The following is a 244,620-nucleotide window of genomic DNA, read 5'->3' on the forward strand; positions in this document are numbered from 1 at the left end:
CAAATTTTTTCAGTAGTCTGAAGTGGTAACTTCTGATTGTGCTCTGTCATACTGAGATCTGCACGAGTACGTTTGTGAATAGTTCCTAAACTGTAAAGTGTTTCCTTTGGGGAAATAAATTTTGTTTGTGTGCATTAAATTCATTACGAACCCATACGCACGAAACAATATCAATTACATTTTAAAAATAAATTTCTTCACTGATATTTATTAAAAGAAAAACATTTGATTGAGGATGTTTCTTGTAAACTAAATAGGTAAATGCTATTCAAGGTTTCTAAAATATCCTAAATATTTTATTTTTAAGTAAAAAGTATTTCGAATGTTATTAAACTGAGTCAGAAATAAATGTCAAACATTACATCTGTTGCAGTTGAAAATTCTGTATTTGTCACTATTATATATCCATTTTATTTATCAAGTAATAAGAAAATACTTTATTTCTCGCAAGATCAAAGCATCTAATAGTGATATTGTAGACGTACACATATAGTACTAAAATAAAATATTTTCATGTCTAATTGCTTCAAACTGCATTTTGCTTTTGATTGCAGAAAGGTCTTATAAAAATTATCAGGGCAAATATCATCGCGCATTTTCTTGCCAGTCAGCCCAGCTTTTGTAGATGGGCATTGACAAATATTTAATCTCAAAACTGAATATTTAATGATAACCGACTTATTTCCTTACTTATTATGCGTTATATTTTGAGTATATGATTCTAAATTTTGAAAATTTTATGTATAATAATGTATTTATAAATTAATAAAGAAACTTATTGCAGTTTATTTCGCGTGGATTTTTCAATTTATTTCATTTAAACAGAAAATAATGAGTTTTTAGAAATATTTACTTGTCTCGTTGTCATAATTTTGCCTTGTTACGCAGAATGACAGATTAATCCCTAGTATATATTGCTTTGTTATGAATCTTCAAACCAAAAGGTCGATCTCTTAGAAATAGCAGAGCTGTGCTAGAATGAAGAAAACAAACAAATTAGGTTCGAGTTGCTGTCTGTAGGCTGTTTGTTGATTCAGTCATTTAAAGTGAAGTGAAAGCAGAAAGTAGTAAATTCGCAGAACATAAGCAAAAGAAATTTGGGTTTAATGTTCACGATCGCATAATAAACGTTTGCATATCCTTTATTCTTAATTAAGTCTAACGTCTTTGTTCGCATTAGAATAGAATAGGAGGAATAATTAACAAGTAATATACTTAATTTTTACCTTTTTCTGTGTTATGTAGTATTTTAGGGGTGGCAATCAGTTAACCTCTTTAATTCTGTTTTTCATATGCATTTAATATGGTAAGCTTAAGCAATCTGAGAAATAGAGCAAAATTAAATTAAAGTTATTACATTTAAATTCAAGAAAGAATAAGTATTGTTTGGATGTTTAGGTGTTGATTGCTGAATTTGTAATGCACCGCCATGTCTGAATGACCTCGCAATGGAAGTATTAGGAATATCTGCGTAATCCTGATAATCAAACTTATGTTTATGAAATTTCACCTAAATTTATTTAAATGTTAAAATTTATTTAAATATAAATAAATGTTCATAGTTGTGAAACATTTGATGTACTTTCGAGAATATGCTATAAAGGTGGAGTTCATTAATGTCCAAGTTAAAAGGAAACTATCTTAATTAGGAGACAAAAGTGAGGTTTACCTTTTATGCTTGCTATTTTCTACATTGGTAATGCTTTTATGTTTGTTCATGTGTTTTCTATGTTATTTAATTTCTTTTGTTTAGGTCATCATTGCCTGTTAATTTGGGTACAAAAGTATTTCACTTTCCTTTGTTTTTACTGACTGCGTCTGTTTTTATAATTTTTTTATATTATACGTTAACTGTTTGAGTTTCTAATCCTATTGTAGTAAATGCATTTTATGTGTTAATGAAACATGAAAAGTTTTGAAATATATTTCTGTCAGTTGCTTTCCTTCATGCATTACTTATTACGTTTTTTAATTATTGAAACAAAAAGTGCCAACATAATGTGCGATGAAATTATATATTGTCTGGTTTTAGATCGATTCTTTTTTTAATACTGCATTACCTGAGAGTGTAATCAGGAGATGAAAGCAGAAAAAATACTTTAAAAAGCTTTATTTTGAAAGTTTTCTGTGGCTTTTATCAATAAAGAAGTTTTAATTTAGACACTTTCTTGTTTATTAATTTTAAATGCTGCAGTTCGCCATTGCTTTAAACATTAAATCGTAAGCTATTTAGGTTAAAAGTCTAACATATGTACTATATTAGAATAAAAGTGAGGCATATTTCTTTCACTGTGAGTTTCATTATATAAGTATGTTCAAAATGTGTACTTTTTTTTTTTTTTTTGATTTTATAGAAAGAAATTTTTCTGTATTTGTTAAGAAATAAATTAAAAGAAGGAAACTTTAAGAGATATAAGTTTAAAAATTAAAATTTGTGAAAACACTACCTGTAAATAAGCTGTATACACAGTTTTCATGTTTGTAAACTGTTCTGAGATTTTAATATGTTGTGTGTTATATGTGTGATGTGTATAAGCAGCAGCAGTAGTAGTTAATATATGTGATTAATTTTTATGTAAGCTTTTTTAGTTACTGATCAAAATAATTCACTTTGATATTTAAAAAAAATTCTCATTGCCTAGTCAGTTTTCTGTTAATGACATGTATTACTTTTAAGTTTGATATGTCAAAAAGTAACATTTCATTTACTAATCAAAATCTAATTTTGCTAATTTGAGACCAATCAGTAGCAAAAATTATTAAATGCAGATGTGAAAATGTTGGAGAATATATAACTTTTATGAAATTGATGGAAATACAATATATTCAATATCTTGTTCCTAGTTTCTTCAACTTAATATGCAGTTCATTCAGTTAAGTTAGATAATTATTATTCAATCATATTTTTATTTATAAAAAATATAGGCATTAATAAAAAAATGTTCAAATCTTATGAAAAATGGGCTAATCTTTGGAATATGGTAACAGGTAGTTTGGCGACATTTTGGTAAGGCGATAAAGGTTACTAGTTAGGACTTTAGCAGTGTACATGGATAAAGTCAAGAGTGTGCGAATGCCATTTTTGTGCAATTCTGGGATGTTTTTTTAAGTGAAAATAGGTCGACGTGTACGTGGATGATACAGTGTATGTGCAATTCTTAAAAACGCGGCAAGCTGTGGGCGATTCTCCCAATTTCGTACCTAATCTTCGTCATGATTAAGCACTTTTGTTCCATAAAAGTTCTAGTATAAGCGTAATTCGGCTAGCAGATTGTTGGAAAAAAATGTTGAGTAAAAAAAAAAAAAAAAAAAAAATTCTTTACTTCGTGAAAACAAAATGGCGCCCAAACAAAAACTAGCAGGTTGCTGTAGCAGGGTTGGTCGCCGAATTTTCGCCAAAAAATCGCCAAGTTACCATAATCCAAAGATTAACCAAAAAATGTTTGAGAAAATCATTCTGAATTTACATTCTTAATATTCTCTAGAGAAAATACCAGTGAAATCTCAACTGTTGGAGAGAAAATGCTGCCAACCTTACATAAAGAGGAAATATTATTAAACAAAAGAATATGTATAATTTTGTTTTGAGTGTACCAGAACCAGAATTTATTTTTCTTTAAAATGTATTAAATGCCATGGTGTAGAAAGGTAGTAAAAGTGGAGGAAATACTATATATATATATATTATGTATTTTCATTTTAAAATACTGTCAGATTTGTTTCCAGCTCATAATAATAGAAATAGAAATTTTTAAAAAACATTAGCTTAATACGTTTATAAATTATTTCCTATCATAACACAACAAAGAAGAATGTATATTTATCCGATTTCAAATCATACAAATAGTTTAGTTCTTTGTTGTTATTTGAACTTGAGATGGGATTAAATTTTGATAGTAAGGAAACCGTAAGAAGCTTGATCCCTCCTCTTCGTGTGAAAAGTATTCTACTCTAACTTCAAATTTATATATCATGGTAATGTATGTTTCTGAATATAAAGTAGAAGAAATAAGAATTATTCAATTTATGTAGTCATTTTAATTGCAAAATTCTCATTAATTGTTTTAGGACCTTTTTTTCTGTTCTTTCAGTTTTTTTTATTACTTTTAAAACAATGGAAATGAGTTTCAGCTTTTGAAAAATCTATTTTCATCTCTTTGCTAAATTCTAACATGTTGCTCCTATTGTCCTGAAATTTGGCTATCTTTGGCACATTCTCTTATTCTTTATTCATATTAATACATAGTAACTAGTAACATAAATACTTATACTGCTGTTCTATCAGGAGGTGGAAATTAATAGTGCTTATTTAATTGCAAATAATTATAAGGCAAGCAGATAAAACCATTATGAATGAGACGGGGGTAACTTAGATTTGATTAATGATGTATGTATATAGAGATCTTGAATTCTGAAGAATAGCTATTTGAAAGTTTTTACAAAGAAAATTGGAGTTTTCTGTATTCTTGACAGCTAAATAAAAGGTAAAACAATAAAAAGATCAATGCTTAGATTATTAAACAAATTAGAATTTGATTTGAATTATTTTTAACTAAATCTGAATAATTATTGCTATTTTAAAATTTATTTTGAAATTGGAAGATTTAAGGAAGTAATTTAATTTTTTTTTTTAATTAAGTCCAAAGATTCAGTTTAAATCATTATTTTTTTTAATGTACACGTATATCATTCTTATTCCAATTTTAATACAGCCTCTAAAACAAGTAGTTTTTCCTGATGATATTAACATAGTAATAAAGTTTTCAGAATGAGAATGCATTTTTTTTCCAGTATTTTCCAAGAATGGTAAGTTCATTGTCTTTTCACCCAAATCTTGAATATATAATTCTGATTCATACATTTTTATCTTACATATTTCCCCCTTCAAAAAGAAAAAGGCATAGCGACAGAGAAGCCTTCTTAAAGAGAAAGAGTTAAAGCACTAGCAAATAAAAAAGCAAAACATAAATCATAAAATTTTGATTCTATAAAAGTATAATTTATAAATATCAATTTTTTTAAAATAAATTTTTAATTTTTAGAGTCTTATTGAATTTTTCAGCTTTTCAGTCCAAAAGTCTTTTTGTTTGAGAGTTCACGTAATCATAATTCTTCAGGGAAAGTTCTTGTTATCGCAGAATATCACATATATATATATATATATATATATATATATATATATAAACCTGGAGGGGTGAAAAGAAAAGGAACAGTAGCCTGTAAATATGTTTATAATAAAACTAATTTAAAATATAAATTAAAATTCTGTTTATGTTTTATTTACAGATTAGGTAATAATTTAAAATGAATGTGAGAATTGGTATGTCATTTTGATGATAATTTTGTGAAGTATTTAGATGTTTGTTTAATTTATTTGACACTCATGATATAGTGGGGTGATTTAAGAGATGCTCATTAAGGATTCTTTTAATCAGATGCTTACAAATCCGTTTAAAATATGTTATACAGCTCCTCTGGCTGTGTATGTCCTAGAAAGAAGCATCAGTGTAATTTGTGGAATATTTCATCAATTACTTATAAACTAATCATCTAAATCTCATTAATTGCCGAATGAATAAATTTAATTCTGAAAGTTACAATTTATAATAATTAAAAAATTTGCTACAATGTGAAAAATATGAACCAAAAAATAATGTACATGTTAAGCAAATTAACTGGCAGCTAGAAAAATTCTGAATCAAATTTTGAGAATTTTTTAAACAAGGAAAAATATATAAATATATTCTTTCGTGTCTGCTTTAAAGTATCTTGACTTGTCTAATTTAATTTTAATTACATTTCTATTTACTTTTGTTATATTGTTTCCTTTTATCTTTTATTTTAGATACCCTAAAGAATATATCAAATTTAGACATAGAGTTTCATTGAAAATTATTTGATTGTTTCTATGCTTATTAAGAATATTAATATGTATTTTTAAACATGTAAAAATTATTTTGTGATATAAATTTTGGAGTTAGATATGTGTCATTTTTATGATTAATTAATTTTGGTTATTAATTTTTTGAAATGTTTTACATTTCAGTTTATAATGCAATGTCTTTTACATCTGAAAAATTATAGAAGATTATAGCTATTAAAAGACAGTGGAAAGGTAAAAAAAAACCCTCCTTTTGTTAAAATGCAAGCAGTTTTTATATTAGTTTTTTAATGAATTATTAGACTATAACGATTAAAATTGTTATATTTTTCATAGATAAACATTTAAAATTATGGCAGTTTTTGCTTTGTTGCATTTTCTTTATAGTTGATCTTAAAATTATATTTATCCTTACACTGCTTAATTTTATATTGATAATAAAATAAAATAAAAAGTGAGTTTTCAGATGAGTGAAACTAAAGCTTGTCTTTAATTTAATCATGGTGACATACAGATATGAGGAAAAATTAAAAGAAATATCTTGATTATTTTTTTAATATTGCAGCAAAGTTGACACTGATTGCATATACTGATGATTAAAGGAAAGAATATTCATAATTGAATATTTATATATGCTGATCCAAATCTTAAAGCAATATTTTTTAATCCTTTGTTCTTCTTTCTGTGTAAGTTACGAATCTGAACAAATGCCCTTTTTATTCTAAAATTACAACAGAATAAATTTTAATCCTTCGAGAGAATCAATAGTGTAAACTGTGTTCATACACATTTGAATTTGCTAATGTTTACAAATATTGCAATTGAATTTGGTTTTATCAAATTAATTCAAACCATGCAAAAATTAGTAGGGAAAGAAAAGTGTAAAAATATGTGTTGCATCATGTAGATAGTTTTCATTTTAATAAATTGCAACTTTCAGGATTAGATGTGAAAAATTTGGAATTATATGAAAAAGAAGCTACTAATTCATGCTGTGCAAGAATATATTAATAAATTATGGATATTGGTCCATAATTAATAGTGGATCCTTTATGGATATTAATTACGGTATCAATCTGTCAGTTACAGGCAAGTTAAAAAATTATCAGTTGTGTAATAAATAGTTGTTTTGCGATTTTTGTGTGGTATGATATTTCTCATCTGAAACTGGGAAAATGTAATTTATTTTTCATCTGAAACTGGGAAAAATGTACAATTACAGCATTTTTCATTTAAACAAAAATGGTAATTTATTGTCAAAATAAAATTCATTATGATTAGAAAGGAGTATTTATTTATTTGAAATCTTTAATTAAGTCTGTTTTCTCTTTCAAGTCTAACTATTTATCCTGGCAAACTAGTTGTTCAAACCATTGTAGTCACGCTGAGCTCACTTAAATGATGCTGCTTATTATATATAGACTAATTTTAGAATCCAGTTTTATCTAAGACATAAAAAAATATTTCATTTCCCAGTATAATTCCATATTAAAAATAAATTAAATAAGCAATTGTCTTAATCCTCACAAAGAAGACTGAAACAGCATGTTGTGAGAATGAAAATTTGATTTATCCACATATTTTATACTGATTCAAAATAGTTTTACTGTTATTTTGTTTAATGTTGTTGAACACAGAAAATGCCGTGGTTCGCAAAACAAATGTTTATTACAGAGATACACGCAGAGTTACATGCAGAGAAATACAAGCAAAGTTACATGCAGTTACAAGCAGAGATAAGCAGAGGTCATATATATATAACTTTACAACAGATCATGGTTTAACAAATCATAAACAAGACATAATAAAACAACCAATCAAAAATAACATAAAGAATGGGATGAAGTTTCAGAATAATTCGAACGTGACTGAAAGCTAATGCATCGGACATGACAGAAAGCTATACTTCTTTTAACCAGTAAGAATGCGATTACAAATACCTCAACAAATATAAAAATGTTACTCAACATGAATATTGAATATTACAGTATACATATATTTCAGTCATTTTTTGTTACAGTATTATAAACTTGTATTTCAAGTTTTCTTTAGTTATCAATATCAGTTGTTGTTTACTTATTTTATGCAATTACTTTTTATTCTTTTTATATGTGTGAAACCTTTTGCAGCATCACTTGAATGTACAGGTAGTATAACAACCAGTTTATCCAATATAATAATTTGTGTAATATATTTTGTAATTAGTTTTTATACTGTAGGAAGCACAGTTTGAAAAAGGATCTCTATTTAGGTCTTTACTAAAAATTGAAATTTATATCATAAATAGGAGGCATATTATTTTAATCCAGTGATAAAGACAATTATATGCCATTTGATAGTAGCTAAGAAGCAGAGTTGCTTTCTGCTGTGAATAATGATAGGCTATATTTAAAGAAATACGATCTGGCACATACTTAATAAAAGTATCGTCATTATGCCAAAAAAAGGGGGGGATAGTTGCCACATGGCAAAACAAGGTAACCAAAATAAAAAGTGTTCATTGCAGCTATTTTCAGCATTTGCAAAAAATATTCCATCTGCTTGAAATAAGAATGGATTTGATGTTGTCAGTGCAGATTGTGACTTCCTTAGACACTGACATATATTTGACATCTGTTACATATGCTCTCTACTCATCTTTAGGGGAGAGCTTAGGAGATTCTATTTCATTCATCTCTCATGGCTATTTTGAGTCCTATATGGTTCAAGAAGGTTCTGTCTTTTAGCAGTGTGTCTGCACATTGCATCCCAGGCATGCTGGATGGGATTTAGATGCAATGAGTATGCAGACTGTGTCATGCATTCAGTATCTTCCCCTGTTGTTGGACAGATCAGTTGTCCTTTGTGGACATTATCATCCATAAACAGAAAGTTTACATAACTGCACCACATACATGACCTAGGGAAATTTACAATACTGCTATATGTCACTGTACCTCCATCAATAATGCCAAGAGGAATTCTATTTTTGTTTATTATACCCGCCAAACTAATTACTCCTTGGTCGTAGTGATCCTAAACATTATGATGATGGTAATAAGTTTCCTTCTCTCATCACACTAATCCATAGTCACTTGCTGAAGCAGAATTCATCAGTGAGCATGACTGTGGATAATTTTAAGGGCCTTCAATAAATGTTCTCTTTATACCAATATCAGCTTTCTTGATGATGTGTTTATAGGTTAAGGTAGAAGTTAGGGGACAACAGTTATTTATCAATTGGTAAATCAGGTATTGGCCCCATATAACGTGCTCATAATGGAATGTATGCAAGCTAATGCCTAGAAATTGTACTTGCTGATATGTCAGTGCTTGTAGCATTGACAAAGTCTGCTACTATCTGGCTGAGAATAACATTTTTGTTACTTTTCGTCACTAAGGCAGTATACTTATACACTCTTGAGATGTATAGATCTTCCTACAGCCTCCAGCATGCTTTTGTGCAATACTTCTGCCTTCAGTATCCTTCTTCTTTTTTCCACAAAATAAAGCTTTTTGACATGCCTATTGTAGTGGCAACTTTAGTACACTTTGCCCTGCCTTAAGATGTGCTGCAGCTCAGCCATGCTCATATGTGTTCAAATGATGTCTGACAATCTTCAGTTAAACTCTAATCAAAAATTAAAATTTACAGTAATATTTTCAAAAATTGAATGTGGGGTTTTTCTCTCAGATGTTACTGCTTGCAGTTATAAATAAAGAAACAAGGCAAGTGCAGTACCTTTTATACAACTAAGAGGTTTCATTCTATGACACCCTCTACGTTTATTTTTCCTGGAGTTGTATGTCTGTCATGAATAAAAATCTGTATAAATGACTTGTTCCTGTGCAGTTGTCAAATAGTGCATTATTTTTAGTCCTTTTTCAGTAATATCACCCTCTTGGAAAAGTTTGTTGCAAACATTTAATATGTGTTCATTTGAAAGTCATTTGAAGGTGTTTCAATACTTTCAATGTAATGCGCAATTTTGCGGTTTCACATTTTGATGGGTAATATGGGCAGTTCTATCAACAATATAAGTACTTGAATATGGGTATTAACAGCTTCAAAGTATATGCTGGTCATCAAGGTTAAAGGATAATTACAGAAATAAAACATAACTGATACTTAATTGAAAGTTATGAATAGGAATTTGTACAAAAGCATTAGTTAACATAAATTACAATGTATGTCAGTTGATTATTTGCAAAATATTGAGATTAAAACCAAATTTATGCCTATTGGAAAATGATGGAACAATTAAGTCACATCTTGTGGAAATTTATTTTTTTCTTTAATACACTGTATGGTACTATCTGGCTGAGAATAACATTTTTGTTACTTTTCGTCACTAAGGCAGTATACTTATACACTCTTGAGATGTATAGATCTTCCTACAGCCTCCAGCATGCTTTTGTGCAATACTTCTGCCTTCAGTATCCTTCTTCTTTTTTCCACAAAATAAAGCTTTTTGACATGCCTATTGTAGTGGCAACTTTAGTACACTTTGCCCTGCCTTAAGATGTGCTGCAGTTCAGCCATGCTCATATGTGCTCATATCTCATTGCATCTAAATCCCATCCAGCATGCCTCGGATGCAATGTGCAGACACACTGCTAAAAGACAGAACCTTCTTGAACCATATAGGACTCAAAATAGCCATGAGAGATGAATGAAATAGAATCTCCTAAGCTCTCCCCTAGAGCCTTGTGCACCATACAAGTGAAAGTATGGCTTTGTTTAGTTCTGCCCCCAATTTTGATGAAGAGCACCTGGGGAAAAGATCCGAGGTCTCCTACTCTTCTTCCCCTACCATCAAGCTCTCAAGAGGACTTTTGTTTCACTGCATATTTAGAGTGCCCCCTTGCCGCACAGACACTGTAAATTTACAAACATCCATGACTTCTCCGTGATTAGAACCTGAACTCTTACTCTGCGTTGTTAACCACTATCCTGGTTGGGCGGCAGCAATAGTCATGTTGTTAGTAATCATATATTATTTCTGTAGTAAAAAACCATTTTTCTTTCTACCTATACAACAAAACCTGGTGAATCTCTCTCAGAGATCTATGAAAAATACCAAGAAAAGAGCTTAAAGTGATATTATCATAAGCTACAGAATACACTGTCCAGGCTAAATATAGCGAATACTCAAGAATTTCCATATGAATTATTAACGCAAGTCCAGCACAGCAAGAGAATTCCATATAGATTTAAATCGCTGTAAGAATAAGGGTTTGCCATTTAAAAAAAGATTTTGTATCAGTTTCATGACATAAGGCATTAATTATTTTTAATTAATTATTAAAAAAGTCCAAAAAATTTCTGAATTAAATGCATTTTTATCTGAATCAATCAGTTTAAAAAATGAAAGACTATTAAGAATTGCATTTATAGCTTTAAGTCGCTTATTTTTTAATCAGTAACAGAAAGATTAAATACGTTGCCGTCTGTCAAATGGCAACATGCTGCCACACTGGATGTAAAAGTATTTATGTACAGCAGTAGCAACACATTCCGTTTAAGTAGCCAAGTTTTGTTAATCTAGAATTCATTAAATTTGCACAAAATACACACACATATATTAAAAATAATAATAATAATAATAATAATAATAATAATAATCAAGTGGAGGAGTACTACAGCAAACTCTGGCTAAATGTGGTGGTTAGATCATTAGCACTTTGTATGTACAGCTAAAATTGCATTCCGAAGTTACACAACTCCTTAAACATTTCGGTAAGGAGTATAAAGTTTTTCAATGCCTGTCATAAAGTGTCCTTATCTTTCTTTCATTTGGATCAATCTCTATTTTAAAATCAAGATAGTGTCTCTATCATTTTTAATAATTTGTTTAAGTTCTTGTATGTTACAGGCTTCTTAACTAACACTGCTTTCAACATTTTATAGGATCATCCTGTTCATCATTATTTTCAATTAATTCTTTGGTTTCTTCTGCATCTAAAAATCCTTAACCACCTATTACATTTGAAATTTATAGGATTTTCTTGTCTTCATGTTCAGACGGTGGAAATACTTTAAAATTATTGACAACTTCTGGTCAGAACAGATGCCAACAAGCATTCACTGATGATGAATTTACTTGTTTCCATGAGAGTTTAATCATTTCTATGCATTATGTTGAATTACTTCTGTGAAATGCTTCTTGCAAGTCATGCTTTCCTTCATTTGCAGAGATGTAAACATGCTTGACATGATAGTCTTTTAATGCTTTTATGATTTCTTGATTCATTAGTTGGATTAAGGAAATGATGTTTAGTGGAAGGAGTGAAACCTCTACATTTGAGGCAATGTTTTGAGGGCTTCAGTAGTGTGTCCTGGAGCATTATTGACAATTAGGAGAACTTTAAAGCTCAAGTTTTTCTGTTCTAAGTAAAGTTTAACTTCTTTAATGAATGAATTTTCAAACTAGTCAATAAAGAGCGTTTTCGTTTTCCAGTTTTTTCTATTTCATTTCCACACTACTAGCAGTTGCTTATTATTATTTTTTTTTTTTTTGCAATGCACGAGATGTTTAAAATCGATAAATGAGCGATGGCTTGCATTTGAATGAGCAGTGGCCTGATGCATTTCTGCCAAAAGAAAAGCAAAATGAGTCTGCCCTTTAAAGTTTATAACCTGGGGCAATTTCTGTAGTTCCGTTCACTTAGAAAATAGGCTAGTCTCATCTGCATTGAAAACTTGTTGCAGAACATAACCCTTATTTTCAATTAATTAAAAAAATGAGGTTTTAATTTTTGTGCTACTGCTTTATCTGCAGAGACAGCTATTCCCTGATGTTTTGCATTATGCATATTAAAGCATTGCTTTAAGTTTTCAAGCTACTTGAAAGTCAGTTTTTCCTGAAGATCGGCCAATTTAAACAAAAGAAAACAAATCTAAAACCTTGTTCCGAATAGCAGCATCATCCACAACATCCTTTTTATTTATTTCATTCTCAGTCCAAGTTATTAACATGAACAAACTCACCTTTACTAATTGAGGAACTTGAGCAACGTTTGTCAAAGTATCACCTGAAGCTTTGAACCTTTTTTTCATTCTTCGGTATATTTTTTATGCTTTGTTTGTAGCTAGTTTCTTTGCAAACAATAAAACGTGCACCATTTTTCAATTTTCTGGGATATTGTCAAAACTTTGCATTTTTTTGTTGCTTTATTCTACTTTTTAGATGTCATATTAAATTTTTAAATTAAAAGACATACAAATGCAAAAGGAGAAGGGGATAAATTTTTATAAATATCTGATTACAGCTCTGATAACCTGGATCACTCAGCTAGCACTAAGCAGGATTGCCATACTTGCCCACATGGAGATTCTCTTGTAAAGAGCAATGTTAGAAGAAAAATAAGGTTATACTCTTTTCAACGATTGAATCCTTTGATGTCACTAATAGAAGTGGGTGAAATGAAGACACGAAAGGAAAAGTTGCTTTTGAGCAGACATATGAGTAGTGGTGCCACGTGCAGAAAGATTTCTCGGCAGGAGAATAAACCTTATTGTACATCTGAAGTTTGGTAAAGAGTTTGTTCCTATTGCAACATGGCCAATGCTTTGCAGTATACTGCTTGTAATTGAAGTTCTTGTGTTGGACAAATTAAATGGAAATAATCGATGTAATGCATATGCACAAAATTGCGTTAAGTTTATTCTTGTTAAGGTTTACTGTTACTCATATGTTCAATTTGTAGTAACTGTAGATGATGATCCTATTCTACAGTGAAGGAAAACGCATATATATTGCCCATAGTTCAATAATAGTGATGTTAAATGTATTCGGTATGGTCTATGGCCATAGTGGCGAACCTTTTTTTGGGGGGAGGGGATGGGGCCGTGTGCCTGAAGTGGAATTCTTGTGTACCATTCCTTTTAAGCTATTAAATTAGAATTATTTGTAAGTTACCTCAAAATGCTTAGATTTGGAAACTGGAATCTGCTTAACAATAAAAGTTTTAAAACTCATCGGCAATCTGTAATAAATTTGAATTTGTTTTAACAAACATTAGCTGCTTCAACTTTGGCATATTCTTTGCATGTAACAAGTAATATGATTGGCCCAAACAATTGAAACATCATAAATTAGGACAATAAATATGTATATCCATTTATATGGCGATATATGAAAATCTTTCTCTAGGCTTGGGCCCTATTCCAGTGGCATTACGGGTAAGTAAGTAAGTGAAACTTTTAAGAACAGACTAAAACACTTATGTAAATTACATAGTATCACTTTACTGTGATTGTTGATTAAGGAAATATTTTATTCGTGCGCCAGCTGATGAGACACTGTAGCCATAGGTTAGCCATCACTGGTCTGTGCACTTATAGATTTGTAATAGTTGATAATTTTAATACAGTCAAAAGTCGTTAATTCGGACACCAATAATCCGGACCTCAAAGCTACAAACTTTCTGCGCATGCAGCGCGTTGACGCATGCACGTAAGACTTTTACGGCTGCAAATATGTGCGTTTAATGTATAACGAGCGGTATAAGCTAAGCTAAAATTATCTAATTCAGTTAATGTTGCAGATTGCCTTGTTCCTGAATCTTCGAATTGGATCCGGCTTATTATTTTTTGCAGACTGTTAGAGCAATTTTATAAAAGTAAGCTTGAACTTTCGATTATGTCAAATAGAATTTCCGGTATGTATTTACTAATACGTAAAGGATGTACAAAACGAAAGTATGTTTAGAAGTCCATTAAACAAAAGTGGAATTGCCGCAAAAAATGGATATCCTTCGTTTCTCAAACCATTCCGAAATCTGTTTATCAATTTCACGCTGCTATGGCGGCCCGGGGGGGGGGGGTACGCCGTGGCGCGCAATGCATTGGAAGTTAATCTGTCAGCACTATCCTTATCTTCAGGGCAGATGTTTTTATTTTATTTTGCTTATAATTCCTTAATAAATGTAGTATTTCATCTATATGTACTCCGTCTTTGATATGAAGTCAAATTCCGATAAAGAAGAAAGTGATACAGAGGTTATTGAAAACGAAAAAATTTCGATTGACAAATTAGTTGGTATTCTCAACACAGCAATTATAGGACTTTAACAGCGGAACTTTGTAACTGAAAAAGAAATTATGTCTGTTTATAGAATTAAAGAGAAAGTGTTATCACATAAAACGAAGCAACTTACATTGAAAGAAATGTTTAATAAAGTAAACAAATAAATATTAAGCTTTTTTTTTTTTTTTTTTTTTGTAAATTCTGATACCCTTTAGATCATAATTGTTCTTTATTTCATAAATTACGGTTTCATATTTTTAATTTTATAATTTCTGCATGCCATCTTACCAGATTTAAACTGATGATCTATAATCCGGAAAAATCGATAATCCGGAATTGCCGAAGTCCCGACGAGTTCGGATTAATGACTTTTGACTGTACATGCAAAATGCACTGAAATGATTATTTTTGTTTTAAATGTGCGGAAAATAATAAAAAGTAAATATATGGTTTTATATACATGTAAACAGAAAGCCTTCTTGACATTATTTGGCCAGGAGGCTGATTAAATGCTTATACCATGCAAACCATTTGCAGAATAGTTTGGTGCTTTTCTGAAGGGTTGCAGCAAATGGAAAAGTACCCTGACAATTTTAATATCTTGCTCAGTTAACCTTGAAATGAAAAATATGTTTCCTAATCAAATGTGTGAATAAGTTTAACTAGATTATTGTTGTAGATACTTTATTGATTGCAGACAAAATGCTTATTTTCCATTTTATTGGAATAAGCTAATTATTCTGTGCTGTAGTTTAAAATAAACTTGAGGGGGGATATAGTAAATCTGAAAGGAATTCTAAAAAGATTCCACAAATCTTAGATGCATTTTTTAAAAAAATTATCAAGCATTTTAAATTATTAAATGCTGTTAAATGAGTACATTGGCATTTAAATTTGTCTGGGACTGTTAAGCTCTTTCACAAGTTTAATAATCCTTGAAATAATATAAAAAGTATAATTTTTAAATATTTGAAGACAATTGTATGATGCTATTTGCTCTTTCTTGAAGAAAGGTACAATTTAAAACTTTTGAAAACATAAATGTAGGCAATGCTTAATGTAATGTAAAGTTTTTCTTTTCAAACCAACTTTTTGAGAGAAGCCATAAAAATGTGTAAACTATAGTTTCTTTTAATGTATGTTATTTTTATTAACTATTAAAAAATTACTGCTATTCATACAAATGTCTTTTCAGACTGTTTAGTTAATATCTTCATCAGTTACTTGTAAAGAAGCATATAATGCAAATTTTAAACAATGGAAGCGAGAACCATGGGATAATACTTTGTGCCTTTTCTTGGAGGAAAGAAAATTTAAATTATGTAAAATCATATGTACACTGCTCAAAAAAAGGGAGGACAGTTCTGTATCTCCTGTTCTACTGGGCAAATTGACGAAATTCAAATTGCTTTTTTAATGTCTTGAAAGCGCAACTTAGAACATATATTAGATTTATACGTAGTATTAATATGACATAAGTATTTTGACACAAAATCGAACTTTTTCTGAAATGACACACTGATTTTTTTTCGAAATTTCCATTCTACAAATCATATTATGCATAGATATTAAATTTTGTGTGAAATTTATGGAGAAATTAAAAAATTTATCTTGCCGTATGTTTTTCAGTTTATGCCAAGAATAATTCACTTTGCGAAATTCTTAGTTTATAGCAACCTATTTTCCTTTCCTTTTTTTTTTCATCATACTAAAGTGGGAAAAAAAGTCATTATTCATACTTTCAAATAATTTTAACAAACTGCATACACCATATTTGGTGTTATCGCTTTTAACAAATATGCCAAATATTTCAAATTAATCAAAAAGTAAAATCAAAAAGTATGTAAATTCATGTATATGTTGGGAAATCTTGAATAAAAAAAACCCTAATTTTTTGCAGGTATGCTTAGAAATACATCTACTTTAAGATGATGGTAAAAATTTTATAGGTTATATTTTAAAATTTTTTTTGAAAAATTTATAAGTTATTTAAAAATACAAATTTTAAAAGTAAATCGTAAAAAAAGGGCAAATTTTATTTGGAATGACCCTAAATTGTGAAAGGTGAAAGTAAGAATCAAATAAGTTTAATAAAAAAGGAGATATTAATAAATATATATTAAATTCAATTGAGGAGCTAAAATTTTGAGAGCTAATTTTTTAAAAACTACTCTTGCGATTTTTGAAAAACTTGGCAGTTTGGCATAATTTGAGTTGTAGAGTCAAAATATGGAAAAAAAATTGGCATATCATTTCAGAAAAAGGTCTGATTTTGTGTCAAAATATCTGTATTAAAACAATGCTATATCTAATACATATCCTAAGTCATGCTTTCGAGACATGAAAACTTTTGAAACAAACATTTGAATTTCGTCGATTGGCCTAGTAGAACAAGAGATATAGAACTGACCCCCCTTTTTTTGCCGCAGTGTACATAGAATTGAAATTCAGTCTTTAAAATGTTGAATGCTGAAAAAATGTATGAAATTTTAATTCAAGTTCCAGTTTTGGCAAGAGAAAATTATTTGATTTTGAAGTCAGCTATAAGTGATAAATTTTTTATAATTTCTATTTTATTTATATATTACAAGCTTAACTGGCTCCGCTGCTATTTTGAAATTAAAGTTTTTGGTTTTGTAAAAATTACAAATTTTTAATTAAGAAACTCTACGTTTAAAAGCGAGCATTAGCAACACTTCTCAAAATAACGCATTTTTATCTCCAGCATGCAAGACTGTTGCTACTCGGGAAAATGAGTGCGAAAATTAATGTTTTCTCAGTTTTTAATCCTGACTGATTAAAGTCGTATGTGGTTGAAATGGCTTCTCACAAATTTCTTGAATCGAAAATAATGTATTTAATGTTTGGCAATGCTATTTTTATTTCACTTGATGAAAACAATTAGAAAATGTTTTGTTAACAAACTCTATGATTTGAAAGTGAGCAGTGGCAACAACTTTCAAAATAAAGCAGATTTTCATCTCTAGCTTGCGAGACTCGCCACTGAGAAAATTGAGAGCAAAAATTATCGTTTTTATTTGTTTTTAATTAATATCTCTGATTTTAGTTTTTTTTTTTTTTTTTTTTTTTTTTTTTTGAAAAAAGTGGACGTCTACCTTTTCCAGGACCCAGAAAAAAAAATCGTAGAAAGTTTGTCGATGAAAGCTATAGTAGTGACTGAGTTACTGGAGGACAAACACACAGACTTTCATCTTTAGATATTCTATATAGAATTCATTATGTAGAAAAATAGCAGTACTTTTTTACTATCCTCATTCTTCTTTCGAAAAGTTGGTGACTAATTTTTTGCTAGGCTAAAACATGAAAGGTGACACACTAAGAATGCTATAAAATAGTGATGAATTAACAAAATTTAAAGCACAAATAATATCTGTAATCAAACACTTGCCCTTTTTTGGCACTGTTCTTCCCGTGTGCATAATAATTTGTTTTAGCTTAAAAACAATATCTGAATTGCAGAAACTTGTTAATATTGTTCTTCCCATATGCCCATTAATTTGTTTTCGCTTCAGGAAAAAAAAAAAAAAAAAAAAAAAAAAAAAAAGAAGAATAAATTTGCATAATATACAGTTTCATGAAATGCAAATATTTGTGTTCAGCATTGTTTGGCAAATCAGCCAACCAACTCCATAGCATGTTGCCTTGTGAATAAATACTATTCAGGGGATGCAGATAATCTGAAAATACCGAAAAGTCTGTTAGTAGGTTAAAGAATTTTAAGTATGAAAAACTGATTTAAGAGGTGCACTGCATTAAATTTGTTAGTAAAAAAATTGCATTTTCAGATTTTTGTGCAAGACAAATTTTTATCATCATTTTGTGACCATGTGTCAAAAAGTGAAAAGTAAGATTCAATGAGTGGTAAGTGACTATGTGGTTAAAGTCACAAAATGCTAGTGATATGTATTTTATTCTGTTCTCTGTATATGAATAGTCTCAGTGCATTGAGTTTTCTTGGTTTTCCTAGCATGCAGCCCATGTCAGAGATGACAAGTTTCTTTCACAATGGGAAAAACAGTCAGGAGAAATAAAAATTAATTTTCTTACTTATTTGCATATCTGTATTTTGTTCATCTAAAATAATTTGTTAATTTAATATTTTCGTTTTCTGTGTAATTTAAAAAATATCATTTGTATGTTTGCAATAGCCTTTCCTTGGTAAGGTACAAAGTGCGCCCATAAAGTAATGGGACAAATTGAAAGACCAAATGATAAAATTAGAAAATGAAAAAATAAATATATGTTTAAAAAGGTGACATCGTAGTTTTTGTTAAAGCCAGTTTAAACTGGTTATTTTGTGATTTGCATATGAAAACACTGTAGTCATTTTCATTTATTGAGATGACATTGTACAAAAAATTTCATTCGAGATGGAACTATGTTATAAACATTAAATTTCATTACAAATCTTCTACCAAAATGTCAGAGATGATTTGAACTGTATATAGTGATGTATCGTTATCTAGAACATAAGTGTATGAGTGGTAGAACCACTTTAAGTGTAGGTGTGAAAGCATTGAAGACGAATCAACAATAAGGTCCCTGCAACTTTAAAGAATGAGAAACACGTGGAGGAAATTTGTTCTTTGCTAAAAGCTGATAGATGTGTTACAAATCAGCAACTTTTCAGACATACTTGGGATAAGCAAATAAAGCTGTAGGCTAACTTTAATTGAAAATCTGAAAATGAACGGTTATACTCGATTTGTACCTCACAGAAAAGCTTGGTGCAAAGATTTGCTGATTAGTATGAGACAGGACAACAATTTCTTAAATGTATCTTAGTGACAGATGAGACTTAGTGTCTACAATATGCCCCAGAAACAGAAAGACTAAGTGCACAATGAAAGAACGGTCTTCTCCCCTCCTTCCCCAAAAAGGCATGGATGTCGAAATCAAAGACTAAGGTGATACTGATCGCTTTTTTTGACTACAGAGACCTTATTCGCCATGAATTTGTCTCTGAAAATGAATCAATTAATTAAACAGAATTTTACGAAGAGGTGGTAAAGCCACCATGGTGCATAATTATTTTCTCCCCAGTTGCTTCCCTTACAATGCCATCCTCCTCTAACCTGACCCAAATACAAGATACAAATTCTGTTAAGAAAGTCTTTGATTCAGGCATCCTTAATTGTAGCAGATAGTCTTTGTTTGCTTTTTAATCAGAGAATGAGTGATTATTTGAATTATTGTGTAATTTTAACGATGAATTTTTTGCTATATCTGTAATGCATATTATTTTCATGTATTTAAATTTTAAAACTTATTTTCTTTTTTAGAAAAGGTCCTTTCAAAGACTGGAAGAAACTTCATAAAGGAGTGCTGTATTTCTCTACAAAGGTTTACACTACGCTAAAAGATTATAATTTCTTATTTTTTCGAAGTATGTATTAAGAATTAATCATCATGACTATTCTACCAAAGAAAAAAACTGCTCAGCAGAAACCTGAAACAGAAAATTCACCTGATCCTAACAATCATTCATATTCTGGTGACAACCACGGACATCAAACACATAATCAAGAAGGAAGGGAAAGATTTAATTTTGCAAGTCGTTCTTCTCCTCCTGCATGGCCCTTGCATACTTCCCGCGAAGAGAAGAGACCAGCACATTCCTCTAGTTCTGGATTTGATGAATATGTCAATAGTGATTCAGGGCCAAGCCATTCTAAGAGACGTCATCAAACTTCTCCTCATCGTAGTGTGCGTAAAGCTCGCACTCATTCAAATCATTCATTGAGAAGTGGAGGCCCGCCTATAACTTATCCCATACCAGGCCCTTCTCAAGTACAAGTAAACTTAAGCGCTGTTCAAGAAAGGCAGAATAGTAATGTTCAAGGCCAAGCTGCAACATGCCAAGAAGAAGATCCGTCTGGATACAACAGTGGTGATGAATATGATCGTTCATTGGATACCACAACTGATGAGGAACTGGCAGAAAAGGAGAGGCTTTTTGAAGAAAAATTGAGGAAAAAAGGTTATTCTATCAAAAAAATGGGTGAAGATGGGGCTTGTATGTTTAGAGCTGTAGCTGATCAAATTTATGGAGACCAGGAAATGCATACTGCTGTACGTAAACTCTGCATGGATTATATGGCAAAAAATTCTGATTATTATTCTCAGTATGTGACTGAAGATTTTGAAAAATATGTTCAGAGGAAACGTTCTGATCATATTCATGGTAATCATATTGAAATGCAAGCAATGTCAGAGATGTTCAACAGGCATATTGAAGTATATCATTATAGCTCAGAACCAATCAATATATTTCATGGTTCACAGAAAACAGATAATGAGCCTATAAGATTAAGCTATCATAGAAATGTTCATTATAATTCAATTGTTGACCCTTATAAAGCAACTATAGGTGTTGGTTTAGGTTTACCGTCTTTTAAACCCGATATAATGAATAAAGCTTTAGTCACAGATGCCATAAGAGCTTCTGAAAATTTACAACTGGAGCAAGCAATGCTTGAAGATAAATTAAGAGCTACTGATTGGGAAGCAACTAATGAAGCTATAGAAGAGCAGGTTGCTAGAGAATCATACCTAGAATGGTTGAGAGATAATGAAGTGAAATCACGATCTAAGCTTGGAAGAACTGCAACTGCAACCAGCAGTTCTAGTCTAATGGATAGTTTTTCAGGCAGCATGTCTCCACAAACTAATAGAGTATTATCAAGATCGAGATGCTCTAACTCAGCATCTTCAAGTCCCAAAGTCAATGATAATATTGCTAATGAGAAAGAATCAAAATCACCTGAAACTTCTTTAGCTGGAACTTCAGCTTACACAGAGGGAATGTATAACATGTTTGACGAAAACAAAGAGGATAGTGGTACAAACAGTGGTTGTTCATCATCATCATCAGGAAATAGCACTTTAAATGGTTTTGCATTAGATGAAACAGCTTCATTTTTAAACCAGCTCCCACCATCTGTATTTGGTTTAAGTGATTGGGAGGATTCTGGAATATTAGCGAAGGTTCTTGCTGAGTCTCAACAAGAATATATTGATTCCCTAAAACGTACCAATGCTAATTAATCCAAAATTTCCATCAATTAAGATCATTAGCTCTTGATAATGACTGTTACTAATTTGCTTTCATTGCTCACCCTAGTTCAGTGGAACAATTTGTAAATGACTATATACTTCTGTTAGTGTGATATCATCAAATATAAGATGGGATACATGCAGTTATATGTGTAAAGAAATATTTTCAAGTTGTGCTTCTGTTATTGATTGTAAAATTGCTTGTTTAAAAAAAACTTAAAAGGGATGAGCATTCTCAAATAGCTAGGGGAGGGAATAAAATGGTACTCTCTCTCCATTGTATTGTCTTTTCTGCTTTTGAAATGCAATTTCAAAATATTGTTAACAGTTTGTATTGGAGAAAAAATAAATTTAGATAAAATTAATTGTTATTTATTGAGAAAAATCTGATCTACATACTAGCAATTCTATTATATCTGTATTTTATTTTGTAAAAAGATATTGCATAGCTGCTACCTCTCCTGGTTTTTATTTTTAGCTTTTACTAAGGAAAATGCTTCTCAGCAATGAATGGAATTTATTGAATTAATGAAACTAAAATTAGGGAAATTTAATTCCCCCATCTATAATGATTTTCAGAATAAATTTTCTTATTAAATTTTATTTGATTTGAATTAAATTTTATTGATCTTTGTTTTATTAAATTTTATTTAATCTGAGTTCTCTTAATCTACTGTAGTTATTTAAAAATTTTTATGTAAAGATTCAAGAAATGTTTAATGTTTGTTCATCTCACTGTATGGTACATTACTCACCCAAATGCTATGTACATTAATTATTATGTTCATGATATTAAAAGCTACAATGAAAATAATATGAATGAAAGCTTTCCTTCATTACTCATTATTTTCTCAGTATAAAAGTGTAAGAAAAATTAAATTAGCTAAAGAACATAAAATTTAGTTTATCAAATTAAATGCTAATAAATTTTACATCAGAATTGAATTAAAAATAGTTCGGTAACCTGAACCATGCATTATAAAATAAATATCTCTGAAGTGATGTCGAATGTTTTTCTTTGAAATGATATCATTGTGTAGCGTGAAAAACCTCCCAGTTTTTGAAGATTTCAATGGTGGCAGATGAGGTAATTTTTAGACAAGTAATGTGAAACAGAATAAATACAATAGCTTATTTCCTTTGAAGGTGCATTATATATTTTCAAAAATTATTCAAATTTAAGTCATTCCAATTTATGGACTGGATAACAGGGAATTAATTTTAGGCATTTTACAGAATTCTTTGACTTTGATTCCTGCGTTATCTAAGAAGAGAACAATTAGAAATTGTGATTGTGCATAGTTTTAATTGAACTAAGCAGATATGATGTTGATAGAAATTTTACATGTGAAACATATCCATGTGCATGTTATTTTATGAATATATTGAAGAATGTTCAGTTTTTAAGAATTCACTGATTACCATATTTTGGATTAATGTTTGTAGGAAAAAAATGAACACTTTCATGTTAAAAGTTGACTAAGAATCAACTTCACATTGGCAAAAAGTAAAAAAAAAAAAAAAAAAAAAAAAAGCTCTAATATGAAAAGGTTTATTATTTTTATGTTAGATATTCTTAAGTATCTTGTCAGCATTCAATATTGTTATCAATCTAAATCTCATGTTACAATCTTTGTTCTAGTAATAATTGTCTTAAGAATATCAAATAATTAGATATATCAGTTCAGTGAAAAAGACTCATATTATGTATTTGCATAATTACAGCATATTAGTGCAAATAAAAAATTGCTTCATTTCTCAAATTGAAGTCTTAGAAGAAACATTTTAATGTTTTAAGAACATAATATGAATAAAGAAAAATACTGTAAACTTTTAAATTATCAAGTTTTTCGGTATCAAGTATTGTATATATTTAGAAATCAAAATAATATAAACAGAAGTATCACTTAATGCTAAGTCATGTCCAGAAGATTAAATGTAAGAAATTTCATGCACTCAATAAGATTAAATTCTATTCAGTATAGAGTGCTACATTATTGAGTACATTTTGTTTAAGTTTGCATTATGTTTACACACTGCTTTATATCAATCAAGTTCATAATACAGTCAAAAGTCTTTAATCCGGACTCATCAGGACTTCGGAGATTCTGGATTATTGGTTTTTCCGGATTATAAGATCATCAGTTTAAATCTGGTAAGATGGCATGCAGAAATTATAAAATTAAGAATATGAAACCGTAATTTATGAAAAAAAGAGCAATTATGATCTAAAGGGTATCAAAATTTACAAAAAAAGCTTAATATTTATTTGTTTACTTTATTAAACATTTTTTTCAACGTGCGCTTGCATAAAGCATACATTACGCATAGTCGAAATTAGAAAATTGCAACCAGAAAACTATTTGATGTGTATTTGTGATATTTATAATGACGAGGAATTTGGTTCAAATCATATCAAAGACGGAGTACATAGAGATGAAATACTACATTTAGTAAGGAATTGTAAGCCGAATAAAATAGAAACATCTGCCCTGGAGATAAGGATAGTGCTGACAGATCAACTTCCAGTTCATTGTGTGCCCCGGCATCCCCCCCCCTCCCGCAGAGCAGCGTGAAATTGATAAACAGATTTCGGAATGGTTAGAGAAACGAAGGATATGCCTTTATCCATTTTTTTAAGCTTTTCCACTTTTTTGTTTGATGGACATTGAAACATGCTTTCACTTTGTAAATCCTTTGGCAGCTCCAGAATCGGAAATTCTTTTTGACATAATCGAAAGTTCAAGCTTACTTTTAAAATTGCTCTAATAATCTGCAAAAAATAATAAGCTGGGTCCAATTAGAAGATTAAGGAACAACGCAATATGCAACATTAACTGAAATAGATAATTAGATAATTTTAGCCTAGCTTATACCGTCTGTTATACATTAAACTCGCATGCGTAAACGCATTATGCTTTTACGTATGCGCAGAAAGATTGTAGCTTTGAGGTCTGGATTATAGATCATTCCGGATTATGGACGTCCGGATTAAAGACTTTTGACTGTATTATTTTCATAAATCTGAAATTTTTCTAGAGCAAGGATCAGAAGCTTTCATGTGTAGAGAAGCACAAAATAATAAATAAAAATTGCATTAAAATTGATTTGGCAATCCTGCTTTTGATGGGAAAGAAAGATCTGCTCTATTGTCCCCAGAATTCTTCTATACATCTGACTTATGAAGCTTTAAAGAATAGAAATGAATTTTTAATTCCTGAAAATTGGCAGGCTATATCTCAGAGGTGCCTGTTTTATAGGTGTGTCAGTTATAACAATTATGATAGCAACCAACTACTACTGTGCATTGAAATTAAGTATAACCCTTTTTAACTCAAGATGATAGGATTTAAGTTTCAGCCATTGTAATAGCCACTTAAATATATGAAATTCATCATCCTTCATGAATTAATCTAAAATATTATTAATAGAAAACTGTTCTTATCTGAAAGTGTCTGTCCTTAATGAAAAATGGGAACAGGAGCATTTGGTTTTCACAGATTGTTCTTTTGAAATTGAGTGAATTATGCCATGAAAACATTTTTCATGTCATGGTTAAGTTACTGCTAGCTTGAAATGTTATTAGAAAATGGTCCAGGTAGCATGTTAGAAGGTAAAAGATTAAAAACAGCCGAAAATTGCATTCATTTCAGTTAAATCTTTTATTACTAAGGTATACAATTGGCATGCATTTGAGATCCCATAGACTTTTTTACATTTAAGAAAACCTTGATAATATGTAATATTTTTCAAACTGAAGATAATTCTGTTTGTATTACCCAATGTTATTAATATTAGAAGAGCTGTTATTGTATTCTGGGGCACTACAGTATTATATGAACTTTTAGTCTCTTCCACTGTTTCAAGTTCTAATTATAAACATGAAACATTCAATTGGAAATGAGTCAATATTGAGCCCTTTTAGATTTTTTTTTTTTTTTTTTTTTTTTTTAAATTTCCTGTTACATTATTAAATTATGCTGTTCTTGAGTGATTTATCAAGCTATTCCGTATACAGAAGCAATTTTATAGCTCATTAATTCTTGGAAGTAACGTTTTAATGTTTCTGTGATGAAGCTTTGTTCAATGGAAGATTTGGATGTCCAATAACTCTTTTTACTTTGTCAAAGTTTTCTTTGCTACAAAAATCAATACATGTATTTCTTACAACAAAAGGATTTACAGTTTATTCAAAACTTTCCCATTTACTGATTAAAAATATATATATATATAAAGGAAATTAGGTCACCTTAAAAATAAGTAAATTTTGAAACTCAATTTTTACTGCTCAATGACAAGAAGTTACTTATGATATTTGGACATTTTGCCCAGGGTTAAAGATTTCAAATTAAAAAAAGTCCATTTCTGAAATTTCCATGGGAAATACATTTATAACATTCATTAGACTCGGTGAATTCAATGTCTTTTTTTTTATCGTATTAGGTTATTTTATAGAAATCCATCTCTTGATGCCTTTTAATGCTGTAGAATTATGACCATGTGCCACATTATTTCATTTGTCAAACTATTTTAAACATGATCAGTGACACTACAGATATAGACTACATAAAATTTCTCAAAACCACAACTGTAAAACTAGCATTAATGACTGAATTTTTGCCCTCTACTGAAATGAAGAGAAGTTGAAATAAATGGTTTTGTTGCGTTAGTACTAAACTGTTTTAAGCAAAGTGAAGAAGGGCGTCTGTTGAAACGTGATAATGAGTTCTTGCGTCAAAGCTGTCTCTCTTGGCACAGAAAGTTAAAACGATTTTCAACCATGAACACTCGTGTAAAATACATGATTTTAACGTCAAAATGTAAGCAGTTACACGGGGTGGAATGATTTACAAGGTGAATGTCAAACTTAAGATAACAATTCGTTGGACTGTGGCAAGCGATGCTCAGGGTCAGTCAGTAAATTAATATTACATCGAATTAAGGAGTACTTCAAGAAATAATTGCTGAAAAGCAAAACTAAGATTGCGTCTTCAAGAACTTTTCCAGAGCTTGATCATCCCCTAGGCCCTTATAAGGCTCTGAGCGCCTAGCCACCAAAAATCATAACTCCTCGGATCATTTAAATGAATTTCCATGAGAAATTTCGTAAATAAAGGTCTTGAGGTATTGAATGAGCTTCTTTTGCCGGGCAGTATTTTGCAATTCGAAAGTATTGGCAAAGTTTCCTCAATGGCAGAAGAGTCATTATCTTGTTTCTAAATCGACAGCATAGGGAAAAAAAATTTGGTACACCTAATATTCTCCCCACCACATCATTTTGAATTCTGAATTTTAAGCACAAAAAGTCGCAGCTTTGTGGTACTTCCCATTTCATAGTAATCGCATAATTTTCTCTCAGAATGCATTAATAAATTAAATGACTTTTTTTACTTTTTAAAAATCTGTGAATATTATGGATCCAATCTGTTCATGTCAGAATTTCTGACACTACAAAATACTGCAACAAGATTTTCCGTAGCTTGATTCTGAGTGGTAAATTTATCAAGTTTTTAATCTTATACACAACTAGGAGTGTTTTAGTGTCATTGGCTGATTCAAATACAAGCAAAAAATAGTACTAATAGATGAAGAACTTCATTAGGAAAAATAACTGCCATCGGCATCATTACGCTGTGTCGAAAGTACTTTCAGCGCAAAAGTCATGTGCTGATCAATCATCAGAATGCTTTTTAATAGACTGTAAATTTAACCTTTCATGGGATTTGTGCATTCAATCTGTTACGCACCCGTACGCACGCAATGCTTTTTGGTGTAAGAAGTGGGATTGAATGCCAGTAACAAAAATGATGGAGAGCAGTTAAGACAGCTAGTGGCAGCCTTTCATGAATTTAAAGGAGAGATGAAAGCTGGCCAAGACTTCGTTAAAGAGAATATAGAAGCTATTAAAAAAGAAATGAAAGCCGGCCAAATAGGGTTGAATGCTGGCCAAGATTCCGTTAAGGAGAGTTGAAAGCTCGCCAAGAATCCATTAAAGTAGAGACGAAAGCTGGTCAGGAATCAGTTACAGAAGAGATGAAAGCTGTTCAAGTAAATATGGGAAAAGCCGTTAAAAGAGTGATGAAAGCTCTTCAAGGAAAGATTGCAGGTCAAGAGAAAATAAAAAGAAATTACCTGCATAATAGAAAACAAATTTGAGGCTATGAAAGCAGAATAGACGCTGTTGAAAATGAAGTTGGACGCATTGAAGAAAGAGCTTCTTCTGTGAAACAGCAACTAGAAGAGAGAGTGTGTGCTGTGGAACAACGAAGGAAGAGTTTCGGCTGTCCAACAACAAATTGAAGACAAAGTTTTTGCCTCCCAAGGGCATATTTCTGCTGTCGTTGCCAAAGAAGTTGGCACATTAAAGAAATGCAAAGTGACAGCAGGAAACAATTCAGATGACTTTAAAATTTTTGCCAATGCTTGCTCATTCCTCTTTGAGGTTATTCACATACGATGGGAAGACTTCTTGGCAAGTATATAAGACAAAATTTTCTATAGGGGTGGAAGCGAATGGATGGAATCCCCAAGCTAAGGTCCGTCATCTCGTCGCTTTTCTGACAGCAGACGCAGCGGATATCCTTCAAACTCTTCCCGAAAACAGAAGGCTAGATTTTGGAGCTTTGTCCGGTGCGTTGGAGTGCTGCGCTTCGGAGAGTGTTAGGCTACAGCAAGCTTCAATTAAAATCCCGTCAACAGAAGCCCACTGAAACACTCCAGGAACTTGTCACGTATGTTGAAAGACTGTCTCATCTCACCTTTTCGGAATGCCCGACAGAAGCGAGAAATCCTCTCCTTACAGTACTTCATCGACAACATCCGAGATCTAGAAATACAGAAAGCTCTACGAATGGCGGATATTAAGGACTTAAAAAGCACTCTGTTGTACGCCATCAAATTCAAGGCAGCTCAGCAAGCAAATCGTAGAAATCGCCACCCAATAGGAATTGCTCAAGTCCAAAAGCCAGAGGATCAAACAGTTGCTCATCTAGACGATTTAACCAGACAACTTAATGCCTTAAGATGGAACATTAGTGACAAGAAATCGACTCTAAACTGCTGAAATTGTAGTGTAAAAGGCCACATACGATGGGATTTCAGAACACCTCAAAGCATGGAAGTCAAGATCTGTCCCAGCAAAAAGCAGGGAAACTAATTAGTGACCATCTCGCTGGGCGGAGGTTGCCAGATGATGAAAAGCCTCATTTTAAAGCACTTCAGATTCCTGTAATGAGTGGTGGCAGTAATGGTGACTTCATCATGTGATATATCAATGGAGTTCCCTGCAATTTGACGATCGATACAGAAGCTAACGTTACCATCAACCGAAAAAAATTTGGCTCAACGACTAGAAAGCAAACCTATCTGAAAAAAAATTCCAGCGTTCTGTTATATTACTTTTGATAAGAATAAAATTTATTAACTTTTTATTGGACTTGTGCATTCAATCTATTGCGAACCCATACGCACGTAACATTATCAAACAATAACATAACAGATAAATTTATAATTATAATTGTGTTTAGCTAAAGAATAAGCTTTAATTTCTGTTTAAAAGCCATGTGTTTCTTTCATATTTTCATAGTTTTTAATGTGAACTGAGTCCACATACAATTCATTAAAATTAGTTTTAGTATCATATGTATCTTTTTTTTTTTTTAAATATCTGATAAGTATAATATGTTTTACGACACTGAAGTATATATAAAAAATACGCCATATATGCAATCTGTTGTAGTTGAATTTTCGATTTTAGGTCACCTTCTGAATCTGTCGCTCCTCATGCCTGACTAACTTAATGATTATTGTGTTCCTATAAATCGAATATTGAGTTAAAGAAATTTGTTTCACTTTTAATAAATCAACATTAAATGTAGTAAATTCTATGCATATTCAGTTTAACTTATCGAAAATCTGGAGCTCAAGTATTTGAAGTGGCACGTTCAATAATATCAGGCATAGGCACCTTTAGAGCCGGCAATGAGAAGAATGGTTTTAGAACGAATTATTGGGTTTCTATTCCAACAGCGTTTCGGCCTTGGGAAAAGAGCAACGCAGTTCAAACGGTGAGAGAATTTTTAGTGGATCCTGTTGAAAAATATAGAATGGAAGGATAGGCAGCAAAATCGACGCTAGGGTTTTCGGCCCTCAACCCGCAAATAAGGAAAAAAAAGGCTTCTTTCAATAAGAATATCTCAGATGAATAATTTTATTTGAATTCCTTTTGTATGCTAGGGAAATTCTAAAGGAAAAGAAAATATAAAAATAAAGTTTGAAACAATTTAAAAATTTTTTTAAAAAAATTTAGAATAACAGAAATACTTCTATTTTTTTAAAAAAAGTTGACCTATTTCATTCCCCTTTTTTTTTTGAGTAATAAGTAAGTTTTAATTAATTTCGGTTTCGAAAACAATCACTCACCGTTTCCAATATCAACAGGTAAAATGAATGATATTCATATTAAAATAGATAAGTAAGAAAACGATGCTAAATTATCAGACACTCTTAGCAAGAAAATAACGTAAAAATGTTGAAGTTTTTATTTATCCTTGTTGCAAAAATCTCTGTGCAAGCACATCCCTCATGCACACCAATCATACCTTTTTTGTTGCATATTTGAATAGGTTCCCAAATTATTTCCGTAGTGTGTCCATAAATAGAAGACTATGTGGAATCAGTAACAATAATATACGTAGTCATTTTTGTATTCATTATGTGCGTATTTTAAAGTAAAAGCATTTTCATTGATTTTCTGATAAGTTTCGGGCAGTAAGTTAAGTATAAGAAAAATCGATCTTAGATATGTTCCAGTTACGGTAGGGTACGAACTGCGCCAAATTTGATCGAAAATCCCCGTCCCCCTCTTTTTTTAATCCACGAACTGCGCGACATTTCCTGTCCCCCATTTCTTTCCAAGAAGATTGGGTGCTACAAAAAGTCGTTTATCGCCATTAATGGGACATTCTATTGAGACTGCAAGCCTTTATTTTTGTTTATCAATATTGTAAAAATTGTGCATGTAAAACAAATGTTAATTTAAAGTCTGGCGTGTGCTAAAAAATAAATTTCTTTTACACTCATTTTAAAGTGATGCTTAAAGGAATGATGAGCCAGATCTTTTTTATTCTCTGTAAGAATTAAAAACTTTCCAAATTGTAGATTTTAGTCGCTGATATATATATCAGTTTTGAATAGTAAAATTGATAGATTAATGACATACACAAAACTGATACATAATCAGCGTATCAAATATCGGATTTGTAGCTCACCTTAAATAAGTTTCTTGTCTAAATAAATATTAAGAAATCTTCTTAGATAGCAGAATGGTTTTAACTTTCAAATTTACCATTTTAGGTAAACAGTTCTAATTTAATTATAAAAATTATCTTTATTAAATCTAAAAATTGGACTTCTGAAGTCGTTCTAAATTCACACTAATATTATTGCAATATATTCCCGTATTAAGCTTTCCATTTTTAATCATTGAAGTTATTTTAAGGTTATTTAACTTTGTTACAAATTCCATATTTTAATACTAGAAACGTTTAAATATTTATTCTGTTTTCCACCTGATGTACTTTGGCATACATTTAATTTCTAATACACATTTAATTAATAAATTGATAATTATGAGCGTCATCAGAATTTTTATAATTAACAACAACAACAACAACAACAAAAAAAAAAAAAAAAAAAAAAAAAAAAAAATTCAAGCTCCCTTATATTTATATCCTGGGATTTTCAGTCTCCCTTTTAATCCATTCCTTTTTCACATATTGTTGCACTGCACTCAAGTTTTCATGTATGTAAAATTTATATAATTTGTATTGTATTTATGCCAATTTATATTTAAATGATAATTTTTACAAATTCTTGCTTCATAACTAGTTAATAGAAGACGTTTCTAACACCTTGGCAAAGCTTAATCTTCAGCATGTAGCTTATTTTCTAACCTAGTTTCAGGCTGAATTATTTGTAAAATTAGTTACTTGAAATTATTTGTTAACAAAGATGGTCGCTAAATCACGCTAATAATATTTCTAACTGTTGTAATTTATAATGCAACGAGTACATACGATTTATAATATAATTCATTTATAATTTTTTCAGCAGTATTGAAATTAATAGCAGATACTGATAATGTTATACATTTAGATTACAATGATTTAGATTGCCATTGCCTTCTTCACTCATGCTTTTATGCTACTTCCTAATATTTCATAATGGCATACAGGTAAGTTTAACTTATTCATTAAACATGTAAATCTCTAATTCAGCCCACTTTTGTTCTTACATGTGCTATATTGTTCAGCCTAATTTCAAAAGGTCTTATGATCAAGCGGAAAAGTCACTAAACATTGGTATTTCGGACCCGAGTTTCTAGTCCCAGTGATCCCCTAGCTCTTTCTTATTTACTGTGTAAAAATGTAAAATAAAAATTTCAGTTCATGAAGTAAAAATACTTTTAAAATTTATTCTTTAATAATATTGCAAAACTTTTCACCTTAGCGTATCTTTTTACAAATCCCTCTAATAAGAAAAAGTAAGGAAAGAAATTAACTTGGTTTCGGTGATTGATACCTCAGTGCAAATTATGCGTAACTTTTTCCAAAAGCATAGAGTTTATATGGATATCAATAAATTATGGATTATTTCTCATCTAATTTTTTTAACATTTTATTCCAGAATTTTCCTTTCACATTGTAGTGTTTAACTTTATGCGTTTTCTATAATAATTTACATTTGTTTATAATTTTACGCGAATGAAAGTGATTATTTAATTGTATAAGCTTTGCTGAAAGATAAACGAGAAAACAAAATTCTATCACTTGCGGTCAAGAGAGTGTTTGATGTAATAATTCTTATATATTTTCTTTAAAGTTTTTATTTAATTTCTTTCACTTATGCATTACTACATAGTTCTTTTCAGAAAATATTTTTCTGTGCCGCTATGTCCATATTTCAGTTTCAAGGAATGCGTGCTCCGTGTAGGATATATAATGTTTAATAAACTTATGATGTGAAAGAGATCTAAATTCTCTTCTCATTTCTACTGTATTTTTTAAATTTTAACCCCTAAGAAATTTACTTTAGAAATCGTTTTCATGATTTAATATTTTATACTTATTTATTTATTTTATTCATACTTTAGCATTTTCTTTAAGTTTATTCTTTATCATGCTAACCTGTTTTTAAATATTTTTCTCAATACTTTTGTAATTTAAAATTATTACATTTATTATGATATTTCACATTAATTTGTTTGAATACAACGGATTGTAATAATTAGCTTACAATTTTTGGGTAACATGAAATACGTCTTAGGAATTCTAATCGTGAAATCATTCCATACCTGCGCTTGTTAAGTAAATCCTCGATTCTTTCCTTCCTTGTTTGCGTAATTCCTGTTTGTTATTGTTTTATGCTGCTTCACACCATTTATTGCAGCGTATATATCTATCTGAATTTGACGAATTACATCTGTGAAGACAAATATATTAGGATGGGAATGATAAAAATTCGCTCTGAATTTTGACTGAAATGCTTCACATGCATTAGTTGTTCTTTCCGATGAAATATCAGCGCAAGCCCAAAGTATCGGGGGAAATTTTGCATCCTCATCTAGGTAGTTCTCGGTTATGGTGTGATGTTTGCGTCCCGTGGTTGCTCTGACATCAGATCTTCAACGAAGCTATCCGAAACTTCAGTAGCATCCAAAAAGGGTAATCCAAATACCAGTCGAAGCCATCTGCCAATTTCTGAATTACCATTCCTATATTGTTGCTGCAATCCGCACTGTTGAAGTTTTCGCCACCAAGCTTGAGTCAAGTGGAAGTTACATCCTGTAATAGAACATTCAGGCCCCATTTTCCTCACAGCTTCATGGATTGCATATTCAAAATCTGCCACCACAATTTCTGGCTGAAAATTCAAATGCAAGTTAGAACAGAGTTCTTTCAGTTTTTGAAACATAGCTTCGTATATTGCCGTAGACTTTCCTGGTAACAAAAAAAAAAAAAAAAAAAAAAAAAAAAAAAAAAAAAAATACAAGTGGGATATAATGCTCATTTTCCACTGTATGAAACGTAAACAGCTGAAAGAAAAATTTTGGGCAAAATGTGAGAGTGCCATCAACAAAAAACTTTTTTTTTGTCACATAAGATCCTTAAATTTGAAGCTGTTGAAAAACAAACTATATTATTTCTATCGCCATTAAACTGAAGAAGATTTTCGTGTCGATAAGATATCACTTGCATTACATTTAATGCAGAATGCACATCAGAAATACATTTTGGAAGTGGAGGTAGGACTTTCCACAGTGAACATCATGGCTGCTAACAATATCTGAATGATGAGCTGCAACACTAGTCAGTTCTTTCCTGATTAATTTCTGAGGTTTTTCAGATGTATTTTCCGCTGCTTTCTGTTTAACACCGTTTGAAACAACTTGTCTGGAAATAGTCTTGCAACGCTCATGATTGTGACACAGATAAGATTTTGATAATACGTTATTTGTCTTATCAAGATAAAGTGTTGCTTTGCATTTTTTACTTGTACAACGCCATTTTTGGTACTCTGCTTTTCCACAGTCCTTATAAAATTTATGTCCTGAAAAAAGAACGAGAATTTTTCCTCTCTGACTGCGAATAAACTCCATCATAGGTAAATATGCTTAAATAACGGCAGTAGTAACCGGAGGTAACCCGGCGGCGGAAGTGACGTCACAGAAAAGGGGCGTGGCCTCCGCCATTTTTAATTTCTCCGGAAGTGACGACACCAGCGCCATCTTGTATCACGTGATGGAATGACGTAATCATGTTGAGTTTCGTTTTGATTCTGTGGCAACGATCTTTTCAAAGTTTATTTTTTGTGGCAACGACACTATTTTTTATGTTTGTGGCAATGGTCGCTTAAACCACGTGACGTCAACTTTATTATTTTCCTTATTTACCAATTTTTTTCTTTATTATTTTAGTTATTTAATCTTTTTTATTCATTATTTTTTAATCATGTTTCATTATTTATTATGAATCATCCTTTTTAATTATTTAATCCGTCATTATTTTTAATTAGTTTTAATTGACTCCATAATATTTTCATCCATTTTTTAATGAATTTTAAAATAAACTCCACCGCCGGGATTCGAACTCGCTATCTCTGGGATGGGAGTCTAGCGCTTTACCGCTCGGCTACCCGGTCCTCTTATCGGACTTGTTATTTGAAACTCTATTTGGCCCTTTGACTTTTTGCACCATTGATGACATAAGGCTGAAAGTCGGCGCATGCGCTTTGACATGAAAACCTCGTCAGACATTTGTTTTTACACGACGGCTAGGATTTCTTTTGGCTTCTTAATCATTACTTTAATCATTGCTGTTTTAAATGTAAGATTTTCCCACAGTTAAATTTTTTTATTGTTAAGATATTTTTAATTGTTTTCATTTTTCATCTCATTCTTACTATTTTTTAGTTATTAGTTAATTTATTAATTTTTGATTTCATTTTTTTTCCCTTTCCCAAACATAAATTTTATTTTTAACTTTCGCAACTTGACGTTTACTACCACAAAAGTGAATTTAAATTTTCTTTTTACTTTTTATCTTGCAAAGTTTATTTTTCTATATTTAATTTTCTTTTTGGTTTTACAAAAGTAATATTTATTTTTACGAATTGAATTTTCCTTTTCACTTTTTTTATTTTGCAAAAGTTTTTTTTTTTTTTTTCCAAAATTTTTTTCCTTTTCGTATTTTTACTTTACTTTATTTAAATTTTTTGTTTAAATTTCTTTTTGGTTTTACAAAAGTAATATTTTTATTTACGAATTGAATTTTTCCTTTTCACTTTTTTATTTTGCAAAAGTTTTTCCAAAATTTATTCCTTTTCGTATTTTTACTTTACTTTATTTTAATTTTTTGTTTAAACTTTTTTTTTGGTTTCACAAAATTAATATTTATTTTTACAAATTTAATTTTCCTTTCCGCTTTTTATTTAAAAAAAAAGGTGTTACTACATTTTTAACTTAATTTTTTTACAAAAGTAATATTTAGTTTCATAATTTTAATTCTTTTGAGTTTTTTGTTTACACAAATGCAGTTTATTTTTCCCTTATGCATTTTACTTCCTAAAATAAATTTCATTTTTTTCCCCCTTTCCTTTAAAATTTTTTTTGTTACATTTTTATTTTACCCTTAACTTTTTTCCCTTGTTTTAAATACAATACGATGTTACATTTCCATTTCTCCAAAAGTAAACTTACCTACATTTCTCTGTCTTTGAAATTTTAAGCTGGAATTTACATGCATATAACTTCACTAGATAATATTTTCTGTAATATTAAGCCAATATACACAATGCTCTTTCTATATAGTTTAACTACGTTTTTACTACTAAGTTGGAGATACTCAGAACTTTTCCTTCTAATGCATTGTACTAACTATTAATGACTGTATTAACGTTTTGGCCAACTATACAAAACTTTGTTGATTCCCTTTTACACGTCTTACTTTTATTCAAAGGATTCACCAAACTATGTCTGACAAATGTAATTTTTACACTTTCCATTTACACATTTACCCTTATATTTAACTTATAAAACATATTCATGCTGTATTTCTGATTCCTTTTTCCCATAATAAATACAGACTTACACATGTTTCTTTATTGTAAGACCTACTGACTTTAAACAAATCTTATAAGGAGCAATAAATTTTCATGGTATGAAGCCCACTCAAACCAATGCATGGAGCATTTCTACCCAGTTAAGTTTAGATACGTACCAATAGTACTTCATTTCTTCTTATGTTACTCTACAGACATTTATACATATATATTCAGAACACTCCCTTTTATTCAGTAAAATTCATTGATACTACTAACACAAATTTTACTAACTCTTTGAAATATTTTACAAAAATATCTTGTATTTTCTTGCACACATCCTACTTAAATCACCAAACATACACTGAACCTTGATTTTTCCTTCATGTGAAAACGTCACTCGGATTCTTAATGATTCCACCATTTACCGCAGAAGTTTATAAACAGTACTCTATTCGAACTTATCACAGCCTAACTCTCTTAACAAGGTACAGAAGATTGAATTATATTTTAACTACAGAGAAGAATATCCACATTGTAACGTATTATTTTAAACTTGAATTATAGTCACATTTTGTGACGGAGAATTTAAAGTCTATAATACACATGGAATTAATATTCAGCCATGGAAATGAAACTTTATCGCCTTTCTCCCAATTTGGAATATAAAAATGTGTTAACTTGGAATGTTTCTAACGTATTCATTGTAACTTAACTGAAAAATACCCATATTTCACATTGCCAATAATTTATTTAGCACTGAACTCTTACAGCCTTTTGAGAACGAAATTTAATTTATCATACCTGATAAATGACTCCTACATAGTTATGATACATTACACGAAATATTGAGAAGAGTTCCAAATAAGGATCTAACATAGTAATTAACATAAAAGACCTAACACAAATAATTTTAAGATAGAAATTTCAAACTGACATTGCTTAATAATGAACTTTTACAGCTTTTTTGACATTTAACTTCTCATACATAATAAATAAAATTACACACAAATAATTATACAAAATAGGTAATAATGACAGAAAGTCCATATAATGATCTACTATAGTCACCAACTTTAAAAATTTTAACGCATTTTGAATATGTCATAAGAAAGACCACACTTATTTGAAAAGCATTAATTTAATTAAACATTGGAACCACGCAGTGCAGCGCACATGTATAACATTTCTTTTATCATGAGTATGACACATAATAAGTAAATAAAATTTTCACAAAGTACGAAACACATTTCGCTTTTAACTGAACTGTACTCTTAAGAAAAATGCAGTATGGAATGCTTAGAACACTCAGTGCCACAGTTCCTCATTTCCCTACGCATTGACCAGTACTTTAAAATCAGTTAAACAAATTCAAATGTTAGTATTCAAAGAGGAATACTTCACAAATTAGATAAAAGAGAGGTACACAATGAACTTGAGTGATAAATACAGAAAAGCATGTAAGGACCGAGAAAAAGATGTATTCGTGGAGAACTTTTTAAGATAAACTTGCTCTATTTTTGCACATGGGTTACATTTTGCATTACAGATTAAGGAAACATTCAAGATAATTCCTGTATAACTAGGGATTTTCACACGTTAGTAATGTAATTTATTAGAACAGTGACAGACATATAGGACAACTATGCCATTTCCACGGAAAACAATTTTCCCCCAAGGCAGACTTTAACAGTGAAATATAAAATGGAATAAGGAAATGCCCTATTTCCAACAAAATTAGTATCTGAGTATGCAAAAACATGAACAAGAAATGAATATTTTTCTGAAAATGTTCCGAATGGAATAAGTCGGGACTAGTTTCATGAACAGAGTATGAAAAATAATGATGAATTTTTAATTTATTTTGTCTGTAGTACATTTACTTATGCTAAAATCTTCCATTTGGTTGACTGTACTTTACATTTAGACGCAAGTTGATAAATCAGAGTGATTTTTGTGTTTTAAAGCTTCAGATTCAGAAATATTACAACTTCAGAAATAATAAAACTCAAAAGCAAAAAGATTAAAACGACAAGAGAATATACTGCAAGCAAGCGAACGTGATAAATGACTTTTTGGGCTGAATTTCATGAATTCATAGATGGGGTGCAAAATTTTAATGCATTGTATATGAACTATTTTTCAAATGTATTACGATCACCAACTTTACATAAACTTTAAGTAAACATTTCATGTTAATTTACCATTTTTCCTGAGATTTATCTACGTATTTACTAAATTTTTGCATTTTGTTTATAAATATAATACCAAAAGGACATAAGAGAACATTTGTTTCTTGAAAATGTCCATAATTTTACCCAACTGTTATTTCTTTCATAGCTTTGAAGTAACCTATTAAACATATAGTTATCTTGTATTGACCAGACAGCCGTTGGTCTTGCCAATGTCTGAGTTAAGTCACAAAGCTAGGGAATTTAAGGAATATTTTACCAGTACGGAGAACTTCTTACGGCGTTTTTGATGAAAATTGACCAAATTTAGTAGTTCATTTCTAACCTATGAGCCTTTAACTATTTTTTTTTATTCGAAAAAAACACACCAGAAATTATCCTCAAGATTTTCCATACAGATTTTCCATGTACTACTTTTCATGAAATTACATTTCCAATGAAATTTGATTCATTGTCCAGATAGTTAAATGTTTGTTATTTTTTCGCATACGAATGAATTTCGTGTCTCACATACGCTCATTACATATGATTTAACAAAATTACAAACGAGTTAGAAGTTAAGTGAATATTTCCTGAAATACTGTACATTTCGTTTCGGAAAGTTTACACGAGTATCTTCATTTTGAATCCTATAATGTTTCTTTTCCCCCATCCAAAGTAAATTTAGAGTAAAAAATTTTCAGTTTGGACGAAAGTTATTTACCGATGGTTGTGACGTGTTCGTGTTTTCATATATTGTTTTTTGTGAAGTACCTTATCGATAACCTTTTGAACACTTTGAATATTACGGCCACTGCAAATCATTGAATTTTAATAAATTTTCTTATTTATCTTTTACAAGTCCTTGTAAAGATTTGGGAACAAATTTATAGTTGTATTGTATGATATAATAACTTTTTACACGTTTGGAAGATTTAACTTCAACAACACTACCACACTGAATCAGAAATTAAGAAAAGAAATGGAATTTTTTTTATCTTAGTATACTACAGGAATAGATAATTTTTCTCTAATGTATTCGAATGTAGTAGATAATGGAGACTTTTAACACAGATCATACAGACTTTGAATATTTTCTCTAAGTCACCAAAAATTGCATTGTCATAGATTTTTCTCATAAAGTCTATTTCTTTCTTAAAAGAAGTTTATATACTAATTTCATTAGAAACATATCTAAGAAAATATCTGACATTCATAAGAAAATCAGCGCTTGTTTCTTTACTAAATTTGTACTTTCTGACTTCATTCTACTGAAACGAAAATATTCATAACTTATTGCGAAGAAAAATGTTATACTTTTTGATTAATTTTCATACCACAGTATTATCTTTGAATTTTTTTTTTTCTAGTCAACTGCTAATATATTGCTAATTTTCGTACGTGACAAAAAAACTCAGTTTAGAAACTTTTCTACTTAAAACCTTGTATTGCATTGCTGAACCGGGGCCATGCTTTCATTTTTATCACATATCATGCGAATATTTTAAAAAAAGCATATTTTTTCCTTCTGTTAGCACAATTTTTAACCAACATTTTACTATTACAGAGACTTCTTTAGTAAAATCTCAAGTGTTAAACTGAACGTTTCATTACTAATTTTGAAGATTTTGGATATATCCTACTTAAAAGTTTATAACCGATTAGCAAAATAATTTATATATGTACTTCGTTGTGCTCTTGGTAAATTTTTAAATCGTTGTTCAACTATAACACTTGATTTCTAGTGAAGTATCGAAATGATTATTTACTTTCTGCTTTTTCCAAAGAATTTCGTAGACACATATGTTCAGTACAGAAAATTTTCCTAACTTACCAGTATCATTACCAAAATAGAAAACATGCAAAATTTTCCTAAAAATTTATATATTTGTTTTTTTACAAACATTTACACGAATACCCACATTTAATTATTTAACGTGTATTTTCCTATATCAGAACTAAAATTTCGAACGAAAATTTTTAACTAATGTTATGTTCCGTAAAATTTTTGTATTTGTGATGTCATCTTTTTTTTGCAAAAGTTTTCAGAGTGTGCTCTCGGTAGTCTTTTAGACATTTTGAAACTGTTTTATCTTTGCTATTGGAAACTATTCTCTTTGCTATTGGAAACTATTTTATTTTCGCTGTTGGTATATGCCTATGAATTCTCGATACTTTCTTGGTTCATCTTCAACTTATGAAATATTTAAATACTTAAAAATATATTTGTAGATCGTCTATGTTGAAACTTGTGATAGATTTCCTGGATTAAATTTTTTTTGGAAAATGTATTTTATTTTCTTTACGTGAATGAAACTGATGTTTTCTTAAAATTTTATTATTCAGAGTATTAGTCAATTATGACAGAATGTCTGATTTGTCCTCTTTTTAGTCAACATTCATATGAACTTCAGTATTTCAAATCTCTCACGTAACTGTAATTTTTCCTATTGGTAGTAGAAAGACGAATGGAATACATGCAGTTTATGCAGACATAAGGGTAAAAATCTGGAAGTAGAGAAATTCTTCATATTTAGGCAATTCAGTAGAATGTGCAAATATTCATCCTATTCGAAGCTTATTTTTGGAATTACATAGCATATAAAGTGTAAATTTAATAAAAAGAGATATAATGAAAATCAAGTACTCTGCAAAATATGAACGATAATTATGCAAAACTAGTTATAAGGCAGTTTTTCATAAAAAGTTGTTTCAACGGAGGAAACACGCTAGCAGTCTTCTAAAACTTTAAGTGGGCCTTTGATCTTTGCTCTTACAAAAGTAAAGTAGAATTGTAAATTCTACGTAAGAGCGAAGATCAAACGCCGACTTAGAGTTTCAGGAGATTGCTAGCGTGTTTCCTCCGTTGAAACAACTTTTTATGAAAAACTGCCTTATAACTAGTTTTGCATAATTATCGTTCATATTTTGCAGAGTACTTGATTTTCATTATATCTCTTTTTATTAAATTTACACTTTATATGCTATGTAATTCCAAAAATAAGCTTCGAATAGGATGAATATTTGCACATTCTACTGAATTGCCTAAATATGAAGAATTTCTCTACTTCCAGATTTTTACCCTTATGTCTGCATAAACTGCATGTATTCCATTCGTCTTTCTACTACCAATAGGAAAAATTACAGTTACGTGAGAGATTTGAAATACTGAAGTTCATATGAATGTTGACTAAAAAGAGGACAAATCAGACATTCTGTCATAATTGACTAATACTCTGAATAATAAAATTTTAAGAAAACATCAGTTTCATTCACGTAAAGAAAATAAAATACATTTTCCAAAAAAAATTTAATCCAGGAAATCTATCACAAGTTTCAACATAGACGATCTACAAATATATTTTTAAGTATTTAAATATTTCATAAGTTGAAGATAAACCAAGAAAGTATCGAGAATTCATAGGCATATACCAACAGCAAAAATAAAATAGTTTCCAATAGCAAAGATAAAACAGTTTCAAAATGTCTAAAAGACTACCGAGAGCACACTCTGAAAACTTTTGTAAAAAAAAGATGACATCACAAATACAAAAATTTTACGGAACATAACATTAGTTAAAAATTTTCGTTCGAAATTTTAGTTCTGATATAGGAAAATACACGTTAAATAATTAAATGTGGGTATTCGTGTAAATGTTTGTAAAAAAACAAATATATAAATTTTTAGGAAAATTTTGCATGTTTTCTATGGAAAAAGCAGAAAGTAAATAATCATTTCGATACTTCACTAGAAATCAAGTGTTATAGTTGAACAACGATTTAAAAATTTACCAAGAGCACAACGAAGTACATATATAAATTATTTTGCTAATCGGTTATAAACTTTTAAGTAGGATATATCCAAAATCTTCAAAATTAGTAATGAAACGTTCAGTTTAACACTTGAGATTTTACTAAAGAAGTCTCTGTAATAGTAAAATGTTGGTTAAAAATTGTGCTAACAGAAGGAAAAAATATGCTTTTTTTAAAATATTCGCATGATATGTGATAAAAATGAAAGCATGGCCCCGGTTCAGCAATGCAATACAAGGTTTTAAGTAGAAAAGTTTCTAAACTGAGTTTTTTTGTCACGTACGAAAATTAGCAATATATTAGCAGTTGACTAGAAAAAAAAAATTCAAAGATAATACTGTGGTATGAAAATTAATCAAAAAGTATAACATTTTTCTTCGCAATAAGTTATGAATATTTTCGTTTCAGTAGAATGAAGTCAGAAAGTACAAATTTAGTAAAGAAACAAGCGCTGATTTTCTTATGAATGTCAGATATTTTCTTAGATATGTTTCTAATGAAATTAGTATATAAACTTCTTTTAAGAAAGAAATAGACTTTATGAGAAAAATCTATGACAATGCAATTTTTGGTGACTTAGAGAAAATATTCAAAGTCTGTATGATCTGTGTTAAAAGTCTCCATTATCTACTACATTCGAATACATTAGAGAAAAATTATCTATTCCTGTAGTATACTAAGATAAAAAAAATTCCATTTCTTTTCTTAATTTCTGATTCAGTGTGGTAGTGTTGTTGAAGTTAAATCTTCCAAACGTGTAAAAAGTTATTATATCATACAATACAACTATAAATTTGTTCCCAAATCTTTACAAGGACTTGTAAAAGATAAATAAGAAAATTTATTAAAATTCAATGATTTGCAGTGGCCGTAATATTCAAAGTGTTCAAAAGGTTATCGATAAGGTACTTCACAAAAAACAATATATGAAAACACGAACACGTCACAACCATCGGTAAATAACTTTCGTCCAAACTGAAAATTTTTTACTCTAAATTTACTTTGGATGGGGGAAAAGAAACATTATAGGATTCAAAATGAAGATACTCGTGTAAACTTTCCGAAACGAAATGTACAGTATTTCAGGAAATATTCACTTAACTTCTAACTCGTTTGTAATTTTGTTAAATCATATGTAATGAGCGTATGTGAGACACGAAATTCATTCGTATGCGAAAAAATAACAAACATTTAACTATCTGGACAATGAATCAAATTTCATTGGAAATGTAATTTCATGAAAAGTAGTACATGGAAAATCTGTATGGAAAATCTTGAGGATAATTTCTGGTGTGTTTTTTTCGAATAAAAAAAAATAGTTAAAGGCTCATAGGTTAGAAATGAACTACTAAATTTGGTCAATTTTCATCAAAAACGCCGTAAGAAGTTCTCCGTACTGGTAAAATATTCCTTAAATTCCCTAGCTTTGTGACTTAACTCAGACATTGGCAAGACCAACGGCTGTCTGGTCAATACAAGATAACTATATGTTTAATAGGTTACTTCAAAGCTATGAAAGAAATAACAGTTGGGTAAAATTATGGACATTTTCAAGAAACAAATGTTCTCTTATGTCCTTTTGGTATTATATTTATAAACAAAATGCAAAAATTTAGTAAATACGTAGATAAATCTCAGGAAAAATGGTAAATTAACATGAAATGTTTACTTAAAGTTTATGTAAAGTTGGTGATCGTAATACATTTGAAAAATAGTTCATATACAATGCATTAAAATTTTGCACCCCATCTATGAATTCATGAAATTCAGCCCAAAAAGTCATTTATCACGTTCGCTTGCTTGCAGTATATTCTCTTGTCGTTTTAATCTTTTTGCTTTTGAGTTTTATTATTTCTGAAGTTGTAATATTTCTGAATCTGAAGCTTTAAAACACAAAAATCACTCTGATTTATCAACTTGCGTCTAAATGTAAAGTACAGTCAACCAAATGGAAGATTTTAGCATAAGTAAATGTACTACAGACAAAATAAATTAAAAATTCATCATTATTTTTCATACTCTGTTCATGAAACTAGTCCCGACTTATTCCATTCGGAACATTTTCAGAAAAATATTCATTTCTTGTTCATGTTTTTGCATACTCAGATACTAATTTTGTTGGAAATAGGGCATTTCCTTATTCCATTTTATATTTCACTGTTAAAGTCTGCCTTGGGGGAAAATTGTTTTCCGTGGAAATGGCATAGTTGTCCTATATGTCTGTCACTGTTCTAATAAATTACATTACTAACGTGTGAAAATCCCTAGTTATACAGGAATTATCTTGAATGTTTCCTTAATCTGTAATGCAAAATGTAACCCATGTGCAAAAATAGAGCAAGTTTATCTTAAAAAGTTCTCCACGAATACATCTTTTTCTCGGTCCTTACATGCTTTTCTGTATTTATCACTCAAGTTCATTGTGTACCTCTCTTTTATCTAATTTGTGAAGTATTCCTCTTTGAATACTAACATTTGAATTTGTTTAACTGATTTTAAAGTACTGGTCAATGCGTAGGGAAATGAGGAACTGTGGCACTGAGTGTTCTAAGCATTCCATACTGCATTTTTCTTAAGAGTACAGTTCAGTTAAAAGCGAAATGTGTTTCGTACTTTGTGAAAATTTTATTTACTTATTATGTGTCATACTCATGATAAAAGAAATGTTATACATGTGCGCTGCACTGCGTGGTTCCAATGTTTAATTAAATTAATGCTTTTCAAATAAGTGTGGTCTTTCTTATGACATATTCAAAATGCGTTAAAATTTTTAAAGTTGGTGACTATAGTAGATCATTATATGGACTTTCTGTCATTATTACCTATTTTGTATAATTATTTGTGTGTAATTTTATTTATTATGTATGAGAAGTTAAATGTCAAAAAAGCTGTAAAAGTTCATTATTAAGCAATGTCAGTTTGAAATTTCTATCTTAAAATTATTTGTGTTTTGAAATTTCTATCTTAAAATTATTTGTTTTAGGTCTTTTATGTTAATTACTATGTTAGATCCTTATTTGGAACTCTTCTCAATATTTCGTGTAATGTATCATAACTATGTAGGAATCATTTATCAGGTATGATAAATTAAATTTCGTTCTCAAAAGGCTGTAAGAGTTCAGTGCTAAATAAATTATTGGCAATGTGAAATATGGGTATTTTTCAGTTAAGTTACAATGAATACGTTAGAAACATTCCAAGTTAACACATTTTTATATTCCAAATTGGGAGAAAGGCGATAAAGTTTCATTTCCATGGCTGAATATTAATTCCATGTGTATTATAGACTTTAAATTCTCCGTCACAAAATGTGACTATAATTCAAGTTTAAAATAATACGTTACAATGTGGATATTCTTCTCTGTAGTTAAAATATAATTCAATCTTCTGTACCTTGTTAAGAGAGTTAGGCTGTGATAAGTTCGAATAGAGTACTGTTTATAAAGTTCTGCGGTAAATGGTGGAATCATTAAGAATCCGAGTGACGTTTTCACATGAAGGAAAAATCAAGGTTCAGTGTATGTTTGGTGATTTAAGTAGGATGTGTGCAAGAAAATACAAGATATTTTTGTAAAATATTTCAAAGAGTTAGTAAAATTTGTGTTAGTAGTATCAATGAATTTTACTGAATAAAAGGGAGTGTTCTGAATATATATGTATAAATGTCTGTAGAGTAAAATAAGAAGAAATGAAGTACTATTCGTACGTATCTAAACTTAACTGGGTAGAAATGCTCCATGCATTGGTTTGAGTGGGCTTCATACCATGAAAATTTATTGCTCCTTATAAGATTTGTTTAAAGTCAGTAGGTCTTACAAAAAAGAAACATGTGTAAGTCTGTATTTATTATGGGAAAAAGGAATCAGAAATACAACATGAATATGTTTTATAAGTTAAATATAAGGGTAAATGTGTAAATGGAAAGTGTAAAAATTACATTTGTCAGACATAGTTTGGTGAATCCTTTGAATAAAAGTAAGACGTGTAAAAGGGAATCAACAAAGTTTTGTATAGTTGGCCAAAACGTTAATACAGTCATTAATAGTTAGTACAATGCATTAGAAGGAAAAGTTCTGAGTATCTCCAACTTAGTAGTAAAAACGTAGTTAAACTATATAGAAAGAGCATTGTGTATATTGGCTTAATATTACAGAAAATATTATCTAGTGAAGTTATATGCATGTAAATTCCAGCTTAAAATTTCAAAGACAGAGAAATGTAGGTAAGTTTACTTTTGGAGAAATGGAAATGTAACATCGTATTGTATTTAAAACAAGGGGAAAAATTTAAGGGTAAAATAAAAATGTAACAAAAAAAAAAAAAAAAAAAAAAAAAAAAAAAAAAAAAAAAAAAATTAAAGGAAAGGGGGAAAAAATGAAATTTATTTTAGGAAGTAAAATGCATAAGGGAAAAATAAACTGCATTTGTGTAAACAAAAAACTCAAAAGAATTAAAATTATGAAACTAAATATTACTTTTGTAAAAAAATTAAGTTAAAAATGTAGTAACACCTTTTTTTTTAAATAAAAAGCGGAAAGGAAAATTAAATTTGTAAAAATAAATATTAATTTTGTAAAACCAAAAAAAAAAAAATGTTTAAACAAAAAATTAAAATAAAGTAAAGTAAAAATACGAAAAGGAATAAATTTTGGAAAAACTTTTGCAAAATAAAAAAGTGAAAAGGAAAAATTCAATTCGTAAATAAAAATGTTACTTTTGTAAAACCAAAAAGAAATTTAAACAAAAATTTTAAATAAAGTAAAGTAAATGTGACGTCACTTCCGCCGCCCGGTTACTACTAACGCCAATTTTAATTCAAGGTTGAATTTATAACAGAAGCAAATATATTTTTCACCAAGATAGTCAAAGAATCGTTCGGAACTGATTGAAAATTTACCTATTTAAGGAATATACACTGACTTCCGGTTGTAGGGGTAAAAAAGGTCAGAGCCAATAGTTGTGCTCATGAAGAATGCCTTGTAGCCCCACATGTTGTTACAAAGATGAATTTATTGCCTGCAAGAGTATTACGAAACCTTCTGCAAGTCCTCTGAAAATTTCTTTTGTGTTAATCAATTAACAAAAGTAAATCTAAAGCGATGTATAAAAGAAATTAAACAAACAAAAAAGAAACGATTTTTCACAGACAATTCAGTGTTTCTCATCAATTAATTCAGTTCTTACTTCACGACAAGGCAAAAATACATAAAAACTCAAAATATCTGTATTAAAAATTACGAAGTAAACCTTAAACACTTATTTCCTGGAATAAATTCCAGAAAGGATTAAGCATGACTTAATTCGCAATAATAATAAAAGAAGGCGTTATATTTGTTGTTGCCGAAGCTTAGTTTCCCTAGATTGGCAACAAATCCACTATTCATTTATAAAAAATATATTTCTTTATTTTTATTTTCCTCTTGGCTACAGTTGGCTTGAAAAAAACGAAAAATAAAATTTTAACCCTGTAGGCAACAGGGGAAAGAGATTTTGATCGGCGCAGTTGGACTATAGCGGGACGAGGGGGGATTTTCTTCAGCGCAGTTGGAGTACACCCCAGTTACAATATTTCATAGATCATACATGTTCCAGCTCTATTCCTGAAGTAACTTATTTAGAGATTTATGGAATTAGTTCAGCATTGTTATGTGGAGAGTTTTGTAAATACAAATCTAAATTTGTGTGGTTTCCATAAACTAAAAATTTTAATTAGTTAAATGCTCTTGCCAGGCGCATAATATATGGCGTTAGGAGCATATTCTAATAATTACCCTCATATCACAGTACTAGCAAAAAATTAATTCATTAACTAAATTTTAAATTATATCATCTATGTATAATTTCGAAAAATAAAATTATGGTACAAATTATTAAGAAGCATGTTTATTGTTTTTAACTCTTTCAAAAATTAAACAAATGCATTTATACTCTAAGACAGTTTCTTAAACTGTGGATCGCGGCACCAGCATCAGGGGGTCGCCAAAAATTTTAGCAGTTTTGATATTTCTTTAACTTATTATATTATAATAGTTTTACAATTACCAAATATTTTTACATAGTATATCTGAAAATAGATAAAAATAATACAGACGAAGAAAAAACGAAAACGTTTCGACGCATCCTTTTTATAATATGAACATTTATTTTACTTCCTTTGCACGCGACGCTGTCGTTTCATCTGTTACTTATTTAAAATTTTCACATTGTTCTATGTCTTAAAATTAGAAATTAAAGTTAATGACCTAAAACTGCAATTTCACTTGTACTGCAATATATTAAAAAATTTATAATTTATAATGCGTGAATGAAATTATAAAGAATGATAATTTCATTCACGCATGTGTCGGATTTGCGCAATGCTTATGGGGTCAAACAAAATTTTCATAAATATTATGGAGTCTTGGGGTCGTGAAAAAAATCTCAGTGATAAAAAGGGCTCGCGACTGAAAAAAGTTTAAGAAACCCTGGTCTAAGAGATAAACTAAAGATAAAGGGCAGCATCGCCTAGAAACGGCAGTTTGCTTGTAAGGTATTTCTCCCACTTCCCTAGCGTGCCTTCGTGGTGTAGTGGTTCTGCACGCTGGGCCGGTATTCCAGAGGTCCGTGGTTCGATTCCCGGCGAAGGCGGTTGCTATTTTTCATCTTTCCTGCTTCCAAAAGTATACCTAACGTCTCTACATGCTAAGCCAGAGAAGTGGTAAAAAATGTCAGGCCTTGGTAGCAAACTGCTTCAACAAGTTGATAAAAAACAATAGACAGCAGCTCAGCGGAATTTGAATAGAAGACTGATCCTGACTTTAAAATTCTTTCTTTCCGAATTTTTTCGGAGACTACATTTAATCATTCACGTTCAGAAGAACTGACATTTTACGACGTTATATGCAAATATTTAAAACACGCGTTTGAGAAAGGCGCTTAATAAGTTATTACGAATTTTTATCGACTTCTGACAACAACTTGCATTACTTTTACCGTTTGAAAATAAATTCATTTTTAGCCCAAAAGACATTAGCCCAGAAGGGTTATTAATTTCGTTTCGCTGCGTTGGTTCACTATAAATGCCGATTCACTTTTCAAATTTTTGCCACCAAATATTAGAGCCCTGTGCTGTATTTAATGAAATTAAATAATAAAGAATCTGCATAAATGTATGTATGTTTCTCGCATTGTGATAAAACAACGGTACCTAGAGCCATCAAATTTTGAATAACGTAGACCCAAATATGGGCATCTGGAAGCCCAAATTTGGAATTTGGAATTTCTTTTATTATGTATTTCATATTTTGTAAAGTATTTATGAGGTTTTTATTAAGAAACTTAACGAGGCAACACCGTACGAAAAAAAAATCTCCAGCACGCGAGACTGTTTATCGAAAGATATACTCATTTTAAAATTATTTTGCGATATTGCTGTTGAATTGAATGCTATGGTTTAAGTGCGAAGAACATGATATTTAATAAATAAAGGTAACCGACAAAACGTTAAAAAAAAAAAAAAAAAAAAAAAAAAAAAACACTCTTTTGGGCATAATGTAAAATTTGAAAGCTTTCAGATTTTATTTTCCTTTTCGTTTTTAATGACAATTTATTTTTGCATCGGCGATTTTCCAAATGGAGAATGAAACTAAGCGAAGGAATTGAACTGAATTACATTTTCGCATTGGAATTTCTACTGCAAAACCGTTTCAAAATGTTGCAAAAAGTCTTTTAGAACAATATCAAAAGGAGGAAGAGCCTTTTGAGTAGTTATTGTTTTTGAATGTTTGTATTTGTCTATTTGTTTTTACAGACATCTACGCCGCATCGTTTCCAGTAATGCTGACGATTTCCTTCGATTGAAGTTGTACATCATAAATTTCTGATAATTAGCCAAAATGTTAACAAGGAACTATTTGTATGCTTGCACGAAGCAGTTTACAGAAAACAGCATGGATGTTGGGAAGATACTCTTGTTCACAACGCTCTTATTGTTCGGGAATTTAGGCTGGAAATTCAAAGAGATTTGGCCCCTCAAATTCTGTATTCACGTGATATGGCACTGTGCATCACTTCTTTCTTATTTTTACAGATAAAATTATCGTTTCGTGGTCAACCGTTTGAGTCTTTTGGTGAAATACAAGAAAATTTGCTTCTAGCCCTGGAAACGATTTTTATAGCATGTTTGGAGAATTAGAAAAGACACTAACATGAGTGCATTACAATCAGAAGAAATTCCGTTGATGGGAATGTAATAAATATTGACTAGACAGACAGACAGGGACAGGGAAAAGTGGACGGAGCACCAGAACTTCGTCAGTGACTTTTACAGGTGTTGCTCCGCCGCACTACTGTACCCCGCTGGGCTTTTAGTTGGCCCGCATCGGATGCTAGCCTACCAAGACATTTACATAGTAATTTTACATTAATATTAGACTTACGTATTGAATATACAATTACAAAGACATAGTATACAATTATTGCAAAGAAATTAACCTATCAACAAAAGTTGGATTATGGCAGATTGAAATAACATAATTACTTCGAACATACATACAAACTTTCATTGTACATTGTACTTCATACAAACAATATATTTACATTAGTATATCTAGTTACATCGAATTAAAATAAACATCGTTTTAAGGAGCTAATTGAAGATTTTTTTTTTTGTTTTTTTTTGTGCATTTTATCATACTTAGTTGAATTACTAAGGCGAATTCTCTTATTAATACATTTCCTTTCATTTTTTTAACTTGTTACACACAAATGCATCAGCACTGAAGTCTTACATTATTATTTTTGTAAATTAATGTATCATAAATACAGAAAATATACATTAGAAAATCACATAATACTTACATTTACACTAATATATCTAATAGAGTCGCATATTATTTACATTATTTTTTAATTAATGATTTAATTATTACACTAATACAGTCCAAATTCTTAATGTAACTATTTTATAAAAACTATTTATACCATATTTAGCCTGTTTCAGACACTTGTAATATTTCTGAAATCTTGCATTATTTTTGCAAGTTGTAGAATAAGAGGTATTTATACAGATGCGATAGCATCTTGACATATGTCTTCTCTTTTATATGCAAAAAGTTTCTTTATAATCAAGGAAACCTTTTGTTGTAAATGAGGTATCGTTAGCATGCATTTAATGTACTCAGGCGTAATTTGTGACCTTCCTTTGCAGTGTAGCTCTTTTGTGAGCTGGCACTTGAAAATATAGTGCTCTGGGTTTCCCTTTTCCCCACATACGCACTTGTCTGATTCGCTCAAATTTCGTGCAAAGTAGTACGTGGGGAAAGGACCATGTCCAGATAAGAATATGTTGATGAAGAAGTTATAAGAGATTGGATCATATGTGGGTTTCTTGTAGAAGTTGAAAAGCCTTCTACCTACTTCTGCATTTTCCCATTCAGTTTGCCATTTTTTTAATGTAATTTTTTTCAACATATGTTTCACATACGATTTAGGGAATGGGACATTGATTGGAGGTAGAGATGGGTCTTGAGCTGCATTTTTAGCAAGCGCATCTGCCCTTTCATTTTGGGCTTGTCCAGCATGCGCTTTTACCCACTTTATTTTTATAGATGTTCTCTTGCGCTGTGATAATAAATCGTAGATATCTTGCACTATTGATGATTTGTTTGTTGCATCATTGACAGCTTTAATTGCCGCTTGGCTATCACTGTAGATGGTAACATATGTTAGATGCTTTTGATGAGACCATAGAATAGCGTGTTTTATGGCTGAAAGCTCAGCTTGGAAAACGCTGTTGTTGTTCCTTAGGTGTCCTTTCCATTCTGTTGTTTCTTGTTCTGAGAGGAGTGCAAAGAACGCGCATCCTACTTCTTCGTTTAACTTTGACCCATCTGTGTACACGACTGGAAATGAAGGTACACTGAGGGTGTCTTCTTTTGTAGATATTCTGAGTTTTGCATGTACTGCAGGGTGTCTTAGGTAAGGATTTCGTGGCTGTTCAAAATCAAGGGGGCACAGGTTTTGATCTTCTACCTCTATGTTTTTCTTGAGGTGGAATAACGTGGCTAAGTCTGCATCTTCTTTTGCTTTCAGGTGGAGGGGTGGGATTCCTGTTAATACACAGAGAGCTGCCGTTGAGGTAGTTCTGTATGCTTTTGCTATTTGTAAGAGGAAGGGGCGTTGGATCGAAGCTAAGAGTCTTTTCTTTTTCACTGTCATAGGGTGAGTCCATGCTGATGCCCCGTAGAGGATTATTTTTTCGATCACGGTATTATAGAGAATGTTTTGCATCCTCGACTTGAGGCCCCACGTTGTGCCTTGCATCCTTGCGAGGGCTCTAGAAATAGTTTGGGTCTTCTTCCGAATTTCCATGAGGAGTGGGATCCAAGAAAACTTTTGGTCAATTTTCAATCCGAGGAATTTGATTTCTTTTGAGATCTTGATTCTTCTATTATTGATTTTAATGCAAGGTAGCCTTTGTAGCGATTTGCCCGGTTTTGGAAATAAAATAATATGTGATTTGGGCTCTGAAATTATTAGTTTTTGATTGACGCAGAGGGAATGGAATATGGAGAGAGTCTCGTTACTATTCTTTTCTAGTATGTCTCTTGAATGCCCATTTGTTACAAAGGCCACATCGTCGGCAAAGGCGATGAGCTTTGTATGGTCCGGCCACTTGTAGGAGGTGATATAATTGAAGGTGATGTTCCACAGGTCTGCACTTAGACAAGAGCCCTGTGGACAGCCCCTCGTTATTCTTCTTTCTACTATATAGTTGTTGCTGATGATTATCGTTGCTCTGTTTGTTAGGAAACTATTCATTAGCTTGAATATGTTAGACAGAAAGAAGTACAGGGGTCACCAAAACATCGCCATGGGCAAAACTGGTATCACCTCATTGCACTAACCATCTATGGAAGTGTACGGCGGGGCACGCTAGCGCCATGCTCGGGCATTTGTTTACATTGCAGCATTTATAATACACTTATATATTAATGGTGCATAATTTGCATTGCAGACAATATTGTCTAAGATATACTTTACATGAGTACTTTGCAGTTGGATGGATAAATACAATAATTATATTTACAGATGTTATTTACAGATGTATATACATATTTCTTTTGTGTTTCGGTTTGGAGCTTTGTTGGCGGGGGGGGGGGAGTGATCATGGTACATTGTTTGTTGTTTGTTTGGTTTTTTTGTTACACGGTTCACAGTTTATAAGTTCATTAATAGTACAGTTCATAGTTCAGCATACAGTTTATGAATTCATTTCATGGTACGTAGTGTTGAGTACGTGGTACTGGTGTATCTGTCACACATTGCACAGTATGAAGCAGTTCATAGTTCGTAGTTTAAGTAGTATAAGGCTGCTATCACACGTCGGTTTGTTTCGAAAGAACAACTGTTTGGAACAATTTTTCTGCTTTGTCACAACAGCCAATCACCACAGATCGCTTTGGGCTTAACACAGGGAAAACTGGTTCTCCAATTACAAACAAGCTAACAGCATTCGACACTGATAGCTGATTGGTTGAAAACGAACAACTTGCAACTTTTTACGAAAGGAAGGAAAAAGTCGCACGTCTTTCTTTCAATAGTAAACCAGGCAGAAAAATTGTCCGAAACAGTTGTTCGTGTGAAACAAACGCCGTGTGATACAGGCTTAAGACAAGTCATGGTTGTCTCAATAAATGGAGATATTTATGTCTGTTTTCTAAAGGCACTGCTGCATAGTATGAGGGTGAAAGTGGATATTCTTTTTGTTGCATTATCTGAACTTACAGGATTATTTTGGGTTGTAAGCTATGGATGACACAAAAGCAGTCCTTGGCTGTGCAGGAAATCAATAATATTTTTGATGTTTCGGAAAACTTTACGGTGCTTAATGATGAATCTTCTAAATTCTATTCCAGTATTAGTGGGATGGCGAATGTGGTGAGCTGACGTTAGCGGATACTGAAACACGTAATGTTCAGGGTCTCCGCTTTCCCCGCATATGCATCTATTCGACGTAGCCATATTACGACCATACATATACTTGGGGAAGGGACTGTGATCCGAGATGTACTGGGTGAGAAAGTAGGTATATATTGCAGTATTTTCATCAGCCTTGGGTAGCAGTTCGAATGTATAATGTATGTCGTCCTTGTGGTCCTTGTTTCCATTGACGTTGCCACTTTTCATTCGCCCTTTGTTTTAGTTTGTATTTTAGTGCTGATTTAGGCCATGGGATATGAATTTGAGATCCTGTTTGTTCTAGAGCTGCCTGTTTTGCTAGAAAATCGGCCCTTTCATTACATTCACAGGCATTGTGCCTTCGGGTCTATGGCAGGACAAATTTCTAATTACTTGTGCTTATTGATGTCTTGAATTAGCCGGGCTATTGCAGAATTTATGTGCTGTTGTTTGATGGCATGTACGGAAGACTGACTGTCGGCGATTACGTGGATGGTATCTGTTTTTAAGTCAATAAGTAGCATAATGCTGTTTAGTATGGCTATGAGCTCTGCTTGATATACGCTGTTTTGCGGCCGAAAGTAACCTTGCCATTCGGAGTGGAGGCCTGTTTTTGTTTTTATGGTGACGCCGCATCCTACCTTATTTTCGATTTTAGAGCCATTCGTATGTGCAGTAAAATCAGTTGATGGAGGTGGCTTGTCGAGGTTGCAAGGAGATTGTAAAGGCCCAGAGCGGGATGTCTGTTATATTTCGGTGCTAAAGTCTTGTGGATTGAAAATTACGCCGTTGTACTTGGAATTTTCTTGAGTTGTAGGATCATTGTGGACAGTACCTTGATTTCTGTTTGAATTGGTAGTGGGGTCACCCCGGCTATTGTTTGCAGTGCGTTGGTGGAGGTTGTTGAGAATGATCGGGTAATATTTCATTTTATTGGTCAATATTGATAAATTTTATGTTTTATGGCAGTTCTAATTGGCGGTCCGCGAGCAGCATGTCGTCTCTGAAGCAATTTTATGCGGCCCGTCAATACATTGCGGTTATGTATTTGTTTTAATACAGTGCTTATAGATTTGGACGTAGCATTAATTCATTGAGCAGGGGATTGCAACACAGCGTTTATTAAGAAAACAGAAAATCACTAGAGAATATTTCTGCTGTCATTACATTCCAACCGAGTTCGAAGCTAGCGCTAGCACACAACCCGATTGACCGATGAGCATTTACAGACCGGCATGAAAATAATTTCCAGTAATATTTCTTCAAGGCTGCAAATGTTATCAAACTTGAAACGTCCTCAAGTTCGAGCTGTAGTAAAAAATATAGAAATTTATAATTATTTACATGCAATTGTATGCATTTTTTCTGCGAGTCTCGATAAAAAATTAGTACTTAAAGGAAAGAGAAAAATTTGTCGGTATTTATTCTCAAGTTTTGTTCGAATGGGAAGATTTTCTGTGGAAATTTAGTAAGTTTTTCAAAATTTTTTTTTTATTTTAAGTTTATTTTAAAAGTAAGTTATTTAATAGTTAATTCAAAATATTAGAATTATTTAAAATTTATGTAAATCCAAAAATCTAATATTTAGTTGTTACTACATTTGAATTAGGAAATTTAACCAAAAGAAATTTGTGTTATAGATAGAAAAGAAGCACGATAAATTTGAATTTTTCTTTTGATTATTATTATTATTTGTTTATGTTATGTTTTTATAAATATTTAGTAAGTGAAATTTGAAATTAATTAAAAATTTAGTTAATTTTTGCAATTTTGTTAAAAAAGATGTACCCCCTCCAGGGTTACGGCCGAAAACATAGCGGCAAAAGCATCGTAGACGAAAACGTCGAGGAGAAAACAACACAAGGATAAAACTCTCAGAGAGAAAACATCGCAGTTCTAAAATATCATGGTACAAAATATCGTGGTCGAAAAAAAAGCGGTTCAAAAACTTCGCAGTTTAAAAACATCGACGTCGAAAATATCGTGGCAAGAAACAGAATACCTTCAAATACCGCATGATGATAACATCGCATACATGCGTTTTTCAATTTGTTTCACTTCAATTTCAATTTGTTTCAATTTGTTTTTCAAATTGTGGTTCACTTGCATAAAAGAACTGCCAGGGCCCTTTTATTTAGGGATCCGGCTAAAATTTTGATTTATCTCAAAAACTTAGAAGCACCGGAGCCAGGCTCCGGCACAATTTAAGCTCTGAATGGCTCGATTTCTGCCATTAAGCTCTGAATGGCTCGATTCTAAGATAAAGCAACACTGGGAAAAGGAAAAGAAAAAAAAAAAAAAAAAAAAAAAGGACACTTAACGATTCTTTATTCTGATAATGGATGTTATGATAACACAAAATAACAAAATAATCAAGTTTCAAAAATCATAATATTCTAAAGACTTTTTAGTTAAATTCTGAAAATGGTTAATGTAGTATGAATGATTAAAGTAGCAATTATTAATTTTACAGAAATAATGAAAAAAGAATAATCTCTGAAAACAGGGAAATTACCGTTTTCGAATTTCGTGCTAATTTACTTTTCATTTCATTAGTATTGAAATCGTTAACTATTACGAATCTTCTGTTTTCGTGGGATGTTGTCGTGAAACATTTAAGTTTTCCTGCCCATCGAGCAGACAAAAGCAGTCCTAAAAGATCTGCACTGTAAGTAGGCATCATCCAGAAAGAGTACATTTCGATAACTCAATGATAATAACCAATCATGTTACTCTACTTAGTACTGAACATCAATGGCGATTATTTATTGACTTTTTTGAAAAGCCATGCTACGTCGCATCGCTTCCTTCATCTTGAAATTGAGACTTAGGAGAATAACTTAAAAAAAGGAAACAAATGTGTGCCGATCTGTCTTGCAAATTTACGGGCTTATGCTACTGATAACATTTTTTATTCTATTAAGAATTTTACAACAAAAATTTATGACCACTGAATATTTTAAAAGTCATTTGCATTACTGTAATCAAACAGTATGGGAAATGATACCATAAAACAGTGGTCTTAAACTCAAGTTACATGCGGGCCGCATACACGATCTGAAAGCAGCTGGCTGGCCGCATGCATGACCTGAAAGTGACAGGGTGCGGTGTCCGCCGAAAACGTCGCGGCAAAAACGTGGACGGAAACGTTGCGGAGAAAGCAGAGCAAGGAGAAAACGTTGTGGTACAAAACACCGTGGGAGAAAATATCGCAGTTCTAAAACATCGTGGCAAAATATATCGTGTTGAAAATAAAGCGGTTCAAAAACTTCGCAGTTTAATACCATCGTCGTCAAAAATATCGTGGTGGAGAAAAAAAAAAAAAAAAAAAAGTACCTCCGAATCACCGCATGACGATAACATCGCACGCATGCTTTTTCAGGTTTTGAAAATTGTAAATGCGCTTTCGTATAAAAATGATAGAGAGCAAGAAGGAAAGAGGGATTCTTTTACTTCTGTATTTCATATATTTGAACGAACTAATAAATTTTTGCTGACAAAATAAGGAAGTTTAAGCATTTAAAAATTGAAAATGAATATAAAATTAATGCAACTTAAAAAATGTAATAGAATTTTAACTTTTTATAATTAATTTACAAAGGTCATTATTAAAATAACCTTTTTTATGAAGTTTGACTGATAATTTTGAATAAAAAATACAGTCTAAAAATGCTTAGGAAAAGCAAGATAAATAACTGCATGAAGTAACCTCTATAAAAATTGCTTAGTTAATGATCAAATTATTTTTTTGATACTTACGTATTAACGCCACCGCAGCTGCAGATTTGGCGGTTTTTAAGTGCCGCCATTCTACACCTAAAATTTTTGCCACAAATCATAAATTAAAACACTTTATTTAAAATCAAAGTAGTCAATCGGATTTCGGTAGAAAATGGGCCGATATAGAGTTTAACATAGATTCAAAAATCTCTATTTTCTTTGACCTGATGCTGTCGCCACGTGAACTCTGCTAAATAAGATTCTAAATGATGTCTCCCTATCCCCCTATGTCTCTTGTTCCTCTATTTAGCACTGCTTCACATTTTCTCATTTGTTTGTGTATGAACTCCTGTATAAGGATCAATAAAATTGTATTTATGATTAACTTTACCAATGCAGGAATTCTTCTTTTTCTATTATATTTATTTGGTAACCTTTCCAACTGTCAGAATAAATTGTGCTACCATCTGCAATGTTTTCAATAATTTTATTAAGAAGGGTAGAGCCACTTCCATTAGGAAAAGTGACAACAAACGAATCTTTTGTTTCTCTACATATACCACCAAACACCCACTATTCGGATAATACTCGAACACAATTATTTTTACGCTTAGTAAACAAACTTTCATCAATTTCCACAATGCAATCTGCTCCACCTACCTTCTTGATTGATTTATTCTCCATATCCAATACACATAATTCACGCATGTAATTGTTCCAATCTATAACAGTTTTATTCGATAAATCAAGTTACTTTCCACAAAATTTAATCGACGTCAACTCCTCGCACCAGCAGTATATGTATCTCAAAGCTGAACAAAATGGAATTCTGCTTCCTTCAAACCAGTTGTGTTTTCTAATTCTCACTTGCTCATCACATTGCCTTAAATTACATTTCCAAAACGTACGTTTACCAAAATAAAGTTTCATATCATTCGAATTGGTACATTTTCGTGTTTTTGGTTTTATTATTGGTACGTTATTTCGGTCCTGAAAAAATAAAATTGCATTTTCTTCTGTGTTTGGCAAATCCTAAAGACGCATTTTCATAACAGTAAAAAATGGCGTCAAAAATCAGGGAACAACAAAGCAAAAAGGAATCCAAAAGATAATTGCGTGAGAAGAACAGGATTGTTCTTTATTGGTGCATCAGCGCAACTTCTGCTGCGGTGGCGTTAATACGTAAGTACCATTTTCTTTCACATTTATTAATCTGAAAAGAAAAAGCCTCCATCCACATGCGAAAAGCTTATTCTCAGCAAGTGAAATGAATTTATCAGAGCGGGTCGATTTTTCGTTCGTGAAAATGCTAAAAGTAATCAATCACCTTGGTGGTGCATTTGCCACGCTAGTGACTTCCTGCTGCAAAACGTCTGCAGACCATTTGATGGATGTAATCAAACGCAGGGGACCACTAATGTCACTTGTATGGAGGAGTTTTATGTTTATTATCATGTTATTATCGGATAATATTCAATAAAAATTTCTGCTTGACGTCTAGAATTATATCGACTGCGCATCGTGATCAGGTCTTGGAATCTTTCCCCTTCGTCAGAGGCAGATTTAGACTTGATAAGGCCCTAAGCTATTTCAGATAAAAGTCTATTATAATATATTTTGATACTATTTATACTATATTTTAATTTTTCGGGGGGGGGCCCTAAGCTATAGCTTGTGTAGCTTATACGTAAACACGGCCCTGTCCTTCGTTTTCAAAGCTGCAGTTATGTGTTAAAATTTCCTTCCACATCCTGATACAGCTTAGAGAATTGTCACTATTCCCTTTTATGACGCTTTTATTGTTTTATCTTTTTTCACTGATAAAAGGGATGTGCTTTTCACTCATAAAAGGGATGTGCTGGGAAAAAAGTTTATTTTGTCTATCATCCATTGAAATACTACAGTCTATGTATATTATGCCTTAAATTCAGACGGAGATTGGCTGAGCTGGTTCTTTGCTTCTGAATGGAATTCCAGCCGGAGCCCCAAATAAGACGAGGTCCAATAATTTATTTTTTATTTACCTAGTTATAATTAATTTAATAATTTATTAAATTTCTGATTATCTCTTTATATTTCTTTTATTTTAATTTTATTATTTAATTATTTTAATTTGTAGTTATTATACTTACTTATTGTTTCCTTCCTTCCTGACAGTCTTCCATAGGGCTCCGGCACTTCTAATTTCGAAATTTAAACCATGGAACCATCCTACTTAGGAATCACTGTGTATTTTTTGCCTTATGAAAACTTCTCGAAATAAATGCCTTATGAAAACTTCTCGGTTTTAAAAATGATCTTATTTTGAAAGAGGAAGGAACAACAGAAAGCAAAAATAGGCTAAGCTTTACGAAATGCATTAACTTTATGCCAAACCTCTTTCTTTGTGCTGCCATCTATCAAATCAAAGGAGAAATAAAAATTAAATTGAATATTAAATTATTTAACTCCGGCTAATAACCTTTTGTCTTTGATTATTAGATTATGTAAAAAGCTTTGTTACATCTTTTATGTAACACAAATTATATATATTTACTTTTTGATAGCGCAGATATGTGTTTTACAGCAGATATATGTTTTATCACTTTTATAGGCTTACAGCACAGATATATGCTTAATTTAAATTCCTTTGAAAGGACTGAAATTTGTCTCATTATGCTTTTAAAAAACGTTTTGTTATATTAACTTTCTTACATCACTTTCTCAAGATATTTAATATTATCCTTTCAATATGAAGATGATCTCCTTTCCAAAGAGTAATAGACTAGTAAATAATTTCCCATCGAATTAAATGGCAAGGTCGAGCTCTCAAAAACGAAGGTACCTTAAAATACCTAATTTTCTAAGGCCCATATCACACATGCATTTGTTTCATACTAACAGCTGTTTCGGCCAATTTTTCTGCCTGGTTTTCTATTGCAAAAAAGACGCACGATTTTTTTCCTTCCTTTCGAAAAAAATTGCAAGTTCCAATCAGCCAATCAACTACCAGCGTGTTTGTAATGGAGAACCAGTTTCCTCTTTACATGTTAACCTCAAAGTGATCTGTGGTGATTGGCTGTTGTGACAAAGCAGAAATATTGTTCCAAACAACTGTTCTTTCGAAACAAACGGATGTGTGATAACAGCCTTATTCGACTTAAATTTTACTTGGGCGCCATACTTAACGATGATACGAGATAAAACATGCAGTCTTAATCAATAGCCTGAACCGCATGGATCAGTAACACATGGAATCTAAAAGAAGAGCTTCTGAAGGAACTCTATTTACGAGGCATCGAAAGGACGATCCTCTACGGTTTCCCCATTTGGATGACCGTTACAGTAAGGATTCATCCGAAACTCCACCAAATCCAGCGCACCACTCTTCAAAAAATTACTAAATCTTTCGCTACAATATCTACAGCAGCTCTCCAAATTCTTGCGGAAGTTCTCCCCTTGGATCTTAAAGTAGAACTCGAAAGCGGCATATACAGGCTGATTCACTATAACTACTCCTTCTATCTCGTTGACTCATCTTTTATAGACTGGCGCTCCATAAAATCACAAAGTTATTCCACTTCCGTCCACCTAGCCCTTACGAAGGATCTAAAATGGTCTGAACACTTACCGAAAGGACAGGCCCTAGAGATCTTTACTTATGGCTCCAAAGTTTCAGAGCAGGCAGGTGCAGCCTACGTCGCGTTTTATAACAGCGATGAAATTCACTTTCCATGATTTCGGTTCAGTGACCACGCCTCGGTGTTTCAAGCCGAGTCTTTTGCACTAAAAACGCAAATCTCTGGGCAGGCAGCACTATTTTCCCATCAATTTGCTTCTGCACGGACAGCATGAGCGTCCTACAAGCACGCAGCCCTTTCACATCTCCTCTCTAAAAGAAGTACTAATCACTCTTTCATCTTCCAGACAAGTGTCTTCTTTTAATGCAAAACGCAATAAGTGCAGACTAACATTTCAGGAATGGTTATTTTAGATGTTAACTAAGGGGGGGGGGAATGACCTATTTAATTAATGTGATGTAACATTTTTTGAATTTTGCAATTTAGTCACTCAAACAATGAAAAAAAATTCTTGTTATTAAACAAATATTATGCCTTTATTTAAAACTCTTAATAATGAATCAGGACGATAAGAACTTCCTTCTATCTCTCTGAGTTTAAAGCAATAATATCTTTAAAAACCTTGCTTTTGAAAAATTATGTCATTTTCATGCAAGCAAATTCCTAACCATAGAACTCGCTACAAAGAATTTTCCGTATATACATATAATGTAAAAATGAGCCGATTTCCGGCAAAGAAAATTCCTTGAAGACGACCCTCCTGCTAGGCTTACAGTTTTCGTGTGACCTGCAGTTAATCAAAACTCAGATCAATCAAAATTACGACAATTTAGTTAAAATTCAGTTTTGTATTAAATATTGAATCAGATTCGCATTCGTCTTTTCAGTTATTATCGAATTATTTCTTAATAATTAAAATAAAGTATGCAGAATATTTTTTTTTTTTTTCTGTTCAGGCTATGTTAAGTAAGATATAAAGCAAGGGTCGCCGAAACTTCGGTCGTGAGCTACCAATACCTCTTGGTAGTTCACGCTCTTGGTAGTTCACGTAAAAATGTTTTCTTTTTAGGCTAATATTAAAAACCAGTTTAATAAATACATGGTTATATAATAAATTCAATAATTCGAGAGACACGTGGTGAATAACGCTGTAACAATAACTTGCCATAAAATTGAAACTATTCCGTTGTATCGACAATAATACGGATTTTAATTGAAAAATGTTTCAGAGCAAATTCATCAGAAACACGAAGTTCAATCGCAGTAGAAGGTTCCATTTTCGATTTTCTAAGCATTCGTCATTATAATATAATGCAGAAATTTCTAATAAATGAGTCAAATAAACAACGTATAATCCTTCTTTATTTTATAAAGTCCGTAAAAATGTTTTATATGGGTACACCACATTATCAAATTATTTAAAATGTTAAAATATTGCGCATGCTTATACAGTCATAATCACATTAGTGCGTAATAATACGACATAAACTGCAGTCATTTCCGCTGTATATTATGTAGGATATATTTCGCGAAGTTGTAAGAAAACTAAGTAGATACGCTTGAATTCAAGAACTAGGGAGGAAGTGGGTACTATCGATGGGATATGCCCTACACTGGGACCATGGAGCTCCATGACTGGGATCTGGAGGTACTGGGAGGGGGGAGTTAGAAGTGATTTGGGCCAAGGAAGCTGGAGGCATAGAGAATCACGAGAAGGGGATTGATGGGCGATTCACAATGGCTTACTGGCGATGGGGGAAGGAATTTTGAGACGAAAAAGCATGGCGAAGGGAAATGCAAATGTGTAGGTGTAAAAACAAAGAAATAAAGGAGGCAATATTTTCTGAACAAGACCCCTGCATTTATAATTCTAGCTATCAAGCATAGTGTGACAGGCAGATTAGTGTTCTCAGATATGTCCTCCAAATTCCGAGTTGTAAACTGAGAACACAAGTAAGTTCTATGTAAATGAAACATGGGGGGGGGGGGCGTTTCTGTTTTCTCAACTTGACCATCAAAGGGCTTGTTCCCCAGAGAAAAACATACTATATTCAGTTAAAATCGGTTTCTAAGGTAGGTTTGCTATTAAAATAAAATTTTCCTGATCCAAAGTGTTTTTTGCTGAAATTATGCATGAGTTGCATAAATTAAGTGCCGGCGTTCAGTCTTTATTAAAAAAGCTGAGGAGCATTGGAGTCGGGCTTCGGCTCAATTTAAACTCTGGTTAGCTTCCGAAAGTCAAAAATAAACTACATTATTTTAATTTCGTAACTAATGGAAGCATGTTTAATGAAAAAAATTGATTGAAGTGTTAGAAATTAAATGCTTTCTTCATTGTCACTACTAATCAAGAGCCCCTTTTCCCAAATAACATCCTCTTTTTCTGAGATATCTTGAGCATTATCTTGACTTCTGTGCTCATACAGCACAAAAGTCAAGATAATGCTCAAGATATCTCAGAAAAAGAGGATGTTATTTGGGAAAAGTCATAAGTCAGTTATTTTATTGAGTTGGCTTTTAGTTGAGAGATTCCTATAAATTTCATTGTATGAAGCTAAGCGTTTAAGAAATTCCCTCTTAACTGTGTGTCATAAAGTTTCTATTAATTTCTTCCTTTCAGTGAAAAGATCTTATTTTAAATAATTCACCGCTCTACATTGAAATTATGATATTTTCATAATATGATAATTTCTGAGATTATTCAAGTTAAAGAAAAAGAAAATTAGAGGAGTTATACAATATGTGAGACCACGCAATCAAGTTTTCTTAAGTTTTAATTCCTTTTATTCCAATCAGAATTCAATGCTACAAAAACTTGACAGAATGTACTAATTATGTTTTGCTTATTTTTACGGTTTGATAGAGAAATATCTCGAGTTCGATGAAGTGTCAATTATTATATCCTGTCCCAAACGGAGAGGATAGAACCCCTGAATTCACAGATGTGTTAGCATTCAGGTAGGTCACGACACATTTATGCACAGCTATTAGCATTGTTCAAATTATCTTAGTGATAGTGAAAATAACAACGACTTTGGATGGCAGCCCAGACTTACCAGTGACAGGCTTTCTTTTACCCATCTAAATTATCCTGAAAGATTATCATGTGCATGACCAGGCAGCAAAGGAAAGCTAGAACAGAGGATTCTCCTCTTCAGCAATGAGTCCCGCTTCTGTTTTGAAAGCAGTGATGGTCGGAGATTGATTAAAAGATCACGTGGCTAGACAATACTAAACGTTATTTCGGTCTTGTTTCTCTAATAATAGGGTGGTATAGTCCATAGTGGGTGAACTTCTCTAAATCTTTGTTCTTCTAGTTCTCTAGTACACTGACAGCTCGGAATTATATTTAGTCGTACAGCCAGAGGAACGTTCTTACTACATAATGTCCCCGGAGCCATTTTTCAACAAGGCAGCACCAGATCATATGTTGCTCGTGCTATTGGGACTTGCGTGACCTTTGAAATTGACATGCTACAATGGCTTGCTACATCGTCGGAATTGTCTCTCATCGTATACGTCTGTGATATCATTGTTCGGATAATACAAAAGAAGTAAGCATAGCTAAATTTAATGCCTTATAAGCCCAAGTGTTTGCATTTTAGTAAAACATTCCTTCGCTAATCATTAATAACTTTATTGGAAGTATGACTGTAAGGTCGTATATTCCGTACCTGGAGATCACATTCTACGCTAAATAAACCTTGACGGTTTCAATATTTTGTATGCATTTTTGAAAATTTGCGTATGATTAACATATCTGTCAATTTCGTGAATTTTCAATTTCGACGACGTTTCCTTCTTAATGCTGCTATTTAAAAGTTGAAGCGTGTAAGCGTGAAATTTTATTGTAGGAATATTGCGCTAAAAGGAAATTTTCATCAGTTCTTGAACCATGCTGGATTGAAACTATGTTATAAGACTTCTGTATAAGCTACGGCTATCCGGGAGGCTAATCCTTCATTATTTAACTTGCACATAAAGAAATAAGTGTTTTTAGGGAACTCGTAAGCCACGTGAAGAGCACATGGCTTTTGAATCAGACAACTTAGAACACCTGGCAAGTCCATTTTTGTTATAAAGTCAGGTCCACTTATACGAAGCTCTGATACCGAAGTTTCAGAAACACTGAAGAGTTTTACTCTCTTGAACTTGGTAATATTTACTTATATTGATTTTATTGCTTATAACGAATGAAAAGTTTTTTTTCTCCAATAGCGGGCATTCGCCTATAACGGCATTGGCTACTACTAAGGTCAGAAGTGGTGGCCATTTTATTGTGGAGGCACCTAACAGGCGGCCACCGCTACCTCGTATGAAGGAGGTAGCGGTATGAAGGAGGTAGCGGAGGAAGGAGGTACCACCGCTACGTAGATACCTAACCACACAGCATCGTTACTGTACTCAATAGAAAGTACAAGTAGTAATACTTGCAGTATGTAATACCAACCTACTCAATTTTACCTTCAGCTTTTAAAGAAATCATTTCATAATTGTTTTCGCTTTTTGTCAATAAATGGCGTCAATGACTTTTCCCCCCTTCCTCACCTGAAACTTCCTCGAAAGTTTTGTGTACTATTATCGTTCGAGCACGTGCTTTATTTTTATTCCTACAGCTGAAATAGAACATTATTTTTAACCTTCGAAACTATAGTCCTGAATTTAGCATCTTTAGCCAGAGTCGTAATGATCTTCACAGAGTTATATATATGCATCTTCATCACAATAAAACATAAAAAAAGCTTCCCCCCCCAGCATAAGCGCTCATGATAAACATAGCCGCAAAAGCAGCATCAAAAAATGGTACTAATGTTCTTGTTGCTTCTCAGTTTTGGTGCTCTGCAAACGAATCTGACTTTGTCCATAGAAGTAATCTGTGGACGAATCTGAATTGTCCATAGAAGAATCTTTCTAATTTTTGATATTTTACATTACTTATTATGGTGCCTGGGCACTTATTATTTACACAACTTGGAAAGTTCTCAAAGTACTGTCAACTGACTTGGCGTATGATCCTTACTTTATGTTATTAAATTAAAATTATAATTTTAACTGTCTAACAGTCTGAACTATTCGAAAAAAAAAATAAACGCACCTCTCATAATTTATATCATTATTTTACTTTTTAATAATATATCTAAGTCGTAGGATTAATAATGCATTTTATTTATCAATTTATAATACTGTTAATTAACGTAATTTATTTCACTGATAGGTCTATCCTCTTTGATGCACCCGAGACAACATTCTAGGGGATGAGAAAACTAAATGATTAATGAGTTTGGACATTCCGATGAATGATTTCGAGCAAGTGCATTGCCACTGTGAGAGGGGGTTAATTTTAGTGACAGTTTTTTTGTAACATTTGCAAAATTATTTTAATTAATAAAAGATATTTTTAACGCTTTCCATTATGCATCTTGATGCAGAGTTATCCATTGGTTTTCTTTGTATCTTTATATCACTCCTGCACTGTTATTTTCAGTACAACAAGTATACCGTTTTAATTTTTGTAGCTGCTACTGCATTATGAAGAGTCAATGCAATAATTGAAAACAGTGTTCGTACATAATATATATAATTTAGGCAATATTGTATTTTAAGGTTTCAAATTCTCAGAATGTATTGTATATCTCAAGAAAATTGAAGTGAATCATAAATTCATTTTGTTCTCCAAGTCAGGAAGGCAGAGCGGCTTTCAACAGCGTGCGTTGTTTCATGTTTCGAAGTTTTCCGTTTTATTACGCGCCGCAAACATTCTATTTTGTGCAAATATTTCAGCGAAAAGAGAAGATGATCTTCGTGGGGGGTGTGTACGCCGCCACGTCGAATGAATGCCTGGGCACATGGCCAATTCTTCTGCTTGGCGCGGGGGGGGGGGTGAGTGGGGTTAAATTTGGCATCGGAAGCGAGCGGCACCTACTCACCTCGGCACCTAGAAGGTTTATCCAGCCGGTCGGTTCTTGCCAGTTACACCTGATGCATCCTCCGATGAGGTGAAAACAAACGTCGTTTCTTCGTAATGTTTCGATGCGGGGGATTTTATCCGTCTCTCATTTTTGGAGAGATGGAATTTTTTTCAAAAAGTAGATTTCTGTTTCTAGATAGTACCTTCACTTCTATGCACGTGCTAAGTTTATTTTCGGATACTCTAAACTAGGTACAGGTGAGCCTCAAACATTTTTTTAAAGTTTCAGTTAATTAAGTTTAAAGTTTATTTAACTCCCGAAGTTGTTCTGCTGCCGAAAAGTAATTAATTTGACTTTCATTTAGAATTTAGACATATTTTTAAGGAGGTAACGTTTTAGAGAAGCATATAAAATACATTTCGTGAGTTATTCAATTTTCGAGATTCAGAACTGTTGCAAAAATGGTTATTCAAATGCTATTTTTCATTTTTTTAAGTAGTAATTCATTTGCTTTACTTGAAATAAATTTGTATAGTTTGAAGTCATTTATTAAACTGTGTTATACAATAATAATATTCCTAAAAATAATGCATTAATTAATACAATAATTACATAATTCATGTATGTGCAATTAATTTGTCTAATTGAATTATTAAAATTTTTTAAGTCTTAAATTTTGCGTAATGTATAAGTTATGCATTAATTGAAATTATATGAGTTGTAAAACAATTCGTTTCAACGAAATGTAACATATTTACTATTTTTTTGTTAGGGAACTTTCTAAGGCAAGTTGATTTATTTTAAATTTCTTGGAATGGAAATCATAGAAATCAAAAAACTAATGGCAGAAAACTAAAATGGCAACGTATAGATTAGGCTTATACATATGGATTCCAAAAGGGTTTATTATTCAAGAATAGAATTTGAAAAATGCCAAAAAAAAACTGTATACAATTTTTCTGCTTAATAATAGTGGCATTTTCTCCTTTAACTAGTTGATAATAGAATAGACGAAAATTTTTTAAGTGTTCTAATTATAACTCAGATCAGAGAGGCTTAATTTAATTTTTAAATCATCTCGTTCAAAAATATTCAACCAGTTTCTTGTTTTCAGTTCTAGTTTTTAATTTGTGATTTTTTTATTGTGTTATTGTGCTTTGTTTTCTCACTGCATACATATTTTAAAAAATATTTTTGATTTTCAAAATAGATTATATAATTTTAGTACATTTTCTCCCTAATATTTTTGCTTTTGTTTTACATGATTTCTTTTCTTATATTTGATGCAACTTTATGCCATTAAGCAAATTAATTACCAGTTTTATTAAAAGATTTTATTTCTTAATTAATGGGATCATTATTATGCTGATCAATTGCCGGTTGTCGGCCCCTTGATCATCAGTGACCCCCCTTTAAATTTTCATCGATTCCCAGAAGGTCTACACGGACCCCGTTGGGAATTCCTGGTTTAGAATTAAGCCCATAATTTTCGCTTTTATTATTATCTTATGTCTAATTTGAAGAATATGAGACTTATGGAAGTTGAAATTTTTATAATGGTAATCAAAAATAAAAATTTGATTATCGGCCAACACTTTTATTTAAGAATTAGCAGACCAGAATTCAATAGTTTTAACTACTGGATAACCGTCAGTGTTTTAACTACTGGAGTCTGCTAATTCGTAAATATGATTATTAAGTACTTACAAATTCTTGGAAAAAAGATAATTCTCTTGGAAAAACGTATGCTTATATAAGTTGAAAATGTAAAAATTAATTTTTTTACATAATTATTTAAAAAATGATCTTGATTGACAATATTTTGTCAAAAAAGTTAACATCAACGGGAAAGTTAATTAAAGCTTAAAGTTAATTAACAAACTGCGCTTTGATTTATTCAAATTTTGCTTAAATCTACGAAGAACTGAAGTAAAAATTATTTTCGCCTTATTGATGTTTCTTATTAATTTCTATAAAAATTCTTATTAATTTCTTCGTCAATTTTTGCTCTGATAACAGCAGCAATAAGCCTGGGAAGAGACTAAATGAGATTTTGAAATCGAAATGATGGTATTATTGCTTAGTAATCCTAATGAATTACTAAGCAATAATACCATCAGAATGGCTAGAATGGCTAAATGTAAAAAGTTGTTGTTGATAAAGTTAACATCATCTTACACACATATGATGTTAATCACACTTACATATCAGACACAATTTAATCAGTTTATACAGAATTACGGCTCAAAACACTCTAATAAACTCAGAATGATTATTGTTCAGCATTTGAGTATAGAACAACATTTAACGCGGTTTTAAATAATCCAGGTTCTGAACATTCACGTTTCCAAAAGTATGAACTACTCTAATAAGCTTTTACTCTAGGCCTAATAATTGTGAAAGCGTTTTTACTGTAGTGAAATCCTTTTAAATATAATTATATTAATTCATCATATTGATACATATTGATAACTATATTTAGTTTGGGATTTACGTGACTTTCACGCAAAGGTTTAGTAAATCTGTATGTTGTACATTTTACACTTATTTGATGTGTATGTGGGTTATTTTCATTCAAGTTATTGCATTATAAATGTACAGACAACTTATCATAAAAGCATTTATTAGTGGTTGAAAAAAGTTGTATTGACTGAGAACTGTATCGAAATATCCGGAAATACGGAACAACGATTTATAGTTCTTGTAATTAGCATAATATTAATAAAATATTTATTATTGAATGTACCATCATATGCTTTGCTAGGCTAATCATGTTTGCTTCTATTATGATATGAAAAGCCCTTTTCTTAAAATTTCCTCCTAAGCAACAGGCTGTTGCTTTAATTTTATTTAGCAATTATATCGTATTTGATATTTTATAGCTACAATATCTGGGCATAAACTAAAACCCATTGGAGAAAGGAAAGAAATTTAATATGAAATGCATAAGACGATTTGCAACCTTGAACATATGCATATTTTAAATAATAGGAGTGTTTGAGACGCTATATATTTGACCGCATTTAAAATATCAAACTATCTCCTTTAAAAAAGCAAAACAATTTTTAGCCCAAAGGAGAGTTAGCCCTGAAGGGCTATTAGTCTCGAAATGGCATTTTGCTCTAAATCATTAAAAAGCGTTGAATCACTTTTCAAATTGTTGCCATAAAATATGATCGTCCTGTAATATATTTAAAGAAATTAAATAATGAAGAATCTGTGTGAATGTATGTATGTAAAATTTTGGCCGGCAGGCACGCGAATTACCAAGCTTGATGATATAACTATATCAGATCAGGGGATGGTCGTGGCAGAGTGGAAGACAGCAGAAATGATGACACAGAAGGATTTCACTTTTTAAGACTCTATATCTTTATTTCAATTGTCCCTGTAGACCATTTTTAATGAAATTCTCCAAATTACATATTCAACAGTGATTTAAACGAAGTACGATTAAATTTAGTCTTTCTGCGTCATAACTATTCTAACAAAGGAAAGATGGGTTAAGGAGCAGCGAAGTGTTGTAGCGCAAGAGGAGAGAAACAATCTGACATGGCGCGAATTTTTCATTTATAGGAGCGGTTACGTAACATGCTCGAATGTTCTCGAAAATACTGGTCTAGGGAGAAGATCCTGAAATTGCGGAAAGTTAATTAGAGGTTGCCTGTTCGTGTAGAGCAAAGCCATCGTATTTTTTATATTTTACATGTATATTTCTCGCATTGTGAAAAAACAACGCTACATAGAGCCATCAAATTACGAACAACGTAATCCTTCACCCGAATATGGGCATCTGCAAGCTCGAATTTTGAACTTGTTTTATTATTTATTTCACATTTTGTAAATCGTTAACGAATTTTTGATTAAGAAATTCAACGATTTCAAAGCGAGCAGAATCAACACACTGTACGAAATAAAATATTTTTATCTTCAGCGCGTGAGATTATTTATGGGAAATTCTAAAGATGTGTTGTTTTTAAATATTTTTAGCCCAAAGGGGCGTTAGCCCAAATGCTCTCGAAACGTGTATGTGTGCGTAAATGAAAAAACGCCCCCCCCTTAAGCGTAATATAATATCTGAAAGCTTTCAAATTTTTGGTTTCGTTTTACTTTTTTTATTTTATAGTGTATTCGTTTTTTCTGTGAGAACCAATTTTGAAAAAATCAGTTCTACTTTCACAGAAGCCTTCCAGAATTAGTTGGATATGCTGACAACTGCACTACATGAGAAAATCAGTTCTGCTTTCACAGAAGCGTTCCAGAATTAGTTGGATATGCTGACAATTGCACTACAAGGGTACCCGTAAGATATGTATGCCTTTAAATCCTAACAATCTTCCTTACTTAAAGGGCGGCTGTGGAAAGGAGGTGAGAGTCAGACTATCTATCTAAGGTTATGATAGTTTATCAGGACCTAATGTTCTGTGCATACTTTTGGCAAACATAATGGTGTTAGTATCAATGTCCTGACTCGAACAGTGAGCTGAATGCAGCTATGTTCTTAAGAGTTCTAGAAGAATTACAACGTAAGAAGGGTGTAAAAGACCCTTTTATTGAAATTACTATTTACAGCAACTCCCAACTCGGGAATGATAACAGAAGAAATAATAATCGCGCTTGGGTCTTGAACAATCAAGCAATTTTAAAAGTAAAACATCAGTAGACATTTAAATAGTTGGTGTCACAGAGCTTAAACGCGAGATTGGCATATTTATGGTGCGTAGCAAGCCTTTGCTAAGTACTAAGGCACTTAAATCACTTCCATCAGTATTTGAGGAATAGCACTAAGGCGTAAGAATTTAAATACTAAACTATTCTGGAGAACGTCTACCGAGCCGACGTGGTCTGAGACTAAAAGCTCTCTAACACTTGAGAAGTTTCTCTATAACCTTAAATACAAAACTTGGCTCCAACACAAAATTAGCATAAAGCTGAACCGTGCGCTTATTCTGAAGGGAAGTTGAAATAAGAGTTCACAGGAAAGGGTAACTTAAAATAAAAAGAAACTTGGTTAGTTTAACTTAAAACTTTACATACTTCCCCCCAGAATTGGCAAAAGGTGAACTACACTGGTCCAAATGGACCTGATTGAAACTTTGCAATTCTAAAAAAAAAAAAAAAACTAACTTAACTTCTCCTAACCTAGGCCAATCTATTATATAAAAATAGAATTTTCTACAATTTACAGACGAATGAAATTGACTTTACATACAACTTCATCTGTTTTTCGTTTATGTCTTTCTCACACTCCTTCCAGCAACATCTGGAAGGAAAATACTTTAGTAAAACATAATAACAATAAGAGCTACGTAACGAAGACTTGTTTTACTCCCGTGTAACCTCACACACATAATCACTCAAGCAAAAAAATTTAATTTTTTTTCAAAGTTCTTTTCTTAACATCGCATTCTACTAGGAGAATAGTCTAGACTAAGTTGTGGTTTACTTCTACAGACTTTTAATAAAAAAAAAATTTCAAGTCTTTCGACAAAGCATTATAAAAACATTTAGCTAACATATTCACAGCAATTCATTGCAAAACTAATATCTTCGCAATACTTCACAGTATATCTTAGAAATATTAAGTAATTTTAAATCAAATTAACTTTCAAGATAAGTAATCGTTTATCGCCCACTTGGCGTAAAAGCCAACCTCGCTTGAGGTAAAAAAAATTCTGAAACTTGCAGTAATATCTGGAAATTAATTAAACGTTAGAATGAGAAATGTTACTTTTCTGTTGTTGTAGTCATCCATTCGCTTCTTTACCCAGTTGTTGAAGGTTGCGAAGAGCTCCGTTTGATTTAACTTCCTTCTTGACCTGGGGCAGCCACCATTGGTCTCCATCGCACGCTTTCGTTTCAGACAGCTAGGCTCCAGTCTGGGACATTTACTCCCGCCTCTCGGCTGCTCTGCTGGGCGTTTAGTCGATGACCTCCCTGGGCCCCTCGGTGGATTTCTCCTTTGCTCCTGGAACCTTGTTCGTCGTTGCTCCAGCCTCCTGCTGTATTGAGGAACTGTATTATAAGGCTGCAACCGGGCTGCTTGGTTTTCAGGGTCCTTTCTGACTTTTCCGCTCCCCTCTTTACTGCCTTGGCTTGGCCTTTTCCATTCTTCTTTGGTCTTTTATTTTTTATCCAAGTTCTATTCCCTTCGTTCTTCCTCTTTCTTCCTTGGTCCACTTTCGTCCTCTTATCTCTTCTATTTTGTTGATAAGGGGCTTTTTGTTTCTGACCCTTCGTTGCAATTGTTGCCGGTTCTGGTTGTTGCCGCTGAGGTAAGTCCTCCGTGGAAGTCGGTCTCCTCGGCTCCTGCAAAAATTACTCAAAGATTTTCATTCTATTACGATTATAATATGGCTTCAGTTGGTCCACATTGGCAGTAATTTTCTCGCCGTTATTGGCTCTTAACCCTACCACTGCTTGGGTAATTTTCTCGATAATGAAAGGACCTTCAAAACGCCGAAAATATTTCCCCACTTTTTCCTCTGAGGTATTTGATAAGGGCATGTTTAATCTTCAAGACTTCATCTCCGACTTAATAATTCACCTCTCTTCTCTTTTGATCATAATAGTATTTCTGCTTTCTTTGGGCTATTTCAGAATTCCCTTTTGCTTCATTTATCAACTTTTGAATATCGGTCATTTTAAACTCTTGTGCCCTTTCCTGTACAAAGAAGAGTTTATCTAAGGGTGTCACAATCTTTCTTCCAAGAAATAGTTCAGAAGGTGTTTTCAACGTTGTATCGTGTTTAGCCGTTCTTATGGCATATGCAGACTCATTTATATGGTTATCCCAGGTAGCGTGATAATTTTTGATATAGCTTCGAATAATTTTAACTACGTTTCGGTTAACCCGTTCCGCTATGTTTGACTGCGGACGATACGGGACCATTTTTAAATGGCATATGCCCAGTTTTACACACATTTCCTCAAAAATATTACTAACAAATTGGGGACCATTATCGGAAATAACTTTTAGCGGCGCCCCGTACTTTAAAATAAACTTATTTAAAATTGAATCCACTACGATTTTAGCAGAGGCACGTTTTAACGGAATCAGTTCCAACCACTTGCTGAAATGGTCCACTATAACTAAAAGATATCGGTTTTTGTTAAATTTACTTGTGGGGTAAGGTCCAAGCAAAATCGATCCCTATTATTTCATTTGGGAATTCTGATTTAACACTATTCAGGAACCCGGCCGGGTTAAATTGGCATGTTGGGCAAGACTTGACATACGCCCTAGTAAAATTTTGCAATTTGGAAAAAAAAAAAAAAAAAAAAAAAAAAAAAACTGCCTTGCGAACTCTTTAGACAGGTGACAGGTGACAGCAGGGCCGGACACTCGGACGGTTTACAATGACTACTCGGGTGCTGTCTGGAACCTGCAACTATCTGTAGCTGAAACTTTAAATAGACATAAATATAGTAGTTTACAAATAGACCTGATCGTGTAATTGCACAATGCGTCAATGCACATAATGCAACACACTAAGATACTGTAAACTCAAAGATAGACACAATACACCAATACACATAATTGTGACACACTAATACGCTATACACCAGTATTCTATACACTAATATACTATACAATAATTCACTAATATACTATACACTAAAAGATAGACACAATACACCAGTGCGCATAAATGCGACACACTAGTATACATTGACACTAATACATAAGTACCATGTACACAAAAATACACATAGGTAAGATAATACAATTATTCTATTACACTACTGTAACATACACGTGGATACAATACACTGAGATAGGTAGAAACTTACGCTAAGTTACAATATATAAAAAAGTTAAGTATTGATACACATAGATACTGCGTAAATTCTATATATTTTAAAATACACTTTTGTGTAAATATTAATAATACACAGTACTACTACAGGTGTTACTCTGTATGTTCTTAGATCTTGAAACATGACAACATGATGCTAGAATATATTTATAGACACAATAAACCAATGACACGATGCGTCAATATACATAAATGTTTCACACTAATATACTATACACTAAAAGATAGATACAATACACCAATGCGCATAGATGCGACACACTAATATACTATACACGTATATACTAAACACTAATACACGATACACTAAAATATAGGCACAATACACCAATGCACATTAATGCGACACACTAATATACTTTACACTGATATACATTGACACTGATACGTAAGTACCATGTACACAAAAATACACGTGAATTAGATTATACAACTATTCAATTATACTACTGTAACATACACGTGGATACAATACACTGATAATACGTGAATAAAGTACACGTAAATAAGATTAAACAATTATACTATACTACTCTTACATACACGTGAATGCAATACACTGAAATATGCAGGCATATACGCATATGAGAACACTAAATATTACGTGGATTCGACATATTATGAAGTGCACATTAATGTGAATATTTAATACATGCCTACTACAGGGGCTGAGCCTCTTAAAAACTTGACAACATGATATTAGAAATTTACACTTTGGCTGGTAGAGATGTACATAAGAAACAGGCGGACATAAACTGTAAGAGAATTCTAGACTGCACTATACACTTGTCTATGCATTATTCTCTTGGTGCATGTACGATGGGTACAGTGCATGCTGAGGTACGTTGTTAATGCGTCTGTGGCACGCTGAGCATACATGCTAGCGAGGTACTCACTTTGCCACGTATGTTACAGAAACTGGCATGTGCGGCACCTATGCAGGGCTGCAGAGCTCCTGCCCCAGTACTTCTAAGTGATCCATGATCTTTTTGATCTTTTTGAACTCTTTGGACAGTCTTTCGCTGGCCCAAATGGCCGGAAATAGGTGAATCATGCAATTCTTCCAAGCTACTAAATCTTAGGCTTGCTGGAATAACCAGCCTAAACTCGTGATTCTCGTTAGTAGTTTTTGTATAGGAAAGAAGTACATCAATTATTTCATAATTTGCCGCCCTAATTTCTTATGGGCACAATATCTTGATGGCTGAAATTTTCAGGGTCAGCTAAATAATTATATATATTTTTGAACTCGGGATCTTTTCCCAGTTCGGCTATTACTGTTTCACGAGATTCTAAAACTTTTGATGTAAGCACGGCTATTCTGTCTCTCCGTTTTCATCCAAATTGATTCTACTTAAAGCATCTGCCACAACATTCTCCTTTCCCGGAGTGTGTTTAATTACTAGATTATACTCTTGTATCTTAAGTGCCCACCTTATTAATCTCGGCGATAAATTTTTTCCAGAATAGAGTCTGGTGACCGCAGCGTGGTCGGTATACACAGTTACTGGAGAACCTCCAAAGTAAACGCGGAATTTGTGCACCGCTAATAAAACTGCCAGAGTTTCTCTTTCCGTGGCCGAATAGTTTCTCTGGGTTTCATTTAAAGTTCGACTGAAAAACGCCACGGGCTGCCCATTTTGGGAAAGAACCGCACCAACCGCAAAATCTGAAGCGTCCGCTGAAATTTCTAGTCCTTTATCCCCTTCCGGGAATTTTAAAACGGGGGCTTGTGTTAGGGCGTCTTTTAATTTTTTAAATGCTGAGTTGGCTTCTGCTGACCACGAAAACCTAGCTTTCTTCCTCTTTAATTTAAGCAGTGGCTCAGCTATTTTAGCAAAATCTTTTATGGAGGATCTATAGTATGAACACATACCAAGAAACGATGATAACCTTTTAGCTGTGTTAGGAGTAGGATAATTTTGGATAGCTATAATCTCGGACTTATCGGTTTCAATGCCATCCTGAGAGATTTTAAATCCTAAGTAACGTAGTTCTTTTGCGGCAATTTTACATTTACATGCATTTACTTTTAAACCGGCTTCGTTTAGTAATAAAAATACTTGTTTTAAATCTTTTAGATGTTGTTCCAAACTATTACTTGTAATTATAATATCGTCCAAATAAATGAACGTACTCTTACCAAGGACCGGTCTTAAGACAATGTCCATACATCTCTGGAAGGTTGCCGGTGCGCCGGATAAACCGAAAGGCATCCTAAGAAATGCGTATGTACCAGACTTTGTTATGAAGGCGGTCTTGGGGACATCTTCAGGGTTTACCCCAATCTGAAAATACCCACTCGTAAGATCTAATGTGAACATGTACTTCGTGGAGGTAATATTGCGGATTACCTCTTCGATAATAGGTAAAGGATATACGGGATATTTTGTGACGGAATTTAACTTTCGATAGTCTACAGCGAAACGCCGCCGCTTCGGGTGCGTAATCGGGAACTCGTTGTTTTTCTTGCATAACACTACTGGGCTAGCATAACTGCTAGAAATAGGAGTAATGATTCTATTCTTCAACATGTCCTTAATATGAATCTCAATTATTTCTTCCTTAACCTTATCGTATCTATACGGCTTCTGCCTTACTGGTTGGGCATTCCCAGTCTGGATTTCATGACTAGTGACCTGTGTGAAACCAGGTACATCACTGAATAAATTTGAGAATTCACTTACCAAAGCCTGCAGTTTTTCTTTCTCTTCTGCCGGCAAATGCTGTAGATCAAGCTCCGGGGGCCCATCGTCCTTCTTGTTAACTGGTTGCATCGTGACTGTTAGCTTGGCTCCCTGAAAGTCGATTGCGGCTTCTGCCAATCTGAAAAAGTCCACACCAAGGATAACACATGTTTGAAGGTTTTTTTTACGATATAAAATAAAATTTTTACCTGCTCGTCGTTGATACGCACAAAAAGTGAGACTTTACCTAGACATTTACACTTTTCTCCTTGGGCCGCTGTAACATTAATGTCTTTTGCGCTAAAAATTCTAAAACGACGGAAGTGTTTCTTGAAAAAATTCTCAGAAATGCAGCTATTTTGCGCACCTGTATCCAAAAGGGCTGTCGTCGGTATATGATTTATTAAAACTTCAATCTTCAGTAAAGTTAAATTTTTAACTACTACAGTGTTTAAATTAATCGCGGAAGGATTTTTCAGGACTTCGGATTTTTCACCTTCCTTAAAGAAATCCCCCTTAGTTTAAATCATACTTAGCTGAATCTTTCTTGATTTGCCCAGTTTCGGAGTTTTTCCCTGCTTTACGATGAAAATTTCGCCGTTCGCCGGTCGTCTTGGGGGATCCATCTTTCTTTTGCCATTGCTTCGGCGTGTTCCCGTAGTTCTGTTGTTGATTCTGCCGAGGTCTTGGCGTATTCCACTCACTTCTTCGCTCAAATTGGCGACGCCTTTCGTTGTCTGCAGTTCTTCGACTTTCCAACTGCACGGCGAGTTCGAATAATTTATCCAAAGTCATTGGGTTCCTGATTTCGATGAAATCTTGAACTTGGGGCAATAGTCTAGGGATTATCACTTGAATGATTTCAGGATCCGGGCGACTTCCATACAAATGCTTAAAAACTTGAATCTTTCTTAAAATAAAATTTGACAAATCTTCGATTTTTTCTTGATATCTGCTAAAAAGTTCCGTCTCTAGTCTGGCTCTATCTCGTACGACCGGAAATGCTCTCACCAAAGAGCTTTTAAAATTTTCATACGTGTACGTGGGGCTTCCTGGTTCACCCAAAAGATTCTTTCCAATATATTCAAACCAATTTAGCGCTTGACCCTTCAAAGCGCTGGTAGCAAGCGTGACTTTCTGAAACTCGTGGACTGGATATAACATGAAATGTGCATCTAGGTTTTCCAGGAAATTACTTACGGTTGTCCTGCCGTAGAAAATTGCCGTTAGTTTCATGGATGCCCGCATAGTTTGCACAATGTAGCCAAAACCTTCTAGGGAAGAGGGTGGTAATTCCGAGTTCTGTACAGGTACTGCTGGTACCTCAGGTTCATCTTCTTGCCTTTCAGGCCATCCTCTTATTTTTCCTCGGGCGCCAGTATCAGGACTTAATGTTCTGTGCATACTTTTGGCAAACATAATGGTGTTAGTATCAATGTCCTGACTCGAACAGTGAGCTGAATGCAGCTATGTTCTTAAGAGTGCTAGAAGAATTACAACGTAAGAAGGGTGTAAAAGACCCTTTTATTGAAATCACTATTTACAGCAACTCCCAACTCGGGAGTGATAACAGAAGAAATAATAATCGCGCTTGGGTCGAACAATCAAGCAATTTTTAAAAGTAAAACTTCAGTAGACATTTAAATAGTTGGTGTCACAGAGCTTAAACGCGAGATTGGCCTATTTATGGTGCGTAGCAAGCCGTTGCTAAGTACTAACACACTTAAATCACTTCCATCAGTATTTGAGGAATAGCACTAAGGCGTAAGAATTTAAATACAAACTATTCTGGCGAACGTCCACCGAGCCGACGTGGTCTGAGACTGAAAGCTCTCTCACACTTGAGAACTTTGGAACTTTGCGGTTATACTGGCTTTCAGCAGGAAATTAAAGTCCTTTTCTTGCCAGTTCCTGATGTGATCCCATGTGGGGCCTGACAGAGTAGAAACCTGAAAGAAATTTTCTCTCGTGGAGGTAGAAGTGTGCTGGAGAGAGAAAAAGAGAAAAAGAAGCACTTTGCTCCTGTACTGCTACATCTTGGATGGAATCCGCCTAGCAGGGGCCGGAGAAAGAAACTTCGGATGACCTGTGTAAGATAGCCCGAATACTAACTGTTCATTCGTCGGAGCCAGTCACGTGGGAGGTCACCCTCCCAGAAACTGACCCCGATCGATGCTGCTTGAAAACCAGAAAACTGGAACTTAAAATTCTGAACTCAAGAGGTGGGCGGCAAATGGGCGGAGGTTTTTGTCTTCAGCCAGGATTTCGTAGATAAGAATGTCCGTGAAATTAGCGGGATTCACATTGATAATATTATTAAAAAAGTTGTTGTTTATTCTGCTGAGGTAGTCCTGAATAGTATCTATTTTCAAGTCGGAGTGGAGAGTCCTATTCCGAACATAGTAAGGAGCTTTTGTGATGATTCTTAGCACTTTATTTTGAAGCACTTGGAGTTTGCTAATTTCGTTTGCTTTGTAGTTTGCCCAGGCTGGGGAAGCATACGTGAGAATGGGTCGGATTACAGTTTCATAAATCCTCTTTTTCAGTCTGAGGGTGAGGTTTTCATTCTTTAGGAGAGGAAAAAGCCTGAAAATGATCCCGTGTGCTTTTCCGCTTACTCTAAGCATATGATCCTTCCAATTGTAGTTCTTGTTAAGGGTAACTCCCAGGTAATTAGCTTTATCAACTGTAGGGATGATTTTGCCAAAAAGTTTAACCTCAGTTCTGACCCTTTTCCTCTGTCTGCGATTTCGAATGAGTAGAATCTTGGACTTTTCTGGCTGAATGCACGTTTTCCAGCGACTGCACCACCCCTCAATAGCAGGGATTTTGGCCTGAATTCTTGACAAGGCATACTCTGGGTTTAGAGACTTGGTGGCTATCGCTGTATCATCAGCGTAGCTGGCTGCGAGAACATTTGTATCCTCGGAAAAGCAAGGGAAATCGTTGGTATAGATGATGTAAAAAAGCGGGCCTAAAATTGACCCTTGAGGAATACCTGCGTAAATATTTTTGACACATGAAGTTGCATTTCCAACTCCAACGGTGTAAGTTCTATTTTCAAGGAAAGACTTGATAGTGAGTGTCAGATTTCTGGGGAAACCGAGATGAATTAGCTTATAGATTAGCCCTGGATGCCAGACGCGGTCAAAAGCCTTTGCCACGTCTAGCATCAGGATAGAAACACTCATTCTGTTGTGCATAGCCGCGCCGATGAACTCCGTGAGCCTGACTAACTGCGTTGTGGTCGAAAGTCCTTTCCGGAAACCGTGCTGGTGATCAACGAGAAAGTCCAAGTTTCCTTGCATTCTGAGATAAATAATAGGTTCCAGGATCTTGCTTATGGAGGACAGCAGGCTGATGGGTCTAAAGTTTGCCGGGTAATCCTGTGTTTTCCCTGGCTTAGGAATCATTAGGATGCTTGCTTGCTTCCAGAAAAGTGGGAAATAATTTTGATACAAACATGCATTGAGAATGCCTGTTAATTTGCATACGGTCTTAGTTTGATAGAAGGTTCCGTAGAAGGGGAGTGCAGCCATTGATCGTTAAGGTAATGAACTTGAATGTCCGAACTATGATCTGAGGGGAAGGAATTTGGAATGAACTGTTTAGAAAGGTGTTCCGCAAAAAGTTCCGCTTTGTCTTGATCGGAGTAAGCAAATCCGTTATCGCATTTAAGCGGTTTTCTGGCAGAGCAGGGGCGTTTTAGTGTCCTTGTATGACGCCAGATGGCGCCAGGTTCGTCGTTGATCTTTTCCATCTTATCCTGCCATAAGCTAGAACGATGGTCCTGAATCTTTTGCTTGATCTTCCTATTAAGCCTGTTAATTTGAGTTTTGATAGCAGGATCCCAGGTGAGATTAAATTCCTTTCGGAGATGATTTCGAAAGCAGATTATTTCACGAATATTGGCAGGAAGCGTGTGCTCATGTCTGACACGGTCAACCTCAGTCGTAGCTAGGGACTTAGCAGAATGCAGGTACGAAGTAAAGTCTGTTATAGCACGTTCAATATCCGTAGTGCTTTGTAACGAGTCACAATTAAAATCAGTGGTCATCAAAGTATTATGATAAAGATTCCAATCAGTATGCTTAATTGGCGGTAGGTTCTTAGCATTTTCCACTCCAAGGTAAGCAAGTACAGGTACATGATCAGAAGACATGTCACATGTTACCGTAATAGCAATAGGAATATTGAACGTCGTAATAAAAATATCCAGAATGTCAGGCTGATGGTTGAGTATATTTGGCCTATAGGTAGGCTCATCCGGCACATGCAGAAAGACAGGGTAATTACACACAAAATCATGCACTATGTGTCCATTATAATTCGAGTTGCGGCATCCCCAGTCGAGATGCTTGGCGTTTAAATCGCCACCTAGAAAGGTGGGGAAGTCTGAGTTAATAAGTCTATCCAGAATTTCAGCACGGAGCTTGTTCCCAGGGCGGTTATACATCGCACAGAAAGTGACATCCCCAATGTTGGGTAGATTCACCATCACTTTAACACTTTCCATTCCATCACAATTTTCTGCACTTTTCAGATATGAATCAAATGTCCTTTTAACATAAATGAGCACTCCGCCACCACGGTGGTGGAGTCTGTCACTACGGTAGCTGAAATAATTGGCTATCCTTAAGGAGTGCGAAGGGTTAGCATGGGTTTCTGTAATTAAGCAGATGTCTACGTCATTTTGCTGGATAAATTCATGAAGTTCCGGTATCTTGGAGGTAACGTTCTGCGCGTTCCAGAGCAGGATCTTAACAGGAGAACTTTGCCGGGAGGTGGGATTATCCATGGTTGGGAGAAGCTGGCCTGACTGTGTCCTCTATCATAGAGGCGGTAGGAAGTGCCTTCGCTACATCAGCAAACATAGAGATGGCTGTTGTGAGCTTTTGAATTACCGCATTAGCTTCGTCGAGCTTTGCTTGAAGCTCACTGAGTTGTGGGAAGATTGCTTGTGGCGCCATCTGTGGGGGAGTAGCATTACTATTGTTGACTACTCTATCTGCATATGATATGCCTTTTTGCACAAAGGATGAGCGAGGCTTGGGGTAGAACGAACAACCTTTAAAACTGGCAGTATGAGGAAGTCCGCAATGACAGCACTTTGGTGGCACATCCTTGGGCTTGGTGCAGTCACGAGACTCATGCCCCTGACCACATTTGACACACCGTGGTGCGTGACGGCATTGACTTTGAGCGTGGTAAAAGTCTTGGCAACGGAAGCACTGCGTGATACCGCGTCTACCTCTGTATCTTTCAACTGTTATCTTTAGCCTCATAAGATACTTTAGATTGTTAAAAATGTCCTTGGTTTTCTCATTCCTTTCTAGCAAGATCAGAAATAGAGGCATGGGGGCAATTTCAGGACCTTTTCGGCGAGACATTTGTACAACCTTTTTTACAGCGTATCCTTCTGCAATGAGAGCATCTTGGATATCCGTAACTGGGGTGTCAATCGGAAGGCTACGAATGACGACTTTGATGTTTTTGTCTTCAGCAAGCTGATATGAATGAAATTTAATCTTTTTGTCGTCAAGGAGGTCCGTGATGTTACGATAAGTCTCACTGGAATTGACTTTGATTTCAAATTCATCTACGGCTTTCATCTTTGCATTAAATTCACTGTAGCCGGAGTTATCCAATAGATCAGTAATATCCTTCCATTTCCAGTTTGAATCCTTAATGACAATCGGCGGAAGCTTCGAACTTCTTTCCGGAAACTTAAATTCTTCAGATACATGAGCATCACTTGCCATGTATGTTTGCCCAGCCGGGCACGTGACCTCATCTGTATTTCCAATAGGCCGCAACATGCTTTCCGTCAGGGACGTACTTGCAGCCGGCTTCTCGGAGGATTCACTAGATGGCGCCACTTTAGCGTGGCTACTGGTCGCTACTTTAGATGGGTTTGTGGAGGAGATTTCATTTGGCTTTTTGGATGAATCATCAGCTTTTGCAGCCCTCGGTTTCATCCTGCGTTTTACTGCAACATCGCCTTGGGTAGTTGAGTGAGTACTCCGTTCAGTACCATGGGTATGAGCTTTTTCGGGAGGAAGCTGAGTTAGTACATGGTATTTGTTTTTCAAATCCAATTCGGCTGACTTTTCAGGGCTGAGCGGCCGTTTAACACTGTGACTGGGGGTAATCCATTCCATGCTTGAATCCACATCGTTAGAATGGTTAGACTCAGATTGAGAGGCCAAATCTCTTTCCGTGTTATTTATTATATCCATAAATCTGTTCAGGAATGCCAATCCAACTTGCTCATAGGGGGTCAGGCTATCATTGCTGGAAGTCAGTGCATGAAAGCGATCCACAATTTGCTGAATAATTGACATTTTCCAGATCAAGTCCAAGTCAAGAAAATTAGAGCTAGGCAAGAAATAGGGCACGCAAGGACCTTTTACAGTCCCCAGAACACAAGGTTCAACGGGAACAAACCTTCTGTATGTGCCAAAAAGTGCAGAAATATGCGAGTAGTTAGCAGAGTAACGGCAATCAAGAGCGAGGAAAAACGCCTCCACACCGAACCGGATCACCTGAAAGCTCTCTCACACTTGAGAAGTTTCTCACTAACTTTAAATACAAAACTTGGCTCCAACACAAAATTAGCATAAAGCTGAACCGTGCGCTTATTCTGAAGGGAAGTTGAAATAAGAATTCACAGGAAAGGGTAACTTAAAATAAAAAGAAACTTGGTTATTTTAACTTAAATCCTTACAAGTTATCGTCAGCAGTATTTTAATTCGGTCCCACTGTAAAATTATTAGGCAGATATACTGAAAAATTAACAGTTTTATTATTGTCAACTGAACCTGCTGCTGCTAGATGGCTATGTTGAACACTACACTACAAAATCACATGAGAAAATTTCCTTTATTTTCAGATAATTTTTATAAAATAAGTTTAGATTTACTTTAGATTAATAGAAATTTCATGTGGTTCTTCAAAAACTTTTACCCATGTAAAATTCATTTTGCTATGCATAGAAATTATATCCAATGGACATTATTTCTTCTCGGCAAATAGATAAATAGAAACCGGGTAATGCTCACAGAGAAAAACTTTTGATTAACGATTTGAGTGATTTATTTAAAAAAGATCCGTTTTATACTCTTTGATGAATTTGATTACGCTATAAATAAATTAAAATTTTGCGAATTTTTTAATTTTCAGAGGACATATTTGTTCCAGTTGAGAAGAGTAATAAATTCGAAGTGGGGTGTGTGTGTGTGTGTTGAGTTATGGCAAAGCACACTAGGGCTATCTGCCTAAGGGGAGAGATGCCTTCATGGAGGACTTTCTAAGGGAAACTGGCTCGTATACACGTTACACATGGGGAAAACCACCAAAACGCCCATGCAGCCAGCCCGTTCGCGGGATTCGAACCTCGGACCGAACTACCAGTGTTTAGCGACTTTACCGCTCGGCCACTGGTGGGCCGAAGTGGGGTGAAACTTCTGCAGCAGCCTTTAAACCACAGTATATTATCATTTTCATAACAGGATTTCTAAGATAAATCTGAATTCGAAAGGCACATCACATATCCTTACTACTAATCACGGCCGAATCAACTGTACTATAGTATGATTTCCCGTTTCCGAATACTGTTGACAACGTCATTCTCATGGTTGCCATTTTATTACCAGCAATCGCATTAGCACCCGTGGGGATTTGTTCCTTACGCCTTCCTTGCGTTTCTCCACTGGTAAACCATGTTATCATGTTTAAAAAATATCGATAGAATTTTTTGCATATCACGTTCATTAATATTGTCAAATATTGACTAATTATACAGAATGACAACGAATTATTGTACAAAAGCTTTCCTTCCCTCCTTTGGTTTGTTCTTCAAAAATTTTTATTTTAATATACATCTTTTAAATTTCTATAACAAGTTCATTACGAATTGTAATATTTGTGGCATAAAATTTTATATTATGCATGAAAAAAATAATCACTGCTCTATCTAATTCTTTTGGTATATAAGATCTGTTTTACTTTTCAATCGAGGCGAGAGCTAAGAACTAACAAATAGATCTACGAAGCGACGCTTAAATGAGTACAAAGATGCATTGGTGAGCAACCTTGATATTTTGAAATTCATGATATGTTCCTTTTTGCAGGAAGAAGAATGGAGGATGGAAGCTGGTCGGCGGGAAACCTCCGCTTGGTCCCGTACACTCGGGATTCTTTAGCCAGGCAAGAGAGTCGCTGCAGGTCTGCAGAAGCCCGACGAGAGGAGCATGGATTTAAGAGAGAACGAAATGCTAATTTACCTGAATGTGAGTGCGTCTGCATAGCCCCCGATCTGCTACCATCTAACATCTTTTATACACCTCTTGAAGATGTTGGGCAGTTTGGTCCAGATAAGGTGTGTAACACATTTCTAAGATTCTCTTTGCTATCTTATTTTATTTGCTTTCGAATTGCTTTAAATTTTATTTGCTTTCGAATTGCTTTCAATTTTATTTGCTTTCAATTTATAATATATTATATTATGGCCCCCTGTATTAATGTACCTTTATGAAAAGGTAAGACCGATATTGTGCTTTTCTTGGGAGCATCGTTATCACCCAAAACAATTCGGACACCATACCGTTGTCATTCTTTACAACCTCAATCAAACATTCATTATATATAATTAACACGTATAGACTCCCAAGAAGATAGACGAAGCAGAGTGTTTATAATTAAATCCTACTAGGTTCTACTGGATGTCTGTAATTTAATCGCTGGATAGCAAAATTAAATTGAATCGCAATTTTAGGAAGTAACAAGAAATACTTTATATCAATATAATCTTTAGCGCGAGAAATTTTATTTATTATAACTTTTGGGACTGGCAGCCGGAATCATGTTTGTTCTTTACAGACAAGATGCCATCCTGCATTGAAAAAACAATGTGCTTTTTCTGGTTATGGGAAATCAAATCTCCGAAAATAGTCTAGAGACGATTCCGACATGAATTTAATAAACCTCCACAACGGAACAATTAATTAAAGGATCGTTAAAACAGTTTCAAGAGACCGGACATGTTTTGCATAAAGGAAATGCATGAAGTCATGGCGTCAGTGATGAAAACGTTTTCGCCATATCAGATGTGTTTGTGTGGAGTCCCAGTAAACCCATTTACGGTATCATGGAAATCTACATCTGTGTGACATCAAGCTTGCAAACAACAGGAGAAAAAGCAAAGTGGGAGCTTCTTTGTTTAGATTTAAGATGTTTGTTGTTCACTATCCTTTTGAAAATAGACCAAGGCTGTGCCAGGTTCTGTTCCACATGAGCATGCATTGCAAGAGCAAGCAGACACTGTGCGAAATAGGACAGCTAAGGGTACACAGGAAGGCAAATAATAAACAACTTTACAATTTCATACCTTAGAAAAGTAACAAGAAGCCCCTTCCTCAATGAATAACAAAACTAATTGAATGCAACAGATCAGGAACTCATTTATACTCTAAGAACTCACATGATCTTAGATGAACAAACTGCTGTTGAGTTAGTACTTCAAGAGACATTGACATTCCTTAAGTATCTCAGTCCATTCAATCGAAAAATTGTAAGCTGGTGCTCATGTAACAGAGATTTCCGGATCATTTGAATAACCGAACTCAGGGCATATACATCTAAAAAAACTAGCTCCCTTTTAACTGGTTTGCATTGGTTAGGGACCAATGCAATCCCACGGAATGCAAATAATCCCACGGCAAGTGTAAAAATAAGCTATTAATTAAATGTTAACTTTTGGGCCCACTTAGCAAAAAGACACTGAAATTGATGCATCAGCTGATTTAATTCACTACTGTACTAAGAGTTTCAAATGTAAACATATGGCGGCGTCCTTAGGCCTAGCGCAACTTACTCTTTTAAATTGCTGATAATTCTACAATTATTGCATGCAAATTAACTGAAGGCATAAAAGTCGTCACCGGAATATAATTCAATCACTTTTGAAGCGAAAAATGCACAATTTACCAACATATACGAATAAAAAGGTGAGCTCACCGATCCAGGTAACAGAGCGAGAATATTCTCCAAGTACGGAATTACTAAATTGATTCTTTAATCTTGATGTAGATGTAGAATATTTCTCTTGATGTAACATATTTTTGTAATTAGTTTGTTTGGTCTTTTTTTTTAGCCTTTTAGGCCTTTTTGATTTTTGTCAAATTTTTTTTCTTTAAAATATTTTTATGTTTTTATTTTTATGCTTTTATTTTTAGGTTTTTAGCTTTTGTATATTATGCTTGATCTCATTTGGGTACGAATACATGTAGGGAAAAGATCTAAACATTTGAGAACTATTAAAATGTTTTAAAGTGAAAGTTTGATATAATAAGTCGTTTTGAGTCTCAAATGAGTCAGAGGAACGACACATATATTGGGAACTCATTAATCAACTTCGTTTAAATCTTCAAAACATTTTCCCCTTGACATGTTCTGTTTCAAGCGTTAAACACAGGAGATTAATAATTTTTTTGTTTTGTTTTGAATAATTTTCAGTTAACGTATTTCGAGATTTGTTAAATTTACATATACTCCCTTTGGTAATTCCTTACCTGGAGAAGAAACTGGTGAAACCTTCATAAAGGAGGAACGAAAAATTGTAAATTTTGTTTCGACATTTCCTTTTTGATTTTTATTATTTTCAATATAGCAGCACAGGCGCAGAATCGTCTCTTTGCTTATATATATATATATATAATTTTAAGTTATATAATAAGTTAACTAGTAATAACGAACGATAAAAGACCTATGTGGTCAAAAATTTTGCGCATTGTGCTGCAAAATTAAGGAAATTAGAAGATAAATTTTAGTACGCACGCTAAAATATTACCAAAAACTGTGGCTCCGTGAAAATTTCAACATAAGCATATTTAGTTGCTATGAAATGTGTGAAAAAGGAGAAATATACAACATATGAATATTTACAAGTAAAATTAATAAAAATAGTAAGCTATATGCTAAACGAATTAAGTAGATTTAAAACACAGTAAAAAGCTAATCAATTGATCGAGGTAAAAATAAAAATAGTACGCTATATGCTAAACGAATTAAGTAGATTAAAAACACAGTAAAATACTAATCAATTGATCGAGGTAAAAAATAAAAATTAAGAAGCGATAAATGGTTAATTAGCCCAATTCGAAGTTAATTTTGGCTCGTCAAAGGAAATATTTTAAAATGAATTTCGAACTCAGCTCACAGGTTTCACCGAAACAGACAATTGAAACTGTGCGCGACAATTTTTTCAATGAATAAAATAAACTATGTCAAAATCTTTAGTCTCAATTCTCTGTTCCAATTTCCCGACGCACCCGCTTATTTTGACACATTAAGGTGTAAAAAGATAAAAAATAAATAATGGAAAGCAATTCCGATGTACAGAAAAAATAAATAGCGATATGCTATTAGTCAAAATATACAAGATCTTATGGGTGGACCTGCGAGCTTAAAGAATTATACCGTAAATTATATTTAAAACAAAACGGAAAAGATAATATAAAAGACGAATTGAAGCATGGGTCTTGCCAAGACCTAGAAAAAATCTTAAAGAGAAAAAAAAATCATTAAGAACAGACCTGGAATAAAGCCGTCTTCTTTGGCAACGAGGAAACTCGAAAAGGGTGGGTAAACCCCCGAGCGTTTCCATTGCCCTCCAACTTGCCGGATGACGTAGAAAGGGGGGAAACAACGTCACTGGTTAATAGCCATTGTAAAATGACTGACCGTTGGCAGCAAACCTGACTCATTGCAAAGGGGGGTGAAACGTGTTATAAAATGCAGAAAAAGTTCAAAATGGCGTCTTGTCATAGTAGTTTGAAGAAAATTGGACTGGGTAAAAGAGAAAATGGCTAATTCAACAAAATATTACCTAAAATTGCCTCTAAAGTAAGTAGAAATAATGAAAAAATAGTAATTTGTTAATTAAAATCGTAATTCTTCAAGCTAGAGGGCGTTCAAGCTACCAGAAACGAAAATAGCCCATAAGTTAATAATAGAATAGAATTGGCCAGCAAAGGTTTTTAAAAACTATTTAAAAATAGTATTAAAAGTATTGTGCCAAATTTTAAGAGGAAAAATAGACGTTGTGACAGGAATTATTTGTACATTTATACATTAGATCTTCAGAATCAGCCATCCACTTTATACCGTCCCATAAGGCTTTAGGCATAAAATTTCATTATCTAACTCAAAAAATCTAAAAATTGGTAAGGTTAATGCCAGCTTTTTTAAAGGTATTTTTAATTATTTTTTGAGGAATAAGGTTATTTTTCAATATTGTGACAAATAATATTGAAAAATAACCTTATTCCTTATTCAAGAAGAAGTATAGTACTTCTTGAAGTTGTTTTGCTGTATTGCAGATTCTTTTGATTCTAAGCAGCTGTGAGTAAATTGTGTTGAGGATGACTCTTTTAGAAATATTGGAATTCCAGTCGGTTAATTTAAGTGTTGAAAAGTTGAATTCTCTTCGTTTGTCATAGATTTTCAAAAAATTGTAATCTATAATATGCAAATCAAGGTAGACTTTATCATGTTGCTCGGTATTTGTAGTATTAAGTTTTAGGCATGAAGGGTAGCTATTAGTATTTTCAATCTTGCTGAAGTTGTTGAAGGCTATTACATCATCAATATATCGAAAGATGTGTTGGTAAAATTTATGATCTTCCTTATTGAGTGAACGTATAAAAGTCAATTCTTTTGTAAAAAGGAATAATTCACAGACAGAAGTTGAAAAATTACCACCCATAGGAATTCCCTGTATTTGTTTAAAGATGTTGTTGAATTGAATAAAATTATTGAAATGTACGTATGAAAGAAAAAGTTGCCATTTTTTAGCATTTGTTATTGTAGAAATTTGGGGAAATGATTCAGAAAGAGCAAAACTTTTATAAATTTCTTCAAGTGGCAAAGTAGTATAGAGGTTTGCAAAGTCGTAGCATTGGATATGTTCTATTTTAAGTGTATTTAAGGTTATTAGAACATGTTCGTTACTTGAAATCATCCAGTTGCAATGTAGATCTTTAAAATCATAATTATTAATGATGTCACGTATTAGACGTAGTTTTTGTGCAAAGAGATAATCTATTTCCTTAAGATAACTTTTGGTACTATTGGCAAATATATTCAAATAAATGGTGCGGCCGATTGCGACGGGAAAGAGAGGTTCACAACTAGATATTATTGCAGCCCACGTACAAAATTTCAACTTTCTACCTCATTTTCGAATTATGCGAAACTGTACGTACAGACGAAAAAAATCTATTCTGAATCCATTTTACAATCCGCTATAGAAAAAAAGAGACCTTTATTCTGTCCAGAGTCGTAGCTAGGGTTTTCAGCGCCCAGGGACAACTGAAGATTTCGCGCCCGCTACTGCTTGCCAAGGATGGAAAATATTTAATTCTAAACTGTCGTAACATTAGTTTGGCACCCCTTTGATTCTGCACCCGGGGACAGATGCCCCCTCTTGCCCCCCTCTAGTTACGCCCCTGATTCTGTCCGTATATACAGATGTGACGCAAAAACATCGTTCAAATGAATTCGAGAGCATCCAAAATGGATATTTTCGCTGAAATATGATATCCCAAAATTTTAACAATTACAGTACTTCCTTTATTTAATACAAAAATGAAGAAATTTTAATTTTATTTTCTACATATACATTGCTTGGTTCCTACAGAAATCACCAGCATAGAAATATTTTTTAAGATGAAAGTAATAAAAGGACTGATTAAAAATACCGAAAGCGCTAATTAGAATAACCAATAAAGGTGTGGAGAGATAAGTAAATTTAACATCATATGGAATGTAAACTGTACAAAATGACTCTGCTTATACGGATTGATCTAATCGATGTTGCCACTCCAAAGTTTCGAATTCGATGACATTAAGATCAATCTGAATGACAAATGGGATAATGGGATGAAGCCTTTCGTCTTGGAGCTGCAGATCAATAATCGCGGGAAAAGTGAAGCGATGCCAAGTCTGGAATACTTAGATACCACTTCAATACACTAATAGCGATTTATTTACTATCTTGAAAACTGGCGATTTATTCCTAACGATAGATAGAGAGGAACTACTATCATTTTCTTACGAGTGACAACACAAAGTCCTTAAAGTTTTACCCATTTGTGAGATATTAAAAAAGTTTCCAAATGCTAAAATGTTGAATTTTGAGGGAATTTATGACGGTAATCGAGTAAGGGAATTTTAAAACGTAGAACGTAGTTTTTAACAAGAACAAGGGGAAAAAAAATCAAATCGTATCGATTCTTGCCATAATGAAGATTAGAACAGAAAGAGAAGTACAGAGTATATTGAATGAAAATGAATTCATGCAATCATTTATGATATTTACAAACAGCATTCATATTAATTAAGTCAAAAGAAAAGCACTTGAAATTGAGTAGAAATTATGTAATAGATTTCATTGGTTAAACTTATAAAATATAGCAGTACCTATTAAACTAGTTTCTGAAGGAGAAATACAAAATATAGCTCTTTTTCTATCGTTTTACTATTGATACTTCACGCATTACCTTTCTGTTAGTTACGAGACTTTCATGTTAGTCTTTGCTCAAGATACCCTCGCCCAAATTTGAGATAATGCCTTTAAATCAAGTGCTTTAAAGGCAGCTAATCCTAAAAAAGTGCTTTGCCTGGATTGAAAAAACAAAACCGATCTAGTTCACTACACTGGTTTTTATTTCAGCGAATCTGGTTTCATATACAGTCAACTTGCATTTAACCAAGGACTTATCTAAAAAAAAAAAAAAAAAAAAAAAAAAAAAAAAAAAAAAAAGAGTTATGTTTATTTATTGCGAAACGATGGAAAAACTACTATTGAGCTTGTCCTATCAAGACAACTCAAATTTTGCACAGGCAAATTTCTCGCTTGGAATGCATGAAAATTGTCCAAAGAACCGTACCTGTATGACTCATAGTTTTCAAGGGAAATGCGAAAGAAACATATGAGTTCATATTCGATACATCGCCTATGGTTCCGGTATGATGAAGCTCTGGCGCATTTCAGTGCTTTTGTACGTTACTGGCTAGATATGGAATACTCAGGCCCTGGACTGGAAATGAGGGTCAGATTTTATGTTCTCCATGATCGCCGGATCTGACACCTTTCGATTGCTTCCTATGGGATCATCTGAAAGAATTGGTCTATCAAGACCTAGTTACTATAGAAAGTGACTTTGTTGCTCGTCTTCATTATGCGTATACCTTGGTGCAACGTGTGCAGTCAGCCATTCCACGGCGCTCGCGTGCCTGATTCGATATGCGTAGTGGACATTTCGAAAATCTTGCTATGTGAACATACGCAAATACCAACGTTCTGCACCGCATATGATTTCATGCTTTTCATTCTGATTTATCTCGAAAACTTTAGTCTTTTAAGTACAGATCTTTGGACATTTTTTTATGTATCCCAAGCGAGGAATCTTACTGTGCAGAGTTTGGGCGGTCTTTATGGGACACCGTTTATAATCTGAAGTATATAACTGTGATTAAAACTTGCTACAGCCACAAATAAATTACGTGTAAATGTATTAGTCTTTTGTTTCTCCTTGACTCCAATCGAAATACAAGATTATATTTTAACAAAAAACATTCTTTTTGCTTAAGTGAGTTGTTCCTGTTTTGAATTCTGATTTAATTTATGTGACTGAGATTATTCTCCAAATAAAACGGCTTAAAATATAGGTAAATTATTAGCAGTGTTTTTCTAATAATTATAATATGAATTATTTCTTTCTTGCGTTTCTTTTAACTGTTGTCTGATTAATCGTAATCTGGAATTAGCCATGATCCGGCCAGTCGGATATTTATAGTAATTCAAATCTTTCTCATTATATGTAGGCACGCCGATATATTTCTTGTCATTGGAATATTAGTTTCTTTTTTTATTTGAAAGACTCTCATATTCATCCCCACTGGGAACCCAAGTATGTTTTCATTTAGGTATTAAGCTTCAGCGTGGATTCAGATTGCTAGTTATCTTATATTTTCATTTATTTGTTAGGTATGGCAGTCATGTTGATTACGAAGCAATTTGCGGTCGATTTTGGCCATACATATGTATTTTTTTAATAGGCGAATAAAATTTTCTTTTGTTCAATATATTTTTAGAGAAGTACATTATACACATTACTAATCCTTTAATTGTTCTTTTTTAATAACAATCATATCTACTTTAAAGTATTTATTCTTAAGCATATGTGTTGGATTTAATGCAGGGCTAATACAATTATAAGGAATTTCCCGCTTCCTCACTGCTTGCTTTCGTAGCGTAACAAGTATGTCTGGCTGGGAATTGGAAAGTCCCAAGTTCGAGTCCCGATGACGGCATAGTTCATTTAGCAAGTTTAACTCACGGAATAAAAGTTAATATCTCTATACATTGGGTTAAACGAGCTGCAGTTCTAAAACGACTGTAATTTTTAACGAATCTTTATTTTTCGGAATTAAATATCTTTTTATATACGTTTCGTGATCAACATGATTGTCATACAATTCATAAAAAAATGAATTTTATTATGCACGTATATTAGAATAGCATAAGTGTAATTTTATTATTTGTGCTATTTGATGCTATATTTACTTCATATACTGCAGTTGCTTAGAAGAGGTAATATTGCAAATTTGTAAATTTGATAAATAGCTCACGAATGAATTTTTATTCATCATAAAAAGTCTGTTCCAAATATTTTCCCCTAAGATGTACGGATGCTTGAATTAATTTTATACTTGACCTGAAGTGTTAGAAAATTTAATTGACGGCATTCATAACACTGTATTAAGTTATTGTCTACGTTACGTTGTAAGGATCTTAAGTTTTACTAACGTTTATTTTTATTTTAAATCTTTACTATCACTTCTTATTTTCTACTTCCGGCCAGAATTATAAGCGTTAACGTATTTATGCAAAGTTTGTCTGGCGAGCGCCAAATATTTAAGTTGTGGCTTTTTGCCAAGCGAGAGAGAGGAAGCAGTTAGTCGAAGCAGGCCGCTTACCTTAGAAGTTTTACTCAGCTGCTGGTTGCCTTCCAGGCCAGAGGTTTAATCCTCTTGATAACTTTAAACGTATTGTAGTGTTCACAGTCCTCTGTACTACATACGGCTTCCTGTTAATATAAGGCCAATCTTCCACGTTTATTACTTCAAAGTTAGAGTTTAGTTTTATTTTTATATTTTTACGTTTAGACCACAAGTAGTGGGTCTTTGTATTCCGAAGTACGGAAGTTATTGTAAATAGAGAAAAATAAAGGGTTTTGTATACCCTTCTTGTGTATCCTGTCTACTTCCCACAGTTATTGAACATAGCTTTAGTAAGCTCTCTGTTCCGAGTCAGGTCCTTGCATGTTCCCGAAGAAAGTAAGACGGAACATTGAACCTGATAGTGGCGCCCAACAAAGAAGAATAACCATGGCTGAGTTTCAAGAAGAACCTGTGCTGCCTGAAGAAGCGGCTCAGAATCCAGAAATGTCAGCTGCCGCCCTGGAAGGATTTGGTTACATCGTCCAGACCATGCGCGCTTCGATGAAACCAGAAGCAACATTTAATGGAAACTCACCGGTAACCAGTTTTTTGGAAAAATCGGATGACCACTTCATGCTCTACCCCGTGCACGAATTTCAAAAAGTTACCTTAGCTACCAGCGCTTTGAGGGGCCAAGCGCTTAACTGGTTCAAGTGTATAGGCAGAAGTCTCTTGGGTCAAGCAGGAAGTCCCACCTATACTTACGAGAATTTCAAGACTGCCCTAGTAAAAGCCTTCCCTGTTTTAAGGGATCGTGCGAAATTAGAAACGGAACTTTTCAGTATATATCAGCAAAGAATCGAAAACCTCTCAAGCTTTATTTTAAGAAAAATTCACGTCTTCAAACTCTTGTATGGAAACCGTCCGGATCCTGAGATAATTCAAGTGATTTTGCCGAGGTTACTGCCCCAAGTGCAAGACTTTATTGAATTAAGAAATCCGACTACACTGGAAAAGTTATTTGAGCTAGCAATCCAGTTTGAAAGTAGAAGAACGGCGGACATTGAAAGAAGACGCCAATATCAACAGCGAAACCAATTTGGTGCGCCAAGACTACACCAAACTCAAGCACACGGCTACGGAAGCAAAGCGAATCAGTGGGCAAGGAAACCCGAGCATTCAAAAACAGCCGGCGAACGTCGACAGTTCAATAGCAATCCAGGAAAAGTCTCAAGGCCAGTGGAAAAAGAAGGAAAGCACGGAAATGAAAAATAATTTAAACTAAAACGGATTTCTGCTGACGGGAGGGTGCGGAAATCCGAAGGCCAAGAAAACCCCTCTTCCTTCAAGTTAAATACAGTAATGGTGAAAAATTTGACTCTTCCGAAGATTGAAGTGTTGGTGAGTAACATCCCAGCCACCGCACTCCTGGATACAGGCGCGCAGTGTTCCTGTGTGGCAGAAGATTTTTTTAGGAAGTATTTTCGGAAATACCGCATATATAATTCGGATAATACGACAGTGTTAGCGGCGCAAGGAGAAAAATGTAAGTGTATAGGTAAATTACCGCTGTATGTCCGTATCAAGGACGAACAAGTAAAGGTTATGTTTTTTATAGTAAAGAATCTGCAAGCACATATAATCTTAGGAACAGATTTTCTTTCAGACGCACAAGCAACGCTGGATTTTAATGAAGCGTCCCTTAAGCTGACAATGAAACGAGTTCTTGGAGAAAAGGCTGAACCGCTGATGTTAAATCTTGACCACCTGCCTAATGAAGAACAGCGAAGAATCAGACAAGTGGTAAGTGAATTTGCTTCGTTATTTAGTGATATTCCAGGATTTACTCAGGTTACTAACCATAGTATTGACACCGGAGATTCAATGCCAGTTCGCCACAAAGCATACCGGTATGATAAGAATAAGGAAAAAATTATAGAATGGCATATCACCGATATGCTACGTAAAACATCATAACGCCCATCTCAAGTAGTTATGCTAGCCCGGTGGTTTTATGTAAGAAAAATAATGACTATCCTTTGACACATCCAAAAAGGTGGAGATTCGCAATTGACTACCGTAAATTAAACTCCATAACTAAATATCCGGTATATCCGTTACCTATTATTGAAGAAATTCTAAGGAACATAACATCCACCAAATATATGACGACTTTAGACTTAACGACTGGTTATTTTCAAATAGGGGTGAGGCCTGAGGACGTGCCTAAGACTGCTTTTATAACCAAGTCTGGCACTTATGCATTTTTGCGTATGCCATTTGGCCTTTCAGGGGCCCCGGCAACATTTCAGCGATGCATGGACATTGTGTTAACGCCTGTTCTTGGAAAGTCCACATTTATCTATTTAGACGATATCATTATTACTAGTGATAATCTCGACCAACATATACAAGATTTAAGACAGGTGTTTTCTTTATTAAATAAGGCCGGTCTAAAAGTTAATGTCGAAAAGTGCAAATTTGCAGCCCCTGAATTAAAATATTTAGGTTACAAGATATCTCAGAAAGGAATCGAGACAGACGAATCAAAAATAATCGCTGTACAAAAGTATCCGACTCCAAACACCGTGAAGAAGCTCTCTTCTTTTCTAGGACTTTGTTCATATTATAGGTCCTTTATAAAAGATTTTGCAACAATTGCTGAACCATTGTTAAAATTAAAAAGGAAAAAGGCAAGATTCTCGTGGACGGCCGAAGCTAATAATGCTTTCGAAAAATTAAAACAAGCATTAACGCAAGCCCCTGTGTTGAAATTTCCTGAAAAGGATGAGAATTTAGAAATTTCAGCGGATGCTTCGGATTATGCGGTAGGAGCGGTACTTTCGCAAAATCAACAGCCCGTGGCATTTTTTAGCCGAACTTTAAATCAAACACAAAGAAACTATTCCGCGACCGAAAGAGAGGCACTTGCAGTTCTGTTAGCAGTGCAAAAGTTCCGAGTCTGATTTGGAAAGGCAAAAGTTCCGAGTCTATTTTGGAAAGGCGCCAATAACAGTGTACTCTGATCATGCGGCGGTAACTAGATTGTACTCAGGGAATAACTTATCCCCAAGGTTAATAAGATGGGCACTCAAGCTACAAGAATATAATCTGGTAATCAAGCATACCCCCGGAAAGGAAAATATCGTAGCAGATGCCCTATCCAGAATTAAAATAGATGAAGAAGGTAATACCGTAAAGGTGGCAATGCTCACAGCATGTACAATAAATTCCCAAGAAACTGTAATAACCGAACTGGGTAAGGATCCTGAGTTTGGAAGCATTTATGAGTATTTAAAGGATCCTGAAAATTTTAGCCACCAAGATATTGTGGCGATAAGAAATAGGGCAGCCCATTACGAATTAATAGATGGTCTATTATTTTATACAAAAACTACGAATTCCAACAACGAATTTCGACCTGTTATCACAGCTAGTCTTAGATTGAATATCCTGCAGGAGCTCCATGACAGCCCTTTAGCTTCTCATGCTGGTATTCGAAAAACTATCCAACGCGTACGCGAGGCAGTCTATTTTCTGAACTGCAAAAGTTAACAAGGGCGTATGTCCAGTCCTGCCCAACATGTCAAGCAGTTAATTATATTAATTTATTAATTTCCGCTCGGCCGGGTTTCTAAATAGTATTAAATCCGAATTTCCAAATGAAATTGGGCCCTTTCCCAAAAAGTCAGTTAAATAAAAGTCGGTATCTCCTTGTTATGGTTGATCATTTTAGTAAGTGGACCGAAATTGTTCCCTTAAAACGAGCCTCCGCAAAATTAGTTACTGATTCTATTTTAAATAAATATATTTTAAAATACGACGCGCCCCTAAAAGTTATATCGGATAATGGTCCTCAATTTGTAAGTAATGTATTTAAAGACATGTGCCAAAAACTGGGCATACGTTATTTAAAAATGGTCCCGTATCGGCCGCAATCAAATATAGCGGAACGGGTCAATAGAAATATAGTGAAAATTATCCGTAGTTATGTTAAAAATTTTCATAAAAGCTGGGATAACTCTGTCAATGAATTTGCTTTCGCCCTTAGGACCGCAAAACATGATACAACGGGCAAAACTCCTGCTGAGTTATTTTTAGGCAGAAAGATTATAACGCCGTTAGATAAATTATTTTATGTGCAACAAAGAGCCCCAGAATTTAAAATGGGTGATATAGAAAAACTAATTAAAGAAGCAAAAAAGAATACGGAAGTAGCACAGAGAAAACAAAAGCTGTATTACGACATGAAACGACGGGGAGTAACTTATAAAGTAGGGGATGAAGTATTAAAAATTAAGCATTCACTTTCTTCAGCACCAGGAGATAAAACTGCCAAATTTTTTCCACGATTTGAAGGACCATATGTCATAGAAGAAATAACTCACGCTGTAGTAGTGTTAAAAGCCAGGAATGGGGAAACCTGCTCCGCAAACATTGATCAAATCAAACCCTACTATGATCGTAATAAAATGCAAATTTTCAAAGATCTTTTGCAGGATCCGGCACGGCAGACACCGCAGGCACAAGCTCCAGAGGTGGAACAACGACAAGTACAAGGGCAAGCCATTAAGAGGCAGGAGCAAGTGTAAAGAAAGTTTCCCCTCGGGAAAATTGAAGGTAGCAAGAAAAAGAAGCCGTTCCACCGTCCAGAAAAGAGAACTCACGAACACCCCCAGAGTGAAGAAGGGAGAAGGACGACGTATGCAAAGAGAGCCAGGAGAAATGACGGCAACTATAACCCGGCTCTAAAACGGAAAATCTACTCATCCGACAGGACTCTCCGCAGCAAATGTCGCCGAACTGCGGAAGGGCAACCAGCGGCGGAGGAAAAGTTACAAGGAAAATTTGAACGGCCAGCAACGAGGTCCAAGCAGGAACACGAAAGAAGTTTCCCGGTTCCGCCAAGACCAGCTGCCATCAAACGGCCAAGACCACAGGCAGAGGCGAAAAAGAAGGTATTCAAGGGTGACCGAACTGGAAAAAAAAGAAAGCTTCTAGAGGAAGGCACTGAAGGGCGAGCCCGCTCACGAAGGAGGATAAATCAAACATGAATCTACGCTACTTTCCAGGACTGGGCTCAGAAAAGAATGTCCGAATATCACAAAGATAAGTAAAATTTTATGTTACTTTGCAAACTTAAGTTAATCTTTCATTCTTACTGCAAGTGGCAGATTTCAAGAAGTTTTACCTCATGCGAGGTCTACCTTTATCGCCAAAAGGGCGAGAAATGAGTTGTTACCGATTTTGGTATTATGTTTTTCAATTACTCGCGTGTAAAACTAAAGTTGATGTATAATAGCGATGTGTAAAGACTTAAATATTGTACAAGTTATTGTATAAATTTTATTTAAAACTTTCTGGCAAGAAAGAAGTTTTAGTCTGAAAGACTTTTTGAAATGTAGTATTTCAATGTAGAAAGAATTGGCACTTGCTTTGAAAAGAGTAGAAGTTAACAATGTACTACTAATGTATGTTGTCAAATGCGTAAAATTAACGGCATGTTAATATGTTCTTATGTACAATGTGAACTGTTATTTTAAATGTTAAGAAATACCGTGATATGGTAAAAGTGAAAGTAATGTTAAATTTTTTTTTTTATTCGTGTGACTGTAAAAAGACTAAATCACGGTGAATATGTGTTAAAGGTTAAATGAATGTAGTTAGGCTCTCTGACGCTACACTTCAGAGTTAGCCACTTTCAGAATAGTACCTCAGGGTTTAGAGTTGAAGTTAGGGTGTGTTACGAGGTCTTGGTATGTTGAATTTTTAACACGTTAGTGCTTTGATTGTAGGCGGCAGTGTTGAACACGTATACATAAACACATTCGTGTTTGGTGTTTTCTTTTACAACACATGTCAGAGAGCACGGGGAGAGATAATTAAAATAAAGTCATGAATGAAATAAGAATGTTAAGAGAAATATAATTATACATGTTACTTGCCATTTCATTGTGTAACATTTCATTAAACTAGTTTTCCTTCCAGATCTCTGGAAGGAACCAGATTTGAATAAAAGCTCCTGTTTAGATGCAGTACAGACGAAAAAATTGCGTGTCCTGGGAGCTGCTATTGTAAAAACAAATTTCTTTCTTTTAAATTTCTAGTTTCTAGCGAAAAATGTTTGTAACAGATTGGCCTCGCGTTAGATTCTAGAGCTAAAAGTTTTTAACAAGGTCGTTTTAGACCTCAGTTTCAAACTAATTAACTCTGGCGGGAAGTATGCAAGGATCTTAAGTTTTACTAACGTTTATTTTTATTTTAAATCTTTACTATCACTTCTTATTTTCTACTTCCGGCCAGAATTATAAGCGTTAACGTATTTATGCAAAGTTTGTCTGGCGAGCGCCAAGTATTTAAGTTGTGGCTTTTTGCCAAGCGAGAGAGAGGAAGCAGTTAGTCGAAGCAGGCCGCTTACCTTAGAAGTTTTACTCAGCTGCTGGTTGCTTTCCAGGCCAGAGGTTTAATCCTCTTGATAACTTTAAACGTATTGTAGTGTTCACAGTCCTCTGTACTACATACGGCTTCCTGTTAATATAAGGCCAATCTTCCACGTTTATTACTTCAAAGTTAGAGTTTAGTTTTATTTTTATATTTTTACGTTTAGACCACAAGTAGTGGGTCTTTGTATTCCGAAGTACGGAAGTTATTGTAAATAGAGAAAAATAAAGGGTTTTGTATACCCTTCTTGTGTATCCTGTCTACTTCCCACAGTTATTGAACATAGCTTTAGTAAGCTCTCTGTTCCGAGTCAGGTCCTTGCATGTTCCCGAAGAAAGTAAGACGGAACATTGAACCTGATAACGTGACGATCTTGATAGCGATAAGAGTCTCTTTAGTCGAGATTCTTAGAGCGTTCTGAGTAGTTACTCTGTCTGGAATACTTTTCAGACTGAACTAGCTACGCCATTTTATATTTCGATTCTGTTTTTGGTCTTCTGATTCGTTACAGTTGAAAACGATATCAGGAGAACTACAAGTTTATTGGTTCCTCATTCCTTTGAAATCGAGAAGCTTTGATGTTTGACACATGCTGCAAATTCCTAAAATCTCTTGACATTAATCGTGAGGTTGTGATTCGTATAATGTCAAGTGGCAGCATTCCAGAACAATAATATTGCTCCTGAAATGTCAGAATATATCGTCTCACACCCCATAACAGCTCGAAGACTGCGAATTGTGAGAGGATCGCACACATGAATTTCTATCAATGTTCAGATATTCATATTATTAAACATTTGGAGAAAATTAGAGAATTATAATTTCTAACTGCATTTTGAAATTTTCTGTTTGAAAGTATAAATTCATATTTCTTGTAGTGTGAATATGTGATGCTTTCATGTTACAAATTGTGTTATGAATTATATAGCTTCGAAACTTTTGTGAATGTCTAAAACCTCACATGTGTAATGCGGTTCTGGAATGATGCACCAATCTCCGAATAAGAAAGAGTATTCATCACGTGTCCCAGTTTCAAAATATATTTTTAACAACCATGTATATTATAAATATTCTAATATAGTGTGATTCCCTTCCGTCCTCACTTAAGAGCTCTTTTGAAAACCATATCCGTCTTATACGCACAGCTTAAGGATTGAAAAAATATGCACTTCATTTATTAAATATTTCTTGAATTAGAAATCAAAGAAATTATTTAATTTAACAAAAAATAAAGAAATTAGATCGTTTAATTAGAAAACTTTTCAATACCCTTCAGTGTATAAGCTTACATAAGTGAGACCGTCTTGTTTATATATCTCCCTTTTCTTCCTTCCTGCTTTTAAAAAGCTTTAAAAGGTACAGTCATGTTATACGTAAAGCTTTTATTCTTGGCAATACAGAATTACATACTGTTTTTGAGTAGCTCACTTTATCAGACTGATAAGCATTAGACTACTTTTATAACTGGGATATTTATCATTAATAGATCCACCATCGTTACCCATTTCACCTTTGTAGAAAAGAATTTGTTTCTTAAAATTTAACCAATGAAATATTAATTATTAGAATAAATAAAATACAGATTATTGGAATGTCTTTTCTCTGTCGTAAAGCATGTATTTAATGTAACGTAAGTGAGGGATTCTCTTTTAGAGCATTTTACTTCAACATTGATTGTACAGTTACTAAAAATTAAGCAATATTAAATAAGTTAAAAATGCTACAATTTACGTTCAAGGAGAAAATAACTGAGCATTATTTTAAGTTACTCATAAGAATAATAGCATGATGGCTAAAAGCCTCATAAAAAGTTACTAGCTGAGATTTTTACTGCATATTATAAGCTGAAAATTCTTTGCAGGGATTCTTTAGGCAGGGAATTGACTTACCACGTTTGTCTGAGCTAATTTTAAAAGTAAAGAAGAAGAGAGTGTATGTTAGAGTTAAGAAATGATTCACTGTGTAAATAAAAAAAATATTCTATGAAGGCAGTGTGTTGCAAAAAACTATCTTTCTATTAAATTTTACAAGCTATGTTGTAGAGACATTAAGCTGCTCGAAGTCAGAAACGTGAAAATTCAGCTACGCCCTTACCGGGATTCGAAATACAGATCTTCCGTTTGCTGGCCGGAATTGGGCACGCACGGGGGAATGCGGTAATTCTTCATAGCGTATTTGCCAGAAACTGTAGAGTAATGTTATAAGCCAGTCTACATTTCGTGGAAGTTTATCTGACTCGTTTATGAGCTTCTTAAAATATATGCATTCTACTGTAATAACTTTCGCTGTTATTTAAATAAAAGGAATTATAAACACGTAAATAAATTTACTAGGTTTAGAAAGAACAAACGATTCAGGCAACTAGAGTTCTAGTAATCTGGAGTCCGGATAACTGGAGATCTATTGTGTTTAATAAAGTCCAAGGTTAAAAACTATTGGACCATAATTTAGTTTCCTAGGAGAAATAGGGTAATCAGAATACACTCATATGATATGCATTATAAGAATTCTTAAGGCGTATTCATTTTTTTGTTACTAAAGGGCACGAGGTAACCTCTAAATATATATGTACATAATTGATCCTTTCTTTCAAGTGCGACCCTGATTTCCAGATTGCACTTATGACCTTTACACGTCATCGAAAATAGACTGGTCGAAAGCTATACATCTTAGCTTCATTAACATAATGTAAGTCCTTCGCTATCTAGGCTCTCGCCATCGCATCGATCAATTGGTTTTTAAGAAACCCGAAAGGAAAACTAATTTTCATTCATGGGCAATTAAATGGAACCTGTCTGTCGAATAGCGTCAAGTGAGATATCGACCAAATATTCCTTCCATAGGTTTAGGCACAAAAAGAGGATTCTTCTGCTTTTGTTGCGTGTCATTCTTTTTTTTCTGGCTCAATGTAAGAAATATAAGCTTCGAGAGGTGTGGTTTTGTGTTGATACAAATTCTACAGACGTGATTTCAATACCTGATTTTTGGTTTTTAGTTTAGAGCCTTAAAATCGTCAAGACGACAATGATTTATATAGCCTTCGCATGGCGGAAGTTTGCTATTCTCTACGAAAATCTAGAAAAGCTAGAAAAGGCGAAGTGGAAAATAATTCGAAATTATCAACAAGATATTATTTCTGTTCAGCGAAAAAATACTTTTAGAATGTTTATTTGAGGGGGGGGGGCAAAATAAAAAAAATTCAATTTCGATGCATGCGCTGTATTTTGATTAGTTAAAAAACCACGTTAAAGGCGTCAATATTTGTAAGATAATTACTTTAAGAGACAAACTCTTCTTTCTTAATCTTAAACCTTTCCAAACATTTCACGCTTTAGCTATCTTTAAGGAATTGTAGATAACTTAAATAATTATACAAGAGTAAAGCATAGTTAAATTTATAAATAACGTCTCTTGGGCTCGCTCTCAAAATTACAAAATAAAATTGAAAAATGCTGAAGTTTGCAGCTTATTAAACGCACTAATTAATTTCGCTATTAATGTTTACCTAAATAGTGATATATAACGTTGCTATTATTTTGCATTTAACAGCTATTTATAACTTCAGTCTTTACCGTAATTTCTTCTCCTTTCCGTTTCCTTGCCGGAAATGCAAATGAGTTTAGAGAGTATTTAAGCAGAGGTTTTCGGATTGTAAGACTGCGCGTGTTTCTGCCTCTCGAGGCCACATGACTTCAGTTCTGCCATCTTGGTAAGTTCGTAATTATTCGGCTGTGTGTTATTTGCTGCCGACATTTAAAATGGTACGCTGTTTAAAGTTTTGAGCTAACCTTAATTTAAATTTAATTCTGTAGTCTTTAACTACCAATTTACATTTTAGTTTATGTGTATGTGTGTGTGTGTGTGTGTGTGTGTGTATTTAATTATGGCAAAGCACACGAGGGCTATCTGCCTAAAGGGAGGGATGCCTTTCGTGGAGGACTTTCTAAGGGAAACTGGCTCGTATACACGTTACACATGGGGAAAACCACGAAAACGCCCATGCAGCCAGCCCGTTCGCGGGATTCGAACCTCAGGCCGAACTACCAGTGTTCAGCGTCTTTACCGCTCGGTCGCTGGTAGGCCCCATTTTAGTTTAAATTTGACAGTTTTTTTAGTTACATCGCCACAAGTGGTGGTTGACCCTATTAACACAAGAAATGCATTTATGTTCAAAACTCATGTTTTAATAAAAATGTTATTTTCAAACCTTTCCAAGACTTAGTTGCCAATTTCAGGCATTGCGATAGTTCACTCCACATCTGTTGGGAGTTTAGATCTAGTTTATGCTACTAAATCGCGCCAAACTCTGTAAATAAATAAAACTATTCATATTTTTTCGAAGCCGGAAATGTTAGAATTTTGCTGTACCTTCACCGAGATTCGAACCACGGGTCTTCGATTGCTAGTTGGCCGTACTAACACCATTATAAGAGCACCTTCGGGGAAAGGCGATAATTCTGCATATTCTTCCCCACTTAAAAGGCATTAGAGAAAGAGAAATGAGAGTCAGTCGACCAAATTTAGGCAGTGATGAAACATCGAACACCTCATTTCTAATCGGGGGCTACTTTAGAAGTATTAGGCACATTTTAGAACAGAAAGTATGAAAAATAAGCTATATTTCCCCCAGGACTCGAGACACGGAACACCACGAGAGAGTGTAAAGGGAAAGGCAGGAATTCCTTGTATGTTTACTATAACAACCGTGAACTAAATAAAGATCTGGAGACCTTATATAACTGGCTGTTTATATCAATAAATAAAAGACAGTCGTTTGCATGTGTCCGTTGATGCTGTACCCAAGATTTATGGTAACTCGGTTTTAAAAAATAGGATGTAAAGTAGCAAAATGACCGCCAAGGGAGAGAGAGAGATGGGCAAAACCGCTCCTTTAAGGGATCAGTTTGGAACCGTTCACTCACTGAAGTGAATCAGTTCTTTTTAACGATTCACCGCTCACTAACAATGACCTTGATGATTGCGTTCGGAAAAGGCATGGATCAAGAGCGGTGTCCAAAGATGAGGGAAAAGTAGAAAGAATTGAAGAAGGAGTGGGATCTCTGGAATCAACTCAACGAAATCGCTTACTCCTAGACCGATTACTTTCAATTGTACTTCTGAGATTTCTTTAAAAACTTTCTACATAGAACAACAGTACAATTCTAGAATAAAAAATGCTAAAAGTTAAAAAAAAAGAAAAAAAAAAAAAAAAAAAAAAACTAAACTAATTTTTGTTAAACATTATATTATTTTTTTACTATAATTGATATTTTTTTGCTGCTATAAAGCACAGTGTAAAAATAAATTTTTAGACTGGAGGATGATCCCAAAGAAAAGAAAATTGTCTGCTAACAATACCGATATTTTCCTTTTTTTTTCAATCTAATTTGACAAAATGATACCAAATATCTATCGAGTTCTTCTATTCGGTAGGATCCATATTTTGTTCTGCAACCTTGAAAAAAAAAAACATTAGATGGAAAATTTTATGTTTATATATGTATACTATGCTAAAGGAGATTAAAGAAAAATTCACAGCTCTTGATTACAAGACGTTAGTAAAATAAGTAAATAAATAAAAATATAATTTATTATTTTACTTAAATATTAGAGTAATATTGTATAAAAAAGTAATGCCTAATATACATAGGTAACTATAACACAGTATTCAAAGAATTCAAAGAATGGAAATGAAGCCCAAAGGAGCAGCTCCGAGAAAGCGAAAAGAGCAAATTATGAAGACTCTCGCAGGAGCCAGATGGTCAGTCTTCTACCATACTGTAGTAACGTGTAGTGGTCAGAAGGTTCAATATCATTTATTGGATTTCATTACTTACACGACGAAATTACCCCTCGACAAATCAGCAATCCATGTCATATCTTAATGTACTAGTATGAATTCATTTTCTAAAGCAGGTTTTGGCTTTACAAATGAGTACCATAAATGCATATTTTACAGACAAAAAGCCACAAAATAAAACGCCCATACTAACATAACTGTACGCCATGCCACAAAGACTATTTTTGTATTGGGCATATGTATACGATGATCAAAGTATTCAGTCTTGAAAGTCATTTAATTCTAGGTTTTATTAAATAGAATAAATTTATTTTAAAAAATGTGACAATGAATAAATCTATTTCCTACGTCATTTCTTTTATATTTTCGAACTCTTCAATTAACGATGCACCATATTCCAAATGCAGAAAAATAAATACACTTTATAAATACAAATATAATTATTATTTATAAATTTATATGATAGAAAATGAATAAAAATCAAAGAAAGATTTAGTTAATCATATAAAGATTTTGATATGATTTGTTTGAAAACAACCTATTTGTGCTAAGTTTCAGATTTGGAAACATTTTTCAGTTTTTTTCCCCTACACAAGTGTAATTTTCTTAATTTGTCACATTTCGCACGGTATTTTTCGGAAGTCTATTTTCTGACTTCGAAATTATTTTGCGACCGGAGTTCGGTAAATTCCTCTTTCAGATGTTAAAACGGAACTAAAGGACGTGACTGCTCCTCCTATAGTATATAATCTTATTATTTTTAATTTACCTAATTTTATTGCGTTATTCTGAAAACGTTTCTAAATATTGTAATTTATCTTTCAGACATTCTGTGTAATTGCCAAGCGGTCTTCCAGTTACTTCCTGTACCGTTACTCAGCCGAGGATTCACTTTTCCTCTTTAGTCCGTGGTCTTGTGTGAGAAGATTTGCCATTCGAATTTCTTGTCACAGGTAACGCATGAGACTTTGTTTAATTAATAAAATGCGTTTATAAAGCATGAAGATTTAACCGTGGCCTTCGAGAAAGCGAAGTGTTTCTCGAAGGCACAATTTAGCTCGGATGATTCCTCGGCTGCTGCTTTCTTTTCAGTCTGTCAGCAGACATAATAACTAATAGCTCGGATTTTTGAAACAAAAGTTGCAGCCGTTGAAATACATCACAAAAGTTTATGATACACTGATATTAATTACTGCTCATCGTGCTGTATTATTAATGCAGGTACTTCGAGTTGTTCGTCATGACCACTATACTTATAAACTGTGTCTTCCTAGCCCTTTCTCAACCAATAGAAGAAACTGAGTAAGTTAACTTTTTATTGCATGCCATATTAACTCTAAGACCAATTTATTGCATGCAGTTGTAATGATGAAATGTGAAGTTTGAAATTTGAAGCTCAGTATCTAGAATTCTGAATACATAATCAAGTACGATTACGATTAGGAATGACCTTAAGAGACCAACGATGCTGCACAGAATGCATATTTCGTCTTTTGAGCTAAATAGAATACGCTTAATTCTTTTGAAATATTAAAAATATTTCTTTGAAATTTAAGGCTAGAGTATTAATTAAACAAAACCTCGTCCTGCGTACAGTATTTTTACTTCTCAGGGAATAGAGTTTCCTCGTATTCGTTTTCAAAATGCAGGGAATATTCTTATGAAATCGACATCATATTAAAATAATTTCTAGATGGGGCTTCGAAGTTATGTTATTTTTATTTTACACAATACGGTACTTCTAAAACATTCAATCACTGTAAATGTTTAAACTCAGTACTGCATTTATTCTGCATTATATGCCTTAATAATAATGTGACAGAATTTATATAAGTACACATTATTGGCCTACGGAAATACTGTATGTGTATATACAAATTAATAAAGTAATTATTTAGGATTTAATAATTATCTAACAGGCTATAGAAATCTCTTGAAATTAAATATTAAATACCACTTAAAATGTAAAGAAAGCAGAATTCTTTACTAAAGGACTATGTGACCTGCTTACGAGTATATCAAATAAAAACAATTTTAAAAACAAATATTTTTAATATCTAAAGTTAATCCTGCTTCTAAGTAATTCTGCGCTTTAGAGTTAGTCGGTTATTGTATCGTGAAACTTAGAAGGTGTATTGTGTCGCAGAAAAACATGTTTTACACTTGACACGAGTACTCTAATAATAAAAAGAGTAATTTCAAATAGTCAACATAAAAGAAATACTTAACATAGAGCTAAATTTTTCAAGTTGAATACTCAACCCGAAAAAATAAATTTCTTTTCATTACTCCTGTATCATTATCCTAGATTTTCACGCGATATATGTGCCACGATTATAAATTGGGCGACAAAGCATTTATTTCTTATTTCATTGTGATACTTGGAGAATAAGTCTTATTCTAAAGTAAAAATAATGAAATCTGAATAGAGAAATAGATTGGTACATCTTGATGATGCGATACTTGTTGTTCTAATAATAAAAAAATCTGCAGAACACTCTAACCATACATCCTGTGGAGCTCAAACGTCATATTAACATTTCAGCGTTGATAAAATATTTGAAATAATATTGATAGTTCAAAATCGCACTGTAGTAAGATTACGGATGTTCAGTTAATCACCGCCACTGTCAGAAAAAAATACTACCCAAAACTACTGTTGTACGCTGTTAAATCATCGTCTTTACAAAAATTAGATCAATATTTCTTTTAAAATGGAAAGTTTAATCAAATCATATTACTACATCCCAAACGTTCCGTATACAGGCATGAAAGGTTGGAAGAGTAATATAGAAATGGGAAAGGAAGTTCCTTTTATTGGTAATATATTTTTCTGTACATTTTGTCGTCTTCAAGTTTTATTTTACTGAGAAATCATGCATTTTATGACACAATGTATTTTTTGTAGCATAAAGGGATGCGTTTATACTGTGACTGATACAGCACATTCATAGATGCATTTTGTTTCCTCGAAGCTGAGAGTTTTTTCCTTCATAAAATATTTATTTTGAATACGGGAATTGCTTATGCGTTGAATATTTCTGTCGGAAGTTTTCTACGAACATTTGGAGCTACATTTGTTACAGTAAAGTATCAGAAGCCATGGAGATAATGCTTTATAATTTGAACATGAAGTAAATATCGTAGTATTTTAAACTGATTGCGGTAAGAAAAATTCTGTTAAAACTTCAAATTATTTTTTTCATGTTTGATTATTTAAGTTATGAAGTAAAGAGTATAAAGTTAAGGTATTAGAGAATGTTGCGCATGTTCCTGCTAACAAAAGGATATCACGTAAAAATTATTTATAAAATCTACTGTACGATTAATTGGTATTCAGATTGATTTTTGTCTCTGAAACAGTTTCATTACATTTTAAGCGATTACTTTAAACTTACTGTTCTTTCAAAATAACTATTAGACAAAGCCTGAATTCCTGCAAATGTAAAAATAATTTTTGCCTTTGGAAGTAAAAATATTTATGTAGCAAATCTGAAAAATGAGAGTAAGATTATTGCATTACGCAAGTAAAAATATCTTATCGTATTACATTGTTTATGTATATACAGGGTGATTCTAAATTGTTTTTGCGAATTAAGAGGGGTGATAGTACCCATCCAGACGAGCAATAATTACCATAGAACATAGGATCGCATTCTACTCTGAGAGGCGGAAATGAGAAAAGCAGAAACGCATCGAGGAAGAATAAGGAGACTATCTCCTAAAGGACTATCAAGAATTAACCGTATGCAAATTTATACTGTGAAGAAGCAGCATTTTGCTCTTAATTGGTACCAGAGAAAACCAATCAGAGCAAACGGTGTCCTTGAAAGCGGAACAGCCTCATCGCTTCAAGTATTATTTTAAAAACATCGTCCGAAACTTTTCGTGAATGCTATGGCGGAGTACATGTAACGAGGAATTGCCAGATATTCGCCACACATACGGTGAAGCAAAAGAGAATGGACGCGGAAGCATGAAGATTGTACTAACAGTTGTTTCCACTTGTCAGATTCCAAGTCATCCAACTTTTTCCAGTGTTCATCGGAGAATGCGAGGAACCAGTTCTTTTGCCATCTTAAAAAGCAATGCAGGACGTTCGCGAAAATGTACGAACGCCAGAATGGAAGAGCGAGTTGTCGGCATTTTGAGCACTTTCTGTGAGTTTTTCAACAATAAATTTGATTGCGTAACCTTTGGTATTGTTCATTCGCTTTCCCATCACTATTTAAGTTCAGGTCGGAATTCTAATATTCCTCTTTTCTGCCTCCCATAGTGGAATGCGACCCTATGTTGTATGGTAATTATGCTCGCCTGGATGGGTACTATCACCCCTCTTAATTTGCAAAAACAATTTAGAATCACCCTATACAATGATTTATTATATATATTTGTGTCATTCTTCCAAATTATTATGGGAGCCACGAATTGGGATGATTTATGTTGGTCTGCAACCAAACAAGAACATCCGGAGTTAAGACTTCAATTACTGCGATCATTACTTAAGATGAATTTTAATTCTTTTTATTATAAATGTGTTCTAACATGACCTGAGAAGAAAAAGCACAATGGAATCAGGTTTTAGTTTCGCGGATGCCGAGGATGTTTATTTTTGGACAAAGCGAATTTTTAATATATTTTGTATACTTGCTGAAAAGGGCGGGTGATCTCTATCTTATTGGAAGAGGATGCAGCCAGTTTCTTGTATGCCCTATAATTTGCGTGAAGTAAAATAATTTCAGCATATCCACATACATGCTGGCTTCTAAACTTCCATTCTTTTCACAAACTAATTTCTTCTTAACATCTTATTGTAAGTGGATAGAGTGTATTTCTGTGGGTCGATTATAGTTGTTGAACTTACTATCTATTCAAAATTAAGCAATATTATATGAAAATCAATCTAGTTTTATGGAACAACATTTAACAGTTGTAAGCTAAAACAAAAACTGCAATGTATCGTATTTCAAACTATTTTAACCTCCTGCATCTGCTGTGCAACGGATCTTTTCAAAAGTATAAGATCTTGGTAACGATTACAGCTGCAATAAAAAGTATTCGCTATCAGAATCGTTCGAGACTTACCTAATTTCGGATTAATAAGAGTTTAGATAACTGGGTAGCTAATGTATAACGCGTTCCAGTGTGGCACTGTGCAATTTCGAAACAATATACGCCATCTTTTACCACTTTTAAATTTACAGTATTTAAAGGCATCAGTATTTATTAGTTATATTTTTTACTTATCAATGAAAAATTTTAAAATAAGTTCTTACACTTTAAAAATATTTTCATTCTACGAGGACACACTTCGAATTCATTATTTGTTTAGAAGTAGAACTGACTCAGATAATTCTTGTCACGTAAACATTTCATAGGTGTTTCTAAAAATTTAGGTTTGAATGAAATGAGCCCGGTCTATTATTGTAATAGTCGTTTTTACTTTCCTCTATTTCCTGTTCTTAAAGAAACACGTGATTGTTCCCTCAACAGGACCATCAACAATGCATTAACATAACAACGCAATACTTACTTTTTTTTGCCTCGATTGATATTTTTACAATTACATAATTCCTTTTGTTTTATTTTTTAGTATTTACTGTCACATTGTTCACTTTTCTTATTAAAAAACATATTATAGTACTACTTTATAATAGAGTAATGTGTATACACCTGATTTCCTGTTTGATTTATAAAGTAGACCGTTCGAATAATTGCATTGTGCTGATAATAAATATTCTATAGTTTTTCTTAACAAGTCCTAGCTTCTAATTAGATAATTAAACATTTATCATTCGGAGTTTCCTTCATATTAAGCTAACCTCTGAAATTGACAGTCAAGGGAAAATACACTCAAGGAGGTGAGAATAGATGGAGTAAGGATGACGTCAGCAAAGTTGTAAAGATCTTAAGTTTTACTAACGTTTATTTTATTTCAAATCTTTACTATCACTTCTTATTTTCTACTTCCGGCCAGAATTAAAAGCGTTAACTTATTTATGCAAAATTTGTCTGGCGAACGCCAAGTACTTAAGTTGTGGCTTTTTGCCAAGCGAGAGAGAGGAAGGAGTTAGACGAAGCAGGCCGCTTGCCTTAGAAGTTTTACTCAGTTGCTGGTCGCCTTCCAGGCCAGAGGTTTAATCCTCTTGATAATTTTAAACGTATTGTAGTGTTAACAGTTCTCTGTACTACATACGGCTTGCTGTTAATATAAGGCCAATCTTCCACGTTTATTATTTCAAAGTCAAGTTAGAGTTTAGTTATATTTTTATATTCTTACGTTTAGACCACAAGTAGTGGGTCTTTGTATTCCGAAGTACGGAAATTATTGTAAATAGAGAAAAATAAAGGGTTTTGTATACCCTTCTTGTGTATCCTGTCTACTTCCCACAGTTATTGAACATAGCTTTAGTAAGCTCTCTGTTCCGAGTCAGGTCCTTGCATGTTCCCGAAGAAAGTAAGACGGAACATTGAACCTGATAGTGGCGCCCAACGAAGAAGAATAACCATGGCCGAGTTTCAAGAAGAACCTGTGCTGCCTGCAGAAGCGGCTCAGAATCCAGAAATGCCAGCTGCCGCCCTGGAAGGATTTGGTTACATCGTCCAGACCATGCGCGCTTCGATGAAACCAGAAGCAACATTTAATGGAAACTCACCGGTAACCAGTTTTTTGGAAAAATTGGATGACCACTTCATGCTCTACCCCGTGCACGAATTTCAAAAAGTTACCTTAGCTACCAGCGCTTTGAGGGGCCAAGCGCTTAATTGGTTCAAATGTATAGGCAGAAGTCTCTTGGGTCAAGCAGGAAGTCCCTCCTATACTTACGAAAATTTCAAGACTGCCCTACTAAAAGCCTTCCCTGTTGTAAGGGATCGTGCGAAATTAGAAACGGAACTTTTCAGTATATATCAGCAAAGAATCGAAAATCTCTCAAGCTTTATTTTAAGAAAAATTCACGTCTTCAAATTCTTGTATGGAAACCGTCCGGATCCTGAGATAATTCAAGTGATTTTGCCGAGGTTACTGCCTCAAGTGCAAGACTTTATTGAATTAAGAAATCCGACTACACTGGAAAAGTTATTTAAGCTAGCAATCCAGTTTGAAAGTAGAAGAACGGCAGACATTGAAAGAAGACGCCAATATCAACATCGAAACCAATTTGGTGCGCCAAGACTACAGCAAACTCAAGCACACGGCTACGGAAGCAAAGCGAATCAGTGGGCAAGGAAACCCGAGCGTTCAAAAACAGCCGGCGAACGTCGACAGTTCAATAGCAATCCAGGAAAAGTCTCAAGGCCAGTGGAAAAAGAAGGAAAGCACGGAAATGAAAAATAATTTAAACTAAAACGGATTTCTGCTGACGGGAGGGTGCGGAAATCCGAAGGCCACGAAAACCCCTCTTCCTTCAAGTTAAATACAGTATTCGTGAAAAATTTGACTCTTCCGAAGATTGAAGTGTTGGTGAATAATATCCCAGCCACCGCACTCCTGGATACAGGCGCGCAGTGTTCCTGTGTGGCAGAAGATTTTTTTAGGAAGTATTTTAGGAAATACCGCATATATAATTCGGATAATACGACAGTGTTAGCGGCGGAAGGAGAAAGATGTAAGTGTATAGGTAAATTACCGCTGTATGTCCGTATCAAGGACGAACAAGTAAAGGTTATTCAGAAGTCAAACAACAAAAATCAGCGTTATACCTACAAAAATTTTTCACAGGACTAGTTTCGATGGTTTTACCGAACCGTCATCTTCAGCTGCAAAACCGCAAATGAACAAGGTAGGAAATAATGACTAGATAAGAGAAGAAAGCCTGGACAAGAACAAGCAAGTGGCGCCATCTGTTGACGAAACCAGAACTAAAACATAATTTCTCTAAAAGCCGAAGGCAAATTGGATTGGAATTAGGATCGTTAACTAGAACAGAAAGATTTTTATGAATGTGAAATGCCTCTAGAAAATCCAGTTCTCCAATGGAAGATGTTTTTTGAATAATTTTGGCAGCAGAAAAATTGAAAGTGTGATTTTCGGACCAACAATGTTGAGCAATAGAAGACTTCTGTGTTTCCTTTTTTCTAACATATGCCTCATGTTCTTTGACGCGAAATTTTAAGGCTCTCTTAGTTTGGCGAATGTAAATTAAACCACACTGGCAAGGAATCCTATAAATACCCCAGGAATTCATATCCGGAATGGGGTCCCTGAGTATAGAAGTTGGAATTTTATTGATGGGAGAATAAACAACCCGAAAGTTAAATTTCTGCAAAATATGTGCAACTTTATAGCTAATTGATGGGAAGAAGGGAATGACAACAGAATTTTTATAATCTCCTAAAATAAGAGTGTGGCTTTTAGTGTGTTGAGATGAGAATTTTTTAACTGCTTGATTAATAATGTTGGGTGAAACGCCCCTGTCAATAGATATTGCTTTTAAATAATTTAGTTCTTCATCAAGGGCTAGTTTGGAGGAGCAAACTTGAAGAGCACGGAAAACATAGGAATAAAATGAAGCTAACTTTTGTTTAGTCGGATGACATGATTTAAAGTGTGGTGGAAGGCAAACCGATGAAGGTTTACGGTAAACTGTAGTACTGAAGTTGGATGTGTTACGTGTGACCAGAATGTCGAGAAACGGAAGAGAAATGCAAGTCCCAAGTTCAAAAGTGGACTGAATAGCAGGATCAACAGAATTCATTGTTGAAAGAACTTTATTTAAATCATCTTTATTACCTTCAAACAGGGTAAAAGTATCGTCTACGTAGCGGAACCATGCCGGGAAGTTTAAAGTTTCAAACAATTTTGATTCATAATAATGCATGTAGATATCAGCCAGGATGGGACTGAGGGGGCTTCCCATGGCTAATCCCTCAGTTTGCTTGTAATATTTATTTTGGAAAACAAAATGTGTTTGTTTCAAACAGAGTTGAGTGAGAGAAATTAGCTCATCAATTTCGATGCAAGAGAAATGAAATTCGCGAAGTCTGGTTTCTAGACATCTTAATGCACCCTCCACTGGGACATTGGTGAATAATGATTTTACATCAAAAGAAACCATGAGTAAATTACTAGGAGAAATGTTTTTAACCTTTTTTACAAACTCTATTGAATTTTTTATGGTGTAAATGTTATTGTCTAATAGAGTGGAAAATCTAGAAACTAAATATTTAGCTAAAGGATACGAGGCAGTACCTAAATTTGATACAATAGGGCGGAAAGGAATACCACTTTTATGAATTTTGGGAAGAGCATATAATCTGGCACAATTCGCAACAGATGGGATAAGCGAATGTTTTAAGTTGCTTGAAATGATTTGCGAAGATTTGATCGCAGTTTTTATTTTGGATAAGTCCGAAGGTGAAAGATCTTTAGGGATCGGATTATATGGTCCTTCGTTTAAGAGTTTAGTGACACCATCGATGTAAGTGTTCTTATCCATGACGACTATCTGGCCACCTTTGTCGGCCTTTGAAATGATAATATCCGGGTTAGAATGAATTTTGCGCATTGTAGCTCTTTCTCTCGCAGTTAGATTTGGTTTCAAAGGTTTATTATTGAATTTCACATTATGAGCGATAAGATGGCTAATCATTTCTTTCTGTGAATCTGAAACTTTACTGAACTTGAAAACTTTTTCGATAGGAGCCAAAATCTTTGGAATCGAAGGTTTACAGGTTTGTGAGAAGTTAAAATTATATTTTAGAATTTTCTCTTGTTCTTCTGAAAGACTAACATTAGAAATATTAACTATTGGCTTGATGTTTACAATGGGAAGATTGTTTGAACTACTTGAACTGGAAGACTGTAAAAGAAGTTTTTCGAATTTAACTGCAAGGGTGTTTTTATGACGGTTAACTGCATTCTCCGTTCTAGACCAAGACATTTGTTCAAGGGCAGTGAATTTTGGATATGATTTAGCGAGTTCCAGATGAAGCTTATAGAGTTCATGTTCAATTTTTGACAATTGTTGACGTGTATCCCTTATCACGGACCGAAGTAAGGCAAGCTTGCAATTTAACAGAATTCTTGAAACGCGACTCGAAGGTTTTTGATTAGATTTGATTTGAATAAAATTGGGGATCAATTTTTTACATTTACATTTAAGTAAAAAGTCAAGATGATTCAGGAATTTTTGCCGTTTCAGGCGTAATTTAGTGAAACAATTAACGGATGAAGGCATGATAAACAATGCAGAAAATCAAACTAAATTAACAAAGCAATAATAAAGTACACACAAAACAGCAGAAAAATCCCTCACTGAAATGAATAGAAAACAAAAAGTTTGTAAGCAAAATGCATGAAATCAGACAAGCAAAGCACAATATCCAAATGTACAAAACATAAACATAACTTGAAAATTGCAAAAATGTACTCACCGAAACTCCTACAATCACAAAATGGCGGCCACACCACGTGCAAAAAAGAAAGCAAAATGTAAGTCTGTTTGGGGCTTCTATAATTAGACACAATAACACGCCGAATAAATACTAATTCATAAGTCAAACAACAAAAATCAGCGTTATACCTACAAAAATTTTTCACAGGACTAGTTTCGATGGTTTTACCGAACCATCATCTTCAGCTGCAAAACCGCAAATGAACAAGATAGGAAATAATGACTAGATAAGACAAGAAAGCCTGGACAAGAACAAGCAAGTGGCGCCATCTTATGGCGAAACCAGAACTAAAACATAATTTCTCTAAAAGCCGAAGGCAAATTTGGATTGGAATTAGGATCGTTAACTAGAACAGAAAGATTTTTATGAATGTGAAATGCCTCTAGAAAATCCAGTTCTCCAATGGAAGATGTTTTTTGAATAATTTTGGCAGCAGAAAAATTGAAAGTGTCATTTTCGGACCAACAATGTTGAGCAATAGAAGACTTCTGTGTTTCCTTTTTTCTAACATATGCCTCATGTTCTTTGACGCGAAATTTTAAGGCTCTCTTAGTATGGCCAATGTAAATTAAACCACACTGGCAAGGAATCCTATAAATACCCCAGGAATTCATATCCGGAATGGGGTCCTTGAGTATAGAAGTTGGAATTTTATTGATGGGAGAATAAACAACACGAAAGTTAAATTTCTTCAAAATATGTGCAACTTTATAGCTAATTGATGGTAAGAAGGGAATGACAACAGAATTTTTATAATCTCCTAAAATAAGAGTGTGGCTTTTAGTGTGTTGAGATGAGACTTCGCGAATTTCATTTCTCTTGCATCGAAATTGATGAGCTAATTTCTCTCACTCAACTCTGTTTGAAACAAACACATTTTGTTTTCCAAAATAAATATTACAAGCAAACTGAGGGATTAGCCATGGGAAGCCCCCTCAGTCCCATCCTGGCTGATATCTACATGCATTATTATGAATCAAAATTGTTTGAAACTTTAAAATTCCCGGCATGGTTCCGCTACGTAGACGATACTTTTACCCTGTTTGAAGGTAATAAAGATGATTTAAATAAAGTTCTTTCAACAATGAATTCTATTGATCCTGCTATTCAGTCCACTTTTGAACTTGAGACTTGCATTTCTCTTCCGTTTCTCGACATTCTGGTCACACGTAACACATCCAACTTCAGTACTACAGTTTACCGTAAACCTTCATCGGTTTGCCTTCCACCACACTTTAAATCATGTCATCCGACTAAACAAAAGTTAGCTTCATTTTATTCCTATGTTTTCCGTGCTCTTCAAGTTTGCTCCTCCAAACTAGCCCTTGATGAAGAACTAAATTATTTAAAAGCAATAGCTATTGACAGGGGCTTTTCACCCAACATTATTAATCAAGCAGTTAAAAAATTATCATCTCAACACACTAAAAGCCACTCTTATTTTAGGAGATTATAAAAATTCTGTTGTCATTCCCTTCCTTCCATCAATTAGCTATAAAGTTGCACATATTTTGCAGAAATTTAACTTTCGGGTTGTTTATTCTCCCATCAATAAAATTCCAACTTCTATACTCAAGGACCCCATTCCGGATATGAATTCCTGGGGTATTTATAGGATTCCTTGCCAGTGTGGTTTAATTTACATTGGCCAAACTAAGAGAGCCTTAAAATTTCGCGTCAAAGAACATGAGGCATATGTTAGAAAAAAGGAAACACAGAAGTCTTCTATTGCTCAACATTGTTGGTCCGAAAATGACACTTTCAATTTTTCTGCTGCCAAAATTATTCAAAAAACATCTTCCATTGGAGAACTGGATTTTCTAGAGGCATTTCACATTCATAAAAATCTTTCTGTTCTAGTTAACGATCCTAATTCCAATCCAAATTTGCCTTCGGCTTTTAGAGAAATTATGTTTTAGTTCTGGTTTCGCCAACAGATGGCGCAACTTGCTTGTTCTTGTCCAGGCTTTCTTGTCTTATCTACTCATTATTTCCTATCTTGTTCATTTGCGGTTTTGCAGCTGAAGATGATGGTTCGGTAAAACCATCGAAACTAGTCCTGTGAAAAATTTTTGTAGGTATAACGCTGATTTTTGTTGTTTGACTTCTGAATTAGTATTTATTCGGCGTGTTATTGTGTCTAAGTAAAGGTTATGTTTTTTATAGTAAAGAATCTGCAAGCACATATTATTTTAGGAATAGATTTTCTTTTAGAGGCACAAGCAACGCTAGGTTTTAATGAAGCGTCCCTTAAGCTGACAATGAAACCAGTTCGTGAAGAAAAGGCTGAACCGCCGATGTTAAACCTTGACCACCTGCCTAATGAAGAGCAACGAGAATCCGACAAGTGGTAAGTGAATTTGCTTCGTTATTTAGTGATATTCCAGGATTTACTCAGGTTACTAACCATAGTATTGACACCGGAGATTCAATGCCAGTTCGCCACAAAGCATACCGGTATGATAAGAATAAGGAAAAAATTATAGAATGGCATATCACCGATATGCTACGTAAAAAGATCATAACGCCCATCTCAAGTAGTTATGCTAGCCCGGTGGTTTTATGTAAGAAAAATAATGACTATCCTTTGACACATCCAAAAAGGTGGAGATTCGCACTTGACTACCGTAAATTAAACTCCATAACTAAATATCCGGTATATCCGTTACCTATTATTGAAGAAATTCTAAGGAACATAACATCCACCAAATATATGACGACTTTAGACTTAACGACTGGTTATTTTCAAATAGGGGTTAGGCCGGAGGACGTGCCTAAGACTGCATTTTTGCGTATGCCGTTTGGCCTTTCAGGGGCTTCGGCGGCATTTCAGCGGTGTATGGACATTGTGTTAAGGCTTGTTCTTGGAAAGTCCACATGTATCTATTTAGACGATATCATTATTACTAGTGATAATCTCGACCAACATGTACAGGATTTAAGACAGGTCTTTTCTTTATTAAATGAGGCCGGTCTAAAAGTTAATGTCGAAAAGTGCAAATTTGTAGCCCCTGAATTAAAATATTTAGGTTACAAGATATCTCAGAAAGGAATCGAGACAGACGAATCAAAAATATTCGCTGTACAAAAGTATCCGACTCCAAACACGGCGAAGAAGCTCTCTTCTTTTCTAGGACTTTGTTCATATTATAGGTCCTTTATAAAAGATTTTGCAACAATTGCTGAACCATTGTTAAAATTAAAAAGGAAAAAGGCAAGATTCTCGTGGACGGCCGAAGCTAATAATGCTTTCGAAAAATTAAAACAAGCATTAACGCAAGCCCCTGTGTTGAAATTTCCTGAAAAGGATGAGAATTTAGAAATTTCAGCGGATGCTTCGGATTATGCGGTAGAAGCGGTACTTTCGCAAAATCAGCAGCCCGTGGCATTTTTTAGCCGAACTTTAAATCAAACACAAAGAAACTATTCCGCGACCGAGAGAGAGGCACTTGCAGTTCTGTTAGCAGTGCAAAAGTTGCGAGTCTATTTTGGGAAGGCGCCAATAACAGTGTACTCTGATCATGCGGCGGTAAGTAGATTGTACTCAGGGAAAAACTTATCCCCAAGGTTAATAAGATGGGCACTCAAGCTACAAGAATATAATCTGGTAATCAAGCATACCCCCGGAAAGGAAAATATCGTAGCAGATGCTCTATCCAGAATTAAAATAGATGAAGAAGGTAATACCGTAAAGGTGGCAATGCTCACAGCATGTACAATAAATTCCCGAGAAACTGTAATAACCGAACTGGGTAAGGATTCTGAGTTTGGAAGCATTTATGAGTATTTAAAGAATCCTGAAATTTTAGCCACCAAGATATAGTGGCGATAAGAAATAGGGCAGCCCATTACGAACTAATGGATGGTCTATTATTTTATACAAAAGCTACGAATTCCAACAACGAATTTCGACCTGTTATCACAGCTAGTCTTAGATTGAATATCCTGCAGGAGCTCCATGACAGCCCTTTAGCTTCTCATGCTGGTATTCGAAAAACTATCCAACGCGTACGCGAGGCAGTCTATTCTCTGAACTGCAAAAGTTAACAAGGGCGTATGTCCAGTCCTGCCCAACATGTCAAGCAGTTAATTATATTAATTTCCGCTCGGCCGGGTTTCTAAATAGTATTAAATCCGAATTTCCAAATGAAATTGGGCCCTTTCCCAAAAAGTCAGTTAAATAAAAGTCGGTATCTCCTTGTTATGGTTGATCATTTTAGTAAGTGGACCGAAATTGTTCCCTTAAAACGAGCCTCCGCAAAATTAGTTACTGATTCTATTTTAAATAAATATATTTTAAAATACGGGGCGCCCCTAAAAGTTATATCGTATAATGGTCCTCAATTTGTAAGTAATGTATTTGAAGACATGTGCCAAAAACTGGGCATACGTCATTTAAAAATGGTCCCGTATCGGCCGCAATCAAATATAGCGGAACTGGTCAATAGAAATATAGTGAAAATTATCCGTAGTTATGTTAAAAATTTTCATAAAAGCTGAGATAACTATGTCAATGAATTTGCTTTCGCCCTTAGGACCGCAAAACATGATACAACGGGCAAAACTCCTGCTGAGTTATTTTTAGGCAGAAAGATTATAACGCCGTTAGATAAATTATTTTATGTGCAACAAAGAGCCCCAGAATTTAAAATGGGTGATATAGAAAAACTAATTAAAGAAGCAAAAAAGAATACTTAAGTAGCACAGAGAAAACAAAAGCTGTATTATGACTTAAAACGACGGGGAGTAACTTATAAAGTAGGGGATGAAGTATTAAAAATTAAGCATTCACTTTCTTCAGCACCAGAAGATAAAACTGCCAAATTTTTTCCATGATTTGAAGGACCATATGTTATAGAAAAAATAACTCACGCTGTAGTAGTGTTAAAAGCCAAGAATGGTGAAACCTGCTCCGCAAACATTGATCAAATCAAACCCTACTATGATCGTAATAAAATGCAAATTTTCAGAGACCTTTTGCAGGATCCGGCACGGCAGACACTGCAGGCACAAGCTCCAGAGTTGGAACAACGACAAGTACAAGGGCAAGCCATTAAGAGGCAGGAGCAAGTGAAAAGAAAGTTTCCCCGCGGGAAAATTGAAGGTAACAAGAAAAAGAAGCCGTTCCACCGTCCAGAAAAGAGAGCTCACGAACATCCCCAGAATGAAGAAGGGAGACGGACGACGTATGCAAAGAGAGCCAGGAGAAATGACGGCAACTATAACCCGGCTCTAAAACGGAAGATCTACTCATCCGACAGGACTCTCCGCGGCAAATGTCGCCGAACTGCGGAAGGGCCACCAGCGGCGGAGGAAAAGTTACAAGGAAAATTTGAACGGCCAGCAACGAGGTCCAAGCAGGAACGAGAAAGAAGTCTCCCGGTTCCGCCAAGACCAGCTGCCATCAAACGGCCAAGACCACAGGCAGAGGCGAAAAAAAAGGTATTCAAGGGTGACCGAACTGGAAAAAAAAGAAAGCTTCTAGAGGAAGGCACTTAAGGGCGAGCCCGCACAAGAAGGAGGATAAATCAAACGAGAATCTGTGCTACCTTCCAGGACTGGGCTCAGAAAAGAATGTCCGAATATAACAAAGATAAGTAAAATTTTATGTTACTTTGCAAACTTAAGTTAATCTTTCATTCTTACTGCAAGTGGCAGATTTCAAGAAGTTTTACCTCATGCGAGGTCTACCTTTATCGCCAAAAGGGCGAGAAATGAGTTGTTACCGATTTTGGTATTATGTTTTTCAATTACTCGCGCGTAAAACTAATGTTGATGTATAATAGCGATGTGTAAAGACTTAAATATTGTACAAGTTATTGTATAAATTTTATTTAAAACTTTCTGGCAAGAAAGAAGTTTTAGTCTGAAAGACTTTTTGAAATGTAGTATTTCAATGTAGAAAGAATTGGCACTTGCTTTGAAAAGAATAGAAGTTAACAATGTAGTACTAATGTATGTTTTCAAATGCGTAAAATTAACGGCATGTTAATATGTTCTTATATACAATGTGAACTGTTATTTTAAATGTTAAGAAATACCGTGATATGGTAAAAGTGAAAGTAATGTTAAAAATTTTTTTCATTCGTGTGACTGTAAAAAGACGAAATCATGGTGAATATGTGTTAAAGGTTGAATGAATGTAGTTAGGCTCTCTGACGCTACACTTCAGAGTTAGCCACTTTCAGAATAGTACCTTTAGGGTTTAGAGTTGAAGTTAGGGTGTGTTACGAGGTCTTGGTATGTTGAATTTTAACACGTTAGTGTTTTGATTGTAGGAGGAAGTGTTGAACACGTATACATAAACACATTCGTGTTTGGTGTTCTTTTACAAGACACGTCAGAGAGCACGGGGAGAGATAATTAAAATAGTCATGAATGAAATAAGAATGTTAAGAGAAATATAAATATGCATGTTACTTGCCATTTCATTGTGTAACATTTCATTAAACTAGTTTTCCTTCCAGATTATTGGAAGGAACCAGATTTGAATAAAAAGCTCCTGTTTAGATGCAGTACAGATGAAAAAATTGCGTGTCCTGGGAGCTGCTATTGTAAAAACAAATTTCTTTTATTTAAATTTCTAGTTTCTAGTGAAAAATGTTTGTAAAAGATTGGCCTCGCGTTAGATTCTAGAGCTAAAATTTTCAACAAGGTCGTTTTAGACCTCAGTTTCAAATTAATTAACTCTGGCGGGAAGTATGTAAGGATCTTAAGTTTTACTAACGTTTATTTTATTTCAAATCTTTACTATCACTTCTTATTTTCTACTTCCGGCCAGAATTAAAAGCGTTAACTTATTTATGCAAAATTTGTCTGGCGAACGCCAAGTACTTAAGTTGTGGCTTTTTGCCAAGCGAGAGAGAGGAAGGAGTTAGACGAAGCAGGCCGCTTGCCTTAGAAGTTTTACTCAGTTGCTGGTTGCCTTCCAGGCCAGAGGTTTAATCCTCTTGATAATTTTAAACGTATTGTAGTGTTAACAGTTCTCTGTACTACATACGGCTTCCTGTTAATATAAGGCCAATCTTCCACGTTTATTATTTCAAAGTCAAGTTAGAGTTTAGTTATATTTTTATATTCTTACGTTTAGACCACAAGTAGTGGGTCTTTGTATTCCGAAGTACTGAAATTATTGTAAATAGAGAAAAATAAAGGGTTTTGTATACCCTTCTTGTGTATCCTGTCTACTTCCCACAGTTATTGAACATAGCTTTAGTAAGCTCTCTGTTCCGAGTCAGGTCCTTGCATGTTCCCGAAGAAAGTAAGACGGAACATTGAACCTGATAAAGTGACATCACGACTTATCATGGCCGCCATATAGCGCACGGATAAGACTATATGTTTTATAGTCTTATCCGTGCGCTATATGGCGGCCATGATAAGTCGTAATGTCACTTTATTGTTAAATAATAAATAATAATAATTAAATAATAAATAATAATAATTAAATAAATTGTTAAATAATGTTACACTGACTTTAAGAGAAATATTAACATTTGCAGACTCAGAAAAGTGTCTTTAGACATAATTTACATAAAATACCATTAAAACTTTCACTGGTCTTCTAGAATTTACCATATATACATTTGTATTATAATTACAATTTACACATTTTTATACGTTTAGATTTTATTAAATTTGAAAAGTTTATTTTCAATCCTTGTGATTTTACTATATACTAAGTTAAAAATCATTTATGTTAAGTATTAAAATTAGAATGATAGACTTATAAACGTTCAATAATGAATAGCTAACATGTACACAACACCGATTAGAATATAAATTAAATCAAGCAGAAGTCCGCCTATGGCAGCGGCCATGGCATGGAGGTAGGAAGTAAGATGGAGTCGCCCTAAACAAGTTTCTCCGTAGCCTGCTCTGAAGCACCGGCGATCCCTACGTGATGACCAAAACATTGGGTCATTTACCATTGAGTTCTATGGGATTTGACGCGTTCGGGTGTAAATATTTTGTAATTACGTCGCAAATATACATATAAATGTATATATTTTCTTTTTCTACAACACTTCAGAGTCCTAAGTATGTGAAAACAACATATTTTTAAACAACATTTCATTCTGAACGGAATTAAATGCTATACTTTTCACAGGACAGTTTTCTCAGAATGGTTTAATTTGAATGAAATATTTTCACAAGTTTTCGTTAATTACATTATAAAAAAATTAAGGTAATTCGATTTTATTCGGTTAAGGTACAAAAATTAAGATCAAAGTTTATTGTATTATTAATATTAAAATTATGCATTATTTCTTTTCTATTTATAGAGCTTCTTCCTAAAATACTTTCTTAAATATGACATGATTTTTTGGCTTCTGAGGCATCTTTTAAATCGAAAAATGTAAGTCAATTTATAATTAATGCTCTATTCGGTTCATTTTAAATTAGAGAATTATTAGGAATTAGCGAAATACTTTAAATAAGTATTTCGCTAATTCCTAATAATTAAATAGGTATTAAATATTATTTGACTTTCTCTGAACATTTCTGAAAGGGAATAAAATAAGTTTTTTTTTTAAGTATTATTTAAAACTTGTAACTGAGTTATCATAAAATGTAAAGGGAATAATTCTTTTAATTATACTTATCAGATTTTTTTTTACCCTTCATTTCAACAATACATATTCCAAAACTCTTTATTACGTTCTTAAGTGCGCAACTCATAGCATTTGCTTTACAATACCTTTTAACAGATTGCTTTCCAATACGAACAATTCTTGCTTAAATAGTTTTATAACGTATTTGTCAACAGGATTTCAATTTATGTTTACAATTCAATATTAAGGTTATTATATATTTAGATAACATTTATAATCATTATAAATTAGATACATTTAATCATTAGATTTCTTCACAGTACTTTCACAGTTGTTTATAAGTGAATAAATTCTTCATTTCAAATACATTTATAAATAATTTAATGAATATTTAAGTATTTTGTCAAAGGCAGATACATGCTTTTTGCAAGCACATGCATAAATACCCATACATATTTCCTATTTATCATTTCCGGCATGTGCAAATCTTTAATTTCTGTGCATTCACTATATTTTTCGTGTAAAGTAATTTACACTAATTTAGCATACACCCGAAAGTTTTACATAAAAAATATATATGAATATAATTTGAATGAAAATTATAAGTATTATTTTTAATACCCACTCAAAGGTCAGTTTTTCTTCAAAATTCCTCCACGATGGCATCTCTCTCTTTAGGCAGATAGCCCTTGCGTGCGTTACTCTATTTAATAAAAACTTAATCTGACCTATGTGCCTAATTACAAATATTTTAACATACATAATTTTATATTTACATTTAGCCATCAAGTTTCAAACTTTTCAAATCTTCTAGAAAATAAATTTTGGCAGATCTCTTTTAGCAATTTTCTTAAAATCTATATTTTTGTAGTGCAACAGCTTAGAATTTTATATAACAAATTCATAATCAAAATCGCTGTTGTTAGTTATCGAAAAATAACCAAGATGTGATTTTTGCGTAAATGTCAGTAAACTATACAAATTGCTATTATCCATTACACTATGAATGTTTCTTTCATGCGAGAGTGTCCCTTTTTCGATTTCTATGGAACTGTCGTGTGTCGAAATACTATCAGAATCTTGTCAAGCGAGCTTCTGAATATAAACAAAGAACACCCCGTCTGGTGACCCAAGCTTCAAAGCAGTGCTTCACTTCTAGCGCAGAATGGCCCCTCCTCCCTTTCCTACCTCCATGGGCCTTGGTAAATCATGACGTCATACCATAATGTTTCATGATTTCAATTTCTATGCGCGGGGCATACGGAGAGGCTTACTGCATTTATTCTAACATCCTTGGGGCACCTACCCTAATTGGATAAATAACAGTCAGCTGTTTTATATCAGCTATAATGAAGCTGTTCTTGTTCTTGTATGTCCAGCACTTCTACATTTCACTAATTAGTTTGCATTATCTTTCAGAAACAGTACACACAAGTCAAAGAATAGAATTAGAAAGAATTAGGAGGAACAGGACAAGTTTAATACAAAGTGGTTAACACCAATCCCCTGAACAGAACTCTTTTACTACTTGTTAGGATTCTGTATCTGATATTTTCAGGATTTCGCGCAGTCTTAAACTTTTACAAATTAAAATCATTTATATAGCATTTGTGAGCCTAATTACAATCTACAATATCATTTATTGTGTAGAATATTACTTTTAGGTCAAACTGCAAGTATGAACAGAAGAGTATTCGGGGTGTATAATTTATTCATTCTACAATCTTGCATCACTTAGTAATACAAATCATGCAAAATTTATGGTTTCTTAGAAAATTCTTGTAATTATCTAGCAAATTTACATGACATTAAAAATACCATTATTATCCAAATTATCAATAAATCTGTTGTGGAAGATAAAAATACATTTGGCTCTATTTCTATAATTATGAGTATTGTTTGCAGATATGTGTTCCTTATCATCTATACCATCGAAGTGATGATCAAGACCATCGCCAAAGGATTCATCGTAAACAAATATTCTTATCTTCGGAATCCCTGGAACTGGCTGGATTTCATCGTTGTTGTTGCTGGGTAAGTTCCATCATCTAAGGATTGATATGATGTAAGTCACGATATGATGTAACAGCTTTCCAATTTTCATAAACTATACAGTTTCTTAATATGACATGGTTTAATAAAAATATTTTTAATTTATTATATTAATGTTTTACGAGACATTTGTATACATGCATTTATTTTATCTTTAAACTCATATCAGGCACCTAACTGAAAATACTGAGAGTAGGGATGGTGTTCCTTTTCTTTTAGGAAGATTATATAAACCTTACAGAGACTTGCGCCCATTATTTCAGAATGTGAAATAATTTTACCATCTAATTGTGCGAATTCTAAGACAAATAAAAGTTTCTGAATCTATTTTTTTTTGCTTTTTGTTATGAAGTTTTTTAGATTTCCATCTAGAGACATTAGGATTTTTTATTTAAGCAACGCCTTCGGCGGGAATCGAACCACGGACGCCTGAAGTACCGGCTCAGTGTGTTGATCACTACACCAGGAAGGCACGCAAGGAAGGCGGGAGAAATACCTTATATCCAGAAGCTCTATTCTAGCATAAAAAGGTTCTGAATTGAATGTGCTAAAAATAAACATGGCAAATGAAGTTAATCCGAAAAAATGAAGGAAATTAACAGGGGGAATCTTCGAATTGCTGTAATATGAGCAAAAGATATGCTAGACTTCTTTTCCTGGATACTTGCTGGTTACTGAGCCACCTTTAGCTGGGTTGCTGTGACCAACAATAAGACTTTACAAATACAAGACTAAATCAGCCTAAAATATATTCAGTCAGAACTTCAGAAATATTATGCAAAAAATAAAGGCATGTTCCTGGTGACATTAACTGGTCTCTTATCTGTCTCTCAACAACACACAGAATGAAGTATGGAGGTTATGAAGAAAACCTGAAATAAATTTCATGAGCAATTATGCTATGACTGCCTTTGGAATTGGAAGAAAACGAAACATTTTGACGGAAAACTTAGAAATCGCGAATACATTTTCCTGAGCAGAATGTAACTGGTAGCTGCCCAGATGGGAAAGTGGTTAGTGACTCTCACTGCCGTACCAAAAGGCCCGGGATTGAATCCCGGAGAAAGGCATGGATATAAATTGTCTGTCCGTTCATAGGAGGCAACAGTGGCTCTTTTTTAGGGGCCTCCATAATAAAGTGAACACCGCTTCTGGCCTTAGTAGTGGCCAAGGTCTATAACGTCTAGTGCTCGCCATTGGGAAAAACAAAAACTAACTGCTATCTGAGGGTTATATCGGCGTAAAGGAAGGACTTCTTGTATTCTATAAAAACATAAGTACTTTAGTACAGTATATAATGAACTTCATGCATACAGTGGAGCGTTTTTGCATGTTTGCCCATGCTTGTAATTAAGATAATTCTATATGGACCCTGACTTTGTACAACCTCAGATGGATAGCAGAAGTGGGATCCTTACAAGAAGAAAAGAAAAAGAAGAAGAAAATTAATGAAAAGAAAAACCATAAACACTTTCGCCATGACTTATATGCTACAGAATATCAAGCCGAAAACAAGTTATAGTAGTTTGGTAGTTTGGATGCGAAAAACAGATTAGTTCAAGAGAATAAAGTCTGCCGCCCTAAGAAGATGGGATGCACATGATCTTAGGAAGATACCATCTCCAAAAGAGTAGCAAGTGTTGCACTTTAGAACCACTTTTTCTAACTTGGTTGCACGTAGTTTAAATTTACAAAACCTTTCGACCTGAGAAAGTATTTGTGCTATAAGTTCAAAAAATCATAATATGCAATTTGAAGCTTATCAGTTAGAAGAATGAAAAATATGTGTCAAAGGTTTTCCATAACCCACAATATTTTTTAACAGCTGCTAGTAAAAAATTACTGGTAGCTGGAGAAGATTATATGGTCACAAGTTTGCCATTTTACGTAATAGCAGTTTTTACTTACATTGCTCCGTTTCTGCTTGATAATTTTACCCCGCTTCGAACTAAATGCGAATGTTGTAATAAAAAGGTTCTTCCTTTTACGTTCAATGTATTAATCACTTAGAATCACAATAATTTTTTAAAGAACAATATACAAGGTCTTGTTTTTATTTCGCTCATTTAGTAAATTCTAAAGTTAGTTAATTTAGTTACATAAAGCAGTTTTATAAATTAGCTAACCACCTTGTTCTGTGAATTGGAGAACAGGCAAAAATAATTTATAATTAACTTATATTCAAACAAATATATAATTAAAAATTTAAACCCTTACGTATATAATCGAATAAAATTAATTAGAATGCTGCTGACTTGCAAAATAATACATGCACACATATTAATTCCTTATAACAAGTGGTTTTAAAATTCTAAACTATGAAAGAAAACGTTTTTCAAACGGTCCTAGTTTTGATTTTTAGCAAAGCAAATTTAAATTCCTTTTATTAGAAATGTAACACTTTTAATTTTATGAGGCGCAGTAATTAATCCAAAGTGGAACATAATAAATGGCGTAAAATTTAAAATGAACCATGAAATCCAGCACAGAAAAAGCAACTCAGCAGTAGCATATTCGCTTCTTCATCTCATCGCTTAAGCTGATGGTTTTGCATAATTCTAGAGTGACTATGCACGAAAATTTATCAAAAACTTCTAAAAGCCCAGACAGCTTTCTTGAAAAAGTATCCTAAAGTGGTAAAAGTATTGACTAAATTTTTATCCTTAAAGAAGTTTTTTATTAAAGAAATCGCCATCATAATAATAAGCACGAACGTTGAGATTGATAACACATGATTCCTCGATACATTTGATCCAGGAATATTATATATAAATATAATAAAGTATTGAAAGTAATTTATCAACTGCTATTAAGTATTTGTGTTGTTACGATACTTGCTTTCCGTGCGGCAAATTTGGAAAATACTTAACTAGACTAGCAAGTTCTAAATCATAGCTGGAAGATGCACAGATGTCAACATATCTGCATTTTATGACCAAAGGCTTTTAGCGTCATCTCCTATTTATTATTATCACCATAGCTACATTTATGATTACAGGATGGAATATATAACAGCAATTGGAATTTTTAGCACGCATTTCCCCTTCACTTTGTTTTTCTACTTTTAAATCTGAAAGTATTATTGTTAGTACATCACATGCACATTTGCCTTTCTATTATGGTACTTTTGATGTAATGACGATGTTTTTATGATTTCTTTAGTATGTTCATTCTTTACATTATGAATTTTATCCAATAGTGATCTAAGCCCTTCTAAACATTCAATTAACATTAAATATTATCAGTTAATATTAAATATTATTTAACAAAGATCTGAATTCAATAGCTCAAAATGAAAAATGTTCGTCTAAATCTATAATCTTTTCTGGCATACTAAGTTTATCTGGAGATTCAGTAATAATCATATTTTTTAATAGGAATAAAAAGTTTCACTTTTTTTCCGCAAAAAATGTAATGATGCTCCATTAGCGAAATTAATGTATAATTTAACACTCAAAAACAAATATCCTCCTTATTTAATACTCAAAAAATGTTAGCTAGGAAAATTCTCTCAGATTGAACTTTTGAAGTAAACATTTTCGTTGATTCTTCGTAATTAATAAATAGCGAATATTTTTATTTATTGAAACATGGTTATTTAAATGATGTCTTATTTCAATGACAAGATGTAAGAGGATATAAATGGTAAATATAATAGATTTTATTTAATTTCTCCTGAATTATTTTATATATTTAGTTACTTTTCAAAGTTATTATACTCGCTGCAAAAGCGCATTCTTTGTAGATTATTTTAATTTTTATTCCCTTTTCTGTTGAAGCGATGAGCATTTTTTTTTATTTTCTTGTACGAAGTAAAGGAAATATAGTAATCATGAAAAAAACCGGTTACCATATTTCAACAAAGGCATAGATACTCTTATAGATACTCTTACAATTCTAAGATTCTTTCTTCTATTCTAAGATAGTCTATGCTTTAACTTAATACATTAAAAAAAAAAACCTTATTGGTATATGCCCGATTTCGTTTTCCTAATTTTGGTGTACGGTGTAATTTAAATTGTATGTTCATTTTTCATAATTCAGTTAAATAAAATAATAATAAAACATTATTTAAAAATATTCAGGAAGGGCAAAATATAAGGTGCTCTCAGCTGGAATTTAAGTTTGCTTTTTTCGGCTTAGAAAATGTAAATTTTAACATAGTACGATGTGATTCGTTCTTTGAATACAGTGCAATTTATTCTTTTAATAAAACAAAAAGCAAGTAGTTAAATGTATTTTTAGATTAGGAAAGCCCACGTTGCTCTTGAATCCCGTTAGATAGAAAAGAATTAAGACAGGATTCGCTTTTTAATTAGGCGTTGGTTAAAGTGGCAGATAAGATTGAGCGCAGTAAAATTCCCATTTTGCCCATTTGATCTTAAAACGATGATTTCGTCAATATTTCTAGAAGGTTAGATTTAACTACATTACTTTTAACGCACAGGTTTTCAGTTATCTTCTATATATTCGATTAAAAAATAAAATATCGCCATAGATAAGTTGTTATGATCAAGCGTAACAACTTGTGTTAAAAAATAGTATATTTTGGTAAGCACAAATTGATTTCTTTTGCAGATATATCACTCTAAGTTTACAAGCTATTGGTGTAGCGATTGGAAATTTATCTGGACTTCGAACATTTCGAGTGTTAAGAGCATTGAAAACTGTTTCCATAACACCAGGTAAGATTCCCCCTCCCCTCCGTGCATTGAAAAACATTTGAAATTTTAAATTTAAAAAAATGATGTTCTTATTCGCTAATTGTTTAAAAATTCCGAATTAGGAATTTCAAAACTGTAGTAAACACAGCCATCTACCTTTTACTGTGAGTGTTGCGTTGCAAAATGAATTTGTGTAAAACGAACACATTATGTAATATAAACACTAAGATATATTCTACGCGTTAAAAATGAGCTACTTTAGTTAATTAAATCATATTAAAACAAGTTTTATGCCAATAGAACTAATATAAAAGTTTATTTTCATACTAAAATTGCTTAAAACAATAAATAATAAGTTAATTATTACTTATCGACATACCCAAAGCCAGAATGCAATTTATACTGTGCAGCTATAGAGATGCCGTTCCCCAACAATACTTTATTAACTATAATAGATTAACTTCGGCAGATGTTGGTAAATTATTACCTTAATAAACAGTGACATTGCTTTCTTATCCTTACGAATGCAAACGATTTTAGTGTTACAAAAATTAAACCGCCAAATTAAATCGAAAAATAGTTTGACTTAAAATTAATATAATAGCTTTTGAATTTAATTTGATTAAATTGCTTTATTCATTCTAATTCTAATTAAAGTCAAACTAACTAAAATGATTACGAAAAAAGACCCAGCAAAGCGGCCATGTTGGTAAGATAACTAGATGTTGGTTTAAGTCCAGGTCCCGTATGCTTCGTGACTACATGCCTTTCACCACATATAATGTGAAATACGGGCCTATTTTTCTTAGGAAGCAAATAGCCGTCATGCTCTTAACTATAATTTAATAAATCTAAATTGAAGAAAATATTAAGAGACAGGATCTTGAAAGACAGTTAAAAGAAATATACATGATAAGCAAATAAAAATGAAAATAAATAAATAATTAAAAAATCAAAGACAAATTAAAAATATAAAATAAATAAATGAGTTTACTAATAAAAATGTAATCGTTTATTTGTGTCTATCACTCGTGGAAGTTCTCTGATGATTTCTGAAGAACAGCAGCATTAGATATGAAAATAAAATCTGGAGTACCGTTTTTGAATATTTCTTTTTCAGGTTCTCAGATATTATTATAACTTAATAAAAGTCTAAGAATAATATATCTATTCTGGACACTTTATAAATAGTTCTTTTAATATAACTTTTTTAGAACTGTGATTAAAATGTTTTAATTGCAGCATAAAAATACTTGTAATAGAAAAACAGTTGTTTTCCTTAAGCTTCGAAGCGATAATGTATATTTTTTATTTAAATCAATTATTGAAAGCTACATTGTTTATAAAATTATGTTTTGTTTTACTTTAGGACTGAAAACCATTGTGAATGCCATGTTACACTCTCTTGGAATGCTCGCCGAAGTGATGACCCTTACAGTCTTTTGTTTGATGGTGTTTGCATTGTTGGCTTTACAGGTGATAATGTGATTCCAGTTCCTTTCATAGCTTCTGATGCTGTACTTTTTATCACATTTATAACTGAATTTTCATTCAGATTGGCTTTAAAGTGCAGTTGAGCAAATTGTTCCTAAACCCGAAATAATAATAAATCAGCTAGGAATTTTTAGACAGTATACAAGTACTTACATATATAATATTGTATGTATAAGCACAGAGATGCAACTGTTAGAGTAAATATTATCTATCAAAAGCAAAGCAATAGGAGTTTTAATCATTAATGAAGAAAAAGACATCGTGTATTATTGTTAACTTTATTTTCGACAAAATTATCTAACGAAATTTTAAGCTCGCGAATTGCATGATCTTGAAAGTCGGTATATATTACTACAAAATTTATAAGCTTTGCTTGTGGATGTTAATTCCAATACTGTTTGTTGAAAAATATTCAAAAGGACTTAGATTATAATTATTTTACTCCGTTAAAATTATTTGAGAGAATAAACAAAGCCCCTTTTTTCCCCTCGTACTCAATTAAAGGGAAAGGAAAATTGGTTACTATAAATTAGAAATTTCGACAAGTGAATTATGCTTGTCGCAAACTAAAAACGTGCCCCAAGATAGATTTTTAGATTTCTCGGTACTACATTTTTCAAAATATAAATACCTCTCTAATTCTATTTAAATTCTCACGAAATTTTAATATTAAACATATTTTGAGTGGTAGAATCGAAATGTGGAAAAAAACATCGGTATGTCATTTCAGGAATGTCCGATTTTGTGTCAAAATACATATGTTAGAACAATGCTATATATAAGTATTATATATATCCTAAGTCACGATTTCGAGACATGAAGAATGCAAATTAAATTTCGTCAGTCACCCTAGTAAAATAGTAGTTATAGAATTGCCCTTTTTAGCCCAAAGGAGCGTTATCGCAGAAGAGCTATTAGTCTAGAAACGGAATTTTGCTTTGAATAACTGTAAAAGTTTGAATCATATTTCAAATTGTTGCCACCAAATATTATTGCCCTATATCATTTTAAAAGAAATTAAATAAAGGAGAATGTGCATGAATGTAAGTATGGTTCTCGCGTTGTGAAAAAAGATCCATTAAATTTTGAATAACGTAATCCTACACAGGTACCTGAAAGCCCGAATTTTGAGTCTCGAATTTCTTTTATTATCTATTTCACATTTTGTAAAACTTTAACGAATTTTTGATTAACAAACTAAACGATTTTAAAGGGAGCAATCGCAAAACTGTACAGGAAAAGAACATTTTTATCTCCAGCGCGCGAAACTGTCTATCGGAAATTCTAATGATATACTGTTTTTAAATATTTAGTGATACTGCTGTTGAATTGAATTTTATGTGGTTTAAGTGGGAAGAACATGATGTTTAATAAATACAGGTTGCACACAAAACGTTAAAAAAACTTTTGGGAGTAATAAAAAATCTAAAAGCTTTCAGATTATTCTTTTTTTTTTTTTTTTCAGAAGTTACATCCATTATGAAACGTTTTTGTTGAAAATGTGCAAAAGTGGGTATAATTACAAAAGTATTATTCTCTATAACAGAGGACAGTTTATAGTCAGCGATTAGTCAATCCTGCGGGTCGGCTCATTGCGAATTCTAAAAGTTGCTGTCAATCTTGCGCTCGATCTTAAATACATTTTTCTAGTTATAATACTACATTATATAACAGAACAATAAAATGAAAAATGAGAAGTTTCGTACATCACAATTTTTTTTCGTTTTTGCTCTGTTTTTCAATTTCTGAGGCAATTTGACTCCAGTTTAATAACTGCCAAGAAATATCGATAAATTATTATTATATTATTCGTAAATCAAGGTTATCTCTTATTTTTATTTTAAACGTGATATATAGTAGAAAAGATAAAAGTTTTGTCTATCCTTTCAATTATTCTGATCTTTTGCATTTTAAATATCTACATTCAGCATAACTATAACTGAAAAATATATTAATGCAATATAGTTGAAAACCCATACTGGTAAATAATAGCGCTCGTTAAGACCAATAAAAGCGTTAAAACATTCTTGTTCACATCAGATATTAAATATCCTTTGTAGAGCCTCATTTGCGTTAGCTGACAGAACATAGTACATACTTGTATCAAGCCTGTAGAGTAAAATGTATTAGCTTCTCTCAATAGTTAACGTTCCTCAACAATTTAAGTTTATGATTCGCAGCTTTCATTTCTGTATTTGACTGATAATTTTTATAAACTTTTCACCTCCATTGAAATTAATAATGACGCATTTAACGTAATACAAGATAAGTCAGAAAATACGGCTACACGTTTGATCGCATGTGTGATGAGAGTATTATAGCTGGGAAAAATGAGGTAATACCTTCTGGATTTCTGAGTTGTTTTCTCTACCGTTGATAGTTGAAGGCATTAAAATCATGCACTTCCAGTCTTACTGCGTCACGGTTTTCTGGGCAATACTCGGTACGAATGATACATACACTAATGACGAAAAATGCTGGCTAAAATATTTGCAAAGAAGAGCATTATAAAAGACCAATGACAGCACAACCGAGAAGAGGCAAAAACATTTGACTGGAATTAGAAGTTTTCTACGAGCATACCTTCGCAGAAGATAACGCATTGCATCCATTTGACATTGTGTGTTTTTTCTTTTCGATGGTTTAGCGGATAAGCCGCTAGGGGCTCATATAACAGGGATGTTTTCTTATGACCACACTGGACATTCTCAGTCTTAATGACTGATATAAGCATGGATACGTGACTGTTAATTAAAATAAAAAAAAAGGAAGTTTTACATTTGATATATCAATTCCCATTTCTTTGTACAATGTATAGTAATGTAGTACATTTATTTTAAACATGTTGTCATATTTCCTACTCACCTTGTATATTACGTACAGAATAATTATTTGCTCCTGGTCCGAGAACGAATATTTTTTTATTGCATTTTAAAGTAATGGTAGTTGACATTCAAATCTTCGTTCATGTTTTAGTGTGTTACCGTTAGTATTAAATTTTCTTACCTTTTTCAATAAAATATTTTGTTACAAAAGAAAAAATTATTGCATCACAATTCTAAGCAAAAATAAACGAAATAATTTCAGTTTTCAGATTTGAAACATGTCGTGAAAACAGAGGACTTACTTTTTTATTTTTTTTTCTAAAAACTCTGAATAATGAACAGGGATAAAGTAAATTATTTATAACCATACCACGATTTCACTTTGTCTAGAGCTTAATTTGAAGTTCAAGGTAAAAAACTATCTAACCTAATTTCCTTTTCCATGACAGGCCATGGGTTTATGTCCAACCTTTTAAGGACACTTTTGAGACTTATCTATGACTCATTTGCATATTTATTTGCGGTAACTCATGACAGAAAAATGTTTCGTGCGGCTCTAAATGAATTCCTCCTACTGACGGCGATTAAAAAAGAGACGTACATAATTAATGTCATCCTCTCGACACACTTCGCAGTAATTTAGGCCTCGAAATGGCCAAGGTACTCATTAATCGAATTGGTAAAACAGTGACCTTCATTGTCCACCCTTTTTCTTTTGTACTCGTCGCTCCATTAGCTGAAGTACAGTGAAGCTTGCAACAGAAGGGTAATTTGCATTTGTAAACGAAATTTGATGTGGTTAAGCTATTACACAGCCGCAGATCGAGTTATTTCGGTTCTAGAGTCCTATAGTTATATAAAAAATATAAAAGTAATTTTTTATCAGACTGTTAACCAAATAACAAAAAATAATTATTTTTTGAATAACACAAAATGTGATCGCTAAAATAAATTTTAACTGTAAAGTAATTTAAATCCAAATTAAAGATTTTGATGTGTTTCAGTAAAGTAATTAAAACGTTATCTCAGTATTTCATTTATTACACCTAATATAGTTAGATTACAAGTTTTAATTGGACGAAGTATCCAATTCGAAACAGAAAAGAATCAATTTACTCAAGGAATTTTAAAGCTTTCACGCGGTAAAAAATTTAAAACATTTTTTATTGTTATACAAAGTTTAAAAAACATTTAACTTCAAATTGCTTAAATATAATTTATAAGAAAGTACATGTAATATTTTTCTTTAAGAAAAATTCAGAAAATGCGTGAATTAGTGATTAAATGGTACTCAGATGTTTATTCTGTAATCACCATACGTGATGTATGATGATCATACGTGATGTATGATGATAGAATAACTTTTAGTAATTATAATGATGGTATAAATATCATAAAAATTAACAGCTAGCTATTCCATAATTTAGATAAAATAATGAAAATAAACCGAGATGATTATTACAAAACATACGGGCTTAAATTTTTTTTATTTTATTTCAACATGATGCAAATGGTCATGCAGTTATCAATTGGCTACATTATAAACGATATCTAAATTCATTAAAAATTGCAGTTAGATATATTGCGTAAAAATAATATAAAGATCTATATTATTAAAAAGTAGGTTCAGAGCTATTAATTAATTTAACTACTCAGTTCGTTTAAAAATTGCATTTGTAATTTGGAAGATAAATTTTGATTTTGGCATTGTGAAAAATTGGCTATTTACAGAACAAACAGAAGCTAAATTAAATATTTCATATTTCGTTTAGAATGCAATACTTGCTGGGCCGTGAAAGCTGTTGCTTATGCTTTGGTGCATTGGGGAGATCCGCCTATTTTGCTGAGATAGGAGTTTCTACCCGAATTTAATTAATGACTCGAAAGCGCATTTTTAATTATTTAAAAGAATTAATTTTGCGCATTTTTATTTAATTGTAGATTTCTTCAATGAGGATGTCTGTCTCAAATGAGGTCAGCATTATATTTTTAATTATATCTTATAGGCGACATTTCAGTTACGTTTTTATTTCTTTTTATAGCTATACGTAGGTTTGTTACGGCAGAAATGTGTTTTGAATGTTCCTTCACAAAATATTTCTCACGAAAGTTACGCCATTTATGTCAACAACAGATCCATGTGGCTTTTGGATGGAGATGGTCAACCTGCTGTTTGTGGGAACAAAACAGGAGCAAGGTACGACAAATGCATTTAAGTTTTCAATGTTTATAAAAATCCCAAAGCAATGCTTTACTAGAGAGCTCTGAATTGATTGAAGATACAGCATTAAAAACCATCTGCACATTTAACGAAAAGTACATTGTAATTTTAGACTTTTGGAACAGCCTTTGAATTTAAAAAGATGACTAAAACTTTCCAGTGCCCGTGTCTTTTACGCGCAACATATGTTATTTCACTTCAGAATTCTAATTCCATAAATATTTCTCATTACTCCAAAACATACTATTAGGGGTAATTTCAACCATTGAATTGTAAAAGATTTGAATAATGTTATCCACTTTATATTTTCAATGATGTTTTGTCTTTCTACATTGGACTAACTCTTTGCACTATTTAGCTATATTATACTTTGCATTTTAATAGCCCTCAAAGCATTGATTTTTAATTATTTAAAAGAATTGTGGTTTTCAAAATATTTTAGTTATAAAACATAAATGCTCTGTATTTGTTTCCAGAAATAATTATGTATTTTAAAGATTTGAACGAAACATATCTATTTTGAAAACTGGGAGAGAGGTGACTCTCGGTGCATTTCTCATCAATCTGAGCTTTATATATTGGACAGTTGCAAAAAGTTTATCTTCATTAATAAATATAAATATAAATTATTGCGGGGAATGGCACTAGGGAAAAACACGTCAACTGTAAACAGAATCAGGGGTATATACAGTAGAAGTCCGATAATCCGGCACGTTCGGGACCGGCTCGGTGCCGGACTACCGAAAATTCCGGTCTATCGGGCGGTAATTATAAGAACAATTAGGTTAATAATTAAACTAAAAATACAGTATGCAAATACATACAACAAAGTTTATTTTACATTTCATATAATGTATGTACACGTACTGTAAAACATATTTCACTTAGATTTAAAAAAGTCACGAATGTCTTTTTGTTTTCTTGACTTTTGGCGTTTAGTATAAAATTTATTTCTAATGATATGGAAATCAATAATTTCTGAAGCACTGTAGCTAGTACTAGCCTCGGCAAAAGAGATAAACTTATTTAGTGATTCTGCAGCTTCTGCCCAGCTGATTTTTTCCTTTTCTTCCGTTTCGGCATCTGAGTCATTTTCTTCAAGATTTTGAGTAGGCTGAGGGTTTACTACAATGTTGATAATGTCCTCATTGGTTAGTTCTTGTTCAACAGGCTCATTCTCGTCGATTAAAAGCCACTCCTCTACCTCATCTTCAGGCAGGTTTTTCAAGGGATTGTTAGTACTTCTAACGACATCCAAAACTTTGGTCAGAGCGTCTTGATGGTTTTCTTCCTCATCAGTCTGTAGAGTTAGGTCAGATGCAGGGTTTGCAGCTGGCCAAAGTTTTCTCCAGCATTTTTGGAGTGTTGTATTTTTTACCTGGTTCCAAAACTGTGCAATAGCATAGACGGCATCTTTTACTGTAAACTTTTTTTGAAAATCAGTCACGTCACAGTCGGCATTTAACAGGCCTTAAATAAAAGACCTTCTATAAAAGCATTTAAAATTTTGAATAACCCCTTGGTCCATGGGTTGAATCAAAGATGTTACGTTAGGTGGGAGCAGAGTAGCAACAATATTTCCAGAAACTAACTCACCTACTGGCGGATAGGCTTTGCAATTGTCCAAAAGAAGGATGGCTTTAGTATCTTCTGGTAGACCAAGGCTTTTGAAGGATTCTTTGACCTCAGGCACAAAGTGGTGAAAACACGTCTTTAAAGAGGGCGGCAGTTATCCACGCATTTGATTGAGCATCGTATTGGACAGGCAAGTGTGTAACATTCTTAAAAGCCCTGGGTTTTGCAGATTTACCTATCACAAAAGGGGTCACTCGGTGGTTTCCAGACGCATTAGCACATAGCAAAACGGTTAATCTGTCTTTGTTTTTTTAAAACCCTTGGCTGCTTTTTCTCTTCCCCCAGCTAGTGTAGATGTTGGTAAACATCGCCACAATAGCCATGTTTCATCAGCATTGTAAATCTGTTCAGGTGTTAAATCATTATCAGCCACGATTTTCTCAAACTCGTCTTGTATTTTTCTGCAGAGTTTTGGTTTGCTGAAAGGGTTTCTCCAGTTACATCAAGTCTTCGAATTCCATGCCGAAACTTAAAGTTTCTGAGCCAACCATCAGAATAATTACATTCACTTTCAGCAACTCCTAAATCTTGGCCAAATTTCTTTGCCTTTTCAACAATCATTGGTCCTGTTACCGGCTTTCCTTCAGAACGTACTGCACTAAACCATTTGAACAATACACTATCTAGCTGTTCCGGTTTTGGTTTTTTTAATGTTTGTCTAGAAGCCAATTTTTCAGTTGTTACCGATTGAGAAGCAAACTTCATTAGTTCATCTTTTTGTTTTTTAATGTCATAAATAGTTGATGAGCCAATATTAAACTCATTCATTAAAACATTTCTATTTTCGCCTTTTTCTAGCCGTTTGATGATTTCTAGTTTCTGATTGAGAGTCAGTGTTACGTGTTTTCGTTCCTCTCCTTTTGAACTCGAAGGCTTAGGTTTTGAAAACATGGTCACTGTACAGTTAGAACGAAAATCACTTTTTTTATAAACAGTTTCAAAAGTTACGTTTACTGCGATGTGAAAGGACACAAAAGAACAACGCACAAAAAAATGGCGAAGACACTTCGTGATTGATTAACGGAGCTGCACTGCACCTGAATTTGTTGTGACAGCTGAGACTAGCCGGCCGCTAATTGTTTCCGAACAATACCGAGCGCTTCCGGATGATCTCGAACTACCCCGAAAACTTCCGAATTGCTCTCGAGCGGTTTTATTTGCTTTAAAGACACACCTTTGGAGAAAACCAAAATTTTTACAATTTTCCGGAGCGATGCCGGACTATCGGGCATTCCGGACTGTTGGATGCCGGACTAATGGACTTCTACTGTAGTAAGATCCTATTCGCTGGATATAAATGAACGGACAGGCATAAATTGCATCAGGCTGTTATAAAGCATGCATCGTTATGAAATTACAATCTATGATTGATTCGTAATTGATGAAATTCTTACTGAGAACCATTTTAACTCCAACTAAACCCACTACAGGAGGATAATATTTCAAATAATATAACAAATTATTTTTTGCTTTCATGGAGGAATTTTTAATTTATATGTTTTTTTTTTTTTTTTTTTTTTTTTTTTTTTTTTGCATCTGAACTAAAATCTTTTGTTTTTACTCAATTCGGTACTGTAATACAAATGTGAGAGTTAAAAACATTACTTATTGGTTCAAACTCTGAAGGGCATGTGGAAGTATCTATTAAATGGAAGATTCAAAAGATAAGCTGTTTGTTTCTGGCATGAATATTAATTTTATATTTATTTTTCTTGCATATAACATAAATATTCGTCAAAATATCAACTAGGTACAGAAGCACTCGTTGAACTGTTCCTGTGATACCATTTGGAGACACTTGACGACTTAATGCCAAAATTTTTATAGCAAAATTGGAATTCTATATAGACTTGATAAAAATGAGCATTGCAATTAATTTTCATAGTTACTTGAACCTAAAGAACAACAAATTCTAGAAAGAAGTCTATCTAACATTAAGGATACAAAACGTAACTTAAATTTTATTTTGTCTTTATTTCTATTTACTGCCCTTTTCTTAAATTTAAATTCTGAGCTGGTGAATGTTCGTGCATTCCATACTGATATAGGAACATCTTTTCTGTACGGAATTGTTGCTTTTCCTTTTTATGCAGTGTTGAGGTCTAGCGATTAGAACAATTCGCAACCAACTGAAAGGTCGGCGGTTCGATCACACTGACCACGTACTTGATTTTCACATTTACTGCTCCGAGAAGTCTTAGAGTCTCCACATCTTGTCTATTTAAAATGTCCTGCTGTTCTGTTATACCTAGTTCTTAACACTTTATGTATTTATGATTATTTGTATTCTCTTTATTCTTGTTAGAATATTCTTTTTATTTGCTTTTATGCTTTCAGGAAGTGTCCAGAGAATTATTCTTGTTTGCCTGGTATAGGAGAAAGCCCAAATTTTGGTTACACGAATTTTGATTCTTACGGATGGGCATTACTAACCACATTCCAGCTCATCACTCTAGATTACTGGGAAGATGTTTATAACAAGGTAATTATGAAAAGAAAAAAGGGTTTTCAAAGTATAATTATGTATATAAATATATACATATATAGGCTCCTTCTTAGAATTTTACACGAGTTTGACCGTTTGAAAATACGTTTTGCTAAATTAGTTTCATATTATCATAATTTATTAAATTTGCCAAATTTTATACCAGAAATTTACTTGAAAATTTCCTTTAAATCTCAGAAAAGGGAAATTTTAAGCGAATGGATTTATGCAGTCAAACAGAGAGAGAACCACGTAAAGATAAATAAATTTCATATGACTAATTCAAGACAATTATAGTTAATGAATATTGACAGAATACTAACATTGAAGATATGAGAATGATCTATTCCATTTACTTAAAAGCAGTCATCAAACAATTCTAAGACAGGGAAGATATTTCGACACCTACAATTCTTGGAATAAGAATTACAATTATTTGATTGTTAAATTAGTGAATGCATTTATTCGTGTAAGGAATTGTTTAATTATATTCATATATTTAATTTTCCAAATATAATGTAATCTTTAAAGCACTAACATAATAATAAAATGGCTTACTGCTGATGTATTTGTTAAGTTTATTTTTTCATAAGTAATAATATGATAACTATTTTTAATATATGTATATACCATCACGTAAATATAATAAATATAATTTTATTTCATATCAAACAAATTGCAATAATTGTTAAGTTATGTTTCTAATTTTACTTGATAGCATTAAACATTTAATGCCTTTAATTATAAGACTCAATTTTAAGCCAAGTGTCGTTGTATTTAATTTTTTGTTTCTTTTCTACGTGACAAGATATTTATTAAGTTATATATTTAACCTTTATTTGTGAATTTCTGCTTTGTTTTATTAATCGTCATTTCTCTCATACAGATATGTCACATCAGCTCAGTTTTCCTCTCAATTTTCTGGTCGATTTAACATATCAGTTATTTACCTAAATTAAAAATGCTCTGAATTGGCAAAATATTCTTTGACATACTTTTCAGCTGCAACAGATTGCAAAATTCACGAAATTATTAATGCTTTTAGTAAAGCAGCTTAAAATTATGCAGATAGAACTAACTAATGCAATACTGTATTTATTAAATTACTTTAATTATGTAACTGCGTTGCTTTAATTATGTAACTATTCTTAAAGTATGCCTTCCTGATAATACTGGTTGCAGAAGTAGTTCTTCAATGCCGGCGAATTTCGCCTTATAACACTCAACGTGCGCATAGTAGATATACACTCATGTTCATAATTTAAGGATAATTCGGAGTCACGCGGAAATCGAACTCTAAAATTAATATATCACCTGTAAAATCACTACACACATCTTCAAGAATCATATGGAAATTTCAGGAAGTAAGCAGATGACACCGATGGTACGTCACAATGACGAGAGTGTAAGAGAGTGATATGTAAGGAATACAGGCAAAGAAGTAAAATTGTTCGCAGGCGCTTTATAAGCATTTCAATGCAATAACCGAATAGTTATGACACAAAGGACGCATTTGGATGATTTTTTACGTGGTAGAATTATCGGCCGTCTGGAATGTGGGCGTACCCAACTGGAAGTATCAAACAAACTCGGAATTGCCCAGAGTGTCATCTCCAGGCTTTGGCAACGATTCCAAGATGATGGTAATGTGAGTAGACGTTACAGCACAGGTCGCCCCAGACTTACAACGCCGAATGAGGACCGTTATTTGGCAGTTACTGCCAAAAAGAACAGGAGGAGCACAGCCTCAGACCTGTCTCGTCAGCTCTCTTCAGCCACTGTTACGACAATTTCAAGGCAGACCGTGTACAGACGCTTAGGGCAGATTGGTCTATATGCTCGTAGAGCTGTCAGATGCGTTCCACTTATTGCAAGTCACTATCGCCTGCGGTTAGCCTGGAGTAGAGAGCATGCATTGTGGACACCGCAACAGTGGGCTTGTGTGATGTTTTCCGACGAGTCCAGGTTTAGCTTTCAGTCTGATTCTCGCCGGAATTTCATATTGAGAGTTCCAGGTACCCGTTACCACCAAGAAAACATCATTGAACGAAACCGTTACGGTGGTGCAGGAGTGCTCGTTTGGGGTGGAATTATTCTGGGTTCCAGAACTGACTTGCATGTTTAAATTGGAACCATGACAAGCCAAATCTATCGGGACGTCATTCTGGAACAACATGTACGTTTGTTTCGGGCCGCCATGGGCGCACAATTTGTGTTTATGAATGACAACGCCCGTCCTCACCTTGCAAACATCGTAAGCGAATGCCTTCAATCGGAGATATCACCCGTATGGACTGGCCAGCATTCTCACCGGACTTGAATCCAGTAGAGCACGTGTGGGACATGCTTTGCGGACGAGTTGCAGCCCGTCAACCTCCTCCTACATGTCTACCGGAACCTCGGAGAGCATTGCTCTTTGAGTTGTGTAATATGCCCCAAGATCAGATCGATAATTTGATACTCAGCATGCCTAGGCGTTGTACGGACTGTATTGCATCGTCTGGGAGACATACAATGTATTAACAATCATACCAACCATGTAATAATGGGTTTTTGTAAATAGTTTTTTTTTGTAATTTTCTCGAGGGAGAAAAAATCGCTAATTTTTTTAATAATATCAAACATATAGCATCTTTTTTTGCTCTTTACCTTTTGTTTAATAAATAAGCTTTACAAATAAGTCAAATTTGTTTTGCTTCTAACTCTTTCTTTGCCTGATTTTGCATTATCCTTAATTTATGGACATGAGTGTATTTAATATTCGATTAAACGTTATTTGTTTCCAGGGGCACTGATTTCTATACCTCCTTCACTACCGCGGAACCTTGAGATACGAATACCTTTATATACGAGATATTCAAGATACGAGGAAAGTATGAGCAAAAAACTCGTCTCTAAATACGAGCATTGACTCGAGTAACGAGCAATAAGCCAGGCTGTTGGTATGCGTGGCGCTATTTCTCAATCTGCCTTGACTCAAGGAATTCCCTAGTCAGATTATTCAGTGTTCTTTGATCTGCTTATATGTGCGCTTGTGAGTTAATTGTTTTTTACATTTAACTTGAAAATAATTCATTCACGATGCCTGCCATGAAGATTGTGGCCTCAAATAGTGATGCAAATAAAAAAAAGGAAGCTATGGCCATTGAAATTAAGAAAGAAATCATAGATAAACATAAACATGGTGTAAGAGAGACGGAATTAGCGAAGACTTTTGGCCGTTCGGACATCAACGATCTGCACTATTCTGAAGAATAAGGACGAAGTTAAGAAACTTGACGTGGTCAAAGGAGTTACCGTTACTTCCGAGCACCGTCCAAAACTCCTAGAAGATATTGAAAAGCTGTTGTTGGTGTGGATTAACGAGAAGCAGTTAAAAGGCGATTCGATATCGGAAGCTATCATAAAGGGAAACTACGGTTATATTATTTACCAGTGTTATGCATTAGACAAATTGATATTGTCGGGGGTGAGAAACGGATTAACTGGATTCCCATTATTTTCAATGGAGAAGTTTGTATCCAGATACGAGAAATTCGCTATACGAGCTCAATGCTGGAGCGACTTAAACTCGTAGCTGGAGGTCCTACTGTATTTTCCAGAGCCATTCAGTCGTATGTTTTGAAGGTTGCGCTTAGAAAGATCTCTTCAAGAGTCCAAAGCACAACAGGTCATAGCTGAAACGTCACTTCGTAGGAATGTGGTGAAAAGATCTATATGCAATACTGCACCAATCCTCATTTTTTCAAGGGTTGCAGTGATACTTTTCGAAGTACGACTTATTGCCTTGTCTTCATGAAGTTTCACTCCTTGAAAGTCATTGAGATAAAAAAAAAATTCGTATCTAAATATCAGACGTAAAACTTTCTCATGCCACGTTGAGTTGATTTAAACATTTTTCTCTCTACTGTTCTCATTTTAAATATCCCATTGTAAGATAATCCCGCGACAATCGTAAACGCCTTACGGAAATTTCCTTTGTATTGAGGCAACCAGGTTTGTACAATTGTTTCTTCATTTTGGATAATAAAAAGACCTTTTTTGGTTGCAGTCATTTAGGTAACTGCATTGTTCATCAAGGGTCAAATGTATTTCCATTTATTTTCTGCTGAATAGTTTTAATACAGGGTTCACCAAATTGTTCTGCGTTGAGCCACATGTCTGGGAAAAAGTGGTGAACATTATGGTTTTTAGCTTTTTAAAGTTGTAAATCTTGGTTTAGTATTTTATTTATTGTTACTATAGATGTATTGAAAGATCAGTTATATTATTTGCAATTGATTTCTGCATCGGCGTATTTTCTCTTGTTGCCATGATTTAACTGTAGAAACTTTAGAAACTGTGCATTTCACAACCTTTTTGAATTATGAAAAAGGAATATTTCTCTTCGGAAAGCTCAAAAATGTATCCATCAATCCAGTCCACAGCTTGTTTACATGCGACATTTTGAAAAAATAAATTTAAAGCTAGAATTTCTTATTTCAAATAATAAGCTGTTACCAGAGATTTTGTATTCCAAAACATTTGGTTTTTTTGTAATTCTTTATTGAAATCTTTCTAAAAATGTGTAAACTCCCTTTCGTTGTTATAATTGCCTTAGAAAAGGTAAGCAATATTAATATTAAACCTGAGATGAAATATTAAAAAAAATCAATTAATGCCTAAAAAGCTGACAATATCTTATTTTCTTTAGTTAAAACTGGGTTTTGTAGTTCGCAATTGAGAAGAAGTTGCATAAGTGCTTAAATTTCTTTTCTCTTTTTGTCTTATATTTACATTTATATCCTTAACTTTTTACTATTTTTGCTATATTAATCATACCAAATTTCTACATACACTTCTTGCTTGCTTTGATTGTTTTTTCACTCTACATTAAAGAATCTGTTAAGATTTTAGAAATTGTTCGTTGACAATCTGAAGTAATAAACTAACCTTTATTATGAGAACTTAGACATTTTAAAGGAAAGTTTGTATTTCTTAATGCATTAAGTTGATGTTCATATTTACCATAAATCTTTTAACTCAGTGTATGGTTATTTACATAACTGATAGCTTTTTCCTGAAGTTAGTTCAAAATTATAATTGCTTAAGAAAATGCTCAGCTGTTTTTTAGAAAATCTTAAACATATCACGCAGTCAACAATGACAGTTTGACGGATGAAGATTGCTTCTCACGTCCACAAAGCTGCTGTCACGAATGGAGAATGGAAGCAATGAAATTTATTATTTTTATGAATAAAAAACTAGTGAATGTCATTAGCATAAAATTTCGAATTCCCAAACTGAGTTTCATTATATTCATGCAAGTCATGGTATGTGCTTTTCAGATAAATGCCACAACAGGGCCAACCAGTGTCTTTTTCTTCATGCTCGTGGTGTTCTTTGGTTCCTTTTATCTTATCAACTTAACTTTAGCTGTTGTCGCTATCGCCTATGAAGAAGAAGCTGCCACTACTCTAAGGGTAAATGAAGACTATTTAATTATGAATGATTATATTTCTAGTAAGAGGTAATTTTAATTCGTTCTGAATTTCTTATTCTTTTCTACATTACCGTATAAATAAAATTATAATTTGAATAATTATGCTAATCATAGTAAATATCAAAATAAGCGAAAGCTAAAAGCAATGCATGGTTTGGGTTAATATAAAAGAACTAAATTAATCCAACTTAATTTATGGCAACGTAAAACTTCTAAATTTTAGATATACACTTCTGTGGCTTGTCATTTCTTTCAAAGTATACTAAAATACTCGCGTTTTAAAGTAGTATACTTACACTTTGATCATATGTAATATGCGGTTACTGAAGAAAACATTTTGATTCGAAGTTTGATCTTCAATTTCAGCGTATATAAAGCATTCTCATTGTAAGACTACATTCCTTTCGTTTTGAGCCTAAGCGGCTACATAATGCAATGTAATTGTTATCTTTCAATTAGTCTACACTAATTGCTAGAAAAGTGTTTTTTCTAGTATAACTACAAATTAAATAAGTTTTTTTTATTTCCACTAATTTATTGATCCATTCATATTTAATTTATACTTTATTATTATCAAGCTTTAGAGAACGTACAGTGAAGATAGTATTCGAAAATTTCTTTTACAAACACAAATGCAAAAAGTATCTAAATTTTCACCCATTAATTGATCTATTCATACTGCATTCGAGCTTTATTTTATTAAAACATTAGTGAAGGTATCTATTATAACCACTTTCTACTGCAAGTAACCATGTTAACATTTTCCAGTGGGCCTAAGAAATTAAGAATTTTTTTACCTATAAGGATGTCTTAGAGAAATATTCGGACAGTTGAATTTACCTCTTTCTTCCATGTTTTAGCAAATCCCCCCCCCCCAAATATAACCAGATACGACATGAATGCAGTTAAAATTGATGCAGGTCTGGCTATGTTCAAAGGAAAGTATGAATGTTAAACGTTATATGATTAGGCGCTAAATTTTAATAGGTAATGTGTAAAGTCTAACATATTTCTATGCAATTGAAATTTATGTTAAAATTCGTTACATGCAACTGAAATGATATTTCAGGTATACTTTCTCCACTGAAGTGTACTCTGACTGTAAGATACTGCAACATAAAATTGATTCTATGTTAGTAACTAGAAAGTTAAAGTCTCGAAAATTAAATTTTCTTACTCTAAATAATAGAGGGATTGCGATTTTCTAGGCGCATATAATTTAAATTATTTCTGACTCGAAAGCACTTAATATAATTAAGCATATTTTTAATTGATAATTTTATTTGCCTTTTTTTACTAAATATATAAATCGGGTATTTTATTTAATTGCGAAAATATTATTTTGCTGTAAGCTGAGCTGCAGGTTATCGAAAAGACTATTAAGAAGGTAAGAAAAGGGGATAAGCACCTGGAGGAAAACAAACGTTTCAGCTGAACAGTTGCACTTTTCGAGAGCTTGTTGCACTTGATCAATATCCAAATTAAAGTACTAATTTTTCTGATTAGTGAAAATACTGAACAAACTTCAACAATATCAACGTGTAACTTTAAGGCTAGTGCCTAAAGTTTCTCCATTAAATGTTGTACTCTGAAGGAGAGTCGATTGTTGAGCTGTGAAATGCAATGGTTTTAGAAACTTCGAAAGTGGATGCATCCACAGCATAAAAAATATATATCATCATCGAAAAATCTATGTAATAATAATGAACTGCCTTAATTAACTGTTAAAGGAGTCTGATGGATTCCCTAGGTTCGAAACACAAAGTTTTGCACTTAAAAGCCCATTGCAACAATTTTCCAGCATTTCAAATATGATCAAGTTAAAGACTTCCAGTTCAACGTATTACAGGTGATGGCTGGATGTGACGCAACGCTGGAAAATTTTGACATATCACAGTAACCTCTCGGCTCGTTATCTGAAATCATTAGGCAAGAGATAAATAGATCCCAATGAAGTAGGGCTGGAGATGCTGGTAAGCCTAGGCTTATTCCAGCTTCCCAGGAGTTTCTCGTTTAACAAGGGCTCTGCATAAAATGCTGGATTCAAAAATTGCTGCTGTCCATCTCCTTCGTTAATTTCCCATTCAGGAACAGCTAAACTGCCTGCACATTTGAATAAGATACATCAGTCTCAGATTAATTAAAATGCAAATCCAGAACAGGTGGTATGCATTCATGCTTGCTCACATCACCGCATTTCAAATATGAGAGTGGTCCATACTTACATAGTATCTTAATAGGCCGTGCTGCTACTGTAATTCAGTTTTTGTTTCGTTACCTTATAGTGTGAAAGTGTTGTAGAAGTAGTATATGAACCTACTTGGATACGCTTGTAGTTTTCATAAAGGGTCATAAACTAATCATATATCTTTCTTCCGAATATTTCATGGGAATAGAGCTCACTAGAAATCACTCCGTTAAATGTGTTCTTTAGATTTTTGTTATATAATTATACTGAAATCCATTACAACATTTATGCTCCACAGGAAAAAGACAAAATAAAAAGGTTCACAAGCAATCTTCCTAATCGGTTGTATTCTACACTTCTTGCTTTGAAAGCTCAAACAAGGATGTTCCGACCAACATTTCGAAGGCGCTCACGCCAGCCGCAACGTTGGTGCAGTCCAAGAAGAGGAGCAGGCATACCTTCTGCACTGAGAGCCGCACCAAGCAGGATATCTACACCCAGGAGTGAAATAGTCGGGACTACTAACAACACATTACGCAGCCCGGGTATGCTCAGTGCCGAGTCTTTTTTCAAAGTACTAATAATATACTAAAGAATATAATTAGTATTTTAGTAAACTGTTTTTCTATTTGTTTTATATATGCAGTACGCACCTTCGCGCCAGGTGAGACATTATACGAAGAAATTGAAGAAGAAGACGACCAGCGTGTTCATCTCTCCAAGCAACCCATGTGTCTGAGAGAAGCTCCTGATATTGTCATCAGCACTGGAGGCCAATTACCAGTCATCGGAAGGGTCATAAGAAGTCATCGATTTACTCGCAAAACCTCGGTAAATGTTTTTAACATAATGCGTGCTACTTTAAATTCAAAAATAAAAAATATATATATATATATTATTTGTGTATTCTTCGTGTAGAAAAATCATAATTTTTTATTTTGATGTTTTTTTTTTTTTTTTTTTTTTTTTTTTTTTTGTAGAAAGGCACAACAATAACAATGCAAAATTTTGGCAGAAATTGAAAATCTTACTAGTGGAACTCAGAGGATCATTTTATGCGTTTTATCATATGTTCATTCATGGCATGTTTTACATATATTATTATGAGAACGATATATTAAGAATGATCATACGAAGGAATGTAAATCTAATGAAATATATACAAAAAGAAACATAAGAATGGGTTAAAAATTAACGAAAAAAATTTTTAAACCCGTCTTCCCTTTCGCAGTTTTATTTTTCGAGTTTACTCTAACATGAATTCTTATTTTAATTTTCATTTGTTTAGATATTGTGTTAAACACCTTACACACGGTTACAGTTATTAATACTGTTAAGTAATTACCTTGCTTTGATTCCAATTTAAAATTTACTTTAGATACTTTAAGTTTATTTTAATGATATATATAATATATAATCTTTATAAAGTGGTGTTAAATCAATCAAATTAAATAACATCCGATAGCTATTTTTTTAAATTAAGCTCTTAAAGACCAGGAAGTCAAAAGGGAAACTGAGAAGCAATTATATACATTTAAAGAAGCTAATATAATGTCATGTGATGTGTTACAATGGTTCTTCATTCCATCCCTTTCTGTTTGCATAATGTGCTTGTAAAATGTCGAACTGAGCTCATGCCCTGCCAACCGTAATATAATGCCGTCTGAAGGCTAAATCGAATTTGAAATTTTTTGCAGAATTAGTAACATCTTGATAAAAACAGTACTGTGAACAAAACTGTGGATTATCAGAAGCTTATACAGACGTTCTGTTTCTCCCGGCTAGAGACATGAGAAATATCAGTTATTGCCTCTCTAGAATTCGAATCTAATTGATAGCGGAACGCGCTATCAATTGCACCAAGGAAACATGCACGGGAAAAAATTTGCGAAATGCGAAGCTGATTTCTCTAAATGTCTACCTGAATCTTTCTAATAATAAACACCTATCCGTTCTTTTTTGAAACTTGAGAAATATAACTGATCTTTTAATTTCATTGTCATTTTCATGTTAAAAGCCATAAAATAAGGTGTTTAGCATCAAGGGCGTATAATATACAAGTGTCCAAGTATGAAATGTAACTATAATAGAAATCCAGAAATTCGTTTACAAACCAGTCTTTTTTAACGACTTCGTGAATTTCCTAAACCATGATTCCACCTACTTCCTAACCATGAAAGTACGATTGATTGTTTATTGAATATATTTACGTTTTCGTAAAAACATCTTCAGGACCATATACAGTATCAATGATAAATAGATGTCCTCTACATTTACAAAATACTAGAATATTTATAGAATGTGGAATACTTTCCGGGACATACCCTCAAGCGAGATCCTGCACTGAGACGCAGATTTATCTCGCACAGTTCCGGACATCTGGTCTCCTTACTCATTTATACTCGTATAGTTCAGAAACAAAATGCTCCTATAATCTCCTATATAGTGTAATTACCCTAGGATTATTTTTCATAATTTAGACTTAGTTTATTCTGAGTTATTATTACAAATGTTTTATCATCTATTTTTTTGAAAATTAAGATGAACACCTTAGTAGAATAGGATTGTTAAACAGAAAAGAATTTAGTAAATCTCTTCCTATTAGTGAAAGAAAACGTTTTATACCGTAGATCAAATCTGTTGTTGTAACTAGTCATAAAATGTGTAAGGTTCGTATTTTAATCTAACCAGTTATTTTGATTATGATCTTTATTTTAACTTCTTACCGCATTCCTCATCAAAGCGCAAATTAGTTTGTAGTGTATTTTTAGGGTTTTGTTTATTTGTACTAATAATTATTTTAATTTGTGAGACTTTGTTTTCTTATTATGAATTTTACGCTGTCGCAGACGGGGACAAATGCTTGCTAACTTCACAACCAGCTGTATTAATGATATCCGTAAAATTAGCCTATAATTCGGATGTTAGAGTAAAATGTTCTCAAGTGTCCGATGCATGTAACACTTTCTGGCGAATGAGCAGAATAATACTGTACACCTCAATTTCTTCTGATGACATTTCTTGCATCTCAAATACGACTGATTTAACTGGATCACACACGACAACATTGTCACCTGCACTAACAAACTTCTCAAAACTGTTTACTATATCTGAATTAAGAATTATTCAGGATTTAACATTAATCGTGGTAACTATTAAAGAATATAAAAGCACATCTGAAGACAGAATTGTATTTGCTGATTGAAGCTCATTGCTGATACGATGTTCGCGATTGTTGAGCAGTGTTACTAGTGAGACTCGTTCGTGTCTGTGTTTTAAAGAATACAATGTATTCTGTGAATTTTTTTAATTAAACGCGATAGACGATTTCTGAAGGCAGTTTTAGCAGAGAAATAAAAGGGAAAAATATAAATAACTTCGAAAGTTCGTATTAAATGAAAAAAAATCTAATAACTCGCCAGACTAAAAAACAATTCATAATTCGTGATAACCGAAATTGGCATTAATCGATAAAAGTTCCTGATTTATAGGAACTTTGCTGTCGGTACTGAAATTTTGTTAATATTAAGGTAGAGTTCGCCTCGAGTGAGTTCATGTTCAGGGGGATTACTGTATGTCATACGAAATAACTGTAGCTGTGCCTACAGTTATTTTGTATGATATACAGATACAGTTATTTGTATGATACACAAATAACTACAGCTGTGCCTTGTCCAAATAATAGGCTCTGTGCATTGATCTAAAGTTTATGGTATTATTGAGAGGACTGGCTTAATCAAAGGGTTTGACAGGTATTATTATGCATGCAAGTAGAACAATCATTTACCTCAAAATCATCTAAAAACTAGGACTCATTAAACTGTTAAAATTATGAATAAATAGAAAGATACATTCGCTGAAAGGAAGAAAAATTTTGCAATAAAGGTGTCTCAAATATATACATAACCATAAATTAGAAATTTCTTTGAAATTGTATTTCTGAATAGCCCAAATAAGCAGACGAAACAACCTAAGATGAATTTTAAAACATAGAAATCTTTGTGGAAATATAAAATCTGAAAGGTAGGAGGATGTTATGAAGACAGCTTGTATTTCCAGTCGGATACGACAAAGGCTATCTCCTTAAGGGAAGTGATATTTTTATCAAGATATTTCTGAAGAAAACTGCCTCATATTCATGTTACAGGGGGAGCAGGGAACCCCGAAAGTACCCATAGAGCAAGATCGATGGAATTAAGCACAGAGAGCAATTTTACACCATTTATAGATCCATACTTAAGTACGACATAAATTAACATACTAAATAGAGCTAATTTCTCTCTTACAACTCAAATAAACAAAATAAATTTCTCTCTTTAAACACAAATAAACAAAATAAATTTATCTCTTTAAACACAAATAAAAATAAAGAAAAGCACTATTTTTCTTTACTTTTACTTCTGTTTTGAGTAATAAATTTTGGATTGTTTTAAATAAGTAATAAAACGTTTCATTAAATTACTTGTCATATATGATGGATGTTAGATTCTTACAGGACATCTCTTCAAAAGAAAATGCCATAGGAAAATAACAGTACCTGTTTTAATAATTCCATTTGCGCAAACTGCAGATATTTATGATCAGTAAAATTATTATATTTGAAATAAAGTTTTCTTTTTCCTGTCATTATCGGTCTGAATTTTTGTATGCTCAAGAATTAATAACTATTAGTGTTTTTTAAACTCATATTTTATCTTTGGATCCTTAAAAGTTGTGGATGATCATGATAATTAATGTCATAACTAGATTACATAGTGTGAAATCTGAGAAAAACAATAAAAAATTTGCAGAGTCTGGAAAACATTACAGTTCTAGTTAAAAAAGCAGAGATGTCTAACTAGAACCGTAAGTAATAAATAATAGTTTCCGGAAACATCGAATCATTGAATGTATTTGAAATATATTCACCTTCAAATCCAAAACGAAATCAGGACATCATTAATGAAGGTAAAAGGTCACTGTGGCAGCTGCAAAGCAACAAAGGAACTATTTCTAGCAGATGGTCGCCGCCAATCGTTACGAAAAACCGAAGTTGCGGAAAAAAAATAGTTCAGTAAAGAGCTATTGCGATTTCGCTTAGAATCGGGGGGAAAATGTCTGAGTTAAAATCTAGATCTGTCCTGTGTAATTGGTCTCTCGGGGTTATGGAAGGCTACCGAGTGTTATTATTTCTATCTGGCTGACGATTAGGCTAAATTGTAAAACTCTATAAATGGTGTTGATTGAGCAAGGACACTACAATTGAGTTGCTCTTCAGTAGGTGAATGAAATGTTATTATCAAATCAGAGAGGTTATGAAACAACTGAATTTTGCGCAGTGGTGTGAAATTTTAGAGAACAGAGGAATTCGTTCATGCGGGAAAACTGAAGTTGAGAATTTTTTTTTATTGCACCAAAATTTAAAAATCAAAAGGATCAAAGAGATTTTCATTTATTAGATATTTTATTACAAAGCGCAAAGTTCGTCTTTGTTCGTCTCAAACGCAACCTTGGATGGCATTCTGCCAAAACACATAAACTGGTCCAGAATGGGCGTTATTACTTGCTGCGACATGAAAGGTCACGTGAACACCTCCGGAAAGAAAGAATTTATGTGATCGAGGGAAAGAAAGTCCCCATCCTTCTATCTTATTTTGAGAATGTTGTTGTTACATAGTATGCCTTTATTGGAAAGATCAAAATCCAAACATATAACACAGCTCAAGTATCACACAAGAACGATGATATATAATAGAAAAGAACAAACATTTAAAGTAAGAATCAGAATAAATGAACTTGAGAGCAAAAGTTAAAAGTTAAAAATTTAAACAAAGAAAGGAACCCAAGAGATGTAGTAAGAAGTTCATGAGATCTCTGGCATTCCAGTACAGTTTCCTTATCTCACCACGTTTGAGACTCTTTATCTAGTTCTGGGCATTTAAGAACATGCTCTGCAATTATGATGCCCGAATTGCAAATTTGGCATATACTAGATGGAAGGATGCCAATTTTATTAAGATGATGTTCCATGCAATGGGAGGCAATGTTACTCGCGTCTGTGATATTCTTAATTCACTCGTGCTTCTTGGGTAGTGCTAAATGAGTAACAGCTATGGCTAAGGCGGCTCAGAGTAAAGCAATCATATTTTGAGAAAAACTCGGTCCGAATGGCGCATGTATGTTTGCGCTCATTGTCGCAAATGAGATGGTTGAGCTATAATGGCTTCCATCTATTTTTTAGCTATATATATTTATTGGCCTATATTTAAATTTAATGATTGTTAAGAATAAGGAATAAAATCGAAAGCTAATAATCCTCAGATTGAGAACTTCTAATAAAGTGTAAGAGCAAATTGATAAAAAGCATAGAAACTACGCATTTTGTGAGACTCTGATTCAGATACTTATTGATCTTGTTTTTCCTTAGAAACGTTTTTGGCTTAAAAGGATATTATTCCTCATTAAATTTAGGTATGGTACTGATTAGTGCTTAATCTTACAATCAGTTATCTGTCTTTATGAGCCTATGTTATTTTAAGAGAAACTTATTTTAAATGTTATTTTTTTAAGAAAATATACTTAAGACATATATATATTAATTTTTTTATTTTCTTTTTTTGTACCTGCTCTAACCATATACATCAATAAAGCTCCATAATAATTTTAGTTAAAGCCGTTGATTAAGGGCTTTTCATCTTTTCTTTCAATGTTCTGATTACGAAAATTGCAATTTCTTCAGTACTTTTCTATTTTAGTTTCCTATTGCTAAGCTGGAAGCAATATAAAATTTATGTGATGAACAAATTGGATTATTTCAAATGAGCATTAGCTTTCTCTTAAAATATTTGATGTGGTCTCGGCCGTGTTTTCATGTATTCAAGTTATATAGAATAACTGCTTTTCAATAACAATATCTCAACGTTTTGGAAGGTTCTTATTAGGATCTTGCTTTTGTAATTTATCTCATACTTCATTGAGATAAGTTCTTTCTTTAGAAAATGTACTATTAACTGATAAGTGATAATGTGATAATGTGAAAAACATGCAATATGCACTTGTAAATATCCGTTATATTTTACTCTCGTAAGATCACATTATGCATTTACGACGGTTGATCATTTCTAATGACGGAAACTGAATTCTGTATCTCAACTATTTGAAGAATTTTTAAATACTAAAAACATCTTTTTGGGTAATAATGTGTTAATTACCGCTTTCTCTAGCGTAGTGTAACAACTGTATTACAAACCATTGTGATTTATGTCATATATAATCAGTGACATTATTACATTGTGAATGATATGAAATATATAAGGCCCTCTAATTTGAATCCTGTACATGAAACTATAATCGAAGGCATTTAATATTTTAAGATTTTACATATAAAGAAATAGTAAGAAAGAATATCCTTTGTTTATATGCCAGAAAATGCCCTGGAAAAATCCAAAAGTTGCTAGCAATTAAAAATTTCCTTTGATGATTACATAAACCTGGATTTCCTTTAAAAGTATTTTAGACTTTTGTTGAATTTTAGAAAAGAACTTTAATTTTATTGTTAGTACCAAGTAATAGTCACAATAGAGAATATCTACAATAGGAAAAAAAGAATAGATCATTTGCTATTACAATTGTAATATCTACAGAAATTAATGTACCACTACATTGCAACGGAAAGCATACGCTGCCCTGATGAAAAAAAGCAACAATACTTATGAAGTAAAAATTGGTACATAAATATAGAAACCATTTCTAAATGAATAATTTTAATTTCAAGAATGTGATGATGTCCAGTGATCGAATATGCAGGGTGGTCTGTAAGAACTAGACTACTTAGTTCTTTAGGTGATACAAGCAACAACTCTTCGTCATGCAAATTCAGTCAGCGTCCTGAGTACGATGACCGTATTATTTCCAACACTGCCCGTAGTTCGTTCCAAAGCAATAAAACTGTGGTCACTTGCGTCCCATAGATGCCTGGAAACTGCGATGGGAAAGGAAGATCTGGATACCTTGCAAAAGGCTCGCATGTTGAGGTTTACTCTATTCGGCCAAGTATTATTTTGTTGAAAATCAATATTTTGCGGCTTTTAAAGAATACGGTTGTTCGAACAATTGGAACACCTCATCAACTTACTTGCCTGCCATCATTTCAGTTATGCGAAATAAAAATGACCAGCTGTTGATGCTAAATGATGTTATATCGACGAGCATTATGCGTAGTAATCGCAGCAGCATTCGATATATCTCCACGTCACCTTCAGACTCTCACTATCATAAATAACGAAGAAAAGAGATTTCATCAGTAAACGCTACTCTGTAATATTCATTACATGGAGAGACTTGGTCTCGATACCATTGTAATCTTTAACTATGAAGAATCAGTGTCTATTGTGAAAAATAAAGGATGGCTTGCTGCTAGCCATATTCCGCTAATTTTCGGAAAATTATTCTCGCTGAGTAGCCACATTCCTTGTTCATTCTGCAGCCAAATTCCTTGCAATCTCTGCAGAATATAGATAGTAGGTGGATTGTGAGACCACCATTGTATATGTCGGAGACGTTGATATAAGTGTTCTGAAGTTCGTCTAGTTGCATATGTACAACATGAACGATTCACTATCCTTCATGTTCAAATTCTGCGTGCAGTTGAGAAATATTGATGTGTTTCAGCTAAGATAGTATGTAATGGCTAAACAATAGTACATAAGCTTAAAAATGAAACCCCTTGTTAAATCGTTCATATTGCTGAAAATTTCTACAGCGGTGTTTCCCATGTATTTTTTCCGTTTAGAGTTTATTCTGAAAGGAAAAACTGTTCAAAAACAGATTTCCGTTGGGCAAATTTCTTGTGCTTTATCTCACTCATTAATAACGTGAAAAACTTTAAGTTTTCATCATTTGCACATACCATGGATGTGTTCTTTGCAGGTTTCATAATACAGATGCAAAGGTTTTGTATGATGTTGCATTTTTTTCTGTCAAATAGACTCTGGCAACGGAAATAAAATTCAAAATATATAAACCTTACCAAATCTCAATGGGCTCTCTCCTATCCGAAAGGAATAAAAAATATATCTATCATGTTTTTCACAGTGGCTGCACTTTCTTAAGCTCCCTGGTCTATCAGAATGGTGACTGTTGTAAGTGTTTTTTTTCCCGTATTATTGTAATGTATCCACTTTTAAAAGATTGTTTGTGCCTACCTCAGTGAAACGGCACCCAAATGTTAAAAGACTGTTTGTGCCTATCTCAGTGAAACGGCACCCAAAGGGGTGTTTGTACTGCCTTTATACTAAAATTAAATGGAACTGAAATAATGCGTTACGAGTTTCGGACTAGACACAACTGGATCGAGTGTAAGGTAACCTGGATGATTGGTAAGGCATTTTCCATTTTACGATGTGTGGATAATATGTTGATAGTTTGCAGAATCGGCGTATTTGTTTGCTGAAATTATGGAGACTACTTACATTAAGGGGTCAGCAAACATTTATTTTACTAGAACGGCATATTTCATAAATGTGGAAGCTTGGCGAGTACCGGGGCCAGGAAGGGAGGGGAGGGCACTGTGAGGAGGCTACAGTAATAATAAAAATAAATATATAATAATAACAAAAATTAAAATAAATATGTAATTATATCAAAATAGAGTTAATTTATGTGAATTGTAAATGTTATAGTGTTATAACGATTCGTTTTGTTACTGCAGAAACATTTATGATAAATTGTTACTGTAGTACGCCGTTCATAAATGTTGCTAGACAAGCAAAACAAACTACAAACTATTGTTGTTCAACCAAAATAAGTGGATGACACACAACAAGTAAATGAAATTTTATTCTTTAACTCTTAATTTGAAGAGAAGAATGCATACTCTGTTTCAAATCGAAATACAAATTCATAAAATGACGTGTTTATGTAAGAATAAAGGTTAAGGATATAAAATATAGTACGTCAACTTTGGAAAAAAAATGATCGAATATGCATTTTTTTTCCAAAGTTGGAAAGAATATACGATAATTATGATTATGTGTATTATTAATATACAATAAATATATCACTGTATGTCGAATCAAATGTTTATCGATTGAAAATTGACTTATCTACTCATGTAGTATTATCTAGATGTTGCTGATTCAGTTTTTATCAAAAGTTTAACTAGACATTTCATACAACTGTTAAAATGGCGAAACTAAAATTATTCGTTACAGTTACGAAGATTTGCTGTCCAGTTATCTAAAATTCAAAATTTAGATTTAACTGAAATACCTTAATTTAAAAGACTTAATTAGAAACTTTAAAATTGCTTAGCAGGGCCACGTTGCCGACTAAGTACTTAACATGTGGATTTTAATAACATGCTAAATAAACAATTTTTAATTTAGGCTTATGCATTTATTCTGTTAAAGTTCTGCATTTTCGTTTGTACGTAATTAAAACGTATCATTACACAAGTAAATACAGCAATACCTGTAAATTAATTTCCTGATTGCTCGACTGTAACCATGACTACAATGTTTCGCGTTTGCTAAAGTGCATGCTGGGACTATAATGCAGGAAGATAGTAAAACCCTAACCTTTCCTTGACAATAGGAGATGAAAATATGGATCTGAATACCAACGCAAATATTATGCTCTAAATTTCTTTTAGCCCAGTATTTTATGTTAGAATATAACAATCAGTGAGCCTAGAAAAGAGAAATAGAAATAGAAATATAGACAGATAAGATATATATTTTGATATTACTTTAAACCAGTTTACGTTGTATGTTTATATAAATATTAGGGAAATCGTTTAACGGACAATTCTTGAGATACCTATCGTACAGAGTACTATTCATGTTTGAAACGGAATGCTAATATTGACGATAGTAGTGAACAAAATGTTTAGAGTGCATTTTTAAAAGTAAAAATAATATTAATGTAAAAAAAAAAAAAAAAAATCTTTTTTTTTAACCGGTTCGAATTCGAAAGTCCCAACAGTGGCCGAATTGTTGAAGACCTCTGAATCCTAGCATTTAGGCTCAGGCTTGTTATTTTATCCATTAGTAACATAAATGTGAAACCGGTTTTCTCAGAATATCTTCCATAAAGGCATTACACTACTTAAGCAAATAACCCTACCACACTAGGGTAAAAAAATGAATCAGATGAAAAAAAAGGATAGCAAAATTTGAGTCTGCTTGTTTTTAACTGAGCATCATTTCTATTTTTTATTACCATTTTTAATCAAAATGCCATAATTAATGCATTGTTTTAAATAAATAAATAAATAAATAAATAAAAAAACAGCAACAACATATAACTTCTGTGATATGAAATACCTTGTGATTTTTAACACCTAACGGCTATGCCCAGAAGCTAATTAAACACTTGGTAAATTTTATCCTCGATTTTGTTTAATTATTAAAATAGCACACAATTTATACGTAAAATAGAGAACAATTTTATTAGCAGCTCCTGGAGGGGTTGTAAACGTTTTTCTTTAGTCCAAAGGGACAACTTGCCTAGAAGGACTATTAATTTAATTTTGGCATTTTTCGTTGATTCACTATAAATGGTAAATGGGGGTTCACTTTTCAAATTTTTGCCACCAAATAATAGAGCCATGTATTTAAAGAAATTAAATAATGAAAAATCTGCATAAATGTATGTATATTTCTCGCATTGTCATAAAACAACGGTACCCAGAGCCATCCAATCTTGGATAACGTACGTTTTCACCCGAATATGGGCATCTGGAAGCCCAAATTTGCAATCTGGAATTTGGTTTATTATCTATTTCATATTTAGTAAAACGTAAACGAATTTTTGATTAACATGTGATGTTGCGTAGCCCCAACTTGTCCGCAACAGTAGTAGTGACTGCTATGAACTGGAAGTTACACAAACTCGTAAGAAGGGTTTAATCCCTTTTTATTTCACTTTAGAAATTACAGTTGCGTTCACTTGACGCTCACAAACTACGCCGACCCGGCGGTGTAACAAAAATAGAAAAGTACAGCTAAAAATAAATAACAGGATGCATACCTAACGAAGTCACTATCTACGAGGCTCTATAATTATAACTATCTTAACCGCGTTCTAAGATACAGCTGTGATTCAGCAAACTTTCGAATTGAGAAGTTGAAAGATTCAACTAACTGCCGAAGTAGGCACACAGGCCGAAACGCGCGGTTCTTAAATTTCTACCAAGCAACCTTCACGCTCGTGAATCAAGAAGCACACTTACAAATCTCGTTTCCCTTCTATTTAACTCAAAATTACTTCTGCTAAAAATTTGAATACTCTGCGCGTTCTACTAAAATTTACATACTCTGGCATTGGCAATTCCAGGGGAAAGTAAAGGCTTGACAGGAAAGATAGTTTAAAATAAATGCTAAAGCTTAAAATAAAGGAAAGATAGCTTAAAATAAATGCTAAAGCTTAAAATAAAGGAAAGATAGCTTAAAATAAATATAAACCCTACAAACAAACCCAACGATTTCAAAGCGAGCAAAGGCCTCACTGTACGGAAAATATTTTTTATCTCTAGCGCGCGAGACTGTGTATCGGAAATTCTAAACATATGCTCATTTAAAAATTATCTTGCGACATTGCTTTTAAACTGAATTTTATGCTTTAGGTGCGAAGAACATGATATTTAATAGATAAAGGTAGCACTTAAAACGTTAAAAAAACGCCATTTTGGGCGTAATGTGAAATCTAAAAGATTTCAGATTTTATTAACCGATTGGTGGGCACTTACCCCCTTTTTTAGCATTGGTGATTCTTAAGGCCAGAAATGGTAGTCATTTTTATTGTTTAGGCATCTAACAGGCGGACACCGTTACCTCCTATGAGGGAACAAACAGGTCACATCCATGCCTTTTCCGGGATTCGAAGTCGGCACTTCGCTATCGCAGTCAGCTTCCCTTACCATTATACCGTTTAGGGGGCAGAGGTTGTAAACTCAAAATGATAATGTAATTAAATAAAATAAATTCTCTTAAGATAATAACTTATCACGCCAGTACCTCGGCAAGTATTACAAGAAAACTTACTCAGACAAAGTGGTAGCAACACGGTGCAGGTTCATTGTTGAGATTAGCGTTTTACCTTTAAAGTATATTGCTTGCGATTTAATTTGTATAATTTTTGTGGTCTGAAGAAGTTCTTGTAACAGAGACATGTATAATTTAATATTCCATACAAGGAAGTCATGTGTTGTACACATCAGATTTTTAAAAATTGTTTTAACTGTGTTTGGTGTTTTATTTTTTCCTATATTTTTCAATTTTTAATAAAGATATTTTATGTGCGTTTTTTGCCTTGCCGCCAAGTGAGAGCGGAATTAATTGAATGAGAGATATATCTCTAATCAATTTTTAGGAAATAAATGTGAATGAAATGCAGTAAAGAGTGCGTATATTACGTACAAGGAAGCCATGTATTGTCCGTATCAGGTACTTTTTTTCTGTGTCAAAAAATGTAAAATATGTTCCTTGCAAAAAAAGATAAATATGCTTCTGAACCCTTTTTAAACGCATATTTAATCGTATACTGTTGAAATGCCGGTATCCATATGAACTGTATAACTGACTGAAAGTGGCCCTTTTGAATGCAACCAGATTATGTTGTCTAATCAGATGTATCTATCAGTAGCTTTCTTTATTCTCTAATTTCTTTGCGCTCTGAATAATACTTATTTACCTGTAGATTCATCCTTTTGATACTCTTCAGAGACTACCCAGTGAACAAAGTCTTCGGGTCACGTGGTGCAGAATACATTTTGGTAAGTGGTAATCTTTCTGTTTTCGCTTTATCGATTTTTATTCTTAATTTTTCAAGCTGAACATTTACACTTACGAATTGTTTCCATTGTGTGCATCTTTAAGCATTGCTGCTAATAATCGTGATACTGTGATACTACATCATATTCAATGTGTTAAAATATTCTTCTGTTTAAGTATATGTTAAAGTATGCAGTTACCTTCGGAAGATTTTAACTAAGATGATGTTTGAAATCAAGCAAAGCTGTTTTTTCAGTAAATAATTAAGATAATTAGAATTAAAGGTGAAGCGTATAGTAATGGCTTTTCGACATTATAATGACGGAAATTTTATTATAATAAATTAATCTTATAATTAAGCAACCTGAGTTTTACAACTTATACTTTTTATTTCATATCTGTTCAAAAATCAGGATTTCCAAGTTTATATTTTTTAAATTTTTAATTTACTTATTTATTTATTTATCGTACGTATATCCATATGCTTTCTTTATAGGCTATTGCTATCGGCGAGGTGGACGAATGCTACAAGCTGCTCTGCGTTTTGTGTCAAGACTGAGAAGGTATCTAGCTGTCATTGTCAGTGATCCTCTATTCGATATGATGATCACTGTTTGCATTCTCCTCAACACGGCCTTCCTTTCTGTGGAACATTACGGAATGACTGCGAAAACTGAGAGAATACTCAGGTTTGGCAATCTGGTGAGTAAATAAAATATTTAGGTACTTAGAACTAATACATCGCTCGTATAAAAATAATTGTAGAAAGTTTTCTTTGAACAGACGTGCAATTTTTATAGTCAATCTACCTTTGTATCTACCTTAAACTTACGACAAAAATTGAACTAGGTTTAAATACATGCCATATGTTTAATCAAGCAAATAATTTTTTAAATTAAAGACAAAATACTTCTGTTGTTCGAAATACATATTTTAAAGTACATAAATCATTATGAGGTACCTTGCTTCAATTTACAGCTCACTGGGTACAGTATTCTCGGCAAAACTTTTAATAAAGTAGGGCGCGTACGTAAACAACAAAATGTGTTCTGAAAGAACGTGTTATTAATAGAGAATAAGAAGAAGAACGTCTAATAAGAACGTGTTATTAATAGAGAATTAATTAGTAAGTACTTATTAATTATTAACTAATAAATAATTGTAATAATAATAATAATAATTAATTGTAATAATAATTATTATAATTAATTAAAAAGACTTAACAAGAACTAATAATTATTTAAAAATTAAATAATTAATTATTATAATTAGAGGTCTGACATTCTAGTATATTTTCTTAATTCTGATATCTTTACCATTTGTTGCGCTTCCTTAATTATTTTGTATGTTTGTTCAAATGAAAAGGTGACAAAAAATAAGCCGTCCAGAAAAATCTAAACAAAAAACTGTCTAGAAAATGGAATAGGTAATAATTTTCAAATATGTCTATAACCGTATATTACGAGAGAGTCGGGACGTCTCACAGCGAAGAACGACCATGTACTGACCATGTTTGTAGCATTAGTTCGCTACATAGCAAATATGTTTGATGAATGGGTTACCTAAAAGTTGATTTTCAACTACAGAATTCTTCGATTAGTGAAAAACATACGGTCATGTGGTTTGCGATACCGAAACAACACGCTAATAGACATTTATGGCATAAATAAATAAGTCTCAAAGTATATGGAGAAAAGTATACTTACCGTATCTAGAAAAATCTATATTTTCCCTAAAATTATCTGTAAATGAAATGAACCTTTCTTTCAAGATTGTGAAGATGATGCAAAACTTTCCAGAGATATATTTAGTTCGACTAACAGTTAATTTTTAGTTAAAGACTAATAGTTAATTTTTAGTTTTTTTAGTTTTAGTTAAAGCAACTTTCCTTCTAGTCTCGTTTTCACCCATGCTTTCCTGCCAGAATGCTAATGCGATAGCGCGTGTATTTTAAAATTGAGGAAGAAAGAAGCTGTATTTAAGCGAATGTTTCGGAAGGCGAATTTAGAGTGTGTTATGCCTGCTTGAAGGCCGCATTGTTACTTTGAATTACTAGCGATTTGATTCTGTAGCGTTGAGTGCTTCTAGCCATTAACCTATAACCCCCTATTGCGTATAATGTTCCTATGTATCATTAATTTCCCCGTAATGCGTACCCAGTGTATAATGATAATATAATGCGTATCCTGTGTCTAATGCGAATCCTGTGCAAAATAACTCTTTTATAATGTACCAATATAGGGTTTATTAGAAAAGAATTTTAATGTAATAAGTTGATGTGAAGTTAATGTAATGTTAGGGTAAGATATTAATTTGATATGTAGTATATAATGCAATGTGTAAATCATGTATCGTAATATATAATGTAATACGAAATGTAAGATAAAGGTGGACGTGGTGCTGTACTGATTAACCCAAATGGTAAAGGGACAATGCCCACGTCCTCCGTCGCTTATCGCTTATAGCCATTAACCTTGTTTCTGCCGGCTTCTACGCGTAAGAGCCTTCCTGCAAGTTAATTTATCCTGTCAGGGATTAGACCCGAGTGGCGCCATCTGTGCGATTATATTGGAATGAATAAAGGGTTCTTTACATCCTTCTTCTGACTTTTTGTTGTGTTAAGATCTGAGGATAATTCCTCGTACAATCATTTTAGAGCTCGTTAATTTATGCTTCCTAAGAGAACGAGACTCTATAACTTGACTAGTCAAATGCAATCGCTACGCCAAAACTCTTGGAAGGTGGATGGTTACATGAAGGCCGAACCGTTGAAACATCTTTTTCAGGTAGTATATGTATAAAAAACGTATTATTTAAACTGGAGGAGAACGAGTGCATAAATTAACAGCGTTTACATGCACAGTTTCTGTATTGCGTGAAGTCAAATACATTTTTCTCTTCCGTATCATGCAGAAGGTCGAGGCTTCATTGGAAATTAATAGCTATTACATTTTTTCGTAAGAGACATACTCGTATTTAGAAATGTTATTTTTTCATTTGACCAAAACAATAACAATAATTAAAAATAATGGCAATTTCTTTAAATGTTTAGAAAACATTTAATAGAATATTTGAATTCTAGGTTTTCACAATTATATTTTCGTTGGAAGCAGCTGTAAAGTTGGTAGCATTAGGGCGAGACTATTTCAGGAGCAAGTGGAATCTGTTCGATTTTGTGGTGGTGGTCGTAAGCTTGGCGGATCTCAGCTTTGAGACAGTTGGTGGTCTATCTGTTCTCAGGACATTTCGACTGGTAAGTAAATAAATAAGTCTGTGAGCAATTTTCTCTTTTTGAAAGTAAAGCAAGGATAAGGGAATTTGCAATTTGGCTTGCAGTCAGATCCAACTTAATACCTGAAAATTGAAATATATATTTATCTCTGCAACGTGAAATGTATGGATAGTAAAAAGAACATTTTCCGATGTACTAACGATATATTACATAAACATAGTGGAATCTTTCCGTAGGGAACATTCGCAAAACGAAAAACGAAGGCTGATCAGGAGTTATCAAAGAACGTTCGTAAACGAGAATGTATTTGTCTGTTGTTTCAAGGGGATCCAGAAACAGTGCATTAATGCGGAATATCTACTTAAAAGGGTTCGTTGAGAGAGTTTCGCCTGTAATTTGCTCCACTTCTTAAATAAGTTTTGTTGCCATTTAAAAAAGTAATCTTTACTGTTGAATAAAATTAAAAATCAGCTAAAATAATTTCAATTTAAAAGGCTACTCTGTTTGTTTCTGGATTTTTTATGCAAATTGTCATTAACAGAAGAATTTCCAATTGTGGAAAATGTATTGCACCGTTTGAACAAAATTAGAAAAGAGGCCGGCCTTCTTATTTTCCTATAAAAGTTCATGATTAGCTGTTAGGTCTTCTTTTAAATGCATATAATACTCAATTAGAAATAAAATCAGAAATTTTGGAGGCGACCAGCTACATGGTGTGAAAATCTATTTTATTTATGAAATTCCTCCTGCAAAATAGCAGTTACTGTGAAGTTCTTGTCACAAAGTAAAAATAAACGGCAGTTAGACAACACTAAAATATCTCACTCGCCCTCTCAGCACGATAAATGGGGTCATACCGTAATAGTATCTACTATGAGGAAAAGCATGAATTCTTTTAACTTAGCTAATTCGTATACTTCTAAAAATGAGTAATATGAATTAAGGTAAGAGATACAATTAATAGAGCTAATGAAAACCTGAACAGCTGAACTGGTCAATAAAGCAGAAAATATTATAAAGATAATATAATATAGTCAGGAAAAAATGGCGATTGGAACTAAGAGTACTAGGAATTTTAAGATAATTAAAATACTATGCTGTAACGTGTAGGGTTTGTTAGCTAAGATGTGATAAGAATGGGATAGAAATAAAATAATAGACAGCCTAATATTATGAATTTTTTTCTGTCTAGCTTTCAGATTTTCTTTGTTAATCATGCCTTTTTAATTTTTTACATCGGTTGAGACCAGAAATATTAAATTAAATATTAAATAAAAGCAATTAGAATGCAATGCGATTTAATTTCCACTATAGTATTAGTATTTGAGCTGTGTCTTATTCTTGTCTGGCTGAACAAAGTGATCTCTTGGTAGAATATTAAATTCAGTTTCTGTGATAAAGTAATAAACAACGCGGCAATAACCCCGTTTCCCTAGGACAGGTCAGTTTAAATTAAAAATTAAGAAAAGTACTTCGGAATTTTCCTTAGGTATTTTATGAAGATACTACGTGAACTATGTGTAGAGACCATTTAGATGTTTTTCGAAGCAGCGAAATCGAAAAAATTGGCAGTTTCCTTGCCAGGACTCTAACTCCGGAACTTCTGATTGCTTAGCCGGACATGCTTTCCAGTTTCACCACGAAAGCACACAGAAATAAGGGAGAAAAAGCTTACATTCTTCTTCACATAAAGGACTTCACATAAAGGACGTCAAAAGGGGACTCAGTCGTCAAATCTTTGTGGTTAAGAATTAACATTCAACACCTTTTAGTTCGGGTGCCGCTGTAGAAATCATTAGGAATTTTATTTCGGAGCTGAAGTCTTAAAAAACACCCAATGCCTTCGCTGGGACTAGAACATCTGGAATTTCCGAATGCTAGCCAGACTTGCTTTTCAATTACACCACGAAGGAACTCAATAAGGAGAGAGAAAAACCTTTCATATTTAGTTAACTTTAAGGAAGGTGCATTTAAGTTAAGTATATCAAAAAACAAGTTGGAGATTTAAAAGAAACTTTTGTTGTTTCTGATAACTGAAGCGAATGTTTAAAGCAGAGAAAGGCTGAAAGTTTGGCAGCAAATATTTGAGAAACTTAGACTGATATTATGATTTGCTTCACCTGTGGATTTATTGCTAGGTTTAGTGAAATAACTCATAATAAAATTGTGAAATCACATTTTGGATGCAGCTTCTTCGTTCAAAGTATATTGTTATGCAAGGCTTTGAGATGATATGGTGGTGAAATGAATAATATAATGATAAGTAAGCGAAGATATTTCTCATGGATATGAGCCTAATTTCGATTCTCTAATAAGAAATGAACATCTGCATTATGCCTCCGCTCTTTGCTTCTGCGATATCAGTTTGCTCTTATAACATCCTAAGCAGAATTCTCGACAAAAAATGAATGAAGGGTTCAGAAATTCTTTGAGAATTCTTCAGCAAAGTTTAGGCCACCAGAGGAAGACAAATGTGTTAATAGAAGCATATGTAAGAATTTATAAATAATGAAAACCCTTACAGTTAAAAAATATAACCTTTTATAATTATAGTGACATCTAGTCACATCATCATTATCATTATTATTATAAGAGCACAGCCCCGATTCTACAAGTTGGCACAACCTGACCGTATGATAAAAAAATGGGACTGACCAGAAAAAAAAAATATAAGGAAAAAAAAAAAAAAAAAGTCCAAAATCTAAATCTCAATCTCAGTGCCGAATTCCAATTCTGTCTTTGTTAGCATTTATAATTTTCGTTATTGTCTCTACAAAATCTTTCAAATTTGAATAGTTCCTTTTAAAATGTTCCTTAAAATTCTTTCTATATTTCTCTCTTGCACTCCGGGTAAGAATACATTCATTGATGAAGTGCCTGGCCACTTACATCTAATCACATGTCATTTTAACTGCTTTACAGATAGTGAACTTTTGAAATGTGTATCGGCGATAATAGTAATAATTAGGCCGAATATGTGTTCCTGACTGCCGGTTGAAAGCCCTGCAAATTTGGGTGGTAAGCGAACTTTCTTACAGCAAAATGTAAATTGCCCATTAAAAATTAAAAAAGATTACTACGTAAAGAAGTTATTTTGGAGTACACATTAAGTCATAAAAAGAAATAATAAATATCCTAAATACTTCTTTCTAGTTTGGTCATATTTAGTTTTTATTGCCTTTGACCATGTATAACTTTTACTGTCTTTCTATAACCAACTTCCTTTCTTTCTTGCAATTAAATTTTTGTTATGTTTTTATGATACATTTCCTTTCATATTAATAATTCAATATGCGTTTTATTTTTAAACCGTTTTAATGCACCTTAATGATTTCCATGTTTTTCTTTCATGCAGCTCAGAGTAGTGAAACTGGCACAGGCCTGGCCAACAATGCGTTTATTGCTCACAATCATCGCTAGTACGTTGGGCGCTGTAGGAAATATGACTTTTGTCCTAGCTGTCATAGTTTACATATTTGCTATAATGGGAGTACAACTTTTCAGCGATATATATACAGCAGAAAATTTCGCTCCGGCTCCTGTGCCGAGGTAAATTATTTGTTCGTGTATTTTTTTTATTATGATAGTGCTGTATAATTTTGATCTTGCATCCATCACATAAGAAGTGTAAAATATATGAAAGAGAAACGTTTCTCCTTATATAGTTTTCTTGAAAACTCAAAATTACCTTTGATTAGAAATTTTATATCTAAGGAAATGTAAAATTTCTAACCAAGGAAGCATAGCAAAGTATTTTTATTTTCATTCACATATGAAGGTAAAAATAATATGTTGAACTACATGACACTACTAGTTTTATTGCAGAATATTTTAGTAATGTGCAATAGAATTTCTAATGCGAATCGGAAAGCGCAGATCATAGTTACGTTCGGGGCATGATAAAAACTGATTGCTGGCTATATTTTAGAATCTGGTGGAAAGGAATCGGTTAAGGATTGTAAATACAGGCGTATGATAAAATGACATGAAAGAAATCATAGTTCTTTATTTTTTAAATGAAATAAAATTTAAAGCTAACTACAAAAGTGCATTATTATAGAACTGGCGGAGATAAGTTAGCAAATATGCAAAGTTTCTTAACAGCTTGGATTTAATGGAATGAAACAAAACTGTTTTCTAATCTTGCACACTATACTTTAGGCATGGAGTAAGGTAGTCAACCAGAACACTATTTGTTTAATAATACATACCTCGTGAAAATATAACGTATGAAAGGCGTAATATGAGAGATGTACTGTTATATGCAAATCAGAGAGGAAAGAAAAGAACATCTTCAATTCACTAATTGTAATCTCTTTCAATGACAGGTGGAATTTTACTGATTTCTGGCATTCTTTGCTAATGATGTTTCGTATACTTTGTGGAGAATGGGTGCAACCTCTTTGGGATTGCATGCGAGGGGCTGGAGAGAAGTATCAAGTGTGTATAGTTCTGTTTCTTGTGGCCTTGACGGTGGGTAATTTCCTTGTCCTCAATCTCTTTCTCGCAATGTTGCTCAATTCTTTCAACTGCCAGGAACTCAAAGAAAAGAGGGTAAGTAGTTGTTATCATAATAAAAATTTCATTTGATAAAAAAAAACATACAAATTCACTTTAAACTTTTTAAAATAATGTTACTTGTGAGGAATTCTGATTAGTTCTCTCCTGTGAGTAATATATACCGCAATATTTCTACATTTAATTTTATTTCAAAAACGTTCTTGCCTTGTTGAACACATACAGCTTGTTATATAAAACAATCGTTGATATGCATGGTTGATAATGGAGATAAAATACTACATAACGAAATATTTGATATACGTTTTACAGATATAATTAATGTATCAAGTTATAAATTTCAAAATGTCTATTCGGCCCACCAGCGGCCGAGCGGTAAAGACGCTGAACACTGGTAGTTCGGTCTGAGGTTCGAATCCCGCGAACGGGCTGGCTGCATGGGCGTTTTCGTGGTTTTCCCCATGTGTAACGTGTATACGAGCCAGTTTCCCTTAGAAAGTCCTCCACGAAAGGCATCCCTCCCTTTAGGCAGATAGCCCTCGTGTGCTTTGCCATAATTAAATACATCAACATACATCATCATCAAAATGTCTATTCAATCTGCGATTTTTAAAGACCCAAAATTGCAAGATTATAATTAATTGCGTAATAAAAATTTCAGAATACCTTTATTTAAGCCCTTTGCAAGCATTAAATTAATATTAATTTTCTGAAATTGGCCTAATTATATAATTTATAAAATAAATGTATAATAAATTTAAGGATAATTTTTTGTAAGCATTCTTCACTAAGATATTGATTGTGAACAAAAGTTTTGACTTTAAAAATGTAGACTAAAAGAATTAAAGAATTTTAAATTTATTTAAAATTCGAAATTAATTGAGACCTTGAAGTTTTGAGCCGTACGTTTCTCGAGTTTTTCTTAAAAAATGACTCACTTTTATGTTAGAAAAGGAACGCATTATCCAGAGCCATACATACTCACTCGATTGTAATTAAACACCGATCAACCACGTGAGCTAACAGGCACAGATAAATGAAACAGTTTAATCGCATTGTATTTAGAAATGTGAATGTAACTCACAGTAACTTCAAGTTAAATCAAGGCAGATGAAGTTTTATGTTGACGTCAATCTGCTTGTGTCAAACAAAATCTTCAGTAGTTATTGCAGATACTGACTCTGAGTCCATTCAACTTCTGATTTAAAATAGTTCAGATGGTAACAGCAGTCTATGAGTGGATCGCAATGTCGTGAATTAAGAGTCCCACTCATAATCTAGGTTATTACAGTTAGACTTATTAAGGAAGAAATCTTAGTGGTACATGAATTCTATTGTACGGGAAGTCTATGAGTGGATCACAAGGTCGTGCATTATGAGTCCTAGTCAAACCTAGGTTATTATAATTAGACCTGCTGAAGATGAAATCTTAGAGGTACATGAATTCGATTGTACTTAAAGTCTGTGAACAACGTCTTGAATTAAGAGTCGCTTTCATAATCTAAGTCATTACAGTTAGACCTACTAAGGATGAAAACTTAAAAGTAAATAAATTCCATTGTTGTTCCCAAGAGCCGCTCATTTCCCGAGTGAAAATGAAAGGAATAGTAATCGCTTGGATGTCTAACTGCAAGATAGAACCTTAGATCAAAACCCATTTATCAGTAAATATTGGCTAATAGATCAAATACTGGCTAATAGATCCTCTGGCAAAAACCAAATATTGGCTAATAGATCCTCTGGCTACCACACAGCGTTCATTTCAATAGATCTCAAGAGCGCTTTTGATACTCTGTGGTGGCCAGCAATATTACAAGCTCTACGAACCGCTATCTGCCCAAGCAATATTTACAACACCATCGTAAACTATTTAGCGGACCGCCGGCTGATCCTTCCACATAACAGCGGAATTATAGAACAAGATCAGACACAGGGATGCGCGCAAGGCTCATGCGCCGGACCGTTCCTATGGAACATAACCTTCAACGGAATCCTCAACAACCCATGGCCTGACCATACAAGGATCATCGCTTACGCAGACGATACAGCCCTAATCGTCAAAGGAAGAACCAGGGAAAAGCTCCAGGCTAATGCAATCGAATCCTGCTCCCTTTTTCAGGAAAGATGCACAGCCCTAAAACTTCAAATAGCAGAGGCCAAATCTCAGATTTTGCTCGTCCCAAAAAAAGGCGGATCGATGGCAAGACAGCCAAGGTTAACTTTAAATGGACATCGCCTCCGCATCACTCCAGTGCTGAAATATCTAGGAATTATCTTCGACACCAAATTAAACTGGATCCCCCATGTGTTGGAGCTGAAAAAGAAAACTGCAAGATTAGCCCAACAACTAAGATATATGCAGGGCTATAAATGGGGTCTCAATCCCTATATCCAGAAAACGCTTTACACAACAGTAGCCGAGAAAGTTATAACTTGTAGAGCGGCTGTTTGGTCAGCGCCTATGCAGGGCCGCAAAGTCAAGCATCTACTTAGCATACAAAGGCCTTTTCTCCTGAATGTCACCAAGGCCTTCCGAACATACCCTACAAATGCGTTATGCGTACTAGCGGGATTGCTACCGCTCCATCTGAGCGTAGAAAAGGAAGCAGCCTATCAGGAGATCACTCAACTTGGCAATCTAACCACCTTCAGAGACGAGCTATACTCACCAGCCGAATTTGAACAAAAGATGATACGCCTTGCCGATCACCCCTCAATGCAGGGACAGGGAGTAAAGATTAGCATCAAGCAAAACACCAATGTAAAGGAAGATGATCTAGTCTATTATACCGACGGGTCAAAACTAGATGAAAATACAGGTTGCGCCTATGTTGCCCTCAGACAGCAAAGCACAATAGCACAATGGAAAGGTCACCTGGACACAAACAACAGCGTGTTCCAGAGTGAAGTAATGGCCATCAAACAAGCTCTACTTACGATAATCCAACAGCGGCAAAGAGACAGCTTCATTATAACAGACAGCCTCTCCTCCCTGTATGCAATTGTGAACCCTGTGCACAGCTCCCCACTGATTGCAGAGATTCAGACACATCTGCGCGACCACAGCCATCTTAACACCAGGATAGAATGGACCAAGGCCCACGTCGGCAACAGGGAGAACGAGCAAGCAGATCAACTTGCAAAGGAGGCTGCAAGAAACATCAATGCGGAACATATCACCATCCCTTGGCCAGTTTCATATTTAAAGAAAAGTCTGAAACACAAGGCAAAATCCGTTTGGCAGGAGGAATGGGATACTGGTGAGACAGGACGCCGTGCTCACTATCACGTCCCTACGGTAGACTCAGACCGTCTCATAGTGCATGCACAAATGGTCCGATACATTACCGGACACGGTCCTTTTCCCGTGTACTATGAAAAACACGGGATCGCACAAAATGCACATTGTATATGTGGTGAGATGGGCACCCCAGATCATTATGTTACCCAATGCCCGCTTACAGCAGATCTGAACCTGCCAATTCCAACTACAAACACGCAGGCTTTCTGCAGATTTATGGTTAAAGACAAACATACTGTCCGAAAAATCAACAAGATAGTTGATAAACTCATGAACGTGGGCACAGACTTATGTCTAATCTAAAGCAAACGTGCTAAGATATGATATGCAAATGCAAGGTGGAGTGTGCAACGCCATTTACCATGTGCCATGTATCGTGTAACTTAAAAACCATGTCATACAAACTTCATGTATATATAACTATCGGCATGATGTGCTACGAGCAGCTCACAAACTAAAACTGTAAATATTGCAAATGAACTGAGTCAGTAATGAACATTACGCACTGAGGTCAGTTATCGTGCATATAACTATGCACTTTGCAGCGCGTATAACTGCCTTCAACAGAACAGCAACGTGTCAATACTGGCAAATTACGCAATGCAGGACAGTTCATGTACTACGCGTACTAATACCATCACATCCATATACCGCGACCTATTCTAAGGTGCGAAATGTAAGTAATGGAGAAATGCACAGATGCAAAATTCTGCAGTAATATGCTAACTGTAAATGCAAAGTAATCTATGTATATTAAGGAATGCTAATGTAATCCATTATATGTTTTTGTACATGGTAAATGTATTAATGTAATGATTAAGCAATGTATTATAAGTGTAAAGAACTTCGGTACAGAATAACATTGTAAAGCTTACCGGTTTAATTATAAGGAGTAATGTAATATGCACTTTCGTATAAGTTAGTCAATATAATTTATCCTGCATAATGTTTCACCAGTGCATAACAAATTTCCCTGCGTGTAACTTAACACGCATCATGTATATACCCCCTTCTGTGCATAATGTTTTTCCTACGTATCACTAATTTCCCTGTGTATAATTTAATGCGCATCCTGTGTTGAATGCGCAGCCAGTGCAAAACAACATTATTACAATCTGATGATAATGTATCTGTTACCAGTATACGGTATATTAGGAAAGAAAATTAATGTAATAAGTATTGGGAAGTTAATGTAATGTTAAGGTAAGGCGTTATTTTGTCTTGTCAATCTGATGTGTAGAATATAATGTAATGTGTAAACCATGTATCGCAATATAAAATATGTAGTGTAGTATGTACTGATAAACTATCTTGTTAATTTGATATGTAGTACATTATCTAATACGTAAGCCAAGTATCGTAATATGTAATGTAATCGTAATAGTGTCATATGTATCATAATATATAATGTAATATGTAATGCAATCGTATTAGTGTCATATGTATCATAATATATAATGTAATATGTAATGTAATCGTAATAGTGTCATATGTATCATAATATATAATGTAATATGTAATGTAATCGTAATAGTGTTATATGTATCATAATATATAATGTAATATGTAATGTAATCGTAATAGTGTCATATGTATCATAATATGCAATGTAATATGTAATGTAGTATGCACTGATTAATGAGCAACATAACACAGAATGCAAAGCCCAACTGAAGAAATGTGAATGCAAACTTTATAATAGTATTATGCATAACGATGTAGGCAGTGTATCGAGAAGCCTATCATGTGAATAAGTTATCCTGTATAATGCAATACCTGTGTATAACTAATTTCCTGTGAACAATCTAATCCGTATCGTGCTTATAACTTCCTATTGCGTATAATGTTCCTATGTATCATTAATTTCCCCGTATATAATGTAATGTGTACCCAGTGTATAATGATAATACTATAATGCGTATCCTGTGTCTAATGCGAATCCTGTGCAAAATAACCCTTTTATAATGTACCAATATAGGGTTTATTAGAAAAGAATTTTAATGTAATAAGTTGATGTGAAGTTAATGTAATGTTAGGATAAGGTATTAATTTGATATGTAGTATATAATGCAATGTGTAAATCATGTATCGTAATATATAATGTAATATGAAATGTAAGATAAAGGTGGACGTGGTGCTGTACTGATTAACCCAAATGGTAAAGGGACAGTGCCCACGTCCTCCGTCGCTTATCGCTTATCAGTAAATATTGCCAGTTGCTTTTCGTGGCATAGCATGTTCAAATGACATGGCAGCTTTTCAGTAGACTAAATAAGTTTTAGCTTCCAGTTCCTATACTAAAATGACTCACTTTTATGTTAGAAAACATAGGATAAGTACAAAAGCATTCTTTTATTTTACGAAGGCTTAAAATAAAAAGTTAGTTAATTAAAATAAATTATTGATTTAATATTGAAGTGAATTTTATGGAATTTTCACACGTAGCATCGCTTAACGATTGAACGCTTTGAACGCTTCATCGTAGAATTTTAATCACTGCATCATCGGATAGATCGAAAAATAATATTCAAAAGGAAATATATTCAAATCTCTAATATAAGTTATTGATTTTTGGTAACTCTTCCAAAACATAATATTTTTTCTCCTGATCATCACGTGTGTATTGTATTTACATTTCTATACGAGAACATCAATCATGTGTACTGTCTTAAGATTTTCAAGGGATATAAATTTGCATTTTCATCTTCTCTTAAGACAAGAATGGTTAAAAATTTTTGACTAGGCTATTTTCACAGCTTTTAGTCACCGACGATTGAAAATATAATCATAAAAATTAATGATTTAACTTTCAGTTCAATTTACTAAAACTATTTAATTAAAGCATGTTTTTCACGTATATTTCACAAACTGCATTCAATCTTTATGATATCAATATATTTAAATTTTATAGGAGAGAGGAGCTTCTGATTCGAAATTGCTGAAGGGTTTTCGGAAAATCCGAGGGGTTATTCGTCGGAATGCCAACGAATCGGAGACGACATGCAACGACCCCTTTCCACATCCCCTCCCAACGCAACAGATGTTCCGGAATAGGAGGTGGTCAGAACCAGGGATCCGCTTGCCTCCCGTTTCGTCTCGAAGAGCCAGCGAAATTTCCGTCAGTGATTTCGATAAATTTCGGAAAGCTAGAGGTAAGCCATGTCCCAATGGAGGATTAATTTACGTTTAGCGTTTTAGAGTACAAAGCCAAAGGGGCTGGAAAAAAAGACACTAGCAGATTGGGGAATTACCTCTATCAAGGTAGAATACATGGATAATTAAGTATTATAATGCTACTTACAGCGATTATGTACAGATTCATAACATGTTTGAATATAGGCGCTTTACAATGCTGGGCGTTTTTTCTTTTTAATTTTTTCTATGCGTTTTGTAATGTAGTGGATTTCCATGCGTAAGAACATTCACTCGGCTTTTAAAAACTGAGGCTGCTTTAAGAATGTGTTTCTATGACATGATTGTGTTGGAGATTTTTAATTTATTTCTGCATTCGTATAAAGTTCTTCTAGTGATAAGTAGACGCAGTTACTATCTATACTATTAGCAAAACCAAATGAATAAAATAGTTACGATAGATATATAAGATATTTCTTCTTTCAGGAATCCCAAGTACTTTGAGCAACTACAGCTCAGCAAGGATATTAGCCTTATCGAACAAAAGTCTTGCTGATCATCTGCCATCCGTAGAAGCTATAGAAGAGGTAAACATTTTCAAACAATTGATTTCAAAATCTTAAAATTGCTTAGTAGTAGCATAGTGATAGGTAATTACGGAAATGTTTAGATCTAGATGAAAAATAAAACACGCAGAATCACCACGTATGCTCTGTGGGAAAAAAAATCAGGGAAAGTTCTATATCTCCCATTCTACTGGGTTGATGAAATTTAACTTGCGTTTCAGAGGTCCAGAAAACGGGACTTAAAATGTACTTACTTAAGACTTAAAATTTGTTCTAATGTAGGTATTTTGACACAAAATCGCACTTTTTCTGAAATGACATTTTCTTTTCGTGCCAACGTTTTGACGATTTTTCACGTCGAGATACAGTTTTTCTCACATTTGTATTCTACGATGCCAAATTGCCAAGTTTTGCAAAAATCCTGCAAGGAGTTTTTAAAAATTAGCTCTCAGAATTTTAGCTTCTCAGTGTTAATTGAATTTGAAAAATATTAATTAATAGCTCTTTCTTTAACTAAACTTACTTCATTCCTTTTTTCAAAGTTCAAAATTTGTGTTCAATCCAAATAAAATTGCAGATATTTTCTGATTTATTTTTTAAATTTATATTTTGTAGTAAGTTTTATAAATTTTCCGAAAAAACTTTCACTTATGACCTATAAAATGTTTCCTGTCATCTTAGATGTATTTCTAAGCATATCTGGAAAGAGTTTTTTTTAATTAAAAATTGAGTTTTTTTATTAAATTGAGTTTTTTTATTAAAAATTGAGTTTTTTTATTAAAAATGCCCTAAGATATACATGGATTTACATACTGGCGAATTTTGAAATTTGGCATTTTTGTTTTAAGCAATAATAATGCCTAGTTTAAGGATCTAAATGTAACAACTATGATTAAAAACTATATTATAAAAAAATTATATGAAAGAATGAAAGAAACAATTTTTTTCCCTCTCGTGCATTATGAAAGGAAAAAGAAAATAGGTTAGCAAAACCAACCGAAATTTTTTTTCAGTTTGCGCCAATTCATTTCGCAAGCTGAAAAAAGTCCAAGATAAATTTTTGAATATCTCGGTAAGTTCCTCACCAACTTTTACAAAATTTAATATTTGGGCATAATTTGAGTCTTAGAATCGAAATTTGGGTATGAAGCATGATATTATATAAAAGTACCTATGTTATAACAATACTACGTATAAATCTAATATATTATTTCCAAAGTCATGCTTTCGAGACATGGCAAGCGCAAATTAAATTTCGTCAATCTGCCCAGTAGAACGGGAGATGTAAAAACAGACTTCTTTCTGTGTGTGTGCAGAGTGTACATACCTTTTCGAATGACAATGCGTTTAAGTATGTTTTATTGCAGTTCTCATTTTTGATTTCATATGAATATTTTCTTAGGAATAGTTTATAAGGTATTCTAACCTTCCATACCGTCTCGGAGTTGTGCAATAAAGCCGACACTTTGGCTTGAACTTAAGAGACTAAGAAGTAAACTAAACTAAACTAAAAGAGATGTAGCCGAAGCTATCAAGATTCTAACAGAGTTGGCCCCTTAACGCTAATTGACTGCGAAGCTATGAATGGCCTAAAGTACGGCCGAGCGTAATAATAGCTGACGAGAAAGTAGCCTAAAAAAGCGGATGCATGCAGCCAGAATATCTGGTACCTCTCTCACTAAGACTGTAGAACATCGCGGTTATATACCGCTCTTTCTCATTAGCATTCAGACGTGCTTCTAAAACTACGTTCTGGCCGGAAGTAGTATGTTGAAGTAAGAATCGATAGGAAATGAAGTTTAACTCAAAATTTAACTGTTAATAAATTAATATAATACTTACAGCTTCTTTCAGAAATGATCTAAGGCCCACCAGCGGACGAGCGGTAAAGCCTCTGAACACTGGTAGTTCGGTCCGAGGTTCGAATCCCGCGAACGGGCTGGCTGCATGGGTGTTTTCGTGGTTTTCCCCATGTGTAACGTGTATACGAGCCAGTTTCCCTTAGAAAGTCCTCCACGAAGGCATCCCTCCCCTTAGGCAGATAGCCCTAGTGTGCTTTGCCATAATTAAATACACCAACACCAGAAATGATTTAAAATATTCTATAGTATGTTGCAAGCGGACCGAAGAAACAAAGAGGAAAGACTCTTCAAATGATGTCTTATCTAGTTTTTATCGATCAGGACCAATTGAAGATATGCACTAGCATATGAAAAAGATTAAATTCTAACATTATAATAGTATTTAAGGAGCTACATACACATTTATTTCTGTTTAAATATACCTTATGCTATCAGAACTTGAAGAACTAAAATTTAAAATTTCGTAATATATTTTACATATTTCTTTATTCACATAGTTGGCCTAATGCAAGTAACAGCAGAATACGGTTATTGTTAGTTAAAGGATATTATGAAGGTATGAGAATAAAGCTAAATTTTTCTTTTTCAGAATCACTGAATCGTTAAAACAACAGCAATATCGTTAAAACAACACGTATGTCTTTGAAATAGTATTATTCAGAAAGATAAAAATTTTCTGTAAGCATAAGGGATGAAATAATATATCCCTTTATTTAGTTGCATTTACAAAATTCATTTGATAAAGAAACACAAAAGCTAAAAGATTTTCCTCCTGCTCATATATTTTTAAAATTTAGTGCAATCCTGTAGTGGCTTGATCCACCGAAATTAACGAAATATGTGGAAAGATATTTCTGCGCTTTTTACGGACAAAAGACAAAGGAAATAAGACAAAGGAAATATTCGCCCATATTTTTGTTTCTTAAAACTTACCCAAATTTAAAGAAGGTCTTATATTTGATGGGTGTCTAGTTTAGAACAGATACAGTACATATAAAAGCGTTCAGGTGTATGTGACTTGAAGGTTTCTAACTTTCCTTCAGTTTTTTTAAACGTATGGGAATACTAATTTTGAAGCCTGGATTTCCCTCGTTGGTATAATCTACGAGGCTATGCGAGTACACTAGAAGCAGAATTAAATAAATTTATCAAGCTTAATTTATGTATGAAAGTATACACTTCTGATAATTGTTTGGTTAAGACTTGAGTTATAGATATATCGGTTATTCATTGTATATCCTTAAGTTTTTTATCTATTATTTTATCTTATTTTTTATTATTTTAGTTTTTAAAATAATAGTTTGAGTTTTTTAAACATAAATAATGTTAGTTTTATTTTCATATTTATTTTTATTACAGTTTTTCCTGTTACGTAAAATCTATCATTATTGTAACCAACAAAAATTATATTTTGCACCATTCTTCTTTTAACTTCGTTATAAATGACACCAAACATTTACATTATCAGTTAAATAAAAATGCCAAAACTTGATGTTATTTAAATATTAGTTACAAAGTAAGAGTAGAGGGATATAACTGTGTGTATTCAATAATTCTTTAAATAGCAAATAACTGTGTTACGGACAATGAAGTGCAATAACACAAATTGAGCAAAAAAAAAAAAAAAAAAAAAAAATAGGAAGAGGGGCGTGGAATGGTTAAATCTTATTTATCTTTTTCTTTTAGATAAATCTTTCAGGTGTAAAATTAAACTTGAATGTAAAGTTCAGACTTGAAATTGTTAATTTCTTAATGTATACTTTTACGTATTAGCCGAATATCTTTCAGCATGGTTCTGACGTTTCACCGCTCCTTGGCGGGACTTAGGAGAATGTATTACAATTGGATAAGTATCCTTGTAAAAATAACTGATTATATTATGTTATCAGACTGAAAAATCAACTTGTCCATGCGGTATTGCGTATTTCCGCCACACAACAGCAGCTGTGAATAATGTGAGAGACATTCAGGAAGTTTGCGGAGCTCCTGTTATATTGCTGTTTTTAGACTTAACTGATTAAGAGAAAAGGTCTTTGAACTGTAGCTATTCTTTTTGCTTTGTATATTTTAAAAGTTTAATTCTCTCGAAAAAAATTATCAGAGCAAATGAATATTCAAGTAAAGTAAGATCACAAATGTGAAGATGCCATGCAAACGGCTAAAAATGACAAGATTATCCTGCCGTAAAAAGCGCGCAGAAATATCTTTCCACATATTTTCGTGAATTTCGGTGAATCAAGCTAGTACAGGATTGAACTAAATTTAAAAATATATGAGCAAGAGGAAAATCTTTTAGATTTTGTGTTTCTTTATCGAATAAATTTTATAAATAAAATGAAGTAAAGGGATATATTATTTCATCTCTTATGTTTATAGAAAATTTTTATCTTTCTGAATAATACTATTTCAAAGACATACGTGTTGTTTTAACGATATTGCTCCAAAGAAATACGCATAGTTTTAATTAATATCATTTCTAGAAAATGTGTATCCTTTTAAGTAATATTGCTTTTAGCAAATGTTTTATTATCTTACTTTGAAAGTTACTGGAATAAAGAAATAGAACTTTTTCTGCAAATATCGGACTTAAAACTTTCTATTGATAATACGCTGAGTTGATTTTAACATTTTTTCTCACTCTTCTAATTTTTAATTTCCCATTGCAAGAAAATCCTGAGACAGTTGTAAACAACCCCTTATTGAAAAGTTCTTTGCATTGTCGAAACCAGTTTTGTACTATCGTTTGTCATCGTTTTCGATAATAAATAGACCTTTTCTTGTTATTTTCATTTAGTTAAATCTATGCTTCAAGGGTGGGAATGTATTTCCATTAATTTTCTAATTAATAATTTTATACTGAGTTCTATAAATTGTTCTGCTTTAAACCCCATATCTCGGCAAAGCTGGTGAATATTATGCGTTTAAGCGTTTTTAAGTTGTAAATATTCTTTTAGTACTGTATTTATTGTCGATACAGATGTATTTCAAGACTTTCCAATTGATTCCAGCTTCGGCGGATTTTTTTTTGTTACCAACGATTTAACTTTAGAAAAAGCACGAGCGTTTTTCAGGTATTTGAAGTCTTCTTTCCATGTAGACATAATGATTGATGGGATTTCCCTTTCGTTAATAGCATTGCTTATTTTGATGTCTTTTACAAAGTTTTTGAATTATAGAATAGGAATATTTCTCTTAAGAAAGCGTAAAAGCATATAATTTAATAGTCAGCTAGTTTACGTGTGATATTTTGTAAAAAGAACAAATTTTAAAGTAGCAGACGATATTCTAATTTCAAATAATAAGCTGTTGCCAGAAATTTTTATTCCCAAACATTTGCTTTCTTTAATTCTTTATCAAAGTCTTTCTAAAAGTGTGTAAACATCCTGTGCAAAAAAGTGAAAGGTGTCTCATAAAATTTGTACTTAAAAAGAATTCAATTCAAAGAGCATAATCTAGATTAATAAATTAAAGAAATAAAGACTTATAGTTTTTGTTCTATGTCAGTAGTCATCACGGCAGCATTGATGCTTCCCTGAACTGTACATGGCATTGAGAATAAGCGAAAACCCAAAGTACCACAAAGAAAAAAGTGTTTGAGAGCATCTGTATTTTTATGCATTATTTACTACACTGAACAAATAACACTGTAAAAAATACAATACTCTGAAATCAGATGAATCATTTATAGTAGCCTACTACTGATATATTTTTTAAAAATATGGTATTCTGAAATCGGATGATTCTATATAGAAGCTAGAAATTTTTAGAACATAGTTAACCAAGCTTCAGTTTTGTTTATATAGTAATAATAAGAAAATGTTTCTCCTTTTTTGATAGATTTTTTTCTGTTTCTGTTAGCATAGGAGCCGCACTACAGTTCAAGAAATGATAGTAGAATCAAAATTCAGAACGAAGACAGTAATATCAAAGAACCACCAGAATGTTGTCCTCGTTGCGTGTTCAGGTAACATTATGCACCTATCTGTTTTATTGATTCTGTAGCAGGTTAAGTGTACATGTGTCTAAAGTATCCAGTGTCAGTTAAAGGAAGAACATTGTCTAATAATTGATTAATTAATCTTTTTAGCAATCATTCAATCCTACTTCAAATTTATGATTCTTCGTAATTCATGTTATGCAGCAAAATATTTTAATTGATAAGAATTTGTTAAGTTAAAAACTGCACTCATGACAAAGAAATCCAGTCTTGGAGAAACAGTAAATCACAGTTTTTTGAGGAAACATGGGGAGGTAACATTACAAAAATGGGTTCTAATAAAGAATGTGTCCACTCCTAGCTGCAATACATTGGCACAGCGACGTTCCATGCTATATATTAGGTTGTCGGTCAGTGAAATGGGAAGCAACGATCAGACACGGAGTAATTCTTATTCAGTTTCATCTAACAACCTTGGAGAAGGGCTTCAGCAATATGTCTCCCAAAGTAGACCCGAAGATGCTCTATCGGATTCAGGTCTGAGCATTGAGCTGGGCATTTCATCCGCTCCATACCGTGACCCTCAAGATATTCTTCAGCACCGCAAGCTCGGTGCGGTCTCGCATTGTCGTCCATCAGAAGAAATTCAGGATCAATAGCAGCGGCATATGGGCGGACATATTGATCAAGAATTTCGTTTCGATATCTCCTACCGGTCAAAGTTCCTCCATAGAACACATACAGGTCAGTGTGACCACCGAGAGAGATCCCAGCCCAAACCGTTACCTCTGTAACTGTGCCTTTTCACAATGAGGTATTGGTTTTATCTGGTGCATTGTTCCCTCCAGATCAGCTGACGACCTGAATCACTCTCCAGTGTGAACCTGGACTCGTCTGTGAAGAGCAGCATAGGCTTGTGACATCCCCATTTCCATCCATCCAATCATCCGCTTCCTCAACAAATTGGGCAAACGACTTCTCCTGGACATTGATAGATTTTCCTAGATATTGTCCGCAAAACTGCAGTAACAATTAAAATCAACACTCGTGAGTAAAAATTGCAATTTTTGCTCCAACTGTTATATAAATATTCATTTCTATAAAATAAAAGTGGTAACTATTGGTTTTGCATATATTTTCTTAACCTTCGTTACTGTCATGAATATGAAGTGTGAATTTAAACGTTACTGATATTTTTCTAATGGTGAACTTTCAAAAACATGCTCTCCCTTAACTTTTGGAGAGCAGTGTATTTTACCATGAGCATCAGAGACATTTTAGTCACAGTCGCATACATCTTGCTTTATACGTCATTCTTAGTTCATAGTAAAACTTTATTTTGCACCTACATTTTTTTATAAAACTGAGTTAATACTTGTCCTCCTCCACCCACATACAGATGTGCATAACATCCTCTCTCGTATAACCCCACAAGATAACCTTTTGTTATGAACAAATGGAAGTGAAAATCGATATAATGTTGCCAGAAATGTTTCAGTTAAAGTAACAAGATATAAACGGAAAAGAAGGAATAGGTAGCATGTGATGTTATATATCAGACATTTTAAGAAGTCCTAGATACGTTATGTCACTTGACTTCTGACGTTATCACAAATCCTGTCTACATTACTTCGATAAATTACGGACTATAATTCGATTCTTGGTTTATTTTGAATATTTCGATGAAAAATCTTAAAGCTATATTACTTATTTTCCATTCATTATATACCCATTTCTCCTTATAATTAGTTCTCAATTTAGGTTTCGGCCCACCAGCAGCCGAGCGATAATGTCGCTGAACAGTGGTAGTTCGGTCCGAGGTTCGAATCCCGCGAACGGGCTGGCTGCATGGGCGGTTTCTTGGTTTTCCCATGTGTAACGTGTATACGAGCCAGTTTCCCTTAAAAGGTCTTCCACGAAGGCATCCCTCCCTTAAGGCAGATAGCCCTCGAGTGCTTCGCCATAATCTAATAAACCAATTTAGGTTTCTATTTTTTAGTTAATTTGTTTATACCCGTTGTTAGGTGCTTCCCCATGTTTGGATTGTACCAATTCTTTTAAATTCTAGTTTATTTTTTTATTCATTGTTTCGAACTTTACTTTAATTGTTAATAATTTTCAGTTAATTGTATATTCTGATTGTTGAACTTATTTTATGTTACCAGATCTTTATTACTGATAAGAACTTTTAAGTTATTTCACGTGAATTAACCATTTATTATAATTTAATTATTTACTATAATTTCTTCTTTCCATATTCCTCAGCAGAATGGAAAGTAGGTTTGTGTGTGTTTAAGCTGAGGGTTTTGAATGCTTACATTAGATACAGTTTGGGCAGCCGCATCTTGCTCTTATTTAAAACTCTCGTCAGCTCTAGTTACATTATAGAAAAGTTATATTCCATCTTTAACATCTTCCTAGCCGAAGCTTTAAGATACACATCGATAAAACTCTGAGCCAGCTTAATTAATGAATATTTATGTTTTCAATTTAACTGTCTGTTATGTAAATTTATATACACGCAAGTAACAAAAGTTTCATCTGTAGCAAAGGCACACCAGTGGCCGAGCTTTAACGTCGCTGAACACTGGTAATTTGGTCTGAGGTTCGAATCCCGCGAACGGGCTGGCTGCATGGGTGTTTTCGTGGTTTTCCCCATGTGTAACGTGTATACGAGCCAGTTTCCCTTAAAAAGTTCTCCACGAAGGCATCCCTCCCTTAACGCAGATAGCTCTCGAGTGCTTTGCCGTAATCTAATAAACCAAACCAACCATCTGTAGCAAAAGTTGTACCTGTTCTGCTCAATTTAAGACAAAACGTTTCTACTTACAGGTTTGATGGCCAGTTTGTGATGGCAGGGCTCCTACAGCAAGGTACAGCGCCAGAAGTGATTCCTAATGGGTCTATGATCACGAGTTTAACAATGTCTGAACATTCGGGTCATAGACTCATTTTTACCGATTGCACTGTCCCAGCTTCGGGGTGATTCAGTCTCAGTGCGCCCTTCTTCAACTGTCAGACTCTATATAAATTATTTCGGACATAGCGATAACTCATTGTCAGGGTGTGTAGGACAATCTTGTAGAGTCTGCAGGACAATCGCTCAGTCTAATACACTATTAAAGGTTAAGATAACTTTTTTTATTTACTCTTAAATTGAACAGAACAGGCACAAGTTGTTCTATAGACGAAACTGCCATTATTCCACATAACAGACAAATAACGTTGAATAGTGAATGGTTTTCTTGTCACATTATTGTGACTTAAAGGAAAGAGATCCATTATGCACGAAATTTAAATTACTTTTTGCTAAACGCCCACCTGTTATATCAGTAGATTAATTCATATATATTTCTAAACTCTGAAGGCTCTAAACTTTCACCTGTGGGTTCTTCGTATATGTTTATTTTTTAGCAAGCAGAGAAAAATCTCTGCATTTTTTGCCTGTGATATCAAGAATATTTTCATTCGGAAAATAATTAAACGAAGTAACACTATTTTTTCTTCTTTTGTTTTCCTGAAAAAAATTATGTTTTTCACTTTATAAATTTGGAGTGAGCAATGTCAAATAATAAATTCTGTGAAAACATTTTAGATTGATTAACATTTGAAATCCTATTTGAATATTGATATTGCAAAATTTCATTGTAAGAATTTGATCTCATGATGCAAGCAAATAAATAATACTATGGCACTATCTGTATTCCGTTTTAATGTATTTAAAATACGTGTATTTTTTTCTTAACATATGAAGCACAGTATAAAACTAAATTCTTGTAAAAAGCAAATCTGAAAAACTATAAAATGTTTATTCTTTTTCAGGCATTTTGACACTGATGGCAGACCTTTCTTCATTTGCTGGAGAAAAAGTCGAAAATTCATTCTTAAAATTGTGGACCACAAGGCGTTTGAATGGATTATTTTGCTCCTCATCTTTTGCAGCAGTGTCGTCCTGGTACACTAATTTCATTTCTAATATTCATAACTTCATTTTCGGAAACTGAAGTTTTAATTTATATAAAAATAAATAATTACCAAATAGTCATTATTGTTTTTATTTTCTGCCGTTAATGATTATTTTTGTCGTTTCTTCTCTGCTTGAGAGTCTAAAACTATTTTAGAATATGTACGAGGCGTATTCCGAAACTAAGTACGGTTTTGAAAAAATAAAAAAAAAATAAAAAAAAAAAATAAAAGTAAAACAATTTTTTCGAATCCAATTTTATTTTTACATGAAAATACATGTCTTAAACTATTTTTCAACATAGTTTCCGCCAATGATCAAACACTTGTCATAGCGGGTGACCAGTTTTTGTATACCATCGTCAAAGAAACTTCCCGCTAGTTTCGATAACCACGACTCCACAGCATTTTTCGTGTCATCGTCAGATCCAAAGCGCTTGCCACCAAGCTCGCGCTTCATGTGCAGGCACAAGTGATAGTCGGACGGCGCCAAGTCTTGGCTATACGGCGGGTGATCGAACTGCTTCTAATGAAACTGTCGAATTAACGATTGAGTGACACCAGCAGTATGGGGCCGAGCATTGTCATGGAGCAACACAATTCCTTTACTGAGCATTCCTCTTCGTTTGTTTTGAATGGCACGCCTTAGTTTTGTTAAAGTCTCACAATATCGTGCCGCATTAATGGTTTCAACTCTGGGAAAAATTCAGTAAGCAAAACGCCTTTCCTATCCCAGAAGATGTAATATTAGCATACGTTGTGTAATAATTAGATGTAGTATCAGCATTGCTCATATAAATATGTAATACGATCAAAAAGAATACGATTTTATCTTATATCGTTAATGTTTCATAGACCTGTCACTCGTATATATCGCCACATACGTCTGCGCCTTGCCCGGAATTTGAAATTCCAGTTCTTTGACTTAGAAGCTGTCTTCTTAGCCCGCTGGGAAGCGCGAGGGGTGTGTCATACCCCAACCCTACAAAATAGTCGAATATTCCTAACTTATGAAATTAAAATTGTGTGTTGCATTCAGTAGCTGAGTTTCTAAAGGTTATAACGTTGCGCGCCTCCAACTTGCACGCAACCAAGAGGTGACTATGAAAACTTGTATAAAAGATAGAGCCTTGTGAAGGGTTTAAGTCCCTTTTTATTCAACGTAATAAATTACAATTGCGTCCTCTTGACGCTTACAGACTGTGCCAACTTGGCAGTCAAATAAAAATAATAACTTGAAAAGAAAGTAAAGACAAGATTCTAACTACGAGGCTCTCTAAAATAACTAACTCACCGCGGTTTACAATACCGCTGCTAATTCAGCAGACTTGAAGCTCACTGGAACGATTACCACTACTTCCCGCCAAGCACATAGGCCGCAACGCGGGGTTCTTCAATTCTCGCTAACTACCTCCGCGCTCGCTAAGTAGAATATCACACCGAACTCGTTTCCTTCTATTTAAATCATAATACTTCCGCTGATAATTTGAATGCTTGCGCGTTCTACTAAAATTTACATATTCTGGCATTGGCAGTTCCAGGGGAAAATAAGGCTTGACAGGAAAGATAGTTTAAACTTAAAATAAATGTTAGTTAAAATAAATATAAACCCTACAAGGTGGTTGACTTTCAGAACCACTTTTCCGTTTCTTGTGTGTTTCAGAAAATGATTTATCGGTATTTTGTTGCAATTGGGGTGTGACACACCCCACGCGCCTGTCCGCATAAGTGTTTATCTGACTGAATATTTATTTGAGAAATTTATTTCTAGAGTGTAACAGTATATATTTCTTGTGTCAAAAAGAATGAGTCCTTATGAAATGGAGATGCAACGGCTTTGAGATTTATTAGAAATAATTGAAAGTGATGAAGATTGCATTTCGGAAACTGATGATGAAAATAGGAATGTTTTCTACGCTGTTTGGTTTTGAAAAAGATAAATCATTAATTTCTTACGTTCCTAAAAAAAGGAAAAACTGTTCTTATGCTTTCAACATTACATAACGATAATGCTATAGATGATACAACTGTAGAACAGAAAACGCCAGAAATTATATGTTCTTATAATATGTTTAAGGTATCAGTGGATGTTGTGGGTGAAATATCAGTAAATTATTCAATTGCCAGAATAACAAGGAGGTGACCAATGGTAATTTTCTTTTCTGCACTGAATATTGCTGCAACAAATGCTCGAATTATATTACTTTCAACTACTAATTCACCAACCAGATACAGAAGCAGATGTCCGTTTTTAAGCGACTTGACATTACAATTAATAAAAAAAGTATTGAACAATGATTAGAGGTTAATACTTTACCGAGAAGTTCACGTACTGCTTGAAAGAGAAAAGCAGAAGTTTCGACGAATAATTCAAATGAATATATGAAATTCGAAGCAACTAAGTATAAAAGATCTGATGAATACCCTCAAGAAGATTCCGAATGCGATGTTTAAAATATGAAAACTTTCTGTGCCAAGAACACGTGAATGCACTTTGTTCAAAATGTAAACCGATAAAATAAGCATTGTGCATTAGAGATGCAATAAAACTTAGAGGTATGATGTTTATTTTGTTATTATTTTCATTTATCTTAATTTTAACTCTCTATAAGGCTATTTTTGAAATTGAGTTTTTGTAACTCAAGTATTATTCACATATTATAAAAGAAACACAGGTTTAAAACTAAACAAAAATATTTTATCGTATTTTAAATTATTGGGATATGTGATACTCCATGTGCCCGTCACTTTTCTTGATGGGCCTTCCGCCGGGTTAACCACTATACAGAATCCCGTGATCAGTATGCTGGTTAATGAATACGTATCTTGTAATAACAAAACGCATTTGTAATCTAATTTCTGCTCCAAGTACCCTTCCGAAGAAGGAATAGTAATATTTTTGAATTAATTTCATTCAGTTGAATAAACGCTTTTTAAAATTTATGTCAGAAATAATACTTCATTTCCAGTGCTTTGAAGATGTCTTTCTGCCTGAAAAGCCTCTGTTGATGAAAATTTTAGGATTTTTCAATCTATTCTTCACAGCATGTTTTGTTCTGGAAGTTTTACTTAAATGGATGGCCTATGGCTTTGTCATCTACTTTAGCAGCTTATGGACTACGATGGATTTCATCATTGTTTGCGTAAGTTGACTGTTTTTTTAATTTTTTGTTTTGGTTTTCACACAAAAAAATTGAATAACTAATGATCGCCTTATAAAATCAGAAACAATGCATACAGACATACTGTATCTATTTTAAGGAACCATTTTTAACGCTTACCCTAAATGTTTTATGTATTTTCTTCGGTTTTATCCAATGTATTGCATTTAAAATGCTGCTTATTTAAATTTATTATTTATTTTTTCTTATGTTAATTTTAAACATAAAATTTTGGAGAAAGGTCCAGATTAGTTTTATCCATTTGAGAAGAAACTCTTGTGGTAAACTCCATTCAAATCCATAGGACCTTTTTCTAAAATTTGCATTAACATTGACAAAAATATGTAGCCAGTTTATATTCATGTTTTGATGTTATAGGTATCTGTGGTGAGTATTGTAGCTGAAAGTTCTGGAAGTGGCCTTTACGTTCTCAGAGCTTTTCGGACATTGAGAGCTCTGCGTCCTCTCAGAGCTATATCGAGATGGGAAGGCATGAAAGTGAGCAATTTCTAATCAAATTACTGTTAAGATGAAATTCAATTAAATATATAGGCTTATTTTGTGTAAAAAAATCAGTATATTTATCAATACCATAAATAAGAATAAATACTTGGGGATCTATAAGTAACAAATTTTGTTGAGAAAGCTTTTCATATATATTCTGCATGGTACATTACATTGTAGATACCCCTATGGTGTTCTACTTGCCTTATCTATATGGAGCATTGTCACTACCTTTAAAATATTTGGTCAAACAGAGTAGGTTTGATCAGACTTAGCAGTCAACTGAATGATTCTGGACAAGCCGTTAAATAGTACTTCAATAGATCTTTTACCTTTGCTGATGTTAAACCCCGGTTGTTCTTGATCTAAACTGAAACTGGGCATGAACAGATGATCATCACGTTTAATTGGTTTAAGCCGATAAATGTGGAATTAGGCTAAGCACATAATGAGTGGTTTGCATTAAAGCTGAATAATCAATTCCACTTATACTTTCCTCCAGAGTCATGATTAGTTATCTTCTAATTCTCCTTTTTTATCAGATTTTCTTGCCGTAATAGCTAATGCTTACCTTTTCATTCTGAAAATCGTCAGATCTTTTTGAAAGTGTAATATGTAGGGAGATTAAAACGTTATGTAATTACAAAAAATAATTTATATACAAGTTAGTAACTAGTTGGTTTATTTCTTCTTGAAATATGAGTTACACATATTTTATCAATATAATCTTCGCCCTTTGTACTGCATTTCTTCAGGTACAGGCATCTTGATTCACGCATCTGTTGTTCTTAAATACATTACTGTAGCTCAAATACATTGTCTTTACTCTTAAATATCTAGATATTTCTGAAGCTTTCTGATAATTTCCTCTATTCTTGTAAACTTTCTCAAGCTCAAGATCCTCAATGTTTTGCAGAACGCTGGAGATCAATAGGTGTTAAATCAGAAAAATAAAGTAGATTTTTAATCAAATTAATTCCCGACGCCTTTGTGAACGGAGTAATTTAGTCATGAATATCACAAACTATGGACCTATTTCTTCAAGGCAAGCATAAAAATCAGTGGAAAATAATATTTAAAAATGTTCATTGACTAAACATTAAAAAGTATTCCAGCATCGAAATCATTTATATAATAACGTACAGACTTCTTGATCTTTCAAACAGAACATTTGAGATAATAAATCTATGAACTACATAAAATAAAAAAGTTGGTACGTATGAAAGTCTAATCCCGAAGATTACTAATCTATTAAAGTGAGTTTCAAATAATATTTAAAAACGTAATTTCGAAATAAGTAAACATTGATTTTGTTAGTTTATAATGTTGTCTTTTAAGATGGGCTAATATATGTTTTTTAGATCAAACCATCAATCTATGAAGTTCTAGTTAATTTACGTGTCCTTGGCTAGTAGAAATTTAGTGAAAAGTCTAGCGACTATTCGCTGGTCTTCTTATAAATATAAGAATGACTCCAAAGCAGGGTTAAAATACCCTTTTATTCACTCACATAAATAATACAGTCGGCCTCTTCTCGGGCTTACAGAAAAGCCTCCGCTTGCGTTTTAAGTTAAGATAGAAAATAAGGAACTAAAGAATTTCTAACTAGCTAAAATTTAGCCGAAACTGTACAAAAATAACTAACCGAGTTGGCCTGTAATTAAACCTTACTAGCGAATACTAACAGGCACGTAAGACCATGGCCAAACATAGTAAGATACTTAAAGCAACGACATGACCCGAAGTCAGAACCTGCTTTACTGAGAACTTCTGAGATCTTCTATGGAAGTGGCTAAACTTCTCATTAAAGACTGGTTCTACTTCATTTACATAAAACGCGATACTGAAATCTCATTCTAGTAGGGATTTCTAGGTGGGAAAATAATCCCGGCAAATCATAAATGCCAATCAAAGCAATACATTCTTTGAAATATATGATTTGTTAGTTATTCTATGATGAGTAATAGAGCCGTCATCACGTTTCCTCTTAAAATATTAGAATACTAGATTACTAAGATTAATATTAATATTAAATGAAATAAATAAATTTGCTAAATACTCCGAAATTGGGCACATCAATGAAGCATTTCAAGTAACCATTTGATTAGCATAGACTGAAGTTTCAGCGAAATCATAGAGTTAAGGCATTTATTTTGTTTCCCAGTATTAGCCCGCATGGGTCTCCATCACTGATCCATAATGATGGAAAAAAGCATGAACCACACAAAAGGTTCCATTTGATGCATAGTGTTACATGCAAGTACTGGAATACACGGGCCAGTAAAATCTATTAAAAAAATTAATAGATTTCTGAAGAAGTTTTTATAAAAAATATCATTAAGTAAGCACAGAAAAAATTTGGACCGAAAACAAAGTTTCTTTATTCTTAAATTATCTGTATAAAAATATTTTAAAGCTATTTGCTTCAATTAAGGAATCTTTGTTGAAGTCTGCAAACCACCATCTGATCTCGCAGTGAACTTACCGTGAAGTAGAATTCCACCTTCGTAAATAACCTCCGGAAAGATACATGAGAAGGCGTACTGAAAAATTCGGTCGCTTTTAGACTAATTCCCGGCCGTTATTTCGAGGTCAAAGATTATACTTTCGAATGAAGCCAATTAAACAGCTGTTGACATAGCTTTGTGTCAAGCGGAATATTCAGTATTTCCCCCAGGATCATTTTTCGAGAAAATTATGAAAAGAACAGAACGATAGAAATGAGGGAACATAAATCTGCATGTCGAACGAATATATGTCTCATATCTTAACTATATTCTTGATGCATTCGTGTTTAGTGTTTTACTTAACAAGACACCCTGCTCGGATCATTAGATAGGCTTTCTTTTTAATATTCATTTACGAGAAATTTGCGTAAGAAAACTGAAATAATTTTAACAGTATCATACGTAATTCGTTAAATTAATGATACAGACAAATTCAAAAATGTTTAAAAATTTTTATGCAAATGAATGCCACGCTTAGACAAATATTCATTGGCTCCTTTATTTCAGATTGTAGTCAACGCCTTAATGTCAGCTATTCCTTCAATCTTCAATGTTCTGTTGGTATGCCTCGTTTTTTGGTTAATCTTCAGTATAATGGGTGTGCAGTTTTTCGGTGGGAAATTTTACCGATGCGTGGATGAGACTGGACGGACCTTACCCGTAGAAGTGACGCCGGACGTCGGACAATGTATGGTCCTGAATTATTCATGGGTGAATCGAGACATCAACTTCGATAACGTCGGAAATGCTTATCTTGCTCTCTTTCAGGTGGTAGGTAGGCTGACAAAAATTCATTGCTTGCAGTGAATTTTCCAAACTTTCTGAGACCTTTCTTGTGTTTTTTTATTTACTTGTTCATTTTGATAGAATGGAAGAAAATGGAAATAAAAATAATTATTACCGATAACATATCGTATTTTATCTATTACCTCTTTACGATACTTTAGCACCAATTGATGAGAAACATTCCACTGAATTACATGATAACTATTTATGGTATTTACGTATTAACGCAACCACCGTGGCGCAAATTGACGAATTTTTACAGATGAAAAGGTAAAAGTTAGTTATCAGCTGCAAGTTGGTGTTTTCTAGCCTTTTTTTGAAAGATACCCAAACTATCAATATTTATCGAAGTCGGTAAATGTTATGAAATGTGAAAAAAACATAATTTTGCAATTTAAAATAAAAATTTGAATTTTTAAATAAGATAATGCATTAAAAAAGTAAAACACTTACGTTCTTCTACAAATTTTTTTGTAATTTGTTGTACTGTATTCTCCTTCCGAAATACATAGCGATCTTTTTTCGCTTATAAAAACACGGACATTCAGCTTCGTGCAATTTTTGGCAACAGCGGCTATATATAAAACAGATTTCCTCTTTGTCCCCCTAAGAAAAATTTCGGCAAAATTCTGCATTCTTTCAGAAATTCTGTATTCCTTCAGAAATTTTACTGCAGGTTCTCCTATTATTGGCAAATTTCAAGAACTTCTATTTTAAAAAAGTTTAAGGCAAAAGACATCATGATTTGTTTATGAAAACCGCTGGAACTTGGAATACAACAAAAAAGAACGCATACGGAAATTGCAGCATTGCTTGACTAAAGGTTTTTTATGAGTGTGGTTGTTGGAAGAATGCTTATGATCATGGTTGCCGGAAGAATAATTATGCGCATGGTTTAGCCCATTCTAAATATTTACGGATTTCTACCAAGGTAGTTGCGTTAATGCGTAAGTGTCTTATTTCTTTGATAATTGAATTCTATAACGTTTATGTACTTACTCTCTGCGAGCACAGAGTGAGCGATAAAAAAAATGTAAAATCAGACTTAAGCCGGGTCTGTCTTTTTTCAAAGAACTCTGTCAACTCGAAGGAGTCAAGTGCCAAAGTCTCTGTTTTTCTTGCGCAAAGGTAAAAAAGTATTCTACCAAATATTCTAATTGCCTCCCTGAAGATGAGAGAACTCTCGTTTCTTAGTGTTATCGAAAAAGATATCAGGGTAAAACTTTACTATTCAGATTGACCTTTTTTCTATGAAACCAAATCTGAGTTTTCCTTTTGAAAAAGGAGGAATTTCATTACCCATTTCACATCTACTAAGTTTTCTTGAAATCTAAAGATAACATAAGGCTGATTTTTGCTTAATTTTATAGCTGGAAATTTCATGTGCCTTTTCTACATAGATAACATAAGATTTAGGTTGCAATATAAGGGATAACAGAACTTTACCCTTAATCATACAGGTATTGTCGCATTATAATAGCCTAACTGAGAACTTGCCTCAAGCGAATCCCAGCAAGTTTCTCTGCCGACCACCTTTTCCAGCATGCTTTGATGTATCACACTAAATAGTTTATGTTACTCCTATTTAACATACATATAAATTTCTTCTCTTAATGATTTATTTTTTATTTGTTATTTTTATTATGTTAAAAATTAAATTTTATGAATCTCTGTCGTTGCATTTTCTTTTATTCAGGCCACTTTCGAGGGATGGACAGAAGTAATGGAATATGCTACTGACACGACTGAAGTAGGTCAGCAACCGTACACCGAAGCTAACTTTCCTGCTTACATTTACTTCGTAACCTTCATCATTTGCGGCTCCTTCTTCACGCTTAATCTATTCATAGGAGTCATCATCGATAATTTTAACATGCTGAAGAAAAAGGTGAGCGATCATAATCTGGAATCTATATGTGTACTATTTAGATTTTGAAAACAGATTAAGAGCATTTGTATCCTAGATAATTTATGTAAGTTGTATAGAAATTAAGTATGTATCATATTATCTCTTGAATGGCAAGGAAGTCAATAAAATAATAATCACGATTGAACTCATTTAGCTATTGTTAGATTAAGTTGCTGCAATGTGCTATCGCTTAACCTGAGCGATCAAGGTCCTAATGCATTGTGTCAGACAATGTCAGCGACGTACGCATTTCTGTTGGGTTTTACCTTATTTTTAGATAGAGTTTCTTAGCTTTCTTTTCTAATATTTAAAACTGTTAACTATTTTTATCCTTACCTCATTCTGTATGTAAAGATATTTTATTTTAAAACTATATAGAAATATTCACGATTTTTCTTCCAGAATAATGGAAAAATTACTACTCCTGAATGACTGTTTATACTAAATCCGAGAATACAAATTTTGGAATTTTTACTTTTGTCAAATTATGAGCTTCGTTTACGTTTAAGTTTTGTTTATTTAATTTATATTTATTTCCGCAATTTAGTTCTGTATCTTGCAGAGGTAACAAACTAGATATTTGAAGTCCTGTCTAAAGAGGTATCTATTCTTATTTTATTATTTGAAAACATTGTAAAAACTTTAGGACTTTTTTTGGAAGCAGGCAAGATGAAAAATGAGCAAAGCCTTTCCCTCTGGAATATGCGCCTAGCATGCAGACCACTACACCACGAAGACATGCTAAGAAGGCGGAATAAATACCTTATAACATATAGAGACTTGGCTAATTTTTTTTTGGTGTAAAATGTATGAAAATGTTGAAGTCAATACAAAATAGAACATATCTTTGAGAAGCTGCAATCAGTATTACCTTTCAACATTTATAGGAAAGGCTAAAACAATTACTACAGAAACTAAGCTCCATTTTTCATAAGATAATTTTGCTTGTTTTTATAAACTCAGAGAAATTGAAAGCACGATTTTCACTAGAGTGCTTGTTAAGCAGTTCCGAATTTTTTATTTGCCATTAATTAAGCGTTTTGCTTTTTCTCTGTACCAAAGACTATGGTCATTTCAAATCTGTTGTACAGCCGTGCCACATATGAGCCAGTCACAATGGCTTTTTGTTAAAAATAGCTATGTTGTTCATTTAAAACAGAGATTTTGAAGAAGAACTGTAGCTTTAGAAATTATCTGTTTTCTGTTAAACAGCTCTTACTTTGGAACAATAGCTGCAGTGGGGTTGTTTCGAACTCTTGCCAAAAATGTGTAGAAGCGATAACAACCTGTGTGATAATAACCTGTGTGAATATTATAACACTGCTGAAATTCGAGTCTTTGTTTGAAGGAGAAATTTCTTTAAATAAAGATAAAGAATTTCGATTCTAAATTAATATTACAACTTTAGTAGTGGCAACGAAAAAGATATTCCAATAGAAGCAATAAAAATTGAAGTAAATTATGATTTTTCTTATGATTATTTTAGTGCCATGATGAGGGGTAGAGCAATGTTTATAGACGTTGTCGCAGCATCTGGCCACCATGGTTTCTTCCAAATCTTACGCAGAAAAATGCACTGTAAGAGATGTGATAGCCTTCTCATTTTGCACAATATTGCTTAATCATACGTATATAAGGTAATGACATATTTGCTTCAGAATTAAAAAGGAAAAGCGTTGCAATTCCAAACCTGCTCCAATTTAGGTATTTTCTGTTATGCTCCTTCCCCGCATTTTCGCATTTGTCAAAGAGAAGCCAGTGATAGCACCACCTGGGCCACCATATATATGTGCATGTGCGTGTGCGTGTATGTACGTAAACAAAAATAATTTACATGCACAGACACATTATTAAAGTAGTACCACCAAAATGCGTGGCAGGTGCATATCGGAAAAGTATCCAGATTTAAATTCCACATTTTTTATTCAAGTAAAGCAAATTTAGTTTAAATTTGTTTTAGTTTAGGATATGACACCTAGAACTGGAAATGTCCATCTCTCATTGATACATTGCCCCCGACATTTTTTTTTTGGTACATAAATGCTATGTGCTTTTTTGACATTTATCTGAATCTAAGTTATATTTTCCAGTATGAAGGAGGAATTGCCGAAATGTTTTTAACGGAGAGCCAGAGAGCTTACTACACTGCAATGTTGAAACTGGGTCGGAGGAAGCCACAGAGGATCGTTACGCGGCCGCAGAACAGATATCTCAGGATCTGCTACGATATCGCACTGAGCAGAAGGTATTGTTGTGCACTTTATTCTCATGACACAAGTTTTACATGGTTGGGTTTTCAACTGCGATAGCAGTTGTTTCTTAAAAGCTAATCACCAACAGAAATTGTGTTTCGGAAACACGGTATGAAATGTTAAATGTTACAGAAAATTTACCTGAGTTTTAGACGCTGTTACCGTTGCTTAATCTCCCACTTTGAAGATCACTTTAGATGAAACGTTTAAAAATAACTACTGAAAATTAATCTCTGTACTGAAAGCTATTTATCATATAACTAGTTGATACTCGCCCGCTTTGCTGGGCACACTATTTATTTGAATGTGAACTTAGACTTCTTATATGGACGAAATGTCTAATTTCAAATTGATAATTAATGTAATTTTTTTAATTTGAAGTCGGGGAAGATAGTGCCAGTCAGTGAATCTGTCATACACAGATTTCCCCATCACCCATGAGGCACTGTGCATTCGGATGCATCCCCATTACTTAACGTGGAGGGATCCCAAGTAGGCCTACACCACGAAAAATTGCCAACATAAAACTACGGTTTATATATCTTTAACTTTTATCATAAGTTTCATGAAAATGAAAGTTATTATCTTTGTTATCAAATTTTATAATCAATTATAACTATTTGTCTTTGATGGCAATTTTTATAAATAACGAGAACACTTTTATTTTTCATCACAATAATTTATTTCTCTCATTAATAATATTTATTTTCATGAAACTTATGATAACTGTTAAATATAAATGTTATTATTAACCTTATCATTTAAATGTTGTTTTTATTCATTGGATAGATACAAATTATTTACCAATTTAATAATTTTAGAGGAAAATGCATTTATTGGCAACATTATATTTCATTTATAGTTTTTGGCAACAATAAAAGAAAATTCTGAACTTGGATTTGGAAACCAAATGTATGACAAACTTCTATTGAATAACAAAAATCTATTTTGGACAGGATTTACGTAAAATCCGTTCTTAGTGCGCTCTACATCGTGGAATGAGTAACTATACAAAATTTCGAGTCAATCGGGTATACAGTTCTGGAAATCTCGTGATGAGTCAGTGGTATTTCGCTTAGATATATATATATAGATTATTCAAACAGGAAGTGAACAACAGTGGTAAAATAACAATATAAATTGGTTAATTTTTTTCTCAAAGAAAAGCACGTGCGTATTATCTGTCTAAGTAGAAGAATGTTTAAAAAAAACCAGAAAACCTCTAAGCAGCTAGAAGCCAGATAATTCATCGGGGGATAAACTCGATTCCAGGTACTGGTGCTTAGTGGTTTTATCATCTCGGTTACTGATGCAACTTAATGTGGAAGAATTTTGATTGAAAATTTACTATTTCGGAAGAAGTGGAATTCTTCTCATTTCGGTAGCTAAATAATGCCTAGAAATTAAGATCAATTGAAATCAAGAACTTAGAAATCAAGAACCGATTCAAAGTTCAATTTAGAGTGACATATATTGTAGAAAATAGAAAAGAAAATTTCAGAATAATGAGTCCTGAAATACTATTTTTTTTTTATTGAAATAGGACTATTATTCATCTAAAATATTCCAGGATTTCAGTCGTCGGTTAAAGATTCTTTTCTTCAAGAAAATTCATTAAAATCCTTTAAGATGCTTTTCACCTAATCTTCGATTAAAGATTCTTTCATTACTTCAAGAAAATAGTTTGACAGAAGAGGATTTAATATAGTTCTTTCTTGTTATAACGCGGATTGCTAAACACTGGTAATTGGATCCCGATTCGAATCCTGACGCAAGGCTATCCTGCCTATGGGTTTCTTTCCATGTGTTTTCAATAGTTTTCCCAATGTATAAGGTGAACATGATCGAGTTTTCTTTAAGAAAGTCTTCACGATGGCATCCTTTTTTTGATGCAACTAACCTTCACTTGATTTACTGTAACCAGTTTAATAACCATAATAATAATGTGGATGATAGCGATAGCATCGTTGTAATGAAAGTTAATCAAAGAAGAAAAATCGAAGGAAAATATCCAAGTGGAATGAAGAAATTATATCTTAAGTTAATATTAAGCATTTAGTACTTAGCATAAAATTCAAGAACTATTTTTGTAGCTTTGAGTGAGCAAATTATGTAAAAGGAAAAATAGAAAAGTGATAAATATATTGTAGGTAGCTAATGCGAAAAATAAATATCATGTAACAATCGTATTTATAGGCGTAATATGTTAAATAAAATACTTTGGATATATGTTTTGCAGGTTTATTTAGAAATAAACATAGCTTCATATTTTCAACTCACTTTCAATTGTTTATATTTTTCTAAAAATAAAAACTTAATCGCAGAATACATATTTTGAGCTTTAATTCACTATTTCGATGTATTCACAGCTTTCAATAGCTGATAGTTTGAAAGTATCTTTTTCTGCATAGTCATGAACCTCCTGCTGCCCTCATTTTAGTTTTTATTAGATTGTTATAAAGATTTTTTTTTAACCACGATTAGTAATTTTAGGTTAGGACAAAAATAATAGTTTCGAAATCACGTCATCGCTTACATGTAGTTTTAAGAAGCACCTGCAAAATATCTTAATTGCAGATATCATAGTGATATATCCAGCCATGTTGTTTTAACTACTGAAGAATGTATATAATCAAAACATAACAATAAACAAGCAGCAGCATAATTAAGATACAATAACACGCCGAATAAATATTAATTTAGAAGTCAAACAACAAAAATCAGCGTTATATTTTCAAATTTTCATAGGACTAGTTTCGATGGCTTTACCGAACCATCATCCTCAACTGCAAAAGCGCAAATGAACGAGATAAGATATAATGATTAGATAAGATAAGAAAGCCTGGACAAGATAGAAGCCACTGGCGTCATCTGTTGATGAAACCAGAACTAAAACATAGTTTCTTTAAAGGCCGAAGACAAAGATGGATTGGAATTAGGGTCGTTAACTAGAACAGAAAGATTTTTTGAGTGTGAAATGCCTCTAGAAAATCCATTTCACCAATGGAAAATGTTTTTTGAATAATTTTGGCAGCAGAAAAATTGAAAGTGTGATTTTCGGACCAACAATGTTGGGCAACAGAAGACCTCTGTAATGCGAAGTTTTAAAGCTATCTTAGTTTGGCCAATGTAAATTAAGCCACATTGGCTAGGAATCCTGTAAATACCCCAGGAATTCATATCTGGAATGTTGTCCTTAAGTATGGAACTCGGAATTTTATTGATAGGAGAATAAACGACCCGAAAGTAAAATTTCTGCAAAATACGTGCAACTTTATAGCTAATTGATGGAAAGAAGGGGATTGAGAACATAATTTTTATAATCTCCTAAAACAAGAGTGTGCCTTTTGGTGTGCTGAGATTAGAATTTTTTAATTGCTTGATTAATAATGTTGGGTGAAAAGCCCCTGTCAATAGCTATTGCTTTTAAACAATTTAGTTCTTCATCAAGGGATAGTTTGGAGGAGCAAACTTGAAGAGCACGAAAAACATAGGAATAGAATGAAGCTAACTTTTGTTTAGTCGGATGACATGATTTGAAGTGTGGTGGAAGGCAAACCAATGAAGGTTTACGGTAAACCGTAGTACTGAAGCTGGATGTGTTACGTGTGACCAGAATGTCGACAAACGGAAGAGAATTGCAATTCTCAAGTTCAAAAGGGAACTGAATAGCAGGATCAATGGAATTCATTGTTGAAAGATATTTAAATCATCTTTATTACCTTCAAACAGGGTAAAAGTATCGTATACGTAACGGAACCATACCGGGAAGTTTAAAGTATCAAACAATTTTGAGTCATCGTAATGCATGTAGATATCAGCCAGGATGGGACTGAGGGAGCTTCCCATGGCTAATACCTCAGTTTGCTTGTAATATTTATGACCGTGCTCTTCAAGTTTGCTCTTCCAAACTATCCCTTGATGAAGAACTAAATTATTTAAAAGCAATGCTATTGACAGGGGCTTTTTACCCAACATTATTAATCAAGCAGTAAAAAAATTCTCATCTCAACACACTAAAAGGCACACTCTTGTTTTAGGAGATTATAAAAATTCTATTGTCATTCCCTTCTTTCCATCAATTAGCTATGCACGTATTTTGCAGAAGTTTAACTTTCGGGTCGTTTATTCTACCATCAGTAAAATTCCGAGTTCCATACTCAAGCACCCCATTCCGGATACGAATTCCTGGGGTATTTACATGATTCCTTGCCAGTGCGTGTTGTCAGCCTTTAAAATTAAATTTACACCTTAGCATCAGTCATCGAATTTTAAAGATAGCTTCTAACAAACTATCTTCGTCTTCTTTTACAAAAGCTTTAGAGTCTTGATCCTTTATATTTGAGAGAATGTTACGCAGAAAGTATACTTTTATATATACACAGAAAGTATACTTTAAAATATAATCAGTGTTTGTTATAACGACTGCTGATTATAACCACCATTTCACTGCGACGACCAAAGGAAAAAAAGTCTTCAATAGTATTGGCGTATAATAATTCCATATTCGATTGCTTGTTATGATATTTTTTTCTTTAGAACGTGAGGGCATCAACAAACAGTCATATTTTCAATAAAGAAAAAAATGAAAAACTTTAATTCATTTTAAGCTTCGTACGACTTTCATAGTTATTTTAGATATTAATATGTTTAATGTGCATTTGTTAATTCTCGAATGGTTCGAAAAACAAAATCTTCGAATTCGCTTATATGAAGGCAGTTTTACAAGAGATTTGTATATTTTCTCAGTATTTTAGTTAAGTTTGGTTCAAATTGAACTTAAATTATTGGAATTTTAAACGACATTTCAGGACTAGTAAATTCATTTGTTTCTAGCATTAGCTATACAAGTGAACAATTTAATTACAGTGGAAATTATTAATATTTTTTACAGACGTTAACTATATTCAGTTACATTAATTATTGTAATCGATAACGCACTTTAAATTCTTAATAAATCCATTTTTCTTCGTATTCATTGACAGTTTGAATGAATAATAATATAATCATTTAATTTGTTTTCTTTGTACGAAAGAAAAAGGTATTGTAATTTTATCTTTATCGATGAAGAACCGTTTTCATTTTTGAAGTCTTTCTTCTCGTTAACTAGTTTTTTAGTACACTTTAGACCAGCGGTCGTCAATCCTTAGAACTTCAAGGACCACTAAATATAAAATTTTATATTTGGCGGACCACTAATATGAATTCCTAAAAAAAAGGTAAATACATTTATATAATAATAATCAGCAAACTACACATATTTCGTTCACATTGAAGAATTGCATGAAAAGTAAAAAAAAAATCTTACCTTCTTGTACAGAAAGCTTCACATTTCCATATCACTGAAAGAGAACTTCAATGCAAACGCAAATCAATGTCAATAAACTGATAGTGTTATGCCGCCAGTTTTTAATAATTATTGTAAACATAATAATCATCGCTTACTCAGCAAAGGCGCAATCGATCAACAGTTAGGAAAAAAAAAGAAAAAAAAAAAAAAAAAAGAAAAAAGAAAGAACGGTAACTTCCAGTGATGCAATTATAAACAAGAAGGCGGATGAATCATCTGCATTCTTGTTTATAATTCTATCAAGTTCCATCCATAAATATCCATGAAGTTGCATATTGAAACGGAGAAAGACAATGTTATTAACGACTACAATAGCATATGTTTGTAATTCAAAAATAAAGAGAATTCCAGTTCGCGCTAATATTGATAACAGCAGCATATCCGTAGATGCCAAATCTCACTTTCAAATGTCGCTAGATACAGCTGCAAAAGTAGCTAAAATGTCGCTGAATTCAGAAGGAATTTCGCTAAAAGTAGTAGCTACAATTTAAAAAAAAAATAATCCATACTTCATAATAGGTTTTGTTACTCGTCATTTTTTAAACTGAATCTTCAAAAAAATACGCTGCTTTAGACTATAAAGTACACATAAAATATATAACATATAGGAAATTATGTTGGATAAGTAAAAAGGATGTTAGTGAAATTTCTTTGTAAAAGCAATAATATTAGTACATCTAATTTACGTGTGCTTTTTATGTTCTTAATTCAAACCTTCGTTTCAAATGATACGTATGGCGTATTTTTCTCCTCTCGAAAAGGTGAAATAAAAGTAAAAGAAAGTAAAACATGCTAGTAAAGATGACAATTATTTTATATTTTCAAGAATTAATTTTCGTTGTGCGTTTCTTATTTTCTTCATTACATTGCATTATTTTATTTTGAAAATGAAATATGAAAATTATGAATGAAAATTACTACTTTGAAAATTATTAATTAATTTGATCCTAATGAGAGTAATTTCAAGCAACGAAGTAGCTTACAATTAGACTGCTTTTGTTTATATAAAGTATATTTTGACCTTAGATTCGAAATGGTTGTGTTCATTCTCATCATCTTGAACATGGTGGCCATGACAGTAGAACATTATCAGCAACCTGAACAAATTACCTCCATTCTAGAAACTTTGAACATCATATTCACAGCCATTTTTAGCATGGAAGCTCTTATCAAAATTATAGGACTCAGGCAATATTACTTCACCTTTCCATGGAATATTTTTGACCTTGTAGTCATTCTGTTGTCTATTATTGGTAAGTACTGCTAAATATTAATTATTGATATATATTTATTTATAAAGGGTTCAAAATTATTCGAAAATAAAAGTTGAAATGATATTAGACTTATAAAATTCTTGACTAGTTTACTGATTTCCTTATTTAGAGACAAATAACGTCAAGCTGTGACTTCATACATTATTATTCAAAGTGCGTATTCTTTTTGGATACCCAAGTAATGAATAATTTGAGTTAAAATAACACTCAATGAGTATTATAGTTGGAGGAGTTAAACGAACAAGAATCAGCGTAATATTCATAAATTTGCAGGATTACTCTCGAAGGTTTATATGTCGGACCTTTTTCTTCAGCTGCAGAACTGCAAATGATGGAAAAGAAGCCTGTGTTCAGGCGACAAGACTGAGTGAGTGAGAGATTATGGCGCAAAACTAAAGATGATTATAGCGCGCGACAAGACTGAGAAGAAGGAAGTTTATTTCCATTGATTTGCTATAAAATTGTACGTAGTTTACAGGAATTTAACTATCATGTCTTTTTCTCGTCTATCAATAAAATTCGCAGTTCCATACATACCGGATAGGAATTCTGGGGTATTGGGATTTCTTGCCAGCGTGTTTTAATTTACATTGATCAAACTAAAAGAGCCTTAAAAATTTGCGCTAAGAAACATGAGGAGTATGTTAGAAAATAATAAACATATGAGTTTCCCTACTGCTCTCTCCAATACTTTTGGTCAGAAAATCACATCCTCTGTTTTTCTGCAGCAAGTGTTATTCAAAAAACATCAGCCGTTGATGAATTAAATTTTTAGAGCATTTTACATTAAAAATTCTTTCAGTTATAGTTAACGTTTCTAATTCTAAACTGACATTACTCTCGGCATTTAAGAAAATTATTTCATAGTTTTTCCATTTTTCATCAATAGATGGCGCCAGTAGCTTGACTTGCTAACTCATTCTTATCGCATGAGCACAGGCTTCTCTGCAGCTAAAGAAGAAGGTTCTGTATTTAAACCTTCGAAACTAGTGCCCTAGTGCTATAAGTTATTTCTTCTATCTTCTCAACATGCCTTCGTGGTGTAATGGTCAGCACACTCGGCGCGTATTCGAGAGGTTCAAGTCCCGGCTAGTGCATTGCTCATTTTTCATGTCTCCTGCTTCGAAACAACCTTATGTCTCTACAGTCGTGCAAATTTTTGAATATTCTGCTGACCCTTGTTCTTTTAACTTCTACATATATATTGAATAATGTATTTTATAATGTGTGTCAGCTTTAACGTTTTCTGGAAAAGAAAATGTTACTGAAATTCCTTCAAGTAGTTTACCAATGTACTAAATGAAGATCGCTCAATTTAGACAAGATTCCAAAATAAATTGCATGTTTATGTAAATGATACTATATTCAGTTAAAATAAATGATAAAATGTTATAACTAAGTAAGTAAATAAACTAGAAAAACTAAAAATTACAGCCGGGAGAAATCATTCAAACATGTTATGTGAACTGAAAAATATGAACATGGTATGTGAAACGGATTCGGAAATATTGAAGGCATTGTGGTTCCAGAGTAACTGAGCCGATTATTAGGATAAAAAGATACATAAATGGAAGAACTCATTATTATAGCATCACTTTTGTTTCTGATATAAAAAGTTACCCTTTGTAGTATTGAGATGTATATTCACATATGGAATCTCATTACCGGCTGATCAAGCAGTCGACAACCAACATGTCGAACTCGACAGCCAGTATGGACCAACTGGCTGTACCGGATAAATGTCAAATAAAATGTAATAATGGATGGGAAAGCAGCATTCTAAGAGTCAAGACTGTCTCATAAAAAATGGTATGAGATTGTGATAAGAATAACAGAAGGAGCTGCATAATATCAGCAGATGTCCAAGTCTTTTTATTATCTGTAGCTCTTTAGGAATAACAACTAGCCTAGATTTCAAAATCTGCTGTAGATATTTGTCTATTGTGTTTTTCATGGACTACTAATCGAACATTAGTATGCTACATGTACATAAAGCTTAATCCTGAAAACAGTAAAAGTTCTTTTTTCCATAGCTGGAAACTTCTCTCCAGATATTCGTTTTCGATGTGGGAGGACGTGTTGCAACTTACATTCAAAGCGGACTTCTCACGTTCCTCAACTTTCTACGTACGCTTGGGGTACTGGTGTATCTAGTGTACCCTGATTATATATCCAAAGATTGAGTGGAGTCATTGCGACACTGATTGCTCAGATTCTAATACAAACGTTACTGGTAAGCTCAATGTGTACTACAAGATGATAAAATAGCTTATAATAAAAATATATAGATAAAATACACTCATGTTCATAAATTAAGGATAATGCAAAATCAGGCAAAGGAAGAGTTAGAAGCAAAACAAATTTGACTTATTTGTAAAGCTTATTTATTAAACAAAAGGTAAAGAGCAAAAAAAGATGCTATATGTTTGATATTATTAAAAAAATTAGCGATTTTTTCTCCTTGGAGCAAACCACCAAAAAAAAAAAAACAACTATTTACAAAAAAACAACATTATATGGTTGGTAGGATTATTAATACATTGTGTGTCTCCCAGACGATGCAATACAGTCCATACAACGCCTAGGCATGCTCAGTATCAAATTATCGATCTGATCTTGGGGGATATTACACCACTCAAAACGCAATGCTCTCCGAAGTTCCGGTAGACATGTAGGAGGAGGTTGACGGGCTGTAACTCGTCGGCAAAGCATGTCCCACACGTGCTCTACTGGATTCAAGTCCGGTGAGAATGCTGGCCAGTCCATACGGGTGATATCTCCGATTGAAGGCATTTGCTTACGATGTTTGCAAGGTGAGGACGGGCGTTGTCATCCATAAACACAAATTGTGCGCCCATGGCGCCCCGAAACAAACGTACATGTTGTTCCAGATTGACGTCCCGATAGATTTGGCTTGTCATGGTTCCAATTTGAACATGCAGGTCAGTTCTAGAACCCAGAATAATTCCACGCCAAACGAGCACTCCTGTACCACCGTAACGGTGTCGTTCGATGATGTTTTCTTGGTGATAACGGTACCTGGAGCTCTCCATATGAAAGTCCGGCGAGAATCAGACTGAAAGCTAAACCTGGACTCGACGGAAAACATCACACAAGCCCACTGTTGCGGTGTCCACAATGCATGCTCTCTACTCCAGGCTAACCGCAGGCGATAGTGACTTGCAATAAGTGGAACGCATCTGACAGCTCTACGAGCATATAGACCAATCTGCCCTAAGCGTCTGTACACGGTCTGCCTTGAAATTGTCGTAACAGTGGCTGAAGAGAGCTGACGAGACAGGTCTGAGGCTGTGCTCCTCCTGTTCTTTTTGGCAGTAACTGCCAAATAACGGTCCTCATTCGGCGTTGTAAGTCTGGGGCGACCTGTGCTGTAACGTCTACTCACATTACCATCATCTTGGAATCGTTGCCAAAGCCTGGAGATGACACTCTGGGCAATTCCGAGTTTGTTTGATACTTCCAGTTGGGTACGCCCACATTCCAGACGGCCGATAATTCTACCACGTAAAAAAATCAACCAAATGCGTCCTTTGTGTCATAACTATTCGGTTATTGCACTGAAATGCTTATAAAGCGCCTGCGAACAATTTTACTTCTTTGCCTGTATTCCTTATTTATCACTCTCTTACACTCTCGTCATTGTGACGTATCATCGGTGTCATCTGGTTACTTCCTGAAATTTGCATATGATTCTTGAAGATGTGTGTAGTGATTTTACAGGTGATATATTTATTTTAAAGTTCGATTTCCGTGTGACTCCGAATTATCCTTAATTTATGGACATGAGTGTATAATGACAGTAATAGTTATACCTCTAGACGGCTTCATATGGTCTAGGATGAGATTTCTCATAAGCTCGTGGTTGTTTAGTAGGTGCATGCCACAAAATTGTGTGTTGTTACGATGCACTGGCTAAACTTTGTTGAATGGCCACACCATTCTGACCAATGCAGCGGGCGATACAACGACTGGGTCGCTTTATGAATCCAACGATACAGATACTTCTTCATATAATGCGCAAGTCAGATATCCAGGTATTTTTACTGTAACGTAGCGTTTTAGCAGGTTTTTCGATATTACAACTGGCATTGCATTCGAGCAATCACATTGATCTTTAATAAAACTTTCTGTGCTTTTTATGGGCCACTATTCGAACATTAAACATGAGATTTTTTTAACTATTTTCACGTTTAACAAAGTATAAAATTTAAATAAAAGTACAAAGTATAAAATTAAATTAAATAAAAATATAATTTCAAAATGAATTCAGCTTTGATATCGAGGTATGTCTCTTTTCGCCTTAAAAAGTGAATTTGCCCTATAGCATCTGCTGGTTTATTGATTTAAAATGAAACATTTCCAGAATCCACTAACAGATGTATTATACAATGCAGATAACCAAATACCAATAACAGATGTATTATTTCCATAGTCAAAATTATAGTTTTAAGAAATAATAAAACAACGCTACTAAAACTTGTAAAATTAATAATTTATTAGTGCATGAATTTATGTGTGTACATAGTTTAAGCTTATTTTTAAAGTTTGATATGAATATAAATCGTAACATTATTTATTAAAAACAATATAAAAGTAAAGAAATGGCCTAGCAAAATAAAGAGCTATGAAGCACTTGATTAATTTATTATCGAGTAATTAATATTTTGTTATCTTAATTATGTAGTTTGATTCTTAAATCAACGTACTTAAAATAATTTTCATTTCAATGAAGTTTTAACATATAATTTATTTAATACAAATGCATAAGATCGCAAGTTTTTTAAAGAATTTTTTATTACGAAAATTTTTTACTTACAAAATTGTTCTTTATAATGTCTTCCTTACGTGAAAGAACGGGAGGTAACTCATAGTCAATATTGAATAGAGTAGCCAGCATCATTGAGACAGGCGCGTAGAAGAGTTGAACCGTTGATTCTGAACGAATATTTGATTTATTTTTACCGTCTTACATTATCTTTGACATCGTCAGGGGAGTTGTATTCTATTAAAAGAACTATCCTTGATGTCTCAAGTAATTTTATGTAAAAAATCACAGCATTCACGTCGCAAGATCTGGATGATTACTTGTATTGCAAGTGAGGTCTTTATTTTACCCAAAAGTTGAAAGAAACGGTGTGGGCAGTGCAGTTGAAAGAAGCAGTGTGGGCAGTGCATTTCAAAGAAGCAGTGATGCTCCATCTTGTAGGAATACGAAAAAAATCTAAACTTTTTATGTAATATCTACTTTTAAGCTTTTGGTGTGACAGCTGAAGTATATGCAGGAACCAGACGAGAAGGTTTAAAAGAACCCTTTATTAAACTCTTTTTAATTCACAATGCGTCGACTTGACGCTACAAACTACGCCTTGCTCGGGAGGTATATCAACTAACAAGAATTAAACTTAAAATTCAAAGATATTAACACTACAGTAGAATTTCCCTAGGGCTCAGATGATCCTGTTATCTAAAACCTCGTCGAAATCTAATGGCAGCAAAGTAATAGCTGTTACGCCACTTTAACCAGCAATAAGTGCAGAACCAGAAGCTCACGCTACAGTGCTTGCTCACATTCTCTAACTTTCCCTTCTAGAACTCATTATTTAAGCCTTTTCTCCTGAAGGTAAAATTTGAATTTCTTCACGCGCACTACCAAATTTAAATACTCTAGCATTGGCAATTAGGGGAATGAAGGCTTATAGGAAAGAAGGTATAAAATTAAACTTAACTGGTTATTCAAAATAAATTTATAAATCCCTACATTTCTTTGTTCTAAATTAGGGATAATGCTGTTTCGTAGCTAATCAACATAATGTTGAACTCTAATAATGATAGTTCAAAAATCGAGCTACGTTTCTAAAATTCATGTGTAGGACGCCGTGTGCTAGACATAACTGTAATTAAAAATAGCTTAAAGAAATTTTTGAATAAAAGCATTTTTTTTCATATATTTGTAATAAATGAATGACCTTAAACTGTAAATTCTATAAATAGTAAATTCTATAAATGTTATAAAACATTAACCTTTAAATATTGTTACGAATTTGGTATTTAAAAAGCTAATGTTAGTTCAATTATAAATTAATTGGTTTTATTTCCCGCGCAGTGCAGCGCGTGACGAATATTAAAAGAAGAAAGCTAAGCCGGAAAAATTAAAAATACAAGAGCGCGTGCGTTAAATAAATAAATATCTCTTTTTGATTTCGAGAAAGTGCTGGAAAATTCTAGCGCGTGATTTTAAAATCTTATAAAAGGAGGAAAACATCTCAGTTTGTAGTTAGTAGTTGCTTAGTTTGTTGTTGTTTAGAAAACTGCTGTTGTTGATTATAGCGAATTCGCGGATTAGCGTTCTTTAGCTGTTTTGAATTACGTTCTATTGTACATTTGAGTAGTTAAAAGATAACTACTGTGAGATATTGTAATACTGCATGATAATTTGAGAAAATTTAAGCATTTTTTTTGCGATAATAAAAAGTTTTGTTCATTTTTCATCGGACTTGTGCATTCACTTCATAACGAATCCGTACGCACGCAACAATTTTTGGTGTCAGGAGTGGGGTTTGAATGCCAATAACAAGAGCGATGGAAGAGCAATTAAGGCAATTGATAACAGCCTTTGCCTCGTTTAAAGAAGAAATGAAAGAAGAGATGAAATCTAGCCAAGGAAAGATGGAAGGGGCCGTCAACTCCGTTAAGGAAGAAATGAAATTGGGCCAGGAATCTGTTAAGGACGAAATGAAAGCCGTTCAAGCTGGTCAAGAAACTGTTAAAGCATGTCAAGAAGAAATGAAAAGAGAGATTACCTGCATAATAGAAAATAAATTTGAAGCTATGGAAGGCAGAATTGACACAGTTGAAAATAAAGTTGGACAAATTGAAGAAAAAGTTTCTTTTGTAAAAGATCAAATTGAAGAAAGAGTTTCTTCGGTGAAAGAAGAAATAGAAGAAAGAGTTTCTTCTGTAAAAGAACATATAGAAGGGAGAGTTTCTGCTGTGGAGGAACGAATTGAAGGAAGAGTTTGTGCCGTCCAACACCAAATCGAACAACAAATTGATGAGAGAGTTTCTGCAGTTGCCAAAGAAATGGATACTTTAAAGAAATTCGTAGCGTCGGCAGGGAGCAGGAGTGATGATTTTAAATTCTTACCAATGCCTGCTCGTCCACCTCTGAAGCTATCCACATATGATGGGAAGACCTCCTGGCAGGTGTATAAGACACAATTTTCTATCGTGGCGGATGCGAATGGATGGGATTCCCAAGCTAAGGCCTGTCATCTCGCCGCTTCTCTAAGAGCCGACGCAGCAGATATCCTTCAGACTCTTCCCGAAAACAAAAGGTTAGATTTCGAAGCTCTGTCCGGCGCCTTGGAGTTGCGCTTTGGGGGAGAAGTGTTTAAAAGACTACAGCAGGCTCCAATTAAAATCTCGTCAACAGAAGCCTACCGAAACACTTCAGGAGCTCGCCGCGGATGTTGAAAGGCTGTCGCATCTCGCCCTTTCGGAATGCCCGACAGAAACAAGGGAAATCCTGTCCTTGCAATACTTTATCGACGGAATCCGAGATACTGAAATACAGAAAGCTCTACGAATGGCTAGGTTAGGTTAGGTTAGGTTAGGTTAGGTTAGGTTAGGTTATTTAATTACGGCAAAGCCTCGAGGGCTATCTGCCTAAGAGGAGGGATGCCTTCGTGGAGGACTTTCTAAGGGAAACTGGCTCGTATACACGTTACACATGGGGAAAACCACGAAAACACCCATGCAGCCAGCCCGTTCGCGGGATTCGAACCTCGGACCGAACTACCAGTGTTCAGCGACTTTACCGCTCGGCCGCTGGTGGGCCCCGCTCTACGAATGGCAGATGTAAAAGATTTAAAAAGTGCTCTAGTGTACGCCATGAAATTTGAGGCAGCCCAGCAAGCCACTCGTCGAGACCGCCACCCAGTCAGAGCTGCTCAAGTCCAGGAGCCAGGGGATCAAGTCACCGCTCGACTTGACGATTTAACTAGACAACTGAACGCCTTGAGACGGAATATTGGTGAGAAGAAACCGACCGTTAAGTGCTGGAACTGCGGTGCTGAAGGACACATACGACGAAACTGCAAAACACCCCAGGGTACTGATGTTAAGACCGCTTCTAACAAGCAGCAGGTAAACTAATTAGTGGCCATCTCGCGGGGCAGAGGTTGCCAGATAATGAAAAGCCCCCGTTTAAAGCGCTTCAGATTTCTGCAATGAGAGGCGGCAGTAATGGACTTTTCATAATAGGACATATTAATGGAGTTCCGTGCAATATGACTATAGATACAGGAGCCAACGTCACCATCATCCAAAAAGATTTGGCTCAACAACTAGGAAACAAACTTATCTGGACGCCGCCCTGCGTTACTCTCCAGACTGTGTCCGGTGAGAAGATCGACATCGACGGAAAAGTAAATGTTAACATCACGTTTGGAAGTGCCGCTTACCATCACACGGCATATGTAGCAGAGATCACTGATTCTTGCATACTCGGATTGGACTTTCTAAGGAAATACAATTTTTCCTTGGATTTTAAAAATAACGAATTGCATTCTACATCTGAGGACATAGCGTTATTTCTAGTTAATGATGAAGAAGTTAAATCTGTCCATAAAATCATAGCACAAGACAATATCACAATACCGGCAAGAACAGAAATTTTACTTCCTGGATCCATAGCCGAAAACCGAAATTTCCGCTACGGCATCATAGAATATCCCAATAACTGTAATAGCCCAAAAGGAGTACTAGTAGCCTCAATACTCGTCGACCTATCCAGAACGGTTATCCCGGTGAGAGTCACCAATGTAACTGAAAAGTCGAGAGTTATTAAGAAAGGTGAAGTGGTTGCAACATGTACTCCAGTAACCAGCGTTGAAAGAAAGAGTAACATCCCAGAATCCGTGTCCTCAGAGAGCATTACATCGGAGTTATTGCAGAATGCACAATTAAACGATAAAGAGAAAAATGCTGCCGATCGCGTCATTAAAGATCTTCAAGTTGTTTTCTCCCGCTCGTCTTCTGACGTGGGTCGAACTAGTTTGACACAACATAGAATAGATACCGGCGATCATCCCCCGATCAAGCAACATCCAAGGCGTCTGCCGTTTGCTAAACAGGAAGAGGTGCGAACACTGTTAAAAGATATGGAAGAAGGCGATGTCATCGAGCCTTCAACAAGTCAATGGGCATCTCCCATCGTTCTCGTCAGAAAGAAAGACGGCTCAACAAGATTTTGCGTTGACTATCGCCGGTTGAATGAGGTTACGAAGAAAGACAGTTACCCTCTTCCTAGAATTGACGACATTCTAGACACTCTTTCTGGAAGCAAGTGGTTCTCAACGCTTGATTTAAAGAGTGGGTATTGGCAGGTAGAAATACACCCTCATGACCGAGAAAAGACGGCATTTACTACGGGACAAGGGCTTTGGCAATTCAAGGTGATGCCGTTTGGACTGTGTAATGCGCCGGCAACATTCGAACGCCTCATGGAGACTGTTTTGAAAGGACTTTCCTATGAAGCCTGTCTGATATACCTGGACGATATCATCATCGTCGGAAAGAGTTTTGAAGAGCATCTAGAAAATCTTAGAAAGGTGCTTCAGAAACTGAAAGAAGCCAATCTAAAGCTGAGTCCTGCTAAATGCAAATTGTTCCGAAAGGAAGTGACTTACCTGGGACATGTCATCTCTGCAGAAGGTGTGCGCACGGATCCTGAAAAGGTATCAGCGGTTAAATCCTGGAAACGTCCCGAAAATGTCCATCAGCTGAGAAGCTTCCTAGGGCTTTGCACCTACTATAGGAGATTCGTGAAGGACTTTTCTTCCATCACAAGACCCCTTCACAAGCTGACAGAGAGCAACCAAAAGTTCTTGTGGACAAAAGAATGCGACGATGCATTTAACAACTTAAAGGAAGCTTTAACATCTGCTCCAATCCTGACGTATCCTCAGCACGACCGACCATTTATTCTCGACACCGACGCGAGCAATGAAAGTGTCGGTGCTGTTTTGTCGCAAGAAATAGACGGCCAAGAACGTGTAGTGGCGTACTGGAGCAAGTGCCTGTCTAAACCGGAGAGGGATTATTGTGTCACCAGGAAAGAGTTGCTCGCCATAGTCAAAGCTGTAGAACAGTTCCATCACTATCTATACGGCAGAAAATTCCTGCTCCGCACCGATCATGCATCATTGACCTGGCTTTTAAATTTCAAGAATCCTGAGGGTCAAATAGCCAGGTGGATACAGAGACTCCAAGAATATGACATTACTATCCGTCATCGTAAAGGATCATCACACGGAAACGCCGACGCCCTGTCTAGAAGACCTTGCCAAGAAAACTGTCGATATTGTTCCAAGGTGGAAGCGAAATACGAGCTGCTGACTCCGGTCGCAAGACAAATTACAACATCAACATCGGCTGATCGAGAACCGTGGAGTGATGATGAAGTCAGGAAAGACCAGCTGGAAGACCGCGACATTAAACCCATAATTGATCTAATGGAGTCGTCAAACAGAAAACCTACCTGGCAGGACATTTCTATCTGTAGTCCTACAACCAAACAATATTGGGCACTCTGGGATTCACTTCACATTCGAAACGGCGTCTTATACCGGAAATTCGAATCGGATGATGGGAAGACGTTCCGATGGCAGCTGATACTTCCAAGATCCCGCATTCCGGATGTCCTTAAAGAACTACATAACAGCCCTACGGGAGGTCACTTTGGAATAATGAAGACCTTACAGAGAGTTCGTGAGCGCTTTTACTGGAATAATGCAAAGGATGACGTGCAAAAGTGGTGCCGATCTTGCGATGCCTGTGCAGGTCGGAAAGGACCTAAGAGACGCAGCCGAGGCAAGCTGCAACGTTACAACGTAGGGGCACCTTTTGAACGAATCGCCTTTGACATCCTGGGACCTCTGCCACGAACTGCTGATGGCAACAAATTCATACTCATTGTCGTTGATTACTTCACCAAGTGGCCTGAAACTTATCCTATTCCTGATCAAGAGGCTGTCACAGTAGCTGAGGTAATGATACAGCACTGGATTTCCAGGATCGGAGTGCCTCTTCAGGTACATTCCGATCAGGGAAGGAATTTTACCTCGGTAGTAATCAAAGAACTATGCAAACTACTCGGCATTGACAAGACCCAAACGACGCCATTACATCCCCAGTCGGACGGCATGGTAGAGAGGTTCAATCGAACCATCCTTAATAACCTCTCATTAGTGGTTTCCAGAAACCAGCAGGACTGGGACAAGAAATTATCGCTGTTTTTACTGGCTTACCGCAGTGCTGTCCACGAGACTACCGGCTATTCTCCATCACAGATGCTATTCGGTCGTGACCTTCGTCTGTCTTGTGATCTATTGTTTGGCCGCCCTCCAGATGCTCCTTCATCGTCTGAGGAATATATTCAAGATCTCCAGGCCCGGTTTGAAGTGATGCACAACTTTGCACGAGAGCGAGTCAACTTAGCGACGGAGAAGATGAAGACCCGATACGACACAAGAGCTACTGAACATCAATTCCACGAAGGAGACAAAGTGTGGTTGTGGAATCCGACTCGACGGAAAGGACTTTGTCCGAAATTACAGTCACCTTGGGATGGCCCGTACACAATTCTAAACAGGCTGAATGACGTCGTGGTTCGGATTCGTAAGTCTTCGAACTCTAAACCTAAAGTCGTTCATTACGACAGGTTAGCTCATTACTATGGCCATAGTACGTAATGTAAATAATTGTAAATAGTATCAGACCATGGTCCTTTTTGTTTATAAATGTGTATTTGATTTGATTTGTATTTAGTATTTGATTTGCATTTAGTATTTGATTTGTATTTAGTATTTGTTTTGTATTTAGTATTTGATAGCATTTGATTTGTTTAAGTTAGTTATTGCATTTATTGTTTATATTGTTTGATATTGTAATGTAATGTTTATGCCTCAGTTGCATTTATGCCACAGTTGTAAGTTTAGCTTCCTGTCCAGGGATTGTACTGCCCGGGACGTGCAGTCCTTGGGAAGGGGGCAGTGTTACGAATTTGGTATTTAAAAAGCTAATGTTAGTTCAATTATAAATTAATTGGTTTTATTTCCCGCGCAGTGCAGCGCGTGACGAAAATTAAAAGAAGAAAGCTAAGCCGGAAAAATTAAAAATACAAGAGCGCGTGCGTTAAATAAATAAATATCTCTTTTTGATTTCGAGAAAGTGCTGGAAAATTCTAGCGCGTGATTTTAAAATCTTATAAAAGGAGGAAAACATCTCAGTTTGTAGAAACATAGTCAATGCTTGTATGAGGCTCAATTACTTTCCGCAACAGTGGAAGCACGCGCAGATAATTACGTTTGTCAAGCCGGGGAAAAACTCAAAGGACTTAAACTCCTACCGTCCGATCAGCCTTCTCCCCAGTTTGGGAAAGGTATTTGAGCGTGTCCTCCAAAAGAGATTAACTCAACATCTAGAGGATAAGGAAATTATATGTAAAGATCAGTTTGGTTTTAGAGCCGGTCATAGTACCGTGCACCAACTACTGAACGTTACAGAATTTATTGCAGACTCCTTCGCAAAAAAGAACACAATCGCCAGCTGCTTTCTAGACCTAGAAAAAGCATTTGACAAGGTGTGGCATGAGGGTCTACTCTACAAGCTGCACCTTGTTCATCTGCCCATCAGTTTTATTAAGCTCATGAAAAGCTATCTTAAAAACAGGACCTTTCAGGTAAAAATTAATGACTCTCTCTCTTCAAGAAAAAGAATTAAAAGCGGAGTGGCTCAATGAAGCGTTCTGGGACCGCTTCTGTTTAATATCTACACGAATGATATGCCGGTTCCTTTGAATGCAAAAGTAGTGAAATATGCCGACGACACAGCAATTTTAACCAAGTCGCTAAAACCTCAGCTCGCTGTAGATAAACTTGAAAGCGCAGTAAATATCATAGCACACTATTATGATTCATGGAAATTAAAAGTAAATCCGTCAAAGAGCCAAATTCTCCTTTTCAGACGTCATCAGAAGTTCACTCCTGTAAATGTAAATATAAAAATTAATGTTCAAGCCCTAGCAATTGTTTCAAGTACCAAGTATCTAGGAGTGGTCTTCGACTCACAGCTGTTATTCAAAGAACACACGGAGTATGCCTTGCGCAAAGCCACCGCTGCTAAAATGTCTCTTTACCCTTTAATAAGAAGAAATGCTAAATTAAATATCAGTCTCAAGAAGAAATCTATACCAGCTTAATAAGACCCACCCTACTTTATGCAGTGCCTATCTGGGCCACTGTGTACAAGACTTATAGACACAAACTACAGGTCTTTCAGAACAAAATACTCAGACAAATTGTTGACTCCCCATGGTTCGTACGTAACCTGCAGATACATAAAGAACTAAAAATAAGACCCATAGATGATCAAATTCTCACCACGAGCCACAATTTCTATGCTAAAATAGAACTTTCTCAATACGAACATATCCGTAATCTGATAAATTATGATCCTACTATAGAAATTGCAGCAAAGCGCCCAAGAGGCATCTTCCATAACAGCAAATGGTGAAATGTGTATATATTGTACATAGTACTATTATCTTTATTTTATCTTCATTGTGTCATTTTACCAGTGTCTTTGAAACTTTATAGACTTATGGACATGATCCGTGTACCTGGATCTTCAAAGCACTGATCTTATATTTGTCATTTTCGTAATCTTCTTATTGTTATATCAGAGACTTTGTAATATTGTGGACTTATGGACATGATCCGTGTACCTGGATCTTCAAAGCTCTGATTATTTATTGCTAGTGTAAAATGTTTTTCACCATTTGCCACTTCGCTCAAATACCGCCGTCCCTATATGTACATAGTGTATAGTTACAGTAACTCATGTGCCTCAGTGTTGTACAAGAACTTTAGTGTTTAATTTCTCAGACCAAGACTTCACTGAATTGTGATATCTACTATTTCAAGATGCATTGGGCTGTGGACAGTTCACGGGAGGGTGACTCCCACGTGACTACCACTGTCCAATCTGTGTTTTACAGAAAGGATGAATTTGAATATTTTGTTTAGCTAATCTGTTGCACTTAGTTGTGTCATTTGTCTTCATTTAGATCGCGATATTAGTTTAATTATTCCAATCTAGATAACCTGTTTCAAAACTTGATAATTGTTAATATTTCCAATATTTCTCATTGTACGCGTAAGCTGGTGACCACCCACGTGACAGGCTCCTGCCAATCATCTCCCTTACTCCACCTACATTTCCCAAAATTTGACAAGTTTCGCCTAGTTGGCGCGGCGTAAATCGCCTTAATTAAAAACTTAAGTACCAACGCCTTAGGGCAATTTACCAACAGAGACGGTTAAAGTAGCGGTTGGCTACTAATTGCCGCCTAGCCATTGACTCGATTTCGATTTCGATTTCAGTTTGTAGTTAGTAGTTGCTTAGTTTGTTGTTGTTTAGAAAACTGCTGTTGTTGATTATAGCGAATTCGCGGATTAGCGTTCTTTAGCTGTTTTGAATTACGTTCTATTGTACATTTGAGTAGTTAAAAGATAACTACTGTGAGATATTGTAATACTGCATGATAATTTGAGAAAATTTAAGCATTTTTGTTGTGATAATAAAAAGTTTTGTTCATTTTTCATCGGACTTGTGCATTCACTTCATAACGAATCCGTACGCACGCAACAATATGTACCGATTTTTGGATCATGTTAATTGTACGAAAAGAGGTTATTTATAAGTAAATAATGTAATGCTTCTACCACTGATAAATAACTTTTGCGTTTTCAATTTTACGCACATATTCACTATAAAACTTTGGTCAACCATGAGTTTATTAAATCTTGATAATTTTGAGAGAAGAAGTTTAAACATTAAGATTTTTTTTAAATAAATATAACCTAACACTTATTTATTTGCTTCTTAATGCAAAAAGGTTTTATTTACTATAAGTAAAAAACTGTTTATGTATAAATAAATTTTGAAACACAGGTTTGAAATTTAGAATTTGATTGCAATATTAGCCAATGTGTTTCTTTTCTGATAAATAAAATTAATTGACATTTTATTAATTTTCAGGTATTATTTTCGAAGAAGCATTGCAACAGCTTGTAATCAGTCCAACGTTGTTAAGAGTTATACGACTTATTCGTATAGGTCGGATATTGCGTCTAATTAAAGCAGCGAAAGGTATTCGAAAGTTGCTTTTCGCCCTTGTCATATCTCTGCCAGCCCTATTCAACATTGGAGCGCTTCTTTTCCTTGTCACTTTCGTATATGCCATCATCGGAATGTCTCTGTTTGGTCATGTTAAATTACCAGAAGCAGGATCGGGAACAGGAGGATTGTCTGAAATGGTCAACTTCCAGACATTTGCCAATAGCATGATACTCCTGTTTCGACTGGCCACTTCCGCTGGCTGGAATGATGTTCTAGATGCTCTAATGGTACAACCTCCTAATTGTGATATTCATTTCATGAACTTGCCAAATGGTAATTGTGGCCATCCGACATTAGCAGTCATCTACCTTGTCACATACATTATCATCAACTTCATGGTTATCATCAATATGTACATAGCAGTGATTCTAGAGAATTTAAGCCAAGCCAGCAAGGAAGACATAGGTATATCTGAAGAGGATATTGAGATGTTTTACGTGTGTTGGTCACAGTTTGACCCCAATGCTACGCAATTTATTCATTACAGTCAGTTATCAGATTTTGTGGATTCATTAGATCCTCCGCTGGGGATTGAAAAACCAAACGAGCCAGCACTGGTAGCCATGAATCTTCCCATTGCTACTGGTGACAGGATCCATTGTTTGGACATTTTGCATAGTTTGGTGAATTTAGTACTTGGAGATGTAGAGGACACAGAGGAATTCCGAATAGTACAAAGGCAAGTTGATCAAAGGTTTCGGAAAACATTTCCAACAAGAAATTTAGTAGAAATCATATCAACGACGCATAAACGCAAGCAACAAGACAATGCTGCCAAAGTGATCCAAAGGACATATAAGAAACATCTGAGCAGACTAAAAAATCGGACAGACAATAAGAGTTAAAATATACATGCTTTGCATTTATTTATTTATTTATTAGTTTTAAATAAAATGCTTTTTATGAAATTATTTTGTCATCCAATATCAGAAGTCAAATTTCAGCATGTTTGAAAACTAAAATTTTGGAACAGATAGAACTATCAATTATAGCATTATAAATTTTTACGATAATATAAGAATGCTGCAAATTATGATAATTATTATGATGAGAGCTTGTAATTATCTGCAGTAACACATATTTAGGACAATATAAATGACACGTTTAGTACATGAAATGCATATTCTATATTGCCTCTGACAATCTTTATTCTTGAGTTTTCATCTCTTATAGAAATTATTTTTCACTTTTTTACATTGGACTTTGACTTACTTTCACCTCGCTGCTTCAAATGCAACAAACGGAGAAACGAAGTTGCATTAGTTTTAAATAAAGTCATGAACTGAATGCAATATTAATTGAATTAACATTATTATTTTTAAACGGATGGATTTATGATATTAAAATAATTTTATGCATTAAGTTTTTCCGTTAATATATTACCTATAGAAGACTTGTTGAAAATAAAAAGACTGTAATTCTAAATCTTAACTATTTTTAAAAATACGTTTACTGAAAACTGTTAATATTAGTTCCTAAAAATCCGCCGTTTTTAGGAGGAAATAATCGCCTAAAATCCTCCCCTTAAAATATCTGCATGCACTTGATCAATCCACATGCAGCAGACATAAATCGACGCATCCCTTCGTAAGAAAAAAGTCCTTACCATTCGGGCTACATAATAGTACATTTGTGATGCAATTGCGGATGAAATCTTCATTATGCCATTTCAGTACTATCATCTATTGAGTATCTTAACCATTAAGGTTGAATGAGCATGCAACTGATGAAACAACTCTTCTCTGTTAATCACAAATTCCATTTCATATGTTCTTGGCTCACTGTAGGAAGCTAGCTGGGATATTGTTTTATTAGTAATACTAGGCTTCATCCTTCAGCGATTTAAAGTGAACCGAATCAAACCGAAATTTGACACTTGTACAAAGTGTCAAATTTCACTTTCATTCTATTTCTCCACTCAACGCCCAATTGCAGGAGAGCTGAGATTCGTAGAATGAGCTTTTCGCTTTCTGAGTAATGCCCAAGGCCACCCACAGCTATCTGCTATTTTGAATTTTTGCAATGACTATTTAAATTTTACTAACCTCACTTAATGAAATTCAGTTAATAAACAAGCCACACTAGACTGATTAAAGTTTATGCTTTTTACCGTATGATGTGTAGAAAAACTTCAATATTCAATGTGAGAAACACTTTTTTTATGATGTAATAGTATTTGAGAACGTAGTTTATATCCAGAGTTTCATTAAAGTACTTTAGTGTCCTAGGCCATATGCTATTATTTTTAAAAGTCCCACTGCTCTATTTTCTCTGTTTCTAAGAAGAAAATTACGATTATGAGTAAGTGAGAAATTACTTTTGGGATCGATCCCTAAAAATGTGAGGCTCTAGTTTCGAACCTCGTGGGCCTAGGTGATAGTTATGTCTTGCTTACAGAAGATGGCTGTTTATTTCGTAGGGCTCTCATTCTTACGAAATGATGATGCATTCTTTCTTTATGTTGCAGATAGCATAAAACGCAATTTAACTTTTACCTGGTGTAACTTCGAAAAGTGCGTAATTATATTAGATTTTCAAAAAATTATATGGTAATGCAATTCTTTTTCATGACTTTGCTACATTCTTTTCACTTACTTTACAAATCATAGCTAGACCCTCCAAAAAGGCTAGTTATGTGGCTGTGAGAAAACCCTCCTCCCAAAGACAACAATCATCTGTCAGCTGATGAAAGTTTGAAAACATTAAACCTTTATATTGAACCCTTATATTGCACTTAAAAAATAGGCTAACCCAAAGTAAGGAAGTTATGTCAATTCTTTCACTTTATGAAGAATATTTATCTGACAAAATGCAATGTAATTGCAGACAGTTAAATTCTATTAGCCTTTAGATGTAGATCATGTTACTTTTACATCATATCAGAGACTTTATAATCGGGGTTAAAATACATTTTTCCTTTTGAGTGTAAAGTAATTTTGCTTAGTTATTGTACCAGAGAAACATCCTGTTGGAAACTGCTTTTATTGTTCTCAGATAAAAAAAAATGGGCTATGTGTTTGGACAGACAAAATTTCGTTTAAGACGTATGTTTCATACTTTGTTAAACAGAAAATATTTTTTTTCTAATGGTGTAATGTTCGTTAAACTAAAGTGTGACTAAACGGGAAAATATCCCTCACCAGATATTGCACTAAATACTTATTTTTTTGAGAAAGAAATTTTTGTTATCCGAAAACCAGTTATGCAAGTTATTGCTCAGATTTTTAGAATATCCTGGTGGAATGAAGTTTCATCAGTCTCGAAATATGAAGCTATTTTATTTATTTTAGTATGAATTCAAAGAATGTTTTCAAATAGCGTGCGATGTTGTAAGCTTAGATTAGAGAGAAATAATTTAGCAGTTAGTCTCGGATATCCATTGGCATTTCGAATGTTGTTTACAATTGTGTTATTAACTATTATAGATCAAAATTAAGTTTATAAAAAGAATAAAGCATATTCAAATATTCATATAAAGCTAAAACATCGGGAGCAAAAGGGTAGAAAAATAAATAAATTAAAATATTGTTATGTGCGGACGTATTCGTAATGGCTTGAATGTGCACAGAACCGATGAAAGCTTGATGAAATTTATTTTCTGGGGATTGGGAATTCGCTGTTCTGAAACTTTTAACGCAACAGCTGTTCTCAGTATGAGAGAGATCAGTTCAAACTACTAAGAACGTCGTACGTAAAACAAAACTAAGCACCTAAAAAGAAGAAGCTCTCATGGCGATCTTTCAATACTCTGAACTGACTACTATAATCTCTCAATACTCTGAGATAAAGTGAAAACTGATCCTCTCTCCTGTCTTATATAAGTCTCTCAGTCTCTCCGGCTTTCCGCCGACCACCGAGAAATTTCCAGTACCTTCGATTTCTTGATATTGCTGGAAGCCATATGCAGTTACAGTTACATAGGGCCGGATACAGTTACATTTACAGGGAGAGCGAACCAGTTACAGTTATAGAAGGAGCGGGCCCAAATGTCGCCAAATAGCTACCAAGCCTGGCAGCTTTTGGCGATTTATCATCAAATTTGGCTACAAAGATTATTCGCGAGAACCATTGTCATTTTGGCGCTATCTCGTCAAACTGGAGAGATAAATGGACTTTATGACAGGAACTTTTTAGGACTTTTCTAAATGGACTTTATGGACGAGATAAATGGACTGTTAAAGAGATTTATTCATGTAGCTGTATTCTTCCTGCGATACTTCTCATCTTGACGCTTTTCGCGCTATTTATACAAGAGCTACTACAATTTACATATAATTTCATTAAAATTATTTACATGTATACAAAATTCGTAACAATGCATTTTTCGTTTCATCATTGCGTTAAGGTCTCATGTATCTAGATAATAATCATAGTCACTGTCACTGAAAGAAGTTAAGTCTGCGGCAATAAATCTTACGGGGAGTAAAGGGTTTTGCCTTTTTATGAAGAAGAGCGAAATTTTTATTGTATTGCTTTAGCAAGATGTAATTCTGTTCAGATTCCTTTGATACTATTAAAAATGTTCAGGAAACTATATTTTCTTTCGAGTTTTTGTTTAAATTACAGTACAGTAATACCCCCCTCGCATAACTTCGAGTGACTGCAGTCACTCGACGTTATGCGGTTGCTTATTTTTCTCTCCTGCTTCGTTTAAACAAAACACTAGAATGTGTCTAGGAAAAAACTTATTCATTCTTTCTCAAAAGCGAGGTGAAGTAACGCCAGAAACTAATCAAATCACTTATGTTCAAATTCTTATATCAGTAAGGAAAGCAAATAACAGGAATTTATTTATTATACATATACAGTAAACTGGGAGAAAGGCATGATTAAATTTTCAGGTGGTTTAGAGTATAAAAACGCTTAAAATTCAGGTCTCGGAGCAACCACATCTGGAAGCAGCTGTAATCCTGCTGCGCATCGAATGGAACTGAGCTTGGATGACGGATACGGGTACTTCATTACTCGTGGCTTCATCTGTACGTCAGAGTTCATCAGCTGTAGTGTTTGAGGAGTGACGACGTGCCAGTCACGCGGAAAACCATGACCAGATGTTCTCAATCGGTGACCGACCTAAGAAATACGCTGGCCAGAGCCACAATCGAATCGCTCTGTATTGAGGAAGGTCACATTAGATTAGGTTAAGTGGTTAAGGAAAGGAACTCGAAGGCTACCAGTCTATACGAAGGGATAATTTTCATGGAGAACTGTTCAAGGGAAGCTGTCTCGTATCCACGTTGTGCATGGAGGAAAACTAAAAATGCAGCTATCCTGTTCGCCAGGTTTGGAAGCCCAATTGAATTACCTGTTTTCAGTGATTGATCAGCTTCAGGTGGGGTGAAGGTAGGTCAGAATAGCCTCGGCAATATGCAAAAGTGCCTAATATTGTTGAAAAATGACGTCGCGCCGACCTAGAAGACAGAGCATAGCCAGAACATCAACAAACCAACGCCGCCTTTCTACTTTCCGAACAAGAGGGGATCAGAATTCTTCGTGATGCTTCCCCACACTTATACATCCACCATGATGATGTATGCAGAAGCAGGATTAGTCTGAAAAGATGATGTGATACTAGTTCTGTGTTCAGTGTCGCCGTTCACTGAGTAGTAGGGGCACTTCTCTCTGCTGCAGTGTTTGAAGGGTTAACAATCATCACCGCGCTAACAAACGTGCTGCTGTAGTCGTCGTCTCACTTTTTATGCGAAAACATGTCGTCCTATACACGAGCTAGGTTCCTGATTCCGGTTACGTGACGTGGTTGAATGATCCAGCAAGGCCGAAAGAGCAACGTGTCTGCCCTCCCGGGCGCACTGGCCAGGGGTCTTTGAGATCCTGCATGATGTTCACTATGTTCTCTGGACTCATCGATTTTATATCAATTAGTTACACATGCAGCAATGTTGCAGAACGATAAATACAATCTCGATAGACGTAAGCCAATAAATATTTACTTCTGCAGCTGCTAAGAGATTTTTAGAAGTATACTCTGTTATCCCTCGCCTGTTTCCGCATATAAAGGCAAATCCCAGTAATAATTTTATTGTAACTTTGCAATTCTCAGTTGCCTGCAATAAAGTGTCGATTGCCATTCTTACTTTGTTGTAACGCTATGTTTGTAAACTCTAGTAATGATTTTAATAAAATGACCAAGTTCATTTTATTAAAGTCATGGTTAGATTTTACAGTTATAAGATTTAAATTAGCTTTCTTATACTAGCTTTCATAACTAAAAATACATGTACTGAATTTTATTCAACGAACACAGGTATGTAACTCAACTAAATATATGATTCGGTCAACTCATAAATAATTCATTTTTATGCTTCTTTAATTTCCAAAATTAAAATAAGCAAAATTTTTTCCAATCTAAAGTATACTTTTGTCAATTTCAGATAGTTTATAACACCCTAGTGTGCAAAATTTAAGTAACAAATTCATTTTTCAACATACAACCGTGAAACTGTTGAAAATTATTTCTTGTGATCAGTGCAATGAAACACCACCACAGGAGAAACGTGATGCATATGCGAATATCAGCACTATAACTTGAGAGTGTATATCAGAGGAAGCAAAATGCTAAGAGTCAAAGCGCGCAGTCCAAAGCAACTTAAAGAAAAGATAGGAAGCAGCGTTTTCAGGCATTCTTCTGAAAGTGAAAGTGAGATGACATGTGCACTATGGCTACAAGAAAACATCAGGAAGCACATAATAGAATGATTAGCAAAGCTTGAGGAGGCACGCTTTTGACGTCTGTTGTTTACAACTTGACATTGATAAAAGCGTTGTTTCACGGGTCTAGAAAAACATCCATATAACAAGTATAGTATTATGATTCTCGGAATGGTGACTCATGATCGATATATCGCCCTGAAGGCGAAAGGAGATCGAAAACAGACAGCAGGCAACATTGCTCAACAGTTGCGCACGGCAACCGGACCACACATGTTCCAGGTTTTTTGGCCAAACGACTTCATAAAGATGGCCTATTCGCTCGCCGTCCTGAACACGGCAACCGGACCACACATTATCAGGGTCAATGTTCCTTCTAACCTTCTTCGGGAACATACAAGGACCTGACTCGGAACAGAGAGCTTACTAAAGCTATGTTCACTAATTGTGGTAAGTAGACAGGATACAGACGAAGGGTATACAAAACCCTTTATTTTTCTCTATATACAATAACTTCCGTACTTCGGAATACACTGACCCGCCACTTGGGGTCTAACGTAAAAGTATAAAAATAAAACTAAACTCTAATTTAACTTTAGAATAATACACGTGGAAGATTGGCCTTATAATAACAGGAAGCGTATGTAGCACAGAGACTGTGAACACTACAATACGTTTAATTTATCAAGAGGATTAAAACCTCTGGCCTGGAAGGCAAACAGCAACTGCGTAACTTCTAAGGTAAGCGGCCTGCGTTGACTCACTGCTTCCTCTCTCTCGCTTGGCAAAAGGCCACAACTGAAATACTTGGCGTTCGCCAGACAAACTTTGCATAAAAACCTTAACGCTTATAATTCTGGCCGGAAGTAGAAAATAAGAAGTGATAGTCAAGATTTAAAATAAAATAAACGTTAGTAAAACTTAAGATCCTTACATACTTCCCGCCAGAGTTAATTAGTTTGAAACTGAGGTCTAAAACGACCTTGTTGAAAACTTTTAGCTCTAAAATCTAACGCGAGGCCAATCTTTTACAAACATAACTTCGCTAGAAACTAGAAATTTAAAAGAAAGAAATTTGTTACAATAGCAGCTCCCAGGATACAAAATTTTTTTTTTTCATCTGTACTGCATCTAAACAGGAGCTTTTATTCAATTCTGGTTCCTTCCAGAGATCTGGAAGGAAAACTAGTTTACTGAAATGTTACACAATGAAATGGCAAGTAACATATACAATTATACTTCTCTTAACATTCTTATTTCATTCATGACTATTTTCATTATCTCTCCCCGTGCTGTCTGACATGTGTTGTAAAAGAACACCAAACACGAATGGGTTTCTGTCTACGTGTGCCACACTTCCTCCTACAATCAAAACACTAACGTGTTAAAATTCAACATAACGAGACCTCTTAACACACCCTAATTTCAACTCTAAACCCTGAGGTACTATTCTAAAAGTGGCTAACTCTAAAATGTAGCGTCAGAGAGCCTAATTACATCATTCAACCTTTAACACATATTCGCCATGATTTAGTCTTTACAGTCACACGAATAACAAATTTTTAACATTACTTTCACTTTTACCATATCACGGTATTTCTTAACATTTAAAATAACAGTTCACATTGTATATAAGAACATATCAACATGCTGTTAATTTTACACATTTGAAAACATACATTAGTAGTACCTTGTTAACTTCTATTCTTTTCAAAGCAAGTGCCAATTCTTTCTACATTGAAATAATACATTTCAAAAAGTCTTTCAGACTAAAACTTCTCTCTTGCTAGAATGTTTTAAATAAAATTTATACAATAACTTTTTACAATATTTACGTCTTTACACAACGCTATTATACATCAACTTTAGTTTTACGCGCGAGTAATTGAAAAACATAATAAGAAAATCGGTCACAACTCATTTCTCGCCCTTTTGGCGATAAAGGTAGACCTCGCATGAGGTAAAACTTCTTGAAATCTGCCACTTGCAGTAAGAATGAAAGATTAACTTAAGTTTGCAAAGTAACATAAAATTTTACTTATCTTTGTAATATTCGGACATCCTTTTCTGGGCCCAGCCTTTAAAGGTACTGCAGATAGTAGTTTGATTTATCCTCCTTCTTGTACGGGCTCGCCCTTCAGTGCTTTCCTCTGGAAGCTTCCTTTTTTCACCAGTTCGGCCACCCTTGAATACATTCTTTTTCTCCTCTGCTTGTGGTCTTGGCCGTTTGATGGCAGCTGGTCTTGGCGGAACCGGGAAATTTCTGTCGTGTTCCTGCTTGGACCTCGTTGTTGGCCGTTCAAATTTTCCTTGTAACTTTTGCTCCGCCGCTGATGGCCCTTCCGCAGTTCGGCGACTTTTGCTGCGGAGAGTTCTGTCGGATGAGTAGATCTTCCGTTTTAAACCCGGGTTATAGTTGCCGTCATTTCTCCTGGTTCTCTTCACATACGTCGTCCTTCTCCCTTCTTCATTCTGGGGGTGTTCGTGAACTCTCTTTTTCTGGACGGTGGAACGGCTTCTTTTTCTTGTTACCTTCAATTTTTCCGCGGGGCAATTTTCTTTTCACTTGCTTCTGTCTCTCATTGGCTTGCCCTTGTACTTGTCGTTTTTCCACCTCTGGAGCTTGTACCTGCGGTGTCTGCCGTGCCGGATCCTGCAAAAGATCTGAAAAGATTTGCATTTTATTACGATCGAAGTAGGGCTTGATTTGATCAATGTTTGCGGAACAGGTTTCACCATTTCTGGCTTTTAACACTACAACAGCGTGAGTTACTTTTTCTATAACATATGGTCCTTCAATTCGTGGAAAAAATTTGGCAGTTTTATCTTCTGGTGCTGAAGAAAGTGAATGCTTAATTTTTAAAACTTCATCCCCTACTTTATAAGTTACTCCCCGTCGTTTCAAATCATAATATAGCTTCTGTTTTCTTTGTGCTACTTCCATATTCTTTTTTGCTTCTTTTATTAGTTTTTCTATATCACCCATTTTAAATTCTGGGGCTCTTTGTTGCACATAAAATAATTTATCTAACGGTGTTATAATCTTTCTGCCTAGAAATAACTCAGCAGGAGTTTTGCTCGTTGTATCATGTTTTGCGGTCCTAAGGGCGAAAGCAAATTCATTGACATAGTTATCCCAGCTTTTATGAACATTTTTAACATAACTACGGATAATTTTCACTATATTTCTATTGACCCGTTCCGCTATATTTGATTGCGGCCGATACGGGACCATTTTTAAATGACGTATGCCCAGTTTTTGGCACATGTCTTCAAATATATTACTTACAAATTGAGGACCATTATCCGATATAACTTTTAGGGGCGCCCCGTATTTTAAAATATATTTATTTAAAATAGAATCAGTAACTAATTTCGCGGAGGCTCGTTTTAAGGGAACAATTTCGGTCCATTTACTAAAATGATCAACCATAACAAGGAGATAGCGACTTTTATTTAACTGACTTTTTGGGAAAGGGCCCAATAAATCGATGCCAATTATTTCATTTGGAAATTCGGATTTAATACTATTTAGAAACCCGGCCGGGCGGAAATTAATATAAATAACTGCTTGACATGTTGGGCAGGACTGGACATACGCCCTTGTTAACTTTTGCAGTTCAGGAAAGTAGACTGCCTCGCGTACGCTTTGGATAGTTTTTCGAATACCAGCATGAGAAGCTAAAGGGCTGTCATGGAGCTCCTGCAGGATATTTAATCTAAGACTAGCTGGGATAACAGGTCGAAATTCGTTGTTGGAATTCGTAGTTTTTGTATAAAATAATAGACCATCTATTAGTTCGTAATGGGCCGCCCTGTTTCTTATCGCCACAATATCTTGGTGGCTAAAATTTTCAGGATCCTTCAAATACTCATAAATGCTTCCAAACTCAGGATCCTTACCCAGTTCGGTTATTACAGTTTCTCGGGAATTTATTGTACATGCTGTAAGCATTGCCATCTTTACGGTATTGCCTTGTTCGTCTATTTTAATCCTTGATAGGGCATCTGCTACGATATTTTCCTTTCCAGGGGTATGCTTGATTACCAGATTATATTCTTGCAGCTTGAGTGCCCATCTTATTAACCTTGGGGATAAATTTTTCCCTGAGTACAATCTAGTTACCGCCGCATGATCAGAGTATACTGTTATCGGCGCCTTTCCAAAATAGACTCGGAACTTTTGCACTGCTAACAGAACTGCAAGTGCCTCTCTCTCGGTCGCGAAATAGTTTCTTTGTGTTTGATTTAAAGTTCGGCTAAAAAATGCCACGGGCTGCTGATTTTGCGAAAGTACCGCTCCTACCGCATAATCCGAAGCATCCGCTGAAATTTCTAAATTCTCATCCTTTTCAGGAAATTTCAACACAGGGGCTTGCGTTAATGCTTGTTTTAATTTTTCGAAAGCACTATTGGCTTCGGCCGTCCACGAGAATCTTGCCTTTTTCCTTTTTAATTTTAACAATGGCTCAGCGATAGCGCAAAATCTTTTATAAAGGACCTATAATATGAACAATGTCCTAGAAAAGAAGAGAGCTTCTTTGCCGTGTTTGGAGTCGGATACTTTTGTACAGCGATTATTTTTGATTTATCTGTCTCGATCCCTTTTTGAGATATTTTGTAACCTAAATATTTTAATTCAGGGGCTGCAAATTTGCACTTTTCGACATTAACTTTTAGACCGGCCTCATTTAATAAAGAAAACACCTGTCTTAAATCCTGTACATGTTGGTCGAGATTATCACTAGTAATAATGATATCGTCTAAATAGATAAATGTGGACTTTCCAAGAACAGGTCTTAACACAATGTCCATGCATCGCTGAAATGTTGCCGGGGCCCCTGAAAGGCCAAATGGCATACGCAAAAATGCATAAGTGCCAGACTTGGTTATAAAAGCAGTCTTAGGCACGTCCTCAGGCCTCACCCCTATTTGAAAATAACCAGTCGTTAAGTCTAAAGTCGTCATAAATTTGGTTGATTTTATGTTCCTTAAAATTTCTTCTATGATCGGTAACGGATATACCGGATATTTCGTTATGGAATTTAATTTACGGTAATCAATAGCGAATCTCCACCTTTTTGGATGCTCCAAAGGATAGTCATTATTTTTCTTACATAAAACCACCGGGCTAGCATAACTACTTGAGATGGGCGTTATGATCTTTTTACGTAGCATATCGGTAATATGCCATTCTATAATTTTTTCCTTATTCTTATCATACCGGTATGGTTTTTGGTGAACTGGCATTGATTGCATCTCCGGTGTCAATACTATGGTTAGTAACCTGAGTAAATCCTGGAATATCACTAAATAACGAAGCAAATTCACTTACCACTTGTCGGATTCTATCTTGCTCGTCATTAGGCAGGTGGTCAAGTTTTAACATCGGCGGTTCAGCGTTTTCAGTACGAACTGGTTTCATTGTCAGCTTAAGGGACGCTTCATTAAAATCCAGCGTAGCTTGGGCTTCTGAAAGAAAATCTATTCCTAAAATTAAATGTGCTTGCAGATTCTTTACTATAAAAAACATCACCTTTACTTGTTCGTCCTTGATACGGATATACAAAGGTACTTTACCTACGCACTTACATTTTTCTCCTTGCGCCGCTAACACTGTCGTATTATCCGCATTATATATGCGGTATTTGCGAAAATACTTCCTAAAAAACTCTTCTGCCACACAGGAACACTGCGCGCCGGTATCCAGGAGTGCGGTGGCTGGGATATTACTCACCAAGACTTCAATCTTCGGAAGAGTCAAATTTTTCACCATTACTGTATTTAACTTGTAGGAAGAGGGGTTTTCTTGGCTTTCGGATTTCCGAACCCTCCCGTCAGCAGAAATCCGTTTTAGTTTAAATTATTTTTCATTTCCGTGCTTTCCTTCTTTTTCCCCTGGCTTTGGGACTTTTTTCCTGGGTTGCTATTGAACTGTCGACGTTCGCCGGCTGTTTTTGAATGCTCGGGCTTCCTTGCCCACTGATTCGCTTTTTCTCCGTAGCCGTATGCTTGAGTTTGCTGTAGTCTTGGCGTACCAAATTGGTTTCGCTGTTGATATTGGCGTCTTCTTTCGACGTCCGCCGTTCTTCTACTTTCAAACTGGATTGCTAGCTCAAATAACTTTTCCAGTGTAGTCGGATTTCTTAATTCAATAAAGTCTTGCATTTGGGGCAGTAACCTCGGCAAAATCACTTGAATTATCTCAGGATCCGGACGGTTTCCATACAAGAGTTTGAAGACGTGAATTTTTCTTAAAATAAAGCTTGAGAGGTTTTCGATTCTTTGCTGATATATACTGAAAAGTTCCGTTTCTAATTTCGCACGATCCCTTACAACAGGGAAGGCTTTTACTAAGGCAGTCTTGAAATTCTCGTAAGTATAGGTGGGACTTCCTGCTTGACCCAAGAGACTTCTGCCTATATATTTGAACCAGTTAAGCGCTTGGCCCCTCAAAGCGCTGGTAGCTAAGGTATCTTTTTGAAACTCGTGCACGGGGTAGAGCATGAAGTGGTCATCCAATTTTTCCAAAAAACTGGTTACCGGTGAGTTTCTGTTAAATGTTGCTTCTGGTTTCATCGAAGCGCGCATGGTCTGGACGATGTAACCAAATCCTTCCAGGGTGGCAGCTGGCATTTCTGGATTCTGAGCCGTTTCTGCAGGCAGCACAGGTTCTTCTTGAAACTCGGCCATGGTTATTCTTCTTCGTTGGGCGCCACTATCAGGGTCAATGTTCCTTCTAACCTTCTTCGGGAACATACAAGGACCTGACTCGGAACAGAGAGCTTACTAAAGCTATGTTCACTAATTGTGGTAAGTAGACAGGATACAGACGAAGGGTATACAAAACCCTTTATTTTTCTCTATATACAATAACTTCCGTACTTCGGAATACACTGACCCGCCACTTGGGGTCTAACGTAAAAGTATAAAAATAAAACTAAACTCTAATTTAACTTTAGAGTAATACACGTGGAAGATTGGCCTTATAATAACAGGAAGCGTATGTAGCACAGAGACTGTGAACACTACAATACGTTTAATTTATCAAGAGGATTAAAACCTCTGGCCTGGAAGGCAAACAGCAACTGCGTAACTTCTAAGGTAAGCGGCCTGCGTTGACTCACTGCTTCCTCTCTCTCGCTTGGCAAAAGGCCACAACTGAAATACTTGGCGTTCGCCAGACAAACTTTGCATAAAAACCTTAACGCTTATAATTCTGGCCGGAAGTAGAAAATAAGAAGTGATAGTAAAGATTTAAAATAAAATAAACGTTAGTAAAACTTAAGATCCTTACAACATGTTCCAGTTTCTTTGGCCAAACGACTTTATAAAGATGGCCTATTCGCTCGCCGTCCTGAACACTGTACACTATCGGCAGCAGTCGAGCGGTGGCACCGTTAACAGAGGTGTAGAGAACATAGATTAGATACCCCATGTATGGAGTCAAGTTCTCTTTATCAATGAGAATCGTTTCTCAGTCTGACAAACGATTCTCGGCTTCAGTTGATATGAAGAGAGGTAGGGATATGCTTTCCTGTCACTAATATCAGGAAAAGAAACTATTGGTGCGGTCCTGGCGCGACGAGGCATGCTTGAATCGAGGCACATTAAGGTAAATGGACGTACGGAACTCCATATTTTCGACAGGGTTTCACTTACTGGATATCATTTCTGTGATTGAAACTATCCTTCTCTACATGCCTCTTTTCCTGACTGCCATTGTTCCCAATCTTTATGGATGACAATGCACAGCCACACAGGACTCACAACTTACTGTTGAGGCGCGCCTAGAAAGAGAAAACATACACATAAAGGACTGGCCAGGGTGCTCCTCTGATTGAAATCCCACTGAACATGTGTGAGATACTCTAGGGAGACGCTTGGTAGAACGCTCTTCTCTCCTGAGAATACCAGACAACTGAAACTGTTGCTCCTTGAAAAATGGGATTTCTTAATGGAAGAGCTGTTTGATAATCTGGTGTTGGGTATAGACAGACGGTCCAACGCAACTACTAAGTCATATCCCTTAATAAGGCTGTCTCTCTTGATGTTCTTCATCTTGGCCCGATAGCTTTTTGTATTAACGGTATTCTGTCAATAAAGCATTTTTCATTCGTTTCGCACTGTATGCGTTCTATTATTTTTTTCTGCTATTATACTTTCCTCGTAATAATACATTGTGTATTTGAAGTATGAATTTCATATCTCTCAGTTCATTTTTTGAGGAATTACTGCCAAATCAGAAACATTGCTTAGCTTTTTCACACTAGTGTCCTTACGATTGGATTTTGTTCCAGCGGAGTTTGCAGGATGTCCTCATTCAATTCTGCAGATCTTTTAGAAGAGTTTCGTCTTTCAGGCTGGGAATTTCTGGAACCATCGTTGATAACGGATTGTCAGACACTCATATATCGCATTAATATTCCTTTTAATAATGATTTAATTGAACTCATAAAGCAAAATAAGCAGAATGTACTCCTTTGTCACTTCCATTTTGCTGTCCAAAAAATAAGTGTTAAAACCAAAAAGCACTCTTCATAATTTGCACTAAGACAAATATAAGTTTACTACTTCCTCTTATAGCAAACTGATAAAGGTAGTTTATTCCCTCCCCATCCGATTTTTATTTTATTTGAAAAAATAGCATCATTTATTGAATAACCGAATGCTTGTATTTGTAGACTGCAAACTAAATTTCGAAGTTAAGGAAACCAGTTCTTTACTATTTGCATGGTTTGAAATAGATAAAAAGTTACGAAGACACTTAAAATCGTTAAGCTCACTTAAAATCGCAGAAGCACCAAGAATGAACCTCGAATTCAAAGATCAGTCTTGGTGCGTGAAGGTGTAGTTGCCTCTCGCTCCCTATTTTTTGACTTCCTTGATTTGTTTGCGTTTTAGTCTATGTGTTATATGTTCGATCAGATAGCCTGGCCCAGTAAAAGTAGGTGGCCAGTGTAAATCTGATTCAAAATCCGGTTACGACCACGTGTGTGCAGATGACGACCACGTGTTTCTGAGACTCCTTTGCCAATGCTTTATTTTTCTTCTTTTCCCCCTTTCTAGTAATTTCGTTCTCCTGATGAGGGGAGACTTTTAGCTGCCCTCGAAATCGATTGAGTGTTTTAACATATGTACGCTAAATACAAGGTTATTATTTTGATTTTAATTGTCACATTGGTGTGTTTCTCTTTTATTCTACTTAGGGAAACACATTTAAAATTAGCCGTTAAGCTCTTTCCACTACAGTTTTCCTCTGCTGAAGCTAAACTATGAGCAGCCTGATAATCATTTGTCAAATGTTATCAGGGAAACGGCAAGTAAATGCGCGACTTCGGTTAGTTTCACAGTTTTGACACTTTTAACCATGATGCATTAGGAATAGATCCCTTTCAAAAATTTTGCTTCTCAATGATTTAACAGTTTACATTTGAGAATTATTTGTTTCCATAAAAATTTGCAAATCTATCATATGAAACTAAAATCCTATTAGTCAGTGATTCAGATTTATACGCAATTTACGATGATCATTACAAACAGAATAAAAGAATCATATTGTGTTCGTACTACATTAGTAATATCAATAAATAAAAAAAGGAAAAAGGTCCGAAATTTTGCTTTAAAAAAATAACTGAAAATCACCTTCAGCTTTTATATATATAATTGCACTGTCTTGTTAACAGAAATGCCTCCAAGCTGTTAATATTATTAGAGTATTAAAGAATATTTGTATACAATGCTTGTTATTAAAATATTTCAAGTCACATTCATATTGTTAATAAATTGCGTGAAGTAAATTTCAGGTACTAGAGACATTGGGTATTTTTTTAAAGCGGGGGAGATGAAAAATCAGCAATGCCCTCCCCGGGGCTCGAACCACGGACCCATCGAGTACGCGCCGTGTGTGATGACCATTACACCACAAAGGCATGCTAAGAAGGTATGAGAAATACCTTATAAGGTAACTAAAGCTTTTTAAATGATTTCGAAGAAAATGATAGCATCCAAAACGAATTTCAGACTACTGTAACTCAAATAAATCTTGCATTTCTATTTACAGGATTTCATTGCTCAGGAAGCATTCAAATGCTTCTAAGAATAAATAGTTGAGGAAAACTGTTATTCGAAAAGGTATAATATATGATGATTACTACATCGTCTTAATCACATTTCCGAGGAACATAACAAGTTTAACAGAAAAATATTAACTTCTAGGAATTCTCGCATGGCTTTGGTATGTCGATTTTACGATTCCCGGATGTTCATTTTATCGCGAATATAACCGGAACTTTTGAATGATAGAAAATGACAAGAATTCATGGCGGATTTTGCCTTTACTCCTTTTTTAGTAAAATAAACAATATGACGTTGACGTTGTGCGGTGTTTTTAGCAGTGAAATGAGCAAAGGAAATCCATGACTAGAAATGACAAAAGTAAATAGATAGCTTTTTGTTCAAAAACACAATAAAAATTTATATCAAACTTCTTCCTCAAAATATAGAGAACAGGGAACAGAAATAAAATAGCATTTTACTGAAAGTGAAATTTTTTAAGTGAAAAAGTCAAATATTTATGTAGAAAATATGATCGTTGTAATTTAAAATAAACTTTATTATTAATATAAAGGAATTTCGGCTCTTAAAATCAATGTTTTGCTGCTATTCGGAGCCGCATTATTTACATGAAAGTTTTATGCGATGTCCACATATTACCTGAAGGCGCGACATATTGGGTAGTCGTACTATAAGAATAACTTTAATTCTGAAATAAGAGTTGGACTAAATTAAATTTGAAATTCTTAATCGTTTAAATTTGAATGAGGAGGAGGATGGCTTATTAAGGAATTTTGAATAGTAAAATTTTAAATTACTACAATTACAAAATACTGAAGCTCACTAACGGACTACTGAGTAGTAAAACTACTGAACACCGGAAGTTAGACTAGATTTCAAATTTCTGGGAACGGGCTAGTTATATAAAAGTTTTAGTCGTCTTTCGCTTTGCATAAAGTGAATATAACCCTGTATCGATATTAGGTTAATTTGAAGCAGGAAGACCTGAAAAATGAGCAATGCTTTCGCCGGGAATCGAACCACGGACCTTTCGAATACGCACCGAGCGTGCAGACCACTACATCACAAAGGCACACTAAGAAGGCGGGAGAAATATCTTATAACCAAATTTCTGTTAAAAATTGCTTCAACAAAGCATCCCTTCTCAGATTCGTTTTCCCAGACTGTTTTGCTTTATCACCTACATCCAGAAGAAACTGAATGCTCGACGCATCATAAAAACCTTTATCTATATTCTTTTATAAAAATGTATAAAAACATATAAAACAGCAATGATGAGGTTGTGTTATGGTATATAAATAAGGAAACTGACAGTGAACACCCAATCATATTTAACTGAATTATACTGTAAGGGACGAAAACATTATCTAAACTAGTACTAAAACAATAATGGGAGGATGAGCTTGATACCGAAAGAGATGCCTATGCTCTGACTTCTCTTTCGTCATTTGCACTTCTGCAGCTGAAGAAGAGAGTTCAATGTTTAAACCTTCCAAATTAGTTCTCCTAGTTTACGAATATTACGCTGATTCTTCTTGCCTTCGCATTTCCATTAATCGTTATTCGGAGTGTTGTTTTAACTCAGAGTAAAAGTAGCTCTTTTTATGCATACCTCAACTTTAGCTTAAACGTAAAACTTACGTTTTTGATTTTTATTAGATTTGAGTCATCCCCTTGAAGCTCAAGGTTCAATTCATTGACTTTATTTAAAGAAATTATCAGATAAGTTATATATGCTTTTTAATTTAGAAACTCTGCTCTTAAAATAGCCTTATTGTCTGTATTTCTGCACTGAGTTGAAAAATTTGGAAAAACGGCTAAAACATTTTTGTTTGATAATCAATGAAAATCCTATATGAAGAAGTAGACAACTGAAATCTTCATCATTTTCAATACAGAGCTATTCAAACATCGTATCAGTCAAAGAATTACTTCTCACTTTAATCGCAGTTCTGATGATGAAATGAATTGAGCTATGTAAAGACGTTCACTCAGAGTTTTCGTTACTAGATGCATAATAACTAATGGTGTCTAATTAAGATACCTAATTAACTACTTTTAATCTGATCACCTTTAGAAATTAGCTCGGTGAATTGGCTTTGCTAAATTCTGACTGTGGGCACAAAATACAATACCAAATATAATTAACTTAAACTGTTTTAACTTAAAATTATACAATATAAAATTAGATAAGCCTTCTCGACGACAGAAGTCTGCAGAAACTTTAAAATATATCGACTAGTAAATCTATGTGAAGCTACAAAATGACTGGTTTGGAGAGACAAAGTTCAATTTAGTTTACAACATTAACTAAGCGGGCGATATTTCTACAAGCAGGCAGAAAATGGGCAACAATCAAGTCTCTGATCTATATGCCTGTTACCATTCCTATTCCTATTTTAACCTAAGCATCTTGCCATAAAATCTGCATATCTGTTTGGAGTCAGCGAGTACGTGGCGAAACGAGCCACAAAAGAAAAATAAATATAAGTTTAATTTTTATTCAACTCAACTGAAATTCCACAGATGTTGTCGTTGAATAACACAGTATATATCTAGTATACATGGTGCCTATGCTTAAGCCATAAAATTATTGTAACTCTAGACTATGGTTGGAGCACTGTCAGTAAACTCTAACACTAAGATATCTAGGAGAATTTCTTTCCGTTAAAAAAAATTCTTTCATAAGATGAAATAATGATTCTTTTTCGACACTGCCTTATAAAATTTGGGCAAATAAAAATTTCAATACATTTGTTGATTACTTTTGAAATGCACATAATCGACAAGTAAAATTTAATTTCCTGGTAAACTTGGCTCAGGAAGTTGTATTGAAAAATGAGTTGTTTTCTAATAATAAATTACATAAAGAATAAATCGCATAAAGAATTTTCATTGTTTGTAGAAATCTCATCAATTCTTTGGCATTAAATTGTTATTCAAAAGGATTTTTTTATGATCTCGGCTAGTAACTTACTATGTAACATAACCCATAATGCATCTTTTATGGCTGGTTAAATCAAATCTTACCTAATGCTATGCGATTTCCCTGATCTTGTAACATGTAAAGCATTATTACAAGAAGCGGTCAACCGATCATCAGCTTGTTAGATGCTGTTGAAAAGAGACTTGCCAATATGAGTTGCTTAACAAACTTCTATTTGTGTCTTAAAATTAATTCAGATCTTTGTCCTTCTTATCTGAATGGATTTTTTATAAATGTTCTTGGTGAATGGAAGACTTCATAGCTCCATTTGAAATTCATTTGAGATATATTAGACACATTGATAACGTTTTATTTAAAGAATATTGATGGATCATACTTTAAATAATCAGCATTGCATGCCTGCATTTTTTATTAGGATTAACTGAAATAAAACAAAAAGGATTAAGGATATTTGTTTTACGAAAAGGAAATTAAAATTATTTTTCAGTCTAGGAATGTTTAAAGTAATGTAGTTTCAAAAGGGGAGTTCTTTAAATGACAATTATTATGCGAATACTCTTCATATTTTTTTGAAAAAATATCGATCCAAAATTTTTGGTCTTTTGCAAAAGTCAAAAAATCAGTTTGAGCCAAATTTATAAAAAGAATTAATAACACTTTTTGAATTATTATTTTTAATGAACCAGTTCAACTGCTCTCATAATCAGATAAAATATTTTAACTGTTTATATAGCAAAATGCATGTCAGTTCTTGACAAATTGTTTCATAAAATTAAACGTTAACATTTTAAACATTTAAAAATTTTATATTTAACAATATCTTAAATTTCATGCTCAAATACTGTTATCAATATTGCTATCAATATTATTGCTCAAATATTGTTATAAAGGAAATTAACCAAATCTTTAGTCAATTTATACTCTATACTGTTTAATAACTCGATAAAAAGATACATTAAAATAAATAATATTAACTGTTATTCCTTTAGCATGCTTAGAAACAACATACTTTAGTGAAATTTTGATTCTGATATCCTATTTGCACTACTAACCAACTTTCCAATAGATCATAAGGGAATAAAGTATCACTTTAATCGCATATGTCACTGATGCATAAATTCTGCTCGCGAACTGACGCACGTGTCATTGCTCTTTCAATATGATTTATTCAAGAAGATGCATGATATTTTGGCGAAGTGTTTGTAAACACAACTTGATTAGAAAATGCGCAGTGATTTAAAAAGGTTTTAAACGCTTTTATTGAATTTGATTTCCTGTCGTTAAATTTTTCAACTGCAAATTTGAATACTTTTTATAATCGTAAGTAAGTTTGTCATACGTGTTCTGCACGTATGACAAAGCAAGTCAAGCAAGAGAGTCAAGCAATAAGAGTCAAGCACTACATGGACCGGTCCTAGCATGTATCCCCGGTATCAGGCAGGGAAAGGGTCACCAGTCAAATGTCCCCAGAGAGGCTAGAAATATGTTGATCATGATACACACCAGGGGTCCCAATCGTAGACGGTAGATTTTAAGTAAATTTTTTCTGGAATCACCGCTAAACACTGATCAGCTACGGTCACCACTCCCGGTAGCCAGAGAGCACGGTGATGGAAGCTATGAAAGTCTGGAGATCTGACTGGTTCTCAACAATGTGGCCTGTCAGTGCTACTCGAGATGCCCTCCAGTGAAGGGAATTATACAGTAAACTATATGGGATTCTCCACACTCACAGCGAGGTACTGACGCCTCAAAAGAACGGATTCACGCCAAGTCACTTCCGTGGCCCAATGAGCACATCACGGAGCAACCGAAACCTCGTTGTTCAATATTTTTGACTTCCTGATGCCAAGGCCAAGTCACTTGAAAAGTACAGATCTCTGGCCTGTACTCTAGTCGAGCACCTGGGGGTAAATTACATTTATAAATTTTTCAAACTTTAGAAACGTCAGTATCTTTGTTGAGATTGTATAATAATACAGTAATTAATGATGCCATTCGTCTTGTTCTTTGCAACTGCAAAGCTGGTTCAAACAGCAGGCACAAGCTATGTTTTTCAATTTAAACATTTTTCCTTGCCGTTCATTGACTAGCTTCTAAAAAAAATCAGGCGATAAGTCAAGGTAACAAACGGATCATATTACTACTGCAGATATCAAGTGCGAAACGATATGCTTCTGGAAGACTAAGCAGATAGATGATTCGAATATTGCCATAGAAACTCCGT

At 33.8% G+C, this 244,620-nt stretch overlaps 2 protein-coding genes across 7 annotated transcripts; both read left to right on the forward strand.

Moving 5' to 3' along the window:
• Window positions 1-1,033: 1,033 nt before the first annotated feature.
• On the forward strand, window positions 1,034-22,334 carry Duba (Deubiquitinating enzyme A). Of its 4 annotated transcripts, none has more exons than XM_085820220.1 (4): window positions 1,034-1,206; window positions 6,047-6,115; window positions 8,011-8,028; window positions 20,196-22,334. In XM_085820220.1, exon 4 carries the CDS (start codon window positions 20,323-20,325, stop codon window positions 21,958-21,960), a length of 1,638 nt encoding a protein of 545 aa, XP_085676346.1. In that variant the 5' UTR covers window positions 1,034-1,206; window positions 6,047-6,115; window positions 8,011-8,028; window positions 20,196-20,322; the 3' UTR covers window positions 21,961-22,334. The 4 variants fall into 4 exon arrangements, with proteins under 4 accessions (XP_085676346.1, XP_085676345.1, XP_085676348.1 ...); XM_085820222.1 differs by lacking the exon at window positions 1,034-1,206 and adding an exon at window positions 1,302-1,658; XM_085820219.1 differs by lacking the exon at window positions 8,011-8,028.
• A 45,384-nt stretch (window positions 22,335-67,718) lies between these two features.
• LOC118187484 (sodium channel protein 1 brain-like) lies at window positions 67,719-223,611 on the forward strand. 3 transcript variants are annotated; one of them, XM_035357722.2, is made up of 28 exons: window positions 67,719-67,937; window positions 86,320-86,567; window positions 108,261-108,388; window positions 108,657-108,737; window positions 128,291-128,419; window positions 133,016-133,122; window positions 134,471-134,577; window positions 139,463-139,617; window positions 143,614-143,758; window positions 149,089-149,223; window positions 151,730-151,976; window positions 152,078-152,262; window positions 165,109-165,184; window positions 165,679-165,884; window positions 168,265-168,435; window positions 171,770-171,963; window positions 172,743-172,968; window positions 179,145-179,385; window positions 179,852-179,952; window positions 185,657-185,757; window positions 189,553-189,685; window positions 192,663-192,836; window positions 193,233-193,352; window positions 196,373-196,636; window positions 198,348-198,539; window positions 200,651-200,805; window positions 207,189-207,415; window positions 222,560-223,611. In XM_035357722.2, the coding sequence occupies exons 2-28, from the start codon at window positions 86,328-86,330 to the stop codon at window positions 223,543-223,545; spliced, it is 5,226 nt and encodes a 1,741-aa protein (XP_035213613.1). In that variant the 5' UTR covers window positions 67,719-67,937; window positions 86,320-86,327; the 3' UTR covers window positions 223,546-223,611. The 3 variants fall into 3 exon arrangements, with proteins under 3 accessions (XP_035213613.1, XP_085676349.1, XP_085676350.1); XM_085820223.1 differs by having other exon boundaries at window positions 67,719-67,931; XM_085820224.1 differs by lacking the exon at window positions 196,373-196,636.
• Window positions 223,612-244,620: the final 21,009 nt, after the last annotated feature.

This window comes from Stegodyphus dumicola, chromosome 7, assembly GCF_044657685.1.
Source record: "Stegodyphus dumicola isolate Sdum_Otavi_A_Nest chromosome 7, ASM4465768v1".
NCBI classification, from domain to species: Eukaryota; Metazoa; Arthropoda; class Arachnida; order Araneae; family Eresidae; genus Stegodyphus; species Stegodyphus dumicola.

Coding starts and splice junctions, on each gene's coding strand:
- Duba (XM_085820220.1), top strand. CDS start 20,323: ATGACTATTCTACCAAAGAAAAAAACTGCTCAGCAGAAACCTGAAACA.
- LOC118187484 (XM_035357722.2), top strand. CDS start 86,328: ATGGAGGATGGAAGCTGGTCGGCGGGAAACCTCCGCTTGGTCCCGTAC. Junction 133,123..134,470: donor AACTGTTTCCATAACACCAG/GTAAGATTCCCC, acceptor GTTTTACTTTAG/GACTGAAAACCATTGTGAAT. Junction 189,686..192,662: donor TTTGCAGCAGTGTCGTCCTG/GTACACTAATTT, acceptor CTTCATTTCCAG/TGCTTTGAAGATGTCTTTCT.